Raw genomic sequence first — 264,758 nt, 5'->3', positions numbered from 1 at the left:
CGTCAGACATACCCAGCTGCTTGGTTTCACACTCAGCCATTTCAAGGTCAGCCGAATTACAGATTATTAACAATCATTTCCCTGTTCATGAAATCAACATTGTGATGCTTCTTGTTTTATATGTGAATGGAAATCTTACATGTTGACTCTGGCCAGGACTAGCATCCGCTGAAGAAACGGCAGCTCGCCCGCAAGATCCCTATTAAAGGGAATCCGTCACCATGAGTGCAGATAAGGTAGTGACAGGCATGCTGATTACGGTAATGTTTGCTGCATGCATCCGTGCCATAGTTTGGGAGAAACTTGCATTTTATAACTAGCAACCACATCTAGAACTAGTCCTCATATTCATGAGCTGCTGCTAACGTCACCCACCGGTCACTGATTGGCATCTGTCTCTCAATGCACAGTAGTAGGCAGATAGCTGTCAGTTAGTGATAGAGGGTGAGTTAAGTGGTGCTCCTGAATAGTGAGGACTACTTCATGTAGGCCTCTATGTATGTGCTGCTACTAATAAAATGCAAGTTTCTCCCAAAATGCTACACAGATACATCCAGCAGACATATCACTGTAATCAGTATGACTGTCACTATTATTCTGCTCCGAGAGGGGTGCAAAAAGATGGTGGCAGATTCATTTTAACTATTTTTTATCCTCACATTTAAGGTAATTACTGGACATTGGCAACTTCTGTGCCTAGAGTATTCCCAAGGAAAATAAACTCTGTCAACTTGAACATGTTGTCCAAACTGCAGGCCACGTGTTATAGTGCAGGAGTATATATAGTTTTTTTTTGTTTTGTTTTTTGGGGCGGGGGGGGGGGGGTGATGCACTATGCTCATACTGAGGTTAGAGGTCCAGTGGGTGGTCTTATCAGTGATTGATAGATGTGTGTCAGCTAAACATAGCTGTCAATCACTGATAGGACTGCCCACTGCACCTCTAAGCTCAGAATGAGCAGGGGTGTACAATGCCCTTTCACTTTATGCTGTGTCCTTGAATATTTTTTTTTAATTTGCACACGTTTTTTCCTATAATGACAGTTAAAATGTTAGAAATCTTTTGTAAATTTTTGTGAAAAAGTTAAAAACCCACATTTTGTACATCAGTATTTAGTTGAAGCATCTTTGCAGTGATTTCAGTCGTCTTTCGTATAATGCCACAATATTTGGACATCTAGATTTGAATGTTTTCTGCCATTTTTCTCTGCAGATCATCTCAAGCGGTGTCAGGTTGGATGTGGACCATCTGTGAACAGCTATTTTTCAGGTCTCTCTAGAGATATTTGATTGGGTTCAAGTCAGTGTTCTGGCCGGGCCGCTCAAGGATATTCACAGAGTTGTCCCTAAGCCACTCCTGTGTTGTCTTGAATGATGTACTTAGGGTCATTGTCTTGTTGGAAGGTGACCCTTCTGCCCGGTCCCTTGTGCTCTGGATCAGGTTTCCATTACGAATATCTTAGTACTTTGTTCCATTCAGCTTACCCTCAACCCTGCCCAGGCTCCCTGTCCCAGCTGCTAAAAAAAGCCCCAGCATGATGCTGCCACCATCATGCTCCACTGTTGGGATGGTATTGGGCAGGTGATGAGCAGACATATCGCCTAGAATTGAGGCCAAAAAGTTCAATTTTGGTTTCATCAGATCAGAGAATCTGGTTTCTCACAATCTGAGGGTCCTCCAGATTAGTGGAGGCTGCAGTGATGGTTGACCTTCTGGAAGTTTCTTCCATCTGCACTCAGGATCTTTGGAGCTCAGCCAGAGTGACTATTGGGTTTTTAGTAACCTCTCTTACCCAGGCCCCTCTCCCCCAATTACTTAGTTTGGTAGATCAGCCAGCACTAGGAAGTGACTTGGTTGTGGTTTTTCCCTGTAAGATTTATGGAGGTCGATGTGCTCTTGGGAACTTTCAGCAGAATTTTGTGCCTCCACACAATCCTGTCTCTGAGATCTACAGGCTGTTCTTTCCACTTCATGTCTTGGTTTTAGCTCTGATATACATTGTGAGCTGTTAGACCTTATATAGACAGTAGTGCGTCTTAAAATTATGCTCAAATCAACTCCATTTACGACAGGTAAACTCCAAGGTGTAGAATTAGTTCAAAGATAATTAAGAGAAATAGGAGGCACCAGAGCTAAATTTCAAGTGTCATACCAAAGGGTGTGCATCTTTAGGTCAACACCAAATGTTAGTTTTTTTTGGGGGGGGGGGTTTATTTCAAAAAATGTACAAGGATTTCTAACAGTCTGTTTTCACTTTATCATTATGTGGTATCATTTGCAAAATAATGGGGAAAAACTTGAAATTTTCTTTGCACAAGGCAACAACATAACGAAATGTAAAAACAAAAGCAAAAGTGTCTGAAGAATTTCCAAATGCATTGGAGGTGAATAAAATACTAATTATACTAAATCTTTTTCTCCAAAACTATGGCCACACACGAATGGGTTGGATTCCGGCTGCGAGATCTCGCAGCAAAATCCAACCCTGTGCCCAAGCAGTGACCCCGGCGTACCTGTCCGATGTGTTAGTGTGCAGGCGGCTTCTGTACTGCGGATGTGCCGGCCGGCGCACATGCGCCGTACAGAGTGTGATGCACCATCGCTAACCGATAATATGGATCCCGCGGCCTGTGTGCACTGCTCACTGCGGAAGGGCCGTGGGACGGACTGCTTCCACTGACTTCAATAGAAGCAGTCCGTGCGAGGCCCGCACCAAAATAGAACATGCTGCGATTTCCCCTCCCCCCTCCCTCCTACCCTGGAAACTGGGAGAATTGTGAGGCTGAGGGTAAGTACCCGGTTGTTTTAAGGGATTTCCCACTAAATTTAAAAGTGAATTTCTTACCGGAAAACCGCTTTAATGAGTTCTCTCTTATTCATTGTCTCCTATGGCCAAGGGGACTGCTGTAAAACACATCTAAATTTTGTTAACTGTAACTCAGACAGGATGACCACTCACATAGTCATGGACAGATAATAGAATTTTAAAAATCTGTAAGCCGAAAATAAAAACATTAGGAAAAACATAATATGTTTCACTATTAGGGTAGAATTAGTGAAGCACAATCCATAGGTGATGCATTCCATTTAAGAACTATGAATATTCATGACAATTTGCAGAAGTTGAGTCTTAATAGAATGCAGTGAAATGCTGTATGTCTTCACACAAACATCTGCAGGTTACATTCTTTCATCGCTTCGCTTATGTGTATGTAACACTGTATTAGGGTGTATCACACCAGAGAGTTTCCCATGCAAGTTCTGTCTGATTCACAGATGGAAAGAACTCGCCCATCTTTCCTGCCGGGCACTTTTACGCCGCAGGAATACGCCTGTGTGATCTGATGCATTGGAATCCAATGCATCAGATGGTAGGGTATATTGGCCGGCTGTGAAAACGCCGGCCGATATACGCTCGTGTGAATAAGCCCTTACTTTAAGTTTTTACAAACTGCAGTCAAACCTCTAGTTTCATTGGGAATCAGTCTGAAAGCAATCAGCTAAACTTGAAACCAATGAAACTCCAGGCAATTATTTCCATAGGAATCAATGTAAATCCAATTAATTTGTTCTAGACATTCCAAAAAACACACCAAACCACATTTTTGTACAGCGTTTAGCGCTGTTTTTCCAGCACAGCACTAAACACTGTACAAGGTTCCCATTTATTTCAGTGGGGCTGTTTACACGCAGTTTCGGCCCTGTGTTGCCCAGTGAAATGAATCGGCGCTGCCGGAAACGCGGCACAACTTGGTACCGCGTTTTTGGCAGTGCTAAATGTCCTAGCTACAGTACTTGAGAGAGAAAAAAAATCAATACTCACCTTGCCGGCAGAGCATCTTGCTAGTGACGGGGATTTAAATCCCCGCCTCCAGCAAGAGATTGCTGTGATTGGCTGAGTGACAGCCCACTCAGCCCATCACAGCCAGCGCTGTATGCTCCAATCACATCCATTCATTTATCAATGGCTGTCATTGGACAGCATGGTCCCGTGGGCTGGTGAAAGTAGAAACAAAATTCTGTCTGAAAAAAAAACCCGGCAAAACTGGAAACCGGCGCAGAAAGAAGCCAACGAAAGTAGAGGTATGACTGCATAAAGAAGCTCATACTGAGCAAAAAAAAAAAATCACTCGAGTCTTTGGCGTATAAGGAAGTGGATTGCAAATAATAGAGTAGCTAAAAAATGGGAAAATCTACATGGAAAACTGAATAGATAGCGCTCAACTGAGTACAAACAGCAGCGATGCGGCGGCCAATGACAACCTGAGCTGCTCTGGAAAACTCAGCTACACATTAAGTTTTATTTTCACACATCACAAGTGTAAAAGCTGTCCAGGCTACCAGAGGTGCAAAATGTTTGAAAGCCTTTGGCAGTGAAAAGGTTAAATAAATGTTTTGTTTGCTAACGGAGCATTTTGAAGTCATATGCTTTTGAGACTACTTAGGTCTCTTGACCAGGCATGCTGCCAATAATAATTATGGCGGATCAGCATATAAACAGCACCTGTAGCGGCACCAGTTCTGAAGCACAGAAGTGTATCACGTTGTATCCAGGAGCAGGTTCTCTCCACCATGACTTTTAGCTAAAGGGAAGTTCTTTCAACAAAAGAATAGATCATTCACGGTTTTATCAGCGATCTTTCTTATAGTATGGGATTATTGGTTATTTATTCTATAATCCCATTAACTCGCAGGGTGCCCTAGATGTGAAATACAGGGGGGGGGGGGGGTATACAGGCATAGCAAGAACAAATGAGCTTACAAAGAGGCTGGCACATAAGGAGAGCGGGTGCAATCTGTGATGACCTGCAATCACTTATGTAAGGCCGCTTTCACATCCGTGCTGGAACCTCCGTTTTTGGAGGTTCTGTTGTATATATGGCATAAAATAACCAATAACGCTTTTTTGTCCGGTAATGCCAGCAAAGCAAACAGACCCCATTGTAGTCAATGGAGCCCGTTCAGCACTGTTCGGTTCCATCATAAGACAGATTTGTTCCCCAAGGGATTCACTTTCCCTATTTCCTGCTCCTCTAACAGTAGGAAAACGGAACCCCCGCCGCAGATGTGAAGCAGCCTTAGGGCAGGAGCAGTTGTGCAGTAGAGATGGGGTTATTCTGCTGCAGGGGTAGATAACCTTAGAAAGGCAGAGGTCTGCGACAATCTTCACATCTACTTGAGTTGCGATGGAACCGTTGGGGTGAATTGTATGTTATTCAAGGGGGTTGCTAGGGTTTTGTCCGCCCATGTGCCTTTTGAAGGTGATCACTAATAAACTTTATTCTGATATGCTGTATTTTTATGGCGCTGCATCAGAATAAAGTTGCAGGGCCGGGGAGTGTAATAGCCCCCAGTTTTTAGCTACCTAAAGGCTCATTCACACAAGCAGATATCAGACGTGTTTTCACAGGCGACCGATATACGCGACCATCTGATACATTGGATTCCAATGCATCAGTTCAGATGCCCGATTTTCCAATGCGTAAACATGGTCGGCCTAAAAAGAAAGCGCATACAGTGCACATGCAGCCAGAAAAGATAGTTCTGGAACTATCTTCAACCTGAAATACAGCGGCTGGGAGCTATCGTAAAAGGGAGGTGGGAGGGAGTTTAACCGAGGTTCTGCTAAACTCTCTTCCCCTTGCCGGCTGCCAGCAAGAGGAAGGACAGTGCGGGAGATTAGCACACTAGCTTTCGCCCTGTCCTGTCCCCTCCCCTTGCTGACAGTCGGCAAGGGGCAGATAGGGGGAGGGAAGGGGTAGGGAGTTTAGCAGAGCTAAACTCTTTCCCCCCCGTCTGACTGTATCCCAGGCTTGGCGTATACTCATCGGACCCGGGCCGTCTGAACAGGCGCACAAACGGGAGATGCAGCTGTGACTTGGTCACAGCTGCCACTTATGCATGTGATTTTCGGCAGTGCTGCAGCCTTGACACGGCTGGCCGAAGATCGCAGCGCCTGAGTGAAGGAGCCCTAAGGTAGTTGACAGCTTGGAGCAGTGACCGGAGGCTGCAGTGAGCGGTTCCCGATCACGTGATCACCGGCGATCAGTGAATAACAGCAATTGCTGAAAGTGAAGGGAAAACCACAAACAAATGTTCTTTCTGTTGCATGTTCTCTCGCCATTCCGATTGGTGAGATGAGATGAAATATAGCGCTGGAGGCTCCAGGATTGTTCCCGGCTGCCAGTGATCAGCACATGGCCACAGCAAAGTAGCGCATAAGCTGTATGCCAAGCTGACTTTGGCAGCAGTTGGCACATAGCAACCACCTTGAACCGTTGTCATTGGTCCCTGGTCACATGGATCCATATCATTTGTTTAGTAACTACAGCAGAGGATTAGTGCTGTTTATCTCTCTGCCCTCACTGAGTGCTTTTGTGAGAGGAGAGAGATGATATAGAGCTACTATTCTTGTGCTGTAGAGAGAAAGACTTGAAGAAAGTACTGCTCATCACCGTGTGATCACTCCCTCTCACCCCCTTATCACCTCTCTTCACCCACAAAGTGAACACCCCTGTTCACTTTTTTTTCTTCAATTTTTTTGTTTGGTGGGTCGTAAAAGCAACCAAAAAACACAACAAAAGAAGATAGAAGCACAATGTCTAGTAGTCTATGGCCGCCTGCAGAAATCTCACAGTGTTACGACCCACGCCCCTTCAGGGACCAGTGCGGCTCTCACCTGCTCCCGCGGCTCCAGCTAAGAGTTTATTTAAAGTTGCAATGGACCCATGTGTAAAAGGATTGTATTGCCTCTTTAATTAAGGGGGGAAAAACATGGCTGCTTGCATTTTTCTCCCTTTGTATACTCTTTCAACATACCTGTTATGTTCAGCACAGCTGGGGGTAGGAAGAGGGGCATGTGCCCTGGGTGCAGCGGTGGATGGGGGTGTACCGGAATACATTGTCAGCATAAGTAATCAGTTAGTACAGCAGCCACCTGACCTGCATACAATTGCTAATTAGTATTACTTTTGGCTAGACCAGCATGTGCTGGGTGACTGTCTCATTAGCTGATGTCATGCACTAACAGAGTGCCTCTGCCAATGTAAGCCATTAGCTGATGTGGCAGTCAAGATCTCCACCTCCATTCACTGAACGACTGTCATTCCTGTGTGACAGCACAGGAGCAATAGTCTGTGGGCCGGCTGTCAGGCGCTTATGTGCCTGACAGTCATCCCGTGTAAAGGTACCTTAAGACAGCACACACTGCCCTCTGAATGACTAGTGCTGCCTAATTAAAATAGTGTGAAGTATCTAAGAGGTAGTGAGAGGACTACTATCTTGGAAGACCGAAAGAGACTCTGCAGATCTGCTTTAAAGGGGTTATCCCAAGAAGAAGAACCTTTATCACCTATCCACAGGATCGGTGATAAATTTATGATCACATTGGGCCCCCACTGATCCTCTTCACTGCACAACTTTGGTTAGAAAGAGTTGGAATAGAGCAGCAGTTGACACGTGCTGTTTGTGCTCCATCCAATTTGGAGAGCTGAAAGAAACAGCCAAGCACTCCACACAGCTGTCTCTGAGTGTGTGTGTGTGCGCATGTGGAGGCGGGGGAGGAGGGCGCCAAACTAAAACTTTGCCCCAGGTGAAGGAAAGTCTAGTTACACCTCTAGTTCTATTTGTTGTCTTGTCTGCCCTAAGTTCAATCATGCTGTGTTCTGTTATGACCCTGTGGTTATGCCTCAGCGCTGCTGCAGGAGAGCAAAGTCTGCATAGGAAAGGGGGAGAGCGCAGCTGCCAAGAAGAGAGGGAGCATGGAGTTCGAGCTGTGATGGCAATGGTGCTCTGCAAGTGTCATGCATACACATGGTGCAAAGGGAAAATCTTTCTCAAATGTGTAGAAAAGAACTGCAGACCGATACTCAGGAGACTGTAGGAACACAGAAGTGAGAGGAGCGATTGACTCAGGATCCATCAGCGATCAATCGGTGGCCAAGCCCTGTTCTGTTCTAGGTTGTAAACATTTAAAAAGAAGTAGGTTGTCAGGTTGGTTTTGAAAAAAGTGTGGATGGTGGGAGAGGTTGTTAGCAGTTTAGTCATTCATGACCCTCGGCTGCCCTAAAAGCTCTCTCCCTCGGTTTTGCACTGCTTCTTTCAGTTGTGTGATATCCATGCCAGTATCAGCTTTGACAGTATCGGCCATCGTGTTCTTTGGTGGCCGGGTCTTCTTTTGCCTCTGATCTGTCCAAACATAGATTTTTCTAGCGACTCTGCTCACATTACATGGCCAAAATACGCGAGTCTGAGCCCGGTCATCTTGCCCTTCAGTGATATATCGGGTCTTATACAATTCAGGACTTCTGTTTGTTACTCTCGTCGTCCAGGGCATACGCAGCAGCTTTTGCCAGCAACACAGCTCAAACGCATCAATCTTTCTATCAGTTTTTTTCACAGTCCAGCTTTCACAGCCATACATGGCTATGGGGAAAACGGTGGTTTGTACTATCCTGCGTTTAGTTGCTATACCGATATCCCTACTTTTCCAGTCCATGTTTAGCATTGCACTTCGCCCCAATGCTATTTATGTTTTATCTCTGGCATAGATGCTCCAGCCTGGTCAATTTTTGAACAGAAGATGAAGTTTTGCACGCATTCTATGACCTCATTTTCAATTTTGATTTGAACAGTTTTTGCAGTTGTCATAATTTTAGTCTTCTGTAAATTCAGGTAGAGGCCCATGTTTTTATGTTCAGTTTTAATCTTACATATCAGCTACTTCAGATCTGCTTCTGTTTCTGCAAGCAGAGTTGTGTCATCTGCATAACGGAGATTGTTGATGTTTCTGCCACCTAGTCTCACCCCAGTTTCCAATTCCTCTGGGTCCATTTTCCGCATGGTCCATTCCACATATAGGTTAAGACAGGTGAGAGGATGCAGCCCTGTCGGATGCCTTCGCTGATCCCAAACCAGTCTGTGTCACCATACTGTGTTCTCACAGGGACTTCTTGATTGGTATAAAGTGATTCTATTAGCTTGACTAGATGTGCCAATACACCCAGCTCTTGTAGGGCTTGCATGGTCAATACAGTCAAAGGCCTTGATGTAGTCGATGAAGCATATGTAGATATTCTTTTGGTATTCTGGAGCTTTTTCCATGGTCCATCGTAGGGTTGCAATATGGTGGTGGGTGCTGCATCCTCACCGGAATCCTGCCTGCGAATTAGGGATGCCGCTTCAACTACTGATCTCAGTCTTTTCTGTATTATTTTGAGAAGGATCTTGCTTGCATGCGCAATGAGAGCTATTGTTCGGTAGTTGGAGCAATTCTGGTCGTCGCCTTTCTTTGGTAGAGGACTGAGGACAGATTTTTTCCAGTCCTGTGGATGCCCATACTGCCTGGCACAGCACTGTGATGATTGTCACTGGTAATGGCAGCAATAGCTCTGCCGGTATGTCATCTATGTCTGGTGCTTGATTTTTGGCTAGTTGTTTCATTGCCATAACCACGTCTGACTCCATAATGGAAGGTTCAAAGTCCACAGGCTTCACCTCACGCAACGGGCCAGGTATGTGGCTACAGGCATATAGTTCCTCTGAGTATTCCCTCCACCTATCCTTGATACTCTGTTGGTCATTCAGTTCCTTCCCATTTTTGCCTTTGATTATGCTGTTGCATGCCAAGAAAGGTTTTCGGGCCATCTTGACCTGTGAGAATAGGCCTCGCATAAAGCCTTTCATTGCTTCTGTTTCAAGCTGTTTGCAATGCTCATTCCAGTCCATTTCCTTGTCTTTCCTTGCCGCTCGCTGAAAATCGGCATTTAGTTGCCAAACTTCGTCATTGTCTTTGTCTCCTACAGTCTGCTGTATTAGGGTAGTAGTGAGTTCCAGAGTATGGATGATGAAAGTGTGAGCAGCAGAATAGAAGGTCTTGCAAGGAGTGGAAATTATGTATGGTGAGGGAACGAGGTATGAGGGCAGATATGTAGAATATGTAGACTGTCTTGCATGCCATTGGCAATATTTTGAAATTAATTTGCTGGACAATTTGTAGCAAGCGAAGCCAGTAGCCAGTGAAGGGAGAGGCAATGGAGAAATGAAGAGACAGACAGACTAACCAGAAAGCAAATTTAGTGGCTCTGGTTATTTGGTCATAAAATGTTCAAACAACGTAATACAGACATACCTATACTGAAAATCAATTGATCGTCCCACATACGTCATATGGGACAGTTTCCATCCTAAACACATCAAAAAGTCCATCATCTACAGCCAGGACATCAGATACAACCGGATTTGCTCCAACGCAACAGACAGAGAGGAACATCTATACCATCTTAAAAAGACATTTTTAAATCAGGGCTACCATCCCACCTCAATTGATGACCAAACAAGCAGAACCACCAGGATACCATGAAATCAACTGCTCCAATATACAGAGAAGGAAGAAAACGATAGTGTACCTCTAGTGGTGACCTGCAATTCACAGCTAGAAGTAATAAGGAAAACCGCAAAGAAACTCCATCATACCCTACATAAGGATGACCACCAAAAAACCATATTCCCGGACCCTCCCCTCCTATGTTACAGGCAATCTCCAAATTTGAGGAGCTTTATGGTCAGAAGTGCATTGCCCCGACACATAAAAAGGAACTTATCCCTGCAATGTTAGGAGCTGTAAGACCTGCTCACATGTACTGACTGCGGACAGGATACAAATCCCCAACACACAGCAGGACTACAAGATGCCTGGGACATTCATATGTTTCACGTTCGATGTTCTGTACCTAATCCTGTGCAGTGAATGTCCTGTTGGGGGCCTTTATGTTGGAGAAACAAGACAAAAACTGAAAGCCAGGATGAGATTGCATCGCCACATGATTAACCCTTTCCAATCCACTATCGGACGTCTTAAGACATTATGATTTAAGGCTGTACAGCTTCGATGTTGGAAGACGTCCGTCAGGGTTCTCTTACTGTATATTGCCAGCCTCTCTGCTGTCGGAGCCTATCCAGCGTGTCACCTCATGCAGTACTGGCTTTAGCCAGCATATAGCACTGTTGTATATTGGCAGAAAAAGAGTAAGCCCCCTAGGAAAACCAGGATACAAATTGGATTGGAAAGGGTTAAAGAGAGAAAGACAGAATTACATTTGGCAAAGCATTTTTCTAGTCATGGACACAACACACTACATATGAAGGTTATTATACTTAAAGGCAGTTTTAAGTTCCAACATTACAGAAGAATTTGGGAATATAAGTTTATAACCAACTTCAATACTATCAGAAATGGTATCAATCTTGGAGGGGGGTTTTACATCAGTGTAGATTATGAGATATAAGAAACCCAGAGCAAAGTTAACACGTTGACCTGGTGGTGACCGCCTAACATTAATTTAGAGACTATAAACTTTCACATTCCTTGTCACTGGACTAATTATTTACTGTTATGTTCATCCCTCCCTGGTATTTATCTAAGTGCTATTAATCACAAAATATCTGGCTTCTCTTACTGAGAACGATCACACTTTGGTAATAGAGTAACACTTTTCTCATAACATAGTTCCATAACTGCATTATTAATATCCTGCCTTATAACAACTGTAACTATGAAAATGACCTAGCCATTTTACCAATAATCAGAAATATTAGCAAAGCTGATCATGGCTTCCCCACCAGTCGTGGTAGGTGACTGGTACTTGTCTAGATGAAACTATAAGCTCTACAGTTTCTCCTTAGCTGGTAAATCTCAGTAGAAACACAAGTTGTGACTTTTCTAATTGCATTAGCCAGAACACCTCATCCGTTGTTCTTTCCTTGCCATAAAATGAAGGTATAATTGAGCAATGAGTTTACTTCGGCTTGTTTTTCCATTTTGCATATACCAAAGCTGTATTTCATTTCTTCTGTACTTCTCCCTTTCTGCAAATGAAAGCACTTTTATATACGAGAATCACACATGCGGTGGATATAGTATATCTTGCCTTTAGTGAAGCATTTGACAAAGTATCTCATACCATACTTATTGAAAAAAAAAACCCAAATATGGGATTGACAAGGCAAGCGTTAGGTGGATTCTCAACTGGCAGAGTGATCGTACTCAAAGAGTGGTCATAAATGGCTGCACATCCAAGTGGAAGAATGTCTCAAGTGGCGTACCACAAGGCTCTGTCCTGGGCCCAGTGTTGTTGGACATTTTTATAAATGATCTAGATGAGGGAATTGAGGGAAAACTGATCAAATTTGCCAATGACACAAAGCTAGGAGGGATAGCTAACACTAGAGAAGAAACAGAGTATTCAAAAACTCTAGAAAACCTTGAACAGTGAGCAGCAACTAACAGAATGGTATGTAACAAGGAGAAATGCAAAGTACTATATCTAGGCAATAAAAATGAAAAAAAAAGCACAAACAAGCAGCATATGAAAAAGACTTTGTAGATCACAGACCGAACATGAATCAACAGTGTGACGCATTAGCAAAAAAGTTAACAATTCTTGGATGTACACTGTATGGACAAAAGTATTTGGACAGTGCATGTTTTTCAGAAAAAGTGCTTTATTATTCTATTTAGTAACGTGTAGTCCGTCCTTTTGCCTGTATTACAACATATCGAGGCATACTTTCCACAAGTTCTCTGTAAGTCTGGGCAGGAATAGCTCACCATTCCTTGTGCAAGGCTGTAAGAAGAGATTGTTGTGAAGATCGGCATGGGTGGCGATGTATGTCGTACCTGTCATTCCAGTTCGTCCCACAACTGCTCGATCTGAATAGTTTATTACAAAATGAGCACCTTTTTATTTTACCCATGCCTTTCCCAGCAAACCGTTCAGCAAACTCAGTATTTGCATATTTGCTGATTTTCTGCAGTGTCCAAATACTTTTGTCCATATAGTGTATTAAGGGAAGCAGAGATTTTAGATCACATGAAGTAATTATCTACCAGTTCTGGGTACCCCAATTTAAAAAAGACATTGACAAACTGCAGCAAATTCAGAGAAGAGCTACCAAGATGGTGAGCGGTCTGCAGTATGATGACTCATTGGTTGAAACTGTTGTCTTGCAGCACTGGAGTTCTGGATTAAAATTTGACTAAAGACAACACCTACATGGGCTTTGTATGTTCTCCCCATGTTTGTTTGGGTTTCCTGACACTCTTCGATAATAGGCTCTTCAATTAATTGGCTTCTTGAATGATATTGACCACTATGGGTGTATAAGGAAATTAGATTATGTGTCTCATTGGGGATATGACCTAAATGATGTCATTCTCAGTACAGCACTGGGAAATATGGTGATGCTACATAAGCAACAGAAATAAACCCTAATGAGGTTTGCATTGGCACAGGGCTCTTTTTTCTGAAAATGTGTCTGAATGCCTGTGTCTTTCAAAGTTACTTGTGATTAGGGGCATAGCTAAAGGCTCAGGAGCCCGAAAGTTCAGCTCGGCTTGTCCTTCCATCCCCACCTGTACCTGTATCCATACCTAATCCATGCTGCGTACAGCTGCAAAACAAATTTACATACATAATCTAGCCCCTTGGCATAAGCTTTCCAAATATGACTCATTTCCTGGACTACATGAAAATTTGTTTGTAGCCCCTTAGGCTGTGTTCATGTATTGTGCGGCATTTGTGAACCACAATTAAAAAACACATAAAAAATCTGCATGCAGTATTCAAAAGCCACATGCTTTTTTAAGAGACTGTGTACACTATTAAAAACCGCATGTGGATATAAATAAGGTGACCAGATGTCCTGATTTAGACGGGACAGTCCCGTTTTGGGAGCCTGTGTTCAGGTTTCTGCCAGGACCCCAGCGGAACACTCATTTGGGCCGCTTTCGGGATGTCAGGTCACCATTATAGTGATTACCGGCTGGGGGGTGGGGGGTGAGCATAGCTCCCCGGCCAGTAATCACTCTGCAGCACCGTGGGTCGGATGCACACACTGACGGCCCCTCTTCCCCTCACCTCTCCTCTTTGGTTCCGCAAGAGGCGAGGAGAAGGGAGGAGGCGCTACTGTGGGTGCACACACTTATGCCCGGCAGCGTTGAGAGAAGCATTGGCGTTGTAAAGACTAGGAATAGGTAGATATATGGTTCTTAGGGGGAACGCTAATACTATAGGACTTCTGTGGGGGGTCACTATTATTGCTGTGGCTTCTGTGGGGGGGGGTCACTACTATCACTGGGGCTTGTGTGGGGTGGTCACTACTATCGCTGGGGCTTGTGTGGGGTGGTCACTACTATCGCTGGGGCTTGTGTGGGGTGGTCACTACTATTGCTGAGGCTTCTGTGGGGTGGTCACTACTATTGCTGGGGCTTCTGTGGGGTGGTCACTACTATTGCTGGGGCTTCTGTGGGGTGGTCACTACTATTGCTGGGGCTTCTGTGGGGTGGTCACTACTATTGCTGGGGCTTCTGTGGGGTGGTCACTACTATTGCTGGGGCTTCTGTGGGGTGGTCACTACTATTGCTGGGGCTTCTGTGGGGTGGTCACTACTATTGCTGGGACTACAGTGGGGTGGTCACTACTATTGCTGGGACTACAGTGGGGTGTCAGTACTATTGCTGGGGTTACTGTGGGGTGTCAGTACTATTGCTGGGGTTACTGTGGGGGGGTCACTACTATCACTGGGGCTTGTGTGGGGTGGTCACTACTATTGCTGGGGTTACTGTGGGGTGTCACTACTATTGCTGGGGTTACTGTGGGGTGTCACTACTATTGCTGGGGTTACTGTGGGGTGTCACTACTATTGCTGGGGTTACTGTGGGGTGTCACTACTATTGCTGGGGTTACTGCGGGGTGTCACTACTATTGCTGGGGTTACTGCGGGGTGTCACTATTACTGCTGGGGCTACAGTGGGGTGTCACTATTACTGCTGGGGCTACAGTGGGGTGCCACTATTACTGCTGGGGCTACAGTGGGGTGTCACTATTACTGTTGGGGCTACTGTGGAGGGTAACTTATTGCTGGGGCTGTTATAGGGGACACTATTACTAGTGAGGACACTCTGCACGTGGCAGCATACCTCAAGCTGACTTAAGGTAGGTTTACACATGGTAGAAACGCTGCAGAATGTCCGAAGCGTAAATTTCCGCAGAAAATTCTGCATCTAAAAAAAAAAATGTCAAAATCTGTACCATTGATGCATATTTTAACTAGAAGTCAGCTGCAGATATGCAGCGCCATTCCCCCTTACCTTCTCCAAGAGCTTCCCGCTGTCAGCGCTCCCCAGCGTCTAGTTCCAGCGGCCTGGTCAGGTGAGGCCACTACAGGCCGCTGAAACCGGAAACCGAGGAGCGCTGACAGTGGTAAGCCTTTGGAAAAGGTGAGGACTTTGTCAAAGCATGCTTGACAAAGTCCTTTGCATAGGACGAAACGTCGCAGTTTTTGTGCTCTGCCTATGGAGTTGTTTTAAACAATAAAGATGGCTATTGGATTTATTATCCGCTGAGGACTTCAGAATCTCTGTTTGATATGCTCCACCGGATGCTGCTCTCCTTGACATTTTTCCAGGATTTACTTAGGATCTTCTAGTCCGGATCCCTCGGTAAGCGTGCATCTGTTTGCTCTTACGCTATTTTTGGGCTTATCGCCATATCTCCCTATTTCTACAAGCCTTAGGGCTTTTTTGGTGTGCTGCAGAAACCCTTCTGCTATTTTTCTGGAAAAGGTGAGGGGGAGCGCCACATGGTATGAAATCAGCTGCAGATATGCAGCTGATTTCCAGTCAAAATCTGCACCAATGGCGCGTATTTTGACTGTTTTTGGATGCAGAAATGCTACAGAATTTGCTATCTTTTTTTGAAATGGCCCTGTACATTTTATAATGACGGAGGTAAAATTAAAAGTCATGCTAAGCCCCGCCCCCTGACCACTCCCCTCTGTCCCGCTTTAACCCTGGGAAAATCTAGTCACCTTAATTTAAACAATGCATGTGGGGTTTTAAAAATGATATGCAGGTCTTTGATGTGTTTCTAAATTGTGTGTAACGTGTGCAATTATATTCAGGAGATACCCAGGTTATACAAGCATGGTCTATATTACTATATACAGGAGATGTATTACTTATACCAACTGTACATATATAATTGCATACAGGAGTTACCCAGGTTACACCAGCATTGTCTATATCACTATATACAGATGTATAACTTATACCACCTGTACATATGTAATCATATAGAGGAGATACCCAGGTTACACCAGCATATAAGAGGACTGCATCAGGGAAGTCTGTAGCATGGAATTGGCTGCCCCAGGTAACAGCCCTCCCATCCGTGAGTGTCACCGAGAGCTGGAAGTGGTGATACAGTATATGGCAATTGTGACCTGTAGCGGTATGCCAGTACTCCTAAGAAAATCACTGCTATTGATTGAAAAACTAAAACCTTTCTTTTATTATATTCCATAAAAACATGAATTCACAAAACAAAACCAAAATGAGGTCTCACAATCAATTGTTAAAAGCCTACAAAAAAGCTGAAGGGAGTAGGCATACTTGTCTCTATAGACATTCACATAGTTGTAGTGATAGCTTACTATTACATTTCTTTCACTCCCACTATTTCTGATAATCCCTCATAGCAATATCTCTATGTTCTGCCACCAGATACTGCTTAGATACAGAACTGTGCAAATGTTTTAGGCAGGTGTGAGGGGAAAAAATGCTGAAAAGTAAGGTACACTTGCACACAGTTTATGAAGGAACTTGGCAGGGAAGTTGTTCCAAACATCATGGAGAACTAACTGCAGATCTTCTGTGGATGTAGGCTTGCTCAAATTCTTTTGTCTCTTCATGTAATCCCAGACAGACTTGATTATGTTGAGATCCGGGGTCTGTGGGGGCTGTATCATCACTTCCGGGACCCCTTATTATCCTTTACACTGAGGTTAGTTGTTAATGACTTTGGCTGTATGTTTGGGGTCGTTGTCCTGTGCAGAATAAATTTGGAGCCAACCTTCATGTTTTGAAAAAAATTCTTACTTTGCAGCATTTTTTCCCACACCTGGTGCTGTATATTTATTGCTTCTATTCCTATATAGGTTTATTGGCATCATATTGCCCCACCATTCACTAATCACCAGCACATTACTGCACTATCCACATTTCCATATCAGGAATTCTGCTGTTAGACCGTAGTTCGGGCAGCATGGACCTGATGACAATCCCTTTAAGATTATTTCAACTTTCCATCAGCTATTTTAGGGTGGTGAATCGTATTCTGCTTGCTCCGTGAGTTTTAGCAGAGCCCCTCCCTGTCTCATCAGCAGCTTATTAATAGTGCGGAAAAAGATAAATCGTTAAAGTTAAGTTTTGGTTCTTTAATTGGCACCAGTGAATTTCCTTGTAAGGCACAGGGATTTGATTTTATTTTGATGCTCTTTGAATCCCGGTGTAATGAACTGTCCTCTTTGGACCTGCACTAGGTATCAATTTGGCCTGCAGTGCTCCTTTAATAGGGGTTTTCCCACTATAATTTTTTTAATGGCTGGGTATGGCATAAAATAAAAGAGACAATAGTCACCTGTCTTTAGTCTCCTGGGAGACAGCTGAGTGCCTCCTGCTCCTGGCATGTACATCCGGTGGAAGTCAGGTAACCACTGCAGTATCCCATTCCAAACTCCTGGCATCATGGTGCCCGGGATGTGAGCACTGATGCCTGTAGTTTAGATGGTGATGCTTCTGATTGGCTGCAACACTCACCTGACATCCACCGGACATACATACTGGGAGCTGGAGCCGCTCAGCAGTTTGCCGAGGGGCTGAAGAAAGGTGAGTATTGTCTCTTTTTTATTTTATGCCATGCCTAGTCATTAAGCCTTTTTTTAAAGTGGGAAAAACCCTTTAACCCCTTGAGTGGCGGGTTTCTTACCACCCTGTCAGACCCACCAGGGCAGGTTTTTTTTAAATGGGCCAACCATTTAATTACAACTTATTTTCCAGTCACGTTCCAAGAGCCATAACTTTTTCATTTTTCCATTGACCAGGCCATATAAGGGATTGTTTTTTGCGGGACAGGTTGTACTTTTTGGATGGCATCATTTTTGGGTATATATAATGTATTGCGTAACTTTTATAAAAAAATTTGTAGGGAGATTGGGGGAAAAAAAAGAAATTCTGCCATTTGTTTTTTCGATTTCATTTTTACGACGTTCAGCGTGCAGAATAAATAATGTGATAACATTCTCTAAGTTAATTTATCACAGAGGCAGAATTGTCTAATAATCAACCAGAAAGCCCTTCACAGTTTAGACAAAAGTAATATAAAATCAATAAACTTTATTAGATATATTTAAAACCATATAACACAAATAGGGCACTACACAAACAAACCTCTATATATCAAGAGGTATACAGGTCTCTATCAAAAGAGACTATCACCACTTCTTTTTAGTACCAGGGGTCCCTAGTGTGTGTACAGGTACTAGTAGAGTGGTGAAGAGAAAAAACGCAGGAACTAGTAGATAAAGAATTCCTTTCTTGTTTAACTTTCCCCGTCCTTATATCTTTCTTTTGAACATATTCATATAGTGTGGAAGTATTTTATTTGGATGAATTGGATGTCATCATCACTCCAGTATTTCTTCTAGTACGTGTTCTAGAGAGACATAGTATGGGAATACATTTATCTTCCCTTTGTTTTGGGATTATAGAGTTACACAGGTGATAGCATGATATGGACCATTGGTATGCAATATTAATATTGAACAATACCCAATTGTCTCAGTACTGCCACCTTATGTTCTCATAAAAAAGAGAAAGGTACAGATGGTAGCCCTCTTTTAGAGAAATTCGTCTTGGGGCGACCACTTTGTGTTTTCTGATAGTGATTCCACTTTATAAGATTCAGTATCAGCTAATAGTACTATGTATACTCTCAGTCTCAGTCTCGGGTGACCACTTTGTGTTTTCTGATAGTGATTCCACTTTGAGCTCTGACCTACCATCCAGGCCAGAGGCGCTACCTCTCTGATCCTAAATATATGATGACTCCTATAACATAGCAGAAAAAGACTAACTAAATCCTAGCAAAGAAAACCGCACTTCTATCTAGAATGCTAACTTACTCATATTAGCTCTTGACTCTATTTCCCCCTAGCACACTGTGATCTCTGCATACACTTTGCAATCTCACAGTACAATGGATGCTGATATACTAAGGAGATGCTAATAAGATATGGGTCATACTCCTTTTATAGTATATCAACCGCATCTATTGCAAGGCTTTTGTACCTTTGCTAGCTAGGTGAAAACAAAGATACATATGCTCAATACTATGATAGCATATGAATACTCCTTTGCTGGGTAATAGAGCAATCTTTGAAAAATCTAGATTAACATCACCTACACAAGTGCATCTCTATTTAGAATGCCAATTCATCTATGTTAGCTCTGCATTCGGTTTGTTTTTCTAGCATACTGTGAGCTCTGCATCTACCTTGCAGTCCCACAGTTAACTGAATGCTACTGATGCAATAAGGAGATGCCATTGGGATACGGGACATACTCCTACTATCAGTTGCATCTATTGCATTCATTGCTAGGCCTTTGCACCTGTGCCAGCTAGGTGCAAAAAATAAAAGAGATACATATGCTTAACATCATCATAGCATATGAATACTCTATTGTTGGGTAATAGAGCATACCTGTGAGCTATAACAAAGAAAACTAAAAGATTATTACGTGCACGAAAGTATATATCTTCTTTAAAGTGCACTATAAAATGTTCTTTAAGCTCACTGAGGATATTCTGACAAACTAAGATATCACTCATGCACTAGGTGCTCAGTTACCTTATAGTCAAACATTACATGGAAAATACCTGCTAGTCTTTCTGCCCTTTCAAATTAAAAGGATATAGGAGTGAGACATAATATATGTGCTACTGTTTGAAAAAACGCCGGATCAGTTATAACTATACACAGATGGTACTAATTGACAAGTTCTCCTGATGATCCGTTCTATGAACGGGGAAACGCGTCGAGACTGAGACTGAGATTATACATAGTACTATTAGCTGATACTGAGTCTTATAAAGTGGAATCACTATCAGAAAACACAAAGTGGTCACCCGAGACTGAGACTGAGAGTATACATAGTACTATTAGCTGATACTGAATCTTATAAAGTGGAATCACTATCAGAAAACACAAAGTGGTCGCCCCAAGACGAATTTCTCTAAAAGAGGGCTACCATCTGTACCTTTCTCTTTTTTATGAGAACATAAGGTGGCAGTACTGAGACAATTGGGTATTGTTCAATATCAATATTGCATACCAATGGTCCATATCATGCTATCACCTGTGTAACTCTATAATCCCAAAACAAAGGGAAGATAAATGTATTCCCATACTATATCTCTCTAGAACACGTACTAGAAGAAATACTGGAGTGATGATGACATCCAATTCATCCAAATAAAATACTTCCACACTATATGAATATGTTCAAAAGAAAGATATAAGGACGGGGAAAGTTAAACAAGAAAGGAATTCTTTATCTACTAGTTCCTGTGTTTTTTCTCTTCACCACTCTACTAGTACCTGTACACACACTAGGGACCCCTGGTACTAAAAAGAAGTGGTGATAGTCTCTTTTGATAGAGACCTGTATACCTCTTGATATATAGAGGTTTGTTTGTGTAGTGCCCCATTTGTGTTATATGGTTTTAAATATATCTAATAAAGTTTATTGATTTTATATTACCATTCTCTAAGTTAGCACTATTCCAGCAATACCAAGTTTATACAGTTGTTTTATGTTTTGCTTTTTTTGTACATTTAAAACATTTTTTTTGGGTTTGCTTTTGTGTCGCCACATTCCAAGTGCCGTATTAATTTTTTTTTCCCCCATTGACAGAGCTCTAGAAGGCCTTGTTTTTTGCGGGAGGAACTCTAGTCTTCATTTATCTAAGTTTTTGGAACATGTAAAATTTTAATCTCTTTTTATTCCATTTTTTCAAGTGGCAAGATTACTAAAATCTGTAATTCTGGCATGTTTTTTATTTTTATTTTCCACTGCATTCTCTGAGCAGTATAAATAATATATTAAAGTAATTCTACAGGCCGGTACGATTATGCCAATACCAAATTGTAATAGTTTTTTTTCTTTTTCGCGACTTCAGTTTTTTGTTGTTTTTTTTAAGTAATAAAAGTTTAAATCACCCTCCTTTTGCCATATCTATAATTAAAAAATCTAAATCATAAAAGAAAAATACATATTTGGTATCGCCACGTCCGTAAATGCTGGATCTATCAAAGTAGTGCGTTATTTAACCCGCATGGTGAACGTAGTCTGGAAAAAAAAAAAAATACGCCAGAAATGCACTTTTTCAGTCACCCTGTCTCACAGAAAAAATTCCATTAAATGCGATCAAAAAGTCGTATGTATTCCGAATTAGTAGTAATGGAAACTACAGGACATCCCGGAAAAAATGAGCCCTCGCACAACTATGTCGATGGAAAAATAAAAACGTAATTGCGCGCAGAAGATGCAGCAGAAAATAATTGAAAAAAAATTAAATGTCTTTAAAAAAATACAAGTGCTACAGCAAAAAAAACTATACAAGTTTGGTATCGTAGTAATCGCATTGACCCACAGAATAAAGTCATCATGTCATTGTTGTTGCAGTTTGTGCGCCGTAGAAACATGGCGCACTGAAAATGGAGGAATTTCATTTTTTTTTTCATTTTACTCAACTTACAATTTTGTAAAAGTTTTTCAGTACATTATATGGTACTTTAAATAGCAGCATTGAAAAATACAACTCGTCCCGCAAAAAACAAGCCCTCATACAGCGACGTCGATGGATAAATAAAGGAGTTAAATAATGTACTAACTTCCTTCTCTGGGTCATTACAATGCAGGGATACCACATGTGTAATTTTGTTTTCAATTTTTTACAAAGTAAAGGGAGAAAAGTGTTTTTATTTTTATTTTTTGAATCATCTTTTTTCCTTTTTTTTATTTTTTTACATTTTTTTGTCCCTTTAGGGGACTTCCACAGAGACCCAGCAGGACCCCCTGATCATATTACAGGGCTCCGTTGGTGACAGCCCTGTACATGCTGCAGTAGCATAGACTACGGCATGTAAAGGGTTAACACAGCAGAGATAGGAGGTTTTCTCCATTCTCTGCTGTGTCAGAGCTGGTGCCCAGCTATCCTCTGACAGAGGAAGCCCCCTCCCTCTGTCAGTCCTTTACATGCTGCGGTCTCATAGACCGCGGCAGGTAAAGGGTTAACACAGCAGAGATCGGAGGTTTTCTTCATTCTCTGCTGTGTAAGAGCTGGTGCCTGTGTGTCCTCTGACAGCCAAGCATCAGCTCTCCCTGCCACAGAGACCATTGGCTGGCTTCTGACAAGCCAATGGTCTCCATGACAACCTGTAAACAAAGCCGTGCAGGAGTTTGAAATTAGAAGCGGGAGATTGTCGGCAGATCGGCGATATCTTCCTGCTTCTTATTTCAAAGTCCTGCACTGTTCTGTGTGGGATTGTGCAGGCAGAGCACAATGCCACAGCTTATGGCAATGTGCTCTGCAGGTCCCATAGTGAAGCATAGCCCAGAAATCTTCCGGGCTATATCACTATGGGCAGTGTAACTCATCCTGGAAAATTTCCGGGCGTGCCACTCAAGGGGTTAAGCCATCATAGAATTTCAGAAAATACATCTTACAAGTGTATTTACAGGGTTGTCTTGGTTAAATCCAGCCCATAATTCTAAACATTTTTTGTATTTCCACAATAAAAAAAAATGTTTCTATCCCCAGATATTCCCGGACTAATATTAAAATAGAAAAAAAAAACAGCAGGGGGCGCTATGTCCACCTCAGTAATTGTTCCACCTGCTCCATCTCAGTCTTGCTTCTCTCTCTGCTCCACTGCACAGAAGCAAAACTAAGTGTGACCACCCTGGAACATTTACTGAGCTGGACCAGACATAGAAAGGCTGTTAAATAGAAACAGCAGGGGGCGCTATTCTATCATAAGTCCTGGAATATTAGGAAGCATTTTTTAACAAGTGTAAATACAAAAATATATTAGGATAACCCCTTAAATATATTATTTCTAATTTGTCAGGAGACAAATGGTCATGCTGCTCAGTTCTGCTGCATATTCCGATTTTTCAGCAAATAATATTTTAAAAGAGAACTTCATAAACTGTAGACGGGCAAATTTTATGGCCAATAAGAAAAGTTCCAAAGTTGTTTTTTTTTTCTTTCTAGTGAAAAGTCCTAGCAAAGCAGATAAACTTTCTTGCTTTGATAATTGTTATTTTTCACCTGCCCTGCTATAAATGGCAAGTGTTCCAATAGCAAAGACTGTGCGTTCCGGGAGTGTTTGCCACCTACACAGCCAACTGTCTTTGCCTGTAATGTATGCAGAGTATCTTCAAATGTTTGATTTTAAACCTGCATTTCTGCAAAGAAAGCATTATAATAAAGAACAAAGGCTTCCAAAGAGAAAGCAGCTTTCAGGCATAATGCCATAACAGAGGAACTATTGTCCCAAGGTAAAAATAGCTAAAATTAGTAACAGCAAGCTACAGACTTCCAGAATGATCCCCGCAGTCCATTTCCTGGCGCTCTAGTAATATCAGCTATACATCCACAAAAGCCACAATATATAGTGAAGGTATGTGTGCAATACTGTAGGACAACTCTGCAGCCGTGGATCTGAAAAGCACATAGATGTGCCCCTTATGTCCATGATGCCAGGCTCAGACTGGGCATTCTGTGGCATTTGTCTCACTGGTTACTTTACGTTTTATGAAAAATAGCAGATAGCATGTGCTAGACGTGTTAGTGGATTAGAGGCATGACAGTGCCGTGCGATGGGGGGAACTGAATAGGCTGCTACCTCCTGGAATAGTCCCAGTGTAGTTGGCAGCTGACCTATGGGAGTCAGCGACACTGGTGCCACGCACCACGAGATAGGCCAAATCACACAGTCAGGATACGGTCCACTGGTGGCGTAAAAGCAAAAGTCCAGGTCACAAGTCTGAGGGTCGAGGCAGGTAGAGTTCAAGAAAAATCCAAATAACATGTCCAGGGATTGATGCATGGGAATCAGAAACAGAATGCATTCGCTGGGAGCAGGAGCGAACAACAAAACTAAGGCAAAGGAAGGAGGATCCCGAGCTCAGCTAAATAGGAAGGTAATAGCTGATTACCCTGCAGCTGAGCTGAGAGCACTGGAGAGGATTACCTCCTGCAGTGCTGATGGAAAGTAGTAGAGTCCATTTATACAGGAGGATTGGAGTTACACCCACGTCTGCTGAGAATAGCCGGCCTACCACTCACTGGTTGGAACTGCTTTCTCAATAGGACTCACTAGCACAGTCTACAATTATATGTGACATAGTAGATGTAGGAAGCTAAATTTGCCCTTTAGGGCTCCTTCAGATGAACGTTATTTGCACCATGCATTGTGCGCACAGAATTAGAGTGTGCAATATGCAGAAAATAAAACCCATTTATGTCAATGGGTTCGTTCACATTAACAATTTTTTGTGTGTTTATTTCGTGCATGTGCCAAAAAATAGCACCTGCTCTATTTTTCTTCATACTCTGACCAGCCGCCCCCACTGTCTCCTACCCTAGGATCCACTGGATTTACTAGATTCCTACAGCAGGCAGAGGAGGAGGTTGAAAAAAAATTCCTGCGGCCCAATGCCCCTCCTCCGGCCCTCATGCAAGCAGCCATCCTAGGCACTGGATCCCCAGTGGTTGGTGGCAAATACAGCCGTGGAGAGGCCCTTACCATGAGAATTATGACCAGACATTGTATTCCTCTCCTCCTGGTTATCTGAGCGTATTAAGCATGGCAAACAATAACAAGATTGTAACAATTCTGCAGTTGAATTGAATACAATTTCTTTACTGCTCACAAGAGATTGAATAGTCTGACAGCTGCATATGTGGATAGTGTATAATTCCACTTCAGAGTAGGCAGAAGATGTGACCCTTGGAAGTCTAAAGTGGCAGGGATCCTGTGAGTGCACATTACGGACAGCTACAAGTGCTTCATGGATTTTGCTAAGGGAGTTAGATGCATTCCTGCAGGTGAAAATGACTTGTTAACAAGGAGAACCACAGCAGATTGTCAGGAGATGTGCCGGCCAGACAATGTCCCACACTGCGTCACACTGCGTCACACTGCAGAGATGTGCTGCATGTGCGCTCAGTATGTAGGTCACGAGTCTAGCAATAATTGGCTATAGCAAAAACATGGCAATAAATAGCCCCCATTTACAAAGACATTTATGGTAGTTTTTGGCATGAAGCTGCTGCAAACTGTAAACTGTGAAGTATTACAAATTTGTGGTAAAATTTGAACTTTTTGCATTCCTCGCCAAATTTGGAGAGTGATGAGATAAGTGGGAAACTACATCTATAACAGGGGATGTCTCATGAAGATATCCCCCATCCATATGCCTTATTAATCCATATGGCCAAAGCAGGGGATGGTCCACCACTCAGGACGTCCCTGTAAGAGCGGCTCCAATTCTGGCCAACTTTAGCAATCCTTGTATTACTTGGATGGCCACCATGTAATACTTCACTTTCCCTTTAACAGGCCCTGAAGATGAAATGCTTCGCTACTCACGGCCTCCCTGAGAACAATAGCTGTTTGGCAGGTATGATATGAGTAGAATCCACACCTATTAACTGATTGCAACAGCAACCGTACTTTAACTCTTTCCAATCCACTGCCTGATGTCTTCAGACATTCTGATTGAAGGCTGAACAGCTCCGATGTCGGAAGACGTCCGGCAGGGTATCCTTACTTTATAAGACTGGACGCTCTGTTGTCGGGGGCCTTTCCAGCATGTCACATACCACAGTACTGGCTCTATCCAGCAGATGGCGCCATTGTATAATGGCAGAAAGAGAAAAACCCCTAGGAAACCCCGAATCCAAAATAGGATTGCAAAGGGTTAAAAGGAGTTGTCACTATTGAGACAAACTAAGGTGAAAATGGTCCACATTTTGGTGCTAATCTACGTCTGCTCATCATAGTTAGAGATTTTATTTTCTGACTGTCAAAGATTTCAAAACATGCCAAATATGATAAGATATATATATAATTAAATTAGCTTAAATCACTCCAACTATCTCCTTTAGTGAACAGTCGGCCAATGTACACTGAATGGCCACTGTAAGAGACACCCATCCGTATACTCTCCACAGTGTTGCATGAGAAAACCCCGGCTAGTCTAGGTGACCAGGCTTAATTTGAAGTTTCTCAGTTCTATTGATTTTCCCATTCTAATGTAGATTCACACTGAAATTGATCCACTGAAACCTTGATCACTTGATTTTATGCTGCACTTAAGGGTAAGGTCTTTAATTTCCATACAGGAAAGCTGTGACTATAAAAGGGACGGTATCTCTAATATAGTGGCCATTCAGTGCATAAAAGTATTACAAATACAAGTTTGTGTCAGATCCTGCCACCTGGTGGTAAAATTTGTGAAATGACTGGGTTTAGAAAATAAATAGTCCCTCTTGAAAATGTATCTATATTGGTATAAGACAGCACCACCATGTGGTGAAGATGCAAAGTTTAGGCTCCTACATAAAATACAGCACAAAATGCCATAAACAAAACAATTCTGCAAGTACAAGAAGATTATCAATTAATTTCACAGATTAGTTGAATATCCTCACTGGAGCAGTAATGTACCAGCTTTCAGCGTGAATGTAAAGAATATTTCTGGTCAATGGTAAAAACAAAAAATCCTGAGAATGACAAAGAGTCGCGGGGTATATTAGAAAATTACATAACTTCGAACGCTTTCAACTTATTACATCAAACTTTTTGTTTTCCAATAAGTTTTCTCCTAAAAAGTTTGTGTCACATTGTAGATAACATTTTATTGTTAATGAGCTGTATTGAAGAGCTATTTTGTAACGTTATTTAGTGATTGCCATTTGAGACCTTTCACACCACAGTACATACAGGCGTACCATTCAGAAATGTTTCTGATTTTTCTTTCTTACTGTGAAAGTTTTGAATTATATTTTATGCAGTAGTGTCGTGTGCATTGCAATAAGTACGTGTACAAAAGACACAGATTGCAGTTTTACTAACAGGATCCCAGACACTGAGCTTTGTCATAATTAAAGGGGTTGTCTCGCGAAAGCAAGTGGGGTTCAGCACTTCTGTATGGCCATATTAATGCACTTTGTAATGTACATCGTGCATTAAAGGGGTTGTCCCGCGCCGAAACGGGTTTTTTTTTTATTCAATAGGCCCCCCGTTCGGCGCGAGACAAACCCAATGCATGTGTTAAAAAAAAAAAAACGTTTAGTACTTACCCGAATCCCCGCGCTGCGACGACTTCTTCCTTACCTTACTAAGATGGCCGCCGGGATCTTCACCCACGATGCACCGCGGGTCTTCTCCCATGGTGCACCGTGGGCTCTGTGCGGTCCATTGCCGATTCCAGCCTCCTGATTGGCTGGAATTGGCACACGTGACGGGGCGGAGCTACGAGGACCAGCATTCCAGCACGAGCGGCCCCATTCACCAGGGAGAAGACTGGACTGCGCAAGCACGTCTAATCGGGCGATTAGACGCTGAAATTAGACGGCACCATGGAGACGGGGACGCTAGCAATGGAACAGGTAAGTGAATAACTTCTGTACGGCTCATAATTAATGCACAATGTATATTACAAAGTGCATTAATATGGCCATACAGAAGTGTATAGACCCACTTGCTTTCGCGGGACAACTCCTTTAATTATGAGCCATACAGAAGTTATTCACTTACCTGCTCCGTTGCTAGCGTCCTCGTCTCCATGGTGCCGTCTAATTTCAGCGTCTAATCGCCCGATTAGACGCGCTTGCGCAGATGGGTCTTTTCCCTTCGGCTCGGCAGCAGCGGCGTTCTGGCTCCGCCCCCTTGAACGCGTCATCGCGTAGCTCCGCCCCATGACGTGTGCTGATTCCAGCCTCCTGATTGGCTGGAATCGCCACATGTGACGGGGTGGAGCTACGCGATGACGCGTAGAAGGGGGCGGAGCCAGAACACCGTTGCTGCCGAACTGAGCCGAAGGCAGAAGACCCTTCTGCGCAAGTGCGTCTAATCGGGCGATTAGATGCTGAAGTTAGACGGAGCCATGGAGACGGGCACGCCAGCGCAGGGAAGGTAAGTGAATAACTTCTGTATGGCTCATATTTAATGCACGATGTATATTACAAAGTGCATTAATATGGCCATACAGAAGTGCTTATCCCCCCTTGCTTTCGCGAGACAACCCCTTTAACCTTTGTAATGTTTTACTAAGAGAGAAGTATCATACATGCTGTAGAGTTTGAATTGTTGACGTATTGATTTTATGGAGGTTGTTACACTATATAACCTCTTGCATTGTAAGAATAAAACAGAAGAGCTTGGAAACATCACTTGAGTGTTTCTCATTGTGCTCTTCTCCGATGCCTCATCTATATATAATTTGGCATACCTGATTGGTAAGGCTGATACCCATTGAGTATCACCTAAATTAAGTGTTTACTTTAACATTTACCAACTAAGGGCTCCTTCACACGGGCGATGTGATTTTCGGCCACACGTGTCGTGGCTGCATTGCGGGCAAAAATCCCATGAATGCGAGGCAGCCGTGACCGAGTTGCGGCTGCGTTTCTTGTTTCGTCGCCCATTCAGATGGCCAAAGCTGTGGAGTATATCCACCGCAGCCCAGAATACCGTTGGGTGGGGGAAAGAGTTTGGCTCTGCTAAACTCCCTTCCCCCCTACTCTTTGCCCCTTGCAAACTGCCGGCAAAATGACGGGAAGGGACGGGGTGGGAGCTAGTGTGTTGAACTCCCACCTCCTTGCCGGCTGCTAGTAAAGGGATGGAGCAGGAAAGGGCGGGAGCTATTCTGCTAATCTCCCACCCCGTCCCACCCCCTCCCTTTGCTGGCAGCCGGCAAGGGGTGGAAAGTGAGTTTAGCAGAGCCACTGCTAAACTCCCTCTCACCTCCCTTTTCCAGAAGTTCTCATAGGCTCCCATAGGAGCGCCCCCAAGAAACGCCCATCTGAACAGATGCATTGGAATCCAATGCATCAGATGCTCGCGATTTTCGGCCAGCGTTTTATTGGAGCAAAATTGCCACGATAAAACGCCCGTGTGAATAAGGCCTAAAGAACATGCAATCATATATGTAACTGTGTAGCATACGGGGATACATAAAGTATCTGTCACTGAATGTCATTGTAGAATATTTTTGCTGTACTGGATGCCGTAGCAGCCTGCATTATTATTAACAGGCTCTGCTCACAATTTTGTTATTTTTTAGTTCCTCTGTTCCATCATTGAAGATAAAAGCAGGAAAACAATGTATGCAGGATCTGCCAGTGGCCTTGACCGAACCCATTGCGAGGGGTACTGTACTATTTTTCTAGTGTGAACAGAGCCTGATGTCCCGCACACGCTTCTAGCATACCTTTGAAGAGGTTTTTCCCCCATCTGAATGTGTCCTTATGTGGCCACTAAAAGTGATGTAGTTTATACTGACCTTAGTTTATACTCTATACAAAAAGCAGAAGGATCCTGGGGGTGGCTGCACACGACCGTGTTTGCGCACACATTTCCTTGTGCAAAATACGCTTGTGTATTGCACAGAGAATGGAACCCGTTGTTTTCAATAGGTTCATTCATTTTTTTGTTTTTGCTTGCACATTCCGCACGCGCGCAAAAGACGACGCAACATGCACTATTTTTCAGTGCATTTGTGCACCTAAGACACCACAGGTTGCAAATAGTAGCGAGGGGCGGAGAGGGGGCGGGGCTCAGTGCACTGCTCCCGACCCGTTCCCCTGCAGAGAGGAACAGCGTATATCGGCCGGGCGTGAAAACCCAGCCGATATACGCACATCTGAATAAGCCCTTAGGCCAGCTGCACACAGGTAGATTTGCATTGTGGAATCCGGGGCAAGCGTCCGCCTCCGGGTTCCGCAGCAAATAGCGTCCATAGCATGCTATGGAAAAGTGATTTTTCCTGCACACGAGCAGAAATCTATTGCGTTTTCGGTTTGCAGACGAAAGATCGCAGCATGCTCTATTTTAGAGCGGATTCCACACAGATGGCTTCCATTGAAGTCAATGGAAGCCTTCTGACCAGCAGCCCTTCCGCAATGGACATTGCAGAAAGGTCGCAGATTCTGCGTCATCACTAGGCGATAACGCGGGAGAAGCAGGAGTTTAAAAAAAAATCTGTACTGCGCATGTCCGACGGCGAGCCATGCGGACCATCCGCAGTACAGATGAAGATACAGAAAGGCAGGTATGCCATTTTTTTAATACAAAAGTGTGCAAAAAGAGGTTTTTGTTACTTTTTTTCTTCTTTTCACTATTTTATTAAATTTTTTAACATTTTTTATGTCCCTGTAGGAGACGTAAACCAGAGAAGCTATTATCACTATGATAATGCATTGAAGCGGAGGGCTGATGACATCACAAAGGGAGCTCGCTCCACCAGTGAACCCTTTACATACTGCGATCTTACTTACCTCATAAACATAGGTCCTGTGGTATTAAGGGGTTAAAAAACGTTTTCACACGGCATGCAAAAAAACTGAAGGAGACCCATTTTTTTCTAGAATTGCTTAGCAATGATGAGTGAAAAGCGGAGTGCTGAGTGCGCAGATGTCCGCAGTGCGCATTCCGTTTTCCCTTTGCACACCCATTGACCTCATTGACGGAAGTGACCGTGGGCTGAGAAGTTGGACAGGGATAGAACATGCTGCGATTTCTTTTCCAGTCCATGTAACAAAATCCATGACTATATAGCCCGTTACTGTAATGTGTCAGCGCGCTGCCCGTGTGCGGTCAGTTACAAATACGGACAACGCATAGATGTGAAATCGCTTGTGGAATCAGCCCAAATGGAAGGCAATAACAAGCAGCGCCGTCATCGTTGGCTCTGGGCAGCCTGTTTAGACGGGTAGGCTCATTGTTGACTCGTTCAGTCTTTCAAACGCATTAGAGGCACGCAAAAGACTCGCTCCTAACTGCTATAAAAAGCGCGTGAACAGGTGATTTCCAGCTCCCAAGTCCCGAGGTGAAATTGCCCGTTGACACGGTCGGAGGTGCGAGCTGCGTGTTCTCCTGCGCCATAGGAGTCTATGGGAAGCACGCACCACAGACGGGTGAGGTCCCATCACTTCTCGCACCGCGGGCCGTAGATGCGGGTACTGCAGTCACATGTCCTATCTCTGATAGGTGCGAATATCTAGTGCCTCTAAGCTTCCTTCATCTGAACGGTTCTGTAGGAAACCATTGGTTTATTTGCGCGCCTCGAACTTGCTAAAACAGTGTGAACGAGGTCTTAGGATGACGGTCGATTGGTGGGGGGTATGACCACTGGTATTCTACAGTTGGAAGGGTCTGTGTGGCGCTCAGGGGGGCTCGCCCGCCTCTTCGTTGCGTGCGTCAGGTTTTGCGCAGCGGCTGTGTGGGTTTTGCAGCCTTGTCATTCAAGTGAACGGGCGAATACAACCAAGCGCCGCCGCTACCGACACATCTGATCTTCACGTGTTCAATTACTTTTAAATTTAAAAAAAAGCATTTTTTATTTTTTTACTATATTTTCTTAAACTTGCACTCCTATTAACCCCTTGGTGCCTTTACCTTTGTCCCTGGGGACCCTCTATGGCGTCCTGATAAGGCACATATACAGGAAGACACCCTTTCATGTCCATTGTGCCTGTAAACGTAATAGAAGCCGTTCTGGTATTCCCTCTGTTGGCCACGGCCATCTGTACTAGGACATTCCAAGCCGCCGCTCGATGCGCTTTATATACCTTTCCCAGAGTTGAGGGCGGAGCCGCAGCACAATCACGTGGTAGCGCGGCTTTATACGGAGGGGGCGGAGCAAGCAGAAGCCCTGTAGACGAGATGGATTTCCAGGGCGGGCTGGATGAGCCGGAGCTGCGGGAGGCGCAGAGGGAGTATCTAGACTTCCTGGACGATGATGTACGAGGCGGTACTCTGCAGCGCCATCTGCTGGTGACTGGGTGTCATCAGACGCTGCTGTTTGTTGCCTGGCGGGCTCTGTGCGCGGGTCCCGTCCGTGCTGTGGGGTATCAGGCTGATCTAGGCTCGGGGGGCGGGCTGTGTCCTGGTGCTGCTGCCGGGTGTCTCCTTGTACACACTTGGGGGGATGGGTTTCTGCCAGAATCAGTAAATGCCCCATTATTGGGGCTCTTGCTTTATTATTCTGCATGCTGCTTTATGGCAACAGAAGAACAATACTTGTGTATTTCATGGCTAATGCTGTCCCACCAAAATCATCCATCAGCCCTCCAGATGATAGCGCCCCCCAGTGGGCCACCAGCAATCAGCGCTAAAAGACCGTGTTCTGAGGCCTCGTGTCCACGGGTGGATTTCTGCTGTGGATCCAGAAGCGGCGCTCCACTCCAGATACCGCAGCAATAACCCTCCAGAGCTGGTTTTTTAAATGGGCTAAACCCTTTAATCCCAGCAGTCCTTATGACCTAGTCTGTCAATCTATACATACAGCAGGGGCGTAACTATAGGGGATGCGGTTGCACCCGGGCCAATAAGGCCTCTCTTCTTCATATAGGGAGCCTAGTACTATGTATAACGCATTACATTAAAGATTTTGCATTGGGGCCAGGAGCTACAAGCTACGTCTCTGGTATACAGGGTTATTACACATGAGCTTCCTGGTCTCATAACTCACGTTTAATAATACTGATACATAACTTTGATATCAATGGAAACTAAGGGGACCAGACTTTCCCAGGGATGAAGGGGTGTGGTCAGGGGCGGGGCTTATCACAACATATGATTTTATTTCTGTTTTTCTAAAAAAGTACAGGACCAGTTCAAAAAAAAGTCAGTAAATTTCGTAGCATTTCTGCATCCAAAAAAACATTCAAAATACATACAATTGGTGCGAATTTTGATTGGAAATCAGCCATGTATCCGCAGCTGATTTCATACTATGTGGCACTCCCTGTCAGAGCTCCCTGGCCTCCGGTTTCCAACGGCCTGTAGTGGCCTCACCTGACCAGCGGCGTCACACCTGCAAACCGGAAGCTGGGGAGCGCTGACAGCGAGAAGCCCTCAGAGGAGGTGAGGGGATGCACCGCTGCGTATCTGCAGCTGATTTATAGTCAAAATCTGCACCAGATGTGGAATTTGCTGCGGACCTTCTGCAGCATTTCAGCCATGTGTAAACCTACCCTAAGTCCGCTTGAGGTACGCTGCCACATGCAGAGTGGCCTAACTAGTAATTGTGTCCCCTATACCAGCCCCAGCAATAATAGTGACCCCCCCCCACAGTGGCCCCAGTAGTATTGATTCTCCCCTATACCAGGCACAGCAGTAAGTGATCCCTTTAGCAATAATAGTGAATCTTCCGCCCACAGTAGCCCCAGCTAGAAGTAACCCCCCCCCCCCCAACAGAAGCCCAGCAATAAGTGATTCCCACCCACAGAAGCCCCAGTAGTAATAGTGATCTCTCGCAGTAGCCCTAGTAATAAGTGACCCCTTGTAGTAGCCCCACTAGTAATAGTATACCCCTTTATCTGCCCCCGCTTGACGAAGACCTACTACAGCTTGAGATGTCGCAGCTATTTTACTGCTGGAGAAATAGATTGTTGGCTCTTACTTTGCCTGAATTCTTGCTGAATTCCCGACTGCTGATCCATCTGATCTAAACACCACCGCTCCTCTCAGTGCTGCTGCCGTCAGGCGAAAGTGTGTGCGCCCGCAGCAGCGCCTCCTCCCTTCTCTTGTGGAACCAAAGAGGAGATGTGAGGGGACGAAGATCCCGGATGCACACACTGCCGGCCCATGGTGCTGCAGACTGATTACCGTTGGGGAGCTGCGGCATTCCAGCTTGTAATCACTGTAATGGTGACCTGACATCCCGAAAGCTGGACAAATGGCTGTCCCGCTGGGGTCCTGGCGAAGAGCGTGGCACAGGGTCCCAAAGCGGGACTGTCCCGCCTAAATTAGGACGTCTGGTCACCTTAATGGAAACAGAAACTCAGTTTTTTGCACAATATCAAAATGTCTTTTACATCAGAGGTGTTCAGTGTGAGCCCCCCTCTGTCACTCGACACTCCCCCACGGGAAACCCGCACAAGGCGTAAGGTGCTGGGAACATGGAGGCCGAGGAGGACGTTTACCTGCGGCAGAAGCTATCTGTGGCGTCCAGATGCGAAATCCACGGAATTGTTTCCTCATAGAAAATGGGCGTACACTTTCCTACAGGTTATAGTGTAAAACACATTCACCTTGGGGAAGTCGCGCATACACTCCATGTAGACATGTAGGTGTTCCCTCCTTCAGATTCTGACATTACGTTTCTTACCAGCGCCCGGAATGTGGAAGGCGGCTTCATCACCAAGCACTAAAGATTCCATGAAACCATCAGTCTCCATTAGAGTTGGGAGACTCTTACAGAACGTACGGCGCCTCGCCTTGTCGCCCGGTTTCAGGGACGGTAACCATTGCGATCAGTAGTCTTAACATTGCAAACATTTGCGCAGAATCTTCCACACAGTCAGCTGCGGGACGTACGATTCTCTGCTCGCTCGGACTCTGGATTTCTGAGGACTTTGTGTGAAGCTTACACGGACGCTCTCCATTGTTTCCACGCTTACCGGTGGACGGCTGGATGAGTTTCACTTATAGATGCACCCTGTCCTTAACACTGGAGTACCACTTATGATTTGTGCGCCCGCTGGGTGGATCTACACCAAACTTCATTTGAAAAGGACGTTGCTCGCTAATAAGACGTGTCCTTGATTTTCACGTCCACATAAGATGCTCTCCAGTCTTTGTTGGCAGCCATTTTGTCTCATAGTGACCACTACGGCAGAATAAAACTTTTTGGGCCTCATTTAACAAGTGTCTAACAGCAAGACGGTCCTTGTTGCCCATAGCAACCAATCACAGTGCAGATTTCAGTTTACCTGAGCAATTTAGTTGCTATGGGCAACAAGGACCGTCTTACTGTTAGACACTTTTGTCTCATAGTGAAAATTTTGTTTATCTGCATTGATATCAAATTTATGTATCTGAGAATCATTAACCCCTTATTGCTAGAGGACGTACAGTTACATCCTGCAGTGTCAGGGTATGTATGAAGAGAGATTGTGGGGTGACCTCTCTTCATACAGCGCGGGTGCCGGCTGTTGCAGCTGACACCTGCCAGCAATAGCTGCAATCAGCCGCACAGCTGGTCGGCGCTACTAACACTGTAAAAGCTGCTGTCAATTCAAATCCCCCGATGCTCTTGGGTATATATGTGTAGTGTTTTGTAAAGCACGTAGGGATATGGGTTCTGTGATGCTCTTATGGGTGTATATATATATAAAATAATTAGTGTGTAGTATTCTGTGATGCTCTTATGGGTGTACGTGTGTAGTGTTCTCGTATGTATGTATATATATTTATATGTGTAGTGTTCTCTGATGCTCTTACGTATGTATGTGTAGTGTTCTGGGATGCTCTTTTGTATACATGCATGTGTAGTGTTCTGTGATGCTCTTATGTATGTGTAGTGTTCTGGGATGCTCTTTTGTATACATGTATGTGTAGTGTTCTGTGATGCTCTTATGGGTGTATATATATAAAATAATTATAGTGTGTAGTGTTCTGTGATGCTCTTATGGGTGTACGTGTGTAGTGTTCTCTGTATGTATATTTATATTAGTGTAGTGTTCTCTGATGCTCTTACGTATATATGTGTAGTGTTTTGTGAAGCACGTAGGTATGTGTTCTGAGATGCTCTCTTGTATACATGTATGTGTAGTGTTCTGTGATACTCTTATGTGTGTGTGTTTGTGTGTGTGTATATGTATATATGTATGTGTGTGTATATGTGTGTATATATATATATATATATATATATATATATATATATATATTATATATTTTAATATTATATATATTTTAGTGTAGTGTTCCGTGATGCTCTTACGTATGTATGTGTAGTGTTCTGGGATGCTCTTTTGTATACATATATATGTGTAGTGTTCTCTGATGCTCTTACGTATGTATGTGTAGTGTTCTGGGATGCTCTTTTGTATACATATATATGTGTAGTGTTCTCTGATGCTCTTACGTATGTATGTGTAGTGTTCTGGGATGCTCTTATGTATACATATATATGTGTAGTTTTCTGACTGACAGTTGTTCACCATCTTGTATTTACAGCAAGATCAAAGTGTTTACCATACAAAAGTAAGGGACATGATTGGCGCTAATGAGCATCGCTTAACGGTCAACCTGAATGAGCTCAGATGTAAGAATGAGCGCAGAGCTAAGGTGTAAGTATTGCCCTGTGCAGTATTTCTGCCATCATACATTTCCTATGTAGGCCTTGTTTGGTTTTTGGCCTGCACAATCCAGCTGCCCCGTACACAATATTTTAGGCTCACCCTGCACTTATTTATTGTAAGGGTTTTTCCAGGGTTAACATAAAATAAATAAATAGACTGGGCGATATTGTAAAAGATCACAAATGATTTACTCAGTAATCCAATCCAAAGTGACGACATGCTGTCATCCTGTGACCGCGGCAGCCAATCACCTCATTGGAGTATAGTGTCTGATCGTTGTATCAGACAAACTAGACGGACATCTGGATACTTATGGCATCTGCTTCTGTAATGAACTGGCTTCTCTCCTTGCAGATTGCTGGGTAATGCCTTTGTGGAGGTTATTGCATTTCAAAGAGCCTTAAAGGATTTGGTCGCCTCCATTGATGGCACATATGCCAAGCAGTTTGAAGAGTTCAGCGTTGGATTTGAAGGCAGTTTTGGCGTAAACCATGTTTCGCCTCGCACTCTGACTGCTGGTTTCTTGGGGAATCTGGTCTGTGTTGAAGGAATTGTTACCAAATGTAAATGCTGCTTTTACTTATTCACTACCCTTTTTGTTAGACCCACATCATATCATCAGTACTATTCAGTTATGAGGAGACCATCTCCTCTGTTTGCATACATACTTACTAGAGATGAGGGAGCGTACTCGCTAAGGCAACCTACTCGAGCTAGTGCCTTATGCGAGTTACCTGCCCGCTCGTCTCTAAAGATTCGGGTGCCGGCGGGGGAGAGCGGTGAGTTGCGGGAGTGAGCAAGGAGGAGCGGGGGGAGCGAGTGAGAGAGATCTGTCTGCCGGCACCCGAATCTTTAGAGACGAGCGGCAGGTACTCTCATAAGGCACTACTCGCTTGAGTAGTTTGCCTTAGCGAGTACGCTCGCTCATCTCTAATACATACTTTGGAGAATGGTTGTATAGTTGGCAGTGAAGTAATTTGTAAACCTAGTAACAACTTGGACCTTCATCTTGCCATGTCCATAGCCAAAGGCAAATCCATTTCTTTTAAAAAATTTTCTATTTGCCTCTTATTAGAAGAAAACATTTTTTCCGACTCAAGAATGGCCAATGGAACAAATCCCTGGATCGTCAACCCTCATCAAGCAGACTATAGATAATTTGTAACATGTCCTACAAGTGAAGCCCTGTAGAACTACTCCTACAATGAAAAGTTGACAAATACTTTCCTGTACATTTTATACAAAGTTGTACCCCTCCACTTCTAGAGCAGTGTTACCCAACTCCAGTCCTCGGGGACCGCCAACAGGACATGTTTTCAGGATTTCCTCAGTGTTGCACAGGTGATGTGATTATTGTTGGTGCCTCAGACATTGCCACAGGTGTTCTTACTATAGGATATCCTGAAAACATGACCTGTTGATGGTCCCTGAGGACTGGAGTTGGGGACCCCTGTTCTAGAGAACAGAGAGGAATACCGTTGGCAGCACACCAAAGAAAATGTTTTCATAGGCCAGGCCTCTAACCATGTTGATCCCTGCACAGTCTCATAATTCACATGAGTATCCTCACTGCTTTTTACATAACATGATATTGGGTGCAGACAGACACTCTGGGCTCTCCAGCTGCTAAGTCAACGGAGATGCTCGGCAAACATTCTGCATGGGTCCCATTCAAGCACTAGACTATGCCTGCACAACCCCTTTAACCAAGAATCTTTCGCACTTCCTTTAGCCAACGGCTACCTAACTCTGGATTTTGCTATAAAATGCAGCATGGCTGGGGTATGTGTTGTGGACAAACTGCATTGTACAGTACCAATCCATAGAATGCCTATTACCGGTCTGTATTCTGAGAGTTGGGTTCTGCACACACTGTTTGTCTTTTGTCAGAGGTATACACTCCCAATGTATACTTCCAACATATGACTCCATGCTTGTAGAAGTCGTCCTCTTTATGTATTACCACAATTTGTGACTATGAGAACCACTTCATTTATGGATAAACAACCAGTCTCAGTAATGTTGGTCACAATGGGTAAATCTTGGCAATCCAAGAGCCATAGCCATAAGTGCCTTATGGTCAGTTCCCTTTCATCATAGACCTACAGAAGTTGAGTAGCCATGGCAAAAGCTCATCTGCAACCTGCAAACGTCACTGCACACGGGAGTCAGATCAGACCATTGATGTAAAAACTAAGTTTAGCCCCCAACCCTAAGGACTAATGTTCACGGGCGTTTTTTCACTGCATATTAGCCGTAATTCAAAGGGTGAATAAACAATCTTGATGGCATGACACATGGTGAGATCATGTGCTAAGGATCCTTACATGGAATGACAATAGTTCTGATGTTTTTAAACAGGAGCGCTCATAGCTCAGTGAATGGAGGAGCGGGCCAGAGACTGTTCCAGGCAGCCCACCTCCATTCACAGTAAACAGGCAGTCCTCCATAGATGAATGACTGCCTGTTTACATGGGTCGATCATCCTTCAGTTTTTATGCTTGCATAAACTGAACAAACTAATGATAACCAAATGAATTACAGTTTGTCATTCAGTTGCTGCATGCATTTACAGGGAACAATAATTTAGTTTCTCACAATGTAGTGAGAATCTAAACAATTATCAGCCTGTGTAAAAGAGGCCTATCTGTATGTAATCTACCCCATTTGCATAATATGGATTATTTTATACAGCATGTAATAAGTACAAAGATTTGCAATCAACTACTTTCTGGGCTGTAAAAGTCCAAACAAAATATGACCTGTGCCATTCTCTATCTGCAGCACATGGATGTCATATGATACAGAGCCCCAGCCTTGGCTCACTACCTTCTCTGTCCAATTTCTTGGTGGGTTTACATAGTGTCATACTATGACCGACCGCACCACTGAGAAATATAGCCGATTCCCAACATTACAGCAACACAACAGTCTGCTGGGAACTATATGGTGGACTATAGCATTACGCTGATATGTTTCAAACCTGGAGTGTATCGTGTGAATGGGGCAGAATGCAAGCAATGTGATGTGCAGCACAGTGAGGAGGGGTGATATGCACAGACCTCCTGGCATTGTCCTGCTGGATCAGGAATGGTTGAGAGCTGCAACAGTCACTCCGAACAGCATGTCTTTGTTTTATTAGGTTGCCAGCAGCACCCACACTCCTCATGCAGTTGCACAAACTTTTCTGTGCACGCCTAACAAGGGACTGGATCCCGTTGCCCCAAATAACAGTCACAATATCAATGGTAGAAGGCAGCACTTCTTACAGCAGTGGAATAAAAAAAGATACAACCTTTATTCAATCCATGGTCAAACAGAATGCCTCAGCAACGTTTCAACCCCAGCGTGGGTTTTTTTCAAGCTTGAAAAAAACCCACGCTGGGGTTGAAACGTTGCTGAGGCATTCTGTTTGACCATGGATTGAATAAAGGTTGTATCTTTTTTTATTCCACTGCTGTAAGAAGTGCTGCCTTCTACCATTGATATTGTGACTGTTATTTGGGGCAACGGGATCCAGTCCCTTGTTAGGCGTGCACAGAAAAGTTTGTGCAACTGCATGAGGAGTGTGGGTGCTGCTGGCAACCTAATAAAACAAAGACATGCTGTTCGGAGTGACTGTTGCAGCTCTCAACCATTCCTGATCCAGCAGGACAATGCCAGGAGGTCTGTGCATATCACCCCTCCTCACTGTGCTGCACATCACATTGCTTGCATTCTGCCCCATTCACACGATACACTCCAGGTTTGAAACATATCAGCGCTTGAAAAAAACCCACGCTGGGGTTGAAACGTTGCTGAGGCATTCTGTTTGACCATGGATTGAATAAAGGTTGTATCTTTTTTTATTCCACTGCTGTAAGAAGTGCTGCCTTCTACCATTGATATTAAGCATGTCTTTGTTTATTTGAGTCTTTACACATAGTTGACACTTATATTTGTGGATTTTTTTACCTCTGGTTTTTTTAATAGGTTCCTTGGTCAGACCTAAGGTCATGCGAAGTGTCCATTACTGTCCAGCTACAAAGAAGACCCTAGAAAGGAAATATACTGATCTCACATCACTAGAGGCGTTTCCTTCCACTGCAATTTACCCTACTAAAGTGAGTGTTAGTGTTTGGTTTGTACTTTGTTTCCATTTAGTGTTCCTTGACCTGTACTTTTAGTTGGCTTTGAAAATGGTAACAGTGTGTGAGACCCAAGAAATACAAATACCATCCAGTTCAGTTTATTCTGTAGTGTTGATCCTGAGTAAACACCCATATGGCAAATTATATTTTTGCTCATCTTAGACAAAAACCTTATTCCAAACTTTAAATATAGTAGTCAGAATAACTCCCTGATTCAACAGCCAACTGCAGTAATCCAGTGAGTATAACTTGTAATGTTACATTTGAGTCATCCCGGTTCCTTCTGATCTTGTAGTAAATTCACCAACCTCCGGCAGTGCCATAGTCTCACTCTAACAATAAAGAATCACCTTCTGTGTTACGAAAACCTTTGTTGCATTGGATTTAGAGGATGCCTTCTTGCTAAATGGATCATATCTCTGTTCTGGCCCCTGATATATTTATACATAGTTATTGGGTCACCCATCACACTTGTCCAATAAATGCAGTGATTTCTAATCCACCCTGTGTCTCAGGATGAAGAGAACAATCCACTCGAGACAGAATATGGGCTGAGCACATACAAAGATCATCAAACTCTGAGCATACAAGAAATGCCCGAGAGGGCTCCTGCTGGACAGCTGCCTCGCTCGGTTGATATCATTGCAGATGATGATTTGGTGGACAGATGTAAACCTGGAGACAGAGTCCAGATAGTGGGGATATACCGCTGTTTACCATCCAAGCAGGGAGGCTTCACATCTGGCACATTCAGGTATAAGAGGGATAAGTTGTTCTTCTTGTAAGATAATTGTTTGTGAAATTATCTGATAAATCAACAATCAGTTTAGTTGAGAGAATACATGACATCAAATTCTATGTACAACTGTGATTTACACTGGGAAGAGGCAATATGCTCCATATTCCAGCTGGGAGCCATTCCAGTGGTGATCTGGAACATGGGTGGTGAGTTCTCCTTCAATGGAAATGTTCAAACAAAGGCTGGACAAAAATCTGTCTGGGATGATTTAGTGAATCCTGCACTGAGCAGGGGGTTGGACCCGATGACCCTGGAGGTCCCTTTCAACTCGACCAATCTGAGTCTATGTATGTAGGCAACCCACTTACACCTGTTCTGTTTTGAAAATGCCAAAATACGTAGCTCCATAGAAGGGAGTCAGTAAACCTACTGCTAAATGTTTTGCTGCTTATTAAAATTAGTTTTTTCTTCTCATCTTTCTTAAAATTTAAACAAAAAAAATTTGTTTGACTTCAAATTTAGGACAATATTGTTGGCCTATAACATCAAACTTATGAGCAAAGAAATTGCCCCAACATTTTCTGCTGAAGATGTTGCCAAAATCAAGAAATTTTGTAAAGTCCATTCGAAGGTAAAGTTTTTAAATATATTTTTAAACTTGCAGAGGGATATTTTGTCTAAGTTCATTACTTTTTTCGGTTTTCTTACTAGGACGTTTTTGACCAGTTAAGCAAGTCATTGGCACCAAGCATTCATGGCCATGATTATATTAAGAAAGCCATTTTATGCTTGCTGCTCGGAGGTAATGAGAAGGTTCTTGATAATGGAACTCGTATAAGAGGAGATATTAATGTTCTCCTTATAGGTAAAGACTATTTACACACTATTTTTGTTGCAACTTTTTAAGAAGGGTCTTCATCGGGTATAATCATGATGTTAAATCTTTCCAGGTGACCCCTCTGTTGCCAAATCCCAACTGCTGCGCTATGTGTTGCATACGGCTCCAAGAGCCATTCCCACTACTGGCAGGGGATCCTCTGGAGTAGGATTGACAGCCGCAGTAACAACTGATCAAGAAACGGGCAAGTTAATACACTATCTTGTGTACACCATAGTGAAGTCAGGTGGCGGTACAAATAGAACATCCAGTAGATTCTAGAGACCTCAGCATTTTGTTTATAACCTAGATTAGGAGGTACTGCTATTGTTTTCCAATATCATTTTTTTTTGGTAGGGGAGAGGCGTCTTGAGGCTGGTGCTATGGTGCTTGCTGATAGAGGTGTTGTCTGTATTGATGAGTTTGACAAAATGTCTGACATGGACAGGACTGCCATACACGAAGTCATGGAACAAGGTCGTGTGACAATCGCAAAAGCTGGGATCCAAGCTAAACTAAATGCGAGATGCAGTGTTCTGGCTGCAGCAAATCCTGTCTATGGAAGGGTATGTATTAGCAGAATGTCTGGTATATGGAATATGTCAAGTCTACACTTGCCACATGCATTGTGTATTAGGGATTTGAGTCTCCTTGGCAATTGAAGTTAAACTGCTCTACAAGATGGGGCAGAGAATCCCAGGTTTATATTTTTGCAAGTGCATGTTATGCACTTCATGGGTCATGCTCATTTCTAAAATGTATGCATTATCTGTAAAAATGCTGTTTATGGCTGACTAAGGACTTTATCCCGATTTTATATAATGTACCTCTGAGGGAAGACTAACTTACAAAAGTTTTTTTTTCCTGTTTTTTTTTTTTTCGTATATTGCTATTGATCTGCACAATTTTGATAAGTGAGGTATATTAAAGTGATTTATTGTGACGGATCATTAACAGGATTTCATGAGATACATTTCTGTATAACCTTTTTCAGTAATAAGTATATTTATATATTGTATACTTTGTAATATATATATTATATGCATAACTAATAAAAATATGAATTGGCTGTTTAATAGCATGATTATACATACTCTATACATTGCATTGACTCCTTTAGCATTGCAGATTATTTGAGTCCAGCACTTTAGGTGTTAATGTTCAGCTGTTTTTTCTGATTGCAAGTATACTTCCTATGAGAGGGAAGCACTTTTAGCACTCAGGTGATCAGGGCTCTGTTTAGGGGCTGACATCGGTCCTCTGGCTGTATTTTAATGTGGACATGTAATGGCACGGATTAAATAAAGAAAAGCATGTTCTTATCATACATCGGCTTCATGATCTTCTTTTGAAGACTAAGAATATTCATGCTGTAACTTACAAAAGAGCCATGTTTCAAGATTTTAAAGTGTTCCAATTCCTGCTTGGTGTATGCCAAAGGACACCCTTCCGACATACACCTGGTGAATGGGGGGCCTACGAATACATATTCAGCCCATGCATCAAGAGTTTTTTTTCAGTGTATATACGCTGATCATAGTTCTCAGATATATGAACACAGCCTTATATTAGTAGCCCTTCACTGGTCAGTTATGATACATTCGTCAATGCTGGTTTTGTCTAACGCTGTATGCAAAGTGCCTAACAATCTTATTATCATGCTTTATGTTTTGACCTACATCCTTGTATTAACCGTTTTATGTTTTACAGTATGATCAGTATAGGACACCGATGGAAAATATTGGCTTACAAGACTCTCTGCTTTCAAGATTTGACTTACTCTTTATTGTTCTGGATCAAATGGATGCAGAAAATGATCGTGAGATTGCAGACCATGTGTTAAGAATACACAGATATAGAAATCCCGGGGAGCAGGATGGATATGGTATGCTGGGATAGCTGCATACTTAGACTGGATTCACACGAACGTATATCGGCTCGGTTTTCACGCCCAGCCGATACACGTCCTCTCTCTGCAGGGGGGAGGCTGGAAGAGCCAGGAGCAGTGCTCTGAGCTCCCGCCCCCTCTCTGCCTCCTCTCCGCCCCTCTGCACTATTTGCAATGGGGAGAGGTGGGGGCGAGGCTAATTCTCAGGACTTAGCCCCACCCCCATCCTGCCTCCTTTCATTGCAAATAGTACAGAGGGGCGGGAGCTCAGTTCCTGCTCTTGGCTCTTCCATCCCCCCCCCCCCCCACTTTCCTGCAGATGAGGACAATGTATTTCGGCTCGGCGTAAAAATTGAGCCGATATACGTTCATCTGAATCCAGCTTTAGTGTGTATACTATGTTACACTACATGTTACGTTTAGAGCAAATGCCATATTAAAACATCTTTATGTATAAGGCCACCTGCAGACAGGCGGGTCAGATCCGGCGGCGAGAATCCTCGCTGCGGGACCCGACCCGAGCGCCTGCAGAGAGCGACACGTACTCGCCCGCGGCACGTAAGTGACGTTTCTTTGTGGGGGTCTGCGAGCCACGCGCAGAAATAGGAAGTGCCGCGGTTTGTTTGCTGCCTGAGATTTCGCGCGGCCAAACCGCGGCCGTCTGCATAGGATTGCGTTTGTTAACGCAATCCTATGCAGGCTTCCAGCGGCGGAATTTCCGCTCGTGTGCAGGCGCCCTAATAGATATTTATATACACATAATAAAACCTACCTACTGCGCAAAAATTTTAGGCAGATTTGTTAAAAAAAACTGCGAAGAATGCGTTAAAAAAAGTGATCTAGGTTTTTGTCAACTAACACAGTGAATAAAGAAAAATCACAATTTTCTGTGACCACCCCTTTTGCCTTCAAAACAGCAAAAATTCTTCTGAGTACACTTGAACAAAGTCAGGGATTTTGTAGGATGTATAGTTGGGTTTATGATGAACTAATTATACCAAACTGGTGATACTGATCATTATTTTCATATGTACAGTAAAATAGTCATTAACTAAAACAAACAGCTGTTTAGGAGGCTTAAAACTGGATGAGGAACAGCCAAGTACTGCTACAAAGGTGAGGTTGTGGAAGACAGTTTAAAATAACAGGTCATACACCATGGCAAGACTGAGCACAGTGACAAGACACAAGGTAGTTTTACTGCATCAGTAAGGTCTCTTAGGCTAACATTTGAAAGTAGTCTGGGGTTTCAAGATGTGGAGTTCAAGCTGTTTTCAAGAAGCACAAAGAAATGGGCACAGTTGAAAACCATTGACACAATGATTAACCAAGGCAACTTAGAACAGCAGATGAAAGCCACATCATACTTGCTTCCCTTCTAAATCGGACAAGGGCCAGTAGTGCCATCAGCTCAGAACTTTCAACAAATGGGTGTACCAGTGAGGGACCCAGGTACACCAATCAACTGTTCAGAGAAATCTGGCCAGAAGTAGTCCTCATGCAAGAATTGTGTCCAAAAAGCCATACCTTCTATGTAGAAACAATGGCAAGCGACTCAACTATGCACGAACATAGGAATGGGTGCAGAAAAATGGCAGCATGTGCCCAGGGTTGATGGGTCAAAATTTTTGAAATATTTGGCTGTAACACAAGGCAGTTTGTTTGCCGAAGTGCTGCGGAGCAGTACAATGATTGTACAGTGATATGCAGCACATTTCAGATACTTATTGCACTTAATCATATCTATGGTTAACCCTGCAATACTACACCTTCCAAGACTATTATTAATACTAATATTTTTTCAAAAGTAGTTGTACAATTGCCATTATACATAAAAGGGCAAAATACAATTTTGTTATAAAAGAAATGAATAGCAGCTCTAATGGCAGCAATGGCAGTTTGAAAATTTAGTAGGGCGAATCTTACATGCATTTTTATATATTCATTTAGATAAAGTTGTTGGAGCGACTGAGGTGCTGGATTTCCTTCTTCTTTAGTGACTATAGCACCTAAACACTTTGACTTCTGTACACTTTTTTTTTTTTTTACACACAGCAATGCCTCTCGGATGCAGTGTTGAGATATTTGCAACTGATGATCCAAATGCAGCTGACGTCACGGATCAAGAGATGCAGATTTACGAGAAACATGATAATCTCCTGCATGGACCACGGAAAAAGTTTGTAGTTCTCAATATTGCTTCTCCTTCGGGTCTATGCTCCAGCGTTAGGGAGACCATCTGAATGTTTTTTGGAAATGATTACTATATAAATTATTGCTTATAGTGGATCTCGACGTATAGATTACAATATCACATGAGTCTAACCTTTTTCTTCAAAGCAAATCTAAAATTGTAAGCATGCAGTTTATACGGAAATATATCCATGTGGCTAAACTGGTAAAGCCTGTGCTGACTCACGAGGCGGCTGATCACATCTCTCAGGAATATGCCAAGCTCCGGAGCCATGATGAGATGAACAATGACCGGGCAAGGGTATGTACATCTGAACTAATTACCGATACATACTGCAACTCTAGTTTTTGTGAACCAGTCTTTGGAGCCTTACTTTATCAGGAAAGGCAAAGATGAAATGTTCTGTAAAATGGCCTTTTGGCAAGCGAGGATGTTGTGTGGTGTGTTTAGGGTTTTGTGTTCATTCCACATCTTTGTAGGATTTTATTAGTTTGCAGTATCTCACAGGAATTCATATTAAGGCTAAAGATGGTTTATAATCACTCCTTGATTAACCTTGATTAGTGACTAACTTACCTTGGCCCTTAATGACAAGTACCATATTTTTCACTGTATAAGACTCACTTTTTTCCCCCTAAAGTGGGGAGTTGGTGTCCTATAAAGCAAACGTGCCAAAATTCAAGCTAGTCGGCACTATTGCAGGATCGCATCTTCGCTCAGGTCCGCTCCATAGCAAGTGAGGAGAGCTGTTCTTTCTCCTCTGCCATGTTGCCTGTATTTATCACTGATTGGTGATGAGCACCTGCAGGAACTGCTGCTCTCCCGTCGCCACCAATCAGCTTACTCCCTTCCCCCCTGCCCTACCACGAGCGCCTCTGTTAGAGCTCCTGCTGTTAAAGAGAAAGGAAAGGAGATATAGTGGCCCTCCGTCACCCTGTACTATCCTATGCACAGTCACCTAAAGTCCCTGGGTGAGTGGTTTTTTTTTCCCCCCTTTTCCTCCTCTAAAATTTGGGTGTCTTATCAGGTGCGTCTTCTATACAGCGAAAAATACGGTCATTTTTATTTTCAGGCTACTAAAGCATTTTATGAGGGGATAAGTCATTTTTAACCTGTGAATATTTGCTTACATAATATACTGCACTATTACGTACTGCAGTGTATTATGCCTGTCAGTGTTATGTTTTGCAGTTCTAGTTGATTTGTATGTATTGGTACATTTTTGGGGTGTTGGCATTGATGACAGTAAACTTCCATCATGACACACCTGTTAAGGCTTGAATGATATCTGCAATTTTAATACTGTCTGAAAGTATAAATGGAGTAGTTTAGCAAATGACTCTTAGACCAAATAATCAAATAAACCATTTTGGAGTCATTTGCCTAAACTCTTGATTTATTATACAATGATTATTTTTGCAATCTTCATCTAGACTATGCCGGTTACTGCTAGAGCTCTTGAAACTATGATCCGATTGGCTACAGCTCATGCTAAAGTTAGAATGAGTAAAACCATTGATCGCCTGGATGCAGAAATGGCACTGGAACTTGTGCAGTTTGCATATTTTAAAAAGGTTTGTAGACTTTTCAGTATGATACAAATACACCCCTCCCCCCCATGTATTTTTGCATTTTTTTTTTTTTCTTTTTGACATTTTAAGGCAAAACAATGACCCCAATTTTGTAAGTTAATGCAAGTCTACGTTAATCTTCCTTTATTGGTATTGTGCATTTAGGGCAATCGTCATAGAACGTGTAACACTGTACTTCTGCCCTATTAGTGCTTTTTAATATCTATGGGGTGTGGCCTGTGACATGCAATATACAGGTGTATACATTTCTTTAGTTATGACTCTTTGAACAAATTAATAGATTTTACCAAAGGAGAAAAAAGTGGAGAAAGATCTGGATTTAAGTCAAGAGACACCAAGCAAAGAAGGATTAAGGTACATGTGATGAGCTGCTTATACTTGATACAATGCTAAAGCCTATAGAATTGTCATATGTCTGAAAGATGAATCCTTGTGGGGGTTTTTTCTTTTTTTTGTTCTTTCCCTCAAGAACTTCAAGGCGCACTGGGAAAATGTCTGCCACTCAAGACTCAGAGGATCCTTATGCTTTTAGCCAGGATGACAGTCAGAAAGAATGTAAGTACATGTCTCCAACCGCACTTGTCGGATTAAGTTGTATGATCTTCAGGATTGTATTATGTCAAGCCACTCCAGTGTTTGTTTGTTTTTTTTTTTGGGGGGGGGGGGGGGTTCTGCATCTATTATGTAGCGATCCCCCAGTATATGTATGTAGGCTAATGTTACCTTGTTTAGTTTTTTGTTTTTTTTTATTTGAAACTCCTGGCCTCCCTTTTCCACCACATAAACTGCTTAGAATGTGACGCAGGCACTTCTATCACAGTTACCCCCTTTCCCAAGCCGACTCAAATGGTATAGCCTCAGCTAATGCACCATGTGACTGATATGTAAGTGAAAGTAAAAAAAAATCTCTCAAGATGATGCCTGATAGACATCAGACAGAGGACTGCAATACAGAGGAGACAGGCAATCAGATGAGGAGTGGGATGGGAAAGTGTCTTTGCTGGAGTGGCCCTTTTAACCCCTTGAGTGGCACGCCCGGAAAAGTTCCGTGACTAGCTCCACTGCTCATAGCAACATAGCCCGGAAGATTTTCGGGCTATGTATCACTATGGGAGCTGCAGAGCACAATGCCACAAGCTGTGACAGTGTGCTCTGCCTGCACAGACCCACACAGAGCAGTGCAAGGGCTTTGAAAAACCAGCAGAAGATATTGCCGGCATATCGACAATGTCCTGCTTTGTTTACAGGTTGCCATAGAGACCATCGGCTTGTCAGAAGCAAGCCGATGGTCTCTGTGACAGGGAGAGCTGGTTGTTAGCTGTCAGAGGACAGCTAGGTACTAGCTCTTACAGCAGAGATCAGAGAAAACCTCCAATCTCTGCTGTGTTAACCCTTTACATGCTGCAGTCTGTGACTGCAGCATGTAAAGGGCTGTCACTGCAGCATGTAAAGGGCTGTCACCATCAGACCCCTGGAATGTAATCAGGGGTCCTGATGGGTCCCTGTGGAAGTCCCCTAAAGGGACAAAAAAAAAAAATTTTTTTTAAATTTAAAAAAAAAAAAGTTAAAAAATAAAAAAAACACTTGTCTCCCTTTACTTTGTAAAAAATCAAAAATGCAATCACACATGTGGTATCCGTGTGCGTCGTAATGACCCAGAGAAGGAAGTTAATACATTATTTAACCCCTTAATGACATGGCCCCTTTTTTCTTTTTTCCCCATTTCTTTTTTTCCTCCCCCGTTTAAAAAATCACAACTTGTCCCGCAAAAAACAAGCCCTTATATGGCCATGTCAATGGAAAAATGAAAAAGTTATGGCTCTTGAGACGCAACTGCAAAACTAGTTGAAATTCAATGATTAGACCATTTTAAAAAACCTGCCCTGGTGGGCACGACAGGGTGGTAGGAAACCTGCCACTCAAGGGGTTAAGTGGCTTTTTGTTTTTTAACCTCCCCACTTAAAAAAATAAATCAGTATCCACATAGATATCTGAGGGCTTGTATTTTTCAATGGTAATATTTAATGTACCGTATTTTCCGGACTATAAGGCGCACATAAAATGCTGAGAATTTCTCAGAAATAGAAAGTGCGCCTTATAATCCGGTGCGCCTTATATATGAACCCGGTTCATACAGGATCCTTTACCTCTATCGTGGGCGGCATACCACAGCACACACCATGCTCCTAGCCCCCCCCCCCCCACCGTTCGCAAGTCAAACAAGCAGTAGTATGGAGCGGGATCGCGGGTGGATCCCGCTCCATACAACGTCGGGTGCCGGCTGTTCTTACAGCGGGCACCCGGCGGCAGCAGTTCCGACGAGCCGCGCCGCTTGTCAGAACTGTTAACACTTTAAATACCGCTCTGACAGCGGTATTTAAAGTGTTAACAGTTCTAACGAGCGGCGCGGCTCATCAGAACTGCTGCCGCCGGGTGGCCGCTGTAAGAAACAGCCGGCACCCGACGTTCAGGGGGCCCGTACAGCGTCCCACGATGAGATCGCGGGACGCTGTGCGGTTGCTAGGCAGCCGGGGACCTCCTGAAAGGCCCCAGGGCTGTCTATGCAGAGTGCCCATCTAGCGCACGACTTGCATATCTATGCTTTAGCGTTAACTATACCCACTACCCCAAAAAATGCCTCCTGTTAAGAGACATGCTTATGATGCAGGTTTCAAGCTTAAAGCTATAAGTTATGCAGTAGAGCATGGAAATAGGGCAGCTGCAAGAGAATTCAACATTAATGAATCCATGGTGCGTAAGTGGAGAAAACAAGAAGATGTCCTCCGCCAAGTAAAGAAGACCAAAATGAGTTTCCGAGGAAACAAAGCAAGGTGGCCACAGTTGGAGGACAAAATAGAACAGTGGGTTATGGAACAGAGAAACGCAGGTAGAAGCGTCTCCACTGTCTCTATTCGACTCAAAGCCACTGCTTTAGCACGTGACATGGAGATCAAGGACTTTCGAGGAGGTCCTTCATGGTGCTTTCGTTTCATGAAAAGGCGTCATCTCTCCATTCGCACCAGAACTACTGTGTGCCAGCAATTACCAAAGGATTATGAAGAGAAGCTGGCCATTTTTCGTACCTACTGCATAACCAAGATAAATGAAAAAAATATCCAGCCAGAACACATTATTAACATGGATGAGGTTCCCCTCACTTTCGATATCCCCGTAAACCGTACTGTTGAGAAAACAGGGACCAGTACGATATCTATACGTACCACAGGAAATGAGAAGTCATCTTTCACTGTAGTTCTCGCTTGTCAGGCTAATGGCCAGAAACTACCACCCATGGTAATTTTCAAGAGGAAGACTTTGCCTAAAGAAAATTTTCCTGCTGGTGTCATCATTAAGGCTAACCCAAAGGGCTGGATGGATGAGGAGAAGATGAGTGAGTGGCTGAGGGAGGTCTACGTCAAGAGACCGGGTGGCTTTTTTCACAAATTCCCATCCCTATTGGTCTGTGACTCGATGCGCGCCCACGTGACCGATACTGTCAAAGCCCAAGTGAAGAAAACTAATTCGGAGCTTGCTGTCATCCCTGGTGGATTAACCAAAGAGCTCCAGCCGCTAGATATCAGCATCAACAGGTCATTTAAAGTTAAATTGCGAGCTGCATGGGAGCATTGGATGACAGAAGGTGACCACACATTCACCAACACAGGGAGGCAACGCCGTGCGAGTTATGCCACTATGTGCCAGTGGATCGTGGATGCCTGGAAGAATGTTTCAGTCTCCAGTGTCATCCGAGCTTTCAGGAAGGCTGGAATCACCACTGAAGAGCCTAGCAGCAGCAACGAGACCGACTCGGATAATGAAGAGGAGGACCCCATGCTTGATGCCGAAATCGCCCAACTGTTCAACTCCGACACTGAAGATGACGGATTTGATGGATTTCTGGTGGAGGAATGAACTGAAAAAGTACGGTAAACGTTTTGATTTGCAATTACAGCTGAACCAGTTGCAAGTTATTGTTAAAAAGTGTAATAAATTTTGACTTGCAGTCTGAGCAATGGTTTATTTAACGGTAATGTGCTGCGCCTTATAATCCGGTGCGCCTTATATATGAAACAGGATTGCTTATTAGGCGCTCATAGAAAGTGCGCCTTATAATCCGGTGCGCCTTATAGTCCGGAAAATACGGTACTATATTTTTTAAAAATTCTAACTGGAAGGAAAATAAAGAAAATCTAAATTCTTCCATTTTTGGGGAATTCTTGTTTCTACAGTCTTCACACTGCAGGAAAAAAATGACATAACTTTATTCTCTGGGTCAGTATGATCACTATGATACCGTGTGTGTGTGTCCACAGATTTTATTTTTTTTAAACCTTCTGATAGACAAAACTTTTGTATCTTTCAGTTGACCTAATTAAAACCTTTTTTTTTGTAAACAGGATGTCCTTGCGTTTCTATTGTTACCTTTGAGTACATACGACTTTTTGATCACTTTTTATTACATTTCATTCTTGGAGACTGGGTGACCAAAAAAGCACAATTTAAACATTTTTTTTCTTTCTTCTGACATTCACTCTGTGGGGTAAATATTGCATTACTTTGATAGAACTTTTATGGACACAACAATACCAAATGTTTTGTTTTTTATTTAATTTTTATTAATAGAAATGTGGCGAAAGGGTTTTCTTAAACTCCTTTTTATTACTAATTTTTATTTTTTATGTCCACACACTGGACAAGAACTTGCGATTGGTTTGATCTCTCCTGCAATATAATGTAATGCTATAACATTGCCTGTCAGGTTGCGGCATAATGTAATCTATCAAGCCACGCCACAGGCAGGCGGAGGTGCACACCTCTTTATACATTAGATGCATTTCAGTAGATGGTCCCCTACTTGCGAACGTTCGAGTTATGAATTTCGCAAGATGCAAACAATCTGTCCTGCACAGTATGATGTAATGCTATGGCATTACATCATACTGTGCAGGGACCGGACAGGCTTTTATCAAGCCTATCTGGTCAGATCTCGGGACGCTGTGCGATTCCTAGGCAGCTGAGGGCCTTCTGAAATGCCCCAGGGCTGCCTATGCGGAGCGCCTATCAAGCCGTGTACTTGGTAGGCTCTCCGCATAGGCAGCCCTGGGATCTTTCAGAAGGCCCCCGGCTGCCTATCAACTGCACAGCGTCCCGCAATCTTATCGTAGGACACTGTACGGGCCCCCTGAATGTCGGGTGCCAGCTGTTTCTTACAGCGGACACCTGGCGGTAGCAGTTCAGACGAGCCGTGCTGCTCGTCGGAGCTGTTAACGCTTTAAATACCACTGTCTATTCTGACAAGGGCATTTAAAGTGTTAACAGTTCCAACGAGCGGCGCAGCTCGTTGGAATTGGTGCCACCGTGTGTCCCCTATAGGAACAGCTTGTACCCGACGTAGGGAGCGGGATCCACCCGAAATCCCCTCCACACAACCATTTGTTCGGACATATGGACAAATGTACTTGCAAACAGGCTCCTGAAACAGAACTTGTTCGCAGGTAGGGGACTATCTGTACCTCCATGTGCAGATACAGAACTCTGCACAAGCTGTGAGCTGGAGTAGACTTATGCCAGTTTCTGGTATTTTGTGGTGTAAATTAAAGCCGCATTTACATGGAGCGATCGCTCAAAAGATAGCTTGTGACAGTTTTGAGCAATCATTTTGCATAAACTATTAAGTAGCTACTTATTAGCTTCATTTCCATGCAAATGAGCCTCCCTTTGTGTAAGCAGATAACAGCTGGAGGTCTATTATCTGCTTACAGTTCCATTGTTCTCCAGCGGGACAGCAGCTAAAACAATGTTATCAGTACTGCCTGTGGAGAACACAGCATGCGGTCCCTGCTATCAGGGAAGACTGATTTTATGCGGTCTTGAAGTCAGTGATGAACGCAGAGTGCACGTTAAGTTTTATATGCAAGGATGCTTGCTCAAGAGCAGTCGTTTGGATGAATTTTGAGCGATAATCATTGTGTGTAAATCAGCCTTAACAGAGGTTGGGCTGGTCCTATCACCTCCAACAAGCCAAACACCTTTTTTCTAAAAAAAAAAAAAAAAATGCTGGGGCAAATCTTTTGCACAAGTAGGGTGTGTGACAAATTGTGACAGTTGTACATCAAAAGCCATCAGATAAGTCTCACCTAGTGGTGTTTTTTTTTTCCTCTCAAATACCCTGCTTTTGCAAGTCAACTGTAGGTAATAAAGCCTATAGTGCTCTACAAACAGCATCTTTTGCAGTAGCTGTTTTTCTCATTATTAGGGCTCATTCACACCATAGTTTCGCCACGTGATACGGGATGAATGGAGTCAATAAAAATTACATGGGCTTTCATTGATCCATTCACATGAACATCAAAAAGATTGTAGCATGCAGTTTTAACGGTGTATTACGCAGTGACAGCCCTATACTCTTCTATGGGTAGCGTATGCAATGCTGTCCATACACAATGTATTGCGTATGGGAAACTATGCATGAGACAGAGCTGGGAAATTTTTAAAAAGTCACACTACACATGACAGCGAGCAGGAGATATGCTGTTATGTGCAGCGCACTTGCTGCCATGCACATCAGTAGACAGCGATATCAGGCCGGTAAAATACTGAGTGATCCGCATAGCGTTTTACACACGTGAAACTCGCGCATTTTGAGACTCACAACTTGTGCCGCTATGAACTCCATTCTTTTTGAATGGAGTCCTACACATAAGCGATGCTTTCCCTCACAGCAATGTAAAAAAAAATGCTGCTTGTCCTATTTCTTTTTTTCGTGTCCTCAAAATGCATCGCCCATTGTCTTCAATGAGACAGTCCAACACGTTGCATGCCATGCGATGTGCAGGCGAGTGCGATGTGAAGTTTCCTATTGAAATCCAATGGGAAACACTTGCCGATCCTCTGACACGTACAAAACAAGTGCCGAAGGGGCGCAATATCGCAGAAGTGATGTCAGACCTTTTTGCATGAAAAACTCCTCACATCTGAGTGTAAAACGCGGGTTGACAACTGCGATATCTAACTCACTCGCCCTGTGAATGTAGCCTAACTTGGAAAGACGTAAAGAAATGTGTATGCGACTCATTATAAAACACCAATAAATATGACGGCCATTTCTTTTTCTAGCATTTTTCTTTTGTTCTATTCAAAACACTGCAGACTGTCTGAAAGTAGCCAGAACTCTTATGTGCTCTATGGCTGGGATACATAATTTTTTTTTTTTTTTTAAACCTTTTTGAAAAATGTGCTTGTGTTGCTGAATTGAAAGATACAGCATTTATTTTTCTGTTGGTGTGTGAGGGCTTTATTAGGTGAGCGGTTTTCATTGGTACTGTTTTTTGTTGTTAGTCTGACTTTGACTGATTTTTATTCCCTTTCTTGTGAGGGAGTTTACACTAATGACAACTTGTTTTTTTTTTTTTTTTTTCTTCCCCACTACCTTCACCATGCAGTTTTTAAATAACGTATGTGTCTTGTATGGGTTCTATAAATGTAATATAAATTTTTGTTTTTGCATAATTGAAGTTTTTTTTTGGTTTTTTTTTTCTTTCAACTTTATATCACTTATATCCACTATAGGCTTCTGTAGAGATGGTAGACCCTGAGGCCATTATTGGACCTCTGCCTACCATAGTCACCCACTGGCACCTCTTGATTGCATTGGAGGGGAGCAGATGGGCTCTAAAAGGAACTTGCCTCCCTCTGTATACCACCTAGATGCCGCAGACAGCATTGCCCACAGCATCTAATGTGTTAATTGGCTGGAATAATTTCACAACAGAGCCCATGATATATACCCAACATGGGACATCTGAGTTGTCTTATTCCGATCTGTCAAAAAGCCTATGCATCAGTATAAGGCAATTTAGTGAATGCTATACCAAGTCACTTAAAAATGTGTACCTATAACTTCAATTTCCCCCAGTCGTCTCCACGACAGCACCAATTGAGATCACCTCCTCCTGGTAGGACAGGAACATACTGAGAGGTTAAAAGCTCCCCCCCCTTCCCCACTTTCCTCAGTGTCTTCCTGTCCTGCCAGGAGGCAGGATCGCTGAGAGGAGCTGGTGGAGAAGCCAGCAAAATTCTACATACAGGCGGATCGGAAAGGCAGTGGCTCACCCTGTCCTCCCTTCTCAGCCAGACGACTCCCGGGACGCCACATGGGGTGGTAACCCCCGGGCCAGGTTCCTCCCGCGGCGGCCCATGGGGGGTACAAAGCGGGAGCCTCAGTCCCCCTCGTCCTCCGGCAGAAATTACAGCGCGGCGCTCCAGGAAGCCCTTTGACGGCAGGGGGCGGGGCGCTGCGTCACGTGTCCAGCGCGATGACGTCATCGCGTCTGCATCAGGAGCGGAGGGGGCGGGGCTTAGCGCAGGAGCGCGAAAATTCAAAAGAAATAGGAACCTGAGAGAAGCCAGAACACCAGCACTACAGGTCGCAGGGTGTCTGCAGCACCAGTATAGAAATGAGTGCTCCAGCCCCAGAGACAGCTGAAACCTCAGCCTCAGCGGCCGTAAGTAGCCAGTGCGGCAAAAAATACAATGCAATATCCAGTATGTTGTATATGGAAAAATTGCATGTTTACCCGCAAAAATGCTTGTTTGCCTGGGGGATAAAAAAGACATCCCCCCCCCCCAGAACAAAACTGCGAAAATGCGTGGAATGCGGGACGAGACTGCCAGCCACTTACCAGAGGCCTCTATGCAAGGCATGCGTGGCTAGGCTAGTCAGAGAGGAATCGGGGGGATTCCTGGATGACGTTAGGAAGCTGGTGAAGGAGGAGGTTCGATCAGCTCTAACGTCACAGCCAGCACCGCCAGAAAAAGGCGCATGTTCCCGAGGAGCCTTCTGATTCCGAGAATTCCATCGGATCAGAGCAAGAGGAACAGGCGGCCGAGGAGTCCTCAGAGGAGGAGGACTACAGGAAATATTTATTCCATCAAGACAATTTGACGGAATTAATTAAATCAGTCAGGGCTACACTAAAAATGGAACAGCCCAGAGAGCCACGGACTCTACAGGACGAAATATTCGGTGGACTTGGGGAGAGGCGTAAACATACCTTCCCGGTCCACAAAAATATCACTAAAATAATTCAGAAAGAGTGGAGTAAACCAGACGCAGGTTCCTTCTCCGCTCGAGGCGTAAAAAGGAGATATCCCTTGGAAGAGGAAGTTTGCGCAAGCTGGGATGAAATACCTAAAGTAGACGTCCCGGTGGCCAAGGTAGCCAAGAGGACGACTCTTCCCTTTGAGGACGCCGCACAGCTAAAAGACCCCATGGATCGCAAGGCAGAGGGACTCCTAAAGAAATCATGGGAGGCAGCAGCAAACATACTTAGGCCAGGGATCGCAGCCACTTGCGTGGCGCGGACCCTGGGGGTATGGTTAGAGCAGCTGGAACTACACCTGACCAACAAAACACCGAGGGATCAGATCATTAACTCCCTTCCCATCTTGCGCATGGCAACTAACTTCCTAGCGGACGCCGCGGCCGAGACCGTCAAACTTTCAGCAAAGGCCACAGCCCGCTCTAACTCAGCCAGAAGGGTGTTATGGCTGAAATCATGGTCAGGCGACCTGGCCTCAAAAAATAAATTATGTGCCCTTCCATTCTACAGCCAATTTCTGTTCGGACCGGACCTAGACAAAATTCTAGAAAAAGCGGCCGACAGGAAAAAAAGGGTTCCCTGAAGAAAAGCCACAGAGAGGGAAGACCTTTTCCCGGGCTCCAATGCAGCAGCCCGAGGCCTACCGAGGCAAGGGCAAGACAGGCCGCTGGAGTTACCCCAAGGGGGGCAGAGGAAGGAATATCCTCTTCAACCCCCACCAGGGGGAGCCGAAGCAGAGACCCTGACGCCATCCCCGTAGGGGCAAGGCTGGGGAGCTTTGTGGATCAATGGGCCGCAATCTGCGGGGGCACATGGATCCCAAAGATCCTACAGTACGGATACCAGATAGAGCTAGTGTCCGTCCCCAGAAGGAAATTTATTACCACGGAAGCCTCAAAAAAACAGTTACATCTACTAAGGCAAAGCGTGCGCGACTTGCAACTATTAAACGCAATATCTCCCGTACCGCGAAACGAGGAAACCCAGGGCTATTATTCCAGGCTCTTTCTAGTAAAAAAAAACCCGTCGGGAAACACCGGACGATAATAAATCTGAAAGACCTGAACACCTGCGTCCGATACAGGAGATTCAAAATGGAAACTATCTCCTCGACAATAAAGTTGATCCCCAAAGGAGCCTACATAGCGTCCATCGACCTAAAGGACGCCTATTTTCACATTCCGATCCACAAAGTCTCAGAAATACCTGCGGTTCGCGGTGGACATGGGCAGAAGAATAGAGCACCACCAATTCAGATGCCTGCCCTTCGGGATATCCTCAGCCCCCAGAATCTTTACCAAGATTATGGCAGAGGTAGCCGCCCACCTGAGAGAAAAATCGATCCTAGTAGTACCCTACCTGGACGATGTTCTATTAATAGCAGAGTCCAAAAAACTCCTAACAAAACACCTGGAGACAGTGGTAGAACTTCTCCAATCGTTAGGATGGATCATAAACTGGGAAAAATCCAGCCTAGATCCCGACAAGCAGAAGACGTTTCTGGGAATAACTCTCGACTCAGAATCGCAATGCTCCTACCTACCCGAGGAGAGAATACAAAAAATCCGCAGAATAGTCAAAACTTTCCTACGAAGACGATTCTGCACAATTCGGGAGGCAATGTCTCTCCTGGGGAGCTTGACATCATGCATTCCAGGAGTAGCATGGGCCCAGGCCCACACCAGAGCCCTGCAGGCCGTAGTCCTATCCTCATGGGACAAAAGGCAGTCCTCGTTAGGAGCAAGGATGTACATCCCAAACAGGGCGAAAACATCCCTGCGTTGGTGGACATCCCCAGAGAACCTGCGGAGAGGGGTTCACTGGCTACAAAACCCAGCCATCCACATCACAACAGACGCAAGCGCCTGGGGATGGGGAGCGCATGTGGGGAACCAGTTCTTTCAGGGTCCCTGGCCTCAGAGGATAAAAGAACAGTCCTCAAATTACAGAGAACTACAGGCAGTTTGGCAGGTTCTACAGCAGTTGGGCAACTCGCTACAGAACCAACACATAAAGATACTGTCAGACAATGTCACCGTGGTCGCCCATATACGACACCAAGGGGGCACAAGATCTCCCGCACTGCAAAGCATCACACAGAAAATCTTTCACTGGGCGGAGGGCCGGATCCTCTCGATCACGGCAACCCACCTGAAGGGGACACTAAACGAAAAAGCAGACTTCCTCAGCAGGAAGCAAATAGACCCAGGAGAGTGGTCTCTCTCCCCAGAGGCATTCAGAATCCTAACCAACCGGTGGGGGACCCCACAGTTGGACCTCTTCGCAACCAGGGAGAACACAAAAGTAGGCAACTTTTTCTCCCTCCGGCCAGGAGATCGTCCGATAGCAGTAGACGCCTTAGGCCAGGACTGGGGACAAGGGCTGGCTTACGCCTTTCCTCCCATACCACTAATCCCCAGGGTCTTACAGCACTTCAGAACCCAGGGATGCACGCTAATCCTGGTGACCCCCTTCTGGCCGAAAAGAAGCTGGTTCGGTCTTCTGGCAACACTGAGCGTCCAGGACCCAGTCACCTTCCCTACCTGGACAGATCTTCTATCGCAGGGGCCACTGAACCACCCCGGCCTAGACAAGCTCCATTTAACGGCATGGCTCTTGAGGAATCCTCACTAAGAAAGAAAGGATTCTCAGAGAAAGTAGTAGAAACCCTAATGTCCAGTAGGAAAAAGACGACCCACCTGATCTACCAGAAGGTCTGGAGAAGGTTTTCCTCATGGAGACAGGGAAGGGATCGCAGGGATTCTATCCCCGACACTCCGCTAATCTTAGAATTCCTGCAGGAGGGCTTAGAGATGGGCCTCTCCCCGAGCACCCTAAAGGTCCAAGTTTCAGCCCTTAGCGCCATTTGCGACACAAAATTCGCAGACGACAGATGGGTCCACAGGTTCCTAACAGCGGCAGCTAGACTACGCCCTAGGCCCATAAACCTGTTTCCAGACTGGAACCTTAATTGGGTTCTAGGGGCCATGACAGCGGTACCATTCGAACCGATCGAGGCGCTACCTATAAGAATGCTTACAATCAAGACCATCTTCTTAGTAGCCATCACCTCCGCAAGACGGGTTAGCGAACTACAGGCCTTGTCCATCCGACACCCGTTCATGAAAATCGCAGACACCAAACTAATATTTAAAACAGACCTGGCCTTTATGCCAAAAGTAGTGTCAGATTTTCATAGGTCCCAGGATATAATAATCCCCTCATTTTTCAGTAACCCAAAAAACGAGGAGGAAAGAACCCTAAGCTGTCTGGACGTTAGGAGAGCAGTCCTAGCCTACATAGATACAACGAGCCACTGGAGACGGGACGACAACTTGTTCGTCCAGTTCAGTGGCCCAAATAAGGGTAACAAAGCAGCAAAAAGGTCCATAGCCAGGTGGATCCGCCTGGCCATCATAGAATCCTATAAGGCCCTCGGGAAGGAGATCCCGTTAGCTCTTAAAGCCCATTCCACAAGGGCAGTAGCGTCCTCATGGGCCGAACACAGCTCAGCCTCGGTCGAGCAAATTTGCAAGGCCGCAGTCTGGAAAAAACCCCACACGTTCACTAAACACTATAGGGTAAAAGTGCAGCAGGACGAGGACATGGCCTTCGGCCGCAAAGTCCTCTCGGCAGCAATCCCACCCTAAGAAAACTTTAGTTGGTACGTCTCAATTGGTGCTGTCGTGGAGACGACTGGGGGAAAAAATGGATTATACCTACCTGATAATCAGGTTTCCAGTAGTCTCCACGACAGCACCCGTACCTCCCCCCCCCCCTAAGAAAGTAATATAATATATAAATTCAAAAATAAAAAATAAAAAAAATAAAAACCCCGGTTAGGGGAAGAAACTTAAGTTTAGCTCCTGCCCCGGCAATTCGTTAGAATCCACTGAGGAAAGTGGAGAAGGGGGGGAGCTTTTAATCTCAGTATGTTCCTGTCCTACCAGGAGGAGGCGATCTCAATTGGTGCGGTCGTGGAGACTACTGGAAACCTGATTATCAGGTAGGTATAATCCATTTTTTTTGGCTGGATTTCCTATTCTTTACTATTGCAGTTGAACCTAAATGTGTGCATGTTGCTGCCTCACAATCAGTTTAAAACTTTACAGCCTCCATTTCTGTAATTTGAAGTTCAGATATTTTTGCATATTAAGGGCTTTGGTCATGTATTGCAGGAAATCACTTTTGTTTCTACTCGGCCATTTCACTTTATGATCCAAAGTGTATATGTGGTTCTAAAGGTGGTTCTTAACTTTTTTTGAGATGCATTTACTGAATCTGCTGATTTACCATTTTTCACCCAATAGCTTTATCTCAGCGTACAAGAACTCCAAGGAAGACGTCTGGAAGTCAGGTTGACATCAACACCAAGAGGCCAGTGAGACAAAAGAGGTAGAACGAATTAACTTCTGATTTAAGCTATACACAAGCAGGGAGGAGCTGTCAGTCAACATTCTGTGGTCGGGGAGAAGCCGACGTGGCCTACCTTTGACTCACAGCTTCATACGGAGTCAATCTATAAAGAGTGTTTCTACTTAAATACTGCAGCGTTTCAGAATAACACGTAAATGGGGGCACTGTGTATATCTGTCCTGGTTAACCAGCCCTACCATAACCAAGGCAGAGGAGCAGTTAGAGTTCATTATGCACTGACTTGTTTTGCACATCCCATATTGTTGCCCTTGTGAATGACATTACGCTGAAAGCAACACATTTTGCGACCGCACTATGTACTTGCGTTTTATCAAATTTGTTGCATGCAGTACCATAGTGCAATGCCCCGTTAAAAACATCATAAATCATCTTGATTTTTACTTCAGTTTCTAACATTCTAACTTGGCTGCAACTTATTTTGTATCTTAGTATACCATGTAAAATAATGGTGAGCAATTATTGACTTGCTAAATGGTTTACCTTATAGTAATTATTTTTAATATATTCAGAACAGTTCCTATTTGCTTAGTAATTTGCTACAAAAATGGTGCTAAACCTGCTGTGCAAAATGCTAAATCCTAATATAGGATTTTTGACTTTGTGCAATCTATTAAAGCATAACTGTAGTGCTTAATGTATAGCAACACTTACTATGACACCTTTGTACAGATGTGGTTTAAGGGTTAATTGCTGCAGAATGCCAGCTGTCATTAAAATTGCCTGGAATTACCAGTGCCAGCCACTACACAGGGGTCCAAGTGATGCGCTTTCACTATATACCCAATGTGTTGTGGGGTTGACAGCAGACGCCCAAACAGTTCCTTCAGGGTCCCTAGTAGCAGGCCAAAGCCGATCAGCTATTACTATTCTCAGGATAAGTCCTCAATAAGAATTTGCGTGGAAAACACAATTTTTTAATTTATTTATTTTTTCTGAAATTCACTCCTGTAGTAACTTATATTTTTTGTTCCTCTTTTTATAGGATGAAAGAATTCAAAGCCGCGCTATTAAAAGCATTTAAAACCACACGCTCCCAATCTGTTGCTGTTAATCAGTTACTTGAACTGATCAATAAAGAAAATCTTGACCCGTTTGAGCTCTCTGAAGTAAAGGAAGCCCTGGACAACATGCAGAATGACAACCAAGTCATGCTGGCAGATGATGTTGTGTTCTTGATTTAAACAAGTTCTCTCTTTAAGAGGCTTCTAAATAAGTTTGAGCATTTCTTTCTATATATTTTTTTTCTTTTGTAATTTGAGTACTTATTGTCAGTGTATTTATAGCAAAAATAAAATGTCATGGGTATTGATGTTGTATTTACTACAAATTTGTAAAACTCCAACTGTATAGTGGGAATGAACACATTACTAGTGGCAGCCTCTTACTAGTTTTATACAGCCAAAACTAATAGGCTCCTAAATCGCATGTCAGCATGAGCTTAAAGGGGCTCTCTCATTAAGAAAAATAAATTCTATACTTGCCTATTCCTCCCAGTCAGTCTACTTCACCTCCCCCCCCCCCCCCCCCCCAATTCCTCCAGCTGGCTAATTTCTTTGCTTCTTGTGAGGTTACGTACTTCAGTCTTCTTCCTATTGGCAATGTACATTACGTCACAGTTCACTGCCTAGGAAGAAGAGTGGTGAGCTATTGCAGAGACTGTTCATGTGTGCTGTCTCTTCAATAGATCAGCATTCCTTCCTAGCTGGTAAACACTACATCACAGGGACGTGACCTTCACTGTATACTGTGTGTTTAGAACTTATCTTGGCTGTGGCTGAATCTTTGAACCACCACTGGCGTAGAAAGGACAAGAGACATTCATGATTCTTGAGTTTATTTAGTCATCCGAGATGCAACAGAAATGCCAGTTATTTCTAATCCTTTGCTGTGGTTCAAAATTTGGTGCCCTGGAAGAGAAAGTAATTAGGTCAATATATAAAGTGTGTACTTGTGTGATGCACTAAGTAAAATACTATTAATGTTTATAGAACTTGACTTTTCCAATCCCAGAAACTTTAGGGCTAATGCCTACAGATGGATTGCTGCTGCGTTTCCCGCAGCAGAGTCCCGCAGTGATTAGGTTCTATTGAGCCTAATACCTTTCCTGCTGCCAGTGCTCACATGCGGATTTTCGCTGCGGGAAAAAAATCGCTTCATGTTCTATTTCACTGTGGATTTCCGCAGCGGGAGGTCTCCATTAATATAGTATTAATGGAGACCGCAGAATGTCACGATCACTCATGTTTTTAAACATAATACTCCCACTGTGGAAATCCACGGCAGAATTCCGTGACGTTTGTGGGCATGAGCCCCAACTCTATTCTATACTATTTTGAATGTAAAGAAGTTAACTGTATAAAAAAAAAATCTGAAAGCAGTTACCCATGCCTTCAGAGCATTCTGGGTTTTGAGCACTGTCCTGAAAGACTACATGTCCCACTCCAGTCTCTGTTCCACAACAGCTGTAACTATCCTACACTCACAGCATGCTCTGTACAGAGCATAACCTGCTCCGAGTATGCTCAAGGGGAACACTCAGATTGTGCTCTGTACAGAATGCATTGTGTGAGAAAGATGTTTACTGCTGCCATAAAGGCTGAGGTGTGGGATGGGCTAGCTAGTAAATTTTAGCCTGGGGGACAAACGCACAGCACTTGTCCATGAGTAGCTGCCTGCCCTAAGGGTGGTAATGTATCGGTTTGACTGGCCAAACCCAGTCAAACCATAGACACTAAGCAGTTGCCACTAGCAAGTGGGTGCATCTTGCTACTGTCTTCCTCCACCCTTACCGGTTTACCATAAATACTGCCCCAGAACAAAGCTCGGCACATAAATACAGGACCAGATGTAAGTTCATAACATGAATGAATACAGCACCAGAATCAAGCTTGGTACATAAATACAGCACCAGAATCAAGCTAATAACGTGAATACAAAAGCAAGCTCAGTCAGTACATAAATACAGCACCTAAACCAGGAATTAGATTTTTTTTTTGGCCTTTTATAATCTGACCGACAGTGGGTCAGCTCTAAATTAATGCAGTTATCATACAATGAGTTCAAATACTGGCTCTACAGTGATGGTGATTACAGTGCTATTACCTCCAGTGATCAGACTATCTTTTCTGTTTTGGAGTTGTCTGTATTGGTTTTCTTCTCTCCTGGTCCAAACAGCCACTGAGATTTCTTCCAGTCATGACTTTTTCTGCACCCTCTCACCCCTAATGAACTTCTCAGGTCCCATGATGTAATAGTCCCGCTAAGTAATAGTTCCCCCATGATGTAATGGTGCTCTTGCTGTAGCTCCACAATTTATTAGTACCCCTGACATGGTCACAATAAGTAATTGGAGCCACAGAGGGGCTTCTATTACTAAGTGACCCCTATGAGGCCCTAATTAATACTAGGACCCACCTCTAGGGTGTCTTGCAGTTAAAAGAAACCCCTCTGACTTTTAATTTTATTTTTTTAAAGAACACCAGTATCCTAAATGGCACATGGATGGTTGGGGGAACCATGGTACATATATTGCATCGGCGCCTCCTACATCTAGCCTCTGTTTAATCCTTTAAGATTTTAGCAATGCCCCCACCTGCTAGTATTGCATTAATGGGTTTAAGACACTCAACAATGCAGAGAAAAGTTGTGGGAGGGCTCCTACGCTGAACTTCTGCATCCAGGCCCACAAGCCTTTAGCTACGTGTCAATGTCAGAGTGGTGGGGGTCTGCTGCCTTGGGTCCCAAGTGATCTGTTTGAAGAGGCTGCAGTGCTCAGGTAAGTGCCATGGCTTCTTCTCAGGTCTGTGCCATGCGGTTCATTTATTATGTGGATTTTTAATAGCTCCATCACATTCAAGCCACATGCACAGCCACTACAAAATGTACTATCCCATGCCTGTTATGCAATGTAAAGGCTGCATGGCTTGTGGAGTGCAGCAGCAGCATCAAAAACCGTTCTGTAAGGCCGGATTCACCCAAACCTATTTGGAGTACGCAATTCTGTCGCACAAAAAAAATGTACAGCATGCTCTATTTGCTAGCGAATTTGGATTGAATGCGTTCATTCAGCTAGCCCAGCGTATTTACGTGGGTAAATAGCTGCATATATACGCTTCTGTGAATCCAACCTAAGGATTCCATAAAAACATTGACACCGTCCCATACCACCAGTTTATAGCTGATCATCTATATTAAGACATTAATATTTGAACACTATACTTACTGTCTGCAAAGTTTCCATGTGAAGAGGCAATCCATTCACTTGTTTTTGGTGCTTTCTTTTCAGGCAGTACACAGTAACAAGTGTGACTATTAACATGACTACAAATATAGTCACTGATGCGGACACGGCAATCACTAATGTGTCTTGGCTGGAAACCTTGGTTTGGCATTTGTCTCCAACAAACCACCAGTCTTGAGTTACTTTGCACCTATAAAGAGAAAATGCATTAATTGTATTGAATGCTCAAACTAGCAGAACGACTACTGTGTATATGGAGTACCTGTACTGGTAGGTATAGAGGATATTGGGAGGCTTTATTAAAAGGGATTTTCTGAGTTCTACCGTTTCTGTAAAAATATTGGGTCTCCCCTCTGATGTCACATTTAAAGGTTTCCCCACCCAGTTTACAGGTTGTCAAACTCTGCAGCCAATAGCCAAGCTCAGAGCTGCAGCGCCCTTGACATCCCGTAAACCGGGTGGGACAGCAGCCTGTACACAAACAGCAGGAGCAGAGGACCGGGCAGTGCCGTGGGAGACTGGAAAATGGGGAGAGGTGAGTATATGCTTATTTGTTAGTTTACTGCATAGGGGGTGGTTATATGTAAATGGTATAACTCCGAAAACACCTTTTAAAAGACAACCTGGGCAAAGCTGATAAGGTGTAATGTTTAGTGCAGGCCACAACGGGGTGACACATGACACAGATTCTCTTTTTGGTGTTCTTTGCATACCTGTGTCAAACACCACATTCTCGGGTTCTGCACTAGGCATAATGCATTGTACTGATCTTGATTAGTCACTTCCAGTATGGAATCAGAATTTTCAGAGTAGTAAACACTATATGCTCTGAGTTTATGTACATCTTAGTGCCACATGGCGAGGTTCTGTAAGTAAATTTCTCTAATAAAGTGCACACTTGGACTGACCTGGCTGATAATCTGAAAATCTAAGAAAACCACAGCACAAAAAGAAATGCACCATTCGGAGGTTTTGTTCAGGGTTTTTGAAGCCAAAACCAGATGAAAATCATAAAAAGGAATAAAGAATAGATACAACTTCTCTTTTGCATTCATTCCTGGTGAAGGAGGACAATTAAAATTGAAAGCCCTTTTCCTATACTATTACATTCTCAGTTTATGGATTGTTGGCCACATTCCTTGGGTGAGGGTTTGTCACACATTGAAGGGCCATAAAGGAACTCTGACCAGATGAGACTTGTTTTATCTATTTGTTGACTGTGTAAAGGTCAATAGTAAAAGACTATGTATGAATGTATCCAACAGAATTCTACAAATGTTAACCATCCAGTTGGGATGAGGACTTGATGTATAATTAAGAACATGTATGTATAAGAACATAATGGTCTTCCCATTATGTGAGCATTACCTTGATTTTTGCTGAAGTTGGTAATGCTCCTCGTCAACCATGAATAAAGCCTTATCCTCGTGAAGACTTTATCTTTCATGAATAGTATTTGACCACATTGGTTTTGGCCTACTGATGCTTTCACACAAGACCAAATATTCTGCTGTCAAAATCCGCAGGTCTAAATGCAGATTTTGACAGAATTTCTCCAGACTTGATGATTTCTTTCTTTTAAAAGCATTATGATTTACACACTCTACAAGCAGCTTCTAGTAACAATATCACATTCCTGGCCCATGCCTTAATTACTCTTACAGTTTCAATCCCAACTTCCATGCCTCGCCAGTGGCAATGCAGTGTTAAAGGGGTTGTCCTGTTACAAAGTCATATTTTTAAAGTAAAGCCAAATAATTTAAAGCAATGGGGTACCTATCCATTCTCAGCCCTGGTGATCCAGCACAGCAGCCCAGCAATTCCTCCAGGGTCTGATTGGCTGGCAGTGGTCACCAGACTTCTGCAATCAACAGAGACTGTTGGAATTGCAGGGCTGAGGACATGTAAGTACGCCTTGTTTTATCATTTCAAGTCATTTGCCACTAATTTTAAAATATGATTTTGGAACTGGACAACCACTTTAATGACTCATAGGTTGACCAATAGGTTGACCCTGTGATTTTTGGATGATAGACAAAAGATCCTTACAGACTACTTTTATCACAACGCCAGTGTTGAGATTCCTCCTAATGTTATATGGGAGGCACACAAATGTGTCATTATAGGTGTCTTAAAAAAAACATGGGTCAAGTCTTAAACGCGAGTAGGGTTAAACGATAATTAATCTCCTGTTCCAAATTCAGGAAACGGAAACTGCTCAAAACACTCATTATGGGATGATACTTGGATCTCTCTTAAAAAGACTGAGGGATGCTGCTTGCTCTACTTATTGATAATGCAAAACGTCGGGTAGCTTGTTGTTGCTGACATTTCTACAAATTTGGGAATTAGCACAGGAAAACCCTTGCCAGAGCAACAAGGGCTCAACAGGCCTACATATTTGTCTTAGAGATTCATATAACATTCCAGACTTGCCAATATCTCGCTTCAGACATTGCTGCTACTTTTTTGAGACTGTTATACTTCTTTAAATTCTACTTATCTGATCAACCCTACTACCATTTGCCCAGACTTTCATACAAGAATCCAGAAGTACATTCAGGACTCAAACCTTCCCTCCCTCCAGGAGCCTGAAACTATGCAAAGCTATAGAGTGCCTCCCAATTGGGCAAGGCTTTCAGCCCTGATGGACTCTCACTTCCATACTATAAAAACTCTGCACTCCCTCTTGCTAAACGCTATTAGTTTCCCTTTCCTGAAAAATGCTCTCCAAGCCCATGTCACTGGTGTACATAAGGGAGGTAGGAAAAAAAGCAAAGCTGTGCCCAAGCTACAGGCCACTCTTCAGGCCAAAATTAGAGTAGACATTGCCTAATTGATTTTGAATCTTTCTTTACTTGACTGTCCAAACAGTGATGCCATGCCATGGCTGAGTGATGATACCGCCATACCATGACTGGTTCCACACCATACTTTGGAGATCTGCTGCCCTGTACTTTTCTTTTAAATAAAGTACATTTTTATTGACAACCTTCAAAGTCATCAATAATAATGGGGGACTGAACAGCTGTAAAATAGTTTCTATGATGAGGTGTAGTGCTTTATACATGCCCTGGCCAGTTAGTAATAGCTTGCACTAGGGCCAGTCACAGGGCTGGCACTCTGAACAAATGCACTCCATGCTTTCCCTTAGAAATAGGGAAACTGATATTTATTACTTATCATGAAGGTTTTAGTATATTAGGAACTGTAATGATTTTTGACAAAATAGTAATAGTACAGTATATGTAGAAAATACTATAACTTTTTGTTGTACCTGCAAACTGGTTCATTATGTTCAAGGGTGCATATACCATCATTTTCACAAACATAGCCAACACAGGATGATTGTGGTGGCGTTGTTGTTCCCGTTCCTGCTGTTGTTGTCGTTCTTGTTCCCGTTCCTGCTGTTGTCGTTCCTGTTACAGTTGCTGTTGTTGGTTGAGCAGTGGATGGAGGTATTGGCTGAGTGGTATTTAGATATGTGACATCTAGTGAAATATATTATAACATCAATAACAATTTAATGGAGCATATAAATTCACAATGTATCAATTTCAGTATTGTATATTCATAAATCATATTTTCTTTCATTTTAACACAATATAAGAACTAACACTGTGCAAAAAAATAGTGTTTCATGTCTGTGACATGCTCAATGTGGACCTGCCTTCATCTATGTAGAGATTAGGGTGTCGATGGTAGAGCTGCCAATTCTGGTGCTCTCTGATCAACACCAATCGAGCTGCACAGGTCCCACTACAGGACGTCTGACCTCATGTCACCCTCATGGAGTCTGTTTCTGACAGTTTGGTCAAAAGCATGCAGACCAGTAGCGTGCTGAAGATAGTTTTAAAGGGCTCTGGCAGTTCTCCTCCTGTTCCAAAGGATCAGATACCAGTCCTGATGTTGGGTTGATGCCCTTCTACAGCCCGGTCCATCTCTCCTTGTGTAACAGCCCGTGTCCTGGTATCCTCGCCATGCTCTTGAGACTGTGTTGGGTGACACAGCAAACACCCTTGTGCAATGGCATGTATGGATGTGCCATCCTGTAGGAGAAGGACTACCTGTGTAACCTCACTGTTATGCAGTTACCATCTCATGCTACCAGTGGTGACAAGGTCACTAGCAAAATGCTAAATTAGAGAATAATCAGGAAGGAGAAGGAGAGAGGATTTGTCTGTGGCCACCATCTGCAAAACCATTCCCCTTTTTGGGGTTGTCTTGCTGTGGCCTCTCCGGTGCACCTCTGGTCACTTTTATTTGCCCCTACGCAGGTGAAATTGATTCACAATCGCTTATGCTTCCTAACTGGACAGATTTATATTGCTAACATTTAAGTGACTTGGGGTTATATTGTGATGTAGTATGTTATATGATCTGGGTACCTTATAACATAGAATATTAGTCACTCTGGAATCACAGGTTTTCAACTGATTTTATCGATAGTTCATAGAACTTTGTCATATGTCAACTGATTATTTTAGCTGGTTATGTTAAAGGGTTTTCCTGATCTTTAAAAATGTATTCAAGTAAGCCCAAAATTGCCAGACTCAGCAAGAAAAATATGCAGCATTTAGGAAACTTCACCCATGGCCACATTTTTACACACCGCTACAAATTTCCAGTAATTTTTTAAGAAACTTTTTATCAAAGGAATATTAATATTGCATAAAAGAGGAACTATGACAGGAAAAAGTCTGCAGGGCTGGTTGCATAGTTCTGCAGTTGAGGCTAACTCTATTCCATTTTTCTTCATACTCTCCTCCTTTCACACCGGATGGGCTCTTCTGAGGTCTGGTCCCTGCAGCTGTCCATGTGCCAAGTTGGCAGCCCCCATTGCTCACTGTCCGTCACTTGGTGATAATGAGCAGTCGGCCCGCATACTTGTTAAATTGACAGGGCTGAGAGCTAGGTCTAAGAAGAGCCTGTCTGGTGAGCTGACGTTAGTGTGGAAAAGAAGAAAAGAGGATAGGGTCAGCAGTTGCAGACTTTGTCCAATGGCAGCTCTTCTTTAGATGAAGTAAATCATTTATATACAAAATGAAAAAATACATATTTAGGGCTCAGTCAGACGAGCGGAGATCCGAGCGTTTTTCCGCACAAAAAAAAAAACGCGTGCCAGTGAAACTCTGCATGGCCACGTCCATTGCTGCCTATCTGTTCTTTCTTTGGCAGGTGCAGATTTTCATCCGCACCTGCATAGCGTTCTTTTTTCCACGGATCCTCGCTAGTCTGGCTGAGCCCTTAGGATGGTTTTACACATAGCGTTTTTGAAAACCATCACGTGTTTACCGGTGTTTTCCGTTCTGTTTCGGCTGCGGTTTTCTTAGGCACCATTGTGGTCAGCTTTTAGGTACAAATAAATAGATCATTTAGGGTAGTTTCATACGGGCGATCACGATTTTGCTGTGGCATAATCGCGTCTCTGTTACTGCAATTTGTGAGCATCAGCGATGCTTTTTCTTAAGAATAGTTTTGCATTGCTGTCGCCCCGTGATAAAATCGAGAATTTTTCTAATGTGAAAGTTAGGACTTTCTAATGTGAAAAATGCATCGCACTAAAATCGCAAGTTTGTGTGTTGCGATAAAAAGGAGCCTCTATAGGGAAACATGAGAGATTAAAAAAAATCGCGGAAAGATAAAACATGCCATGATTTTTTTTCCTTGCAACGTCGCCTCAGTGAAAATATCGCTAATGTGAAGGAAAGCATTGAAAATCATTGGTTTCATAATTCTTACTTTATCGGCTGTGTGAAACCACCATTAGGCTACATTCATACGGACGATAAAATTGTGGGAGTTTTGTGTCTTGCGAGACTTACAAAAATAGAGCCCATTCTTTTCAATGGGTCCACTCCATTTACCTGGGCAACTTTTCTCCAACAGCAATGCTGTGAAACCAAAAAATTGCAGCATGGTCTATTTCCGTGCGAGTCTCACACAAGAATAGAACTTGCGGATGTGCGATCTCCGATACATCGCACAGCACATGAACAGAATGTCCATGTGCTATGCAATGCGAGTCACGCCCATGTGAATGCACCCTAAAGGAAATGCAAGAGGCCTTCAGTCACAAGTACCGAGGTACAAAACCACCTTCTAAATGTTGTATTCAGAGCCTGGTTCAGAAATGGCGCCACACTAGGTCTTTCACAAAAAAAGAAACCAAAGCCTCAGTCAGTCCCAACATCCGAAGTTATCCATGACATTCAGCAGTAGCCCTTGAAAATCAACTCGAAGGCTCTCTCAGGAAGTTGGTTTATCACAAGTAGCGTGTTGGTGACTGCTGAGATCTCTGAACCTGAAACTACACCAAATGACGTGTATAGGAGCTAAAAGAGCTTGACAAAGCTAAACGTACAAATTACTGTACATGGTCGCTGACTATGATTGCTAGAGGCCTTTTGGACCCATTGCTGTACTTTATGATCGACGAAACATGGTTTCATTTATCGGGTCACATGACTTCACAGAATACGAGGTACTAATCTACTGAAAATCCCCACCTGACTCACGTGACCGCATGACCAGAAAATTGGTGTTTGGTACACAGTGTCATAAACACAAATGGCGAGCTCAATTTTCTTCCACTCTACTGGCAATAGCACACTTTATCTAGACATGTTTGAGCAGTTTTACAACCAACTAACACCAGAAGAAAAATGCACTGCTTTTTCCAAAATCGATAAGATATTATGCAACGACTCACTTGCATGGGTTAAAGCAGAAAGCATACACCAATGATCCACATATCCTGGATAAATTCAAAGAAAACATCACAAACACGATCTGTAGCATCACCGTAGGGAAGTATCATCCAACATGGCCAGAGGTGCATAGAAGTGATCAGGGATCAGCTCCAGCATCTTTTGTAACGTGTGTTGCAGCTGTTCTGGGATCTTTGCCTTACTTTCAGGCCGGACCAGGTTTTAGCAGTAGCTCTGCTTTTCCAGAGTGCCCAGCTTGCTGGCGGGTAAAGATGACTGGGTAAGGCAATGGCAAAAAACCTTGCCAAGAAAATGTCGCGATGTGACATCACCCTAGGAGGGGACGTTACCTTTTTACCTGCCTTTCCAGGGGTTGAGAGACATGGTGCCAGGTGAGTGATGTCCGCTCTCACCTATCTCTATTTTTCCTGCCCTATATAGCCTAATCTAGACTGGACATCTTTGCTGGTCAATGTTTAGTATCCTCCCTGGATCTCTGAGATGCACAACCTGCTCCTGAGCTCCTGGTCCTTCATTAAGACTGTGGCTAAAGCTAAGTGCCACTGGTTTTACATCTTTTCTTATTTGCATTATGTTCAGGGTTCCCTCCTAGGGATAGCTTAGTGGCCGAGGTTCACTTTCAGGTCCGCTCTTTATCAGGGCGATCAGCCTGCTGAGTAGGTAGTGGCTCCTTCTGGGGTAGGAGTTTTGTTTAGGGATAGATTTCTCTTTTTGTTTTGTCACGCACAGTGGTGCTTTTAGTTTAGTTACATTAGTTATGCATGGTTGTACTTTGGTTTAGCTACGCACGGTTGTGCTTCTTTGCGTTTATTTACCCTTCATGCCCAGTCAGGACGTAACAATGTGGCTCCCTACTCCTCCCATTTTCTCCCTCCTCCTCTTCCCTGCCTGTGTGTGACTCCCCTCAGTAAAGCGGTTCCTTTCATTGGGCATCTTGGGTAATCAGTTGTCAACATGAGGCAGCTTTATCACACACTGGTAGCCACTTTTGCCACTCAGTTCCAGGGTGAAGAAGACAACATGATAGGGGTACTGAGGAATACAATTTTTTTCAACAAAGGTATAAGGAATATAGAGGGGACATAAGAAAAAATAATTAAGAACTCCTATTTTATGTCAGATTAATTATTGAAAATTAAAAAAACTAATTTGCTGATTTTAGTGAAATTGGCCGACTATAATGAGTATTGGGTTTTCCAGATGAATTTTATCGTGGCCGATCATTCGCTTCCAACAGTAACTTATTCACTCTCCTTACTGAAAAAAATGCATGCTTGGCCAAGGTTGTATACTTATGTGTCGGTTCAATGAGTGTTCCACCAACAGCCATGTATGCCGAACTTAAAACACAGTATCGATTACCAATTTCTCAAAAGCATCATTCTCGCAGCATGATTTCGGTGCAGACTGTATATGCAAATCCACATAATTTTAGCATTCTATTGAATGCCAAGAAAATCTATGCCATAGTTCATATGGAGCAGGTTCTGAAATAACATATCCATTCTTGATGTGGTTTTCATGCACAATCTTTTCCCCATTGATGGAGCTAAATTTGCAGGTGAATTTGCATCAAAATCCATGGCAGGACTCCGAGGATCAGCCTTGGAGTTCTGCCACAGATTAAACTGCCAGATCCACAGCGGAACTATCTGACAGTTTACAGCTCATGTGACTGAGGTGTAACCCTACATAGTTTTCAGTGTCTACTATGAAGATTATATCTACGCTGATGTATTTGCCAGGAGGAGTTTTTCTTTTATCTGGGGTGACTTGAAACAATGAAAAGTTTAAATGTGCTACCATATTCTACTCACCATCAACTGATAACAACATGAATGCATCTCCACCTTTGAGATAATCTCCACTGAGAACTCTGCCGTGTGTGATATATGCTGAAGTTCCCAATCCTGGTCCACGGAAATACTGTGTTCCATTAGGAAAGGTAGCATTGGACCCAACGATCTCAGGTTTATCCCAGTGATGCTGAGTACCATCTGTAAAAAAGCCAATACATTGTGAGTTTTTCTGTTCCTGCCTTAGGCTCTGTTCACATCTGCATTGGAGTCTCGGTCCACAGCCTCACAAAATCCCAGGGAAAAACGTTTAACACGCAGCCCAAGAGCATGATGAAAACCAAATATACCCCAGTATAGTCACTGGGGTTCGTTAAGGGGAGGGGGGGGGGGGGCGGGATGGGGACGGAACCTGCCCCCTCCCTTTGTTGGCTGTGGACAAGGGTGCGGGGAGCTTAGCTCTGCCCCCACCATTGCAAACAGACAGAGGGGAGGAGAGAGGCAGAGAGTCGGCGAGGAGGAGGGAAGGGGGAAGACAGCGCAGATGGTAGCGTATATATCGTCCGGCCATGAAAACGGCGGCCGTTATACACTCCTGTGAATAGGCCCTAAACCTGTGATTCCCTGCAGTGGTCCCATGTCTATATCACACATCATCACTGAAGGCCACGATGCAGAGACTGCTGGGAGGGCAGGTAAGACTTTTTAGGGGAGTAGCAAGAAGATCCACAAGGTAAATATAATGGCTTTTTTGCTATTATATTACAACTTTTTTCTTTATTTTATTAATTCTCTCTGCGGATGTGCCATAACAAAATCCGCAACAATTTATATTTCTTGCAGATTTTGACCACCTACTCCCCTCAATGGGGAAAATCTGCAACAAATCCACGCTCCATTCACAAGGTAAATTGATGCTGTGGATTTAAAGTCCGCACCGTAGGTCAATTTATTATTGTATAATGCAGCAGGTGAAAGGATTACTGTAAATCTCTGCCACATTGCTGCTACTGTAAGACGCTGTGGATTTCGCTCATACAAAGTCGCAAAAGAAAAAAAAAATGATTATTCGCCTCACAGTCTTAGGCCAGCTTTACACTGGCATAAAAATTGTGCAAGATTTGCGCGTTTCAAGACGCACAAATCTTGCACAAATATGAACCCCATTCTTTTGAATGGGTTTATACACATTAGTCATTTTTTCTTCCTGCATAGCACCACGATGTGATACGAGAAACAAATCGTGGCATGTTCTGTCTAGTTGCGAGATTTCGCAGCGCAGCCTCATTGAAAAAAATTGGGAGAACTGGTCAATGTGAAGGAGCCCTCAATGTTTTTCTTTCAAGCAATACAAATCTGTTGCGGTAATGTAATTACACAGGTGCTCGGCTCCTTAAAGTAAGGCCGGATTCACACGGGCTTATGCGTATTTATGCATCCATTTGGGCCTCGTATTTGTGCATCGGGCATTGATTTTTTGCATGTGCCTATGCATTTTTAACGCACGCAAATTGTGCGCATTTGCACATGCAAAGAAACCTACAACAGCGGTCCCAGCCATTGAAATACACACTTGTGAACGAACCCATTAAAATCAATGGCTTCTATTCACTTTGTATTGTGCGCACAAATATGGTGGTGTAAATCTGGAATAACAGTACATTTATCAGAGCTGTGTTTGTTATTTGGTTTGCATATTTATTTCATTGCGTGAGCGTGAGATTTTATTGGCCAATTTATGCCCTATTAAATAAAAACAACTTGACTTCACTTTCACATATATGTTCACAATCAGATGTAAACCAGGATTGGGTTTTCTTTGCAGCACTCACTGGTTGTCATGCGATTGGGATCTGTTGTGATGGCCCTCAGATTTGACATGCGCTTTCGAATATCTGGATTTTGATCCATGAGAGTCATTGTTGCCTGTCTGAGAGAACACGGCCATTGTAGTGTGTTGTCATTCGCCCCAGAGATGAGATGGAAATATATCCCTAGGTCATAGAGATTGTCTGCTGAACCTCCAGCTTCAAGTTGTACTTGAAAAGCATAACCATCCTTGGAGTAGTATGGTGGACTGAAAAGTTCCTTATTTGCACTGTTTAGCTGGTTGGTAAAGTTTCTGATAGGCCAAATATATTGTGGGCATCTTGTCTCTGATAAATTGATGTCATCAACTGAAATTCCTCCAGTGGAGCCTCCATTGCCTTTGACGCCTTCGAAGACTACACGAAACGTGTTATTGGTGGATAAGGGGACGTGGTACAGCTGCCAGTATTCTGCTGGCTCGCCTGGAAAGAAGAAACAGTCAGAATAATAATTGCAGCAATACTTTTCAATTTGTTAGCCATCTAGGGTTAAGCTAAGGTAACCAGATTTTCCCAGGGTCAAAGCGGGACAAAGAGGTGTGGTCAGGGGCGGGGCTAATCCTGCTATATGATTTTACCTCTGTCGTCATAAAAAACACAGGGCTGTTTCAAAAAACACGGGAAGCAAATTCCACAGCATTTCTGCATTCAAAAAACAGTCAAAATATGTACCATTGGTGCTGATTTTGACTGGAAATCAGCCACGTATCCGCAGCCAATTTCATACTATGTGGCGCTCCCCCTCACCTCCTCCTCTGAAAGCTTCCCGATGACAGCGCTTCCTGGCTAATGGTTCCCAGCAGCCTGTAGTGGCCTCACCTGACCAGCATCACCTGACCAGGCGACTGGGAACCGGAAGCCAGGGAGCGCTGACAGTGGGAAGCATTCGGAGGAGGTGAGGGGGAGCGCTGCACAGTATGAAATCAGCTGTGGGTACACTGCTGATTTCCAGTCAAAAATTCTGCTGTGGAAATTCTGCAGTATTTCACATAACAACATAATATGCTAGGCTGAAAAAAGACAAATCTCCATCCAGTTCAGCCTGTTTACACCTTCCTTCCTTGTTAATCCAGTAGTCATAGTGACCCCCACAGTGGCTACAGTAGTAAGTGCCCCCTATATTGCCCTCAGTAGTAATAGTGTCCCACTTATTGGCCCCAGTAGTAATAGTGACTGCTATATTAGCCCCAGTAGTAACAGTGTCCTTTATACTGGCCCCAATAGTAATAGTAACCCCATAGTTGCTCCAGTAGTAATAGTGTCCCTTATATTAGCCTCAGTAGTAATAGTGACTGCTATATTAGCCGCAGTAGTAATAGTGTCCCTTATATTAGCCTCAGTAGTAATAATGACTACTATATTAGCCCCAGCAGTAATAGTGTCCCTTTACTGGCCCCAATAGTAATAGTAACCCCATAGTTGCTCCAGTAGTAGTAGTAGTGTCCCTTATATTGGCCCCAGTAGTAATAATAACCGCTATATTAGCTCCAGTAGTAATAATAACCGCTATATTAGCTCCAGTAGTAATAGGAAAAATAAAAACAGAATTGGAAATTGGAAAAATAAAAACAAAACAAAAAATACACATAATTGCTACCATCTAAATCTACAATAAAAAGTGACTTTTTCAGGAGGTTTTTCCCAAATTTAAGGTGACTCTTAGGGGTTTAAATGAACCAAATTTAGATCACCATAGGGTTTAGATTTTATTAATTACATTATTGGATAGTCTGTCTATTTCAGCAATATGATGATTTCTATAGATTATAACACTTTGTCTGTGAACGAATTAAAAAAAATCTTATATCAGGGCCATGAAATTTACAATATAAGACTTGTAATCTGGTTTGATAATTGCTAGATTATTAAATATTCTGGTTTATTTAGCATTGGGCACTAAAAAGGATACTAAAATATTAACATAATTCCCAGAAGTCATTAATAGGATATCTTTGATTATGCTGTACGAAAAAATTCATCCAATCAGAATAGATTCTCTGGCCAATTTCATGAATGTTTGGCAACCCTGAATTGATCACCTGGAAGCCCCGGGGCTATACTATAATATACTCAATCATCTATTCTGCCCACCATTAACTTACTATGGCTCGCAACTACGGGAACTATGGAGAAAAGATGTGGATTCTTGACGACCCCCTGTTATGTGTTCTTTGTTTCCCCCTTACGTATTTTGCTGTTGGAATGACATGCTATATTGAAGTGTATAGTTGTCAGACATGCAATATTTAGCCCCCTGCATGATGAATTAGGACTTTAAAATGCCATTAAATTCTGTGATAATATTCAATAAAACCTTGTTGAAACTAAAATATTAGCATATATTACGATAAACTCCTTTTTAATCTTATAAAACTCACAATTTACCCTTTTAACATCACCAGATATGCAGTCATTGAAGTCACTAACCATTGACGGTGGTGATAAATTCCAATGTGCCATTTGGTGAGGCTTCTGTGTATTCTCGGATCCAGATATTGAGTTCATCATTTTCATTACCGTTGTGGTAGTAAAAGAATTCCAAGCACTGAAATCCTCTCTTTGGGTAAAAAAGTCGACTTTCAAGCACTGCTTTATCCCCAGTATTCAGAGTTCTTGTATCAAAGTGCATAAAATAACCGCTATCTTAGGAAGATGATTGAAAACATTAAAATATAAGAATAGCACATATTTTACTTTTTGGACTAAGAATTTTAAATCAAGACTGGATGAAAATGGTTTCAAATATGAAATCAAAAGTCCATAGTAGATCTTTTACGCTTAACAGTAAGGCCGGCTGTCCACGGGCATTGCAAAGTCCCGTGGCAGATATCCGCCGCGGGAGCCGACGCCCAGGAGCAGGAGCCGCAGCCGAATCTCCGCCGGTCAGCCCTATCTGATAGATAGTCTGGCCACGGAGAATCGGGGCAATTCACAGCATGCTGCGAATTGCCCGCTGCGAGCGGAGAATCGCAATGCTAAGGAACGTGTCAGCCGCCGTGACACGTCCATGGACAGGGAGCCTTAATCTATATACATTTTAACACTGTTTAGGTACCAAATTCTGTGCTGTCAGTATTCTATTTTTTATACACTGAAATGCCAGAGGTCATGCCACATGAATGAATATTCTGTAGGACCCCCTCTAGCCTGGTGAAATGCAACAACTCAACGTGGCATTGATTCCACAAACAAAAAAAGGTCTGGAGGGATGTTGAGCCATGCCATCTGGACAGCCGTCCACTGTTTCATGGTATATGTAGGTGCAGGATCTCGTGTGTGAGTGGACCTCTCCACCACATACTTTAAATGCTTGTTAGGCTCATGCCGGGTGAATATGCACACCATTCATAGGGACTGTCCAGAATGCGCCTCAACCAATTCTGGACAACTTCGGCAGGATGACAAGGTACATTATCCCATCATTGTGGGGGTACAGGAAGTCAATGAAGGGTTGCAAATGGTCACCAAGCAATGAAACATAGTGGACATTGGTCAGTGATGCATATAGGTTGAGCAGTGAACCCAATCCATGCTATGAGAACACACCCTGCACTAGTATGGAAACATCAGACTGCACAGGGCCTTGTTGACAATTGGGGACCATGGCTCCATTGGGTCTGTGATACACACAAACTAATCAGACCATGTTACATGTTGCAAGTCTTCTAGTGTCCAGTTAGCAACTCACAAGCCCATGTGAGGCACTATGACCAGTGTTGGCACTCTGGTGGGTCTTCTGCTCCATTAGCCTATGAAAGCTAAAAAAACGCTGCACTGACCTGTGAGATATACAGGTCTGGATGTTCCCAAGCCATCACCTGAGGTAGTGTCACTTCATAATCAATTTACATACCGGTAGTAATATCCCATGACGTTTGGCATGTCAGTGTTATTTTGACTGCCTGTAGCCTAGGGAGCTGAGAATCTTGCTGTATACTCTCTGATGGGAAGATCCGATTACAGATAGTTCCAGTTTGTTGTCTGCTCCTGGATCCATTTGTCTTATTGTAGTATACATTGATCTAATCTCATGTTAGTACGGAGTAAATTTGCTTTTATATATTTAGTGATTATTTCTGTTAAAGCATTGTTTCAATAGATCAACTTTCTTCCTCCCTGGTGTAATTAATAGGTGGCGGATATAATTTGGTACAGTAGCATTTGTGCTTGCTTGGTGTATACTGTCTTGAAGATAAACTCTGTTGTCACCCTTTGAACCATTGACTAATTGTATCTCTGTTATGTGTATCTTGTGTAATTTAAGCACTGGTAAATAACAAGATTTTTAAGTTCATATTATAAAGTCAACCATAAAGTCATATATTTGGTTAATAAATCATAAAAGAGGATAGGAAATTGCTTACCTTTGCAATCTCCCATGTTAGAGTGATCAGTGCTCGGACCATAAGGCACTTGAAGAACATGATGCCAATCATCATTATCTCCTGTACCTTGTATCATTCCACAGATGTTGTTATACTCAAAATCGCATGTGTCCAAGAAACTGAGGAATGTAGCTAAAGAAAGATACAATAAAGTCAATGCCGTGTCAGGTCAACCATGTAATGTAGACTTGTAGGTACCTCCCACAGTGGTTGAAATGTGTAGTGTACAGCTATCATTTTAAAATATAACATTCATCATCAAGAACACAAAACAAATATGTAATAAATAAAGAAAACAACCCCAGAAAATCTCCACCTAAACCCCTCATTTCCTTACATCCTATTTTATGTCATATTACAATTAAAACCGAGAAACATATAAAGACTTCTCTTCTACGTGTATCCCAGCTTAGCCATTTTCCCTTCCCTCCTTCTATATATCTAGCTATGAGATAACTAGCTTCAGCAGGAGCCTCTCCCTCTGCCCTGTCTGTAATAGGGCACACAAAATGTTAAATCCCACCCTTTAGATAAAACCCTTTATGTCTTTCTTTTGTGTATCTTGAGAACTCAATATATTGTTTTCCATCAATTCTTAGTAAGTCACAGGTAACGTACCATGCTAACACTGTACATGATTGTTTTATGGAGGTGCCCTCTACCAATAACCCTTAGAAAACAATATAAACTGGGATCTCTCTGTATCTCGCTGGACTGAAGCCATAAAAATGCTCCTATGAATATAGCATGGTTTTTGGCTGCCTGGATATGTCACTGATCAGAAGCATTCTGACAAAAGACACTCCTGGCAGCCTGAATTGCAGATAACAAAAAGGTATAACCACACCAAGTGGGGTAGTTGACCCTAAAACCATTTATTTGGAAAAACCCTACCTACATAGCAAAGCGCTCACCCCGAATATAGGGATGACTCCAAATCAGGAGTCTGGGGTGACCCTGACTGTCCCTAGATTTTGACAGGGAATAGTGGCAAAGGTTAGATGACATACAAGAATACCATCACAGTACAGGGAAAGTGATGTACAAACACATCAGATGTGTAAGAATATAACCAACAGACTTAACGTTACTGAGATGCAGGTCAGAACCCATTGCCAACAGGACCAGAAATACCAACAGACCAAAGGTATAACTGGCACACTCTAGTGGGAAGAGCCGTAAAAAATGCACAAACACCGATAATGATTGGCTGGCTGGTGACACCACCTCCCAGGCAACCCATCCATCTATAAACTGACAGTGAGCATGTGCCGGTATGACGATCACGTGAGCCAGGGCTGATGCCATGACATCACCCCGGTCCTGATCCTCAGTATTGGCCGGCAAGCCAAGTAGGACATTTGCCTGTTGTACGGTTGTTGAAGGGATTAGAAATTATAAAATAATCAGGATAAATAATTAGCGCACACAATGAAGGTTCGTGTAAAATTATGAACTGTTATACCCCAGATAGTATCTTGTCCCAGAGCCTTGATACTGTTACTAAAATGGGTGTAAAGTAGCAAGGAGAACAATTTGCAGCGTTTCTGGGATGCATAACTCAAAACTTACTGCAGTTGTACAACCGATTAAGCTTTTCCAGATCGTAATTGCTGAAATCCATCCTTTGTCCAATCACATCACTGAAAGCGTCTATGCGAGTTACAATGGTTGGTTCAGTGCCAATCTGGAATCCCGTCTTACTGTAGTGCATAACTGATGTGTAGTCATATGGGACATTTAAGGAACTGGATCGCGTGTCGTTATATTTATTGAAATTGCCCTCTCTTCCTGTCAAAATAAAACCAATCAATAGTCATTTGCTAAAGATCTTGTCAAAGTGTTATCATAGTATGCAAAAAATATTATCAATACACATTCCATACAAGGGAGAAAAGTTCCACTGAAAAATAAACATAGCTCAGCATTACTCTCCTTTAAGGGGGTATTCCAGTCAGCGCAAGTGACAGAATAGACATAGAATATGCCATCACTTGCCAATCGAAGTTGTGTGAATGCTGAGACCCTTACTGATTGATATGATATGTGGAGAACTGTGGCTCCCTTTTAACTTTTCACTGCTCAGCCCTTCAATGGGGCTAAGAAGATCTTCTCTACACAGCACCTGGACAGAAGCAAGGCTGTATAGAGAAAGTGATCAAAGGACCTTGGTTCTTCATTTACATTTATATAGTAACATAGTATGAAAGGCCGAAAAAAGACATATCTCCATCCAGTTCAGCCTATTACCCCCCCCCCCCAATGTTGATCCAGAAGAAGGCAAAAAAAACAAACAAACAATGAGATAGAAGCTAATTTTCCTAATTTAAAGAAAAACATTCCTCCCTGACTCCAATCTGGCACACAAAAATGTATAAAGTAAGAAAAAAATGGGTGTGCACAGGGGGCTACATATAGTAAAGCAAAACTGCAAAGGCAGAAGAAAAAGGACATATGTATGGCAGATTGGAACACCAAATCACAACATAATACTCAAAGAAAAGTTACAATCTTTATTAAGCCAATTACAAAATGATGAATATATCACCTGCAAAACATGATCCTTAAAGGGGGTTTTCCTACAACTTAACATTGGCTATAGAAGGTCATGCCACCATTACACACTGTTTTGCATCACAATCCCATTATAAATGTTTGTGATGCCTCCAGAGACTGCGTACGGCAGCGAGTGTATTGCGCATGCCCGCATATCTCACGCTTACATTCATGCGCAGTGTGACTCTTGTCTTTTTTTTTTTTAATTCCCCTTTTTGTTTCATAGTGGGTTTTGCATATGAATCACCGCCCATACGCAACGTATTGCATACACAGCATTGTATACGCTGCTCATACAAAAGTATAGGACTCACTCTGCGTGTTATGCTGATAAATAGAGCATGCTCGTGGCCCCTTCATTCACATGATCAATGATGGTCTTTACAGTCGGACTTCGCGATCAGAAAGTGATGGCATATCTATAATCGGTGCCATGACTTGCCCTGAAAGGAATACCCTTTTAAACTAAACTGTACTTGGTCTAATAAGCACAGATGTGGGCTTCTATATGTAGTGTCCTTGTACTGAAAGACTGGTTAGGCTGTTTTTGTGGGCCTCTATTATGCTGCCAAATTCACTTCTGTAAGGAGGACCTTGTATAGAGCAACCTACATCTCTTCTTTCCGGACATCTGTAAGTATGACCCTGGAAGGTTTGCAGTGGGGAGGGGGGTAAGTCATAAGCAGTACTTGTTGACAGCTCCATTTAGAGGGTTGTTGTTGGGATTGGTATATTACTTACGATATACTGTTTTAGGTTAGTTTCCGATGAGCATATTGTAACACATCCGTAATTTGGATCCACATTACAGACACATTGCAGATAGCATTACAACTGCATGTCATCAGTGTTTCATCAGTATTTGCTTCCATATATACTATCATTGTTTTTATTTTCTACGGGGCAAATACTGATCTGTATTTTCCCAATAGAAAATAATCGTAATACGGAGGAAGAAACGGGCACAAAAAATATGCTGATGTAAATAGATATATAGATTTACATAAGCTCTGTATTACGGTCCACAAAACATGGAAGAAATAGAGAGTAAAAATATGCTTGTCTGAAAGCTGCCTTTTAGTAAGGAACCATGTGGGAAATTAACTAAGCTTAGCATTTCCTGTGCCAGGCTTAATAAGGTTTCCTCTGGAGCACTGAACACATGAATAGGCGCACGCTTCTTCATACGTTCAGCGCATCCTCTGCTTCTCCGTGCACCTTGACAGAAGTGTATGCCTGGTCTTGACAGTTTCTGGTGTAAATTATACACAAATTTGTCGCCCCATGGTGGCCACGCCCCCTTCTAACAAGCCCCAGACACTTTAAAAAAAAATGCTGGCGCAAAAGGCTGAAAAGTCGCTAAAGTTTTGGTCAAGTAACCCTTGTGCTAAATTTTGCAACTTTTATACATCAGAAAACTGGTGTAAAGCATTAATAAATGTCCCTCCATTAGTGGTGGAGTGAACAAGATGTGTTCTTACCAGGCAGAATCCTGTCCCACATAATAGTGACGTAATCATCCCTGTCACTACGTGACTGCTCGTGCCAGAACCCCAGAGCATGGAGAAACTCATGCTGGATTGTACCTAGTCTGTCACAGTTGTTGCCAAGAGAAAGTTGTTGCTTTCCACGTCGTAAGTTTCCGATGTAGGACCAACATCTACGAGATAACAAACTAAAGGTTTAGAACGATATTTTGAATTGTATATGAACAAGTAAAAATATTTCTGTGTTCAAAAACAGTGAATTAAGAGGGGCATTTCCTGAAAAAAATAGTTCATTACAATTTACCAATATAATAGGTTACTATAAAAGAAATAAGACCCTTTCAACGTTTTATGGAAACTAAAGCATTATTGATATAGCCAAAATACTAACATGCTTTTTTTAGTATACGTCATTAAAGAAACTCTGTCACCTACTTTTATCCATGTGAGCAAAGCTTATGTGCCGAAAGTAGGTGACTCGCTAAGTCTGGGGATGGAAGTCTTATACTTGCCTGCCCAGTCGTTCCCCTGGTGTCAGCACTGGAAGCCACTGCTCAGTGCATTGAGCAGCACTGCTAAGTAGTCCATCCATTATAAAAATGTCATTCTGGCCCGCTCGCCTCCATTCACAATAAACAGGCAGTTGTTCATAAGTGAATGACTGCCTGTTTACATGGGCCGATCCGTCGTTCAGTTTTATAGATGCAGAAACTGAATGTCAAACGAGAAGCGAATTAATTCTCTTTCGTTGTTCAGTCAGGGTGTGCATTTACACTGAACGACAAGGGTTGAGATGCGGGAATCTGAACGATTTATTGGCCTGTGTAAAAAGGCCCTAAGGTGAAGATGGATTTAAACAGCAAGCATGAGATTTATTGTGCCTTTAAATATTCTGCCTTTGCACCCCTTGTTGTGTATTTAAAGGGGGATTCCAACTGCTCACATGATGTGAAAAATGTTAGATTCGTGGGGCTAACTTTTCCCCCACCCAACCAATTGTATTAGGGCTTAAACAGATGGGCGTGATTTTGTCCTGTTTTGCGGTCGTGAAAATCATAGCCACAAAATGGGGCGAAACGAAACCATTGATTATGATGGTTTCGTTTTCACTAGCGGGATTCTCGCGCATTAATACAAGGCGCAATAAAAGATAAGACTTGCCCTCTCTTTCTAGCACGTAGTTTTTCTATGTGCGAGAAAGATACGACACCTATCTTCCTGCTTTTTTTTTCCAGACTTCTGCACAAAAGTGCGGAGTTAGAATAGTCATAAAAAACCTCAGTTCATGCGTTAATATGTTCTGTAGCGATGGGTGTATTAGTGCATGCGCCTATCTGTTTAAACCCTTACTGTGACAGCAACCTATAGTTACCCCTCCTTGGTTTCTTCAGCTTCTGTACGTTCACACATTATGGATTCTGCCTAGTTTTGTGCAGAATCAGTGCCATAATCATTCCGACTTCAATGTATGTGAATAGCATATGTTACATCTCATTCACATGCTCCGGGAAACATCAATCATTGGGGAAAAGCTGTGGTTTAGCTCCATTGAACTTCAATGAAGATAATCTGGGTGCGGATCCTTTTCCTAATCTGTGGCAGAAATTAGTTTCAGCTGCTGTTTTCTGTCAAGGATTATCCTCAAAATCTATGGGGATTTTGAGAGTGAAAATACTAAAAAGTGTTCACAAAGTCCCTAAAAAAATTTGACAGTATTATAGAATATATAAAATGAAGGTAGAAGAGGATTTAGCTACAGAATCTAACTCAATGGAACCACATTATCGGTAGAGAGGAGTTAAAGTAGCAGTTGAGCTCAGATGTTACACTCATTCTAGAAATGATTTTCTGCAGAGCATTGAGTGTCCCTGCATTGTCACAACTGGAAACCAATTCATGTGATAAAGAATATGCTGATTGTAAGGTAACATTATAACCAAAACCCTAATTTTTCATGAGTGGCTAGTATAAAATATTTCCATACCCACTTTCCTTGAACACAGAGATATAATTTGGTTCTCCCTCCCAAGGTTTGAAGTCAATACAAGATTTCAATCGGTAACGCTCAAAGGCTTCCAGGACAAGTGCTTTAGCATTTATTTCTGAAAAAGATATTAATCATATAAATTGTAGCTCCTCCCACTACGCATCACTTCTTTTATCTCCGCTTTTCAAAAGTGTAGTGAAAAGGTAAAAAGTTACATATTTTGGGGCAAATATCTGCAAGAAAATGTGTGACGTTTATACTTTAGAAAACTAGTGTAAATAGCTTAAGAAATTCCCCCAAAGTATTTGAAAACCTACCCAAACTATCCTCTAAGTAGTATGGAACTGGTATTGGCCACCGGTATTGGTCACCGATAATGGAGTTCCTTTCATTTGGCTGCACAAAAAAAATAAACAGAATTATGGAGCATATGTTGTCTATACAATGAGAACTACCATTAGTACTCGGATCTGTCTACTTTATTGTGTTTGAACCTTTAAGAGGGCTGCTAATGATATTTCTTTAGCATTATTTGGTTTTGTAATATGTGCCCGGTACCTTTACAATCTGCTTTTGAAGTTTTGTAGTCTAATGAGCTGAAAAGAGTCAGATTCTGTAGAAAAGACTCAGATTTTTCCCTCAGTGCCTCATACATACTGATTTCTCTTCTTCGCTGTAACCCCACGCAGGTGCCGTAGCAAACCCTGCCTGTGCCAGCGCACCCCACATGTCCTTAACTAGCTGTAACTTCCACTATGTACTGCACTTATGCCTTGAGGATCATTACTCCCACTGTGTCTGAGGTCAGATGTCTGTGGGAGTAATGATCCTCAAGGCGCATGCGCAATACACCGCTGATGTCTTGGCAAATAAGGGAGATCCGAGGAGCATGGGCAGGGTTTGCTATGGCGCCTACATGGGATTACAGCAAAGCAGTATGTATGCCAATCAACAACGGGGTTGTACCTGAGGAACAAATCTGACTCTTCAACTCATTTTAATGCAGTGTAGGAAAACTTTCAAAGCAGATTGTAAAGATACCGGGGCATATATTACAAAACTAAATTAGTGCTAAGAAAATCTCATTAGCAGCACTGATAAAGGTTTATCGGAGATTGCAATGTAAAAACTTGATGACTTGATGTTCCCTCTAAAGCTAATCAGAGCAACTAATCGGGTCCAAATTTAAGTCCACATATTACAGTCACATTTGTTACATTTACATGTATGGTGTTTTTTTCCCAGTTTTTTTAAGCAGGGTAATTTAGTGATGTTCTGCATGATATCTAGAAATCAATGCTGATTTATTCGAATGGTTGTAGTTGATACTTGAAGTCTTGAAGTTTTGCAGCCTTGTTTCATTGTGGTTTTCAGATGAATAATGTAACATGGCTACACAATGATTACAGGTTGACGATAAACTGAATTATTGGGCAATTTACATCCTTGTATATTGTTTTAAGATTACTATCTGTGAACAAGTTATTTATTGAAAGGGTAAGTGTGGCCATACACATTAGATAGCAACCGGATGAAAACGCGTTCGTCCAAAAACTATCTTGCTGCCACCGCCATACACATGCATGCTCGGCTTGGCCATTGAAGAAATAAAATGTCTTAGTCATCGTCTTAACTCTTGGAGGAATGTATTTATATAAACTTATTTCTCATTATATCTTAAGCTGACATCAGTTAAATCCTGTAACTCTCTGCATCCCAATTGTTCTGGGAATTTCAAATTGAATCCATTGCCTGGCAATCAGCATGCTTTTATTGGGTTCAGCTTCAGAAACCTCTGATGATCAGATGTGATTGTCAGAGGGAAGCTGCAGCCAGCCGTACATTTCCCTTGCAGGGAAACCTAGTATAACATGCCAGCCATTTGAAAGAATTGCCGGCAGTGTAAGGGTGGTTTCACATCTGTGTCGGGGATTTCGGCTTCCCGCTTCGTTCGGACTATATTGACTATAATGGTGTCTGCCCGCTTTCCGTCTCACAACCCAGCTTTTGGACGGAAGAAAAAGCACCGCATACAGCGCTTTTTCTTCTGGTATTTTCAGTCGGATCTGAGACGGAACCTCCGGCTGGACCAGAGGAGTAACTTGAAGCTCCTGGGCCCCACTGCAAAACCTGTAATAGGGCCCCCACCTATAATGCTTTATTCATAGTACTGGACTCCCTATATGGAGAGGCCTTATGGGCCCCCTAAGGCTCCTGGGCGCGGGTGCGACCGCATCCCCTGCATCCTCTATAGTTACGCCCCTGGGCTGGACGTTCCAATGCAGGTATGAGACCAGCCTAATACATAGAAGGAATAAACCTACCAGAAGGAGAGAGTTGCTTGTTTATGGCTCTCAGCTCTAGCTTATAGATTCAGAGACTCCCAAATATGATGTCCAAATAGGGTACATAGAAAGAGGATGTCTTTATAAGACAACCTCATCATGAAATATCAGTAGTACAGATTGTTGCATCTACTTTCTGGGTGGGACACATCCTGCAACAGAAACATTCTGCAATCACAAAGGTTTACATAAGAACGCACCTGAAGTTTGATGTCCCCTTCAAAAAGATTCAGGCCTAATTCTTAAGGAACAAGAAATAAGAATAAATGCATCACTGAAAAAAATACCAGAATGTATTAAAAACAAACAGTTTACAATGGACTGTATTTGTGATCTCTTTAAACCTTGGTTGATGTCAAATATGTCCTTGTCTTTTCCCTCATCCACATCGACATCTGCAAGGAGAGGAATATAGATTATTTGTTGGTTGTGCATGTTATTTGCTTGAAGTCTGACATACGTGGAGCAGTGTGCACTTACCTCTGTGTTCTTGAAGGGGCTGAAAAGTAAGACACATTGAGTCACTTAAGTGCAATTCAGGAAATCGCAAGCATAAACACATGAACATGCTTTTCTCCCATTATGCAGCCGTGATAATTAGGGCCGCATAACGGAACAAAACAAAACCACTGATTTGAATGGACTTCATTGGTTTCGTTTTCACTAGCTCTTTTCTTGATCATTAATACTACTGCTGTTTCAAGAAGTGTCATTCATCTACTTCAGAATTATAGTAAATACAGAGTAACTCCTATTCATTTGCGGTTTCTTGACTCTGTGCTAATAGTTACACTGAAGGGGTTGTGCAGATATTGAAAGTTATCTCTTAGGGTTCGAATGCTGGGACCACTAGAGATCCCAAGAATGGTGATTATGAAGGTCCCTGCAGGAATAGAACTGTGATCATGCATTTGCACCATTGCTCCATTCTTTTTAAGGGTACTGCTGGAGATACATGAGCACAGGTGCTTGGCTATCTCCAGCGGTCCCATTGACATGAACGGAACAGGGGTGCACATGCCAGACCACCTTCTGTTCATGCATGGATCTTCAGGGCTCCTGATCTTGGGATCATTAGGGTTTCTAGTGGTTGGACCCTCACCAATCAGAAAGTTATTCCCTGTGGATAGGGGTTAACTTTCAAAGTTGGTACAACCCCTTTGAGAGCTTAAAGGAGTTGTCTTACTATTATTTTTTTTAACAGTTGGGCATGACATGAAATAAGCAGCTGACCGCTGCAGTCAATCAGCCTGGCATCACGGCACCCATCATGGTGCCAAATTTCTGGCATCTTGGCACCCAGGATTTGAGCAATGACGCCAGGTGAATAGGTGGTGACGCTGAAGCCTCTGATTGGCTGTAGTAGTCACCTGACTTCCTCCGGTTGTACATACAGGTAGGGCCGCCAGAGCCCCCAGGGGCTGAAGGGAAGTGGGTGTCGCCTCTTTTGTTATTTCATGCCATGCCCAGCTGTTCAAATAATTTTTAATGTGACAGAACCCAAATTGAAGTAGATTCATTAATTATGTAGATAGATATATATTTAATATTTAGCATGAATATTATATTTGTATGATCTGTAAGTAACTAGATAGAATAGAAATCTTTTTGCATTCATCCTATAAAGCTAAACTTCCATGTGGTAGTTCTGCTACAGAAATTTCGATGACTGTCCCATTCTTCTAAAGGGGACTTATAAAATCCATATAAATGCTACACGAACAGCTCATTCAGATGTATAGAATGGATATTCAATCACTAAGAGTGGCTTCACACGAGCGTGTTTTTGTGCGTGCATACGCACGCACAAAAACACACTTCTATTTGCAACAATGCATTCCCTATGGTGTGTGCACATGTCTGTGCTTTACAGGCGTGTGCCTGCAAAGATAGGATATGCGTGCACCATAGGGAATGCACGCATTGTTTTCAATGGAACCGCGGCTGCTGCCGGCGGCTCCATTGAAAACAATGGTCTGCCGCCACCCCTGCATTCTTTTTCAGGTAAGTGCTTGACATTCATTCAGGGAGAGCTGCCTGTGATTGGCTGAGCATCTCAGCCAATCACATTCAGCTCTTTCAGCAGGCGGAGATTTTAAATCCCCGGCTGCGAATGGATCAGCACCACAGTGCAGGGGACAGCAAGAGAAGACGCGCTGTGCCCCGGCAGCTGAAGCAAGGTGAGTATGTATTTTTTTTAAACCACTTTCACTTGATTTTCAGGGAAGGGCTTATATTTAAAGCCCTTCCCTGAAATCAATTGCCGGCAGCAGAATCCTTTACTGCAGCTGACGTGAGTAACATGTCAATTTGGCAATTCCACACCAAAATCAGATTTTTGTTCAGTATTCAGGGACAGCATATTCCGTCCCCCATGAAAGGTCCCCAAGAAGTAAAACTGAGGTCTGTTTAAAATATGGTCAGGAACTACAACTAACTGCAATGTTACCTAAAAATTCAGCAGTTATGACGGCTTCACACGGGCATATGCCCAAAAACGCTCGCGATAACTTGATTTTTTGCATATTGAAGGTTGCGCTATCACTCACATTTTAGTGCATTTTATTGTAATTTTTGCGCTGCCAATAACCATTCACATCAGCGTGGGACACACTTGCGCTGTGATTTAATAGGCTGTGCAGTCTAATTAGTCCCCAGTGTTATCGATTTCCCCGCAAAATTGCGCAGTTAATTGCGGGATGGGATGTGCATTTGAGCACCCCTATAGATTGCTGTGGTTCCTTAGGTGTGCAAATGCATATTGTTTGTTTTTTTTGTGCATGCACGATGCATGCGCAAAACCGTGTGAAAATGCGATTGAAGCCGCAAAAAGGCCAGCAATACACAGAGAATAGAACCATTTAATTTTAATGGGTTCGCTCTCATTTCCATGTTTCGCGTGCGCATTACAGTTGCACAAAGAAAAATAGAGCATGCTCTATTTTTCTACGTATTTGCGCACTAAAGGCCCCCATATAAGCCAATGGGGGTGCACAAATGTGTGCGCAATACGCAAGGAGATGCGTAAAACAGTGTGTGAGTCCACTGGAAAAAGAACACATTTGGAACTCATTAGCCATTTTTATCAGTGCATCTTCGTATGCCATGCACAAATGAACATGCTTTGCGGGCACAAGGCGTATGGTAAAGTACGCTGATGCGCGCACAAATATGCTTAAACCCGTGTGAAGCAAGTCTAATGCTAGGGCTACATGGTGGCATGTTGTACAACAAAAAGATCACATAAAGACTTCGTAAATAATGATGGTCAATGATGTCACATTGTAACTTGCTACCTACTGTGGCATGACAGTCACAGAAAATCTACTTCAGCTGGATTTTGGGAGCAAGTCCTAAATCACACAGGACTTTTCCATCATAGACATCGGTATAAATTACATGTGACTGGTCCTTGCCTGCGACCTCTCTGCAAGTTGGCTGTTGCTTAATGTTTCCTAACCATTACTAGGCAAGGCAAGTGCAAAGGCGTAATACTTAATGGACTCACCTGTCCAATGACAGACTGAAATAGGAGCAGAACCAGAGGGATAGAAACCAGGTACATTGTAGAGCTCTTACAAGAACTACTGTTCTGATTAAACTTTTCCTTTTGTATAACTTTTTTCTTAATATTTTGTACTTTGTCCTAGTATATGACTTGTCAGTTACAGTTTATCCAATGTGGAAAACCCTTGGACTTCGTGATGCAATATACTTGTAGTACCTGTAATCTCAGTTATGAAAGCTATATTAATAAACCCCATTTAAAGATTGATAACTTTACAAGAAGCACAGGATGTACTTCAAAATAACCATTTGGCTCATTTCCCTCCACCTCTGTCCGGATTTGGGGCCTTGAGTCTGACACAGTAGCTATTGGAAGAGAGACGAGGCAGGGATGCCCATTATCGCCTCTTCTATTTGCATTAGCAATCGAACCATTGGCCTCTATACTTTGAGCCAATGAGAGTGTTAGGGACATCCACATGAACACAAATGCACCCCATATACAGATGAAGTGCTGTTGTTTCTCTCCTCCCCCCTCACCTCTCTTCCTAATATATAGCAAACTCTGGATAAATTTGGAGCAATTTCGGGTCTCAGAGTGAATGACACCAAATCGCAGGCTCTAAACCTAAACTTACCCCTTTCCATGCTTAAGCTGTTGAAACTTAATTTTCATTTTCATTGGGTCACAAAAAGTCTTCCTCATCTGGGGATATACCTCACTGAATCTTTTGAAGCTCTTTTTTATTAACATTTTCAAGGAAAAACATACATGAGCATGCCGTAATCATTACACAAAGTTTTGATCACATAGTACACATTTTTATTACAATAGTGTCTCACCTTTAGATATCAACATATACTTTCCATCTTGATGATTTCTGTACACCAAGCAATGCTTAGCTTATGCATATACCTTTCATTTTTTATTCCCTTTATCCCCCCCTCTCCTGTTCTCCAAAGGTCTTAATACCATGTTATAGACATATCAACCAAACGCATAACTGTAACATTCGAACTAACCCACAGCGTTAGCCCCCCAGCTCCCACCTCCCTCCCATGTCTTGTCATGTAATATTTAAAATTCCCAGTTGGCTCACGTCGTCTTGACTGTACTACCACACTGTGTTCGTGAATTGGTTCATACACTCCTTGATTTCATTAGGGCCAAGACATTTTTCTAAAAGTCCCTCCACTTTTTGAAAAATTTTGGGGCTTGGGACTCTACACATTTCTCTATTTCTACTCTCTCCATCTTTAGGAGATGTTTTAATTGTTGTATAATGTCATTTATTCCCGGGGGTATAGCCACAGCCAGTTGTTCATGAGGCACCTCTTGCTGATCAATAAAATAGTGTGTCATTTTGGATTTTCTTGTCTGATCAGGAAGTTGGTGGAATATGAATACTTGTGGTGTCAGTTATAGGAGCTTCCCTCCCTAACCCGTGTCTTGTATTAACTTTGGGGCCCCAACCCAGTATTTCTGGATCTTCGGGCAGTGCCACATGCCAAGTAACAAGTCGGAATTTGGTCGGGAACACCTAGGAGAAGCTTGTAGCCTAGCCAGACCATTGGGATTCTGAGGCATGTCGAACCCATATATTGCTCCATGGATAATTTTAAAGTATGTTTCTCGCTATTGTTCATTTGATATCGCCTGCCTCACAGAAGTCCAACTTTTAATTATTCCCTCAGGTAACTCTGGGTCTTGAAGATCTCACGCCCATTTTTGAACAGGTTAAAGTTGTTTTCCATCCTCCACCCTTCCCTGAACCTAGTATACAAATCTGAGATTGAGTGCTTATATGAATAATTTTTAACCAAGATATCTATTAGATTAATTATTGCTTCCTTTGATGTATCTACTAATCTTTCCCGTAGAAAATTATGCACTTGTGCGAATGGTAGAAAATGGGATGCAGGTATATTGTATTCTTCGCACATTTCTCCAAAAGTCTTGTATCTAGGTTTTTCTAGGTGAAGAAGGTGTTGAACTTTCATAATCCCATTATGCTGCCATAATTCAAACATTTGATTTTCCTTCCCCCCTTAAATTCTGGGTGCTGCCATAAGTCCATGTGTTTGGAGTTTCTAAACGGCAGTCCATACTCCTTACGGGCTATTTTCCAGGCTGCTATGGTGTCTTTTGCCATGATAGAGTGTTTACATTCACATGGCAGCTTAGTGTAGCTTGTATGTAGTAGAGCATTTAGACTCCATGGGGGTCGGTATTTGAATAGTCATTGGAGCCCCGTAACCAGTCCAGAGAGCGTCTCAAGAGACTAGCCAAACCGAATGTGTGGAAAATCGAGTCCTCCTTTGCTCTTGGGGAGCATCAATTATTTTAAAGCTATGCGTGGTCGCTTTTGTGACCACACAAAGCCCACAAACGCCGTATGCAGTTTCCCCAGATCACGCCTTTGGAATAAGAGTGATATTGTCTGTAATGGGTAGAGAATCCTTGGGAAGCTAATCATTTTTACTAAGTGACACCTGCCCATAAAGGAGAGCGGAAGGTTGCTCCAATTATCTAACTCCTTTGTTATTTTGAGTATTGTTGGGGGATAATTCAGTAAAGCGATTCTGGCCTCTTGCCTATATGTATACCCAGGAACTTGATATGATTTTTGCTATACTAACAGGGCAACTTTTAAGACCTGTGTCAGTAATTTGGCCCCAGGAGAAAAGGTTCAATAATTCACATTTAGTGGTGTTTACCTTAAAGCCCGATAGTTTTCCGAAGGCTTCCAATAGGGCAAAAACACACAGTAGATCTGATTTTGGTCGGGAAAACGCTATTAAGATGTCATCTGCAAATAGCATGATTTCTACTGTCCTACCCCAAACCTTTATTCCCTCGATCCCGTTGTTTCCTTCTAGTTTTCCTGTTAACGGTTCAATTGTGAAATTGAATAAAAGTGGTGACAGGAACAACCTTGTCTAGTACCTTTCTGTAAAGGAAATCTCAGGGATAGAAAACCTGGTATATTAATTTGCGCCTGGGGGGTAGAGTAGAGATTCCATATATAGGAGCAAAAGGGGCCTCTAAAGCCCATTCTGTCCATTACTTCCTTCAGCCATGACCACAAGACATTGTCAAATGCCTTCTCTGAATCTATCGTGAGGAGGGCTGGAGAAAGATGAGCCGTCAGGTGTAGCTTAGTATCGTTGAGGACTATCAAAATCTTCCGTATGTTTATAATGGCCGAGCATCCTTTTGTAAAGCCTGTTTGAATTGGGGAAATAATGTGGGGCTAGATGATCTGCCATAATCTTGGCCATCAGTTGTAAATCGGTGTTGATTAGGGAAATTGGTCTATATGATTTAGCGTCAGCCGAGTCTTTTCCAGATTTGGGTAGTAGCTTAATATGTGCTATTTTCATGTCAGGGGATAGGGCTGTCTCGCATATATCCGTCAAATAAAGTCTCAAGTGATGGGGCGGTCTGGTCTTTTAATATTTTGTAGAATTTGCCTGTATATCCGTCTGGCCTTGGAGCTTTATTATTTCCCAAATTTTTGATACACTCTTTAATTTCCAATTGAGTTATTAGGGAATTTAGTACTATACATTGTTCCTCGGTTAATGCAGGCCAGGATATGTCTGAAAATATATCTTCCCTTATGGCTGAACTCGAATGTGATTGAGAATAAAGTTTTGAATAAAATTCAAACATTATATTGTTCATTTTTTCGGCGTGATTTTCCTGAAGAGTCTTTCAAGCTTGTGATGTTGGACCTCTGAAAAGGCCCCCCTGCCAGATTAGCCATAATTTTGCCTGCCTTGTTCTCATATTTAAATAGTTTTGCTTCTTTTCGCGAATACAATAGCAGCTCCCTTTGGTGTAGCGAGGACTCATAGGACTCCTTTGCTGTTGACCATTCCTGTTTATTCAGGTCAATTGGTTTCTCCTGGAACCGGGTGTATGCATCACGTAATTGTTCACTGAATCTACTGAATCAATTATCTTGCCGCGGATGACTGTTTTGGCCGTGTCTCAGATCAGTTGAGGGCTATTAGAGTGTGCTTCATTGTCTGACAAGTAGTCTAGCCACCACCCTTTCAATAGTGCGCAAAATGTCTCGTCTGATGGGAACCGTCAAATATAGTCCACGCCTCTTGGGAGCTCTTCACACAGGGACAGCACCACTGGAGCATGGTCTGAAATCACCATGTCTCCTATAGAAATTTTAGTCAGTCTAGGCATCAAGTGGGGTGACATAAGTATGTAGTCTATTCTAGACCACAAACTATGCACTTGAGAAAAATGCGTGAATTCCCGTACCTCTGGGTTGAGCTCCCAGCACGCATTCCTGAGTCCTAACTTATGGACAAAATTTTGCAGATTGAAGTCATGATATCTAACGTTGATGCCCAGAGTCGCCTGACTGTGTCGGTCTTCTCCTTCCCTGATAACCGCATTAAAGTCTCTTCTCACCACTTTACGAGTTTCCATATCAGTTAATAGTTTGTCAGATAGGTCCGTCAAGAACTGTTTGTTGTTTTTGTTAGGACCAAATATATTTTAAATGCTGTACTTTTCCGTTTCTATTTTGATGTGTAAAAACATAATCCTCCCCTCTAAATCATGCCACTGGTTTTGTACTTCAAAATGTAAGCATTTCCTAATGAGAATCAATACCCCTGCTTTTCACTGCACTGCTGGTGAACCATAAATTTCCCCAACCCACAATCTACGCATTCAGAAAAAAAAATCATTCCTTAAATGAGTTTCTTGGAGTAATGCTATGCCCGCTTTCAGACGTTTTAAATGGCAAAGTACTACTGACTGTTTCTGGGGTGATCTAAGTCCCTTGACATTCCAAGAAATGATTTGCATATTACTATTTTACTTTAATTAACGTTAGGTGAAAACTGATCGCCTGAAGGGCCCCTGCAGATAATCAAAATTTTAAACTATTGCTTCCAAAACCCAGCGATCTACCGATCACTAAACTGGCAGAAACACCAGAAGACAGAATGCAACCTCCTTTCGGGTAAAATGCCTAGCATAAGCCCCAAAGAAGAGTGCATGAATCGACCTCCCTCAATTCCACTTCGTAAGCAACGTTTGGGAGCAAAGTCTATTTAAAGTCACTTTCTTGCGACTGTAAATGTCTTTATATTGTCTTATGCTCCCTTGTGGATCACGGTGTGGAATCAAACGGAGGACAGCTCCATTATTGTTCTCACATACATTATCTCTTGGCTCCAGAGATTTACTTCCAATTTCAACAAACTATAAAAGTTAGGCAACCTTAATAAACTCTTAACCCTCATTTTTATCTAATGTTACCCAGCAGTCTTTCTTAATGTCCCAAAAGTGTCTCTTTTGTGATGTCGTATACTCACCATCCTTCCGGGGGGCTTCACGGGGGAGTCGTGGGCGCTGGTGGATTCTTGCTGCGTTGTTTCTTTGGTGCGACTGTAGGACCCGGGTTGGTATCATGCCAGTTCCTGCTTTCACGTGGTGCCTGGGGGGTGCATTGCCCTTGTCTATCTGGCCCTTGTCTTCAATTGAATCCAGGTTGTATCACAGAGCTCGTGCAGCGAGTCAGCCACCGTAGCCGCTAAAGTGTATTGGATATCCGGAGAAATACACGTTGCCACTTCAAAACACGCTTTAGAGTCCAGAGCAGTTGTATCTCGCGCTACTAATTTTTCATGATCAGATGGCATGGGAGACGCAGAAGAAACCCCCAGTGGCGATCCGTCTTTGGGAGTAATTTCCCTATCTGGTAATGCTTTAGCCAAAGCTTTTGCAGGAGTCTCAACTTGCTTTGCTTTATTACGACCCATTCTTACAACAAACTCCTCCATACAGCGGTTCAACAGATTGTATAATTCTTTATACTGCTGTACATGTGCCAGGGAAGTATAAGCGTGCGGGAGATATGTTATCAGCGTGCACCTGTAAAGTTTTGTCCCATACACTTCTTCCCTTTATAAAATGACCTTCTGGCCTTATATTTATATTGTCTGACAGTTTAATCAATCATATGGCAGATTATTCTCTGGATTCCACAGTTCCTTGGCAGAAGCCCAGCCTACTATCTTCTGATTTTCCTTCTTAAACAGGGGAATGTGTTATCACTGGGTCTCCAGTTACTGGTTCTGTGGTGCCTTGGACATGACGGAGACTCGCTCCCTCTGTCTCACCCACGTGTGTGCACTCCCTTCTGTGGGTGTTTAGTGCTAAAATGTCTGCTGCTGCTTCCTCGGGAGGGGGGGGGGGGGGAAACACGTGCTGCCCTCCGTTCTGGTTCCCCGTTACCTTCCTGCTGCATCATCCAGGTGACCATTGATATTATGTGGCCCCCCTCCTTGATGAGGGTCAGTTTACTTGCTGTGGCAGGATCTTAAGGAGCCCTCTGCAGGACCGCACAACCTCTCAGGTTACAAGGGATGTGGATGCTGGTCTAGTGCAGCACTGCAGTGTCGGGGTTGCCGCGCGGCCGGCCGGTAGCAGGACTGGTAGGGTTGGCGCCACTGTCACCTCACTCTCTCTACTGCTTCACAGAGCCCCTCTGTATCAGCGGAGCAGCAGTTCAGTGCGGGGGGCCGACAGCAGCTGCGTGCAAGGTGGTTTCTGGAGCAGAAGTGCCAGAGCTCTTCTTCCCTGCTGCTTATTCCATGGGGCCGAAACTGGAAGTCTCAGTGAATCTTTTGATACATTATACCGAGCTAACTTTTCTCCCAATCTAGAACAGGATCTAAACATGTGGATCTCTACAATCTATTATGGTTAGGCAGAATCCATTCTATTAAAATGACATGGCTTCCAAAAATGTATACATCTTTTTCGTGCTTTGCCCATTCCCATCCCAGCAGTGGACTTGAAACATTTATAATCCAAATTGTTGACATTTATCTAGTCGAACAAATCAAGGCGTATCCTATCTAACAGTCAACCCTATATGCACGTCGAAGTGTGGGAGGCTTGGGGGTCCCTACTATCACTAAATATTGCCATGCAGCTCAACTAGCACAATTAACCTCCATTTTCTCCTGTCATGATAAACCTTAATGGGTATCTATTGAGACACAAGCAGTTTTCCCCCAATCATTTGAAGATATATTTTCGCACAGAACAGAATATAAAAAAGCAGCCCTGAACCCGACCCTGTCTTCTTCCCTTGCATTTTGGGATAGATTATCCAAAAGATGTGGCGTGATATCTAAACATATCCCCATGTCCAGTAGATATGGTAATCCGGCCTTCCTCCCTGGTATGAATAAAACCGATTTTGGATGGTGGATAGCCAGAGATCTTACCAGAATTATTGATTTTGTGAATAGACAAGGCTTTAGATAATTTGAGTTCTTTCGGGCGATTCACTCCATTCCAAATGAGCAGATTTTTTGTCTTCAGCAAATTAAGCATTATGGATTGACTCATACCAAAAATAGAAGAAATCTGGCTGAATTAACTATCTTTGAAAGCCTTTGTAACACAAATACCAGGCGCCCAGAAATAATTGCCAAATTATACTCCAACTTTATAACACCCAAGGACAAACTCCTCTACATGAGGATATGGGAAGGGGAACTAGGTGAGGAACTGCCAATTTCTGAGTGGCATAAAATCGCAACTGCATCAGCTAAATCAACTGCAAAACTGTCACTCAAACTGCCATCTGAGCGATCATCTTTAAGTCTAAATGCATATTAAGAGCAACATCTGCATGATGTTTGTATGTTCTTCCCATGTTTCTGTGAGTTACTTCCGAGTACTTTGACTTCTTGGTCCATTAGCCAACATTTCTTTTATGGCTCTTCTTTTACAAGATCCTGTTTCTATTGTTTAGGGAGTACTGTTCTTAGGGCCATTTTCACGCTAGCATATTGTTAGTCCGCATTTGGTCCGTACTTTGCAGACTACAATATAGAGCTAACAGTCCCCCTTTACTGCTGGAATTAGATTTGTCATCTTGGCCTTGTAGCAGGGATCAAGGAGGGTGGCCACACAGTAATCAGATGTTTTGCTGTGGGCTACGCGATGGTCTTTCTGCAAGCACTGCAGCATAAAAGCACTCATATGTGCCAAAGTTCCTAAGGGTGATGACCCACATTCCTCTGTGTCAAGCCTAAGGGTATCTTCCGGCTAGTCCTGTTATCCACGTAGAATAGCTGGGGTTAATGATGGATGGGAGGAACGTTTTGTAGTCGCCTCCTATGTCTCTGGACCTATATTATCCCCCTCCTCTTCCTCCTTCTGCTCTTCCACCTCTTTACTTTTCTCATGGGTGAAGAAAAGTGTTGAAAAAGACGTCCCCTTTCTTGCCCAAAGCCACCCTCTCTGCGGTGTTGAGTAATGGTGGACTGGCCAGACAGTTGGGAGATTGGTATCCTTTTCTCCTCCTCATCCTATGACAACAACACGTCATTGCTCCCGAGACTCTGTAGCTTGTCTATTCCAGCAGGCACACAACACGGATGGCCATACTCATCAGTGCGTCATCACAACTGACCATTTTGATTGCTTCTTCCAAGCAGGCACACACATCTTTGATCTGTAGCCACTTCTCAGCTATCAAGTAACCGATTTCCATACGTTGCCTGCTAAAGGCATACACCATCTGGTACTCCGTGATCGCTCTCTTTTGCTGGCTTAGCCTCTGCAACATATGCAATGTTGAATTCCACCATGTAGGCACGTCACAGGTGAGATGGTTTGGTGGTAGCTCGAACTATTGCGGCACATTTGCCAGAAAAGAGGCGGTTGGGTGTGAATGCCAAAGGTGCAAGCAGTTTCCTGGTCTTTTTCAGCACTGTATTTTGTTACAAGAATCAAGACATAGGGTTGGATACAGCTTTAACCACTTTAGGACTAAAACAGCTTGGTCCTTAAGGACCAGACACTTTTTTAAAGGGATTTTACCCATGTAGTGGTTTTACTGTCCTATTTTTCTCCTTCAGCTGACATATAGGCTTAGTTTTTTATTTTTATTTTTCACTGGCTTCTTTTTTCTGCTTTTTTTTATTTCTATTGTGCGTAAAAAGCTAAAAAAATGTTGTTTTTTTAAATTTACAGTTTTTTTCCTTTTTAATTAGAATATTTACACTAAAATAAAGTATAGGAATGGGTTCCTCATTTTGGTTTGAACATTTTGATATAACATGTATAGTTTAGGATTACATGGCGCATACGGTGACGGTTTGGCTTGGCGTCGGCGGTAGGTCATTTTCTTTTTCATGTATATATGCTTATTTTATTCTGTAACAGGGGGCACTCAGAGATCACGTGATCGCTAGGTCACATAGTAGAAGTTATACTTCCACTTTTTAGTATACAGTGCTCATTGAGCGCTATGTACCCAATAAAGGAGAAGGCAAAAGTGGTTAAAAACAGCTTCTCCATTCTCCTCTGGGTCCTCAGCTGTGTCTGACAGCTCTTGCTTGATTGCAGGAGCATAGGCTTTAAACCCGCGCCATATGTCTACTATCAGCGGGGGATTAAAGCCCAGGACCAAGCGCCGTAAATTTACAGCGCTAGGTCCTTAAGGGGTTAAAGAGAGTAAGACAATATGGAAGGTTTAACAATAATAGTTTATTGAAATGTAAGTGATCAAGCAAAGAGATGAAAAAATTATCCTTTTCTAAATAATCCATATACGGTTGCTTCCACATGGGCAACTTTATTGCGTGATTTTGTCACAATGCGACAGTGCTACAAATCACATGTATGTAGAGCCCATGCTTTCCTATGGGTTATATGCAAATACAGCGCCACCTATTGAAAGGCAGCATTCCTTCAAGCCAACGTCAGACTTTTTATACAAGCCTTGTTACAATGACCGGGAATTAAAAGCAAAGCCAGACTCCATGTACATACAGCTGTTTCAGGGTTTTTGCCCTTCATCAGTGTAGAGTAGGAATCTGGCTTTGCTAGTGAGAGGCCTGGGACGGGGGTCAGAAACGCTATCTTTTCTCCTTAGGGAGAGCAACTATACTATAAACTAAGTGAGGAGACTCAAATGGCCATGAACGCTCCTCTGGGTAATATGTAAGTAACGGAGACGGAATTTGCATATTACCCAGAGGCCATTTGAGTCTCCTCACTTAGTTTATAGTATAGTTGCTCTCCCTAAGGAGAAAAGATAGCGTTTGTAACTTCCTATGGGTTCTTCCACACGAGTGAGGTTTTGTAACCTGCGACATTCCGAGACTACAAACTCGCGGCATGCTCTATACAGCCATGATGTTTTATTTTTTTTGTAGGTCATGTTTCTCTACTTACTTTCTGTTGCATTGCATGAAAACACGGTTTTCGTGCAGTGCGATGCAACTTTTACAGTAGGAAATGCTACCTAGGTGTCACACGCAGAAGTAAATAGTGAAAGCCTTTTCGGTTTATTTTAAGGCTAGCAGATGTTTCAGTTTATTCCGACAGATCTAGATACAGGGCCATTAGAAAATGCCCTATTTTCCTATTTTGGGATAAATGGTTACTTGTTGCATCGCTTTATACAATATCTACATTATGTTGGAAAACATGTTTTTAAAAAAAATACGACAAAGAAAAAAAACTGACCTGATGTCATTGCTTTTTTGGTTGTTGAGGCGGTGTATCAATTTCAGCAGAGAAACCATAGCCATACTGAAGTTAAGATGGCCCCCATTTGGGTACTAGCCTTCCTTTTATACAGTCTAGCTACTATTTTACAGGAAGAGGTTCGTCGTGACCCTCTCATTCCTGAAGGCGTTTGTGTCGCTGGTTTTTATGCTTGCATTGATATGCATTGGATCCTTTATGCCCCATTCCCATGGACAGTATACTGGGCAGAAATGAAACTTACAGACAAATAGCATAATGGAAAGATTTGCATCTCTTTAGTATTTTGGACCCACTCCTGGTTTTAGCTTACAAATACTGATGCAAAATACTGAACAGAACACTGCCATGTGAATATTAGAATGAGGAGGTATATCAATGAGGAACCAATGAAAACAAAAATTATGATACACATGTTAACATTCTTTAGGCTCATTGCAGAAAATGACTGTAGATTTCCTTAGATTTCCCTTATGTCATCCACTGTCACATTCCCTTCATTATTATAATTCTAGCAACAGCAATCATTTTACAGTATTCTTTGTGTGAAACTACTTCTTGTGATGAGCTTCTGCTTCCTAAAAGGTCTACAAACATGACTTGGGACAACCACCTTGCATCTATGCCCTTTGGTCAGTAATTACTATTGTCATAATAGAGGTCTACAGAAAATAAAAATCTATAGGTGTAAAGGGCAATTTAGGAATGACATAGATCATACACTAATCAGGCCGGTTTCACAGCTGCGTCAGAACCTCAGACACTTTTTCTTCCGTCCAAAAGCTGGGCATCTAGGTGGAAAGTGAGTGGACCCCATTATAGTCAATGCTGAGTTCGTCCAGAGACTGAACTGTTCCCAATGCAGATGTGAAACCACCTTATCAAATATAAATAGTTAAGATGTGACAAAGATATAATAATCATTTACAGTATTTGTAATTTTGACAGTGAATACAATTTGAAAAGAGTTATAACCCATGTGGTTGCCATTCTGTTTTTTAAAAATTATGTTGATGCAATACTGCACAGAATAATTAACAGTGAACAGGTTTATATTCCACATATTGTTCATTGGTTTTTCAGTAGAAGATTTTCATTACATGTTAGTTAGAAATGTTATAAAAGTCACAATAACGGGAGAGCTGGAACCCTAACCAATGTCCAGAATTAGAGTCTTGTCCCCATTCTCAGTGTAGATGTAGCTGTATGTGCACACGTCCTATCCACTGACATGAATGGGAGTTACAGACGGCTATCAGTGATCTTACTTGCAGGTTTATAGAATTCTCCATTCATCTCAATAACAAGGTAACCACAGAAGTATGTCTTGTTCTTAACATAGAACAGGTACCTGGACTCCTTGGTCTCGATCTTAAGTTTTTTTGTGACTTTTAGAATATGTGTTGTAAACATGGCAAGAATGATATCATTAGAAAACCTCTTTCCGTATAGCAGAATTTCTAAAATGTTACCTTTTAAGGGCTTTTACCCACTAGCGGGTTTTTTTCGCTACGATTTCGCTGCGTTTATTTTCCAGATGTCAATGGAACTTTCTAATGTTAAAAATGCATCACACAAAAATCGCAAGTTTGCGTTGCTGCGATTTTTGTGCGATGCGATCTTAACATTAGAAAGTCCCATTTACATTTGAAAAAAAAAAAAAAAAAAAAATAGAAATCGCTGCGAAAAAAAAGACGCTAGTGGGTAAAAGCCCTAAAAGTACAATTGAAAAAAAAAGCAAGTTACTGAATGCACTAGAAAATATCCATTTTTTTATTGTACCAAGGTAAATACTAGGAAACAAAGACTTCTCTAAGGTTATACAAAGTCATTTGTTATTTTACTCAGAATTTATTTGCAAAGTCATAACGGGCTATAAAAGTCAATTAGAAAGCACAGTTGGGCAAAGCAAACAGCCTTGGGATGCACCAATCTGGAGGTTTGAAATTGTAGTTACTAAATACTGTGTGCAGATGTAATTTTGAAGTTCCAGACATTCCTGAGAATTCTATACAACACTTTGAAACAGAATTAACTACCCATGTTTCCCCGAAAATAAGACCGTCTCATATTAATTTTTGCCACAAAAGAGACGCTTATTTTACTTATATAGCCGATGTGGTCTGGGTCTCTCCCACTGACCTCCGAGGTTCCGTAGCTCCACTGCGCGTCCTGCACTCCTCAACTACAGACAGAACATCACTTGCTGGTCGCAGGATCCACAAAGTGATCGCTCTGATTGGTTCAGCGAGCGCTGCTCTCAGCCAATCAATGCAGCGCTCGCTGAACCAACGCGACGGCTGTTATTGGCTGAAAGCAGTGCTTGCTGAACCAATCACAGCTGTCACGTTGTTTCAGCGAGCGCTGCACTGATTGGCTGAAAGCAGCGTTCACTTGAGCAATCAGAGACATCGTATTCTGGAGGCAGGATTTGTGAATCCTGCGACTAGCAAGTGATGTTCTGTTGGTGGCGGAGGAGGGCATGGCGTGCGGCAGAGCTACGGAACCTCGGAGACCAGCGGGAGGGACTCGGACCGCAGCTGCTAGATAATGTATACATTTTTTTTATGAAGTCTAGATGAGGCTTACTTTTGGCGTAGGGCTTATATTTCAAGCCCCCCCCCCCCCCCCCCCCCCGAAAATAGCCAAAAATCAGAGTAGGGTTTCTTTTAGGGGTAGGTCTTATTTTCATGAAAACACGGTAGTAGCAAATACATGCTGTAAGAGATGGTGCCAGTAAGTGTTACACATGTCTGATGAGACTGGTTATTGCAATTACCGCTTGCAGCATGTTAATGAAGACTGGCAGTGGACCATTGCAGCATCAGCGCTGGATTGAAGGGAGATTTAAGAGGTAAATACTGTTTGGTTTTTTTGCATTACCAATTTGCCGCTACACTTTTTTTCAACTTTAGGACACTCTTTTAAATCAGAACTTTACCCGAACATATAATTAACTGGCTCATAGTTTTTAAGGTGCACTTACAAATTCTTCTCCACCAAAAAAAAAAAAAAAAGGTAGTGGAAGAAATAAATATATGGTACTGCTGCAACAGTCATCCAACTACATCCAAAAACATTTTTTTTCGATTTTGGGTGAACATACCCTTTAACTTCACATTTTTAAATTATGGACTTGAATGTAGTAGTTCATATTCTAAGCAAAGAAACCCCAGATAAGGAAAGTATCTTCATCAAGTGATATTCAAAATGTGGAAGAACTGAACGCATTATTTTTTATGATAGATCAATGTTCTATTCTCTTCTTTTCTTTAGTGTGATTTTTGTTCTTTCCAACATGCTTTCCAGAATCTTCCTAAAATGATAAAATTAATAGTGCTAATGAATTCATGGTATCTATAAAATAACTGTTACACTCCAACATTATCATACATTTTCAAAGGCATCTTATGCAATTATTTATATCAAGAGTTTTTAAAATTTTTGTTAGTTTTCATCTATTCTGCAGTAATATTCCAAAAATCACAATTACTTGATATGTATATTTTCATTATAAAACAAGAAAAGAATATGCAAAATGAAAAAACTGAAATTCAACAAAGCAGCCTCAAGGTATTTATGGTAATGAAGAGTGATTCCAACAGCACTCCTCAAGTGTCAAGGTCAAGATGCAAGGTTAAAGGAACTGTTGCCTGCCTGCTATGTAAAATAAACATTGCTTGTATGGAATCACTCTTTTTGGCTTTACATCGGAGATCTTTTTCACAAGCTGAGCACCACCAAGATCTATAACGTTGGAGCTGCATTCTTCCATCAAATATCAAGTTAGCAGTGCCGACTTTTATACCTTCCTTTTGTCTGAATCTTTAGAATAGGTTTCAGTTGATGTTAAAAATGTATGCGGTATCAATGTGTTCATCTTAACAAAATAACAGATGTGATATGTTATAATGAAAAATAATGCAAAAATACTAAATTCACACGTCTGAGCAAAGAGCCCTAAAAAAAGGGGGTAATGCTACGAGGTTTGACTGCTGGGACGTCCACCGATCCCTGGGATTCCGAAGGTGCCCAAATGAATGGAGCAGTGGTTGAGCATGTGCACTGCCACTCCGTTCATTTCAATGGGACTGTCGGTAACAGCTGAGTTCAAGCACTTCACCATCTCCAGCATTCTTGTTAAAATAAAAGCAGCGGCATTGTGCATGCTCAACTGCTGGTCCATTCATGAGAGGACCTTTGGAACTCCTGCTCTAGGTATCAGTGGAGGTCCCTGCAGTTGAACCCCCTTTGATCACAATGTTACCCCCTACCCTGTGGATAAGGGATAACTTTCAGTCATGACACAACGCCTTTTAAAAAAAAAATAAACAATTATTTCTAGGGGAAAATATTGTACAATTATTCAGCATAAGGAAAAGTGTTCTGTAAAAAGTCCATTTAAGAGAAACTTCACTGATGAGTACTGCTGACTTTTGTCATCAAAATATATAACCCTGTAGTATAATATACACAGAATTGGGAACAATATCAAAGCTAAAGGCCATTCTCAATGCTAATCAACATGTTTATTCAATTTCTTTACATGTAACAGATGACACATCATAGAATAGGGAAGTTAAAGGGTTATTCCAGACATTTACTGCTGACAATCTATCCTGAGGATAGGTAGTTAATCAGTAGGGGTCTGCCACTTGGGATCCCCACCAATCAGCTGATCCTCTGGTCTGCTGTCAGTGCAGAGGGGCCAATGCTGTAAATGCTATAGGCAGCTTTACTGTCATTGAAATCAATGGGAGAGATGCATCCTATTACACTTCTGGTTCTGACCACAATGAGGAGATAGAAGTTTAATAGAAGGCATGGCTCCCATTGATTTCACTTTCAGCGCTGACCACTGATGCAAATGTCTGGCCCCGCTGCACTGACAACAGGCCAGAGGATCAGCTTATTGGCAGGGATCCAGAGTGGTGGATCCCCACTGATCAACTATTAAAGAACTATCCTGAGGACAGGTTATTAATAGTAAATGCCCCGAAAACTCCTTTAGACTGCTTTTATACAGCAGGGAATCCAAATAGTCACAGGAAAGAATTCTAAAGGTTACTAGCATTTAAGATTGAAGAGTTTTTATCCCCATAAAACGTCTTTAAGATTCATAAATCAGCTTTTTCCCCCAAGTAACACGTCCTATATGTAACACTTACTGCAGAGTTCGTGCAGTGATGCTTTATCAGTATGTTTCGTGCACAGTTATTGATGTGTTTAAAACGATCAGGCCCAAGAAGGATACCTCCATACCATCGTGACACAACCACCATTACATCTCTGGCATCCAAGATCTAAAAATGCAAAATAAGAAATGCTGTTAAAAGTCAGGGCATATAGAGGTTTGGTTATTGCACTGCATTCAGTGTATGTACTGGGAAAGCTCCTATTCACCAGGTGTACGCCAAAAGAGTGTCCTTCTGGTATGCACCAGGATGGTATTTGTCAGAATACCTTCTTTAGTTCGTATGGAACAGTGTAGACGACTATTATACACCATATAGACATACATTTAAAAACAAATTATATTGCAAGGTTAACAATTTTTTTTTATAATGGATTTCTATGGATGAGCTATGCCACAGTACTCCCCGATATACCTCACGTTGTGAACAAAGCTTCAGAGTTAAGAGACCCCCTCCATGATCCCACTCATTGAGATTCATTTTCCTCAGTACATATGCAGAAGTTACCAGATAATCTTTTTTTCCCTATTGAAAATATAATGATCTCTACTTATTAATCATTTTGTTTTCACCATCATATAAATCTGCTCTACATGTAGCAATCTCTAGATGACAGACTTATGCTTATATGCAGTAGCCAATTAGGAACCAGAGCTGCAGGAGGATGGAAAGAACAGCAGCCTTAACCAATGAGGAGCAAGGGGTGTGTCTCGGTCTACCTCAGACTCCATGTAGATACTGTAGATGAACTGTAGTCACAGATAATGGCTCTGTCTTAATACAGTTGAGCTAAAATGCAGCCAAGCAAAAAGAACTGAGGAAAAAAAATAGATGGCAATCATCCTCTATAGGTACAGACATATATAATTTATGAGCTCATATGGTCGTATGTGAGTTGTGCTCATCAATCCGCATGAAAAATCATTGATGTGAATAGTTTCATAGGCTATAGTGTGTCTGTGTGCTGTTCATGGATTACATGGCCAGAAAATATGGGCCTGTGAATTGGCCCTTAAATCAGTATGTTGTACTGACATAAAGCACTCATATGGCAGCTTCTAACAAGCACACAATGGACTTCTTCCATTTACAGCCCAAATGTTACAATATTGTAACATAATTTATAACATTTTTAGATATACTAAAAATGCACATGAGCTAAGCGATTTTGTTCAATCTACCTAATGACTTTCTACACAGTGCAATCCAATTCTGAATACCTGCATAAGATGAAGAAGTCTTTTACCAGCGGCAGTTTCCCCATCGTCCTCACAGTCCTGTATTAATGCCTTTGTCTTTTCAGAACATATCCTGTTGGGAGGGATTTAATAATATACGGAGTGCAGACATAATCTATTAGACAATAAGGATGATTGTTTCATAATCCCATATAGAAATACAACCTCCGTGTTCATTTTCAAACTGCTCACTCAAACCCTTTTCTGCCTTGTGATAGTAGATCATTGTATCTAGCCACACAACCTTCAAAAGTGCACCAGTCTCAAAGAGGCTCAAAAAAAGTAATAGAACTGCAAGATCAGACCACTAGTTTCAAAGCACCACATAATGGATTCTGTGTGCCAAACTAACCAAGACCAGTCTTAACAGAATTTTGCTGTAACTATAATTTGTTATGATGAAGAGGTCACAGACATCATACACAGTTTAAAAGGGAGTTTCCAGCAGTATTTTGAGCCAGGAGGTGGATTCCAGACTACCTCAGACTCCCTGCAGTTAAGCTATAGTCATAAATAACAGCTCTGCCCATAAGTATTGTGCTATATATAATATCTAATACATACCTTTCTTTAAATCAGTTAAAATAGTTTACACCAAAGTCTGTTACGCCCTATTCTGTCTCCTACATACTAACCTATTGAAGAAACATTGGCTGAAAATGAGCAAGACGTGGGGAGGGTCACTTTCAGTTCATGTCATCTAAAAAGTACCAGAATGCTCCCTATTGGGGTTTCTGATAATACACATTTATTTGTCAGAGTGGTAACCAATGAATTAGAGAAACTCTCCATTAAGTTACCCTCTTATGAACATATCCTCTCTAGAGAAGAACTTAGAGCCTTGCAGAAGTTGGAGAAGGATGGGGATAGGAACATCAAACCCACGGATGAGGGGGGAAATCTGGTAATTTGGGATCAAAATCAATATAGGGAAATGTGTCTAAAATATTAAAGGACACAGAGAGCTATAAACATTTCACATTTGACCCCACTATACAATATCAAGAAGAACTGAAGTCTATGATACAGTTTTGCTATTGTTTCAAGTATTGATAGTTTAATTAAAAAGTTGGATAATTTTACCTAGATCAAATTATTTGGCCTTTTGTGTCGGCTCTTCCATTCTAAATTAGGGTTACTACTGATTTAATGTTACAATTTGATGACATCATAGTAAATGAACATACGCTCTTGTGTAATACTGATCGGGAAGCATTGAGGTATACTATTGATGTGGAGTTGTGTTTTCTAGGTATCATTATCACATGATAAGAACCTGGGAGGCCATCTACCAGATCTTGCAAAAAGCCAACAGCAGGGAGTAGCCTTCTTAGGTGGGAGAGTCAACACCAAAGTTCTCAAAAATATGGAATCTTGAAGGGATAATATCTCTCTCTCTCTGCCAGCCAGCCATGAGCTGCGTGGAGGGGCCAAAAGAGGCACGACACAGTGGGGAGGGGCCAAAAACTGGGGCGGGGGTCGAACATGGCTTGATGCTGGTTCGAGTAACGAGCACCATCGAGTACGCTAATGCTCGAACGAGCACCAAGCTTGACAGAGTATGTTCGCTCAACTCTAGTTAGTATCTAGGAGATAGACTATGGCATAACAGGCTTTGCTATGAATTATTTTAAAATGATTGATAAATAAGATGTATGTTTTATATTATACATAGCACAATACTTCTGTGAATTCTCTGTATATTTTGTGCGAGATTGGAAAGTTTCAGCTGGAGACCAATATTTCCAGAAGTTCTGTGCTTAAACAGCCAAGCTGAAACATTGAAAAGAATGAACAGCAGGTAATCATTATCTAGATACTGACTTACATATCATTTTTAAGCTCACAACTAAACATCCACTTTAATGTATATATGTATATACTAGCCATGTTGTAATAAAAACAACCCACCTGTATGCATAGATGTTATGGGTTGCGCTAGCAATTTTCTTGTTCTCATACAATTTGTTCAGAACTTCTTTCACCTGAAATATAACAATACAATGTTGAAAAACTGGACTTCCACTTTATTGTGAGTAACAAAGATAAAAAATGAGGATGTAGTAAGACCCAGCGAGTGTGGTGAAATAGTTCTGGAGTAAAAAGGGTTTCAAATGATGGAGGTGCTGCCAACCAGAACGCTCCACCAAGGTGGGCACAAGTAAAGCGAAAGAGAATGTGGTAAAATACTGGTGGTGAAGGCGCTTCTTTCCTTCCTGTCTCCCTGCCACATACAAGTCCTCTGGCACATCCAAAAACCTTTGGGATTGTGTCACCCCATAATCCTGACGAAGGGGCTAGACCCCGAAACGTGTTTTCACCTGCTGGTTCTTTATGTTGTTAAATAATAAAAGAAGTGCTTTCACTATCGCATCTTGGACCCTAACTTTCAACTAGCTTGGAGCGCCTTCACCACCAGTATTTTACCACATTCTCTTTCGTTCCACTTTAATGGACACCTTTCTCAGAGACACATGTAACCTGAAAGCTAGAAAATTAACCTTATGTTTTGTGGCCATTTGTATGTTAGACCTTACATAAGCAGCTAAAGACACAGTTGAAGACTCTCTAAAACACTTCTCTTGAAAACCATTACTGCTACTATTAGGGCACAGTGATGGAACTATACAGTACCCGTGCCATCAATTGTGGGTGCTAGACGAATTCAGCTGACACCCCACTCCAATAGCTGGAATCAGAAATAATCCAGATTCCAGCTGTCTTCCAGGGCAAAAGACGAAAAGTACATAGGATGGAAGTTGCAATATTCACAGCAGAGGAAGAAAGTTTTTCAGACACAAGGGTAAACTCGGGAAGAGGAGGGCTTTCTAGCCTTCATCATAGTTTGAATAACGGATTCCGCAAATCCACTGGCTCTCAGGATTGCTGCTTCAACCGCTAAGCTATTAAACGAAGCATGGGCAAACCTGGGTTGAAGAGGGAGGTGCCACAGAGTGTTGACAAGATAAGCGTACCACATGCATTGAGGCAAGTCTAGAGTGATGAGAATCACCAGAAGGCCTTCCAACTTGATCTTCTTGAGAAGACATGGCATAAGTGAAAAAGGAGAGAAAATGTATAAGAACTGGATGACGGTCTAGGGAATTCTGAGGGCATCCAATGCTTAGACCTGGGGATCCTGAGACCTGGACAAAAACGTTGGGAGTACGTGTTTGATTCTGGATGCCATCAGATCAACATCTGTGCTTGGAACACGTCCGGATGTAACTCCCAGTCTACCGGGTTGACTGTCTGTGTAGGAAGTCAGCTATTCAATTGTACACACTGTAGTAGTGCAGTACACAGAAGGGCCTGTAGGGGGCTGCAGAAAGGACTTCTGGTGCGAGGGTTAACACAAAGGGGTGGAGTAGGAACCAGATAAAAGTCAGTTCCTGCCAAAAGTGAGAGAGAGAGAGAGAGAGAGGACTAGTGCAGCAGAGCTGAGGTGCTACAGGCTGGTGGCCTAGCAAAGACCAGAGACCGATAGGGGCGACAACCCTGGACTCACACCCAAGTGGGGTGCATATGGACTGTATATATTGACGTTGGATGATGTTGCTGTGTTTTGTGATTGTGGTGATGACAAATAAAGGCTGGCAGGAGGCAGATAAAGAAATCCACATCTCCTGAGCAGTTTCTACACAAGTGGTGTGCCATTTTCATGTGCAAGAGGTCGGCGATCCGCAGGCAAGTGTATCCCAACTTGCTACAACACCTGGTATGTGGACCGCCAAGAGTGCTGGAAGGTGATCCTTGGCCCATGCCAGGATCTTTGCTGCTTCTGCCATGACTGCCGAACTGCGGGTCCCACCCTGATGATTTATGTATGTGACAGCTATCACACTGTCTGTTTGTACCCGACCTGGGGGACCTATTATCTGGGAAGTGTTGAAGCGACAGGAGAATGGCCGAAAGTTCCAACATATTTATCAGAAGGGCAAATTCTATACTGTCCAAGTGCCCTGTGCTGTGAGTTTCTGCAGTGTTCTTCCCCTGCTGAGTAGGCTAGTGTCTGTGGAGAGTACCTGCTAATGCAAAGTCAAGATAAAGCATCCCAGGTAGATCAGTGGAGAGTCCAGCCACCAGAGAAGAGAACGGTGAAGATGTTAAGGTAGGTGGATCTCTTGATTGAGAGTCCGCAGATTTGTCCCATGAGAGAGAATGGCCCACTGGAGAGGTTGGGCGTGAAACTGGCTGAATGGAATCGCTGTGAAGGATGAGACCATCAGCCCCAGTATTCTCATGCAGTGACAAATGGTTACAGGTGTCTAAGATTGCAGGGAATACACCTGAAAGAGATGTAATTTCTGTTGTGGGAGTGGGACCCAGGCACGTGCTGTGTTGAATGAGAGAACCAGAAAATACAGACTTTGTGATGGCGAAAGGGAGCACTTGGGGTGGTTGATGATCCATCCAAATTCAGAGTGTCCAGAATGATATGAAGACTCTGCAGATTATTCAACTGAGTTGAAGCCTTCACCAAAATGTGGTTGAGGGAGGGGATGGTCACTATCTCCTTGGAGTGAAGCAGAGAGTCATCACTGATGCTAGAACCTTTGTGAAGACTTGGGGGACCATTGCCAATCTTAATGGAAGGGCCATAAATTTGTAGTGTTCCGAGCAGATGGCAAAGTAGGGGAATCTCTGATGCGCTCAACCAATTGGGATGTAAAGATAGGCATCCTTGATGTTGATGGATTACAGAAACTCCCCCACCCCCGTTCCATGCACGCAATGACAGACCTCAATGACTCTATGCAGAAGTGACAAACTTTGATGAATTAATTCAACTTCTTCAAATCCAGAATGCGTCTGATAGGGTCGTCCTTCTTGGGTACCGTGATGAGGTTGGAATAACACTTTTTGAAGCACTCTAAAGGAGAAATAGGGACTATAACACCCTGAAAGGAAAGAGCATGTATTGCCTGAGTCAAACATTGGCCTTTAAAGGAGACACTTCAATGCTGGAGATGAAGAAGCGATCTGGGGAACGGGCGGAAAATTTTACAGCGTAGCTCGAAGAGATGACCTCCTGAACCCAGGTGTCTGAGATGTGAGCAAGCCAGGTCTCCCGGAACAGGGGAAAAGTCACCCCCCCACCTCTGACAGGTTTGGGTAGGGGCTGTCCTTCATGTGGAGAATTTGGTACTTGGAGGGTTGTGGTTGGGGAAGCCAGGAAGAATGCGGTTTAAAAGAAGGCATTCGGTTTTGGTCCCACGAGGATTTCTTGTTATCGAAGGTCCGTGGGCTGGAGCGGAACAAAACCGAGGTATTTTCTTCTGCTCAGATCTCGCACAGCTGGATTTGTTCTGTAGGTGAGAGTTCTTACCACCCATAACCTCAGAAATAATCTAATCCAGTCTGGCAACAAAGAGACACAAGCCAAGAAAAAGAAGATGTGTTAATGACCAATAAAAGGCAGCATTTGTAGCCCAGGATTTGAGTCATAGAGATTGGCAGGAGGTTGCCAAAGCTGCCAATGCACAAGTTAATAGTCTGTCCGTATTTAGGGAGTCCTCAGAGATAAATTTTCCTGTCTGGCCTATCTGCTGCGCATGTAGTTGCGTAGCCCATTCAGTAGTGGCTCTACTAACCTAGGTAGAGGCGAAAATAGGCAGAAATGCAGAACCCACTACCTCAAAGGAAATTTTGGCTAGGGATTTTAATTTCTTGTCCCAAAAGGACAGGGCATCAGCCATAGACAAGGTAGTGTGTTTCGACAAACGGGATACTAATGCGTCCACTACTGGTAAAGACGACCACTTAACTAAATCCTCTGGAAAGGGATACATGACATCTAAACGCATCGGTTTGGTAAAGCGTTTGTCAGGAAGATTCTATTCCATGGCTAAGACCTCTTAGAACTTGTGGAGGGCACCAGGGCAGCAGCGCTGGATGAAGAGCTGCCGGGATAGGTGCGTATTCAATTTTTCTTCATTTTAAGCCCTAAAAGGGCTGCCCCGATGCCACAATTTTTTTTATGTTCCAGAAAACCCATTTAACCTTTTTGCATGTTGCGTTTCCCCAGTAAGGTCAAAAGAGACCTATGGGGGACATTTCCATTTGACATTAATTTTTTACATTGCTGTTTTGATATGGGGCTGTTAAGACCTCCTAGCAACTGCAGCTCCCTAGTGATCATGTGTTTTATCAGAAAGATGGCATTAGGAAGTGGCATTGCTGTATCTTATATTGTATACACAGCAGGCGCTGACCATACTCACCTCGCCTGGACTCTTCACAGAAGCTAAATGTGCCTGAAATGTGCTCCTTCTGTCACTTATTGGTTCTCCATGGTTGATTGTGGGCACTTCTTTGCCAACTCCTAAAAACAACGAAACAAAATTAAAGTACACAATAATGAGTTCTTGAGTAGAGATGAGCGAGCACGCTCTGATACAGCAGTTACTCGAGCGAGCATCGGTCTTCTCGAGTAACTACTTACTGATCCAAGCGTGCTCGGGGGAGGGCGGGTGGTAGAGAGAGAGCTTTCTCACTTTTCCCCCCCACTGCTCACCCCCGCCCCCCGAGCACGCTCGGACCAGTAAGCAGTCACTCGAGAAGAGCGATGCTCGCTTGAGTAACTGCTGTATCCGAGTGTGTTCACTCATCTCTGTTCCTGAGGACTCCACCTTCAGCAAAAGTGACATTTTGTGACATTTAAAAATCTTAGACAAAGACCCCACAGCAGCTTACTCTTCTGTCACCCATTTTTCCCTATGGATACAGTACTCACATTCTATATAGAATATATTCTTCTTCTCCACAATTGATTTTCAATGAATCTTTATGAAACTATCCATTTGTTACCTATCCATTCCTAAATAAAAGTGTAACACACACTATGTGCCATTCACTTGTTATACCCTATATACTAACAATCCACTTGTTTTTAGCAGATCAATCAATACTGAATCCATATACTTACTAGCACAGGTTAGCAAAGCAATTTAATTGAAAGCCAAATGTTTACAGTGTATATAGGACTGCCTATCTCATCAGCCTCAGACTGCTTTTCATTGCAACTCCTGTTATTTTCCTTTTGCCAACAACATAATTACCTTCTAAAGTGTCAAAAGATTCATCAATATGGGAACATGCTAACAAGTCATTTAGTAATTCAGAGCTAGAAGCAATATCATCATCGTCAGCCGCAGTTTCCTCTGTCGTGGCTTTTGAACTTGGAGCTGTAGAGACATCAATATTTGTTATTCAATTCAGTACAGCGACATCTCCTCAGTTATTACATTACACACATTTATACTGAATGTTACAAAATATCTCCACTGCACTTTTTAGCTGAAAACTAACGAAAGCCAAAAAAATCCATAAGTTTTTAGCATTGCAACTAAATAGCATATGCAATAAATGTGCTAAATGGTTTTTGAAATGGTTTGCTGTCTGGTCTTCTTTGTAACAGTTTCACATAATAGTCAGTGCACTTTATTACACAGTCTTCTAAACATTTTGGCCCAAAGTCCACGGGCAAAATAGAATTAATAAAACCGCGCGGGTGTCCCGCACATGTGATCCGCGGGTGTCCCGCACATGTGATCCGCGCCAATAGGAAATCATTGGACACCCGCAGGTAATTAAATACCTGTGGATGTCATTTTTCCTTGGTGCACGGATCGCACACGCACGGGAAAGCACCCGCAGCATCCTCCACTTCATGAGGCTTTCCTGCACGGACGGCTCCCGTGGCTTCCATTGAAGCCAATGGAGGCCGTCCAGTCCCGCAGCACACCTGCAGCTGTTATTGTGCTGATCTGCGGGACCGCAGGAGTTTAAAAAAAAAAAAGGGTGCACGGCGCATGCGCATGGCACGCTGTCGGCCTTCCTGAGCACATCCGCCGGGCTGAAAAAAAAAAGATCCGGCTGCAACGGAGGGGAGACCCGCAACGTCCAAACAGGTAAGTATAATCTATTTTCTTGGCCTCATGTCTGCAAGAAAGGAGGGACCCGCTGTGGGATTCTGCACAGAAAATCCGTGCGGGCCCAAATTTCCCCTTGGACATGCCGTGTCACCCAAAAGTGGGTGATGGCTTTGGGCGATGGGTGTGACCTAAAATTGAGATAATGTGCGTAGAGTGTTGGAGTGTTGGAGCAGAGTGTTTGTGTTTTAGGATAAGAAGCACAAGCGGCAAAACTTCTGTGATGCTCAATGTGTTAAAGGAAACTTGTCAATACTTAATTTAAGGACACGAAGGACTTAGCTGTGTAAACACCTGGAAATGATGTTTTAGATTTCTCCTCCAGGAATTCTCTAATCTTTTCCACCCATAGGTACAGGATGTTATCACCGAGATTTTGCCTACAATTGTTAAAAATAAATAAAACTATGATGTGACCCTTATGACGTTCTGCGTTGTATTTACAATCGCTCATAAAGACACTCTGCTTCATCTTTCACTTTTAATCTTCTAAAATTCCTAATATATTGCAGTGATGTTCAGTGCTACATTGTCAGACATTACAGATTATCAGGTGACAGCCTAAAAGAATATCATTCTATGTTACTTACAGCATTTACAGAAATATTTTACAATATCAGACCATACATTTATGGCCTGTGAAAACAAATGGGAGATAGAAAGGTTTTCTTTAACCCCTTAGAGCATGCTCACACAGGGTATACGCACTGCAGATTTTCCACGACAGATTTGTGCACATCAACTCTGCGGTGTGCTGCAGTAACAGCAAAGTCAATGAGATTTTAAGTTTCAACCACACCCCACAGAAAATATCTGTGCGGATTTCGCAAAATGTATCTCCCATGTCGACTTATTCTTAAGGAGACTCTGTCCTTAAAGAGACGGTCACCTACTTTTAGCATAAGCTAAGATTATGGGCTAATAGTAGGTGAAGCTCTGAGTCCATGGATGACAGCCTCTTTAAGGACACAGCCCTTTTGTGCTATTTGGGATGGGAAAAAAACATCAATTCTGTCATTTGTTTCTGCGTTAACTTTTGGACCGGTACCTGCACAAAATAACACATTACCCTTACTTTTTAGTGTTGCTGCATTACAAGAGCCATAACATCTTTACTTCTCTAACAACAGAGCTTTGTAAGTGTTTAGTTTTTTCCAGGCAAGCTGTAGTTTCTATTGGTATCATTTTTTAAAATATACGATATTCTGGTCACTTTTTATTCAATTTTTGGAGAGATGGGATGAAACAAAAAACAGCAATTCTAGCACTGTTTTCTTAGTTTGTTTTTTTTAAATACAGACTCTACCTTGGCAGGATAAATAGAATTAGTTTTATAGTACGGTCCATTATATTTGCAGCAATGTCAATTAGGTCCCAGTTGTGACAATCAACTGGCACCCCATGAACACACTGTGGGAGGCACCAGTCACCATTTCCATCCCCTGAAATGCTGTGGTCCCTATTGATTGGGGTATCTAAGGGATTAAACATCCAACATTGGAGTTACCTTCTATCCGGTGCTATGCAGCTGCTGAGCCCGTGGGATGGGTCAATATAGGCTGCTTTCACATCTGCGCTCGGGGGTTCTGTTTTCCTGCTTTGGTTGGGGAGTAGGAAAGGGGAATCCCCTGGCCGAACAGAATCATCTTATGACGTAACCAAACTGAGCCTTGACTATAATGGAGGCTGTTCAGTTTCCGCTCAGTTGGCATTTTAGCAAAAGAAAAAGCGCTGCATGCTTCTGTTATTTTGTGCTGGATTAAGCTAAAATTTGCTACATCTGTAGGTAGACAACCTCATTAAAAAAAAAAAAATTATATCATTAACAAAACTTACAGGTAAATTTCTTCCAGATTATTTGATATTGTCATACGATCTTCACCCCGAACCCATGGAGCACTGCGTGGACACAGGTACAACACAAAGCATTATATACAGAATAATATAAAGCATGTGAATATTAGTGTCTCACTGTAATGTAAGCAAGTAACATGATTTAGATGTGACCTAAAGTAACTACTGGTAATCAAAGAGACAAGCTGTAGCTTCTATTGGTACTACACAGGGTCCTAGCGTCATAAACAGTTATGCTTCTGATAGAGACCTGTCAATCTAAGGGTGAATGCCCACAGACAGAATTGCTTCACGTTTCCCGCTGCAGAAAAACGTGTGTTTATTCTGCAGCTATTAGGTACTATTGAATCTAATAGTTTTCTGCCTGCCAATGCTCACCTGCGGAATTCTACCGCGGATTTCCGCAGCGGGAAATTAATCGCGGCATGTTCTATTTCACGCGGATTTACTCTGTGGGAAGTCTCCATTAATATAGTATTAATGGAGACCACAGAATTCTGCAATCACGAGCAAGCACCTTTTATTTTTAAACACGGTATTCCTGCGGCATAAAGCTGCGGGTGTGTCCTGCGACGCTTGTGGGCATGAGCCCCAAGTTCGTAGCCACCTAGAGTTAAAGCTATATTTTTAGACGTTCACAAGTAGTGGAATTGTTGTAGATTTTTCGCAGGGTAAGCAGTCTCTCACTGCTTATTTCTGTCATCTCTCCCCTTGCACACCCCTCAGCGAACCAAGGGGGCGATACAGGAAATGTGCGTATTTGTGCATGCACCGCTAGTTCACATGCACGGGGGAACCCCCCTAACCTGATTTAAATGGCTATTAAGCCAAACTAGGTGCTGGTGGATGCGGGTTTTTCGTATACACACCTGTACATATGTGCACACCTCCCATACACCTTTATGGGCCTCTTTGGTGCGTAAATACACACAACATAGAGTAGAACCAATTCTTTTGCATCCGCGAGAGCCGTGTGTGAAAAAAAAAAAAATAGAACCTATTAAAATCAATGGGTTGTATTCTCCGCATTTTGCGAGCAGGATTTTCCATGCGCAACAATACGCTTGTGTGACACCGCCCCTAATGGCATCTGCATAGCAGTGATCTTTAGTTTATTCAGTGTGGGTTAGTATGTGAAGATTTGTAGTTGTAGATGTAGGCGTATCCTAAATATTCTAGGATACATGCAAGATGGTGATAGTAATAATGTAGGACAACTTACTTTAGTTGATAGAGGGGAGGTGCTGCAGATGGGTATTCCGGCAGTAGTATCACCTAGCGCAAAAAATGATATCACATTCAAGTGTTATGTAACGGAGAGTGACGATGTCCCACATCTGTACACAGAACCAGGACACCTAATTTGGCATTTGGTGACAGATTTTGTGGAGGAAGCAGAATAATAAGTTCTTATTTAACTACCTGTAAACAAAGTGTCCACTCAGGGTGATCCGAAGAGCTTGAGACTTTTATACAAAATATTCTTGCAGCTTCATCTATTACACACCAGTCGTCCCCATAGATAGAAGAGAGGGCTTCAATTTCATCAATCTAAAGAAAAAAGTTATGTAATTAATACCATGTTCATGACCAATCTGCAGAAAAAAATAGTGTATTTTGGAGTAAAATTTGAAGACAAGCAGTATTTACTGTCCATAGTGGGAGAGATGTATTGTGTAATCAAGCTGTGGAATAATATATCTGAGACGACGCCACGTATTAAACACATTTTATACCACTTCATAGCAGATATACATACTGTATATTCCAAAACGTTTTCTTAAAAAAGTGTACGGCTTCTCTTAAACACGCTTTTTTCATGATATTGTTCAAAACTGTCACAAACGTGCCATAAAAATGAATTAAATCTAAACTCCCCTTCATGTTACAGTGGGAAGCTGACCTTCACTCATCCCTATCAATAGAAAGGTGGCAACACTGCTGCGAGACCATAAGTAAGAACAGCTGGCAGGTCTCCCTGACAGAGACATCAATGAGGGTGCCACATAGGGCATACCTAGTACCAGAAAGAATAAACACAATCTACCCGGAGGCATCTGGCCAGTGCTTCCGTGGATGTAATGAGGTAGGCTCTCAACTACACATTTGGTGGTCATGCCGGGGGGCACAAGCCTTTTGGAAAAGAGTCTCTCACCTTATAGCTTCAGTGAGTGGCACGTCCCTCAGACTCAACCCCTTTGTGCTACTACTAGGAGACAAACCAGCCGGAATGCGAAACACCTCCTTTAAACTCCTACACTATATCACAATGGTAGCACGAATTCTAATAGCGCAGCAGTGGCGCAAACCAACACTTCCTTATGAACGTCTGGAAAGCCGCATCAACAAAATCCTTTTAAATGAGAAACTAATCGCCATTCGTCAGGACAATGGCCAGCAATTCGAAAAGGTATGGAACCCTTGGTTAACATAAATCAATGTATCGAACTTAAACTATTTTGTAAGACTATAGGCGAAAAACGGAACGGACACACCTCAAAAATAACAAGATAGACCCTAGCGCCACCTCACACATCCATTCAGTCACTATCCTATAATATAACAATGGGTGAGAGACATAGAGATCAGTTCCCCCCTTCCAAAAATGAAGTAAAATGAGATGGCGTGATCCATGAACATACTACTGAAAACTGTACCCTGTTTATTGTTGTTTTGTTATTGTTTGTTTCCCCCCTAGTTTCCACTCCCTCTCCCCTTTTCCCTTTCCTCAACCTCTCCACCCCCCCCTCATTTCCTACTTCTCACCTACCCACTCCTCAACCCCAATATTAATGATGCATATCTGTCTAAAACACGGAATCTCTGTACTGCAAACTACCTTTAGCCCCCTGCGCGGGGACACTGAGGCAGAGTGTTGCCAACTGCAAAATCAAATTCAATAAAACCATTTGAAACATAAAAATGAATTAAATTACTTCTGGCACATTTTGCTTAGTAAAGCTCTCCTACTGTCAGCGTCAGAGGTACCATTCATAGCCTCCGTCGCAGATCCGGCAGAGAATCCCGGCCAAGATAGCACCACACTCTGCACTACTTCATCCAGTAAATGCTGGTCAAGATACCAGAAGCCAGACAGACCCCATTATAGTCAATGGGGTCCATTCAGTACGGTTCAGTTCCAGCATATTCAGGATCCGGCAGCTCCGGTATTTTCATTGTTTGGCCCTGAGAACGGTGCAGTTGTGGTCAATAAGGCGTTTCAACATGATGTGGAGAAATCACCAGTCATTGTACCCACAACTGCATTATTTCATCGCCTAAGCTTCAGAGAGATGAATAGCCCAATTGAAATAAATGAGAATTAGGCTCCATGCACATATGACAACTCTGTTTTGTAGGGAGCTGTAGTGGGGATGCTAAAGAGGCACATGAACCCTTACAATACCACCATTTGTCTTCAATTTCACAAGGAGGCTTTTTCTGTTGAATTTTGTAAGAATCCAACCGAAAAAAAGGCATGCGTCATTGGATGTACGGTGGTATTCTGCCCTAGAAGTGTCACTGTGTGCATGAGCCCGTATGAAGCGTGCTAAGTGATAGCACTTTATTCCTGAGTGACCACAATCTAGTGTTATCTAGAAAGGAATAACTTGGATACGGTGAAATCATCCCCCACTCCATGACCTCCCTTGGAAAAAAATCAAGAAGGTGGACTGAAAGGCTAAAGCCGGTCAGTGATTGGGTTGGATAAGTAGCGAGTAACTTATTATCCGTAAATTGTGACGCTTCATACCTCCCACAACACATGGTTACCAACATCTCAACATTTTTTGTAGGGACACTCAAATGCTGGGAGCAAACAGAAACCTGCTAGAACGGTTCAAGCTGCTAAAGCCTGCAGCTTGGGTCTCCATTATAGTAATGGCAGCCTATGGTTCCTTCCAGCGTTTAATCTGAGGCATTTTTTAGCAATACGGATGGAATCCTAGAAAGGAAAAACCAGGCGCACATAGAAACGCTGCGTTTGTTCAAAGGTTAAAAGTCACACAAACTAACCCCCCCACCCTGGTGTTTGGAGGAGAGCGGCATCTTTGCTTGTACTGAAGGTTCGCCCGTATGCAGGATAAACACTGCAGACTTGCCTAGGAAACTTCTGCAACTGTTTATGGCACAAGCAATGTGGATGCAATATCAAGAAGTCTCGTCAACAGTCTGCAGAATAGTCTGTAGAGTAAGTTGATCCGTGGCGTGGATTTTAAATCCTCAGCTTGTCAATTATGCCATGTCAGAAACAGACACAAGAATGATGACAACAAAGCCTTAAAGCAGCCCTGCCCCTGTCATGTCCTCAGGCCCGGATGCAATAGCTGTGCTGCTGCTGACTCCAATTATGTCTCTCTCTCTTGATTATACGCACCCCCATTGCCCCGTATGGGTTCTTCGGCTCCTGGCACTGTGAATGGGTCAGGTGTGGGGTTCCTACTGCCGACCAAGGCTGACATCACCCATATGACACATTCATAGTGCCAGTAGCAAAATCTAAGAGCCCGTACATGGGAATGGGGGCGAGCATGAACAAAAGAAAGACATCACTGGAGCCAACGATAGCAAAGCTATGCAGCTGAGCTCGCTGATATGAGGACATGATAGGTCTTCTTTAACCCTTTAACTACCAGCCCATTTTTGAGCTTTTGTTTTTTTATTCTATGCGTTCCAAAGGCTATAACTTTTTTGTATTTCTGTCGATGAGGCTGTGTGAGGCCTCATTTTTACAAAACAAGCTGTCGTTTTTATTGCTACCATTTTTGGGCGCACACAACATTTTGGTCACTTTTTATTCAATTTTTACTGGGAGATGGGGGAATGACAAAATGCAATTCTGGCATAGTGTTTTGGTTTTTTTTACAGCGCTTACCATGTGAGATAAATAATGTGATACTTTGATGGTTTGGGCTTTTTCATAGCAATGACAATTAGTGCTGACAGTTTACATGCCACGGCCAGGACTGGCCATGTGTGTAAGCTGTTAAACAGCTACATTCTGAGCTACAATGTTTCCCCCCAAAAAAGACACTGTCTTATATTCATTTTTGCCCCATAAAAGGCACAGTGTCTTATTTTTTGGGGTTGTCTTATAATACTCACCTAATAGGCGCTCAGGTCCCTCGTGCTGGGCTACAGCAGGCTTCCATGTACTCCTGAACGCCGACAGAGCATTTCTTCCTGGTAGAGAGGCTTGAATACCCCGCCTCCAGCAAGTGGTTGCTCTGATTGGTTCATCGAGCGCCACGTCAGCCAATCCGAGCCGGTGCTCGATTAAACAATCACAGCCATTCAACAAGGTCATACATGTACATCACAGAGGGGGAAGGAGTTTTAAAAAAATGAACCTTCCTAGCAAATCTGGGACTGTTGACAACTATGCATGGTGTGATCAGTCACTAATGAAGTTTTTACAAGGTCGGAATAATTCCCCTTCCTCGTTATTTTCCATAATCACTATCACTACAGATGTAGCAAATGCTACCTTCACCTGTAACACAAATCAAATCCCTTTAACAATTGTTACATGTGTATAGTCAGATGGTAACAATTGTTACATGTGTATAATAGTCAGATGGTAACAATTGTTACATGTGTATAGTCAGATGGTAACAATTGTTACATGTGTATAATAGTCAGATGGTAACAATTACAATGTGTAAGGTTATGAGCTGTCACTATAGAAGGACGATTACAGAAGGCTACAGGTGGTTACATTGGATGTGTACATGCAGTACTTCTATACACACGTCAGACTCTCCGGACTGATACTAGGGGAACATAACACAGCAGACATCTGTCTGTCCTGACACGCTTCACACTCACTTGGCTCTGTAAGTTTTCTCCTTCCGTGTCAGCCATGGAGCTTGTATGTGTTTCCTGTGGAAGTGCTGCGGCAGTGCGGTGATTTCACCACTAGGTGGCGCTAGGTCTCAGGGAGAAGCTTGTAACGTCTATGAGGATTTCATGTATCCTTACAGCTGTACATACGGTATATGTATGTAGTGCAGAGACTGAGGCTGGGCTCACTACTGTTGTTATTAGAGCCAAGTACCCTTCACTATCAGATGTATATGGATTAACCTCTTAAAGGGCTTACCCCTCCAGCGCTGGCAACCATCTGGACAATCTGTAAAAATAGAAGCCTTTTCCCCAGAGTCTATTACAAAAGGTTCAGTGTCTGGGATTTCCTTAGGTGGAAAGAATCAGACTGTGTTTACATTTAGTGTTTTTGTTACATTTTTGAACCACTGCAAAAAAAAGGCATCAGAAAAAAAACAAGTGTATTGCAAAAGCTGCATGGTGTTTTAAACAATGCATGCGGTTTAAAAAAAAAAAAAAGCCAATTCCACCCCAGTTCCATCCCATGTGAACATACTCTTACAGTACTACGGCTATGGTTAGAGATCGCAGAGTAAGGCCAGCATTACACAAGTGTATGCGTATTTGCGCACATACGAGCACAGCATATTTGCAGAATAAATGCTACTTTTTTGTGCGTAATTGACTGTACACAAAGGTATGTGCAAAACAATATACGCACCGATTGAAATGGCTAAATAAGTCTAATGAGTTACAGATGGGTTCCGTTTCCTGCTCAGCTACACGGTGTTTCACTTAAAGGGGTTGTCCCGCGCCGAAACTGTTTTTTTTTTTTTTCAACCCCCCCCCCGTTCGGCGTGAGACAACCCCGATGCAGGGACCTAAAGAAAAATCCGCACAGCGCTTACCTGAATCCCCGCGCTCCGGTGATTTTCTTACTTACCGGCTGAAGATGGCCGCCGGCATCTTCTTCCTCGGTGGACCGCAGGGCTTCTGTGCGGTCCATTGCCGATTCCAGCCTCCTGATTGGCTGGAATCGGCACGTGACGGGGCGGAGCTACACGGAGCCCCATTGAGATAAGAAGAAGACCCGGACTGCGCAAGCGCGGCTAATTTGGCCATTAGACGGCGAAAATTAGTCGGCTCCATGGAAACGAAGACGCCAGCAACGGAGCAGGTAAGTGAAAAACTTCTTATAACTTCTGTATGGCTCATAATTAATGCACAATGTACATTACAAAGTGCATTAATATGGCCATACAGAAGTGTATACCCCCACTTGCTTTCGCGGGACAACCCCTTTAACTCCTAAAATATTTTGTGTGCATTTCTGCATCCTCATTGACTTCCATGGGGACTTTTAGCATGCAAATGCGCAGGAAAATAGAGCATGCTGCATTTTTTTGTGCGACTGACATTACGCCCATGTGAACGAACGCATTGAAATCACTGGTTGTATTCTCTGTGTATTGCGCATGCACATTTTGTGTGTGAAGCCAGCCTGAGGCTTCCTTCACATGAGCCCCGTTTCACAGCTGGCCGATATACGCGACCCATCTGATGCATTGGTTTCCAATGCCTCAGTTCAGATAGACGTTTTTCTGATGCGTAAAAATGGCCGTCCGGCAAAGGCAGCGCATACGGTGCGCATTCCGTCCGGCTGTCTTTACACCGGCCTGAAAAGATAGCGGTCCCATGGATTCTTATGGGAGACTATGAGAGCTGCCGGAGAAGGGAGGTGGGAGGAAGTTTAGCAGCATCTCTGCTTAAGGCCGCCTGCAGACGGCCGGGTCCCGAGCCCCTGCAGGGACCAGCGTTTTCTAACGCAATCCTATGGCAGCTTCCACGGGCGGAAATTCTGGGGGAAATTCTGCAGCGGAATTTCCGCCCGTGTGCAAGGGGCCTAATTGTCTTTAGTTATTGACAAAAACGTGTTACCCTTTTGAGATCCACGTGTTTCAGCCTCCCAGTTTATATCCGGATTGTTAAGGTCTCCCATAATAATTACCTTATTGTGATTTTCCACTTCATCTCTTTGCCTCAGTAACAGCTTTTCAGTGGCCTCTGTTATATTTGGTGATCTATAGAAAACCCCTATGAGGATTTTATTATTGTTTTTCCCTCCATGTACCTCTACCCATAGAGACTGCACATGTTCATCTCCCTCCCATATATCTTCCCGTGGGCTTTAAACAGGACTTTACTTAAAGATAAACCCCTCCCCCTTTCAGTTTTTTACGATCCCTTCTGAACAGACTGTAACCCTGTACGGTCACCGCCCCGTTTAAGCTTCCATCAAACCAGGTCTCCGTTACTCCCACTATGTCGTAGTTTTCCTCTGACACTATTACTGTATTACTGCACCTGCACATTTAGCTGTGAATCCACAACCGGATCTTGTTGTGGTATATCTCTTTTCTTCATTGAACTCAATGAGGACAATCTGCAACAATTGCGCGCTCACATCACAACCGCAACTGACACGCTGCAGATGGAAAAATAAAGACGAGTTGCAGGTTCTCTTGCATAATATGAATATTTTGAACAAATTATGTTTTTTTTCTGGCCACAAACCCAAAGTTTAAAGCTACTGATAGATATTTTCTAAACGTTTGTGGAATGGACTATGCTTTTTTACACGCACGCCGGGGTATTTTACGGTACATTTTGCGCCCACGAGGCATGTTCATTTTCGGGTGGCAAACGAAGACGCACCGATTGGTATATCTAATTAGCCTGAGTTCCAGATGTGTTCTTATTCTGACGCCATTCCGCAGTGTTCGCACATCTCTCAGCGTATTACACGTGCGTTGCCATTGATTTCTACGAGGGCTTTGAGTGCACAAATACGCAGGTAAATAGAGCGCGCTGGTTGTTCTGCGCGACCGAAATGTGAAGGGAAAATATGCGCATGTGAACGAACCCATTGAAGTAAATTAGTGCTATTCGCTGCGTATTGTGCGTACAATTACGCCCGTGTGAAGGGGAGCCTTAGGGCCAAAGCAGCAAAGTGGATGAGAATTAGACGAAATCTAATCCACAGGCTGCGGAGAAACCGCGCTGAAACTGACATGCCACACGGAATTCAAAGCCGCGGCATGTCAATTATATCGCCGTCTCCGCTTCTCTTCTCTCTATGGGGAGAGAAGGCTGCAGCAGACTGCAGGTGGCGAAGTCGCTTCAAAACCCGCACTGAGGGTTACAACATAGGGACAACAAGCGTGTTACACGGTGTAACGCGGCTCCTCCGGCTTCCATCTTGCACTCAGGCATTTTCCTAGCCACTAACTTTTGTACTGAATTTGCGCCAGAGGCTCGAAGTGGCGCCTATGAGACTCATATGAACATCGCTGTTTAGACGCTCGTTGTTGGCATTTTTTTCGGACGTGCGCAATAGATTCTGGCGTGAAACCGTGCCGCGCTCCGCGTACACTTGTATCGTAGTGCTTGCCCTCCTCTGCTCCATCTGTTATACCGCTATGTCCTGATGTATCGCACCCCAGCCCAATGTGAACTACCCCAGCACAGCGCCATCCCTGGAGGCAGCGGACAGCACAGCCGTCAGCTGCCACAGGGAGGAGATAAACAGGAAGTATGTGCATAATAGGAGCCATGTGTAAGGGAGGAGCTGCTCTCTCCTGCCTGCATCCATCCCTGACGGGCGGCCGGGGAGCCGTTACATGATGAGCGCGGTGTGTGGTGAGTGTCCCCGGCAACAGGTGACCGCCGAGTACTGAGCAGCGCCGCCCGGCTGACAGGCTGCACTGTGTGACCGCGCGCAGATATAGCAGAGCCGGCTCTGCGGGCCGCAGTGTTTACAGGCGAGTGCCGGGAGCGGAGCAGCCCTGTGTCTCTGGGGATGGTTGCTATGGGCAACGCTCCACTACCTGCTCTAGGGCTGGGCTGGGTAGGTAAGTCTTGTGCCCTTGGACCCCTGCATATGTTACAAGCTGTAGGTGGATGTGTTTAACCCCTTAATAACACATTGGCCATAAGGATGCGATGGATTTTCATCTTCACTTTTCAAAAGCCATAATTTTTTATTTTTACTTTTTAGCCAACATGGTGGTCTGAGGATTGAAGCTTCTCCCCAACCGGGATAGGTGGTAAAGTGCCTGCGCTGATGCTCCGGCCATCTCTATGGGACTGCTTGACATCATGGAGGGCTGTACCCCACTATCACCCTGGGTCCCTCAGAGGTGACTGGTGGAACAGGGTGCAGGCTCGCCCATTTGTAGGAGACTGGCCCCCTACTTGTGATCTGTGGGGTTCTGGCGGTCAGACCCCCGCTGTGCAGACACTGGGCCCCCTACTTGTGATCTGTGGGGTTCCGGCGGTCAGACCCCCGCTGTGCAGACACTTGGCCCCCTACTTGTGATCTGTGGGGTTCTGGCGGTCAGACCCCCGCTGTGCAGACACTTGGCCCCCTACTTGTGATCTATGGGGTTCCGGCGGTCAGACTCCCGCTGTGCAGACACTTGGCCCCCTACTTGTGATCTGTGGGGTTCTGGCGGTCAGACCCCCGCTGTGCAGACACTTGGCCCCCTACTTGTGATCTGTGGGGTTCCGGCGGTCAGACCCCCGCTGTGCAGACACTTGGCCCCCTACTTGTGATCTGTGGGGTTGCGGCGGTCAGACCCCCGCTGTGCAGACACTTGGCCCCCTACTTGTGATCTGTGGGGTTCCGGCGGTCAGACCCCCGCTGTGCAGACACTTGGCCCCCTACTTGTGATCTGTGGGGTTCCGGCGGTCAGACCCCCGCTGTGCAGACACTTGGCCCCCTACTTGTGATCTGTGGGGTTCCGGCGGTCAGACCCCCGCTGTGCAGACACTTGGCCCCCTACTTGTGATCTGTGGGGTTGCGGCGGTCAGACCCCCGCTGTGCAGACACTTGGCCCCCTACTTGTGATCTGTGGGGTTGCGGCGGTCAGACCCCCGCTGTGCAGACACTTGGCCCCCTACTTGTGATCTGTGGGGTTGCGGCGGTCAGACCCCCGCTGTGCAGACACTTGGCCCCCTACTTGTGATCTGTGGGGTTCCGGCGGTCAGACCCCCGCTGTGCAGACACTTGGCCCCCTACTTGTGATCTGTGGGGTTCCGGCGGTCAGACCCCCGCTGTGCAGACACTTGGCCCCCTACTTGTGATCTGTGGGGTTCCGGCAGTCAGACCCCCGCTGTGCAGACACTTGGCCCCCTACTTGTGATCTGTGGGGTTCCTGCAGTCAGACCCCCGCTGTGCAGACACTTGGCCCCCTACTTGTGATCTGTGGGGTTCCGGCGGTCAGATCCCCGCTGTGCAGACACTTGGCCCCCTACTTGTGATCTGTGGGGTTGCGGCGGTCAGACCCCCGCTGTGCAGACACTTGGCCCCCTATGTTGAGTTTATATCTTTGGATCCCCTTCCAAGTGCATTAATTGATTACATTTGACTGTAGTTGCTTCTGCAGCGGGCGCATGAATTATTGTGAGACCCCCGAGGTTCACTTACATGCCGCACGATGCAGCGTCATTTTACCGCAATTTCGAGTGGTATTTTTGATCACCCGTTACAGTGTTTGCTGCGCTTTTTTCTGCGCCCCATCATTGTGATGGGTGATGAGGGGTTAAAAACCACAGAAAAATAGAACATACAAAGCTCAAAAATTGCAGCGGTAGAAACGCAGCGTTCGAGCGGAGGTCTGTTCGGCCCCATTGAAATTAATGGGAGCGCTGTACTGCGAGTAACTTGGGCTGCAGTGGTAAAAAGCAGCCGGATAGCCAGCGGCCTTAGGTCCAATGTCCACGGCACGTGCAGTTTTTCAATGTGGATATCCACAGCGGATGCGTCTTAAATTTTTATTTTATTTATGGCTTGCGGGTGATCGCAGAGTGTGTGTTTTAATCTCCTATAGAGATGAATGGAGTCACATCCACACGGGATCCGCGGTAAAATAAGCATGCTGCGATTTTTAGATCCGCGCGGGGCATCCGCAAAGACCATAAAAATCAAATCCGTAGGGTATAATTCAGTTGGGGATTCCCATTGTTTCCTATGGAATCCGTGCCGCTTTAATAAATCAAATTCACACGTGGACATTGGGCCTTAAAGGGGTTGTCCTGCGAAACAAAGTTGGGGTATACACTTCTGTATGGCCATATTAATGCACTTTGTAATGTACATTGTGCATTAATTATGAGCCATACAGAAGTTATTCACTTACCTGTTCCGTTGCTAGCGTCCCCGTTTCCATGGTGCCTTCTAATTTTCAGCGTCTAATCGCCGGATTAGACGCGCTTGCGCAGTCCGGTCTTCTTCTTTTCTGAATGGGGCCGCTCGTGCCGGAGAGCGGCTCCTTGTAACTCCGCCCCGTCACGTGCCGATTCCAGCCAATCAGGAGGCTGGAATCGGCAATGGACCGCACAGAAGCCCTGCGGTCCACCGAGGGTGAAGATCCCGGCGGCCATCTTCAGCAGGTAAGTAAGAAGTCACCGGAGCGCGGGGATTCAGGTAAGCACTATCCCGTTTTCTTTTTTAACCCCTGCATCTGGTTTGTCTCGCGCCGAACGGGGGGGGCTATTGAAAAAAAAAAAACCCGTTTCGGCGCGGGACAACCCCTTTAAAGGGTTTTTACTACTGATGACCTGTCCTCTGAAGGATAGGTCATCAATAGTTGATCAGCTGGGGTGTGTCGCTTGGGACCCTGACTGATCAGCTGAGCGGGTGCATGCTGTCAGTGCCGCAAATACACAGAGGTCGGAGCTCGAGCAGCGGAAGTGTCTGCGCCAGATATATATATATATTTTTTACGGGGCACCTCTAATGTGCTATATAACTTTTTACATTTTATTCAATTTTTTTTCCCCCCATTTGGTAAAACTAACAGGGCTTAATTATCTGGATCAGCACAATTACTGCGGTACCCAGTTTGCATAGATTTAAAAAAATTTTTTTTTTTTTATACTACTATTTCATAATACGATTTTTAAAGAAAAACAATTTGCATCAGCGCATTCTGAGATTCGTAACGTTTTCTATCTTTCCTTCCGTGGAGCTTTGTGAGGTCTTGTAGTCTTAGGTCGCCTGCACAGCGGGATCTGACCCGGTGCCCAGCAGGCAACCCCAGCTTACCTCTCCGGCGTCTTCTCTTCTCTGCTGCGAATGTGCCGGCTGTTGTGTTGGCGCAGTAGAGAGGACATCGCTATGGTGATGACATGGCTCCCGCAACCATTCTGCATCGATTGCAGAATGGCCGACGGACAGACTGCTTCCATTGACTTCCGTGGAAGCTGGCTATGCGTTGCCCGCACAAAATTACATCATGCCGTGATTTCCTTCCCGCGAGCAGAATATCGCAATCTATTTCCGCTCGTGGGCAGGAGATCGCGTATTGTCATCGCATGCTATGAGCTGGATTTGCTGCAGAATCCGGAGGCGGACAACTGCTGTGAATTCTGCAATGCAAACTGGTACTTTTTTGGAGTACGTGTGACCTCTAGATTGCATTTTTTTCGGAGGTAAACAAAAGAAGGTTGTCCTTCATCTTTTTTTATTTGGTGTTCTAACTTTAAAAAGGGTTTTTGTAGGGAGAATGTGAGTTGTTGTTTTTTGGGGGGCCTTTTTTTTTAATACCCCCTCCCCCCCCCCCCCTTACCCTTTTTAAACTAGGTTCTTTTTTTAATTAACCTTTCTTTACACTACCTTGTTCATGAAGCAAACCTGACAGCATGATACCATTGAGGCTTCCAGCTGCCATGGGACCCCATTGGTAGCTTACAGTCACCACTTCCTCCTGTCATCTACTAACATACTGCAGTTGGTATTAATTGTGGCATGTAAGGGGTTAAACTGCCAGGATGTGAGGTTTGGTCAGGCAATTTCCCACCTCAAAAAGATCTGCGTGCCGGTTTAAACTCATTAGTGAGGTCAGTGAAAAAGCGTATTTGCTGTCCCTAAGAGGTTAAGCTATGTGGAACAGTCAGAAACATTGGCTGTGACTGTACGCTATGATAGCCACCATGAGATGCCTCTGTATGCTGCCAATTATATACACTTGTAGGTTTCTCTGTTTGAATCTAATGGATATTCTTCATCACGTGCCATGTTAAAAGGGAAGTAAAACCTAAAGCCGCAATATACATGAAAAAGTCTTTCTTCAATACTTTCCCAATCCAGTGCAGATGCTCCAGCAGTGTGGGCACAGGGGTCATGTGCTGTACTCGCTGGCATCAGGTCTCATGCCAGTCCCTCTCACTCTGCAGCTGGTCGCACCCTGACAAATAGCTGCTTTTGCTGAAGAATCTGCAGACCCCCAGTCAGACTTCTCATATGCAAGTGGAAGTATTGGATGGGTTATGTTTACACATTGGGATTAAAGCCAACATATCTTCAAGGAGATCCACGGCAGAAGTCTTAGGCCGACCCTCTGACGTCTGCGGCAGATCCACACAAGGATTTATTTGAGTGGTGTGAGATATGGAATGTTAGTGTTTCTGATAAGGATTTAGACCTAAATTCAGCATCTAAATCCTCATCAAATCCTGGAAGCGTGACTACATGCATTAGAGTCAGCTGTTCATGTAACATACTCATTGACAAAAACAATAATGCACCCAGATAGAAATGGATTGACGTGCAGTTATATCTTAGGCAGATGTGTAAGTGATTACAGTTGTGGTCTGATTAGTAACGGGGCTTACCACAGAGGCTGTAAAAGTGCTTCCCACCGCCCCATTGCCCTATAAAAAGGCTCTCGGAGGCTACTGTTGTGTGTTAGGCTGCCTGCACATGACCGGGTTTAAATTGCGTAATCCGCAATAGTCTCCCATGCCGACGATCAGCTCTATCCTGTACAAATTGAAACCAATGAAACATCCAGAAAAAAAACCCGCAGCGTGCTCCATTTTTTTTGCGCAGATTCTGCATGGACTGCTTTCATTGTTGTCAATGGAAGCCATCCGACCCGCAGCCCTTCTGCATTTGACATTATGGAAAGGTCACGGATTCCTCGTTATCACTAGGTGATGACATGGGAAAAACAAGCTTTAAACAAAAAAAACTGTATTGTGCATGTCCGACGGCGAGCCGTGCGGACCATCCACAGTACAGATGAAGAAAAATGACAGGTACAGACGGACGCCAGCCGGGCACAGGGTCGGATTCCGCTGTGGGCTCCTGCATGTGGAATTCAACCTGTTGGTGTGCATGTGGACTTGTATCTGTTGACTGCTAGACATGACTCTACAACACACCCAAAGACATTTTGAGAGGGGGCACATCATTGGAGAAGCAGAATGGTCATTTTGATGGACTGTCTGCCATCTGACCAAGCTGTTAGGAAGTGTTGGGAGCAGTGGCAACATGGGGGCGCACACACTATTAACAGGCTCTGGACGGCCCAGACAGACTACTAGAAGAGAGGATCGTTTGCTCCACTGACAAGCGCAAACCCATCCAACGGGCATGTTGTCCACCATCCAGACACAAGTGGTGCCTTCATTTCAGACCCCTGTCTCTGCCTGGACTATTTCCAGGCAGTTGGCAGCAGAAGGAAATTTGAGGTCCCCAAGCCCAATACAAGTCCTGCCATTAACGCCCCAACATCGTCGCTCACGTTTGCAGTGTTGTCATGAAACCTGCCCTGCTACAGGCTGGAACCGTATTGACTATAGTAACGAATCCCGGTTCTATTTGGAAGCCGATGACACTTGTGTTTGAGTATGGAGGCCTTGTGGTGAGCGCCTCAATCCTGCCTTTGTTGTGGAGCTACGTGGTGATCTTGGCTGCCGTTGTGTATGACAGTTGATCATCCCTAGTAGTAATCGAGGGACATTAACCGCGCAGCGATATGTGGTGGAAATCCTGTGGCCACATGTGTTACCTCTTCTTGCGGGGCTTCCAACAGGCATTATCCTGCCGAAGAATGCAAGGGTTTCCCATGAATGCCTACACCAGGTTGCCACACTTTCTTGGTTTGCCTGGTCGGCAGATTTATCGATCGAGCATTTATGGAACCAGCTGGAATGCCAGCTTCAGCAGGATCCAGAGGCCCGGTTGCAACATCTGTTAGCAAATGTACCGCAGGATAACATATGTAGCCTGTATGCCTCCATGCCTGACCGTATCTCATCATGTAGCCCGGCTAGAGGTGGCCCAACAAGGGACTGGAGCCTCTTTAGAATTGTACAGTTTTCCCTTGTTAATGCAAATAAATCTATTTGCTATATGGTATGCTTTTAGGGTCCAAATTTGTTGTTTATATTTGAGCTGGAAGTAACTTGCAGACCGCACACGCATCGGATGTGATTGAAAGTCATCTGTTTATTCCAGTAACAAGCAGCAGTATATATACAAAAGAGATTTGCTATGAGGCTAGAACGCTCTTCAATTGTAATAATTATAATTTATTCTAATTCATTTATTATCATTGGTTCGTAAAACGGTATTAATATCTTAGTTGGCAGGCAGACTTCTCTCAAGCAGAGTGGCACCATGCATAATAGGCTTCTCCAAACACAAAGTGCATAAACCTATATAACCATAACCTATATAGGAACATGAGAACAGGCTGCTCCGACCCCGGGCCCATGAGTCTGCTTTCTCTATCTCTGCAAAATTTTTGTTAAATGAAGGGGGAAAGGGACTTGTTTGTATAGCGCCAACTTATTCTGCAGCGCTTTCAGGTAATTTATTTATTACCCCTCACCAAGCTGGGTGCTCATTTTACCGACCTCGGAAGGATGAAAGGCTAAGGCAACCTTGAGCCGGCTACCTGAACAAAGCGGGGATCGAAACTGCAACCTTCAGGTTGTGAGCGAGAGCTTAGGTTTGCATACTGCTGCCTTAATACTTTGCACCGCACGAGGCCCAAATGAAAATGATGATGATAGGACAGAGCAGGAGATGGTTACAAAATGGATACAAGATACAATCTTTTCTGCCCTAACACCCCAATAAACGGATCCTTTCGCTGTAATATTGTAATCGCCTACATATATCATTATTCACATAATTTCAGTCCATTCCAACAACTCCTTCTTGGTGCGTTAGGTTTTTTTTTTTTTTTTTGTCAATATATACATTAACAGCTCTTGTCCACCATAGCAAACTTCCATTCTATTTAGGTTGCATGTCCATGGGCGTAGCCATATCCCACGGGGATCTCTGGAGACGGCTGATGGTTCTCCACTCGTGGACTGGGGGGCTGCGCTTTTCATAGCCGGATTATCGCTGCAGGGAACGCAATGAAAATTTGCCTGTGGACAGGCAGCCTTAATAGAGATGGGTCCCGAACTGGGGAACCCCCTGTTACTTCGATATGCCCTAATAGGATATAGAACCATCCACTTAAAACCCCTGTCCATAACTAGAGCCTAGCATGATATTGTGAAGCATTACTTTCAGATTTGAGAATTTCAGATTAGAAAAGCTAATAATGACTCTTCCTGGCCAAGAAAAACTGCAAATGCAAGCAGTCCGGAAAGAGGAAGCAGAACATCAACGGACTGTTTACGTATCCTAAAAACACTTGTGTTCTCTCATTATGGGGACTGTTCAAAAACTTATTTCAAAAGCCGGTTTCATGTTCTCTAGTCTGTACTTATCAACCGACCAGTTATAACATGACTTTGCTTCTGTGATGAAATGAACAGTAAAAAATGTCCTTCTCCGTTTACAGATTCCTCTTCAAAGTCCTCTTGTGATATGTCAAACGTGACCTCGGCGCGGATAGGTGAGCTGCGACAATCCATATTTCTTAATCATTGGGGCAAAATTCATTTGTGGGTTCTGCATGTAAATTTCTGGTGGAGTTCTTAGCCTTACATTTTTGCTGGGGATTACGCGGCACGCTGGAAAAATCTGACACAATTTGCTACGTTACAAATCCATTTGAACATGCCCTTTAAGTTAATTGTATCGGACAACTGACAAGGATTTACGAAACTGTCTAAAACAAATTACTTGTGTTGTCCACAGCAACCAATTACAGTGTAGCTTTCATTTCTTATTGTGCTCTTGGAATATGAAAGCTGAGCTGTCATTGGTTGCTATGGGCAACAACCTTCTTCTTTTAGGCAGTTTTCATGTATCTGCCCGACTTGTTTTATTCTATTGCATTCTTCTAACTTGTACATGTTCCTACACAGACCAGAACAGCGAACTTGAAGAGCAACTTCTCCGTGATGCCCGGAATGGAAACGTGGATGGAGTCCGAACACTCCTAGAAGGCTACAAAAAAGGAGAGCTTACAATTAATATAGACTGCAAAGGTTAATAAAATAGTTATTTAAAGAAGAGTTTTGAGAAGCTTCTTTTAGAGATATCTCACTTGGGGGGGGGGGGGGGGGGATCCTTGGAATCTAGGGGTTCTTTTCTTGTACCTTCATGTAAAATCTTTTACATTATATTCTGATTTTTGCCATCTACCTCCCCAAGAAATGGCTGCCAGTAATGTTGAATTAGACCATGTCCATTTTTTAAAAACATATTTGTTTCCTCTTATGCAAATGGGTTCAAAGTCCAGTGCTGGTTATTTTTTAATATATCTTTATAGTGATTTTGAAACTCACTACTTGGCTTATAAATGTGGCTTTAGCTCCTGGGACACTGGCAAATAGCTGATGCCAATTGAGGAGCCACAGGCACCCGAATTTTCCCCTGTTGGGGGGTCTTATACTATAACTTGATGGACCTTTATTACTGAGTGTCTCTCTGCCCTGACTTATAGGAGCGCCCCAAGCATGGGACACCCTCGGTGACTTTCATATGCCCCAAGGTGATGTAAAGACGGGTTTTATGAGCCAACCTCTCTAACTTGGTCTATAGTGTACAGTGAATTTGGAGCTCTACATCAGAAAAAATGCATATGGAGTACAAGGAGTTTGTTATGTTATGCTTCAAAAAATTTGGACAAATGAAGACTTGAGTTTATCTTGCAAAAAACAAGCCCTCATACAGCTCCATCAATGGGAAAAATGAAAATGTTATGGCTCTTGGAATGCTGCAACACAAAAGCACACTTTATAAAAAAGAAAATAAAGGTGTGTTTTTTTTTCTATACACACACAAAAAAAACTGTTTAAACTTGGTATTGCTGGAACCTTGCTGACCCAGAGAATATCACATTATTTTGCACACTGAACAACGTTAAAATGAAATCCAAAAACAAATGGCAGATTTTTTTTTTTCTCCATTAAAAAAAAAAGTAATGAAAGTTATGCAGTAGATTTATATGTACCCAAAAAATGCTATTAAAAAGTACAAAAAAACAAGCCCTGATATGGTGATATTGAAGGGAAAAAAAAATAAAGTTATGGCTCCTGGAATGCGATGATGGGGGAGATAGAGGGGGGGAATTAAAAACTAGGGGTCAAATCCACTTCTCGCTTTGGGTCAAGAAACTTTTGTAGCCTCAAACTGCTGCAAAAACCTGTGATCACCCTAAAATGTGTACATTTACTCTGTTCGTGTGATAACCCGTTAACACATACAATGAATGTACATAAAAAGACTAGTCTCCTTGCACATCATGTTCCTCTGTTCCCCATTCCCATACAATTGCCTGTTATAAAACAAATCTCAGCAGAAGGCAGAGAAACATTCCAGAGTTTTCTCAGGGAATCTTTCCCCTTTTGGTGAAGGAGAGGTAGCAGGGAGCGGATCTCCGAACATCAGGTGCAGGCGCCCCGTACTGTGTGACTACATTGCTGTACTTCTCTTGTACTGATCCGGAATCATAACTTGGATTATTACTCAGTTACATTGACTATTCTGCCGACCCCGGGCCATCATACTCTAGTCTAAAACAAAAATGTTGTTCCTAGGTAAAAGCAAGTCTAACATGGGATGGGCACCTCTTCATCTGGCATGTTATTTTGGACACAAGGAAGTGGTCGCAGATCTATTAAAGGTTAGTCTATTTCCTGTACACTGCATTATATAGCTAGAGCTCTGTCGTGTTTTAGGAAACCTGCTACGCGACGGTCCTTTGAAATTTTGTAGTACTCAACATACTCTCAAAGACACACGGGACGTCCTGTGTAAACATTGTGGTGACACAATCTGTGCCATTAACAAATACTTTCAAGGTTTAATTTTTCCAGAGCTGGAACATGAAATATGTGATCTGATTGGTTGCTATGGGCTATAGCCATTCATTTCTTAACCTTTTCAAGATGAAGGTACTGTAAATATTCAGCAATTAGTCGTGGGCTCTGGAACTGCAGGAAGTGGCGATCACCTGATCGTAGCGACTCCTTCCCCCTGGCATGTCAGAGCTGCAGGACCTTAGCACACTGTAGCCCAGTTATCCCAGTGACTACTGTCAATACTGGGGAATTATTTCTCCTGTTAGTGTGGCTCCTATGGTTGTTACAGTGGAAAACTGAAATAAGACACTGTGAATGCCCCCCAGAGATCATACGTGACATCATGGGGGACATGTATGTATAAAATGATTTACAAAATAATGTGTAAATATATAAAAAGTAACCCAAGCCAACCTAAACTGTTGCCATATCCGTTCTGTTATCGGAGAGCATACAACTTGTATATCAATATGTCTGAAACAGAATGGGGAACACATTCTTGCACTTTATTTTAGAGTAAATATAGTAAAACAAAAAAAAAAAGACTTTACTTTTTATATTTGTACATATTACCCCTAATAATACAAAGGAGAAAAAAATAAGGTTGAAAAAAAGGTATTAAACAACCTAATATGTCACAAATAACTGGCAGACAAAGGAAAGGGAAAACCTCTAATCTTTAAGGAATTGCAAGAGTTCTCCCATGTGAACATGTTAGTTTAAAGCGAATCTCTGGTCCCAGGTCAGAATTTTGTCCAGAGATGAGAAGGGACCGTTCTAGTTCCTCCTGTTCTGTGGCAATGCTTCTCTGATTTGCAGGTTTGGAGTCCCATTTTTGCCCTTTCAAGAAGGTCAACTGCCTAAACCCCCTAAAACTACCAATGCACTATATCTGCCTTATGATTGACCAGCATTGTTTGTGTGATCAGGGTACACTATGTAGATAGAAAATTGTGGTACCCATCTTTCACATCTGAAAATGGAACCCTGAACTGGTGGATGGGAGGGACGTCGGCAGAGAACAATAATGGCTGGTAATGTTACATCGGCCTTGGTATAGATGTCCCAGGACTGGTGAGTCCTTGTAAAGAGGACCTGTCAAGAAAACTGCATTTGAGACAACAGGGACGTGGCTATGGCTATGTAGCCTGCCTCACTGTCTCCAATGCCACTTGTTCACCTGCACTGGAGCCTATCACTAGTGCTTTGTCATAGAATCCTAGAATGGTAGAGTTGGAAGGGACCTCCAGGGTCGTCTGATCACACCTCCTGCTTAGTGCAGGATCACTAGATCATCCCAATCAAACGACAATGGCTGATGGCATGTCTGATCAAAAAAAGAACAGTGGAGAACTCCCGCTGACAGAAGACTAGTGCCGGGTTCTGTATGTGTAACTAGTTGGTACAGGCGAATGAGGGTGTAGAACAAAGAGGATAAAATGGAGTTGGAATTAGCAGGGATGTGGATTGAAAAATATGCAGACTGTCCTGCTAAGCAGAGAATGTGACAGGTTCTCTTAAAGGATCCTCAAGATCCTCCTCAAACAACTGCAAAGAGTTGGAGCATTCAGTCACCAAGCTGTTTATGGCTACTAGCTGAAGGGAGAATGAGTGACTGCACTGAGCCAGACCCATGTCTTTGTTCAACCTGTCATTCTGTATAGCAAGACTTTAGATGACTAGCTGATTGCTTTAGGTTTATCTGCTGAAACCCACCTAAATGTAATTGCCTGTTCTGGCTAGGAGTCCTATTACACAAGTGCCATAAATGCTTTGGTAATGGTGGTATTTGCCGGGCTGCACTTTCAAGTTCAGTCCAACAGTTGTCAGGAAAACATGAGTTCTATCAGCAGCTGCTAACACTCTAAGGGCAGCCTAACAGAGAACAGTAATGGGTCAACCACCTAATGGCTCCTATGAGCAGGAGCTGTCTTTTAAGTAATCCCCCCCCCACCCCACCCCCCCAAGGGTAACTACCCACTACAGTTTTTTTTCACAGCGAAATTTGCAGCGTCTTCTTTTCTGCAGGGGTCTATGGGACTTGTAATGTTAAAATCACGATTGCGCAAAATCGCAAGTTTGTGGTAAATTGCAAATCACGATTTTAACATTACAAGTCCCATAGACCCTTGCAGAAAAAAAACACTGCGAATTTCGCAGTGAAAAAAAACTGTAGTGGGTAGTCACCCTAACTCGGTAGTAAATCTCCTTTTTGTTCATGGAAGCAATAGTGTAGTCTGCTACACAATTTTTTTACTATTTATTTATTCATTTTTTTTATTTTATTTTTTTTAATCCCCCTCCAGAAAAAACAGAAGCTTGACAGAAAGTAGCTGTTTTTGGACAGTTTTACTTTTGTATCTGTTAAAGCTGACACAAAGAATGCTAATGTTTTTTGGACTGCTCCACAACTGAGTTGTCAAAGACAGAAAAAGTAAAAAAATAATGGAAACATTAGTTTTTGAATCAGTTTATGGGATTGTACACAGATTTGTTTAAAAACAGAAACCTGAATGCAATATGACTAGAGGCTAAAGAACAGCTGCACCTTGTGACCCTTTTTTTTTTCTTTTTAATTTCCCCTTGTTTTTGCAGGCAGGAGCTGACATCAATGCTCTGAACGACATGGGGGACACTCCTTTACACCGAGCTGCCTTTACTGGACGAAAGGTGAAATGCGTGCTGCTTTGTGGGGGGCAAGGTTAGGGCATGGATATTATCCCTGCGGTATTGAAAATCGCACTGTGCTCGTGAAGGGAAAAAAAACTGTGAAACTGATAATTTGTGAATTAGCAATTCATCTTCTGGAGGAAGTTTGAATTTGCAGATGTCTGGGGTCCTGCTTCCATTAGGAGTTTCCATCATAACCGCAAAAGAAATTGATGCAGCATGCTGTGCTTCACCCCCCCCCCCCCCTACAAAAATGCCGGACACCACAGTGAAAACATGATGGAACCTATTGTCATCGATGGGTGCCATTGGTGTCCGTCTTATGACAGATTTGACACTACGTTATTTTCCCTTCCTAAAACAGATATTTGTAAGGGAGATGCTAACGGTCCTTATCCCAGCTCTTTCATTTTTGTATGTCGGATCGTACATGCAGTCCCTATCTAGATTGTGTAGGATTTACAAACGATTTACACTTATTTGTTTGTTTTGCAGGAAAATATGGAGTGCAAAATTTTTAGCAGAATGTGTTTAGCAATGACTACACACATCGTTTCAACAGAAGACAAAACCCGTCATACATACAGCATTTCATCTTGTTTAAAATACACATTAGGTGGAACTTGGGAGCGCTGCTCCTGTGAGGAGGAGTCACTGAAAGTCTCTTCCCATTTACTGAAGAGTTTTCAATTTGACAAACTGTGCGACCATTTAGTAAGTAGTAAATGTGTTGATGATTTCAGGAGCTGGTGATTTTATTGCTGGATTCCAATTCGGACACCACTGTAATAAATGGAGGGGGTCGAACAGCTGCTGATGTGGCCAAAGACAAAGAGATTAAAGCCATGTTGGAAGGTAATGTTCATTTTGGTGCTAAAGAGTCCATAAAAGTTTGTTTTGGTCATAAATAGAGATGAGCGAGCATACTCGTCCGAGCTTGATGCTCGTTCGAGTATTAGGGTGCTCGAGATGCTCGTTATTCGAGACGAGCACCACGCGGTACTCATCCCGATTAAACGAGCACTGACCATTGAATTCAATGGAGCCGGCAATACAGCCGGCTCCATTGAAAGCAATGGGCTGCCGGCGATCGCTGGATGAATTGTTGGGAAGGGCTTAAATATATAAGCCCTTCCCTGCAATTCATCCAGAAATGTGTAAAAATTAAAAAATATATACTCACCTTGTCCCGGCAGAACGATGTTAGCCCATTGAATTCAATGGAGCCGGCAATACAGCCGGCTCCATTGAAAGCAATGGGCTGCCGGCGATCGCTGGATGAATTGTTGGGAAGGGCTTAAATATATAAGCCCTTCCCTGCAATTCATCCAGAAATGTGTAAAAATTAAAAAATATATACTCACCTTGTCCCGGCAGAACGATGTTAGCCCATTGAATTCAATGGAGCCGGCAATACAGCCGGCTCCATTGAAAGCAATGGGCTGCCGGCGATCGCTGGATGAATTGTTGGGAAGGGCTTAAATATATAAGCCCTTCCCTGCAATTCATCCAGAAATGTGTCAAAAAAAAAATTAAAAAAAAATTTATATATATATATATATATATATATATATATATATATATATATATATATATATATACACATACATACTCACATACATACATACTCACATACATACATACTCACATACATACATACTCACATACATACATACTCACCTTGTCCTGGCAGACGGAGTTCAGCGCGGCCGGCGTGAAGGGGGTGTGAGTCAGACATGCCCCTGATTGTCTCAGCGCTGAGCCAATCAGAGGCAGATCTCACTCACACCCATTCATTGAATTCAATGGGCTAACATCGTTCTTCGCTGTTACAGCTGTGGCAGAGGAGAACGATCGTTATGCTGACAGTGGTGGTGGTGGTGGTGGGGGGGGGGGTCTCACTCTTGCCACTATTGTATCTTAATAGTGAGACCTCGGAGCCTGAAATGCAGCCCTGCATGTTGCTCCTCGCCTGACCTATCCATTTCTGTGTTTTTTACATGACTTTGGTGATTTGCTAAGATTTTCACAAATGAAAACCTTAGCGGAGCACCAGTCATATACAAAAATGCTCGAGTCGCCCATTGACTTCAATGGGGTTCGTTACTCGAAACGAGCTCTCGAGCATCACTGAAAGTTCGACTTGAGTAACGAGCACCCGAGCATTTTGGTGCTCGCTCATCTCTAGTCATAAATCAACTAAGACACCCTGATTGTTGCTTTCAATCACTGTCATGTTAGTGATCTAATGCAATGTTTTCATTTTCCACTAGATGGCGCTTGATGCTGCTGCTTTGAAACCTATTTACTAGTAATTGGCAGGTTTTATTGAACTTATAGGCCAAATCCATGAGGTTGATGAAAGCCAGAGATTCCATGTGTGCTCTGGGAACATTCCCGGAGCATACATCGGATGCATATTTAAAATGGATAAATACCTGAATGCAGTACGTAAGCATAGCCTAAAACTGTTTAATATGGAAAAACACTATTGCAGTGCAGCATGTAGGCAGTGTGTGTGTGGTGGTTGAAGGAAAAAAAAACAATTATATCTTCTGAATGTTTGTTTTTAAATCATTTGTACAATCAGCTGCACAAAGAACACAAGAAAGAAAACTGGAAGAGAAACTTTTGGAAGCCGTTAGAGAAGGAAATCTTTCGAAATTATCAGAACTGGTAAGCTTTGTTGTAAGACCACAAAACACTTAGAGCTTTTTGCACCAGCCCCTGCTGGCCCCATATAGCCAGTGCACCAGCCCCTGCTGGCCCCATATAGCCAGTGCACCAGCCCCTGCTGGCCCCATATAGCCAGTGCACCAGCCCCTGCTGGCCCCATATAGCCAGTGCACCAGCCCCTGCTGGCCCCATATAGCCAGTGCACCAGCCCCTGCTGGCCCCATATAGCCAGTGCACCAGCCCCTGCTGGCCCCATATAGCCAGTGCACCAGCCCCTGCTGGCCCCATATAGCCAGTGCACCAGCCCCTGCTGGCCCCATATAGCCAGTGCACCAGCCCCTGCTGGCCCCATATAGCCAGTGCACCAGCCCCTGCTGGCCCCATATAGCCAGTGCACCAGCCCCTGCTGGCCCCATATAGCCAGTGCACCAGCCCCTGCTGGCCCCATATAGCCAGTGCACCAGCCCCTGCTGGCCCCATATAGCCAGTCCACCAGCCCCTGCTGGCCCCATATAGCCAGTCCACCAGCCCCTGCTGGCCCCATATAGCCAGTCCACCAGCCCCTGCTGGCCCCATATAGCCAGTCCACCAGCCCCTGCTGGCCCCATATAGCCAGTGCACCAGCCCCTGCTGGCCCCATATAGCCAGTGCACCAGCCCCTGCTGGCCCCATATAGCCAGTGCACCAGCCCCTGCTGGCCCCATATAGCCAGTGCACCAGCCCCTGCTGGCGCAATGGCTTCAGTCTTACGGGATATATGGCTGATACACTTCCTGTCTTTCTCTTTTCAGAATACTGCTGCGTCCTACACTATTGACAGACTTGACAAAAAGAACTGCATACAATTGCACTAGCTTTAACATGAATGTAATACCGCATACACGTTCTTTAGTAGATGTATTGTGTGACTATTTTGTCCCCACTGTAACACGCTGGACTACAGTGAACAACCATCTCCTAAAGACCTTGTATACTGACTATATTTTGAGTGCTATATAATATGTATATTTTCTGAAGATGCAATAAATAAGAGCCACAGGGCATCTCTAACTGCGACACAAGTTACACGGCTAAAGATCGCAACATAGCCCTGCAGCATCGTACAGTATGGAAGACCATCTTTTTGCAACTGCGAGCCACAACATGACCACTTTCAGATCCATTAGGTTGCAATATTGTAAGGCTATACTGTGATCTTCCTACTGTGCGACATGCTGTGGCTACAGTCCTTGTGTAGCGCCAGCCTGAAGCTTCCCATATAAATGATGGCAGATATGTATTTGCATACTTCTGAACTACACTTTTCTCTAGTTAAGCAAAGCTAAGCCTCCTGATGTTAACTGCACCGACCAGATGGGTAACACACCTCTGCACTGTGCTGCATATAGGGGGATGAAGCAGTGCGCCTTAAGACTTCTTAAAAATGGCGCAGATGTAAATATCAAGAATATCAATGGTAAGGACTGTAAAATGTAATGAAGTCTATGTATTAGAATGCTGTTCATGTATTTGATCTTATGGGGATTCAACAAGTTTTTATTTTTTTTAAAGTTGCCGATTTTGTTGCCTTTTTGTCTTATCAAAAACATTACATTGGATATCTTTGGTGGCCCGTGAACTAGGACCTCCATAGTTCAATAGAACTCCTGGGCACAATATAAGTTCTACTATAAGAATATGTTTACATCAGGGTTTTCATTGCAATCTTTGTTCCATTTGTTGGTACGTGGGGGGTTAAAAATTCCTCTTTTTTTAATTTTTAATTTTTTTTTTTTTGTTTCAAAAAATGTTGGCTAAAATGCCACATGTGACTTTAACTTAACCATTTATTGACCAGGTACTTTTTGGTTTTTCAGCCCTGTGCTCCAAGAGTTAAAATTACTTGTTTTCTATTGATGGTGCCGTATGGGCTTGTTTTTTGTGGGACAGGTCGAGTTGTTTTCTTTCTTTGGTTTGTTTGTTTTTCTTTTCAATGGTACTGTATAAGTCATAAATTGAAAAACCTAAAAAAAAAAAAATTCTACGGGGGGTGAAATGGAAAGGGCCAAATGCACTTGTTTTTTTAAAAAAATTTTTTTATTTATTTTTAATAGGGAGGGTATTTCTGAGGGGTCCACGGTGCATTAAAAACTTTCATGCTGAAGGGGTATTCCTGTCTGTCTGTGAGTGAATGTGAACTTTGCCTGCCAAGCTGGGCCACAGCAATGGAAACAGAGGTGTCTGCTTGCTGCAAAAATCAACTCTGTGCACAAGCACACTGGCGTAGCAAACCGATAACAGACCACCACCAATCTGCTCATGAGCTATCCTGAGCATAGGCCAGCAATATGGTGGTATTCTGGGCATTTACTATTGATGACCCATCTGGGCATTTACTATTGATGACCTATCCTCAGGGTAGGTTATCAATAGTTGATTGGCTTGGGTCCACTGCTCAGGATCTCTGATCAGCTGATCCTCCTGCCCATTGTAGGTGTAGTGGAGCTGGATGTCTACATCTGTGGTAAGAGCCTTCTGTTACACTTCAGCTCCAACCAAAATGCAGACACTCAACTCATCTGCACTAACAGTGGGCTGGAGGATCCCGAGCAGCGGACCCCTGCCGATCAACTATTAATGACCTATCCTAAGAATAGGTCACCAACAATAAATGCCCGGAAACCACATTTGAATAGTCCTGATATATGCCAAAAGACTATACTTGTGTCATATGTCTTGACAGAATGTGCTAGCATACTTTTTTGTCTTATTTTATTGAAAAGCTAAGCTCCGTTTGTTTGGCGTATTCATGAATAGACGTTAAGGATTTATGTCAAATGCGGTTAAATAATGGGGTCTGACCACTGGCATACTTCCTAAGCATGTACCTTTCCCTGGCCTGTATTTCACATTTTAAAATGGTTTTTAGCCAGCAGGTTACCTGAATTGGTTTATAAGTTATTTACTTAGTTATAGATTCTGCCTGGAGAAAAACCATTTCTGAATGTTCTTTATGGTTTTTCTAGATCAGAAGCCAGTAGACCTAGCCCAACGTATGGAAATAAAGCAGGTTCTACAAGGCAAGACTGTAAAGGTAAGAACTGCAAAAGTCGCTGAAAAGCCTATCTAAGGGCACCTACCCACCAGCGATATTTTTTTTCTTGCGATGCGAGATCGAGTGAAAACTCAAGCCTCGCAGCGCTAAGAAAACATAGGGAGTACATTGCGGACTTCTGTTACAGCTGTGGCAGAAGTTCACGATGCTATCCCATTGCTTTCAATTGGGCCAGCTCTGGAAATGGATTGCAGGCAACCCCCGCAGCAATGATTTTCGAGGAGGAGCTTTTAAAAAATAAAAAAAATAAAAAAAATTTTTTTTTACTCATCTAGAAGGGCAGTCTGTCTCTTCTCTCCAGCCCCAGCAGTCATCTTTTTGTCTTCTGGAACTCAGGGATTGAAAAATCCCCACCCCCAAAAAGCGGTGGTCTGATTTTGCTGAACGCTCAGCTAATCACAAGCAGCGCTCAGACATTGAATGACATCTCAGCGCTGCCTGTAATTGGCCACAGCGCTCAGCCAATCATAGGCAGCGCTCAGCCATTCATAATTTAAAAAAAAATAAATAGGAAAAAAAAAATCAGACCAGCACTTTTTGGGGTGGGGATTTTCAATCCCCGGCCTCCAGAAGACTAGTGCCGGGTCCAGAAAGAAGAGCCAGACTGCTCTTCTAGGTGAGTGTAAAATTTTTCTTTTACAGCTGTGGCTGATTTTTAGGGAAGTATTTATTTTTCAAACCCTTCCTCAAAAATCATTGCTGCGGGGGTTGCCTGCCACCCCTTGCTTTCAATGGGGCTGCAGCAGCGCCGGCCCTATTGAAAGCAATGGGATAGCATTGTGGACTTCTGCCACAGCTGTGAAGGAATCCCATGCCGTGGCTGTGAGAGCTGTGACAAAATTTACTCCCTATGTTTACAATGGGCTGGCGATGCTGCTGCAGGCCCAATTGAAAACAATGAGCGATATCACAGATTTTTCTCTGCACTGTGAGGCTTGAGTGAAAAATCACTAGTGAGTATGAAACCATTGAAAATCATTGGTTTCATAGTCATGCGTTTTCAATCGCTCTCGCATTGCAATAAAACCTATATCGCTGGTGGGTGGGCGCCCTTACGGTATAAAATGTTTCTCATCGTATTTGTTGACTTGTCCTTTTTATATTCAGTATATAGTGAAAAATCTCCAGCGATTTGAAGGCCCGTTATGCAAGGTGTGTCATCTTCAACAAATATCATGTTTACAATTTACTTTGTTTTTTTTTTTTGTTTTTTTTTTTTCAACTCCTGTGTATGTGTGTTTGAGGTAGGGAAATTAGGTGAGCTCCATTGAGGACAAGGATTGATGTGAGTGTTTAGGATTTCTGCACAATGCTACAGAATAGGCTGGTGCCATGTAAGCAACGGGAAGTACAAAGCATACTGAGCCTTGCAGTAATGTGAGAGATGGAAGGATTATACTATAGAGAGCACAGAAATAAAGGTGAAAAGTGCATTGTAGCTAAAATGTACTACAGTGTGAAGGTGGATTTCCTGTATTTACTTGCATTCAAGGCGCCCGACTAGTGACCACAAATAGAAATGTAATAGAGCTAAAGATCTGTGGAGATAGGGATTGCAAATAATCTGTCTGTAAGCTATATTGGTCCTGTTTGTATCACATAGATTACGGCATGTGCCAACTTTTTCCTTTCAGAGCTCCCGTTTCTTCGGATGGAAGCTCCTTTGGGTGGTTCTCGAGCACGGCGTCATGTCTTGGTTTCAAAAACAGTCAGTATTTTATTACATTAAATTTTCATGTGCAAAATTGTTAAAAAATCTAATTCAACCTTGAAGTGAAAATGAACATTTTGAATATGATTTTAGACCACTTCACAGCGCTGTACAGTACTCTGCTATGGCCTTCTATGTGCTATCATAATGGATTGTTGTAGATCATTACCATTACGCAAAAAAAGTAAGGTTGAACACCTTGAAAACAATGGGTCCCATTCTCTGCGCATGTATATTTTTGCACGCACATGCCCATGCATACACGCCTGTGTGCAGCCGCCCTAACACATGTGCATTTCTCCACGTGGCAGAATATTCTGGTTCATGAGAAAGCATTCTGTCTCTCTGAAGTGCTGAGCTGCGTCTAGCAAAGTAATGTAGGTGTGCATAACATTACGCTTGCATCGTCCTTCTTCCCAAAGCTGCCTCTTTGTTTACTTCCTCCAGGAATAATGCCTTATTGCCAAGGAGCGAGTTGTAAATGTTGTACGTTACATCTCTTGGGTGCAGTAACTCTATTCCACTTGTTCTATAAATGCTCTCTAGGTCAGATGCCATGAACAATGTGTGTCGGCAAGGATGCAAACACCTTACACAAGCCATCTGTACGGTAGGAACTTGGGAATCGTAAGGCGGATTGTTGTCTGTCTTGTAACAAATCTATGTGTGTCATCAAACTGTTCTATAGAAAGCATTGGGAGGGGGTTAATAGATGTGACTGGTGGAAAATCATCTGCCAGGTAGAGTATGTGCTGTACGTTCCATGGAAATGCATGCAATTTATAGAGCGAGTTGAGAACTTTAAAAAACAAAGTTTAGTATGGCGTTAGCCAGTAGAGCAAAATGTGATTGTTCTTGGTAAGAGAAACCAAGTAATCTTGTAGATATGATACCTTTTAATGGCTGACAAAAATACTTGCTCTTATTGCGAGCTTTCGGACCTCTCAGGATCCTTATTCGGGGTTTATGCCACCTTAGCGCAAGTAAAAGCCTAGAAAGTCTGACTGATTGTGTGAGATCTTGGGAACAGGAATACAGTTTGGTAAGTGTCTTGCTATATAGCTTCTTTAAAATGCTTTTCTCTTTAGGAGAAATCCTCAGACAGTGTGTCATTCTCTGTAAAATCCTTTGATGACAGCATCCACAATTTCAAAGTCTTACCCAAAAACCTTAAGCATACGAGGGAGGTATGTATTCTTGGGTATCATTTTTCAATCAATATAAATGGTGTGCTTTACCAGCATCTGCCAACAGAGGGAGTGTTATGTATTATGGTTAGGCTTGTGTGAGAGAACCCATATGTATGTTATATAATCTACCCCATGTGTGATATATCCCATATGTATGGAATAATCAGTTGTCGTGGTTTACATGAAGTGAAGCTGAAACCTTTTCATTACAATCAGTTTTCCCTCCAGTTTTATTTCTCAGTTTGCTTAACAATCTACGACTCTTACAAACTTTGGTTTAGGGCTCGTTCACATCAGCGTTGGGGGAAGTGGGGAAACGGCACTCTGGACGAACAGTTTAGTTTTATAATGGAACAAAACTGCGCCGAGCGGGTCCGCCCCCCCCCCCCCCCTCCCACTCGTTAATTAGAATGATGGTTCGTTTGATTTCCATGTAGCAGTCCGGCAATTTGCCTGTGTTTTACAGGACCAAATAGCGCTATCATCCTATCTTTTAGCGGAAATCGATGACAGAGTTCAAGCTGAACTTTTGACGCTGATGTGAATGAAACGTTAATCTGATTAGTTGTTTTTGAACACTTTTTTATATCCATCCTTGCCTCACAGGAGTGGATGGCAGCCATTGAGGAGCATTCAGCTTACAGCACCCACTACTGTTCTATGGATCAGCTCAGTGAGGATGAAGATGAAGACCTAGTGCAAGTAGGAGACTTAAAGGAGTCGCTTGAGGTAATTTGCATGGCAGCTGCATAAATTTTGTTGTGCATTTTAATTTTTCATAATCCTTTAATATATGCCTTTGAGCTGATAATCTATTGTTTCCTGTGCAAGACAGACTTGCAAATATTTGAAAATGTAATGGTCCAGTTCGAATAGGGAGATACACTGTGTCCCTGAAGATGAGACCTACCTGGATAATAAGCCTCATCCTGATTTTTGGGATAGGGAGGGGGGCTTGAAATATAAGCCCTAGCTACATTAGTGGGAGAAAAAAAATCAATACTCACCTAGCAGGCACTGTCCCGGAGGTTGACAACTGCACGGAAGCCTGCAGGAACGCCGGAGACCAGTGGAAGGGACTGGGACGGCGCCTGTTAGGTGAGCATTAGACCCTGTACCTCTTTTGCGGCAAAAATTAGTAGGACACTGTAATTTTTGGGGGGAACACAATAATGTCCTTTTAAATTTACTAATTAAAAAATACTATATTTACATTTAGTTGTATTTTCTAGAAGGCACACATTGACAGCCTGTCTTTAGCGGCGGGGGGGAGGGGTCCAACCTTTGGCAATCAGCAGAATGAAAGTCCCAATTTATAGATAGACTCTTTGTATACCAGAAAAACACAAAACTCCAGCGCTCAGTGATTAAAACATTGATGGCCTACCCCAAGTATAGACCAGCAATATCTTTTTGACTTAAAGGGGTTTTCAAGGAGTAACTGCAGACTAATGTAAAACCTGTGGGTGAAAGCTGAAAATCCATCTTATGTTCATAGCAATTGTGGACAGAATGTCTCCAATCCATTGATCTGTGGAGGACGTCTTGCATACACATCCTGTCAACCTGCTTGGGTCCTAGACAGCATTTGTCATGACCTGCCCTGAAATCTGTACAGAAGATAACTTTTTACCTAGAGGTTCCTGGGCAAATCATTACAGTCACTGCTTCGAATCTGAGGAATCATTGGGTTGGAGAAGAACAGAAGTATTGGTGTTAGATGCCACCTTTAATACTTCATTTCTGGAATTATCTAGATTGGATCTGATGAGACTTTAAACACTTTAATGTCAATAAAAGATTGTCCGAGATTCTTCTAAATCAAACAATTGAGTGCATCTCTCGCTGGCACTGTGATGTCATCCTCTTCTGGCAGACATACTTGCCTCTGTTTGAGGTCTTATGACCTTACTGGACACATTGTTTTGTTTGTACAAAAGTTCTTAACAAGCAGATTATTGTGTGCAAAGCACAATAATGACTCTTCAAGTAGCCATGTTTTCTTAGAGATAGCAGATTGATATTCCCTGTATACTGTAGTATAGCACTCTACAGATATAAAATGCAAGGTTCAAATCTTATTTACGTTGTAGAAACATGATGGGAGAAAGTTATTGCTAATTTGTGTAAATTTAGAGCAAGTGTGCTTCAAGTAACCCTTTAGTGACCACCGATACGCCTTTTGACGGCCTCACGAAGTGGACCTCCCTGTGGAATAAAGCCCCAGGGTCTGTCTGGGTGACAGCTCCCTGCTATCGACTGCTGGAGGTAGCAGACAGCCTGGAGCTCTCATGGCGGGCTGCGATATGTGCCCCCCGGTCACATGATCGCATAAAAGTTAACAAAAGGTGAAATAAAGTTAGTTTCAGCTCACAGGGATCACAGGGATCTATGAGAGGAGCTGAAACTATTCACCTCCGAGGTCCCGCGGCGTTCTGGTCCTTCCAGGACCTGACACTCCCTTCTGCGAATGCGCGGCAGACGTCAGGCCCATGCGCAGAAGGCCGGGGAGCCCGGGAGATTTAAAATCTCCCTATTCCCGGCTAGCATGAGTAAAGTGCAAAAAAAAAGTTTAACGTTATGTCCTCTCACGGCTCATATCCGTGAGGGAAGATAAAATTACGTACCTAAGACCCCTGGATTTATCCATGGACTTCACCCCGGCTTCTGCGCACACACCCTTTGACAAAGTGGTGGACGCATTCGCAAAAGCCACGGAATGCCGGGATAATTTTAAACTTCCCTCCTCCTGGCAACCAAACCTAGCCGAGGGCCTGGAGATTTCATTGGGGGGGCGCGGTATGCGGTCTCTGGTCAAATGATCGTCGTTATCGATAACTGCGATCATGTAAAAGTTTAAAGTATAAAAAAAAAAAAAAAAAAAGCTAGTTTCACCTCCTGTCATGGATCGGATCCGTGAAGGGAGGTGAAATTACTTGCCTAAAGCCTCCGGCAATGTCCCCCTGACGGAATCTTGATCCAGGGACCTTTTCCCCAGCTTCGGCATATGTGCCTGTCTACAAAATGGGGGACACAAGCGCAGAAGCTGGGGATTTAAAATCTTCTTGTCCCTGGCTACTAAAGGTAGCCGAGAGCCTAGAGCAGTGACCAAGGACCATGATCGCTGTTGCCAATTAATAATGGCGATCATGTAAAAAAAAAAAAAGTTGAATTTTAATCTCCCCTCACCAATGCGATCGGTGAGGAGCGATGAAACTTCTAACTGGAGTCCTTCGCATTTGAACCCCCGACGCGATCATCCTCCACGGACCTTCCCCGGCTTCTGCGCATGCGCCCACTAGCAGAGTGCAGGACACATGCACAGGAGTCAGGGAGCACCCGAGAAATTTAAAATCTCCCTGCTTCTGGCTATCAAATGTTCCTCAAAATGTTAATTAATGTTAACTTTGCACATCTCCTAAATGGTTAAAAAAATACTTTTTCCAATGTGCTTCCAGAATAAAGTAAACTTATTGAAATGTAGCTCATCAAAAATGCGTACAGTATGTTTGCACATATTTGACATATTGCAGTTGAAAACGTGAAAAATGATTTTTGTTTTTCCAACATGTTCATAATTCTGGCGCTTTTAATAAATATCCACAGATTCTACGGGTCTATTTTTTTTTTACCACCTAAATTAAGTACAATATATGGCGAAAAACAATGTCAGAATCCCTTGGATTTGCAAAACCTTTACGGAGTTATTCTATGTTAAAGTGACACATGTCAGATTTCCAAAATTTGGCCTGGCCATTAAGATGCAAACAGGCTTGGTCACTAACGGGTTAATCCTCCAAGATTTTCTGAGTCATTTAGTGATTTGCTTCGGGCGTTGTGGAAGTTGAAGTTGGATACCTCAGAGATGGATAGCACCAAACAGTCCCTGGGAAGTACCACATCGTTTTCAGAGAAGTAGTATTACAGTACCTAGAAAAGATGTTAAATGCAACACCCAGATAATGCCCCCGGCAGCTGATGACTGCAGGTCTCTAGTGACCTCCTAGTTTTCATGGTCTGCATAGTGACAGCTTGAATACAACAATCTCCTGCTGAAGGATTCTGCCAAGCAAGATCTACATCTCTGTTGTAACGCTCTCAAGGTTCACTGCAATGCTGTTGGTATACATTAAATCTTCAGTGCAGTATTGCGATATGCTGTCTTGAGCAATAAAGAACATCCCTTACTGCTTACAGTGAACAGTCTTGTGCTGCAAATCCTAGAAGGATAAAGGAATATGGCACATATATACAGTGGGGGAAAAAAGTATTTAGTCAGATACCAATTGTACAAGTTGTCCCACTTAAAAACATGAGAGGCCTGTAATTGACATCATAGGTAGACCTCAACTATGAGAGACAACATGAGAAAACACATCCAGAAAATCACATTGTCTGATTTTTAACAAATTTATTTGCAAATTATGGTGGAAAATTAAGTATTTGGTCAATAACAATAGTTCATCTCAATACTTTGTTATATATCTTTATTGGCAATGACAGAGGTCAAACGTTTTCTGTAAGTCCTCACAAGGTTGGCACACACTGTTGCTGGTATGTTGGCCCATTCCTCCATGCAGATCTCCTCAAGAGCAGTGATGTTTTGGGGCTGTCACTGGGCAACATGGACTTTCAACTCCCTCCAAAGGTTTTCTTTAGGGTTGAGATCTGGAGACTGGCTAAGCCACTCCAGGACCTTGAAATGCTTCTTACGAAGCCACTCCTTCGTTGCCCTGGCGGTGTGCTTGGGATCATTGTCATGCTGAAAGACCCAGCCACGTTTCATCTTCAGTGCCCTTGCTGATTGAAGGAGGTTTGCACTCAAAATCTCACGATGCATGGCCCTATTCATTCTTTCATGTATACGGATCAGTTGTCCAGGTCCTTTTTGCAAAGAAACGGCCCCAAAGCATGACGTTGCCACCCCCATGCTTCACAGTAGGTATGGTATTCTTTGGATGCAACTCAGCATTCTTTCTCCTCCAAACACGACGAGTTGTGTTTCTGCCAAACAGTGCTACTTTGGTTTCATCTGACCATATGACATCCTCCCAATACTCTTCTGGATCATCCAAGTGCTCTCTAGCAAACTTCAGTTGGCCTGGACATGTACTGGCTTAAGCAAGGGGACACGTCTGGCACTGCAGGATCTGAGTCCCTGGCGGCGTAGTGTGTTACTGATGATAGCCTTTGTTATGTTGGTCCCAGCTCTCTGCAGGTCATTCACTAGGTTCCCCCATGTGGTTCTGGGACTTTTACTCACCGTTCTTGGGATCATTTTGACCTAACGGGGTGAGATTTTGCATGGAGCCCCAGATCGAGGGAGATTATCAGTGGTCTTGTATCTCTTCCATTTTCTAATTATTGCTCCCACAGTTGATTTCTTCACACCGAGCCGCTTGCCTATTGCAGATTCAGTCGTCTTAAGTGAGAGAACTTGTACAATTGGTATCTGACTAAATACCCCCCCCCCCCCCGTGTGTGTGTGTGTGTAATATATATATAAACACTTTTACCCATTTTGTCCGTGTTATCTGAAAATACTTCCCAATATTGACATTGATTGGTCATTGCTGTTTTCCATTTAGCAGTAGCAAAGTTTAAAGCCCCATTTACACACAAAGATGATCACTCAAAATTCGTTTAAAAGATGGGGAGAATGCAGTGTCTCCCCGAGGCCCCCCGCCCGCTCCATCTCCTCAGCAGGTGCGCGGCCAGCCACAACACCTGGAGGGGTTTCACCTGACACCACGCTCCCTACCTGGTAGCTCTCAGCAATGGCCTTGGATCTCCGTTCTAGATGCTGTCTTCTCTGCTGGGTTCGCTGCGTCCATTTTATTCCTTCTTATTGCCTATAAATGGCAACAGGCACAATTATATGATTTATATTTTATTTATTTATTTTTTTATTTTTGTTAAACTTTTTGGTATATTAGTCAGTTTTGTCATGAAAATTATGCTGCCCTTTTAAGGGATTGTCTCCTCACTTGAAACGCCTTTTTTATGGCAGCTGCATTGCAGTTGGCACTAATACCCATTAGTAGCTTATTAACTTCATTTGCATGTAAATGAGTCTCCCTTTGCTGTATGCAGATAACAGAAGATGGTCTGTTACCTGCATGCATCCCCTTTGTTTTACTGCAGCTGAATACAATGCTATCTCATGGAGAATCGCAGCATGAGGTCTCTATCAACTCTCCGGCCAAACAATGGAATTTAAACTCAACATAAAATCATCCTTCGGTCGAAAAGCAAACGGGAACAAGAAAGAAGCCTCTTAGCCATTTGTTAGTGGCACAGGATAAAAAAATCATGAAATGTCCTATCTTTGGGCGTTCTCTCAGGAGCACATCGCATATGGTATTCAATGGGGCCAGCACGGAATGCGAAGTGCACGTGAAAACAATGGGAAACGCTCTGCAGGGGAGGATCGTTACTTCTGGTATTTCACTGGCGGTCCGCCAGCGGCAGTGCAGTCTGCTGCCCTTTTTATTTTGATAACTTTAGATGTTGAAAGTAAGGCTAGAGAGGGAAGTTGGGGATTATAAACACCTCTTATAAGAATTAATTAAACTGCGTATATGTTGTAAATGTCATGCTAATTGAAAGCCTGGCCTTTAATTTTTTTTTAAGGAAAGAATTGATATGTTAGAGTGACACGTCAAAACTTTTTATCAGTGGGGGTCTGGGTGCTGGGAACCCTCCCTCCTCACCTCGCCCCCCCCTGCTGATTGCTCAAATGATAAAGCTGCAGCGCTATGCCCCTTTGGCTGTCTTTGCTGGCTGTCTTTGCTGCCTGTCGGCATGGTTAGATGGACAATTTGCAATAACATCCCCGGGCCTTTCAGAAGGCCTCGATCTTATTGTGGGGGGCAGTGTGGGACCCCTGAACATCGGTCGGGGCATTTGAATGCCGCTGTCAGAATTTACAGCGGCATTTAAATGGTTAACAGCTTCGATGACTGGCGAGGCTTATCGGAGCTGGGTGGGTGCCAGCTTTAGGCTGCCTGTCCACGGGCATTGCGAAATCCCGCCATGGGAGCTGCCGCCCAGGAGCAGGAGCCAGCAGATGGATCTCCGCGCTGAACCTATCGCGGCAATTCACAGCATGCTGTGATTTGCTGGCCACGAGCGGTGAATCGCGATGATTCTCCTCTCGTGGACAGGGGGAGGGGGGGGGGCTGCGCTTTCCATAGCAACGCTATGGAAAGCATTCACTGCATTCCCTGTGGTCGGATTATCGCCGCAGGGAACGCAGTGATAATTTCCCTTAAACAGCCGGTTGTATGGAGTGAGATTGCCTCGCTTTCTCAATTCATACATAACTGTACGCCCTGCAGCGTTAAGGGGTTAAGTGTGTGTGTGTGTGTGTGTGTGTGTGTGTGTGTGTGTGTGTGTGTGTGTGTGTGTGTGTGTGTGTGTGTGTGTGTGTGTGTGTGTGTGTGTGTGTGTGTGTGTGAGAGAATAGTAACTGTTTTATTTTGTGGAATGGATGTGGAAAAGCGGGATGATTTGCGTTGCCCAACCAAAAACCAGAACTAGGTGCCCCTGCCATGAGAGCTGTAGTCCATCGTAAGCGGAGGCTTGTTGGTTGACAGCCTTAAGATGCAGACTTCTGATTTATACCACAGCGACTGAGAACCTCTTGACTGTCTGCTTTTACGTGGTTTCTCGAGCCAATAAGAGTATTTTTGGATATGCTGAAATCTTAGATTTTTGTTGGCTTACAGCTGTCCCTCTAAGGGCTTATTCCGACGTGCGTATATCGGACCGGTTTTCACGCCCGGCTGATATACGCTGTCTCTCTCTGCAGGGGGAGGAGGCGGGCCAGGCCGGGAGCAGTGCACTGAGCTCCCGCCCCCCTCTCCGCCCCTCGCCACTGTTTGCAATGGGAGGGGTGGAGATGAATAAGCCCTAAGGCCCTGACTAATTTTTCACTGTATATTTTAATATACAATAGAAGACCAAATAAGCCTTGTAGCTTGATCAGATACAAGATATAATAATCTTTATTTGTTAAGCGCCAACTTATTCCGCAGCGCTTAAGATATCATCCCTGCCCCTTTAACCTTCACGGTAACATGGGATAAACTCTGTACTGTACTGCCACCTGTTGGGCAGTGCTTGGGCGCTGTATCCTGTTTACACCAGCGCTTTTAAGAGTGGAACATGAAGGAACTCTGAGATTCAGAATCACTTGTTCAAGGGGCTGTATAAGCGGACAAATGTCCCTGTGTATAGTGCATTCCTCCAGACCGTTCCATTAATTGTAATCTGTGATTGAAATTGCATTGAAGGACCTTGAGAGGTGAATGTATCCTATATGAATAAATATACACTACATTAGATCTCTAATGACCAGTCACTTGAAGTTGTCACCACTGCTCAATGCCAGCAACGCTAGGCTGTGACTGCTTTTATTAAATACTACAGAACATCCTGCATGTTCTATCTGCTGTGTCCTCCTCCTAAAACGTGTACTTTTGCGAAGCTGCGTGATCCATCTTGTAGAACTACCTCTCCCAGCAGTTAACTACATGTAGAGTCACAGGTAGCCGTGTCTCTGTTCTGTATTATAGAGGAAATGCATTTTACATGTGAAGTCATCTAGACCCTCTTGTTATTGCCTTCAACACCAAAATAATATGTCTCCTGTCTTCAGTTAGCTAAATTTACTTTGTGCTAAAACACTAATGCATTGGAACTAGAGAAATGTGTCAACAGAGCAATGGATCATGATGTCATAAGATAACTGAAGCCTGGATCTGCTGCGGCTTTGCTGCTTTTTAATAAGAAATGGGTGTATTGGGGTCACAGGGTTTGGGGCCCAAGGAGCGATGGATTCTATCAATTTCAATCTCAGTGCCGTGGCTTCTGGAAGGTTTCATTGAAAAACTCACTGGCCCAGTTTTCCAGCTGAGAGTTGCCAATTTTCTCAGAGAGACCCCTAATTCTCAAGTTGTTTCTGCGATGACTATTTTCAAGGTCGTCTATCAAGAAATATAACTCCGTGATCTGCTGGGAATGTTGCAGTAGCTCGCGGGAGTGGGTGCCCATGGTATTAGTAATTTGCTCCTGTGCATCCTCTCTCTTCAATCCGCCGCCCTCCAGCAAGATATCCGTAACACAGGCCAGAGATGTCCTTCTTATGGGAAGACTCCATTTTTTTTGTTAATTTCTCTCTTGGTGGGTAGAGCACGCAGGTGCTCTTTCCAATCAGTCTTCCTGTGTAGTTGGGGGATTCGGTGGAGGAGTAGCTCAGACTTCCAGACTGCTCCGTTCGTTATTTGTGGCTGGGGGGGGCTGGGTGAGAGGGCTATCTCTGCAGTCCCTAGCGTGCCGCCTCATAGCAGGTCTCCATTGTGTCCCCATTCCCCAGGGGGTATCTTTTTTTCTCCCCTTCTGACTGGGCCACCATGTGCTGAGGGGCCCTTATTTCCTTTAGAGATTGTGTGTCGGGGGCCTCTTTCCGGAGTGACCACCTTATCGGTTCTGCTAGAGCCCCGCTGCTCTGCGGCTTGGGAGTGCTGGCCGCGTCATGCAGTGTCTTCCCAAGGCCCCATGCCCACTCCGTCTCCTCAGCAGGTGCGCGGCCAGCCGCAGCACCTGGAGGGGCTCCGCCTGACTCAATGCTCCCTACCTGGTAGCTGTCAGCAAGGGCCCTGGGGGGTCTCCATTCCAGCCGCCTTCTCCTCCGATGGGATCGCTGCATCCACTTTATTCCTTCTTATTGGCTATAAATGGCAACTGGCACAATTATATATGATTTATAGTTTTATTTCTTTGTGTGTTTTTTTTTTTTTTTGTTTTTTTGTTTGTTTTGTTAAACTTTTTGGTATATTAGTCAGTGCTGTCATGAAAATATGCTGCCCTTTTAAAGGATTGTCTCCTCACTTAAAACCCGTTTTTTCTATGGCGGCTACATTGCTGTTGGGTTGTATACTGACAGCCCTGGCAAATCAAATCAATCTCCTGGTTTTGAAAAGCGGAGAACATTTATCTGTAGTCCTGATTTATTGAAGGGGGGAATAAAACACCAGAAAAATATTGATGTCACAGACTCCATTATTCTTCATTTATTAGCACTAAAATAGAGTGCTTGTTCTGTAAGTATCTGGGGTTTCTACTGCTATGAAGTTGTTTGGTTAATTAAAAGCCATTTAAAAAAAATGTAATTTACATTTAATTCTTGCACTGTTTTATATCTACAGAATGCGCAGGTCAGTCATCGGAAACTAGATAAAGAGGTCTCCACATTTCTCAGTGAGGTTACAACTTTGGAGACTTCCAAAGGTAAGACAAAGTCTGCTGCAAATGTAAGCAGTATGAATGTATGCATTTATGAGTGATCATTAGGGGTCGTCTGTGATGCCACAAGAATGCATTTCAAAAAAAATCTTCATACACTTACATAGGTGTTTGGGGAAAACTTCCAAAGCCAGAATAACTTCTAAAATCTTGGATGTGTCCCTGCCAGGTATTATACTTAGTTCTTTGCATAGTTCATGAAACTTACATGAGTTTCCTGGGACTACAATATTATGACCTATTGTCAGAATAGGTAATCAGTATCTAATCACTGGGAGTTTTGTGGCCTCTTCTCAAGTCAATGACATCATGTTAATTTGTGACTTGGCCTGAGAGCAGCTTGGTGCCCTTCAAGTGAATGGGATGGTGCTACTATACCAGGCACAGCCGCAGTGCAGTGTGTGGCACTGTGCCTGGTATGCAGTGAAGATGCTGCAGTGCTTACCTAAGCACCATGCCCTTTTCAAAGAACTGACCAAGTGGGTCCAAGCAGCTGGCCATCACTGATTGGATATTTATGACCTTTCCAGGGGTTGTCTGGAACTTTTTTTTTTCTAGGGATGATTGGCAAGGATCTGCCGCTTAGGATCCCTGCTGATCAAATGATTCCTGGTGCCGATGTCCGTACGGAAAATGCAGAAAACAGATTGTGCTGATCATAGCATAAAGATCCGGGCTGGTATGGCAGGTGCAGCTCCCATTGATTGGACCCTTGCCTGAGGACAGGACAGGTCATAAACAGGAATAATCCAAAAAAGTCCTCGACAACACTTTAAAGAGTTTTCCCACAGTTGACTTTTGCCACCTATCTACAGGATAGATAAGCCTGGCCTGTGGGGATCCCACCACTAGGTTCTCAATAGGCGATGAGAATGAGGGTCTAATGTTCCTTACACTTCTTACAACATCCTCTTGAAGTGAAGAGGAGCCCTGCTCTTGTGATTAATTGGGGTCCCAGCAGTTCAACTCTGCGTGCCGTGTGAGGCTACTTTGACTATTATTGGGCACATGGAGGATGGGGGGGACCCAACTGAGTGAGATGTATCACCTTTCCCCAGGTTTTTTGTAAATATGCCTAGTGCTACCCCTTTCCACAACCATATTATCAATGAAAGGTGTGGCATCTGGCCCAAAGGCCTTGCCAACTCTTTCATTGCAGTGAATGGGAAAGTGATGAACAAACACCTCTTGTGTGATCAAGTATTTAGTGCAATGAAAGATGGTTCCATTTTTTTTTCTTGGGGTAGTTAGTCACACAGGGTTAAGAAGGAAAAAAAGTAGCAGTTTTTATGACCGTTTTTCCTGCAGCGTTTTTCTTTTTCTTTTTTTTTCTTTTGTTGAGTTAAAGCCAGATCTGGGTCCAGCAGAAAGGAGAAGGTATCTGAAGTGTGGAAACAACCATGTAAAATGAAAACTGTTTGTATGCAACACAGCAATATAATCTGTCAAACTGCGGAAAGAGGAAAATCTGTAGTGAGGAAAAATGACTGTTCATTTTAACATAACATGAGGACAAATAAAGTTATGCAGACAATTGTGTTTTGTTTTTGGTAAATTCTCTGCCAGTTTGATATTGCACACCTACCTTCCATTGTAAAAATTAGAGTTGAATCCAAGATGGCGGCATTCAAACGGCTGCCATGCTGGTGACATGGTCTAACAGGTTTCCCCCTGCCCACACAACTTATATGCAAAATTGTATCACCATCTGCCAAACCATTTTCATTCTGGATGGGTGTTTCTACCCTTTTGAGACCTCCTGTTTTAAGCTCTTCTTTTATATTTCCTGTATATTTTTAATCCGCTTCTGGGTTTGGCTCAAAAATCTGCATGAAAAACTACCACACAAACTGCAGCTCTTTATCTACTTTATGACCTAATGTTTACCTCCTTTTTCCCACCAGGGATGGGCATCCTATATGTTTTTAGTCTGAGCCAGTTTCTTGCCCAGAATTCTCTCTTCTCCAGTGTTAGCTATCCCTCCTAGCTTTGTGTCCTCTACAAACGTGATTAGTTTCCCCTCAATCCCCCCTCCAAGTTATTTATAAAAATGTTGACCAAGACTGGGTGCAGGACAGAGCCTTGTGGTACCCCTCTTGCTGCATTCTTCTAATTGGATGTTCAGCAGCTTATGACCACTCTGAGTACGATCGCTCAGCCACTTGTAAATCCACCTAACGCTTGCCTTGTCAATCCCATATTTGGTCATTTTTTTTTCAATAGGAATGGTATGAGAAACTTTGTCAAATGCTTTACTAAAGTCAAGATATACTAGATCTACCCCATTTCCCTGATCAACCCAGTCAGTGATTCTGTCATAGAAGGAAATTAGATTTGTCTGGCATGACTTGTGTGTTACAAACCATGCAGGCTCTAGTTAATTACTCCATCCTCATCCAAGTACTTGCATACATGCTGTTTAATAATTTGTTCAAAGTTTTCCCTGTATAAAAGTCAGGCTCACAGGCCTGTAGTTTTCTGGATCCACCTTCTTCCTTTTTTTTGAAGATTGGGACATTTGCCCTTCTCCAATCTTCTGGAACTTCTCCTGTTCTCCAGAAGTTTTCAAAGATTACAGTGAGGGATTCAGCAATTACATCTGCTTCCTTCAGTATCCTAGTATGTAATTCTAGAGACTCGAATTCATTTAAGTTAACTAATTGTTCCCTCACCATCTCTCTGCTTATAGATGGCCTGCATTCTTTTATTTCTCCAATGGCACAGGGAATGTCAGCTAATGTTACACTTACATTCTGAAGGAAAACTGATACGAAATTGGAATTTATAAGTTTGGTCTTTTCAACATCCTTTTTAACCAATTTGCCATTTTCATCCTGTAAGCATCCTATAGCATCTCTGACTCTGCCTCTCTTGCAAGCCTCAATTTATTAGCTTTTCTGACACATGCAGCCAACAAACTGTAGGGCAATATCTTTTTCTTTAGATATGCCCCCTTCTTTCCATTTGATAAACTTATTTTTCCTCCTTTTTAAGCATGTGTGTAAGTTTTGTGTTCATCCATCCTGGTCTTTGTGAATGTTTCCTGTTCTTCCTTATTTTATGTATTAGCAATTGTGCTTTTGAGAATCTCATTTTGCAATATTTCCTAACCTTCTTGGACATTTCTGTCCTTAAGAACATCCAGCCATTGGATTCTTCCTACCCTTTTTCTGAGTCCAATTAAAATCCGCCTTTCTGAAATCCAACCTTGAGGTCTGAGTCCCCTTGTTATCCAAAATTCCATGATGGCATGATGACTGCCTCCTAAGATCCCAGCCACTCTTACTCCCTCAACCATTTCCTCCCTGTTGGTACGAATTGGGTCCAAGATAGCAGATCTCCTTGTTTTCTCTTCTACCTTTTTGGAAGATAAAGTTGTTGGCAAGAGCGGATAAGAATTTGTTGGACCCATTACTTTTACCTGAGAGAGATTCCCAACAAATGTCTGGATAGTTAAGATCTCCAATGATCACGGTCATGCTTTTTGAAGAGCTTGGCATCATTCTAAAACTGCACACCGTTTCTCTGGTGCTGTCCGGAGGAAGCCTTTTTATAAAGTTCTTCAGTTACTTCATGTCTATCCTCAACAAGAGATGTTTTATTAGATTTTGGTCTCTTGCCATTAACTGTGTTGAGCATTTTGGTAAGCTACTGCCAACATAGAACTAATGTGTACAAGCAGGCCTTTTTGTGTAGACCCTTTTGTGCATTTTCTATATTTAGTCTGTACATTGTTAGTGTATTAGTATAGCCTCCGGGCAGCCTGAATGACCATTTTGAGGACAGCGTCTACAATAACCCTGTACAGCTTGGCTGAAAAGTAGCTTTACTAGGTTGTGAATTGATGACCTCAATCTTTAAGCAGAGAAATCTATCCTAATCCTCTGAGGATAAACCTTTTATTTGATTAACTTACAAAAGTACTTGGCTTCTTGGATCTGTTTTAACAGAAGAGTGGTATAGTAAAATATGTATTGCCAGATTAGCTTTAATCTGTAAAACATAGATTTGTGTGTTTATTAATTTCTCGCCTACATGTTGAGCTTGTAAAAGAGGTGCTGAATTACTTTTCACATAAAATGGGACATCTGAGAAACATGCTGATTCTTTGTGTATTAATGCAAGCACAACAGTACATAATGGAAGTTGATCAAATTCTAAATGTTATGTTTTAAATAGCTTCATTTTAATTAATGGCATTATCCTGTAGGCTGTAGATGTAGCAGTATGACATTTCAGGTTAAGTCCTGTGAGGGTTTATACTGAAGACATAGAATAGCTGTGAGCAGAAGGCTGTGCAGCGGCACGCAGCCCTGCGGCTTGGTACTGTGTGGAGATCATTAACATGACTGGAGCATTGATAACTCTATTGAAATACTGTATATTTTGGTTAACGTGACACTTGCTATATTATGGGGGTGAAAGAAAAAGGGGGAAACAAACCCAATGCCAGAGGCTCAAGTCCTAGAAAAATATCCAGGATTCAGAAGCTGTAGAGTGGGTTGTGAAAAAACAGAAAAATGAAGTGCTGGCAATCAGGTGGACCTACCAATAATGGGGGAGCGAGATGTGAGGACCAAAAAACTGGTATCTCGGCACCTCTCTCCAATAAAGGTTGTAAGACCGTAAGATGTAAACTTCTCTTTTAGTGAATAGATTAAAAAGTAGCATATGATACACATTTTAGGCTGAACCCTTCCATTAGTCAAGATGAGTAGGACATCGCTCTTGGGATTGGAGGGATATGGACCCAAAAGTGCTTGTGGCACCAGGAGCTCAGAGGACCAGGGCTGGGAAGACCAGAAGAAGTGGAAATTGGGTCAAAAACTGTCTTAGACCTTTATTGGAGAGTGGCGCTGAGATACCAGTTTTTTTGATCCTCACAAATGTACGCTTGCCTTGATATCTGTAGCTGCAGGGACTCCCATGTCCCGCCATATGATGCTCCATCCAGGAGCAGTGTTTTTCGGTGAGACTACAGTACCTCTGTAATACGGCATGCCATGGAGTGTACTATTCTTTTCTGTCAGATTCATAAGGAGGCAAACAGAAAAATAAACTTTTGTATGTCTCAAGAAGTAATGGGAAGCATACAAATGTAATGGCCATCTATGGCGGTGCTTTGTAACACCTCTGCAAAAGACAGATTTTATTTTTTTTTTCACTAAAACCCCGTCACTTTTGTTCATAAGTAAATCAAATTCCAGCTTTACCAGTGGAGCATACAAAATCAAAGCTGAAATCCACTCGGATCTTTCACTCTATCTACATTTTATTTTTATACACAAGGCCAAAAAGTATTTTCTCTATTCATGTGTATGTATAAAATGATCCTATTTTACAATAAGATAGCTGCTCACAATTCTGCCCACTATAACACTACTTCTAACACTCTAAAGGCTGATTTAGACACAACGAGAATCGCTCAAAATAATTTTTTGAGCGATTCTCGTTCTGTCTAAATGCACTGGCATTGTGCAGTTTTCGTGCACAAGTCGTTAATCGCTGAATTCTAGCATGCTAGAATTGAGTGATCAGCTGTTGTCAGTGGAGCAGGCTGTTGTCAGCCAGCTGCACTAATAAGATTCTCTGTGCCTGTGTCCTGCTGTGAATTCACAGTGGGGGAACGGGTTTTAAGCGCATAGAACACTACAGCTGTGTGCTTATGCAAAGCAGCTGTAGTGTTCGGCGAGAGATAGTGGCATTGTTTCGCTGTGCCTGCATAGCTGTATAATAGCTAATTAGCTACTATAAAGTATGCAAAGATGATCGCTCAAAACTGTCACTGAAACTGTCGTTTGTCTTCACGCACTCGAGCGGAAACAAATTGCGGTTTTTGCTCGCAGATGAAAAATCGCAGCATGCTCCATTTTTTTGCGTGGATTCTGTGTGAATGGCTTCCATTGAAGTCAATGCAAGCTGTCCAATCCGCGGCCCTTCCGCAAATGGAAATTGCAAAAAGGTCGCGGATTCCGCGTCAGCGCTAGGTGATGACATGGAAAAAGCAGGACTTAAAAAAATAAATAAATCTGTACTGCGCATGTCTGACGGTGAGCTGTGCGGACCATCTGCAGTGCAGAAAAGCAGATACGTGCGGACGCTGCTGCTGCCGAGGCTTGATTCCGCATGCGGAATCCGTCCCACCCGTGAACATGAGGCCTATGCAAATGCAAGTGCTGCTCTGGGTCTATGGCTACTAAATTTGTTGTCTAGAGTTGTAGCCTGTCACCTTTTTACAAAAGGTAATCTCCCTTTTACACAGGACCATAATCGTTCAGCATCCCATGAGACCGCGAGGATCTACATGGTGATCGCTCCGTCTAGAAGGGCCAGAATTCAGAAATAAACTATTAAGACTTGAATTCATGAGCTTAAAGGATATGTCCGTTCTGGGATGAATACATTATCACTTGTAATCAGTGTTTCAGATGTAAACCTGTCTGTACTAAAGTTTCTCTTCCTTCTCCTTTCTCCTTCCTGTCTATAATTATTTGCCTTTTTCAGATATCGATCCAACTACTTTGCAACAGATGCAAAACATATCTGATGCATCCCAAGAAACCTGCAAAGCTTTAGCTGACTGTCTACTTCTTTTCACCAGGCATGATAAGGTGCGTATACTTGTATAATAACCCTGTCTTTAATTGGTATATCTATTTGTAGAGAGCAGTGTTGCCATACAGTATATACAAGGGTGTATTAATAAACTTGTTTACTACACCTTGTCTAAATACAAATCCCATTACAAGAGGCCCTGTATTAATGGTCGATGAATGGACAATGGAGTGGTGGTCTGCACTGTATATAGGAGAACTTCCAGCTTAGCATTTCACAACTTCAGTGTAATAGTTAGTATTTTTTTTTTCTTTTCAGTCTTTTGTTAGATCCATGTGTCAATTGTTTAAGGGAACATTTAAGGGAGGTTTCTGGAGTTTAAAATTGGTGGGGATCCGGCTCCTGGTACCTCCACAGATCAGCTGATTGAAGGTGCCGCAGTGCTGCAGCCTCTTCTTTACCAGGTAGAGCTGCATATATTTTGTAATGGCTGTGCCTGTTAATGCAGCTCCTTACAGCTCAGTCCTGTTTAAGTGAATGGGACTGAGCTGCAGTATCAAGAACAGCTGCTACAAAATGCATACAGTGCTCAGATTTGTTACTTGAGAACTCGTAACTGCTGTGACAGGACCAACAGCTATCTGGTTGTAGGCAGAACCGTGCATTCTGTATAATGCAGTCTGCAGTGTACTGACCTATTGATGTAGTAGAGTAGAACTTGAGACTTAAAGGGAACATACCACCCCAGGACAGCGCCATAAACTAAGCTTTGGTGCCATATATAAATATATATGTCCAATTTTCAGGCCACACATAGACTTAACTGGTCGGACAGCACAGGAACAGGCGAGCCCCTGAGCCACCTCCCCAACCCCACAGTTTATTTGAGCAGTCAACAGATTTACAATGGATGTGCTCACCGATCCATTGAATAAGATAATTTGTCATAGAGGGTTTTATTACACAAGTTAAACTTTGCTATATCTGTACAGTATATGATAGTGTGAGCTTGTAAACTTCCTCCTTCCCAACAGCTGTTGGTCTGAAGCAGCTAGGGGGTGCCTTACAGTGTCATCCGCTGTACACTGCCATCTACCGACTGTGTGCTGCACCACTATATATTACCACCGTGCACCCCATGACCCCCATCTCCAGGATATCAAAGTTTATCCTGTAAAGAATCGAACTATGTGTATCATTAGAAACATAAAATCTACACCGGGGCAGTGCAAGGGGAAAAATATAACAATGTTTTCTCAATACGGTGTTCCACTCTTTTTGTTGCTTGTCGCCCCTCACATACTGTACCTTCCTATTCCTGCATCTTTTGCACAATAGGAATAATCCCACCTGGTAGAAGCAGTGCAGCATAAGAGGAGTTGACCAAAGCTAACCAACCTTTTAAAGGGATTATCCCACCAAAAAACCAGCTGTAGCCTCTCCATGGGGTAGGTGATAAATGTTTGATCACTGGGGGAGTCCAACCGCTTGGTAAACCCTTAAGTCCCCCTGGGAGAACGGAGTTGTGGTGTGAATGTGTAATTACCACTGCATTGACTTCTATGGGACTATTTCTACAGACCATGAATGGGATGGTATGCACACTGCTTTATTCTCATGGGGAGGGGGTGCACTGTTCTCATGACCCCCGGAAGTCCCAGCGGTCAGACCCCCAGCAATCAAATATTTATCGCCTATCCTGTTTGTAGACAATACATGCCACACTTTTTGGAAGTAAAGGAGTTGTCCACAAAAAGTATTTCTGTGTGTGTGTAACTTTTTTTTACATAGAGATCAATAGGAAAAGTCCTTGATATAGACCTTTATATAATTGCATTAGGGGTTTGTAACAAATCAGTTCCCTAGTATATTATATATAGCATATTAATCAGGGCATGGTCTACAGTACCTATCTATTGTAATTTTGCTGTAGGCTCACTGTATATGGCTTCGTTTGCAGATACTGTATATTAAACTAATCAATATCTTAAGTGTTTAGCTATTAAAATTGCAGCTCCGTGTCTTATCAAGTGTTAAATATTTGGCTAGGTTTTCCACATAGGGAAGCATGAAATGTAGCGCACTCCAGCACACCACACTGAACAGCCGTATTAGCCTGGGAGTTTACTGAGGGAATAAACACAATGGCCAATTACAGAGGACAGAAGGAGCCAATAGAAGTTGTGCAGTGAGACCAATAGCAGATTTGCTTACATGTAAAGATTTGCTGGCAGGAAAGAACATTGTGCTACCTTCCCATGCAGCTGCTCGTGCTCTGTGCAACGGAGTTTTTTTTTTATATTTCGGCTTTTTTTTTTTTCCTGCTGAGATGAGGATTAGGGAGGGAAATTGCTGGCCAACACATAGCGGTGCATAGGATACTGCTGGGGAAACTACTGGAGGTGGAATCGAGGAGAAGAGTGAAGCATCCCATCTGAGAGGTAACGTGCATGCATCGCTGTGCCCTTTATTTGTGCCTATGGATGTAATAATAGCTTGTGTCGTATAGTATGCGGGTACTGTAATGACAGCTGGCAGGGGCACTGAACGTACAGTAGTTATTAGATACTTCTAGTGCTCTAGGCACATAGGAGAATTCCTGAACATTGAAAAGCATTGCAATAAAAACATTTGTTTTTGATCTGAAGGTAACTTGCTGGTTTTGGACATAGTATCTTTATAAAGGGTCCTTGATAGGTCTATAAAAGCATGCTGCATACACTATCTGTACCCGTGGAAAGGGTTTTAAGGATGATCTCCATGGATTAGTCCTGATGACACCCACTATACGCTGTCACACGTACCAAATGTGCACTTCTGACCTTGCAGGGCTCAGTGCTTAGCCCGATGCACAAATTAAAGGAACTATTCATAAGTTGTTACAAATATATGCACAATAGGAGAAAACCAATAGAAGCTGAGGCATCGGCAGGCAAGGGTTAAGGGAAGATTTTCCCAAGATGTGTACATTTTTTTAAATTTTTTTTTTACAAGATGATCTTTTCTCGTTAACGCACAAACCTGTGAATATGCATGGAGGGATTTAAGAAGGCTGATTTATTTGACACTGGCAGTGGGTTTCACAAGTGCCTCTGTGTGCAGAGTTGACTTTATCATTTTACTTAGTTCTTATGCAGTGTCATAATGCAAAATAACACGGTAGGATTTCTTGCGGTTCTGTAGGATAACACATCTTTCACTTAACACATCCCATGATGACATGACCTACTCCGCTCCTGTACATCGACTCTGCTTGAAAAAATCAGATGGGTAGTTTCCCATATAAAATATATTGAAGTACTAGCAAAGGGTTTTTAACAAAATGACTTTCTGCAGTATAGCCAATACCCATATAGTAGTCTACAAGCCTGGAAAAATCAGCTAAAACTGAGGCCCGTGTCATACAAGCGGATGCAAAATTTGCGCCTTGCGTTTTTGCTGAATGGACATTGGGTGTTTGCATGTTTTTTTACTGTAGTTCTTTTGCATGTGCAATTGAGCTCTCATAGAAACACGCAATGATGGACAATTGGTTTAATGAGTTCAAGATGTGTTCTTTGCCTGCGCAAATGTCGAAGCATGCTGCGTATTTCTTCTGCACGACTGAATTGCTCCTGAAATCTATGAGAACGAACCTATAAAATCAATGGGTTCTATTCTGTGTATTGCAAGCACAAAACTTTCTTGTGACACTGGCCTTATGACCACACTTTAACCCCTTAGTGACTATGGCCTATTTTAGACCTAAGGATGTGATAATTTTTTAATTTTTTTTTTATTTTTCATCTCCACTTTTCAAAAACCATAACTTTTTTCCCCACAGACAATAGGACCGTATGAGGGCTTGTTTTTTTGCTGGGTGAATTGTAGTTTATATTGGCACCATTTCTTGGGTACATATAATGTATTAATTTTTATTTTTTGGTGAACAGGGAGAAAACTCCAATTTGGCTATTTGTTTTTCTCTTTATAGCGTTAATCCTGGAGCATAAAGGGCACAATTTTCTTTTCTTTTTTTCTGTGGGTTTGTACAATTGAGAACCCAAACTTTAGAGTAGGTTTTTTCCAGTTTTTTTTTTCTCCAATGACTGAGCTTTGTGAAGTCTTGTCGTTTTTGTTTTTTTTTTTCTTTCTAAAAATATTTTTATGTCCCTGTAGGGGACTAGAACCTGCGATGCTATGATTGCACTAATATATTAAAGTACTTATGTACTGCAAAGTATTATTGCTTCTCATAGTGGTCATAGTGCATGGCAAACCCAGAAGCCATTGTCTGGTGTCTCAATGGCAACCTATCGGCCCTCCACTATTACATGGTGGAGGACTGATGACATCACAAAGGGAGTGCCCTTTTTGTCTGTGAACACTTTACATGCCCGTATCAACATGGATCGCATCAAGTAAGTGGTTAACTGTCCCAGTCACAGCTGGTTCACGCTGCAGATGGCGCAGGCTCAGCTTCTGAGCTCGTGCCCTCCATAGGATGGAAATTTCCGTCCATTCGCAGGAACCCCTTCCTGGCCAGTGTGTACATTTTACGTCCTTGGACAGGAAGGGATTATTTTAGTCAAGACCTACCTTACTCATTGAGAATCAGGAACCCCTTATGACATGCTGGAAATGTCCTCCATTTGTGGTCAAGCATGTCTAAATCCTACGTTCCATATTACGGAACGTTTTGGCAAGCATGCCCGGCATCACTGCAGTAATTTCTTGAATAGTTTGTGGCTTATTCCAGTAGACTTTCCCTTCAGGAGGGCACACAAGAACTTAGCGTTTTAATTACCTATGTTCACTAATTGTGGGTAGAATTCCACAAGTGCTGTTTTTGGTGGGATTTATGACGCAACTTTTTTAAAGCATTTTTAAAAAATATTTTACAAGGCAAATACTATACATGAAAGTCACGGCCAAAACCCACCACGAATGGTGTGTGAGAATACAGGCTTGAACAGCTTTTATTAAAGGTACGGTCCCATCTTATAAAGTAATAGCATTTCGCTAAGGAATGGCATCACTTTATGATTGCTGGGCTTCAACCTCAAACCTCACTGATCAGAAAAAGGTGACGCAGCTCAAAATCAGCACTTCACCCCCTTCACTTTTCCTTGCACAGCGGTACTTGCATCCACCTGCTGTCCAGGGAAACTTCAGCTGACCCCCCTCGAATGGCTGGGGCCCTGCTGTGCAGGGAAAGACTGTAGAGGGGCCCACAAGATTAGTGGGGACCTCAGGGGTCAGACAGCTACCAATCAAAGTGATGGCATATCCTAGCAATACTTTATGAGATGGGAGCATCAAAATCAAGGCCAAAACGTGGCTAAAAGTGTGTGTGTGTGTGTGTGTGTGTGTGTGTGTGTGTGTGTGTGTGTGTGTGTGTGTACATCCTTGCATGATTTTTAGAGGATTGTTCCCATCTCAAAGTTCTTGCATGTCTTTAGGAGATATTATTTTGGTGGAAGTCTAACCCCTGGTGACCCCACTGATCCTGTGGGCCTCTTCAGTCTTTCCCTGCGCAGCATTGCTCTGGCCACCCACTGTGCACAGCTCCACTTAAGTAATGGGGGCCAGCTGCAGATCCCTGGATAGTGGGTGAATGGGAATGCCACTCTGCAGGGAAAACTCAGAAGGCAATGCAGCACGAATTAATGCAACCCCTTCATTTTCTGGATTGGTGGGGGTTTCAGGGTCTGAGCTCATGGATCATAAAGTAATGTCATGCCCTAGGGATGGGCCATCACTTTTAGACGAGAAGACCCCTCTGATGAACACCGTGCAAGAGTGTATTTACACACTCTGCCCTAGAGATGGGAAGACTGTTTTAAAGGGAATTTGTCACCAGGTCTTATGTTGCTTTAAGTCCAGACACTCTTTCTTTTTCCTTTTCTTTTTGCTGCAGCTTGCATAAAATCGATGCTCGGCATGTCCGAAACCTGCTAAACAGCGAAGTCCTCTCAATGATGTGTACCTGAGTGTTCATGAGCTGCCAGCTAACCTCCCCAAGATGTACAGCTGTTAGTTGGAGTACAATATAGGGGAAAAGTTATCGAGCAGTTGTGGGGGAAATTTGCCACTCGTTAATACAAGGACTTGTAGCTCGTGCCGCAGCTAAAAAAGTGTTTGTTTTTTTTTTGTTTGTTTTTTTAGCAGCTGCAAGAAAAAAAGTGAGTGCTAGAATCGGGTTGTTGTAACTACAGTACTTTTATGCTGCTCTTACATAGGGCAGTATAAAACTGGTGACAGATTCCCTTTTTATTGCTACCATACTGAATGATCTCAATATTCTGTTAGAATGTATGCAGTAAATCTTTTTATAGCTCTTCTGTATTTTCACTTATTTTCTACCTTTTTTGTGCAGCGCCCAATGCAGATTACTCTACAGAGTCCAGGTTGCTGAAGGGAAACCTCAGTCCATCTTTCTTGGAATATGACCTTTTCTCTGTACATTGCTACATGGTGGCTCTCGGCAGGAGCCGTTATAATGTTTCATTATATAAAGCACTAAGTAGCTATACAATTGTGCTTTTGTATTAAGTGGTTATCAGTGTTGTGCGGTTTACTTGACTCAGTATAGTGAGACTTTTGTCAAGCAGAGCCTCCTCCATTACTGGTGGGTGGAGGTCATGAGTGGGACTAGTGAAGTATGCACTAGTAGTTGCTGAGTGGAACCCAAAGCATTTCATGTATCTGGAAAATGAGCACTGTCCTCTGAGAGGCTGCACAGTAATGTGATCTCTGCGTCCGGTATGTTTAATCCTAAAGATGCTCTTTCAACATATTCTGCATAACATAATGACTGGATATGTATACCCAAAATGGAACGACCCTTAAAAGCAAACTTATACATGCATATTAATGTTAGATAAATTACGTTTTTAAGGGGCTGTCTTAGTGACTGAAGCCCACTCGACGATTAGCTCTGGTGATCATTATGATGGAAGTGTAGTATTTCAAGCATGCCATTCAAACTAATAATACATAGGCTAGGTCCGCCATGGTAAGCTGTTTTTTGTTAGCAACTCTCCAAGTTGGCTAATAACAGGGGAACTAAACAAGGAGCCTCCCTCCTTATATCTATTTAAAAGACCACCTCCTTTGGGGGATACAAGATAAAGGGATGGCCACTTTCTTGTTACTACACAACATACATTCTTCTCCACCTACACAGCTCCTATTAGACAAATCATCAGGAGATCTGGCTTTCAGTACCATCTCTATGCTGACGACACCCATTAATGCACCTCTTCCTGTGACATCACAGAACCGTTCCTTCAGAATGCCACTGACTGTTTGCTGTCTCTAACACTATGTCCTCTCTCTACCAAATACTGAACATCTCAAAAAATGACCACCTGGTGTTTCTGCCCTCTGTTAACCGACCTCATCCTGACATCTACATCTCAGTATGTGGCACCACCATAACTCCCAGGCACCACCATAACTCCCAGACAGCACGCCTGCTGCCTTGGGGTTATATTTAACTTCGATCTCTCCTTTACCTCCTAAATCCAATCTCTCACCCGAACATGTCAGCTACATCTCAAGAACATCGCAAGACTCCACCCATTTCTCACTATGGACCCGCTAAAAATGCTCACTGTTGCCCTCATCTACTCTCGGCTCGATTATTGCAACTCTCAGCTGATCAGCCTCCCCTGTGCCAGACTCTTCCCACCCCCTCCACTCCCCATCTCCAATCCATCCTGAATGCAACAGCCAGACTCCTCTTCCTGCCCAACCACTACTCAGACGCCTCTGCCCTGTGCCAGTCACTGCGCTAGCTGCCCATCAAATACAGAATCCAATTTAAAGTCGACACCCTCATCCACAAAGCCCTCCACAGCACCACACTGCCCTACATTGCTTCCCTCATCTCAATCCATCACCCAGCCTGCGCCCTCCGCTAACGAAATCAGACTAAGTGCCCCTTTAACCCGAACCCCTCATTCCTGCTTCCAAGACTTCTCCAGAGCAGCACCAGTCGTCTGGAATGCGCTACCTAAAACTATCCGGGCAAACCCCGACACACACAAATTCAGCCCATGCCCTAAAAATGCACCACTTCATGGAGGCATACCACATCTCCTAAACCAAACCCCTCTGTACTCCCACTGATAACATGCTCCCTGTCCTACTAACTGATTACAGATGGCAGGGATTGCAACCTGCTTTACCTTCTGTATCGCCCTATTTGTAGTATGTAAGCTTGTTTCCATCAACTGATTTCTTCATTTAACCGTAACATGTAAGACGCAACGATCGCTTTTTAGCGATTTTGAGCGATCATCACTCCGTGTAAATGGGCCTTTACCATAGCACATATTGCGGACAACCTTCTTACTGGCTCTGGTTGAAGTGTCCTTGCCAACTTCTGTATGTCTCCTAAAGTGCCTGTATCAGTGCTGTACCAGTCAACCATGGATGAAGGAGACCGTCTAATGAATCACGTTTTGTTTTACATCCTGTGCATTTCTGGGTGCAGTGGACTTAAAGGGGTTGTACCGCGCCGAAACGTTTTTTTTTTTATTCAATAGGCCCCCCGTTCGGCGCGAGACAAACCCAATGCATAGGCTAAAAAAAAAAACGTTTAGTACTTACCCGAATCCCCGCTCTGCGGCGACTTTTTACTTACCTTACCAAGATGGCCGCCGGGATCTTCACCCAGGATGCACCGCGGGTCTTCTCCCATGGTGCACCGTGGGCTCTGTGCGGTCCATTGCCGATTCCAGCCTCCTGATTGGCTGGAATCGGCACACGTGACGGGGCGGAGCTACGAGGAGCAGCTCTCCGGCACGAGCGGCCCCATTCACCAGGGAGAAGACCGGACTGCGCAAGCGCGTCTAATCGGGCGATTAGACGCTGAAATTAGACGGCACCATGGAGACGAGGATGCTAGCAACGGAACAGGTAAGTGAATAACTTCTGTATGGCTCATAATTAATGCACGATGTATATTACAAAGTGCATTAATATGGCCATACAGAAGTATATAACCCCACATGCTTTCGCAGGACAACCCCTTTAACTCCCTATTGGTTAGCCTATGTGAGCATTAACTAACTTTTGTGGGAAAACCCCCTTTTCTCCTATTTACAAGAAAGGGGGAAACCTTACAGATAAGTGGGAATCTGACTGCTGGGAGCCCCTCCGTAACTAAGAACTGTGGTTTCAAGTATTCAGCAACAAATTCACCAAGAGCTGTAGTGTTTTTTTTTTTTGTTTTTTTTTTTGTTTTTTTTTTGTTTTGTTTTTTTTTTACCTAGCCATATGAGGCCTTGTTTGTTTTGCGGGATGAGTTGTATTTTCTAATCGCACTAGTTTAAGAAACATACAATGTATTGTATAACTTTTTTAGTAACTTTTTACTAGGGTTACCACTGATCATGGCTGTTAATCCTCTAAATGCTGCCGTCAATTCTGACAGCAGCATTTAAATACCTGAATTGTTCGGTGGTCCCTAATCCCCCCCCCCTTCCCCCTTGCATGGCTGCTATGAATACATGCATCTGAAGGCATGTAAACTATTGCAAGTCCAAATTCTCTATGGGGACAAAAAAAATCTGAACATGGGTAAAAAAAAACAACTTTTCAATTGGAAAAAAAAGGAAGTTGAAGTTAAAGGGAAAACCCCCTTTTCCCATAAATTAATAAAAAATAAAAGCATGTTTTGTTTCGCAGGGTCTATTAAAGTCCGAACTATCAAAGTAACAATTTTATCCTGCGTGGTGAAGGTCATCAGAAAAAGAAAATTCCGGAATTATGCATTTTTGGTCACTCAGTCTCCAAGAAAAAAATGTAACCGGTGATCAAAAAGTTACATAAACTTCAAAATGGTACCAATGGAAAGTACAGGACATCTCACAAAAAATGAGCCCTCACAAGTATGCCAATGGAGAAATAAACCTATGGCTGTCAAAATGTCTTTTAAAAAATAGAAGATGGGGACCGGGAACCCGAAAATTTAATTTTTTTCCATAGTACAGCAAAAGTATAACTCTATAAATTTGATATCCTCGTAATCACACAGTCTCAAAGCATAGTGTTATAAATGTAAAAAAGCTTGTATCAGCAGCACCGAATACTACCCCACACTGGGTCAGGCCAGCGAATGCAGGAGCCAGGAAAGGAGTTCAAACCAGAAAACTCCAATGAAGATCCGTGTAAAAAGAAGTCTGGCAGCATGTAGGGATGTAGTATCCAAATGATTTATTGCCCCATCACCAACTTAACAGCAACTTTTCGGCCTTATGGCCTTCCTTAAGTATCTTTTGAATACTGCATGCTGCCAGACTTATCCTTTTTACAAAGAATAGTGTTATGTCATTTTTTTGCAGCAGTATGTACGCTGTGGAAAGAAAACAGACCCGGAATTGAGTTTTCAATTTCAGTCCCTTTTGGAAACTTAAGTTTACTTCAAGTAAATTATGTGGTACATTAAATGGTACCGTTGAAAAATACAATTTTGCCAATAAAAAAAAAACAAGCCCTCCATTAGCTATAGAAACAGAATAAATAAAAATAAAAGTTAAACCCATAAGGAATTTGCCCTTTCCCCACCCCATTTTTTATGGTTCAAAAGTTTATTTTGTCTGTTATGCAGATATGAAAGTTACAAAATTGTGGTAACATTTTCATCAAATAAACATTTTTACGTTAACCTCAATTGTTTTCCTTTGTCTAATTTTCTGTCTTATTCTTTGAAACAGCCTTTTTTTTTTTAAATATAAGTATGAACTCTGATGCTATCAACATTTATAGCTTGTAACTTCTCAGGTTAATTTCTGGTATCTCTAGCTTCAGTTACAGATTGGTTAGACTGAGAAAAGGAAAACTTAAACATGTCTAATATAACAGCTTCTTATGAAGAAAGATCGAGGAAAGAAGGGGGGGAAGTAAAGAGGGCTGGAATGTTGAGAGTGGGGGGGGGAGGCTTGGTCAGGGGCGAGAGAAGGGTGGAGGGGGGGGGGGGGGAAGTCATCTCGTCTCTTGATTTGAGGGTTGCGTTTTCAGGGTCTGGTGGTATCCGAAGGGTCATTGGTTGTGTTTGGGAGTGACCCCCTTTCTAGCCATGGGCCTAGGTCTTGGGAGAAACGGAACTGATTCTATAGCGTCCAGGTGGCTTGGAAATTGTCTAGTTTCGTCTCGTCTCTGGCACAAAGCTCCTCCATATATTTTGTGATCTAACTCCTCCAACCACATTAGCCTGGAGGGGGGAGTTGATGATTTCCATTTTTTTGGGATTACCAGGCGCATTGCCTGAATGAAAAATCTCAATAGAGAACCTTTTGCTTGCTTCTGGGAGCCCGGGAACATTGAAAGTAATGCAATCTCAGGAGTTAGCTGTATTTGATTTCTACTAATTGCGGTGTAGAGGGAGTTGATCTCCCGCCAAAGAGGTCAGATCAGTGGACACCCCCACCAGATGTGTGTGAGTGTTCCAGTTCCCGTCTTGCATCTCCAGCAGGTATCCGGATACTGGGGGAATATTCTCGCCAATCTCGCAGGTGTCTGGTACCAACGCGTTAAGATTTTATAGTTTAATTCTTGTAGCTTGCTGGACATGTTTATTTTGTGGGTTAATGTATAGGCCTTTGCCCATGACTCCTCTCCCCACCCCATTTTTTAAAGGCAGGAACTGAGAAGGTGGAGGGTGTTCCAGTCTCCTGTCTGTAGGCCAGGTTGGAAAATGCTGAGGAAGCTGCTGCTTGACTACCTCTACTCTTTCTAAAGGTGGCGGACTACAGGGCCTCACTCCAAAACTCAATAGTATGATGTTACCTGTCCAGTGTAAGGGTCCTTTTTACATGGGCCAACCTGACGGGCACAAATGCCTTATAGGTCGTCTCAGCCATAATCGCACTTATGCTTTTATACAGGAACGAGCATCGCTCGATGAATGGAGGTGGAGTGGGCCAGGTATCACTCTGGCCTGTCCACCTCCATTCACAGTAATGGTCCAATTAGATGGTATGAATGTCGGGCAAACTATGCCCGATGTTCGTCCCTGTGTGTCCTCGCTCCCGTGCTATTGCAGGGGAGGTAGTAGCTCTGGTTCGCTCACAGAGCGGCCAGTAGGGGGGCGGGGAGACTGCAGGAGATTTCACTCCTAATTGGCTGCTATTTACACTGAGCGATCAGCTCATCGTCCATCCCTTTATGCAGCATGGACGATGAGCTAATACTGGCCGTTCAGTACTAAACGATCCTCAATGTTAACCCCTTGAGTGACACGCCCGGAAATTTTCCGGGACGAGCTCCACTGCTCATAGCGACATAGCCCGGAAGATTTCCGGGCTATGTATCACTATGGGAGCTGCAGAGCACAATGCCACAAGCTGTGGCAGTGTGCTCTGCCTGCACAGACCCACAGAGAACAAAGCAAGGGCTTTGAAAAACCAGCAGAAGATATTGCCGATATGCCGGCAATCTCCTGCTTTGTTTACAGGTTGCCATAGAGACCATCGGCTTGTCAGAAGCAAGCCGATGGTCTCTGTGGCAGGGAGAGCTGGTGCTTGGCTGTCAGAGGACAGCTAGGTACTAGCTCTTACAGCAGAGATCAGAGAACCTCCGATCTCTGCTGTGTTAACCCTTTACATGCTGCAGTCTATGTGCCTGCAGCATGTAAAGGGCTGTCACTGCAGCATGTAAAGGGCTGTCACCATCGGACCCCCGGAATGTGATCAGGGGTCCTGATGGGTCCCTGTGGAAGTCCCCTAAAGGGACAAAAAAAATTAAAAAATTTAAAAAAAAATTATAAAAAAATAATAAAAACACTTGTCTCCCTTTACTTTGTAAAAAATCAAAAATACAATCACACATGTGGTATCCATCAGTCGTAATGACCCAGAGAAGGAAGTTAATACATTATTTAACCCCTTAATGACATGGCCCCTTTTTTTCTTTTTTTCCCCATTTCTTTTTTTCCTCCCCCCTGTTTAAAAAATCACAACTTGTCCCGCAAAAAACAAGCCCTTATATGGCCATGTCAATGGAAAAATGAAAAAGTTATGGCTCTTGAGACGCAACTGCAAAATTAGTTGAAATTCAATGATTAGACCATTTAAAAAAACCTGCCCTGGTGGGCACGACAGGGTGGTAGGAAACCCGCCACTCAAGGGGTTAAGTCAGTGAACAGGGGTGGCGGAAAGCGTGGAGAGAGAGTATGTGTGGGGATGAGTGTCGGGCATAGTTTGCCCAACATTCGTCCAATCTAAATGGACCTTAAAACAGGCAGCCATTCATCTGTGAGCAACTGCCTATTTATACAGGCTTGTTCATCATTCAATCAGGGCGTGCATGTACACCAAACGATTTATCAGTCTGTGTAAAAGGGTCCTAAATCTCCACGGGGAGCCACTAGGTAAGCGTGGAATTATAATCTGGTCTCCCTCAGCAGATCCTGGGCTTTCCCGTCTCTAGAGGTTCCTTTCTGTGTTGCTGTACCTTGACCGGAGGTTTGTGGTATGGGACCTCTTGTTTTATCTGGTGCTTCCATCAACAGATGGCATTCAGGTGTGTACTAATCTGGGTGATGCCTAGTATTACCAGGGCAATTGATGAAGAATGGAGGGCTTTCAGAGAGGATCTCCAGCCAGTCCAGAGTAGAATTGCCCTCCTTAAAGAGACTGTTAGGTACTTTAGCCTTATAAGCTAAGCTTATGAGCTCAAAGTGACTGACCCACTGAATCCAGGGATATAAAAAAAGTAGTGACAGACATGCTGATTTCAGCGGTTTGTGACTTATAGGGTAATGTGTAGTGGTTTATAAGAACTTACAGCTTGTTCCTGCAGATCCCAGGAATGGAGGAGTCCAGTTCATTCATGAGATGCTGCCAGCCCCGCCCACCCTTTGTGATTTTTCCAGTGATTACTCTGTTTAGCGATAACTGCCAATCGGAGTAGGTGGGTCTAGCAGCACCTCATGAATAAACTGAACTACTCTTTTGATGGGAGCTGCAGGGCCAAGCTGTAAGTTCTTAAACACCATTGTACTTTACCCCAAAAGTTATAAACTGCTAAAATCTGTATGTCTGTTATTACTTCATACTACCCGCAGTGAAAGCAGCATAAAGGACATGACCGATTCTCTTTAGACAACCACATAATCTGCATCACTGAATTTAATCAAGCTGTATTCATGATAAAAGAATTACAATTTGTATTCTTTTCTTACACAGTACATTGTTATACACTCATTGTCAAAAAATCAAGCACGTGGCAGTTGTCTGAAGTAAATGAAACTTTGCGTGTGACAACATTATAACATTGCTGTAAGTCGGTGATTACAATATCTGAGCAAAAGGATAATTTATTGCAGAAACTGGCCGCCTGAAGGGAAGCTTCAGTACCCTGTTGTACCACCTATAGCTTGGATACAAGATGTGATACGGTGGGCATGGAGGCTCTTGTACCCTGTTCTACATCCTCTAGCTTGAATACAAGATATGATACGGGTGGGCATGGAGGCTATAGTACCCTGTTGTACCACCTCTAGCTTGAATGCAAGATGTTATACGGGTGGGCATAGAGGCTCTAGTACCCTGTTCTACTTCCTCTAGCTTCAATGGAAGATGTGATACGGGTGGGCATGGAGGCTCTAGTACCCTGTTGTGCCGCCTCTAGCTTGGATGGAAGATGTGATACGGGTGGGCATGGAGGCTCTAGTACCCTATTGTACCATCTCCATCTTGGATGGAAGCTGTGATATGAGTGGGCATGGAGGCTCTAGTACCCTGTTGGGCCATTTCTAGATTGGATGTCAGATATGATACGATGGATGTGGAAAAAATGCGGAATTTCCGCTGCTGGAATCGCTGCAGAGACTTAGTTTAAGCAATCTGAAGCAGATTTCTAAAATCTTCATGTTCGCAAAACGTCTGCAATGAATACACAGCATGTCTGTCTATGCTGCACAATTCAACCCCTGAGATAAAAGGATCTGCTACAAAAACCAAGGCCAAATCGTACCATTTCGGTGCAGATCTAGCCACTCGGTTTTGCAGCATAATTGCTGTGGGTTTTCCATTGCAGAATGCCCGCAGCAGTTGCGCTTGGTCTGAAGGTAGTCTTGCACACCACCACCCTAAACTAGTTTATTATAGGGGGTTTTCCAGCAGTGCGAACTCTGGACATATGCGGGAGTTCTTCGCTATAATACTTCTACATGTTTTGTTCCTTGCATGAGAAATATGTAAATGATAAACATGCATATATATTACTTGACCCACTTTCTTTCCCAACTGAAGTAGCTTTTATTCAGGCTCAATGATATAGTGTGATAGTTGCTGAGCAGTTCTAAGTCAACTTTATGCACCAGTAGTAAAGCAGTCTTCTTGTCTTCGGTTAGAATTGCTGGTTTAGCAAAACTGAGAAGGCTTTTGTTATGGATGTGTTTGTTTGCCTTATACACAATAAGGGATTATGAAAAATGGTGCATGCAAAATGTAGTAATGATCCTCTGACCCTTCACTCTATACTATCTGCATATTTTGTCCACCAGGTAATCACAGGAGGTAAAGAACACCCTTTTATAGTTGGAAGCTCCCTTTATCTATTGTCCTGTACAAATCTTTATATATTCACTTGATCTTTATTTGGTGGTTTTGATACTTTACATGTGTGTGAGATTCCTAAACCGTTTGCACAACAGATTCCCTGGCAAACATTAGGCGAGCTGCAGGCATGATGTTATAGAGCAGGAGGGGCTGAGCAGATTGATACATAGTTTTATGGGGAAAGATGCAATATAACCGGTGCTTGTTCATTTATATCTCTGCTCCTTCTGAGCTGAACAGTCCAATGGGCGGGCCTATGAATGACTGACAGCTATCTGTGTATAACTTTACATACAGACAGCGGTCAGTCACTGATAGCCCCGCCCATTGGACTGCTCAGCTCAGAAGAAGCAGAGATATAAATGAATAAAATACAAGTTTATACGAAATCTTTCCCCATAGAACTAGATGTCTATCTACTCCACTCCTCCTGCTCTTAAAAGGGAAGCTGTCAGCTTGAACAGGTTGTCCAAACTGCAGGCATGATGTTTGGACAGCCTGTTCAAGCTGACGGCTTCCCTTTTAAGAGAAAATGAGAAATTGAGGTTTTAATCGGGACACTTTACTGACATGGCAAAGAAAAGGTTAAAAACAAACAAACAAAAAAAAAAGAGTTGTGCCATTGCTGGGGTTGCCTTATGCAGCACAGGCCATGTAGTAGGAAACTGTGCCTCCACAACATAAAAAGAACAGGATGGTTGTTTAGTTTGCCACTGGGGATGAATAAAACCGATCCAACAGCAGTGATTTACATTTGCTATGTTGGGGCTGCCTTACACTGCACTTGCATATAGACCATGTGACGGGGTCATAGTGCATAATTACGTCCTATCATTTTGCTTTACAGGTATCATAAGTTATACAAGATCAGTCAAACGCTAAACTTGCAAACTTAAGGCTTGCAGGTTTGTTTTCTTTCTTCGTGCCCTTCTAAGTTGCCTGGCCGCGGAGACCTATTTGTGGCATAGGCCTTGAGTGGGCTTTTAGCCAATTAAGGGCCCATTCACATGGGTGTATTTCCCATCTGTGTGCTATTGTGTATTTCACAGACTGCACACGGACCTATTATAGCCAATTAGACTATTCACATAGGCAATTTTCGAGTTGGGTAAGAAATCGCAGCATGTCCTATTCTGGTCTGTATCATGGAATTGGCCATGCAATGTACATTGCCCAAGGGGATCAAACAGCATATGGATGGATGTCCATGTGCTGTCTAATGCGAGTTGTGCCAGAGAAGATCCAGTGCAATGCTTATGTCCTTGTGAATGGGCCCTAAAGGTGTGCTGTGGATGTCATTTTCAGTCTATTGGAAAATTATTGCTTGTCTTTATGTTAAAGGGGGTGTCCCACTTCTATGTGTTTTGCTGCTGGAAGCAAAGGGCTCCGTACATTGTGCAGTGGCCTGAGTCCTATGGACGTGAAGGGGACTTCGTACACAGCCTGCCCCAATCTAGCCAACTGCACAGAGATGGAGCTGTCTGCTACCTGTAGCGAAACACCTAAAAGTGGGACACACCTAAGTTGTAATATGCAGAATGGAATGATATCCAAATAATTATGCAGTATTCCCTGGACATCACTTAAGTGTGTGGTCGTGCTTTATATATATGTATCTAGGAATGGCAGCCAATACCACCTACGTGTACATCTCATGCTGTAGCCTGTGAATGCATATTCTACTCTACTCTTGGGTGCACTAAACTAGTGGTATCAAGCATCCTTGGCTGCACCTCTGTTATAAAGTACTGTAAAAGTTAGGACCCCCCACTAAATCTGGTTAAACTCTGCCAGCATAGCATCTGTGTCTGTGATGTTTCACTTTTCCTTAGGCAGTAATGGGAGTAATTAATGTGCTATATAAAATGCATCCTATTACTTCAGACTGTCCAGATGACCATTGTGATGCGTGTTGCTTGTGTACCTTTATTGATCTTTGCAGATGTTTCACCCTCTTCTGTAGTTCATCCAAAAACTAGAAGCATAATTGAACATCGAGAAGATGTTGCATCCATTTAAACTAACCTAAATGTAAAATAAAGCTTATATTGGAAATCTAAAGCAGAACCACTGAACCACTTAAAGGGGTTGACAGTTGTAAATTACGGATGGCCTATCCTTAGAATAGGCCATCAAAAGTAGGCCTTTGGGGATCTGCCACCTGGGAATCCACTGAACAGCTGTTCATTGAGCGGATTTCTGCAAGAAGTAGACAGCTCCATTCTCACTACAGTGGTCCGACTTGGTATTACAGGCAAAGTTCACTTCAATCAGCAGGGGCAGATCCCCTGCTAATTTTACTATTGATGGCCTATTCTAATGCCCCATTTACATGGGATCACTGTCGGCTAATTGATCTGCACGAACGAGTGACGTTGAAGGTAGTTGTTGGCGCTTGTGCAGAGCGTTTTGGACAGGCGGATCACTTTGGAGTATCGCTTATTTCTCGTTTAGCACTTCACATTTCAATGTGAAACGCACAGCTGGGAGCGATTTAGACGCAGTAAGTAGCCAGCAAACAAGCAATTTGATTTTTATGCTGGTTGAAACTGAGCGACAAACTAAATGCAAAGCCATTATGCAATATTAGTTTACTTTTAAATGTAATGATGATCTCGCATTTACGTTCTGTGAACGAGTTTTGGTGGCAGTGGTTTTGTGTAAATGGCCTTTTTTAAGGATTGGTCATCAATGGTTTACAACTGGACAGCCTCTTTAATAAAGCGTGAGTGCTGGGTAAACCTGAACGGTATTGGACGGCCAAAGAATACGGTTTAAACAGCATTTACTAATGTATCCTACTGCTTTTTACCTTTTTTTTTTTCCTTTTGTTTTTCTTCCGTCTCCTTCATTTTCCCTGCAGGTAATGAACTAACACAGCAATTTTCTTACTCCAATACAGGCGAGAAATCTGAAACTAGCACATGAGCAAGAGAAAAGTAAGATTTTATCAGAGGCGTTACAGACATTGGCTACTGAACACCACGAATTAGAGCAGTCTCTTGTTAAAGGATCCCCTCCACACCACAGTATTCTCAGCGAGGATGACTTCTATGATGCCGTCTCAGGTAGATGATGTAAACTCCTCTTTGATCTCCTCTAACTTCTACATCATTTTATCTTCTGTTCGATGCATTTTCTGTACTTGCTGTGCGTTGTCCTTCACACGGATTTCACTTTGACACAATTTAGGATCAGGGTGACTGTAGTGATACAAGGATAAACATTATAAATGTTACTGCCTATTTATTTTATTGCTTATAAAGGCAGATTAAAGGTCATTTTCCATGTTAGGACAGAAATACACAGAAAATCAATACAAGTGCTCTCCATGTTCCCACTGAATCGTTAATTTAACAGTTTGCCTTTCCAAATCTGGTTTTATATTTCTCCATTTTCAGTGCCCTTGAAATTTTAAATAAACTTTATGGGTAATACATTACATCCAGGGACAATGTTGTCAGCTTGCAGGATAATTCCTTCTTGATGTGACAGTTCATAGTCCAGACGCTCTGGAGTTGCTATACTTGTTTCTGGCACAAAACTGACAAATCTAGAAAGAACTAAAGAAGTAAAAAGTACAAGATCTTCTGTTCTCTTCTTGGAGGTTCTCCATCCTTGCATGTAAATGAGATCTACTTTTCTATCAAGTAGTATTGTGGGAGGTGGGTAGATCGATGGCTATAAATATACTGTAGGTCACCGAGCCGAGGGTTCAAATACTCTATAGCAGACTGCATAGATTTCTTATACTGGGGAAGCTTCCTGTCCATTATTGATTTGATATGAAATTTCCTTATCCTTTCCTAGAAAGTCTACCACAGTAGAAGTGTGTATTTATTTGATTTTACAGCAGCTAGGACACACAACTTTATAATACACATTGCAGCTGCTGTAGAACATCTTTTTTTCTAATTAGGAGGGTGGTACTACATATTAAAGTGACCTTCCAATCAGAAGTGTGAAATTGTTATGAAAGTCAATACTTACCAGGGGTGATGACCTATTTATTTTTTCCTCCACTCTTGCTCCTAGCTCGGCTCTACTAGTACAGAGCTGTGACCGGTGACTACAGTTTAGCTGCAGTGCCTAGTCTGAAGTGGTCTGGGACACGCCCACTCCCTCCTCTGCAGCCTCAAAGGGTTATATGCCAGACTACTTTGGACTAGGCACTGTCTAAGATCACAGCTCTGTCCTTTTAGCTCTTGCTCCTTGGCTTCTCTTTAGGTCTGTTTAAGGAAAAATATGTAGCAGATAATCATTCTCCCCCCCCCCCCCCCCCCATAGGTACTGATTTGTATATCAAGTCTGAGTTGCTGACTGGGTGGTGGGGGTCACTTTAGGTGTTGATGCAGGAAAAAAACTTCCTCCAGAAGTAATCTGTAATAGACTAAGGCTAGTTTCAGATGGGCCGATATCACACTTTCCACCATGTGAAAGCCCTGTGGATGCGAGGTATTTTCATGTGAAAACAGCCTCTCATCACTACAGGAAATCCCTTCAATCCCGTGGGGATTCCCCTCGCCACAGCTGTCACAACTGCGGCAGAGGATTGTGGGGGTCTCTCATTGCTTTCAATGGGGCCGGCGCTGGTGCCGCCAGTCTCCTTGCACACAATGGGCGATATCACAAAAAGATAGAACGTGCCTCGCTTTTTTTCTTGCAACATCACATCAGCAGAAACATTGCAAATGTAAAGGAAACCATTGAAAATCATTGGTTTCATAATTCTGTGTTTCCACTCACTCTCTCATTGTGCTAAAAACTGTGTGATTTTTCTTATCTGTGTGTGAAACCGGCCTAAAGGTGCCTTTTACACAGAACGACTATTGTTCAAGAAATTACTGGGTTGTTTGCATTTGACCAAGCATTCAGTGTAAACATAGCCAACGATTGAATGATGAACGATACTTTGTTCGCTTATTTTTCACCATTCACTTCATGTAAGCATGGAAATCCTCATTGGCTTGTTCGCTAATCGTTCGGTTTAAGTCCCCATCATTCTCATTCACTGCTACAGTGAATGTGAACGATTTGTGAGAGAACTATTTATCTGCCTGTATAACCAGGCTCCTCGAGTGAACCCTGTCATTCGCTCATGCGAATGTTAAATCGTTCCGTGTAAAAGCACCCTAATTCTGTAGGAGTTGATTGGTGCCTAAAAACACAACTTTCAAATCTTATTTGCTGGCACAGAAATTGTTCTTTGATCTGTATTAAAGGGAATCCGTCGTGCACTTTATGGTGTCCTTACTGAGGGCAGCATAAAATAGTGACACGCTGATTTCAGTGGTTAGTCACCTATAGGGTAATGTGTAGTGGTTTTTAAGAACTTACAGCTGGTTCCTGCAGGAAGGGAGGAGTCTAGTTTATTCATCAGTTGCTGCTAGCCCCGCCCATCTTCTATGATTGACAGTTCGCTAACTATTACACTGCATACTGAGAAAACCGCCAAAGGGTAGCCAGGACTAGTAACACCTCATGAATAAACTGGACTAGTTTCTGCAGCTCTAAGTAGGAGAGAAGTTCCCAAACCACTGGATTTTATCCCACAATTGAAGGACTGCAGAGATCAGCAGGTCTGTCATTACGGTGTGCTGCCATCAGTGAGGGCAACAAAAAGTGCACGATGGGCTCCCATAAATGCTGATATAATGCACATAATCTGGTGTAAAGGATTGGTGTTTTCATATTAAGAACATGAAGCTAAGATGTAAAGGAGCCAATATAAAAGGTACAGTAGACTGATACAGTTGTATTATATTGCAGTCTCATTTGTTCAGTATACCTTTCTCTTAAGGCAACTTTACACGGGCCGACTGTCAGGCTCATTGGGACTTTTCACAGGAGTGATAGCCATTCTGTGAATGGAGGCTTGGAGCTTTGGGCCGCCAGCCTCCATTCCCTGCAAATAGATGAAGGATTGTCTGTTTAAGCCGATGGTTGCTTGTTTTTTAGTTCTGCTATAAACCTGGAGACTTTGACAAGTGAGCACCTAATAATGTAAGCCTAACAGTGAAACTAACCCTAACCCTCCATCCTAGCACAAACTCCTTCCACACTGCTCTCAGCCTCAGAGCTGTGCTCCCTAGACAACAACGCAGCCAATCGGGAGCTAGGGGTGTGACAGGAGCGTTCCTGTATCTAAGGCCTGTCAAACGCCTAGCTTCCAGTGGCATCAAGATACAACAGTACCAAAAGTGTCTTTACGAACCTTTGAAACAATATGTACTGATAAAATTCTCCTAGACTCACAGTAGATGACACTACAATCCTACTGGCACTACAAGAGCCCACATTAGGCCGGCTGCACACGGACTGGTCAGATTTTGCATGCAGGAGCCCGTAGCGAATCTGGCTCTGACCACCGACCCCACGTACCTGCTTTCTTCTGTATTGCTGATGACCGCAGTGGTTTGCCATCGGTAATGCACAGTACAAATTTTTTCTTTTTGTTAGTTTTTTTTCTTAATCTGTTTTTTCCCGCACCGTCGCTAGGCACTCTTGGCCTATCTGAAATGTAAATTGTCAATTGTGGATGGGCTGCGTGTTGGAAGGCTTCCGTTGACTTCAATAGAAGCCGTCTTCGTGGAGCCTGCAGCAAAATAGAACATACTGCGACTTTTCCTTCCGCTCGTGAAAATTGCAATTCGTTTCTGCAAGTGTGAAGGAAGAAGCATTGTTTTTTTTCCATAGCATGTTTTGAATGGTATTTGCTGTCGATCCTCCATGCGCACTCCGACTGCGGATTCCACAACAAATACCCGTTCGTGTGCAGCCGGCCTTAGTTGGAGTCTTTTACACCTAGTAGTAGTAATGGTACAAGCACAGCATTTGGTTTCAGATCTAGAGGTCCCCCACAGGTTATGATGATCTGAGAAGGACTTTCATGACCCCAAATACACCGTTTAACCTCTCTTCCACTGAAAGTTAGTCCAGGAGCTCATCATTAATTTGTTATCCCCCTTGTACATACAGTATAGATCTAAATAAGGGAAAATCAGTCTTCCAATGGCCTAAATACTTAAATGTGCAAAGCCTACTTTACAGCCCAGCATACAGCTGTACGTATTGCTGACATACAGCACTCATACTGTACACATGATATATGGAGATAAATGAGCAAACATTAAGCAGCTCGTATGCCATGCATCTATTGCTGGAGCTTCGGAGAAAAACAAAGTAACCTCCTCGGGTTTCAGAGCTCGGTGAATGTGAGAAGTTTTCAGTTGTTGCAGCAGGGCCTGGCGTTTGCAGGGTATATTTCATTAACACAACGTCCTTCTTTTAGATTCAGATTCTGATCATTCCTTGAGTGGATTTGAGACCGTTGCAAATTCTTCAGTAGAAGAGACTTTGGAATTTAACTTCCAGAAACAAGGCAACATGTCGGATGACAAGAAGTCTGGGGCAGGAGACGCCACATCTAATGGCATCAAAAAGCACAGGTAGAGTAAACCTGGGGCCTGGATGGATCTCTCCAATAATTTTATTATTATTTTTTTTTTAACCTAATGAATGATGTCCAATATGCAATACCAGAAGTATAATGTTGGGTAGAAAATGACCTCTCAGTGCATAAAACCTGCATTGAAACTGGTTTGATAAGAATTTTTATAGCCTGTTGGAACACTGCGTATTGTGATCTTAAAGAGTTAATATCGTTCATCTGTGAAGCTGTTCTCGCTACACATCTAAACTACTAATGGGGCAAAATGAAGGCTTTATTCATGGGAAGCTATTCAGCTAGACTATAATGACCCTCTAGGAATAGCGTGTATGGCTACAGTTCATTCTCGGGCAAAACCCGTCTTGTAAACATCCTAGCTTGTCATTCACTTTTCATTGTGTTTTGCCATATGTATTCTACCTGCAGTAGACAAAGAATATCTAAGTCTACAAGTAAGATTGCATATGCACAAAAAACTTTTTTTGTATGCGTTACAGTGCAAGTGAGCGGCTTACTTGGCCATGAGTGGTTTTATCTCTACTGAACCGTCGCACCTTTCTGTGCACATGGCACTAATCTGGCACTATATGAAAAACTTTTACTCCGCTGTATTCTGTTGAATGGAGCTGTGTCGCAGATTCTCTGGACGATGCAGGCTGTGGCCACTTCATTCTAAGGGCTTAGGGAGTCACAGCAGTCAGGTTCACATCAATACACCATCCCACCAAACGTATTTGGATCGTATCTTATTAGCGTGTCACATGATGATTTCACATGCTCTTGCTGAACAATGGAAGTGGACTGAACCTTGACTTCAGTTTAGTGCCACTTATGGGGCCATGGTTTCCACTGAACAGAGAACTGCTTTATAGTTTTCAGAAAAAAGAGGCCTCCGAAATAATAAAAAATGACCCTTAATGGGGCACCTACGGTAGATAAATTGTTATACATGATTTTGCAAAAGAGACTTCATCAGGCCAAGATCAAAAGTGCAAGTGCATAAATATCTAATTCATAGTAAAGTGCTAATGAAAAATCCAATTTGTACAGAAAATTGTAAACCATGATCCCCTAATGTACCAAAATCGCAACTTTTAATACAGCGCGGGATTGTGTACACAATTAAAATACCATCCAGGAGATATGGGGCAGAAAAAGTAATATTTCTTCACATGTGTTCTTCGCCCCTTTTGGGACAAAGTACGGGAGGTGATGCAGAAGTTTACTGGCCTGATGACTGTCCCTGATCGGGCTCTCTACTTCATCAACATGAGACTTCTTGTCCTAACTACAAACTATCCATTCTGCAACTTCTGGTGATGACTGCTTGGGCATTGCATCGTTATGGAAACTACCACATGCGTTCACCGTATCGCAGTGGTTCACCAAAATTCACAATGTCATGCACATGGAGGAATGCCCTTCCTCTCCATGATTCTTATGACTCCTTTTATAAAACCTTTGGGGGGCAGGGGGGGTAGATTGTTATAAAACTTGCTATAGAAAAACTTCCTTAGTTGCTCATAGCAAAATCTCATAGCGCACCTTTCATTTTGTATTCTACTCTGGTAAAATGAAGAATGACAGCTGAGCTCTAGTTGATTGCGGTGGGCAACTATGGCAGTTTTTCTTTAGGAAAGTTTCATAAATCTACCTCCTATTGGATGGAATTTCAAAAACTTTTGATTTATAGAGATCTCCTCCGGGACACACTGGCTTTATGATTGTTTGGTGCGGGGCTCATCTAGACTCGTCCCCTGTCTTCTCTCCTTTTTTTATATTTCTCTGCCAATTCCCCTTCCCTTCCTTCTCTCATCTTTCTCCATTACCCTCTTTGCTTTAGTCTTTTTCCTATTTTTGACTGTTAATAAATTTTTGAAATCCTTAGGTTGGATCCGGGGTCGTGGTTCTTCGCTTGTCCATTGGATTTGTTGTTGTACCCTTGTTCATTACCTTGACTAGTTTATGGGTTGCATAACCCTATGCTTTTGTATTCCATACCTCTTGTACTTATTGTACTAGCCTCTTTTGGTCGCTATTATACAATATAACGTAATAGATTCATCTGATTCAGGCTGGGTTCACACGGCGGTTTTGCCGTGCGGAATTCAGCCGCGGCAAATCCGCCCGCGGACGCTAATCTCGGAAAAGCGAGCGGCCAGGCCGCTTCAAAGCCGCCGCAGCAAATCCGTGGCGGTTCTACCGGGGGAAATCTTGCGGTTTTTGCTGCGGCCAAACCGCGGGATTTCCGGCGGGAATACGCCCTGTGTAAACCCAGCCTTAGAGGGGTGCCGTAGAGAGAAACCTGACTCAAAACAAAACATAAATATGTGAAACATTTACAGGATTTAGTAATCTTTTCGGCAATGCAAAAACAAGTCCACATTGACCTCAAATGCACTAAACACCTGACTATGCCACATGCCCTCTCTGACCTCCATATTCATGACCATGAGAAGTATTAATAACAATCTGGGGTGTGCCTTCCTCACAGTAGTGATTCACTACTATTTGGGTGGCTTCTGTCTCACTCTTGATTTGTGGTTTTTGTTTTTTGTTTTTTTTGAATACTGTTAATAGATACAATAAAATATACATCATACACTTGATGGGAGCGCACAGTTTTGTGTTGCTTTTCTCTTTTTAGTAGCTTGCATATTGATTAACTTTAGAGAATTGATGCCTGACTATAGGAAATCCTATTAAGCGGCGGCCTGCCTTGTATGAGCTTTGTTTCTTGTTGTTTCTCTCTTGTAATTAAACATTATTTATTAATGTATCTCCAGTTGCTTTTTATTTTCCAGTCATTTGATCTCTGTTGGTGCTCTAGATAGTAGACACTGCATCACGACAAGTCCTACTTTATTTTATACTATTTTGTGGCATTGGCTTTCTGTGTAACACATTTGTGTTTGGGTGTAGGCGTACGTGGGTGCTGTGCTACACATTCTGTATAGTGTAATTATTGTTCCATTCACTTCTGTAATGTCTGTAAGATGATACAGTGAAGCATAGTCTATGTTCTCTGATCTGCCAGGGCGAAATGTACACCACACTTCTCCAATGACTTTGGACTTTGCAACAGGTTGGCGTGTAAATGGAACGGGCATGTTTATGTATTGAGCGCTGCCACCTGTGTGTAAGCTTGGCCGCACCTGGTCTTTAGTGTGGTGGCTCACGATCTGTGGTTTTGAGTAAATGACTGGTACTTTGTTGCGTTTTTAGACCAAAGTGTTTATCTTTAATGTAGTTAATAGGCTAAATCCCAAAGCTGATGATAACTGCAGCGATAAAGCTAGCAGTCTGTCTGGGGGAGAATTATCATTTATAATTATGGACAAGATTAAGGGACAGCGCTCTGGAAAAGCTTATAAAACTTAATGATCTAGTCTGGTGTATACGGCCAAACCCAAAATGTTTCAGGCTGACCAACACCCAGGCAGCGTCCAAGTAACCGATGAAATATCCACCATCCTTATGTACGTTGTACATCCACCAAAAATGGAGAGCAGCTGGATCAAACGCCAGATACCATGTGGAGTCATCCAAAAGTTTTCTTACTGTGTCTACATTTATAACTATGGTTATGCTTAAGGGCGGCCTCAGACCAGCACATTTTCGCTCTCCTAGCGCAGACCTTAAGACCCACTGTTTTTTAATGGTTCATACACCCTTTCACTTCTGCGCGTGTTTAAAAAAAAAAAGAGACCGCAATATGTGCGTACCCAAAGCGCTTTAGGAGTCTATGGGGGTGCGCTCACATTCCCCACAAAATTGTGCAATTTTGCAGGCAAATCGATAACACCGGGGACTAATTAGGCTGCACAGCCTTTTTAAGCACAGGACACGGGCAGCGCAGAAAGTACAGTAAAATGTGCTAAAACACGCACAATAGCTCGTCCTTCACGGTGCAACAGCTTTTTTTTTTTTCTTCTCTGTGCAAATTTTAAGCTCTCAGTGGAAACATCCATTTTCTGAAGACTGTGACGCAGGTTTCTCATTGAAATGAGTGGAACACATTGTAAGTGGATGTTGGCGCAGAATGCAAGCCAAAATTTGCCATGTGAACATACCCTAAAGACACTGGCAGATTTCTTTTTAAGGCGGTTGTCTGAGTTTTACAATTGTAATGTAAAGAGTCTCTGGCTTAAAACTACAAATCGGGTTATATTCTCCTCTCCCATGCCACTGCTCGGTCCTCTGTACCCGTTGTTCATTTACAGGCTGCTGTAGCCAATGACCAAGTGTCGCGATCGAGCACCCTTTAAGACCATTGCAATTTTCACAATCTACAATGGTTTTTCAATGCGTGTGTTTGTTTATTTATTTTTTTTTTGTACTGCCATTTTTACACCTAGTTGCTCATTTATGTCCAGAGTTAACATCTAAATCCCATACATTTTTCCACTCCCAGAGAACCCCTTACTTTATTCCTACCTCAGATGTTTGGAGTAAGGACCAGTAAAGCATTCTAGGATTCTTGACTAGCACTTTTTTCTGGCAGAGGTGTTGTCCTCTTTGCCATGCATACCATGTATGAGTAGGCTGAAATTGGTATGCCCACTGCACTATAAAAGTGCCGGATCTCCCCGCTGGGCTCTAACTCTGCCATAGATTGTGTCGGAGCCATGTGCTCTTAACAGACAGTTTGCTGTGATTGTTATGATACCCATGTACTACCTTGCCATCAGGACTCTTCGTTTTCAGCATCTGGATGTATCTCTCTATCAGTCTAGTGTAATGCTGTGATCCAACGCTCAGATTTCCATTTCACTGAAACTGGCTGATGTGGTAGATATTTATTTTACGGTGCCCATACAGTACCAGTCAAAAGCTTGGACACCCCTTTCGATTCCATGTTTTTTCTCGTGTGTTTTTTTTTGTTTTTTTTTTTTAAATCTTCCTACATTGTAGATTTATATTAAAGGCTTGAAAACTATGAAGGAACATGTGGAATTAAGTAGTAAACAATGTGTTAATCCAGGCCGCTTTGTGCAGAATCTAAATCCATATACAATAGCCCCCCTTTTGCTTTGATGACCGCTCTGCACACTCTTGGCATTCTCTCAATTGGCTTCACAAGGTAGTCACCTAGAATGGTTTTCCAACAGTCTTGAAGGAGTTCCCATAGTTGGTAAGCACTTGTTGACTGCCTTTCCTTCACTCTAAGGTCCAGCTCATCCCAAACAATCTCAATTGGGTTAACTGACCTTCATGTCTTAAATAAGAAAAGAGAAACTACACAATCATCTCTTTGAGTGGCTCTTGCCATAAGGTGCATTTGAACAGTAGTTGAATAGGGCTAAACACTGTATGGGACTATGTATCAATCCTACATCTGCACAAGACAATTGATGGTCTCAGCACATGAAAGCTGCTACTGCTTTAGCATTAACACTCGTATAATAGCGCTAATTACTGGACTGCACTTGCATGTTCAGCCTGGCAGTTCTCAGGAAAGCTCGAGCAATAGTGACTGCCACTAGCACTCATATAATAGCAATTTAACCCCTTAGTGACGCGGCCTGTTTGCACCTTAGAGATGGAGCCAAATTTTGGTAATCTGATGTGTCTAAGGCCTCCTTCACACGGACGACACAGCATCGCTGCAAGAAAATTGCAGCGATATCGCATCGCTGGTCTGTGCGATATCACAGCGTCTTCTCGCGGCAATACCACGATTTTTGAAGCACTACAAAGTCGCATGTGATGCTACAAGGTTGCATGACTTTGTAGCATCACATGCAAGAATTGTTTTTTTTTGGGTGGGGGGAGTGGGAGGGGGGGGGGGGGGCGCTGGCTTGAAATATAAGCCCTACCCTGAAAATAAGCTGTAGCTGAAGGAAGAAAAGTATACATCACCTCTTCCGCGCTGTCTGGGGCGCAGTCACAGCTTCTCCCCGGGTCCTGGCATGGTTTCTTTTCATCTTCTGGCTGGCAATTGAAAATCCCTGTCCCCTGGAAGTGCTGGCTGTGATTGGCTGACGCTTTAGCCAATCACAGCCAGTGCTCGATGAATGGCAGTGATTGAACCAATCCAGAATAAAGTAAACAGATGGAAATATCTTAGCAAAAATTTGTACAGTATGTTTGCACATATGAGATATTAGATTGTACTTCATTTAGGTGGTAAAAATAGACCAATAGAATTTGTGTATATTTATTAAAAGTGCCAAAATTGGGAACATTTTGAAATTTTTTTTTCACATTTTCAAGTGCAATATCTCAAATATGTGCAAACATACTGTACAAATTTTTGTTAAGATATACATTTCCATCTGTTCACTTTATTCTGGATGCACATTGGAAAAACTTTGTTGGTTAAAAAAAAACAATTTAGGAGACGTACATATTTAACATTATCAACATTTTGAGAGCCTCTGCGAGACTCGCACAGAAATAGGCCATGCCGTGATTTGTTTACCACGCGAGTTTTCAGGCAGTCCAATCACGGCTGTCTGCATAAAATTGCATTATCTAATGCAATCCTATGGCAGCGTGCACAGGCGGACATTCTGCAGGAAATCGTGCTGCGGAATTTCCGCCCGTGTGCAGAAGGCCGTAAACTGCAATTTTACCTGCAGAACCTCACAGCTATTAAAGGGGTTGTCTCACGCCGAAACGTTTTTGTTTTTTTTTATTCAATAGGCCCCGCCGTTCGGCGCGAGACAAACCCAAGGGATGGGTTAAAAAAAAAAAAGGTTTAGTACTTACCCGAATCCCCGCGCTGCGGCGACTTCTTACTTACCTTACCAAGATGGCCACCGGGATCTTCACCCACGATGCACCGCGGGTCTTCTCCCATGGTGCACCGTGGGCTCTGTGCGGTCCATTGCCGATTCCAGCCTCCTGATTGGCTGGAATCGGCACACGTGACGGGGCGGAGCTACGAGGACCAGCTCTCCGCCACGAGCGGCCCCATTCAACACCGAGAAGACCGCACAGCGCAAGCACGTCTAAAAAAGCAAGAAGCCGGCGAAATTAGACGGATCCATGGCGACGGGGACGCTAGCAACGGAGCAGGTAAGTGAATAACTTCTGTATGGCTCATAATTAATGCACGATGTATATTACAAAGTGCATTAATATGGCCATACAGAAGTGTATAACCCCACTTGATTTCATGAGACAACCCCTTTAAGTCCTTCCTAAAACCACACCCATTTGCAGTATAACCCCCACATCACTTGTGAATAATACAGTGAGACTGAAAAGCCACACTGAACTTTTCATCCTTGCCCCCTCTCCCATTTTGCCTGTCACACTCTCTAAAGGTGTCCTCTATGTATTGTAGCCACTTTCCTGTAGTGCAGCCCCCTATCTGATGCTTATCAGGCACCATCTTGAAAGAGGTTATTAACTTTCAGTTTTACATTTCTTCCATGATCTATTATCTGAGGCTATTCTGCCTGCTGTAGGAACAGTGAAATTATCATTACCTTGTATATTCGCCTGAATAAGCTACAGCCCATAAGTATACAGACAGATGGATGAGCTGTGATCTCCTCTATTATACCTGTGACAGGAACTGTATGATTATTATCAGTAACAGTGACAGGAGAGTCTGTATTTCCCTCCAGGCAGCTTCTGTGGTTGATTCATGTAACGACATCCCACAAACTGAGAATCTGACTAGAAAATGAATTCATAACCCTCAAGTAGATCTGAGCTGGTCAGAATTTAGATCATATAACCATCTGAGGAAACTGCAGGAACCACGCCGAAGTTCTGGAGAGCAGTCGGAGGGACCTGCACAGAGTCGGTTAGGCAATGTATTCCTAGTGCCGCTTTTCAAGCAAAAATGAATATGGCAGGGCCTTATTTTGGGGGAAACACTATTACTGCACATTTAATATGCATCAGAACAACATCACATGACCAGCTGGAGCCTGTGCCATCTCTGCATGCTGGGAGGGCACTAATAATTAGTACCCTGTATATTCATCTAAATAAGCTACAGAACATAAGAATACAGTCAGAAGGCTACACTATAATCTCCTTCATTATAACTGTGTGACAGGAGCCTCTAATCATCACCAATAACTGATAGCAGTTTCTGTGCCTCCTTTAAAGAGCTTGTGTGGTAGGATCCATCGAAGGAGTTATGCTGACTGCAAAACTGACTAATTTTAAGAACACACAAACCCAAGTAAATCTAAGCTGGTCAGAATTGAGAACACTTGACCCACCTGAGGAGAACGACGCCAGAAGTTAAAGCGACCCTCCAGTTCTGACAAAGATGGCCAAACCACTTCTTAGACTACCGATTAATGCACAGTGTTCATCACTTAGTCGGAGACGCTACATGCTGCTCCGACTGGGCAATACTGCTCATGAGAGCAACACTGGTTAATCAAAACGAGTGTAGTGTCTTAGGCTGGATTTACACGGGGCGGACTTGCCGTGGAAATTCCGTGCGGAATTTCACCGCGGCAAATCCGCATGCGGCCGCTAATCCCGGGATTAGCCAGCCATGTGGACGAGATTTCTCAGAAATCTCGTCCACACGGGACGGCAAATCCGCTGCGACTAAGCCGGCAGAAGCTGCTGCTGTGGTACGGATTTGCCGATCGCAGCGTGTTCATTTTTTTTTCCGCTGTGGCCGCGCTCTCCTCTATGGGAGCGCCGGCTGCAGCGGAAGAGCGAGTCGCCGGGCCGCTTCAAAGCCGCCGCGGGTTTTGCAGCGGCGGTCCTCCCGGCAGAAATCTTGCGGTTTTTCGCTACGGCCAAACAGCGAGATTTCCGCCGAGAATCCGCCCTGTGAGAACCCAGCCTTAAACTAATGATCTGTCGAGTAGTTGAAGCGGTGCGCCCATCTTTGTATGTCCAGTCCTAAATAAGGTAATGCTAGCTGACTTGTGGCCTTTTTTAATGGTATGTTGATGAAATGGTTGCAAGTTTTTGATTTTATTTATTTTTTCTTTCCTACTGCTTTATACTAAATTCTTGATGGTATTTATACGAGTTATCCGGGCACAAACCTTTTTAACAAAGCTACTCGCCAGGCTCTACTAACTACATGAAGGCATAGCCTCCTTGCCTATTCCCCTGCCACCCTTGTTCCGGCAGTGCCCAGTCCTCCTCTGCTCTCCACTCCTTGCAGCAGCGATGACCTCACTGTCACTAGCGGCATGTCACCCACTTCAGCCTGGGCATCTGGAGCTCACTGTCACTAGCGGCATGTCACCCACTTCAGCCTGGGCATCTGGAGCTCACTGTCACTAGCGACATGTGACCCATTTCAGCCTGGGCATCAGTTATGGGTTTTCACAATGGACTAATACTGCAGTTTCCTGGGATATGCTTTCCTTGTGATATCACAAACTAGCTGTTCAGTGTTTTTATTTAACTTTAGCCTATTTATGGGGCACTGAAGGTGTAACAAATAGACCTCTTTCAGTTATGCCTTTCACGTGCATTAGTTATACCATTTATTAGTGTAGGGCTTAGTGTTTTATCATTTGTCGGGGCCTGTAATTATTTTTGGAACTTAGTTTATGGTGCTACTTAAAACCTAAAACAAGTTTTGGTGCGGTTTGGGGATGTGACAGGCAGTCAAAAGATGTATTGTATTGCATTTTTTTCTATACTATCCCGCTGTCCTGTCCCTGCACTGTTGGACGGCACGGGAATGGGGGAGCAGGCGAATATAAAGAAAATTGCATCCCCTGGCCTCCTATCACCTCCCTGAACAGCACTATTACATATTTTATGATACTGCTGGAGGTGACAGGTTCGCTTTAAGCTGTTCTGTAAATTTAGCTTATGTGGATATATTAACATATGTCAGTCATAGCCAGTTGGGATTGCTGGAGGGCGGTACTACTTTTATTTTTTTTGACCTTGTGCCCAACCTACTTCTATATTTTGTTTAATTCTTTAAAAAAAAGAAAACCTTAATACCATCTCAACTCTAGACGTTAATTAAACTTCAACTGTGTGCGTGGGTACCGCACGCACTTGAAACCCAACCGCGTGATCTTTGGTTTAGGACAAAAACTGATTATGACAATTTAGTTTATAAGAATTGGAAACGGATTGCTACTATTAAACGGTAAGATGGTTCTAAAACTAAAACTGCATTAAATGAGAACAGACAACATCAAAGACTCAGGACAAGGTACAATAGAAAACGTTGAGGGTTGAGAGCGAATGTGGGTATATTTTGTTTAAATGGGCGGGCACCCTGTACCAGCGTGATGGCACCGTATATCCTGCTTCCTGGGTTTTACTGGATATGGATGAGTGTGTGAGAGTGAAAATTTTTCCCCTTTCTGTCAGGGAAATTGTTATTTCAAGATCCTCCTGTCCATTTCTGAAAAAAGGCCAGAGGTTGTGATTCTGGTTGTGTGTTGAGGATGTCCTATACAAGTGACAGCGTGTGTCTGGATGGGCCCTCTGCACTGCATATTACCTCAAACTGGGTTTTTGGGCGGGTGAAAGAGCTGGGATGGGGGAGAGAACTGAGAAAATTTCTGTTGCACGGTTTGCCAGAACAGTATTGGAGATGGGTCTTGTGTCTCCGTCAGGAAGTCCGTAGGTAGCAGTTGGCCGTCATGTAAAAAGTGGGTGGCTCGGAATCTACCTCTCTGGAACCAGAGGCAGAAGGCTTTGCCCTCGTTACCCGGGGGAAACGAGGGGTTGCCCAGTATTGGGAACATTGGGGAGGGTCTGGGGGCAATGTCTGGCCTTGTCAAGGTTTTCGCTGCGATTGCAGGGTGGGACCGATTGTGGTAGGATGAGTTAGCTCCATGGAGGTCTGTTCTTGTAGCCAGGGTAGAAGCCTTAGGGGTACGGACATAGCTGCTTGTTCTATAGAGATCCACTGTTTAAGTCAACCTACTTCTATCTAATGTGTAATTGGCTGTTTCAGTGGAACAATTAGGATGGATTTCGGACTGTATGAAATCAAAACTATGTGCCGTGGCCTCTGTAGATGCTTGAAGGAAACAGGAAGAGATTCACTGTCGCTATTGTGGAATGAACGATCGGGGAGAAGATATGATGGGGAAATCTCTTATTGGTGATGTATTTGAGTTGCATGGGATCCTTTCTCAAGCCATCAAATAGATGCCTATCATTTCAAGTAAAATGTGGACTTTAATTATGCTTGACATTCATATGCTTGCTTTATTTTGGAGGGGCATCATGTTGGTGTAGGGCTAGGGTAAGGGGCTGTTCACATCATGTTTTCATGTACGTTTAGTGTATATGTACATGGAAAAAACAAATGCAGCAAGCTTCAAAATGGGTCCAGTATGGGGGCTGAAACATTGCGTCTATGGGCGACTATATACACATTATTTTGCCTTTTGCTGCGCAGAGGAGGGGTAAACATAACTGGTAACAGACCGTGATATGGGTATTGCATGGTACTGCGTTGTTACAAAAGTGTCATGCGACAACTGTTTTAATGCAGTGGTCATTCAGTATATACTGCAGCCAGAGTTGCCCCGTCGGTAGATGCACACCGATCCTGGGATTACAAACTGAAATGCTGTATATTTGACAGACCTATCCTAGGGTGCTTGCAGTATGGTGCTGAATAGATTGGATCTGTATGCCACTAGCTTGGGAAGGCAGAAGCTAACTATTATAACTGTGGTGGAGGAATCCTTTCCTAACTCCTACCTGGGATCCAGTGATTGACAGCCCCACAGAGCAAGTTGCGCTGTAGTCATAGGACTGGGGGATACAAGTCTATAGTTGTGCTCCTCTGAACCAGACAGAGAATTGCTGTCTATCCCAGTGTTTCCCAGCTCCAGTTCTTAAGGCACCCCAACGGGTCATGTTTTCTGGATTTTTCAGTATTGCACAGGTGACATAATTGTCGGTGCTTCAGACATTGCCACAGGTGTTCTTACTATAGGATATCCTGAAAACCTGACCTGCTGCAGTCCCTTGAAGACTGCAGTTGGGAAACGCTGGTCTACCCGCTGACCTACGATGGCCGCACCATGGTCTTATTCCATAATTGAGGCACTGAATACAGGAAATATTTGAAGAATTTTTTTTTTTTACCCTGGCAGCACCTAGGATTAGACTGCTGGAGGTAGAAAGAGCAGGAATGGGGAGAGTTGGCAAATATGAAATAGTTGCTGCAAGTGAAAGGGTTTTACCAGCACCAGCTGCCTCATGTGACTATTGGCTGGCTGGCAAATATTGGAGTCGTGCAATTGCCACAAAAAGTTAGTCATCGTTGCACTCTTGGGTTACTCCCCAAGTAACTTGTGGTGTAAACGAGTGCTGCTCCAGTAGATCCAGTGAACGCATTGAATGCGAACCAAATCATATGAAACTTTTTATTACTAAGGCTTCAACTTCTATGATCCTCTCAATAATCATCAGAGAGGGCAATGAGTTTTATAAAAACTAAACAATTTATTTACTTGACTGGTTTATCTCTGCAGTCTCTAGATCCATTTCAATACTGTGTAATTGTACATTGAGTACCGCCATATTTTTGATTTTACCTTCAACCCTGCAAATTTCTGGAGTACCAGAAACACTCTTCACATGCACTCAGTGTAGTGTGATCCAGGGATGAATGGCCTCTTAATGCAAAAATCAATATTTGCTATACGATATGCTTTTTGGGGGTCCAAATTCTTATTTAGAGGTAAGCGGAGATCAGGTGATTAACTGTCACTACAACAAGACTTGGCGGGATTAAAGTAATCTGTTTATTGATTGACAGACCACAGCTTTTATAGAGGCACATGATCTAATAACAATAATTCAAATCCTATTATAATGAATTTATTACCATTGGTCAAAGAAACATAAACATGCAAGGAAAGGAATTTAACACCTAAATTGCTGAAGGAAAAGCAGCGCAGATGCAGTAGAATTCTACATGATTAACTTCTCCAAACACAAAGGTACTTTAATTATAAACAATTCAATCCAGGGCCTTGGACTGTTTTAATCATCAAGGTCCCTTATTATTCTTCAATACATTTTAGCAATTCTTGCTAATTAAAGGCGCAAAATAATTGACACAGAAGTTGGCTACTTGCTCACAAAACGGCTATGCTTAGGATAGAACATGGAGTCCTTCATTTCATGAACAGGCCCGAGCATGTGCCCAAGAGATGCTCGAAGCAGTGATGAACAGGCAGAGCATTTTTTCGGTGCTCTGAGCATGCTCGAGGTGCCACAATGAATGCACATTTTAGTTGATGTATGCCAATGTGCCTGTTGACAGTTCTGTCTTGGGGCAATGTGAAACCTAGCAGTGTCATATATAGGCCTCCTGTGTCTATTGTAAAAACCAGCCCGGACCAGAGATGGTTAAACAATGACAGATTCCAGAACAAATAAGGAAAATGGAACAATACCTCTGCAGCGCCACCTATTGGGTGGCAGCATTCCTGCAAATTGCAGAGCAGTCACAGGGAGCAATGACAGCAGCTTTTAGCACAACCCAGATTTCTTTTCTCCTATAGGATTGTCTTTCATATGCAAGAAAACAAACATCTTTTACTTCTAATTACTGTCAGTTGATCTTCCCCCCCCTGTTCTGTTGTCATCCAGCACTGATGAGTATTACTGGAAGCACAAGGCATACCCCCCACGTGGCATGCTCCGTAATCGATGCCAGCTACTTCCTATAGCTGCACGTCGTTGACTTGAGCCGCTTTAGGAGATTAGAACCACAATATTGACAGGTGTTGTGCTTCTAATGGATACACTTGATGGTGATTTCTACGCATCCTTTTAGAATATGCTAAATATATTTTGCATTATGCTTTTGGACCTTTTTCTCCTCAAATAACTGTGATCCTGAATTTCATGTATCTTAGTGCTTGCTTGTAAATATTCATTAGGGGTTCTGTTATTCTCCAACCTTCTTAATTATATTAAAGCGTACAAGTTTTCAACCAGTTTTCTAAAAATATAACAGGCTCACATTACCTGCTCTTTTTCTACTTTTTGCACCCTGTTTCATCTTCATAACTTCCGATTTCCATGTGGTTTTCCTCCCTTTTCTGCCACTCTGCTGTTTGCAATCCTCTTACAGGTGGGGGAGTGCGCATGTCGCTAGCCTTTTAGTCTTCCAGTAGAGTATTTTCCAGAACCTCTGTTTCCACACTTCCCATGCTGTATTGCACTGTCTTAAGAGTGTGTACAGCACTGGTCCAACCAGGAGGGAGGCATTATCTGAATGCATACCCCAGGAAGACTGTAGGAATCGTGGCTTTTAGCAAAGACATTCTGGCCAAATGGTTTGTAAAATCAAAATTTGTGTGTGCGTACATGCACTATCTCTTACCTACGTTTTCTTACCCATTGGTAATTAGGATTGTGTTTATATAAGCCGGAGAATTCATAGAGCATTTTTTGCCTTTGGCAATAAGAAATGTAGTGGCTAATTTCACACTGATGTAGTTCTGGCAATTGATGGTGAAACCAGCCCGGTAGATGTATCAGATTAAAATGTTAAGAATTTGGAGTGGGTCGAGGGATCTTTTGGAATTTGAGGGTTCACTGTCACTCTGCTTTTGGTATAATGGGTTTTTAATGGAACCAAAAGACTCAAGATTCATATTATTGGCTGCAGAGGGTTAACTTGCATATCTTGGTTTTCTTAAAAAGGCCAATTAAAATCATATGATGTCATACAGAGGAAGATTACTAATAAAGGGATGCTAGCATTCAAATATTTGCAGGTACAGAGTATGCTGACTGATGGGGTATATTTGTACTATTCAGAAAATATGGTTTCTAGTAATAAATAGAGATGAGCGAGCACCAAAATGCTCGTTACTCGGGACGAAATTATCGCGATGCTCGAGGGTTCGTTTTGAGTAACGAACCCCATTGAAGTCAATGGGCGACTCGAGCATTTTTGTATATCGCCGATGCTCGCTAAGGTTTCCATTTGTGAAAATCTGGGCAATTCAAGAAAGTGATGGGAACGACCGCAACGGATAGGGCAGGCAAGGGGCTACATGTTGGGCTGCATCTCAAGTTCCCAGGTCCCACTATTAAGCCACAATAGCGACAAGAGTGGGCCCCCCCCTCCCAACAACTTTTACTTCTGAAAAGCCCTCATTAGCAATGCATACCTTAGCTAAGCACCACACTACCTCCAACAAAGCACAATCACTGCCTGCATGACACTCCGCTGCCACTTCTCCTGGGTTACATGCTGCCCAACCCCCCCCCCCCCCCCTGCACGACCCAGTGTCCACAGCGCACACCAAATTGTCCCTGCGCAGCCTTCAGCTGCCCTCATGCCACACCACCCTCATGTCTATTTATAATTGCGTCTGCCATGAGGAGGAACCGCAGGCACACACTGCAGAGAGTTGGCACGGCTAGGCAGCGACCCTCTTTAAAAGGGGCGGGGCGATAGCCCACAATGCTGTACAGAAGCAATGAGAAATATAATCCTGTGCCACCGCCATCAGGAGCTGCACACGTGGGCATAGCAATGGGGAACCTATGTGCCACACACTATTCATTCTGTCAAGGTGTCTGCATGCCCCAGTCAGACCGCGTTTTTTTATAAATAGTCACAGGCAGGTACAACTGGGAATCCCCAACTCCGCAATGGGAATTCCGTGTGCACCCACAGCATGGGTGGCTCCCTGGAACCCACCGGCTGTACATAAATGTATCCCATTGCAGTGCCCTGGACAGCAGAGCTAACGTCCGATTAAATGCAGGTGGGCTTCGGCCCACACTGCATGCCCCAACCTGACCGGGCTTTTTAATTCATAGACACAGGCAGGTACAACTCCCTATTGTGAAGTCCCTGTGGACCGACAGCATGGGTGGGTGCCAGGAAGCCACCGGCGGCACATAAATATATCCCATAGCATTGCCCATCACAGCTGAGGTAATGTCATGTTTAATGCAGCTGGGCTTCGGCCCACACTGCATGCCCCAGTCAGACTGGGGTTCTTTAGAAGTGGACACATGCAGTTACAACTGCCTGTGGACCCACAGCATGGGTGGCTCCCTGGAACCCACCGGCGGTACATAAATATATCCCATTGCAGTGCCCAGCACAGCTGATGTAACGTCCGCTGTAATGCAGGTGGGCAAAAAATTAATTGGATTACACTGTAGGCGAGGGCCCCAAAAAATTGGTGTACCAACAGTACTAATGTACCTCAGAAAAATTGCCCATGCCCAACCAAGAGGGCAGGTGAAACCCATTAATCGCTTTGGTTAATGTGGCTTAATTGGTAACTAGGCCTGGAGGCAGCCCAGTTAAAATAAAAATTGGTTCAGGTGCAAGTTTTAACGCTTTAATGAGCATTAAAACGTATAAAAATAGTTTAGAAAAATTATATGACTGAGCCTTGTGGGCCTAAGAAAAATTGCCCGTTCAGCATGATTACGTGAGGTTTCAGGAGGAGGAGCAGGAGGAGGAGGAGGAGGAGGAAGAGGAGGAATATTATACACAGATTGATGAAGCAAAAATGTCCCCGTTTTTGATGGTGATAGAGAACGATGCTTCCATCCGCGGGTGCAGCCTACGTATTGCTTAGGTATCGCTGCTGTCCGCTGGTGAAGAAGAGAAGTCTGGGGAAATCCAGGCTTTGTTCATCTTGATGAGTGTTAGCCTGTCAGCACTGTCGGTTGACAGGCGGGTACGCTTATCCGTGATGATTCCCCCAGCCGCACTAAACACCCTCTCTGACAAGACGCTAGCCGCAGGACAAGCAAGCACCTCCAGGGCATACAGCGCGAGTTCAGGCCACGTGTCCAGCTTCGACACCCAGTAGTTGTAGGGGGCAGAGCGTCACCGAGGACGGTCGTGCGATCGGCTACGTACTCCCTCACCATCCTTTTACAGTGCTCCCGCCAACTCAGCCTTGACTGGGGAGCGGTGACACAGTCTTGGTGGGGAGCCATAAAGCTGGCAAAGGCCTTGGAGAATGTTCCCCTGCCTGCGCTGTACATGCTGCCTGATCTCTGCGCCTCCCCTGCTACCTGGCCCTCGGAACTGCGCCTTCTGCCACTAGCGCTGTTGGATGGGAAGTTTACCATCAGTTTGTCCACCAGGGCCCTGTTGTATAGCATCATTCTCGAACCCCTTTCCTCTTCGGGAATGAGAGTGGAAAGGTTCTCCTTATACCGTGGGTCGAGCAGTGTGTACACCCAGTAATCCGTAGTGGCCAGAATGCGTGTAACGCGAGGGTCACGAGAAAGGCATCCTAACATGAAGTCAGCCATGTGTGCCAGGGTACCTGTACGCAACACATGGCTGTCCTCACTCGGAAGATCACTTTCAGGATCCTCCTCCTCCTCTTCCTGCCATACACGCTGAAAGGATGACAGGCAAGCAGCATGGGTACCCTCGGCAGTGGGCCAAGCTGTCTCTTCCCCCTCCTCCTCATGCTCCTCCTTCTACTCAACGCGCTGAGATATAGACAGGAGGGTGCTCCGACTATCCAGCGACATACTGTCTTCCCCCGCCTCCGTTTCCGAGCGCAAAGCGTCTGCCTTTATGCTTTGCAGGGAACTTCTCAAGAGGCATAGCAGAGGAATGGTGACGCTAATGATTGCAGCATCCCCACTCACCATCTGGGTAGACTCCTCAAAGTTTCCAAGGACCTGGCAGATGTCTGCCAACCAGGCCCACTCTTCTGTAAAGAATTGAGGAGGCTGACTCCCACTACGCCGCCCATGTTGGAGTTGGTATTCCACTATAGCTCTACACTGCTCATAGAGCCTGGCCAACATGTGGAGCGTAGAGTTCCAGCGTGTGGGCACGTCGCACAGCAGTCGGTGCACTGGCAGATTAAACCGATGTTGCAGGGTGGCAGCGTCCGTCTTGGAGTTGCGGAAATGTGCTCACCCGGCGCACCTTTCCGAGCAGGTATGACAAGTGTGGGTAGCTTTTCAGAAAGCGCTGAACCACCAAATTAAAGACATGGGCCAGGCATGGCACGTGCGTGAGGCTGCCGAGCTGCAGAGCCGCCACCAGGTTACGGCCGTTGTCACACACGACCATGCCCGGTTGGAGGCTCAGCGGCGCAAGCCAGCGGTCGGTCTGCTCTGTCAGACCCTGCAGCAGTTCGTGGGCCGCGGGCCTCTTCTCTCCTAAGCGGAGTAGTTTCAGCACGGCCTGCTGACGCTTGCCCACCGCTGTGCTGCCACACCGCGCGACACCGACTGCTGGCGACGTGCTGCTGCTAACACATCTTGATTGTGACACAGAGGTTGCGTAGGAGGAGGAGGGTGGTTTAGTGGAGGAAGCATACACCGCCGCAGATACCACCACCGAGCTGGGGCACGCAATTCGGGGGGTGGGTAGGACGTGAGCGGTCCCAGGCTCTGACTCTGTCCCAGCCTCCACTAAATTCACCCAATGTGCCGTCAGGGAGATATAGTGGCCCTGCCCGCCTGTGCTTGTCCAAGTGTCCGTTGTTAAGTGGACCTTGGCAGTAACCGCGTTGGTGAGGGCGCGTACAATGTTGCGGGAGACGTGGTCGTGCAGGGCTGGGACGGCACATCGGGAAAAGTAGGGGCAACTGGGAGCCGAGTAGCGCGGGGCCCCCGCCACCATCATGCTTTTGAAAGCCTCCGTTTCCACAAGCCTATACGGCAGCATCTCCAGGCTGATCAATTTGGCAATGTGCACGTTTAACGCTTGATCGTGCGGGTGCGTGGCGGCGTACTTGCGCTTGCGCTCAAACAGTGGCGCTAGCGACGTCTGGACGCTGCGCTGAGAGACATTGCTGGATGGGGCCGAGGACAGAGGAGGTGAGGGTGTGGGTGCAGGCCAGGAGACGGTAGTGCCTGTGTCCTTTAGAGGGGGGTTGGATCTCAGTGGCAGGTTGGGGCACAGGGGGAGAGGCAGTGGTGCAAACCGGAGGCGCTGAACGGCCTTCGTCCCACCTTGTGGGGTGCTTGGCCATCATATGCCTGCGCATGCTGGTGGTGGTGGCTCCCCAGCTGATCTTGGCGCGACAAAGGTTGCACACCACTGTTCGTCGGTCGTCAGGCGTCTCTGTGAAAAACTGCCACACCGTAGAGCACCTTGACCTCTGCAGGGTGGCATGGCGCGAGGGGGCGCTTTGGGAAACAGTTGGTGGATTATTCGGTCTGGCCCTGCCTCTACCCCTGGACACCGCACTGGCTCGGCCTGTGCCCACACCCTGACTTGGGCCTCCGCGTCCTCGCCCGCGTCCATGTCCTCTAGGCCTACCCCTACCCCTCAGCATGCTGTATTACCAGTAGTGCAGAAACAGAACGCTGTAATTAAATGTGCCACTTATTGGCCTGTGGTTGGAGGCTGACTTCGCTTACGGAACGCACAGCAGAGCCAGGAAATAATTTTGCGCAAGCCTGCTGTAACACTTAGCTGGCTGCGTATGACGTAGGAGGACAACTACCCCCAGCACAGACCCAGTACACTGAGGACAGTCACAGGCAGCCCAAATAGATTTTTTTTCCCAAATGTTTTTGGAAAGGCCCACTGCCTATATTCAATAAATATGTCTTCTGTCCCTGCCTCACCACCACTACTGGCCCTGGACTATGTATAATTACTGCAGGGCGCAATGCTCTGCACGGCCGATATACAAAAAAAAAAAATGTGCAACACTGCAAAAAGCAGCCTCCACAGTACTGCACACGGTTACATGTGGCCCTAAGAAGGACCGTTGGGGTTCTTGAAGCCTAAAATAACTCCTAACGCTCTCCCTATAGCAGCTCCGGCACCAGCAGCACTGTCCCTGATCTCTGTCAGAATGCATCTGTGGCGAGCCGCGGGAGGGGCCGATTTATATACTCGGTTGACACCTGATCTCGCCAGCCACTCACTGCAGGGGGGTGGTATAGGGCTTGAACGTCGCAGGGGGAAATTGTAATGCCTTCCCTGTCTTTTTCTATTGGCCTGAAAAGCGCGCTAACGTCTCAGAGATTGACTTCAATGGAAGCTGTCTGCGCGTAGCCTGCACAAATCACAGCATGCTTGTGGGCAGGAAATTTGTTTTTACATTGCATGCTATGGGCTGGATTTGCTTGTGGAGTCCGGAGGTGGAATCCTGCACCGAACGCCACACTGCAAATTCGTCTGTGGACAGGAGCCCTTAATCTGCTTCCTAGGAAGCCCATCAGATATTGTTTTTTTATTGGAGTTTGTACAGGGTTAGATACTAGCAGACAAACAAGCTGATCCTCCCACAGGCTGGGAAAAGCAGATGAAGCTTCTAACATCAACGAACTAGCGGGACCCATGAAAGGCGTACAGAAGCGCCCATGCACTATAAATGGGACTTGCATGAAAACATGTGGAGTCCTTTTTCATTGCTGCCATGCTAAAACTAGTTTTCTTTACCCATCCTGCTTTCTGAATCTCTGCCCACTGGGGTCTTGAAGACCAGAGACCGTTACAGAAGGAGTTTTACTACTACAGTATGTAGCAGTATATACAGTGTAAAATAAGATCATAAATGAGACCAGACAGTTCTGTTATATTTACCCTAGTAGCCTATTTACATTAAAAACAGAAGTTGCCAGCATTCATATAAAATAATTAAGCGGGTAGTAGGTGGGAATAGGTAGTAAGCGTAAAACTCCGCGGGGCTCCTGCAGTGTCTTACAGTAGTGATCCTGGCAATGACCCTGTATACGGCGGCAAAATTTGTACTGCGCATCACTGCGTACTCGTGCAGGTGGTTGTGCAGTACACCTGTTTGTTTTGGGGGTTTTTTTGTCTAGATTTCCCGCACTGTCGCTTAGAGATGACTCCTATACCTGCAGCCCATACGCAATGTAATTGCGTATGGGCTGCAGGTATATACGTGATAATGGGCTTCATCTTGGCTATATAGAACATGCTGCGTTCTATTTTGTGCTTCTGAATTGTACAATTCCATCATGCTAATGCGAGAGGAACTGCGTAAGACAATGTAATGGATTGCCTGTGAGCTACCGCGTATCACAGGGACATAAAGAGCCCGCGTAATACACAATTCCCATATGGTCATGTGAGCCCTGCCTAAATGTGACCAAAATGGATTTCTTGGAGCACTCCATTGGTTGAAAAGGGGCCCAAAAAAAAAAATAGTAAAGCATTACCTTTCTATATGTAAGTGTTGCACAACTTCAGTCTTATTTTAGTGTTATCACTCATATGTATGTTTGGAAATTCATAAGGCCAAAGGCATCAAAAGTATATTTTGTTGCATGTTGATCATTGGTTTAGCAGATTTACTAATTACAATGAAAGACTTGGTGATTTTTTTTTTTTTTCTCTTCCTAGAACACAGTTTTTGTAATCCTTTTCAGGTGGTATCATGGGGTTGTCGTGTACACTGCTTTGGTCTTGTATCTTCTCAAAGTATGGACACTTGTTCTTTTTAAATATGTCAAGTATTTTAGAGGTTAGCGGTTTTCACTAGCGCTATAATTCATACTTTCCTCACGGCTTCTGTTCATCATGGAAGCCACTCCTTTCTGCCTAAGACTCCATACACACGAGTGGGAATCTCGTGAGTGTTATGTTGCGAGACGCACAAAACCCACGTGAAATGCCATTCTTTTTTAATGGAGTCATAGGACATGCGATTTTTTTTTTTAGTTTACTGCATCGCTATAAAGTTAAAAATCGCTTTTTTTTTTGTAGTGTTCACTGGAATGCAACGCCCATTGTTTTTAATAGGACAGTCAAACACTGGATGCCATGCGATGTGATGTTTCCCATTGAAATAAATTGGAAACACTTGCTGGTTGTCCGACACGCGTGAAACAAGTTGAAACTTCACAGAAGTGATGTGAGGCATTTTTGCATGTAAACGCTTCCGATCTGCCGGTGTAGTGCACATTGGCAGGCATGATATTGGGCCTGATATCTCGCTTGCCTATGTGAAGGTAGTCTTATTCCTAATCTGCCACACAGATACAGTAAGGCTGGGTTCCAACAGGGCGGAATTGCCACGGAATTTCTGTGCAGACTTTCTCGTCTGCACGCTGCGGAAAAGCTGTTGCGGCCAAGCCGCACTGAGACTGAAATGCTCCGTGGAAATCAAAGCCACGGCATGTCAATTTTAGCGTCGTCTCCACTGCGGCCATCTCTCCTCCTCCGCAAGCGGAAGAAAGATTGCAGCATGCTTCATTTTTGCGTGGATGGCTTCTATTGAAGTCAATGGAACCTGTCCGACCCGCGGCCCGTCTGCAATTAACACGGATTCCGTGTCATCGTGTAGTGACAGCGCGGAGGAAAAAAAAAATTAAGAAAAAAAAATCAGTACCTCGCATGTCTGGCAGCAAGCCGCCAGGTCCTTCTGCAGTATGGATGAAGAATCCGGCTCTTCCGTGTGCAGGCGGCCTAAAGTAATGGTATCCTTACTGCACACTGAACACCGTAAAATGCAAAGAAACAAAATTCCAGAATAGTGAGCTGCTTTTTGTTTTGCTTTCTACCCCACAAGATTTCTTAGTTGTTCCCACAATTTCATTAAATTGTGTGTCGATGGAAAAATGAAAATGTTATGGCTCTTGGAAGGGGGGGATGAAACTGATATTGGTGGCAGCTCTAAGATGGTTAATAATTCTGTTTTCATATATTACAGAATCATGTGCTTTGCTTATCAAAGTCTGAGAACTTTATAGTAAGATGTGTAGTCATGTGAGCACCATAAGGCGGGGGTGTCTCCATTTCATGCCGAAGATCGCTGCATTTTGCATCGCTTCATTTTGCAAGTGAATGCGGTCGTGTTGTGACCCAAACATTTAAAAATGATTAGGCAATTGCTGATCTGATCCATGTTTGAAAACTGAACTAAGCTGGTTATGCTCTAAAGATCCCACCCTGTCTACAGTCTGTGAACAGCTTGACTTCTGATGCATTATGCCCTGTGGAATTTTGTACTGGGGCAAGAATTGGGGCAAATTACTGATAATTCTCCATTATAAAAGATCAGCGAAGCCCGAAGCCCAGATGATTCTCTTGGTATGTCTCATAAAAAGTTACAAATTCCATAACCTCTTCATCAGTATACAAATCTGAAGAGATGAGAGCATTGTGTTGTCATTAACCCCATGTCTATAGCGGAAGATAACGGCCTCCGCTACAGCCTGGAGACTGCCAAGTGCCCGCGCAGCGCATTTCATGTGTAATCCCCATGGTGCCGTTACCTGATTTTACGTATGTTGTAAAGAACTGTTTAATTATCTGTTTTTATTTTATAAACAAGTTGTTAAATGAGCCTCCACTACATTTATGCCCTACGTTTGTGGCACACCGGCAAGGCTTATGCTAGAAAGCCATAGTCTGATCAGACATCAGGTAAAACACCTCTTGAGGCTTCCTTGATATCACGCTTGCAGACATGGGGATTACCCTGCGGATGCGAGGCGTTTCTATATCAAAACCGCCTCGCATCACTTCAGGGAAGTAACGATCTTCTGTTGCAGCTGACATTCGCGGCAGAGGATTGCGGAGTGTCTCCCATTGTTTTCAATGGGGAGACCTTGCATCACATGTACTTAGCACGCGATGCTGCCGCCGGCCCATTTGAAAACAATGGGTGAAGCATAGGCACACTCAAAGATAGGATATGCCATGATTTGCTTCCCACATCGCACACGTGTATAACCCCCATATGACACAAAAAAGGCCGCATGATTTTCTTGGCCATGTGAAAACGGCCTAAGGCTCCACTTAGCCAGCATACGCTAAAACGGTGTCCTTTTGGTTATGCTATTGGTTATGCTATTATTTGCAAAGTCATACAGGGAAAAATATTCTTTCCATATCCCTTTACGCCGATAACAAAGAAAATTGAGTTGTGAGCTGAACCTATGCTTTGCATTTATTGCATGGGTGGCCCCATGATTAAAAATTACATTTCTGTTAGATCAGATAAAACAGAACATATTTATTGTTAAAATCCCAAAAAAAGGCTTGTGTATAGAGATGAGCGAGCATACTCGCTAAGGCAAACTACTCAAGCGAGTAGTACCTTATTAGAGTTCCTGCCCGCTCATCTCTAAAGATTCGGCTGCCGGCGCGGGTGACAGGTGAGTTGCGGCGGTGAGCAGGGGAGGAGAGAGGGAGAGAGAGATCTCCCCTCCGTTCCTCCCCGCTCTCCCCTGCCGGCAGCCGAATCTTTAGAGGCGAGCGGGCAGGTACTCGCATAAGGCACTACTCACTCGAGTAGTTTGCCTTATCCAGTATGCTCGCTCATCTCTAGTTGTGTATAGACATTGCTTATAAAATTTGTTATGGCACTCCCATGGTATTCTATTTGATTCCTTCTCAGAACATCCCCTAAGGGTCCTCTCGCACGTGGACAAGACAAAGCGCCGCGATTTTCAATCGCAGTACTTTACCATGATATTACTCTCGTTTTTGGCCGGGAGGAGCTCAAAACTATATAAAATAACGTGGGGAAACCCATTTAAGTAGGTGACTTAGGTGTTTGGGTTTTGTCCTATATATGTTCTGTATTTATGCCATACACGCCATCACTGTTGCATATGTGTTTTTCGATACAAATCTGGCTGCAGTCCAGTATCTCACAATGAAGAAACTGATGAAGCGTCAAACCCTGTTTTTATGATCTGGCCACTGCCACTTGTGAAATACATACGTTAAACTAATTTAGAAGAGATTTCTACAATATTGTATAGTTTTCTGAATGGATAACTTGGCTTTTTATAAATGCACAACTTCCTGCAGTAAATTGCTTTGCACAGACACAAAGCCTCTCTGATTATGGATGTACTGCAGTAAAATGATTGCATTCCTGAGCTCCGATGTCTCCCATGGCTGAACAATGTCTGTTTCTTTTGTCAGAACGACTCTGCCGTCCCCTATGTTTTCCAGAAATGACTTCAGCATTTGGAGTATTTTAAGAAAGTGCATTGGAATGGTAAGTGCATTCTTCTCTATCCATTCAATTAAATCCATTATAATCATCATTTATCTTCCTTCATGAAGCACAGACATGTTTTTGGCTTTTTAAAATTCTCATTGGGTATCTGAGACATTTCAAGGGACATTGGAATGACACGGACAATAGAGAATGATTATAAGGAAGTGCTGAATACTTGCTACATTTTTTTGTACTTTGTTGCAACATAAAGACTTAATTTTTATAACGTGTTGCCTTTTAACCTATCAGCCTATTCCATGGTACCATATCATTTGGATAGTCATCACCAGCTCTTACCAAGAGCTTACATTCTCATTGAAAACTGAGCAGTCACACACCTTATAAATGAAGGTTTAAAGTTGTTTTCTGGTACTTGAAAATCAAAGATCGGTCATTAGAATAGTTCCTTAAAGGGGTTTTCCCATGACCTAAAATTGTTTAATTGTTAAAAAAAAACCAAAAAACTGCTGTAGCTTCCTGGCTGCTGCAGCCAGTTACTGGCTATAGAAAGTCATATGTGGCCAGTGATTGGCTGCAGCAGTCACATGTACTAGGCGGCAGCAGCCAGGAAGCTAGAGCTGTGGTTAGACAGTTTTAAGTCATGGAAAAAACCCTTTAATATCAGATTGAAGGGGGTCTGACTCCTAGATCATCTGTCAATCAACTTTTTGAAGACTCTCTTCACTGTATACAAGGCACAGTGCCTTTTTGTTTCATAGCGGCAGTGCCTGTTGCAGCTCAATCCCATTAAGTTGAATGGGACTTGGCTGTACAAAAGCCACATGATGGAATAGACAAAAAAAAAAGGCAGTAGCCTTTTCAAACAGCTGATCAACAGGGGTACCAGAAGTTGTAACGCCACCGATCTGATATTGATAGACTTCCAGTATCACTATCAGAAGTCCTGGAAAACCCTGTTAAGCCACATATGAACAGGATGGAAGTGATGCGTTATATTATATCCATTATAAGGCAGGATCTAACTTTCCACAGGCTGTACTGTGTGCGTTATACATAAATAAACATTTTGAATGGAGATGAGCGAGCATGCTCGGTAAGGCGATATACTCGAGAGAGCGTCGCCTTTTTCGAGTACCTGCTGGCTCGTCCCTGAAGATTCGGGGGGCCGCAGGGGTGAGCGGGGGTGTTGCAGAGGGGATCGGGAAGGGGGATCTCTCTCACTCTTCGCCCCCGACCCCCCTGAATCTTCAGGGACGAGCCAGCAGGTACTCGAAAAAGGCGATGCTCTCGAGTATAACTCCTTACAGAGTATGCTCGCTCATCTCTAATTTTGAACCCTTCTAAGCAGATTGTTGAGTACTATATTCATGGTGAGTAATGCTGAGAAAGTTCTGGCATATATGTAAAGGATGAAGTTGCATAGCACCCTTCATGATATACAGATGTAGCAATCCTTGAGCCTAGGGTCACACGGGGCGGATTGCCGTCGGAAATCTCGCGGTTTGGCCGCAGCAAAAACCGCGAGATCTCCGCCGGCAGAGCCGCCGCGGTTTAAGCCGCGGCGGCTTTGAAGCGGTCCGGCCGCTTGCTCTTCCGTTGCGGCCGGCGCTCCCATAGAGGAGAGCGCGGCCGCAGCGGAATGACAAAAAGAATGAGCATGCTGCTTCTTTTGAAACCGCGGCTGCGGCCGCCGCAGCCGCGGTTTCAACCGGATTTACCGCAGCGGATTAGCCGTCCCGTGTGGACGAGATTTCTGAGAAACCTCGTCCACATGGCTGGCTAATCCCGGGCTTAGCGGCCGCGGGCGGTTTTGCCGCGGGCGGATCTGCTGCGGCAAAACCGCGGCAAATCCGCCCTGTGTGACCCCAGCCTTAATGTTTGTGTCACGAACGCTCGTCTGGTACAAAAATGTTCGAGTGAAATTTGCATAATGCAGCTACCCCAGAACAAAACTCCTCTCGCAGGTCAAGATAATGCGTGTTACTTCATGTGGACAATTGAAGCAGCCAAGATCTGGCTTTTCCCATATTAGATCATTTTATGTCCATAGTCTCCCTACTAATATATTGCAAGTCCTGTTGAGGATCTTGCTGCGAATCTGCATGTTGCATGCAGATTTTGCTGTAAATCTGCCACGGATTCCTTCCCCGCTACAAAAGTATTCCACCCATTTTAAAATTATGCCATCTTACTGATGGGCGGTCTGATTGCACTATTCAAAAACACAAAACCTGACCTAATGAGGAGTATAGTAATTTTATCCTCCTAAACTTGTTTCCAGCAAAACTGTAATAAACACTGATGTGGAGTTTGATAAGACCTCATGTAGAAAACTGCAAAGAACCAAATGGCAAATTATCTGATTTTAAAGAGGTTGTCCGGTTACTATTCAAAAATTTAAATAGCAGGTGCAGACATCCTAAAATAAAAAATTAAGCCGTACTATCCTCAACCCCAGCGCTGCACCCCTGATGTTCTCCCGTACTATCCTCAACCCCGCCGCTGCACCCCTGATGTTCTCCCGTACTATCCTCAACCCCGCCGCTGCACCCCTGATGTTCTCCCGTACTATCCTCAACCCCAGCGCTGCCCCCCTGATGTTCTCCCGTACTATCCTCAACCCCCGGCGCTGCCCCCCTGATGTTCTCCCGTACTATCCTCAACCCCCGGCGCTGCACCCCTGATGTTCTCCCGTACTATCCTCAACCCCCGGCGCTGTACCCCTGATGTTCTCCCGTACTATCCTCAACCCCCGGCGCTGCACCCCTGATGTTCTCCCGTACTATCCTCAACCCCCGGCGCTGCACCCCTGATGTTCTCCCGTACTATCCTCAACCCCCGGCGCTGCACCCCTGATGTTCTCCCGTACAATCCTCAACCCCCGGCGCTGCACCCCTGATGTTCTCCCGTACAATCCTCAACCCCCGGCGCTGCACCCCTGATGTTCTCCCGTACAATCCTCAACCCCCGGCGCTGCACCCCTGATGTTCTCCCGGTCTCTGACAGTGGAATTCAGGTGACTGCTGCCTTCCAATCAGAGCCGCAGCATCAATGTTCAGAGTTAGAAGCATCAAGCCCCCCTCTTCCATCGGACTGGGACTGCTGATACCAGGAGAATGGGCAGCGACTGCAGCCTCTGACTGGTAACAGGGATGGCTCCCTTGGGCGAGAGTGTCTCAGTAGGCCCCTTTTTATAGTGTGTGCCTGAAAATCAGAAGGAAAAAAACTCTTCCATAGTGTAGGCATCAACAGTAAAAGAATTGGATATTTTAGGCAGATGTGCCCATCTGTGAGCGTTGCAAGAAAAGCACTATGCACAACAAGGGATGATCGTGCTGCAATCCTACTTCAGTCCCGACATCAAGGACCTGGTACCAGCAAGCTGAAAAATGGACAAGTGGTGGGGGAAAAAAAAAGAATGACGCTGCTGTCCTTGAATGATGGTACCAGATTGGTAAGGATAATTGATTTTATTAGGGCTATGTGTTGCAGAATTAAACAGACTCCATCAGGCCAAATTACAGGAACCGAGAAACAAGGAACAGTTAAATAGATAATGTAAGCAGGAAGGGTCTGACATCATGGGGATCTCCACCAATCCTCACACACCACTGGACATAATATGTAAAACAGATAAAATATGCATCAAATTCTTACTTTTTTAATATATTTTTTTCATCTTCAAAGAAAGAATTAGACAATAAATAATTAATAGCAATCAGTGGGTTGCATAAATACATGAAGAAATACAGAAGAACAGTTTGCAAAAAACAAATATTGGCAAGTTAGAAAACCAATTAAAATAAATCACAATAAATAAATCAGAGTAAACGACTGTTATATCAACAGAAGACAAGACGCATACAAACTAGTTATTTTTCATTAACTTTTTATTAATTATGCATGGTTAAAGCCCCCAAATAATTCCTGTAGGTAGGCAAACAGCCCCCAAAAAGTGATTTCGCTAATTGTAAGAAGTAGGATGATGAAAAATAAGATTCGAAAATGTAATAGTAAATACCATATATACTCGAGTAGAAGCCTAGTTTTTCAGCACATTTTTTTTTTTTTAGTCTGAAAAAGCCACCCTCGGCTTATACTTGAGTGAGGTAAAAAACAACAAAAAACCCGCAATACTCTCCTCCCAGCCAGCGTCTGTGTCCCCAATGCCATGGTCTCCCTGGCGGTGCAGCAAGCTGCTTGAGAATTTTCCCCACTGTCATCTCCCTGCTCAGCTTTGAATTCCCCCGCTGTCAGCGCTGTGTAGGTAAGTGCTGTGATTGGATTGAGCGCCAGCCAATCAGACGGCGCTCGATCATTCACAGCCATTCAGTGGATGACATCACTGAATGGCTGTGATTGGTTTATCGAGCGCCGGCTGTGATTGGCTGGCGCTCGATCCAATCACAGCGCTTACTTCCACAGTGCTAATGGTGGGGGGATTCAAAGCTGAGCAGGGAGAATTACGGTGGGGAGAATTCTCAAGCAGCTTGCCGCACCGCTGGGGAGACTATTGCGCCGGGGGGGGTGTATTGCATTTTTTCTTTACCTAGTATATACTCGAGTATCGCTCGGCTTATACTCGAGTCAATAAGTTTTACCAGTTTTTTGTGGTAAAACTTATTGACTCGGCTTATACTCAGGTCGGCTAATACTCGAGTATATACGGTAAAAGGCAGCAAAGAAGACATTTAATATCAGAAAAGGGAGAGAAAACGGAGAATTTTTATTTATAAGTGTTTTCAATTAGTTAAGTCCAGTGGGAAAAATGTGTAACTTGTGTATCCCCCAAAAATTCCCTTAATACATTGCGAAGCATGATATTGTCAGCAGACAAGGGGGGAAGGTGTCGTTATTCAGAACATGTGATTACTTTGAAGGAGCTTTTTATATCCTTTCTGATGGGAACACTTAAGCCCCATTTAAACAGGGTGACTGTCAGGCAAACAATGCCCGACACTCGTGCCCGCATGTACTAGCTCACGTGCTTTTGCACAGGAGCGGGTATCGCTGCTTCACTGTGGGGCCGCTGGAGGCGATTTCACACAAACAGAAGTTCCTCATAGCTAACTACTCAGGATGAAGACCCCACTAAATGTTTTCTGAATTGCAGTTCAGGCTGTTCTTTGTCTTACCCAATGCCTATGGTAATTTAAACTGCAATATAGAGGCTGTACGATTCAGCCATTACACAATAGAAGGAACAAACGTAGGTCTAACCTGGCTAACAAATTAGAGCTACATAGTGTATCTACACCTTTTTCTGTGCCTACAACTGTGATCCTAAATTTCTACAAGTTCCCCTAATGGAACAGATACCAGCTCGTGTATCCAAAAAGATTCAAGAAACTAAAAAAGAGGGGATTTGTTGCATATACAAGCTAAGCTAATTTCATACACGTGAGCGCAAACTTGGATCGTATCTTGCTCGGAACACGTGCGATTTTAATTTAATTTTTTAAAAATATATAAAGGTTCCCCCACCCCATGAATGCAAGACGTTTTTTCGTCTCAAAACGCTCAAATCTCGCATAATTTTCTTGGCTGTGTGAAAGTGGCCTTAAACACAGTTTTCTAATGGACTTGACTAACTTGAAAACACTAGATATAAATGTCTTTTCTTTTTCTTTTGTGTTTTTTTTGTTTTCTCTATAATGTAAATTTTCACATCTTATGTTTCATCATTGCATTTCTTAGAATAAAACTGCTTTAGTAAAATTGATTTTTGGCGCGGTTCACCTACCTACAGGAATGATTTAGGGGTATTATTTTTAATTGTGTTAATTATGCATGGATATTTTGTATGCTATTTTGTATGCGTCTTGCATTCTTTTGATAGAACAGCTGTTTGCCCTGTGATTGATGTATTGTGCATTATTTATTTTAACTCTTTATTGAATTTTGTGTTTTTGGGGGGGGGGTTCTGTAAACTCCTTTTATGTATTTCTATTACTGTATGTGCTGATGCAGGCTACTGATTGCTTTTTATTCATTTTTATTGTTTTACTTTTTGAAAAATATTGAAAATTTTTGATGCGTATTTTATCTTCAATCTACTTTACATACTATGACCGCTGGCTTGTGGGGATTGAGTGAAATCCCCATGATGTCACACTCTGATTTCCCACTTGTATTATCTGTTTAAATCTTCTTTTTGATTTGGCCTGACGAAAGAGTCGGTTTGGCTCTGTTAGCCCTAGTAATGAAATCAATAACCAATGTGGTTCCGTACTTCAAGGACCGCAGTACCACTCCTCCTTTTTCTTTACGTAGCCATTCTCAGTGTGTAACACACATGTGGCAGTAAATCTATAGCAGCCCATACAGTGGCTATATAATGGTAGATACCAGCTCTACAGGTGTTTTGCAGACCATATATGTGATTACCGTACTGTTATATCCAGTGATCACAAGTGACGTCCTCTCTGACTCGAGTGGCTCAATTTTTCCCTTTTCTTCTGTATCCGGACCAGACCGTCATGACTACTTCTCCTGGCCACAATTCTCTGTGGAATATAACACCCTGACATATTTGTCTCATTGCTTTTCAATCACCCTACCAACGTTATCACATTTTTACACAATCCCCCCTCCTATAGTACCCAAGATAGTAGTAATGCCACCTGTGGTACCCCACACAGTAATTCTGCCCCCATTTTTCTGCGTCCTGTAGGCCCCACACACGAAGTGCTGCTTATAATGAACCTCACATGGTAAAATGCTTCCACTTAGCAATAACGTTGCCTACTATATCTCTACTTGGTATTGATGGCTCCTTTTGCCTCCACTCATTAATACTTCCCATTTTTGTCACCATTAATAATGCCCCCTTTTCAGAAATATTGCTCCAATTTGTGTCCTTCAAAAATAATGTTCCCATTTGCCACCTTTTTTTGGAATAATGCCCCCTTTTAGAACTAAGGTCTACGTTTGCCCCTTTTTAGTAATAATACCCCCTTTTCGGTTATGCTTGTTTGCCCCCTTTCAATTATGCCCTCAACGTCCCCATGTATGTAATTAAAAAAGCAAAATAAAAATCGAGGGGCCCAACTGCTTTGCCTGACCTAGCAGCCCGGCTCACTGTGACCTATCTCTCGTGACAAAGAGGAATGAGCCCCGACATCTGTCCGGGTTTGCCGGGTGCTGACGCAGGGCCTGATTGGCAAGCAGTGGTCACTTGACTTCTGTTATCCACAGACCTCAATTAAACAGCCGGGCTGCAGCGCTGGATTGCCGGTACAGAGCAAAGGTAAGCACTACTTGATTTGTTGTTTTAGCACATCTGCACCTGCCATTTAAATTTCAAGAGGTAACTGGACAATCCCTTTAAAGGGGGAAAAAAGTAACATGTCTCCCTAACAGTCTTCTCCCCCTATAAGTGTGTTTTGTGTACCTTTCTAGAGCTATGATATAATCTGGAGTATCCAGCACCTGTTTGTGAACATGCATATAAGTATCTTACATGTCCAAGTGCTCATAATTATGATTGTAAAGTGAAGCTCTTGGAAAAAAGTAAAATTAGTGCAGAATGGTCCTGTGTGTTCCAGAGTCAGTGCTGTGCCCATATTGGCTGTAACTGCTGGGCATTGATGTCACTGCTGCCCTCCCTCTGCCCGCATTGTATGTCTTTGGAAAGCTTTATGCTCTCGGTAGCTGAATCAACAATATACAATGCTGGCAGAAGAGGAAGGGCAGCAATGACGTCTGGATACATTTATATTTAGGTCCACCTGGAGTGTGCTGCTGGCATTCATAGGAAAACAGCGATTACTGCGATACATATATATAAACCACTATCTATGCATGTAGAGGTGTTAGAAAAATGTGGACCGTCAGCAGTATAATTCTAGAGATGTCACTGTGGGCATGTAGAAACGGATTACCAAATGATTACAGTATAAAATGTAGCTCTATCTTCAAAACAGAACAAGAACGTAAGAGTTGTCATAGATCTATAATGCCTTCACCAGTAAGTGCTGCTTGTTCATATTTACAGGAACTATCCAAGATCACAATGCCTGTAATTTTCAATGAGCCGCTCAGCTTTCTACAACGCCTGTCAGAGTATATGGAGCACACGTACCTCATCCATAAAGCAAATCAATGCACAGACCCCACCGAGAGAATGCAGGTGATGTGCCACATTGGGAAAATGTTATATTTATATTGAATATGAAATACTATTATATATTACATATATATGGTATATTTTTTTTAATTTGGTTTCCTTAATTATTACTTTAACCTATGTAGGTTTTTCAGATGTTTATGAAGCTAGAACAGTAGTTAGTAGAGTATAACAATATGCTCTCCAGCCTAGTGCCAGTGTGTATATGGTGCAAATCCAAAGTGTGCCATTGTCCAGAAACCAAGAATAGGTGAGAGTCCACCGCGTATGACAACACTTAGATTTGATGCAATAATCATTGTGTGTTCTGTCCTACTCGGATTTTAGGACTATTCTAGTTTTCGGGAATATACCAACAGGGGCATTCCTTCTACTTGAGTGAATGATAGATGCACATAGCTCCTCCGTAGATTCTCCAGTAGAGCTTTACCTTGGGCCTACCACAGATTGCAGCGATTGGTAAATGGGCAAAATCCGATTTTATCAGACTGGGACGTTAACTCGCTGAAAAAACAGACCTCCACTTCAATCTGATTTGTGGCTTCTAAGCACTAATGAGACTAGAAGACCGCCATCTTGAGGAATAGCTGAGGGTTGCATGAACACATATAGCAGAACAAGAAAAAATGTTTTTTGTGTAAATGTTCATCTAAAAAAAATCGGGATGTTAATCAGATGGGTGCCTGATACTAATGTGTAAATCCCGCCTTGGCTTCCTACTTCATTACATGCCTGGGGTAGGATATCTCCATGCTGTTTGGGGGTACCATACCATGGCACATAGGAGTTCCTATGGCTCAGTAGTGCCATCTTTGATGTATATAAGGTCTTCATCTACGTAGTCCGTTTTGCTTGGAGTCATTGCAAGAAAGTAAATAATTAATAATTATTAATGAGCTGTAAGGGATGACTGACATAATGTTAACCACAAAATATCAATGACTTCTGACCGCTGCACCACAATATCCTTCAAAATTTGGTCAATGAGGAAGTTTTAAAATGTTAAAGTGGAATACATCCGCCTAGATAGAAACTGCATCTGCGTATAATGTCGGCCACGATATTACCGGACCGTCCTAATGTAACTGAAGTTTTGCACATCAGAAAGCAAAGGCTCGCCTGATTTTACCTACTGGACAAAATAAAACTGACTGCTTTGGCCTGTGGACATTATAGTCCTGCGTTTTGGCAGTTCATCTACTTTATTAATAAAAGGCGAACGTTTTATAATCGTGTCTCAGCATTCAATAAAACCAGGAACGCGTTTCGGTTTTCACCCTATAGGGTGATCAAGGTCTGACTCTGGCCGAAACGCGTTCCTGGTTTTATTGAACGCTGAGACATTATTAATAAAGGCGAAAGTTTTCCATACCTCCTGAAGACGAACCTCTTTTTTGCTGAACTTTTCGTTGTAGTGTTATGACCTATCACTAAGATATGCTATTACGTTCTGATTGGTCAGGGCCCAACTTCTGGGACCCCATTGATGCATTAAACTGGCTCTTTTGCTTTCTCAACCACTCACTGTTAAGGAAGCTACAACCCAGTTCCATACAGATGACTTGGTCTGTGCTACAGTTCCCCGCATAACAGACTTGTAGAAAGCACTGCTGTATAGGGAAAAAACATTGTATTGAGCCTCAGCGCTAAACTTATCCTGCTGTGTTTCTTCATTCCAAAAATTAGGTTTGCTTAAGACATGGTTGCATATTCTGGCAAATTTATTTTTTTTTAACCCTTTCCAATCCACTGTCTGACGTCTGAAGACATTGTGATTGAAGCCTGTACAGCTCCGATGTCGGAAGATGTCCGGCAGGGTATTCTTACTGTATATTACTGGCGGCTCTGTTGTCGGAGGGGGTCTCTCCAGCATGTCCCATAAAGCAGTACTGGCTCTAGCCAGCAAACGGTGCTATTGTAGCAGAAAGAGAGAGCCCCTTAGGAAACCCTGAATCCAAAATTGGATCACAAAGGGTTAATAGGCACCTTGAAATTTTCCCCCACGATCATAGTTAATGCTTTTACATCTTGAAGATAAACCCATTTTTATCCTGATTTTGTATTATTTTTTTTTTTAGTGTGTTGCCGCCTTCGCTGTCTCAGCAGTCGCGTCACAATGGGAACGTACAGGGAAACCATTCAACCCTCTTCTTGGAGAAACATATGAATTAGTTCGGTAAGAGAAACTGCTAAAATGAAATGGGAATGTGTGATATGGGTGTAACATGTTGCTGAATAAATCGCCATTTCTTACAAGTCAATCTATAGAAATACTGATCTTCTTTAGTATATCACACTGAAAATAGTACATTTTATACCAGAGAAGCAACCAGAACCCTTTATAAACTGTAAGTGGAGCACTGGACTGGTTCCTATCGCTTCATGGCAGAAATATGGCATCCGTATTGTATATAGTGACGGTTTCCGGTGCCAAGCGCTCATGAATAGAGCTGTTGATACGTATAGTTTTCATTGTTACTGTCACAATAGAATCATTGTCCATGTTGACTTTGGTGTGATCAAAAATAAAAGCCCACATCTGTGAAAATTTGCTCCACTGATGGGTGAATTACTTGGTACAGAGCCGCTGTTTCCCTAATGTAAGGATGGTTTTACACAGGTAGGTTTTCTACCAGTCGACAGGCTCCAAGCGGTAACCTAGCATGCCGATTGTTACTGCTGTTTTACATGCAGCAGATCATTGCTAGTATGAGGGTGAACTATTATGATCCTCTCCATACGGTTTGCATTGATTAGCAACACATTCACTGTTTACATGTGCTACCTATAAGCGAGTAGAGTGTTTTATGTTCTCATGTGCAAATTGCAGACATATTTACAAAGGCCGATGATTGATTAGACACAGTCTTATTGCATTTGTGTCCCATCATCAACTCGTGTATAAAAAGGCAGATCTGTATTTCAGCCTTGGTCATTTCAGGGGTAAGGGATTTATGATACAGTGTAATCCATAGTGTTGATACATGGTAATGAGTCCCCATCTGTTTGGGATTTCTTGGAGGACTGCAATCTGGTTGCCCATAAATCCAATTATTCCAAATCCATTCACACTGTACCGTCTTATAGACAGCATAATACTGGCAGATACAGTTAAACATGTAATTAACATCGTGTTACTATTATATGGCGTTCATGAAGTGGATACAGTGAAGTATTTTCGTCCAGGCTACAGAATGTCTGTATTTTTGTATTTTAGTGATGATCTTGGATTTAGACTAATTTCTGAACAGGTCAGCCACCATCCACCAATTAGCGCTTTCCATGCAGAAGGTCTTTCTCATGACTTTGTATTTCATGGATCTATCTATCCAAAACTCAAGTTCTGGGGGAAGAGCGTTGAAGCGGAACCCAAAGGAATAATAACACTGGAGCTTCTTAAGTGAGTAAAATAATCTTGTCTACAGAAAATAGTCTTTAAATCACTTTAAGGGCGGACACCCACTGGTGATATTTTCTATCTTGTGCCACGAGAGCACGTGAAAACACTCCCCTCGCAGCGGAAGAAAGACGCCGGAATAAGACCGGGATATCGTCAGTCTCTTCAATGGGGCCAGCGGCAGCAGCGCTAGCCCCATTGAAAAGATATGGAGAATACCGCGGACTTCTGCCACAGCTGTCACAGCTGTGGCAGAAGTGCAGCATGCGAGATCCCATTGCTTTCAATGGGATCAGCACTGCTGCCGGTCCCATTGAGGCAGTGGTTTTTGGCAAACCCTGCAGTATGATTTTCAGGGAAGCCCTTCCCTGAAAATCATCAATAAGTGGTAAAAAAAATGTTTTTTTAATTACTCGCCTCTCTGCCGCTCAGACGAGTCCTCCATCTGGCTCCCCAACACTGCTGTCCAGCACTTTCAGCAGGCGGGGACAGCTGTGGCAGAAGTCCGCGGTATTTTCCATATCTTTTCAATGGGGCTAGCGCTGCTGTCGCTGGCCCCATTGAAAAGACTGGCGATATCCCAGCGTCATCCTGTTTTTTTTCCTCGCACTGCAAGGCGAGAGTTTTCACTTGCTCTCGCAGCGCAGTGGAGAAAAAAACGCCAGTGGGTGTCCGCCCTTATCCAAACCTACTATGGTGATTTTTTTTTGATTTTTTTTTGAGTACAGACCACTGTGTTAAATGGGTATTTGGTATTTTTTGTATGTCTCATGAAGACAGTTCATTTCCACATGCCCTAATAGTGGCTCCTCTTATGTTTTTGCGGCTTCCGTCCTGACACACCGTTGTAATACAACGATGAGTGTAATACATGGATGGCCATTCGTTTTAATGGCTGCCATGTGGTTCTGTTGTCTAACAGTCTTTGAGGTTCTATTAGACTAATGAGGCTGATCCTGTGGGCCTTTCAATATTAACTGCAAGTTTTGCTTCTGTTTCTCAGGCACAATGAGGCTTATACATGGACAAACCCTACTTGCTGTGTACATAATATCATTGTTGGCAAGCTATGGATTGAGCAGTATGGCAATATGGAAATCACGAATCACAAGTAAGTTTGTGTGACCTTTTTCCTTTTTCCAGACCTGACCACATTTTGCATAGACCAGATATTAATATGCATCCATTTATAGGTCTGGGGATAAATGCATTCTAAATTTCAAGCCTTGCGGTCTGTTTGGGAAAGAATTGCACAAAGTGGAAGGATACATTCAGGACAAGAGGTAAATGGATATTTTTCCCTTTTGGTAATCCGAGTATTTTATAGTATTGGGGTTTTATGATCAAGTGCAGAGAATGGAATAGTCTAGACTTAGAGATTGTGTTTCAGGAGAGCTGTTAATAGAGCCCTTTCTCACATTTATCGCTTACCTATGATATGAGGAAATGTATTCTCATTTTTACACTTGTCTTTAGCAATTTTCTACCTGCATGCTCGCAATACTAATCTATATTGCATGTTGTGTAGAATTCTATGTTAATGGATACTATCATGCCTGACTGTGTACTGCTAGTTATATACCTGTATAGCAAATTGTCACTGTTATATTTGTGTTCTTACACTGCATGTTCTTTTTTTAAAAAGTTCAGATTTATCATAAAACAATGTTCCGAATGTAATCTCCACTAAGAATACCCTTAGTCTGTAAGGTTAAATACATATTGTGGCGTGACTCTTGGGTGAAACGGAGGGTACACTTAGACTCTAAGTCATCTCACTCCTACTAGGCAGTCTCCACAAGGACAGTCACCATCTTTTTGCACCTGTATCTCAGGCCAGCACAAGGTAGTAACAGTCTTGCTGATTACAGTGCTATGTCAGTTGTGTGGATCTGTGCAGTAGTTTTGGAGAAACTTACATTTTATCAGCAGCAGCACATGCATAACTACTTGAAGTAGTCTTGAATATTCATGAGCTGCTGCTAGCTAGACCTTCCCCTATCTCATCCACTGATTGACAGCTGTCTTCCTATTACAGTGCATTTTGAGAAAGCTGCCAGTCATTGGCTGGAGGGTCCACTGGGTGTGGCTAGCTGCAGCTCATGATTATGCAGGAGTAGTTTGGGTGCATGTTTCCTACTGATATGCAAGTTTCTCCAAAAGTACTGCACAGATCTACACAGCAGATATATCACTGTAATCAGCGTTACAGGCACTACCATATTCTGCTCTCAGACGTGGACTGCAAAGAGATGGTGACAATTTCCTTTTAAAGGCCATGCAGTGCTCCTCTAATGTGGAAGCTTCAGATGGTACAATGCTTCTTCAGCACCACCTAATGAGAAGGTGATTTTCTAGTGGACATTGACTTGCAGGAAAGCGAAACGGAAAAGGCGCTACATAGTGCAGGGAATCCTCATTCTTTAAAGGGTTAAATTTTAAAAAGCTCTAACCTGTAGGTGTTGTGTTCTGATGGCACAAAATGTCAAATAAGTCCAATCCGAGTGTAATGTGTAGAAAAAGGAAATAACATGGGCGTTTGTGCCGGACATAGGAGATAGAACAGCATCAGGGAAGAAAATCTTTTTTCAGAGTGTCGCAAGTCTGCATTGGAATAGCACTTTCAACGCATTTTAACAGGCCGTAAGGTGCTTCCCCCCCCCCCCATTCAGAGCAGGGCGGACCCCACTGACTATAATGCGGTTTGCCTGCTTTCCGCCCAGCTGGTCCGGCTTTTGGTTGAGAAAAAAAATTCTGCATGCAGTGCTTTTTCTTCGGCTGCCTGTCCTCGGGCGTTTTTGCATTGCGTTCCCCACGGCGATAATCCTGTCCACAAGTGGAGAATCAAAGTGATTCTCTGCTCGCGGCCGGCAAATTGCAGCATGCTGCGAATTGTCTCGATTATCCACCGTGAGCCTATCTGTCAGATAGGCCCACCGCAGAGATCCGTCAGCTGGCTCCTGCTTCCCGTCGGCGGCTCCCATGGTGGAGATCCGCCATGGGATATCGCAACACCTATGGATAGGCAGCCTTCCGGTAATTCCAGCTGCATCTGTGACAGAACCTCTGCTGGAACTTCTGACTCAGATGGGAAACCACCCTTATAACATGTCTGGAAATATAAAGCATAGTCTGTCTTCTCCAGAAGGAAAAGATAACCATGTACGGACGGCTGTTTGAGGGGTTTTGCCCCTCTTCAGTGTACAGTAGGATCTCTGCTGGCTGAGTGAGAGGCCTTACGAGTGGCTCGCTACTAGCGTGGGAACTAGAGACATTCGGGTTTAGGCTTATACAGGCAATTCCCCCTTTAAGTATACGTTGTGTGATTCTCTTGTGATGCGTTACTTTATTTCATATGCAGTAAAAAGAAGCTTTGTGCATTATACGGAAAATGGACAGAGTGTCTTTATTGTATCGATCCTGTTTCGTTCGACGCATTTAAAAAAAATGACAAGAAAAATGGAGACGACAAGAAAAACTCCAAACAGGTAACTTATCAATGAATGAACTACCTTGTTTTCCCCAAAATAAGACCCTATCTTCTATATTAATTTTTGCCCCAAGAGAGGCACTAGGTGTTCTTTTCGGGGATGTCTTATTTTACTTAGCAGGCTCGGTTAAGGTCCCTCCCACTGCTGTCCAGAGCTCAGGCGCAGTTCCCGCAGTCCTCGGGCCGCCTACACAGGATCACTTCCTGGTTACAGGATTCATTAAAGGGGTTGTCCCGCGCCGAAACGGGGTTTTTTTTTTTTTTTCAACCCCCCCCCCCGTTCGGCGCGAGACAACCCCGATGCAGGGACCTAAAGAAAGCTTACCGGAGCGCTTACCTTAATCCCCGCGCTCCGGTGACTTCTATACTTACCGGTGAAGATGGCCGCCGGGATCCTCTTCCTCCGTGGACCGCAGCTCTTCTGTGCGGTCCATTGCCGAATCCAGCCTCCTGATTGGCTGGAATCGGCACGTGACGGGGCGGAGCTACACGGAGCCCCATAGAGAACAGGAGAAGACCTGGACTGCGCAAGCGCGGCTAATTTGGCCATCGGAGGGCGAAAATTAGTCGGCTCCATGGGAACGAGGACGCTAGCAACGGAGCAGGTAAGTATAAAACTTTTTATAACTTCTGTATGGCTCATAATTAATGCACAATGTACATTACAAAGTGCATTATTATGGCCATACAGAAGTGTATAGACCCACTTGCTGCCGCGGGACAACCCCTTTAATACGTCCTCCATGAAGCGATGGCTGTGATTGGGTTCTTCAAGTGTCACAGCTTAGCCAATCAATGCAGTGTTTGAAGAACCCAATCACAGCCATCACATCCTGGAGGCGACTCAACCAATTCATAAACCCTGCTTCTGACACACTTGCTCTATACATTACATTGCACTATACATTGCTGCAGAATTTTGGCTGACAAGTGAACTTGCCCTAATAGCTTAAAAGGTTTCTCTGCCCCCACTGAAATGTAGTATTAAAGGTGTTTACTGGGACTTGGATGTTGATGACCTATCCTAATACGATAATCAAGGGGGTTTTAGAATCACCTTTGTTTTACCCGTGGCAAATAATAATCTTATACTAATGTATATCTGCACATCAGTGCAACCTTTTCCCCATGGGGTTACAAAAAATGGGTAGGATCTCACCTGATAGCTTTCCGGCACATAATTTGGGCATGTCCAGTTATTCAGACTTCTGGAGAGAGGTCTCTGGTTTCCATTTTAATCATCGCCTGTACCCCACATCCCCGGGGTGTGCTGATTTGGGATTCTTGATGACGAGACTTGGATATTCCATTTGTAACAGATTTATCTCCAGGTTTGCTGTTGTTTATTATATACAATCTAGAACCTCTGCATGTTGTGTCCATACTATAATAAAATATAGATTATTTTTTTCACTCATTTTAAGTCCCACAAAACCCCTTTAAATGGGATGCATGGCTCTCCATCTAATATCAATGGTTCCCTTGCAGCACTGAGGTCCTAGGTTGAAATGAACTTTCCGTTTTGTATTCTACAATATGAGCCAAGCTAACTGTTTCCAATAAAGCGCTGTATACAGATGTGGGATATCATACGTGTATTTCACTGAGGGCAATATTAGCACAGTGTACTGTCAAGGTTACTTTGTTCGAATCAACTGTAAATAAGTGAGTCATGTACAAAATACCGCTATTGCATATTGTGTCCTTACAATTTGTATGTCCGGAGATGAAACATTCTTTCTTTGTTCAATTATCAAACTAATTAATTCAGTAGCTAAAAGCAAGGCCATAACACTTGTGGCATACAGTTGCTAGGACAACATGGCGACTTTGTCCATGACAGGTGACGCAGGCAGGGCGGCACTGCCATCTTTGGCCATGCAGAGTAAATGTAAGTGAATGTGGTCACACCGTGACTCACGTTGCCCTGATTGCTACCCGACAGTCACAAGGAACCCAGCAGATTTGGATGTTTGTGACTGGTTATGGCAACTCCAAGTGCAACCACATTAGCTTACATTACTTGCAATGCGGTCAGGATGATACTATGGCCACGACACGTTGGACGGCCCAAGATCCAAGTTATCATGTAGCCCTGGCTGCAAGTCCCAGTTGCATCTTCTGTTTAAACATTAATACGCATGTACTGTCATCTGCTTTTAACAGCCTGAAAGTTCTGAGGAGCCTGATGAAATGCCATTACCAGACTCGGAGAGTGTACAAGTTATCCCAGGGAGTACACTGCTGTGGAGAATAGCCCCGCGACCATCCAACTCTGCAGAGGTTTGTCTCATCCCACCCATTGTCAAATCTAAGGGAGAGATTCATAAATCTTTTTATGCTAGTTTCTGGCATAAAAATAAGCTACATTTTGTGTAGGCTTGCTTGTGCAAAACTTTTGCAACTTTTAGTCCTCTAAGCCGATGTACGGCACATTCCAGGAAATGGCTTTTCTGGGAGGGGCTTGGCCACCCCGGCCCTACACATTTATATATAATTTACACCACAAACTGGCATAAATTATAACAAATGTACTCCGGATTGGACCTGGTGCTCTTTTCTCTGCAGATGCATGGAGGGGCAGGGATGTGCCTCCGCCTCTTCATATAATAAGTGCATCATGTACCAGCGGAAATAATAAGACTGGCGTTTGAAATCCTGATCTTAATAGGTTTGCCCCATAGAGTTTAACTTTGACAAATTCTTGAATAGAGAAACCACAATAATAAAAGCAAAAGATACAGAATTAAAGCTATTGTCCAGGATCAGATATTTGGGTTTCCTATAAAGGGTCTGAGCTGCAATACCAGATACAAGAGTGGTGCTGTTTCTGGAAAAAGAGACCCCCTCTTTTTCTCCTTCCTTCTTTTTTTTTTTTTTTTTCAGTCTTTTTAGTTACATTCATACGAAAATGCCAGTGATGGGCAGTGTAAGTTTATGCATTCTTATGCCTTAATTTCCTTTGTATCTCCTAGTTTACAGCAGCGCTTATTAATATGTTCCTAGCTGATATAGCTACATCCCACCTGCGCTGCTGACTGACTCAGGTGACCGCACGTTGGTCAGGTGGAATGCTTTCACGATGACCTTCTGGGTATTCAGATCACTATCAGAAGGGGACATGTTGCCCTTAAAATCGCCCAAAAATGCAGTCTCTGCATAGTAGTATATATAGTAGTGCCATTGGGCAGATCTATATTTATACCAGTTTATTTTCTCTTTATGCGTGCTACCTATTTTTATTTTTTTCCATCCTTTCCAACAAAACCCTTATGTTCTGTTATCTGGTAATGTAGTATATTTATTAAGCCTGACAACATATCTCCGTTGTTGACTGGAATCTCTGGTTTGATTTGTTATAGATGTATAACTTCACTCACTTTGCTATGGCCTTGAATGAATTTGATAAGGTAATGGAAAAGACATTACCCAAGACAGATTGCAGACTGCGTCCTGATATCAGGGCAATGGAAAATGGAGAGATCGGTAAATTGTCCTTTTTTTTGTAGCAAACAGTTTATTGGTTAGGTTTTAACTTTATTCTTCTTTTTATATACTATTTATTTTATTCTGTCTGACTAGTATCATCGGCATCCTTATTGTTCTGTACACCAATGGTTCATTGATCTAAAAGGCAGCCATAAACCATTTTAGGAGCACTGTTTGATATCAATAATGGCAGTTCCAGGAAAAGTCCATAATTCCAGGATGCTCAATTACCTTAACCCCTTCGCGTCACACATACCCCGTGCAGTTAGCACGTACATAGTCGTCCCCAGCCTATACTGCACATAGAGTGGGTTTGGGAGCTGAACCCGCTCCATGAACTGTGGGTATTGACAGCCAACACTTGTTCACAACCGCTTCAATCTGAGAGAACTCTGATCGCATCTGTTAACGATTTTAAATGTCAGTGAACGGAGAGTGGCATTTAATATCCCGATCTGGATTTGAATGTCCTAAGCACCCCCCACACACACTACCCATGTGATAAGATTGCGGGTGTGCCTTCCAGGTGTCATGGCAGCCTGGGGACTTCTGGAGGGTCCCCAGGGCTGCTATGACTGTTTGCCTATTAAAGTCTTGTGTCGTGTTTACTAGGCTGGCTGTTTTACTATAGTATTGCATTATACTATATTTTAACGCAATACTGTAGTATTGCATTATACTGTATAAGCGATCAGACAATCACAAGTTCAAGTCCCCTTTTTAGGGACTAAAAAAAAAAATCTTTTTCCTATCTATATTTTCCTAATATCAAAATATTAAGTTAAACGCTTTTCCAAGTCACTGCATCCACAAAATTTAAAGGACGGCGGTGGGCAGGGATGCGTATTCAAACAATACTTCCGCTGTGCTACAGCGGACATATAGCGTGACTGCTGGTTTCCATTGACTACAGTGGAAGCCGGCCGTGCATATTCCCGCGGCAAATAGAGCATGGCACTTTTCTTTTTCACGCTGCGGAATTCCGTGAACATTCAGCTATTGGGTTTAATAGAACCTAGTAGCTATGGGACAACGCCGTGTAAAATGCGGCAGAAATCCGTCCGTGGGCATTAGCCATTAGGTACATTATTAATCCTGCATGATTAACTCCGTCCGAAGAAAAGATACACAATGACTGACAGAATTGCCTTTTTTTTTTTTTGTGTCACGCCATCTCCATGAAAAAAAATTAAGTAAATTCATCAAAAAGTCTGATGTTCCCAAAATAATACCATTACAAAGTACAGGCTTCTCCCCAAGAAACGAGTCCTCACAGCCCTATCAACAGAAACATTAAAATTATATAAAATTGTTTTCTATTGCCGATATTTAATGCCTATATTTACTTAAAAAGATATATATTTGGTCTCCCTGTCCTTGTACTGACCCACAGAATACAGGCGTGTCTTTTTGACTGCACCATAAAGGCCATAAAAATACCCCCCTCCCTAAAGAAAAAAAATGGTGCCGTTGTGGGTTTTTCCCTAGTAAACACGACACAAGATTTCCAATATATTATGTGGTACATTAAATAGTGCCCTTGAAAAATACAACTTGTACTGCAAAACATAATCCCTCCTGCAGATAGATGGGTCGCCTGAAAAATAAGGGAATTTTATTTTTTTTTTTTTCTTTAAAGGTGGGAATACCGGGATTGCAGCATGTGACAGGGATACACCCTTGGTCATGAAAAAGTTAAACAGAACTGTAGCGGTGAAATAAATGTTATAGAATATCATATTTAGGCTTCATGCTAAGGTTCTATTCTGTGTTGTGCGGAGCCACGGTAGGTCACTTAGAGGTGCATGGGGCCTTTGAACGATAATTGTGCCGTATAAAACCACCCAAATCGCTCCAAACAGCAAATGCAAACGAACTACAGTCATTCTGTGTAAACATGGCCGCCAGCATGGAGACTAGCGAGGGAATTATTATTCGTTGCTTCATTTCAGCTCGCCTAAAAAAGTCATTGGTTGATCAAAAGTCGTCTGGTGTAAAGTCACAGTAACCTTGATATACAGTATAATATTGTAAAGACATTAGATTGTGAAAACTTCTTTATTTCCATTAAAAATGCAAAATCTGCTGATAAGTTGTATGGATCTCACGAAGATCTTCTCTACAACAAATGTATAACAAGTTGCATGCTTAAAAGGAAAAAAAGGGTTAAAATGTAATTCCATCTATCTTGATTTTATAAGACACAGCAAGTGAAGAAAAGAAGAGGGTAGAAGAAAAGCAAAGGGCTGCTCGGAAGAATCGTTCTAAGTCAGATGAAGACTGGAAAACGAGGTTAGTGGGAACATTCTTACAGTTTGTATCCTCTTAAAAGTGTAATCCAGATGTGCCTGCAGAGATTGACCTCTCCAGTGCGGATCTCCTCTGCGCCGGCCGGATCTTCTTTCTTCAACATGGCGGATGTGTCCGGATGTACTGGATGCATGCGCATTGCATTTTTTTTTACTGTCCAGCTTTCTTCTGAATCCGCGACACAGACACAATAGAAGCCGTCTCGCAGGATCCGCAGACCAAATAAAGCATGCTGCGACTTCTTCCCACACGTGCAATTCGCACGCTGGGGGGGGGGGGGGGGAATCACATCTGCATGCTTTAAATTGCCCTGCGGATGCTAATGCATCTCTATGGGCTTCTAGAGCTGCAGATTTCATAATTAAAATCCGCATGTGGACATTGGGCCTAAAAGTGCCAGGTATTTTATATTTTGGAGAAGTTCCATCTTTAAGCTTTTAAATTAACAAAATTGAGGAAAATGCAGAGAGATTTCCACTTTATAAAGTAGTGACATATCTCTAGAGTGTGCCATCGCTTTATTCCCACTTGGATCTGACCTCTCGGACCCCTCACTGCACTGATCCTGAGAATGAAGGGGCTGCAGCACTAATTCAGTATTGCAGCCCCAAGGCATCCCAGTCACTCGCTGTGCAGTATAGCTGCAGCACAGCTCCATTCAAGTAAATGGGCTGCAGTGCTGTAGCACTGTGATCTCTGTTCTGATCAGTGACTGTTCCAGAGGTTGGACTCCATCTACCGTAAAGTGATGGTGTATCCCTTCTGTTTATGAGATTGTGCAATGCGTGATTGGTATTTCTATGTAGCACATTCCAAGAGCTGCAGCACCATAACACCAGCTGATTGGCAGGGGGTTCTGGGTGTTGGACCTCCACTGATTTTATTGATGACCTATCCTGAGGGTAGGTCAGCAAATTAAAAAAAAAAAAAGATTGGAAAAGCCCTTATGTATTGATTGGGCAAAAAGATACACAGAGCAATCAAAGATGCTTGTGGTGTGCTGTGAAGAGTGTACTGGCCATCTTGGAGTCCGTCCCTTTAATGTCACTGAATGCGTTTTTAAGATTACTTATGGAGAAAAGGGAAATCCACCCAACCAGTAAGACTTGACTTTGAAATCTACAGGTATATTCCCAGTGTTTCTTATTAACCCCTCCAAATAGGGTAAGTGGTCTTCTAAGGAACTTTTCACGCTGCGGAATACGAGTCGCCTAAAGACACAACTTAATCTGCTGCTGTGGATTTCTGCTCCATAACATATGTACATACAGATTTTTGTGCAGGATTTTCTGCGTCTTTAGGTGCTTCTTGCATAAATATTCTGCGCGTGTGAAAGGTCCCTAAGAGTCGCATCTAGATCCATATTCTTAGTTACTGCCTATTGATGAAACAATGAATCTCGTTGTTCAAACCTGCCATTACCTGTAGTGTGACGGTCACAACGGACAATCGCTTATTATTTTTGCAGGTGGTTTTCTCAAGGCCCTAATCCACACAACCATGCACAGGACTGGCTATACTGTGGGAAGTACTGGGACAGGAACTACACAAGTCTACCAGATATCTATTGATCGTGGTGCTGCCGCCATGAGAAGAGTCTCTTCATCTGTATGAAATGTAGATTTGTGTGTTCTGACTTTTCATGCGACTTGCACCTTTACATCCCTGTAGCAGTTAATTTAAGCGATCCTACTAGTTGCCTTTTTGTAAAGAAAACCAAGCAATATATAGGAGGCGACCTTCTGCGTTACCAGTAGGATGTTTAGTGTCGAACTGGTGCTGGCAGATCTATATTCATGTCTAGGCTTTGAAATTTTATGTGAAACAAAAATATATATATATCGACAAATAAACATTATTTTGATAAGCTTGAAAAATGTTCACTTGCATCAAAAATGTCGAAATATTCTCCGCACAGTTCTGGCAAGTGCAGATACTGCTGGCGTGCGGGAGGGATAAGCACAATAACCTAATAGGAAATGGATAACCTTTTAACTTCAGATATAGCTTTATGGATCTCCTTACATAAAGTAGGGATGTGAGCCAAGTATTTAGGATTTTGCATTGATTGATATAGGACTTTTCACTACTGCATATTAAGAGGGTATTCCAGAATTGACATTTAGCGCCTGTCCATAGGATGGACGATTTTTAGATGTCTGATATTTGGGCTTCACATCACCTCTTCTCTTCACTGCACCTCTGCAGTCAAAAGGAGCTTGATTTGGAGTGATAGCAGAACATGCACGCTGCTACACAGTTCATCTCTATGGGACTGTCATAGACCAAGTACAGCACTCGCTACCTCTGGCATTCCTATACTGTTGAATGGTGTGGTATTCCATCCAATCGTCTCGCTCAGTGAGGAACAAAAAGGAACGTGTGACTTTTCCCCAAGGACCAGAAATCTATAACCTGTCCTGTAGATAAATGGTAAGTGTCAATTCTGGGGACCCCTCCTTTAAGGAAAGCATTCCAGTTTCATTGTGTATAGTGTATACATGTATTTTTAAAGATGACTTGTTATTGTCTATAGAGAGAAATAAAATAAAACTATTTCAGGGATGCGGTCATTCACTTCATCTTTGTTCTAGATACTGCACCGATGCCATCAAGACGTACTAGGCCATGCATGCCAGAGTAAGGAAGGGTGCTTGAAAATATGACTTCTTTTCATGCCACGAACGTTGGTTAGTAAAGTACAAATTGGCTTAGAATCTCCAATAATTTCTGAAGTAATACATTTTTATACTACAAAGCAAAGACTAATACCAGGTCCACTTGTGTTACGTGGTTGGGTTACAGCAACCGCTTTAGTTAAAGGGTCTCATCACTCATTTGGCATCCATAGAATCTAGTTAAGACCACGATGTGGCTGTGCGTCCCGATCAGAATCACTAGTTTATTGAGAACCAATCTTCTTGGTGACCAGACCAGAGAACTTCTCAGGCTTACTAACTCTGTTACTAAATGTCAGTACTGTCAACCTATACCTACAGAAGGCCTCCCCTTGGTAATCGGAAACCTTGTTATTCTGTTTATGGTCTTCACTTATATTAATATAATGTGGTCTCAGTACACAACGTATTATCTCTTCCTTGACGCACCCTTACCCAATCATCTGCAAGAATGCAACTGTATAACGGACTACTTTTTCCTGACTTCCTATATTGGAATTGGCCAACCCAGTAACACCCCGGACTACATGTACGCATCATCCTTATGGCATGTACATTTGTATACATACTATAAAAGAGACATGCATATATATTTACGGTAAAGGGAATCTGTCACTAGGTTTATGCTATTCTATCTAATGTGACACAGATCCGGTTTACAATTCTCGGTCACTTTTTTATTTTTGCACTTGTCATAAAATCACTGCTTGCTTGTTGCAGCTCCACAGAGCAAGATAGTCCTCTTGCTGTATATAGTCTATTCTGTGACATTCATGAGCCCCCCATGTGCTACTGATTGGCAGGTCGCAGTTTTTCCCCTATGCACAGTATAAGATGAAAGTTGTCAATCACCGATGGCGGGTGGGGTTAGACCACCGCTCAGCCTTGCAGTATAGAAGCAGTGGTTTTATGAAAAGTACAACAAGAATAAAGTAAGTGACCCGGCGTTACTATCAGGATCTCTCTGCCACCCTCAGATAGGACACCATAAACCTACTGCCAGATTCTCCTTACATGAGGTGCCTGTGCAATAAGGATTTGTATTGTGACTTGGCTAAACAAAAATCACTGGTCCGGCTAGAAATTGTAGAGATCAGTATGCAACCACTGTATAAAGAGAAATAAATACCTGCTGCTAATAAAAGGTTTCTATAGAGTTTGGAATGGTGTGTTTTTGTGTCTTATTTTACTTTGTAGATTTTGCCTTTTTAGATGAGAAGTGCTAAATGACCGGATCTTATGATACATGACCAGAACGTTTCCTTTCCTCCATATGCCCTATACCAATAGACTGGACATTTCTTACCTTACAACTTTCATTTTAAAGGGCTTATCCAGGACGTAACTGTTAATGACTAGAGATGAGCGAGTACACTCGCTAAGGCACTGCTCGCTCGAGTAATGTGCCTTAGCAGAGTATCTCCCTGCTCGTCCCTAAAGATTCGGGGGCCGGCGAGCTGCGGGGGAGAGCCGGGAGGAACAGAGGGGAGATCTCTCTCCCCCCCCCCCCCCCCCCCGCTCTCCCCTGCTCCCTGCCGCAACTCACCTGTCAGCACTTACTGCAGGAAGAAGACTGCCGCAGTTCAGGACGGACGATTTACCGCAGCGCCGCAGAAAGAACACATGACCGGCAATGAAGCCGGACACATGTTCGTTCTTCCGGCGCTGCAGAGACATCCGTCCTGAAGTGCAGCCGTCTTCTTCCTGTAGTAATGCGCTTGTGTGACTAAGCCCTAAATGAGCGATCATCTTTGCATCATTCACTTTTCGGCTGAACGATTATTTTAAGGTGAGCTAACTGGGACCACACGCTGTATTCTCCATAGGAGCCGGAAATGACATTTATATTCTGCTGACAGCCCCTGTGTGAACAATGTAGCTGTGTGCAGAGCTCAGATCACCTGCTTTGTTCTGCAAACAGTATCTAGAGCCTCATTTACATGCAAATGAAGATGATAAAGTGTTAATGGACATTGATGTCCATTACCACTTTATGCAAAATGATCGCTAAAACTGTCAATCTTTCAATAGTTTGAAAGATTGTCTTGGCTGAAGGCCCATTTACACGCAAACAAGTGAGATTTATGTGTGTGTGTTCAAGATACAAATGTAACCTGATTACGCAAACCTCTTGTATCGTAATGAGTTGGTGATTATGTCTTTTGATTATGAGAAAATTGTAATAGGATTTTTTTTTCTAACTCTAAGAGCAATTCATAAAAGGATCTTCATTTAGAACTCCAGCCATACACAATAGCAGGCAACATTTCAGGCAATAGCCCTTAATCAAGCAGATGTTCTTGTCAGGAGGCTTGTATTCATGTGATGGAGATAATCAGAAGTGAGAAAATCCCATTTGGGACAAGTGAAGGGGGACCAGGGGTCCACAGCTTGCGGCAACCTCTGGTCCTCCTTCACTTGTCCCAAATGGGATTTTTTTCACTCCTGATTTATCATGTTCTTGTCAGAAAGCTTGTATTCATGTGATGAGAACAGCTGCTTGATAAAGGACTATTGCCTGAAATGTTGCCTACTATTGTGTGTTTTTGGAGTTATAAACAAAATCGGAAGAGCAACTTTATAGAAGCAGGTGCCGTCTGTTTCTGCTGCTTTGGTCATTATAGAATCCTGCACCGTTGAAGCCTGGGATATTGCACCATACCCCTGAATGGAGGAAGGGGTGCTACTAGCGCCCTGCTGTTTCCTTTTAGGATAGGTCAATATTAGATCATGAGTGTTGGACACTCTGCACACCCCCTCCCCCCCTCCCCCCTTCCCCCCTTCCCCCACTGATCATCTCTTTGAAGTGGTGGTGGCTCTTGGATAAACGCTGTTGATTCTTAAGCCAGTGCTGTCGCCTTTCGTCGGTCACATGGCCTTACAGCAGCTCTGTCCCAGTGTAGGGAACAGGTCAGCATTAGTTAAGTCCTGGTAACCCTTTTTAGACAGACTAAGATTTTTTTTATATATTGCTTCTAGCGCACCGGTGTTCGAACTATAATCCTGTATTCTTGTGTAAGTATATGTGGCCAGAAGCGACACAGGCCACCACTGGGCAGGTATAGAGCGTCCTGGGCAGTATGTTAATACCAGAGACTACACCATTTAGATCAGTAACCAATGCAATGAAAACCTCTTCCTTCCTATTCTAATTTAACAAAGTGGAAACCACAAAGTATCGGTTATATTGTGACAAGTTTATTTAAGATGATCTGGAAGACGCTGCACCCTGTAAGAAAGCAGAGCAAGTGCTGTGAATGTTGTAATACAATTGGTACAAAAAAAAGTGGCTTCTAAATTCAATTGGTGTTAATACTGAATTCTGGGACAAGTCTTTTAAGTGAATAAAGCTGTTGGATCAGACACACCATACCAATTCTAGAAATTTAGAATCATTAAAGAGAAAAGTCATGTTTAGATATTACTGGCGCCCCCGTGGTTCTGATTTCCGCCGTAGAATGTCCACCTGTGTCCAGTGCTAGTGGTCGCACATGCTCAGTAGCCCAGGCCCACTGTCTTAGACCAGTGTTTTGCAATCTGATTTTCAGTCCTCACAACTCCACGACAGGTCAGGATTTCCTCGGTGTTGCACAGGAGCTGTAATTCTCATCAGTGCCTCAGACATTGTCACAGGTGTTCTCTCTATAGCAGATCCTCAAATTATGACGTGGGGGGGGGGGTGCGAGAGCTACAGCGTGGGAAAGACTGGCCTAGCTCCTCCTGTATTTGGCATAGAAGGAGCTTCTCACCAGCTCTGGACATATGAGATGGATCAAAAGAACAGAGCTCTATAATAATGCAACAGAAATATCTACATATGGGGTATTTATTTTTTTAAATGATTCCAATTTTATTTTGTGTGATCTAACAGAGAAAGGCCCACTTATCTCTACTCATAGGACAACTCCTTTAGACCTTTCTTCTAATAACGACTAACATTAAAAGAGGTTGCCCAAGATAAAGGGGCTATCCAGTATGTAAACATAATAAAGAGCTCGTAGAGCCAATACTTAGCCCTTTCCTCTCACCCTTCATTGGTGACTGCGTCTTCCTGCTGACAACATCTTTGCAGGTTGCAGTCAGCCTGACTCGTCTACAAATAAACTGCTGCAGCCTATGACAGCGCTCAGCAATTGTCACTGAGGGTGTTATTGGCTGCAACAGCAGGTTTGCGGGATGCTGCAGCCTGTAAGCAAACAATATAGCGGAAACTGAAGCCGCTGGCAGGCAAAGAGCAGGGACAGGAGGATACCTGCTCCATTAACTCTCGATATCTTTACACATTGGGGGGGGGGGCCTTTCTAAGAACCTTTTATCTCTGACAACGAGTATAATCCTTAAAGGGGTTGTCCCGCGCCGAAACGGGTTTTTTTCTTTTTTCAACCCCCCCCCCCCCCCCCCCGGTCGGCGCGAGACAACCCCGATGCAGGGTGGTAAAGGAAGCTTACCGGAGCGCTTACCTTAATCCCCGCGCTCCGGTGACTTCAATACTTACCGCTGAAGATGGCCGCCGGGATCCTCTGTCTTCGTGGACCGCAGCTCTTCTGTGCGGTCCACTGCCGATTCCAGCCTCCTGATTGGCTGGAATCGGCACGTGACGGGGCGGAGCTACACGGAGCCGCTCTCTGGCACGAGCGGCTCCATAGAAGACTGCTGAAGACCCGGACTGCGCAAGCGTGGCTAATTTGGCCATCGGAGGCCAAAAATTAGTCGGCTCCATGGAGACGAGGACGCCAGCAACGGAGCAGGTAAGTAAAAAACTTTTTATAACTTCTGTATGGCTCATAATTAATGCACAATGTACATTACAAAGTGCATTAATATGGCCATACAGAAGTGTATAGACCCACTTGCTGCCTCGGGACAACCCCTTTAAGATCTAGTAGACCTTGGCTGAGGATGCATCTGTTCTTATGCCGTTCTTAAGATGAGCTGCAACTTTTTCCCTCCAGAGTTCGTGATCATCCAAAAAGGCACAAAACCAGACATCATTTCTTCTTTAGGAACTTGTGAAAAAGTCTTAATAGGTGAAACCTAAGATGTTTTGTGCCTGCCGTAAGGGGACTTTAAAGTGACCCTCTGGTTTTAGGTTCACTTTTTTGGGGTCACATTTACAAAGGGGCATGGCTACATGGAAATGGAGTGATCCTATGTGCACAAAATTGTCCCACAATTTTGGAGCAAATTTTGGCATAAAATACACCAATTAATGGGTGGCATAAAGTTAAATGAGACCATTTTAAAATTTGACAGATTTATCATTCAGCAGAGCCAATGCTATAAATGGGACAGCATGGTGGTGCAGTGGTTACTGCTGCCTTGCAACGCTGTGGTTCTAGGTTCAAATCTGACTAAAGATAAGATCTGCATGGAGGGAGCTTGTATGTCCTCACCTTGTTTGCATGAATATACGGGGACAGAACCCAATATAAAGTGCTGGGTTACATGCATGCGCTGCATAAATAAAGGCAATTATCATCTGGCATAGTTCAAGACTGTCTAGTCTAAGCAAATTCATATACCAGTATACACGGAGTATGCAATAAAACATGATGGTATTTCTAAAGTAAACTTTAAGGTATCCCTAAGTTACATATCTCACAAAAGATGAGTCTAAAGGGCCTGTTACAGGGAGGCAATTACCAATCAAACAATTGCTCATATCTGATAACTGTCTAATGTAAACGTGCCCAACAATCAAAAACTGGTTGGTTTGTCATTGATGGCATCTTTCCAGTAGACATAAAATGTATCATTTGTCAGCAGCACATTCCCTCGTGTAAGCAGGATGTGCTGCCACCAGTACTGGAAATGAGCAGCTGCACTAATCGTAAGTTGTGAACGATTGTTTCAAGCAATTGCCCGGTATTATTAAACAAAAGCTGGCAAGTTGATCAGCACTCCTTACAGGCAATTTACCTGCTTGTGTAAAAGGACCCTGGCTATACACAGGCAAGGTAAATCTAGAACTAATTATATCAGTACTTTGGACACAAATACTCTTTATATTTCTAATCTGTTTCTATAAATATTCCAAGTTTCCCTTTTCACATTCTATACTGTTCCTATAATTATTCTAAATTTCCTTTTTCACATTGACTTAGGCTGCATTCACACGAATGTATATTGGCTCGGTTTTCACACCAAGCCGATATATGTCATCCTCATCTGCAGGGGGGGTAGGATGGAAGCGCCAGGAGCAGGAACTGAGCTCCTGCCCCTCTGCACCCCTCTGCACTATTTGCAATGAAAGGAGGCGGGATGGGGGGCGGGGCAAAGTTCCGAGAAAATAGTCCCGTCCCGCCTCCCCCCATTGCAACTAGTGCAGAGGGGTCGGGAGCTCAGTTCCTGCTCCTGGCTCTTCCATCCTCCCCCCCCCCTGCAGATGAGGACGACGTATATCGGCTCGGCGTGAAAACCGAGCCGATATACGTTCGTGTGAATGCAGCCTTACAGTGTAACCATGCTTTCTAAAACCTTTTAACATGGCGTAGGGACATGTCAAACGGTTTGATTGCTGGGGATTGGCTGCTGAGACCCCTGCCCCTCCAACCGCTAGAAGGAGCCAGCTGAAGCGCCTGTTCGAGTGCTGTCACTGCCTGCTACATGAAGACAGGCTCAATAGAAAGTCTATGTATGTTCCTGTAAATCAAACATACAAATCCAGTGATAAAAGAGGACACTAAGCAATGTACAGCTGGTGTAAGACTTCATTCTGCAACACTTTTCCAGAGTTCTTTTCTTACCTACTACGGCCTTTTATCTTTAGCCTTGGGTGGTATGATGTAACCTGCACCATCCTGCGAAGCCTTGGCCCTTGCGGACGGATAAAACCCATTCATGCCAGCTGGACTTCCATTGACAGCCACCCCTAACGCTGCGTCATTTCTCTTTGCATCAAAGCAAGCTATAGATTTAACCTCAGCAAGATGAGTAATAGATGGCGCAGTATTGAGTCTTTCTATATTGTCAGCTGGTACTGAGGCAAACATGGGATCGTGTTGGAAGCCCGAGTCCTGCATATGACTTCTAGTATTTGGTTCGGTGCTAGCAAAGCTTTGGTAATCTTGCCCATTCCTTGAATGAATAGCCTTTACAGTTTTCTGTCCACTGGAGTCAACCGACTTTTGAACTTGTTTGACAATAGCAGGCACACCATATGCTGGAGATTTGCTCACATTGGATGATGGAAGATCGCTCATACATGGACAAGCTAGGATTTCCTTGTTGTTTGGTCTTTGGCTTGGTAGTTGTCCTATTCTACACAGTAGATCCGCTGGTTGATGTATTTGCTTGGAATCGCTGTGTTTATAAGATATCTGTGGATTTGCTTCCTCATTCTGATCTACGATAAATATCAAATAATTTAATTGGTCACTGCCTATGAAGTTGCCCTACAGACATTATGACGTATACGGCAAAAATACTGCTAAGGCTGGATTCAGATGAACATATATCGGCTGGGTTTTCACGCCCAGCCAATATACGTCGTCTCTCTCTGCAGGGGGGAGGCTGGAAGAGCCAGGAGCAGTGCTCTGAACTTCCGCCCCTTCTCTGCCTCCTCTCCGCCCCTCTGCACTATTTGCAATGAGGAGAGTAGGGACGGGGGCAGGGCTAATTTGTGGAATTTAGCCCCACCCCTGTCACACCTCCTTTCATTGCAAGTAGTGCAGAGAGGCAGAGAGGGGGTGGGTGCTCATATCCTGCTCCTGGCTCTTCCATCCTCCCCCCCTGCAGATGAGGACACCGTATATCGGCTTGGCGTGAAAGCCGAGCCGATATACGGTCGTCTGAATCCACCCTAACATTCCCCAATATTTTTATATAGCGCCAAACTACTCTGCAGCGCTGTACAGAATATCTAGACTATGGCCGCCTACATGCGGCAGAGCCGGATTGTGCATACGGAAGCTTGGAGCAAAATCCGGCACTGACAGCAGTGGCGTCCGCACGTACCTGTCATTTCTGTTCTTCATCTGTCCTGCGGATGGCCCCGGCGACTCGCCGTCGGACATGCGCAGTACAGATTTTGTTTTTACAATTTCCTTTTCCCGCGCTAGACGATGACGCGGAATGCGGGACCTGCCTGCAATGTTTATTGCGGATGGGCCGCGGGTCAGACTGCTTCTATTGACTTCAATGGAAGCTGTCCGTGCAGAATCTACGCAAAAATGGAGCATGCTGTGATTTTTCCTCCATTCGCAGAAACTGCAATTGGTTTACGTAAGTGTGCAGGAAAAAGCATTTTTCCACAGCATGCTATTCAATGGTATTTGCTGCAGATCTGCGATGTGGATTCTGCAGCAAAAATCCGTTTGTGTGCAGGCGGCCTAACACACACTGAAGGCATGATTTCCTACCAGAAGCTGCCTCTTAAAGAAGAGTTTTAGGGAAATCATTTCTAGATGCATTCATGTAACATAAACCAGACATATAGGTCAGTGTCTCTCAAACTCCAGTCCTCACTACCCCCTGACAGGTCGTGTTTTCAGGATTTCCTCTGTATTGCACAGGTGATGTCATTATTGTCAGTGCCTCAGACATTGCCTCAAACCATGACCTGTTGGGGGGTTTGTGAGGACTGAAGTTTGGGAAACACTAAATGGGATGCACAGTGAATGTGAATGTGACATAAATGAAAACTAGACCTGTCGCCTAATTACAATAGGTATCGGTGCCAAGATAGCCCGGATGCAGCGACCGACTAGTGGCTTCTACTTAGCCATGTGGATATTTTTACTCACTGTGACGGTTCCAGTGAATGACCAGTTTATTAGGTATAATAAGCCATTCTTGGCAGGCCAATGGAGATACTGATACTATCAGATGTAGGACACCCACCTAGTATGAAGTCCGGTGATTGCTTGGTTTTGTCACATGACAACAGAAGAAAAAATGGCGACCCCAACAAGCACGCATATGTCTATATTCCAAAACACTTGTGCTTGATTCACAACCTGATTGGTTGTTTGGACCAACAGCACATGCTGCAACAGACTTCTCTCCAGAGGAACATAAGGTGAGTGTTTGTACCTCTGTCATCATTTTAAACAATCTCCATTAGTATTGCATCTCTGGGGCTGATAAGACTAACCTGCAAATTGGCAAATATTTGTGATGGTCATTCACTGGTGTTGTGGAACCTTTAATTTTTATGCGTTTCTTTGTTTTGTGTACATGATATTTTACGGCAAGAACTCAGAACTTCTTTTTTTGTGACTATTCCTATTGTGGCTCTTCATTTGCTTTTGTAGCAAAAGCAAACAGAACAATTACAAACGGAACTCAGCAAATGTCTTAAAGGTCATTCGCTGGTGACTTCACCACTCGCCCCTCAGATTTGGGGTTTCAGCTCCTGGATTCCCACCTAAGTCATTTTCTCAACTATAGCAGTTTAGGTCAGGTTCATATCGCTGATTCTGTAACCCAAAAGGTGCACAGAACATACGACGATACATGTGATCAGGACTCTTTAGAATCTGTTCACATGCTGCAAAAAGTCAGTGTGGCCCTTTGGGCATGCAGTCGATTTTTAATATACATTTGGCACTGATGAGGCAACCATATGTACTTGCAAATGGGTAGTGGTCTCACCATTCTGCCCTCTCTTACCTGGACTGCCCATCAAGTTCTGCTGTAGTGAATCAGCTGATGATTGATTTGAAGCATCTGAAGATCCTTGCTTGTTGACTGCCTCTGAACCATTGAACTTCTCTGGATCAGAAGGAACAGAGGGGTTACTGCTTTTGGTGGTCCTGTATGTTGGTGGCTGCAGTTGGAGAAATGAAGACATTCGGCATGCACAATGCAGGGGGCTCCCGGCTTGTGATAGACCACGGACTGATTTATACTGCACAGGGTCTTCAGGAGGACGTCTAGAGATTACTGTTGGACTTTGGATATTCTCACATGGATTGCCTGCTCCTTTTCTGCTACCTATGTAAATCAAAGATGCGTCTTTACCTGGTATGTACGCTGGCAAATAGCAAACCTTACTATCTGACTTATCCACAGGGATGGGGATTTGGGGACGGTTGGATGATGGAATTTCTGTTTCCTGTTGGCTTTCTATGGGTTCAGACGTTCTTTCCAGTTGTGCTACTCCCTTGGTTGGCAGCTGCCATTCTACAGTCTGCTGAGCTATATAAATGGCTGATCCTGGAATAGGGGAATGTTCTGGTGAATGGTGGAATATGTTGGAAACAATTCTTTCTACATCCTGTCCTCTGGTGGCTAGATAAACAGTTTGGTCATTTGACATTTTGGGGACAGTTTCATCCACGGATCCTTGCTTCTCCAAGGTTTCTGTTGGCTGGGACTGTTCTTGGGATGACATGGTATCTGATCTCTCTGGTTCTTCAGCACTTTGTTCTATAGAAACGTCCACCCCTGAACTAGTTTGTTCCTGCAGCTGGCATTTCACACTGTCGTTACCCCCGGCTTTTGGTAAAGGAGGCATGGCTTCTGCTGTCGATGCATTGCCAGCATGTGGATCTTCTTTAGCAGGACATTGCTCGCTCTCTGTTTCTGCCGTTTCAGATTCTATGCTAACTTTTGGAACTGGTTTTGTGTTCTCAGGATGGCCACTTTGTGTCTGTGTATTCTCTGGCAAGGAAAAGAAGTGTTAGGGTTCGCTAGATTATAAATTTAGCCTATGAAATGTACATTGTAACACACAGAGGAAAACAATGGTGGAGGATAACGCTAGGACATACCTACAAAGACTTACTTATGTTCTTTTTTTGCTCCACTTAAGAATACAGTATGTTCCATTTGGATACAGTCACTGTTTCCAACACTTGGGACCTGGGAGGATCAGCTGATAGGGCGCCCCCTGTCAGCACCACATGGGGGTATGGAGCAGAAGTAGTTAGCTCTGAACCCTGTGTAGTGGCTGGCGCTGGTATTTGCAGGCACAGCTGTCATTAATTTTAATGAAACCGCCTTCAATTGCCAACGCCGGCCACCACACAGGGGGTTGGAGATAAAAGATTCCTCTCTGCACCCCTGTGTGTTGTGATGCTGACAGCGGGTGTCCTACCAGCTGATCATCCAGGGTCCTAAGCAATGGACCCCAGCCGATCGCCTATTGATGACCTTTACTGGGGGGGTAGATCATCAATAGTATTTCCTTGGAAACCCGCTATAAGCTGTGCCTAAATCATTTCACTGCCCTAGACCCCCAGGGTTGCAGGTAGTGAGCCCTTCAATGCCCTAGACTACCAAGGATTTTAGCATTTACCCCTTCAGTACTGTAAACTCTAGGTACTCTAACTATGCTATATGTACTAGACGGGGTACCCGTATCGCCCTTGAGTTGTCGTATTAACCCCTTACCGCCACAATAAGTTTTGTTTCTCATCCCTGCCTTCCAAGAGCCATAACTTTTTCATTTGTCCATCAACCTAGCCACCTAGCCATATGAGTTTTTTTTATTTTTTTATTTTTAGCAGGACAAGTTGTATCTTTCAATGGTACCATTTGGTGTATATATAATGCATTATAAAATGTTATTGACTTTCTGACAAAAAACTGAAAAAATTAAACAAGTCCACATTTTATTTATTTAATGACTTAACTTTATTCTGTAGGTTTATACTATTCCAACAATATCACATGTTTCATAGTTTTATGATAGCATTGCACAAAAAGGCCGCCTGCAGACAAGCGGAAATTCCGCAGCGGGATTTCCCGCGGAATTTCCGCCCTTGGAAGCTGCCATAGGATTGCGTTAGCAAACGCAATCCTAGGCAGACGGCTGCGGTTTTGCCGCGCAAAATCTCGTGTGGCAAACAAACCGCAGCATGTTCTATTTCTGTGCGGGGCTTGCAGAGCCTCGCACAGAAACGTCACTCACCGGCCGCCAGCTCCGGTCTGCGCATGCGCCAGCAGCCAGCACATGAGAGATCCGGAGCTGCGGGGCGCGGGTGAGAACGCGCTGCTCTCTGAATGCGCTCAGGTCGGGTCCCGCGGCGAGAATTCTTGCTGCGGGATCCGACCCGGCCGTCTGCAGGCGGCCTAAATACACTTAAAAAATAGTTAGCTTTTGTGTCACGACACTGTCACCCATAAAAATTTTTCTATCAACATAGCTGTCTAAGGACTTACTCCTTAGCAGTACCAGCTGTGTGCCCGGCCGGTGACCATGCATACGGCAAGTAACTGTATTGTATGTGATCACGCAGGTGGCCATGTGCAGTACAGGGGGGGTTTTTTTGTTTGCATTTCCCACGATGACGGGATATGCATATGGGCTGCGGGTCGCACATCTCCATTGACCTAAATGGAGGCCATCTATGAGGAATCCGCGTTGAAATGGAGCATGCTGCTATTTTTCTTTCATTAGCAAAATACGCAATTCATACCTGTGAGTCTGAAGGAAAAGTAAAAAATGCATGCCTTTCAATGCCCGCATTTTACCGCAGTTCTTCTGCGCTGTCGCCGATTACAAAATCCGCAATTCAAATCCGGTCATGTGAGACCAGCCCAAGTTCTACTTTCACTGGCACCATTTAATGATACATATGACTTTTTGTTCTGTTTGTTAGGAGGCAGAGTAAGCACAAACAGCAATTCTGGCATTGTTTTTCAGGCTTTACTTTACAACACTCACCGTACAGGATAAATAACCTGATAATGTTATGGCCTGGGTTACTGCAGTCATGGAGATATCAATGATGTCATTTTTAATTAGAGATGAGCGAGCATACTCGCTAAGGGCAAATACTTGAGCGAGTATTGTCCTTAGCGAGTACCTGCCCGCTCGTGAGAAAAAATTCGGGTGCTGGTGGGGGTGAGCGGTGTGTTGCTGGAGTGAGCAGAGGGAAAGGGAGAGATCTCTCCGCCCCCCCCCCCCCCCCCCCCGAAGGCACACGAATCTTTTCTCACGAGCGGGCAGGTACTCGCTAAGGACAATGCTCGCTCGAGTATTTGCCCTTAGCGAGTATGCTCACTCATCTCTATTTAAAAATGGCAGACCTGGGGGCTTCCGTTAGACTCCTAATTGCCATAGAAACCCATCAGCACCCTATGATCATGCCAAGCAGCTGCCAGTGGGAGCTCCCTTGTTCTATCTAACCACTTAGATGCTGCGGTTGTTATTGACCATAGTACCTAAGGGGATAATAGGTTGGGATTGGAGCTAGCTCGCACCTGCTGCTGCTGATGGTGCTGGCTCAGCTCCTGTATATAAATATACTGTACTTTGCATAAGGACCCAACAGTCAATGCCATACATTTGTGACATGGCGGGAAGGGATTATCAATACACCTTTATGACTACAAATTACTGTATTTCATTAAAGCATAGATATGAATACTATGATCACTGGTATGACTTCACAGAGACGCACAATAGGTAGAATAAGAGCAGATTTACCTTGTCTGCATTGAAACTCTTGTACAAGGTCCTTAAAGTCCATAGAAGGGTTTTCTGCAAGTAGAACACAAACTTACTATAGCTGTAGGTTCCTCAAACCCACAAAAAAAATCATGTGCCAATTTTAGTAAGTTTCTATAATGTGTATGGTGTTATGATGGGCGGAGTGTAGAGAATAGTATATGGGTGAGGTTATTGTCATAAAGTATCTGCCCCCTTCCATGTATTCCCTATTACAGAATATTTATCGCAGTGAATGGGTTAAAGAGCCGCGCTATACAAGTATATTTGTAATTGAAGAAGTAATGTTACATGCAGGGCTATTCTGTCTATGGATGCAGGACTGGTGCACTGACTGCATAACTCTGTCATCAGTTGTATCTGCCTCAGGAATAAACCAACTGGCCAGATACATCCGGTACATGTCAATTCACCTTCTATACTAGCTGTGTTTTATTTATCAAAACTGCATAGAAAACTACCAGGCAGTTTCAGCAGCGTTGTTATGCATTTTTAACTACGTTTTAGGCCAAGGATGCTGGGGAAAAAAATCAATACTCCCCTAGCTGGCGCTGTCCAGGTCCCTGATGCTGTTCTCTGGGAACTCCCAGCACTTGTCATTGCTGACAGAGGATCTTTTGCTAGTGATGGGGTTTGAATACCCTGCCTCCAGCTAGAGATTGCTCTGATTGGCTAAGCCCGCTAAGTGTCAGTAGGCTTAGTCAAACACAGCCAGCATTGAATGCACCAATCAGGAGCTGGCACTCCTGAATCAATCAGAGCAATCTCTCTCTGGTAGGTGGGGTTTTCCATCCTCATCACTAGCAATAGATGCTTTGTCGGCTTGACAAGTGCCCAGCAGCCTGCCCGGAGCTTCAGAGAGCAGCGGCGGGGACCCCGACGGCAGCAGCCAGGTGAGTATTCCTTTTTTTTATTTTTTTAGGTCGTGCTGCTAGCGTTTGTGTTTAGCGTTGCCAAAAGCGTGGTATCAAGTTGTGGCACGTTTTCAGCAATGCTGAAACCGCTGGACATTAATTTCAAAGGGTGACGCACAGCTGAAAACGGCCAAAGATAGAACATGCATCGCCAGCAAAGTGCAGCGTTTTGACGCTTGTGTGAGCAGCCTCATTAAAATGAATGGAAGCGTTGTACAGCGTTTAGCTAAATGCTGTACGAAAATGTCTGTGTGAGGGAGGCCTAATGGTCTCTTTACACGGGAGAACTATTGGGTACATAGGCGTCCAACAGCTGTCCCAGGGACTGCAGCCCAACTATCACTCCTGTTCCTAAACAGGAGAAGTAGTCATTGAAGTTATTGGAGGCGGAGCGGGCTGAAGATCGTTTTGGCCTGGCAGCCTCCAGCCACAGTAAACAGGAGTTGCTCTAACATCGAGTGGCTCCTGTTTACACGGCTGTCAGTCTCTTGGTTTTTAGTTCTACTAAAACCCACGTGACTCCAACAGGTGAGCGATTTCTCAATCAGTGCCATGTCTGAGGCCACACATACACGGGATGATTATCGCCTGAATTCGCCGTTTCCAGCAAAACGTTTTGGTGGTAATCGCCATGTATAAGCCAACCTTACACAGCCGGTGGTAATCGCCTTTAAGCCAACCTTACACAGCCGGGTTTGTGTCTGTATTATAGTCACAACCCCCAGACATCTGATGTCCTGCTAAACTGGACTTGTATCACTACAGGGTTTAGTTGAGTAAAAACATGGAGGAGGGGGCCGTATCTAGATGTGTGAGCCACATGAAATCAGCAATGAAAGTATAGTGCTGATTACAGTATTTGTTGGGATGGGGGGGGGATCTGCAACATAATTCTCCACATATGACTTTTCTTTATGTCCTTACTAGAGATGAGCGAACGTACTCGTTTCGAGTAATTACTCGATCGAGCACCGCGAATTTCGAGTACTTCAGTACTCGGGTGAAAAGATTCGGGGGGCGGGGGGAGGCGTGGTGGCGCGGGGAGTAGCAGTGGGGAGCCCGCTCTCTCTCCCTCTCCCCCCCCCACTCCCCGCTGCAACCCCCCCCCCCCCACTCACCCACGGCGCCCCCCGAATCTTTTCGCCCGAGTACGGAAGTACTCGAAAATCGCGGTACTCGGACGAAAAAGGGGTGTGGCCGAGTACGCTTGCTCATCTCTAGTCCTTACACATGCCACCAATCACGGCAAAGATCAGTAACCACGAGCAAACGGCACAAGTCAGAGCCGGGTCCTACCCTGTCTGTACTGCAGTAACTCCGCAAAGTAGGACGCGGAGTAGTGGGTGATGTTTGTGGGTTGAACATTCACCACAGCTCGGCTCAGACCTTCCAGAAGGGTTTTCAGGCCGTACGGCACCAGGAATCTCGGTTTTGTTGCCATGTTTCTGTAAAATACTTTACAATTGCTAAAAGACAGGAGAAAATAAATAAGATATTATACATAAATGTCGAGTCTCTCCGTTTTTGGAGCAGAGAAAGAGAATTAAAAAGTTTACTTTTTTATTTCTCCATGATTTCAAAGGGTTTTCAAGAAAACAACAGCTTTGTTTTTGTCTGATTTTGTTAAATTTATGTTTTCAAATGGAACCAAAAGCGCTGAAGACTGAGTTATGTGTTTCATTAAAAAAAACGGAAACAAAATGATATGAATGCGAACGGAAAGCTTTCCATTTGCTTCCTGTTTTTTTTTAAGAAACGCACTAAAATCAATGCAGGAAAAAAAACAAACGTTTAGTTCTATTTTAGTTCTATTCCTCTCTCTGCTTCAAAAACAGAAGATTGCTCATTTTCCCAAACTCCTCCTAATAGACGCACGCTTGACTAAGCATTGCACATTTATTTCAGTAGGGGCAGGGGAAAAACTGCTGCAAGCAAGAGTGTACATATAGAGACGGTCCGCGCCATTTCTACGTGGCTGTTGTAAATGGGGGGCCTAGCCATGTGATGGCTTCTTTGTGTTGCACGTACGCGCCTCACACAGGAGTATACTGATCTGGTGTCTGCTCCTGCAGGCGTCCTGTTATGACATCATCATGTGATATCTACGTGTCTATCTGCATCCTGCCCAGTTGTGTAACTAAAAGATTCCATCTTTCCGTTATATTTGCTCTCTGATTGGCCCGTATGTTGTTTAAATGTGTATACGTTTTACCAACCACCCCAGATGAAGGCACTGACGAAATGCGCATTGGATGTGGTGGGTGTCTGGTCTCCATACTTTTGTGGATTTGCACTATTAGGGCTTCATCCCACTAGCGATATGTTTTCTTGTGATGCGAGATCGAGTGAAAACGCATAATTATAAAACCACTGATTTTCAATGGTCTCGTACTCATTTTTCACTCAAGCCTCGCAGCACTATGAAAAATCTGCGATATTGCTCATTGTTTTTAATGGGGCCAGCGACAGTACATCGCAGATGTCTACCTGCGGGGATGAAGGAATCCTCTGCCACAGCTGTGACAGACGTCTGCAATGCTATCCCATTGCTTTCAATGGGGCCGGCGCTACTGCGACCCCATTGAAGGCAATGGACTGCAGGCAACCCCCACAGCAATGATTTTTGGGGAAGGGCTTGAAATATAAGCCCTTCCCTGAAAATCATCCCTAGTTTTAAAAGAACTTTTTTTTTTTTTTTTAACTCACCTAGAAGAGCTGTCCAGTTTTTCTCTCCGGCCCCAGATTTCACTGATGTGATGTGGATTTTGTTGCAGATCTGTTGCAGATTTCATCCATTCAATTAAATTCAAATTAAAGACAGATGGGCTCATCCTAATTTTTTGCAACTTGCTTTATTTTAGTGCGCATTTGTGCACCAAAGGCCCCATAGAAGTCTATTGAGAGTGCACAAATGCGCACCTGATACTCATGTAATTGTGCACTTTAGCAACTTTGGTGGGCTCCAATACAGCAGCTCAGCTCTAGTGTACCTCTAGATAATAGTCAGATATTAGTTCTACACAGTAATAGTGTTTACAGTTCAATTACCTCCAGTGATCACAAGGGACGTTTCCTCTGATTGATTCATTCATTTTCTTTATCTGGGACAAGGTCAACTTTTTCCAGCCACAACTTGTATCCGCACTCTCTCCCCCCTCTGCCACCATCAGCCCTCTCAGTGCCCCATATGCAGTTCTAGTATCCCTGTTTCTGCCACATAAAGTAATAATGCCCCCGTTGTGCCCACCACAAAATAATAGTGCCTCTTTATGCCTCACAATGATAGTGCTCTTCTTGGTGACCCTGCACAATGATAATCTCCCTTTGTGCCCACAAGGTGATACTGCACCCTTAATGCACATCAGTTATATTGGCTCTTTTTTTGTCCTCCACAAAATAATAGTGCCCCCTTTGTACCCCCTTCAATGTAATAGAGCCCAGGTACCTCCATTGTGCCCCCACAAAGTAGCATTGCTCCTCTATGCATCCAGTAAAGTAACAGTACCTCCACTGTGCCTTCCACAAGGTGACAGGGCGCCATTTTAGTCCTCAACAAAGAAATAATAACCTCAAAGAAGATAATCGTGCACAGATGTCCTGCAAGGTAAGGGTGCTCTTTTTGTGCCCCCAGAAATAATGTATACTTACTGACCCTTTTATGCCCTCATGAATAATGCCTCTTATGCCCTCCACAAAGTAATAAAGGCCCCTTTGTGTGTATGCAGGGAGGAAACAAAGGTAGCGTTAGTGTTTCCATCCCCATTGATTTAAATGGATCAAAAAAAAATTCAAGTAACCGGGCCTTAGGAAGGTGACATTGTGGTACTGAAGTGCGTCACCATTATAAATCTTGTCTACTATCCTGGGTCTCCTGTCATAATGCTTCTGCTACATTGGCTAACAGATGTGCCTTGCCAGTGCGGTTTTGGGTAAGCATTTGCTTATTTCTAACAGGCTCACAAGTGATTTTGCACCCAGCACAACCCCGGCAGATGACCTTACTCCTACCTTTCAATCACCCACGCTTACTGCACTATGGAGCACTAGTATTTTGCAGCAGTCGCGGTCTTGTATCTTCACTTGATCTCTTCTGCTCCACTCCTGCACTGTGCAATATTTTCATTCATTCTTTTTTTGTCTGCGGCGCTGGAGTGGAGCAGATAGAAGAAAGCAAATGAAGATACAAGATGGTGACTGCTGCACGACGCACTCTGTGGAGGCTGTTAGGACCTCACTTAGTTAAAGTTGTCTGTGTGATTGCAGCCTTAGGGTGGTGCAATCGTCCCCCAGTAGAGCTTTAGGGCCTCCCGCAACTCTCATTCCATACTACTCCTTTCCCTCCACGCAGGCACATGCTTTACAGCTTGGCTCCCACTGCTGATGTCGGTAGCCCAACCTTCCTACATATCTTATTGGTAATGGCGAATAAACCTGAAGAAGTCCAGCATCTTTTCTTAAGAGGTGGACCATGCAGATGGCGGATTACTAATCTCCACAGCACTGATTGGTGGAGCAGCAGTCAGCAGGGTTTTCCCCACTGGCGTATAGCTAGAGGTCGCAATTGCGACCAGGCCCCATAGCAGACAAGGCCCAAAGGCCCCCATCATAACCTCTATCACTGCCGCAGGCTGGCCCTGGGTGATGCTCAGGAAGGGAAGGGCAGTTACCTGGGGCAGCCGGCAGCCAATTCCATGCTACACATTCCCCCAGCGCAGTCCTTCCTGCCCCTGAGAGACAAGAGCTGTGATTCATCTCAACTTCAGTCTATCAGCGCACTGCCCGCTGCGTGATTGGTCTGGCCGGTAGCGGCTAATAGCAAAGGAGGGGAGCAGAGACCATGCAGTGTAACGAGGATGTGAGTATATAATTATATATGTATAGCTGGCATAAGTTATACTGTATAACTTATACCAGCTGTACATATATAATTACATATAGGAGATACCCTGCGTATTCCAGCATGGTCCATATCACCATATACAGGAGCTGTATATACAGCTCCTTGTATATAGCGCTATATACCATGCCAGTTAACCTGTGTATCTGCTCTCTATTATTTATATATGTACAGCTGGTATAAGTTATACATCTCCTATATATAGTGATATGGAGCATGCTGGTATAACCTGGGTATCTCCTGTATATAATTATATATGTACAGTTGGTATAAGTTATATATCTCCTGTATCTAGTGATATATACAGGAAATACCCAGCAGCATGTTATTGCAGCATGGTCTATATGACTAAATACTGGATGTATAGCTTTATACCAGCTGTACATATATAATTATATACAGGAGCTACCCAGGTTATGCAGCATGGTCTATAATTATATATGTACAGCTGGTATAAAGCTATACATCCTGTATATAGTGATATGAAGCATGCTGGTGTAACCTGGATATCTTCTGTGTGCGTGCATGTGTATTATATAAAAATTACACACAGCTGGTATAAGCTGTACATCTCCCTGTACTTGGTGATGTGGACCATGCTGGTATAACCTGGGTATCTCCTGTATACAATTATATATAAGCACATAACGTTCCACCTCTATCCCCACAGAATAAACACTAATGGGAGAGAATACTACTGTGTTTCCCTTATATTAATTTGTGCCCCAAAAGAGGCACAGTGTCTTATTTACAGGGGAAGGTCTTATACTCCACTGGCCCACGGCGTCTGAGTCCCTTGTGCTGGTCTCCCGCACCGCGGCAGGCTGCCGTGTCCTCAGCGTTGACACCACACTTTCTTTCTGGTGATGGGGCTTTGAATACCCTGGCTCTAGCAAGTGAGTGCTGTGATTGGATCACGAGCGCCGCTGGCTCAGCGAATCAGAGCAGGCGCTCGATAAACCTATCACAGCTATTCAGTGATGTCATTCACTGAATGGCTGTGAATAATTGAGCGCCGGCTTTGATTGGCTGAGCCACGGTGCTCATGAGCCAATCACTGCACTCGCTTGCTGGAGGCGGGGTATTCAAAGTCCCATCACCAGAAAGAGAGTGCTGTGTCAACGCTGAGGACACGGCAGCCTGCCGCAACTCCAAGGACCACCGCGAGGGACTCAGACGCCACCGGCTAGGTGAGTATTGCTGGGTTTTTTTTGTTTGTTTTTCATGCAGTCTAGCTAGGGCTTGTTTTTCAAGCCCCCACCCCCTGAAAATCAGGGTAGGGCTTATTATCGGGGAAACACGGTAGTTTAAAACGTATCATACCCCTGATGGTGAAATATGCCCCAAAATGAAATAATTAGGCTAAAAAAACCTCTAAGAATTCTAGACCCAACTGATTTCTACCTGATTAGGTGTCATCAGGGGGACATTGAATAGTCTATGTAGATATTGGAAATAGACTGCCACCCGCCCCTCAGGCAGGGTGGTGTAATAAGTGTTACAAGTGCACAGTAATTTATGTATACTCATTCATGTATACGTCAGGAGTACTCAAAGGGTATTATATAACATCACTTGTTTGGACCAAATAGTGGGATTCCATGGTATCGTAAACCATTCCTGGAGGGCATAGAGGATCTTATACTAGTACCCTCCCTCCCACTAGTGTGCTGCGGCAAAAAAGGTGGAAAGTTGGTATTTTTGTTTGTCCCTATTTGGGATACATTACGGAATCTGGGGATTGTTTATATTTTTTTAAACTATACGAATTAAAATTGTCTTTAATGGATGACATTATTTGGAGAATTCTCCTATTGTGCCTGGCCCATCAGTGAGGAACTACGGTAGCAAGTGAGCAGAACCCACCGTGAGTTTGCTTTTTTAGGTGTTTAAAAATCAGATGAAAATCACAGAAATGCATAAAAATCACATGAAGATTGCACAGAAAAACAAAACGCACAAAAAACCCACCTGTGTGAATATACCCTAGGCCTCATGTCCACGACGAAAATCAGGCACACCGTGGATTCTTCATGCAGAATCTCGCAGAGGGTCCCTCGTTTCCCACGGACATGAGGCTAAAAAGAAGATTAAACTTACCTGTCCGGACGCTGCGGATCTTCCCTCCGTCGCGGACGTATCTTCTTTCATGGGCCGGGCACTCCATTTTTTTTTAAACTCCTGCTCTCCCGCGCCGGAAAGCAGAAAATCAGGTGCAGGTGTGCCGCGGATCCGGACGGCTTCAATAGGCTCCAATAGAAGCCTGCGGGAGACCCACACTAAAAATGGAGCATGCCGCGGGTGTTTTCCTGCACACGCAATCCGCGCCTCAGGGGAAAATGACATCCGCAGGTATTTATCTACCTGCGGGTGGTCAATGCATTCCCATGGGGCGCGGATCACGCTGCGGGAAAAACGCTGCGAATTCTTAATTTTATTTTAGCAGTGGACATGAGGCCTTAGGGCTCATGTCCACGGGGAAAATAAGAATTTAAATCCGCAGCGTTTTTCCTGCACGCGGATCCGCGCCCCATAGGAATGCATTGACCACCCGCTGGTAGACAAATACCCGCGGATGGTAATTAAAAAATTTCTGGAGCATGAAAAAAATGGCCATGCTCCATTTTAGTGCGGATCACGCGTGCGGGAGCTCATAGAGCACATAGCTCAATTGATCTCCCGCATGAAAAATAAAAGACAATTACAGTGCATCCGCAGCCCAAATCCGCAGCGGATCTGATTTTCTCCGTGGACATGAGGCCTTAGGAGTTAGCAGCAGAAGCGCCTGCAGTTCACTGTTGCTTTGTACCACATTCCCTCATTCTATGTCAGCATGTGCAGTCAGGACTTGCTGGTGCTTACAGTTCCTCTACTATTGAGACTTCTCTACTTTAGACTGTATTTATATGGGCGAGTGCGATGTACAATAGATCTGTGATGATCTCTAACCTACGTTGCACTTATTTTTTTCCTATGCTTGCGATGCGTTTCTTCATTTAAAAATGTGCGATTCGCATCGATGTGCGTTTTCCACAAGCATGAAAAAACTGCATGTGGTTCCAACAGTCGAAATGGTAAAAAACGCACCATACTCGCATGCAAATCTCATGGTAGGAGTGTGATGCAATTATTTTTCACGCTCCCATAGGAAATGAGTGATTCTTAAAAAAAAAATTGCCCAAAAATAGGACCTGCTGTGATTTTTCTATCTCAGAGTCTCGGTCCGAGAGAGAAATCCCCCATGTGTATAAACAAATAGGAAATAATGGGTCCATATCACAGACAAACGGACGGACCGCGCATGAGGAAATCGCTCATGTAAATACGGCTCGATCTATCAGACTCAGGGCTGCACAAGTTTCTATACAGAAGGCCCCCGTGTCCAGCTCCAAGTGGCTGGAGACCCATCACCAGCTACACAAAACGGACCTGTGATCCTTGGAGATGCGGTGTCCTGCTGGTCCGGCCTGCTCCCCAGACGTCTATCACAATGCTGGACTGAGAATGCCACTTACTTACAGCCTCTAGAACTAGTTGTCCCATTATGATGTCACTCTGTGTGATCATTACTTAGAAATTTACGTGTGTTGCTTAAAGTAGGCACCAGAGGGCGCTGTTAGCACATGATAAATCCTTCTGCTGTAACTGGACAGGGTCTCCTTATACAGAAATGGTCACCAGGGGGCGCTGATTGCATTTGCAAGAAAAAGGTGACTCTGTGTTGCCATGAAGCTTGTCTGTGAGGGTGCCACACACAGCGTCCTGTGTACATTTCCAGGGTGGCTACAGAAAGGTGGCCCAACACCACAATGTTATGAAAGCTGTCTAAAAGATGATCTCTGTTGCCCCTAGCAACCAATCACAGTGCAGCTTTCATTTTACCTCTGTAGTATAAGGAATGCTTTTCTTTTAGACGGCTTTCATACGAGTGCGGTACCGGGGTACTGTTCTATGGCCACCCTGTATTATGTGGCCATTTTCCACTCTTCTAGCCCACGCAGCTGATGTTTGTGATGGTTTGGTTTCCATGGCCATATTTTTGGAAGTCTGTTAGAATCCCACTTTACAAGTATTAGAAATGATTTTAAGTAACAAATCCAGAAGGTGCTCTTGGCGCACCGCAGCACGTTGTTCAGCCATATGGGCTCAGTCACACGGGCGTTTTTTTGACCGATTTGCAGATGCGCTTGCGATCTGCATCTATATATACCCAATGCTTTGCAATGGAATTGGTCACATGTCCGTTTTTTATGCGATTCGCAGAACGCATGAAACTGCGTTTTGCGCCAATCGTTCTTGTATATGTGTTCCACGGGGCCAGCGGCAGCAGGGCCGACCCCACTGAGAACATATACTAAATATCGTTCTCCTCTGCCACAGCTGTGGTAGAGGAGAACGATGTTCTCCCATTGAAGTCAATGGAGCCGGCAATACATTTGACTCCATTGAAAGCAATGGGCTGCCGGCAAGCGCTGTATGACTTTTCAGGGAAGGGCTTCAAACATAAGCCCTTCCCTGAAAAGCATCCAAAAAAAGGTGTAAAAAATATATATACTCACCTTTTTGCAGCTGCCGGAGATCAGCCGCGTCCAGCCAGCTTTTCTCCTGAACTGCTTTCATGGATTCATAGAGGGGTGAGTGAGTGCTGCCTCTGATAGGTCACAGTGCTCAGCCAATCAGAGGCAGCTCTCAGCAACTGAATGACAGCTGAGAGCTGCCTCTGATGGATAGCTCTCAGCTTTGGCCATGCGATTCTTTTTGTACGCATCAGTTTTGCGCATGAAAAACTGCCCGTGTGACTAAGCCCTTAAGGTGAACGTCACACTGGACCACTAGTTTGTTATTTTAACCTTTTAAAGACAAGACTTATGATTTTTATTTTATTTTTTTTTTTTAACTTCTCCATGAACATAGGGATATCAGGGCTTGTTTTCTTGCAGGCAGGCAACTTTTTTTAATGGTACTAATTCATGTTCCATATAATGTAACCGTGACATGTTCATCTTTATTATGTGGGTCAGTATGCTTACGGCCATACCGAATTTATATAGTGGTCTACTATCTTTTAACCCCTTCCCGCTCCAGGACGTAAATGTGCGACCTCTCTGCATACAGCGCAGGCGTCGGCTGTTTAGTACAGCTGACACCCGCAGGCAATAGCTGCGATCGTCCGGTCGCGGCTATTAACCCTTTAAATGCCGTTTTTGTTGCAGAAACGAGACACACTGAAAGATGGCGGAATGTCATTTGTTTTTTCATTTTACTCCACTTAAAATTTTTTAAAAGTTTTTCAGTACATTATATGGTACATTAAATAGCACCATTGAAAAATACAACTCGGCCCGCAAAAAACAAGCCCTCAGACAGCGAGGGGGGGTGGGGTGGGGGAGAAATGAAAATGGAGGGAAAAAAAAGGGCCGCGTCATGAAGGGGTTAAAAAAAGGGAAAAAAAACAAACTTGTTTAACCAAGAAAGCAAAAATAGCTTTGTTGCCATGTTCCGAGACTGCTAACTCTTACTTCTTCCGCTGACGCCGCTGTGTGCGGGCTTGTGTGTGGGTCAAGCTGTTGTTTTTATTGGTCCTATTTTAAAATACATATGACTTTTTGATCACTTATGTTTTTGTAGGAGACAGGATGACTCCGCCCCCCCTGTCTTGTGTGGTAACCTGCAATACTTTTGTATTGCAGTATACTGATCTTTCCATGTTAGCATATTAACCCCTTCAAGTCTCCAATCTGCCTATTTAAATTAGTAGCTTGATGACTGACTTTTATAGCTGTGTTCACACGGGGCATTTTGAATGTTTTTTTTTTTTTTTTGAGGTGTTTCATAGACACAGTAAAAATGCATCCAGAACAACATGTGAAAGCGGCTTCATAAACCACTGCAATTCCCCAAATGAGACTGTTGTGGTAAGAAGTTGACTTGAAAAAGAAGTGTTAATAAAATGGTGCCAAATACAAGTGCCAGGGTAATGGGGTCTGACCACTGTTTCCTCATCTCCAGGTGAACCTCTTAAGTCAGTGTTCCCCAACGGGTCATGTTTTCAGGATTTCCTGTGTTGCACAGGTGATGTAATTATTGTCAGTCCTCAGACATTACCACAGGTGTTCTTACTATAGGATCTCCTGAAAACATGACCTGTTGGGCTGCCTTGAGGACTGGAGTTGGGGACCGCTGTCTTAAGCACTACACCTCACCATACAGTGAATCTAGGGCAGTGATGCCAACGGATCCTCTTTAGATTGTCTTTTGCTTACATGTAATCAGTGCAGTATTGTCTTGTATGCAGGGGCGCACTTACCATGGAGTGACCTGAGCCTGTTGTCCCATGCGGCAGTCTTCAGCACCTCAGGGGGCGGTAGGCTTACCCTTTGGCCAGTATGTCAGGCAGATATTCTTTATTAGCTATATAAATGGCTAGTGAAAAATAGTTCTCAGTTGGCCGGACAGCACCCCAACACCGTCTAAAGGCCCATTTAGACAACGATTATCACTGAAAAGCCATCTTTTGAGTGATAATCGCTGCGTCTAAACACGCGCCCATCACACACTATTTGTTTATCACTGACTTCAAGCCAGCTTAAAAATTATTGTGCGGTTTTATCAGACCGCACGCAGAGTTCTCCGCGGGTAGCGCTGATAGTATTCTTTCAGCAGCTATCCCGCTGGAGAACAATGGAGCTGAATGCAGATAACAGACCTCCAGCTGTTATCTGCATTCAGCGAAAGGCTTCATTTGCACGCTAATAAGCCACTATGTAGCTGCTTATGGTAGTAGTTTATGAAAAATGATTGCTCAAAACGGCCATTCAAGTCATTTTTTGAACGATCATCATTCCGTGTAAATGGGCCTTAACATTTAACTCAGTCTGTAGCTTCCGTCCTGCAGCCGCTGCTGTAATCAGACTGTCATCCTCCCTTCCCCTTCTCCCTGTCAGGGGTCACAGTCTGATTACAGCAGTAGCTGCAGGGTAAATGCTTGATGGTGTCAGTTTGCTGCCTGACCGGAAGGCTGCTCAGGGTGACACTATTAATATGGGGGTCACTGTTACTCAGGTCTCAATTGTTCAAATATGTGCTGGGTTTCTCCTGTATGGCATTTTCAATCCTTATAAGATTTCCATTTTTTTTGCCGGGTGGTGCCATCTCACACTTCACCTCCGGTAGCAGAAAGTCTTGGGGCACTGCTACCTGTATAGTCTGCAGCGTGATAATACTCTGAA

General features: G+C 43.5%; 4 protein-coding genes across 5 annotated transcripts; 2 read left to right on the top strand and 2 right to left on the bottom strand.

Annotated features, from left to right (window-relative positions):
• Positions 1 to 36,676: 36,676 nt before the first annotated feature.
• Positions 36,677 to 62,510, top strand: LOC136578207 (maternal DNA replication licensing factor mcm3-like). Its single transcript, XM_066578040.1, has 15 exons — positions 36,677 to 36,847; positions 40,257 to 40,387; positions 40,930 to 41,168; positions 41,676 to 41,784; positions 41,865 to 42,018; positions 42,104 to 42,235; positions 42,388 to 42,596; positions 43,741 to 43,915; positions 45,974 to 46,097; positions 46,259 to 46,412; positions 47,546 to 47,686; positions 47,985 to 48,058; positions 48,174 to 48,259; positions 61,116 to 61,200; positions 62,225 to 62,510. Exons 2-15 carry the CDS (start codon positions 40,280 to 40,282, stop codon positions 62,421 to 62,423), a joined length of 1,989 nt encoding a protein of 662 aa, XP_066434137.1. The 5' UTR covers positions 36,677 to 36,847; positions 40,257 to 40,279; the 3' UTR covers positions 62,424 to 62,510.
• Positions 62,511 to 63,134: 624 nt separating this feature from the next.
• On the bottom strand, positions 63,135 to 96,600 carry MEP1B (meprin A subunit beta). The gene is made up of 18 exons (XM_066578859.1): positions 96,430 to 96,600; positions 95,923 to 96,055; positions 94,863 to 95,029; positions 92,146 to 92,283; positions 89,118 to 89,136; positions 88,982 to 89,032; positions 88,838 to 88,878; positions 86,610 to 86,688; positions 86,290 to 86,407; positions 84,300 to 84,478; positions 81,835 to 82,053; positions 80,242 to 80,394; positions 78,305 to 78,520; positions 75,842 to 76,300; positions 74,031 to 74,210; positions 68,760 to 68,973; positions 65,465 to 65,672; positions 63,135 to 63,149 (listed from the first exon to the last, which is right to left on the bottom strand). Exons 1-18 carry the CDS (start codon positions 96,598 to 96,600, stop codon positions 63,135 to 63,137), a joined length of 2,760 nt encoding a protein of 919 aa, XP_066434956.1.
• An 8,726-nt stretch (positions 96,601 to 105,326) lies between these two features.
• IMPACT (impact RWD domain protein) lies at positions 105,327 to 124,827 on the bottom strand. The gene is made up of 11 exons (XM_066578039.1): positions 124,750 to 124,827; positions 120,343 to 120,471; positions 120,143 to 120,195; positions 118,903 to 118,965; positions 117,361 to 117,446; positions 116,194 to 116,319; positions 115,357 to 115,457; positions 111,044 to 111,117; positions 109,115 to 109,205; positions 107,868 to 108,002; positions 105,327 to 106,015 (listed from the first exon to the last, which is right to left on the bottom strand). Exons 1-11 carry the CDS (start codon positions 124,783 to 124,785, stop codon positions 105,947 to 105,949), a joined length of 963 nt encoding a protein of 320 aa, XP_066434136.1. The 5' UTR covers positions 124,786 to 124,827; the 3' UTR covers positions 105,327 to 105,946.
• A 3,523-nt stretch (positions 124,828 to 128,350) lies between these two features.
• OSBPL1A (oxysterol binding protein like 1A) lies at positions 128,351 to 239,483 on the top strand. 2 transcript variants are annotated; one of them, XM_066578037.1, is made up of 29 exons: positions 128,351 to 128,445; positions 136,401 to 136,454; positions 136,870 to 136,992; positions 138,547 to 138,632; positions 141,406 to 141,480; positions 142,224 to 142,335; positions 144,071 to 144,156; positions 145,468 to 145,612; positions 147,162 to 147,229; positions 148,358 to 148,402; positions 148,885 to 148,958; positions 149,508 to 149,571; positions 150,050 to 150,148; positions 150,758 to 150,880; positions 160,363 to 160,444; positions 166,964 to 167,070; positions 185,471 to 185,636; positions 189,860 to 190,016; positions 214,788 to 214,863; positions 222,824 to 222,958; positions 225,034 to 225,131; positions 226,173 to 226,355; positions 227,356 to 227,463; positions 227,546 to 227,635; positions 229,714 to 229,840; positions 232,009 to 232,125; positions 233,205 to 233,328; positions 235,533 to 235,623; positions 237,110 to 239,483. In XM_066578037.1, exons 1-29 carry the CDS (start codon positions 128,427 to 128,429, stop codon positions 237,210 to 237,212), a joined length of 2,937 nt encoding a protein of 978 aa, XP_066434134.1. In that variant the 5' UTR covers positions 128,351 to 128,426; the 3' UTR covers positions 237,213 to 239,483. The 2 variants fall into 2 exon arrangements, with proteins under 2 accessions (XP_066434134.1, XP_066434135.1); XM_066578038.1 differs by lacking the exons at positions 128,351 to 128,445; positions 136,401 to 136,454; positions 136,870 to 136,992; ... (11 more) ...; positions 160,363 to 160,444; positions 166,964 to 167,070 and adding an exon at positions 169,365 to 169,455.
• The last annotated feature ends 25,275 nt before the right edge of the window (positions 239,484 to 264,758 follow it).

The sequence above is a fragment of the Eleutherodactylus coqui genome, chromosome 9, assembly GCF_035609145.1.
Source record: "Eleutherodactylus coqui strain aEleCoq1 chromosome 9, aEleCoq1.hap1, whole genome shotgun sequence".
Classification (NCBI taxonomy): domain Eukaryota; kingdom Metazoa; phylum Chordata; class Amphibia; order Anura; family Eleutherodactylidae; genus Eleutherodactylus; species Eleutherodactylus coqui.
Note: the sequence above shows the minus strand (reverse complement) of the source record. Positions and strands in the feature narration are given on the sequence as shown.

Bases quoted from the DNA above. Each gene is read 5' to 3' on its own strand.
- LOC136578207 (XM_066578040.1), top strand. From the start codon at position 40,280: ATGCGAAGTGTCCATTACTGTCCAGCTACAAAGAAGACCCTAGAAAGG. The intron at 43,916-45,973 runs GTATGCTGGGAT...TTTTACACACAG, and splicing joins CGGGGAGCAGGATGGATATG to CAATGCCTCTCGGATGCAGT. The intron at 48,059-48,173 runs GTACATGTGATG...CTTTCCCTCAAG, and splicing joins CCAAGCAAAGAAGGATTAAG to AACTTCAAGGCGCACTGGGA.
- MEP1B (XM_066578859.1), bottom strand. From the start codon at position 96,600: ATGGAAACTCGTAAAGTGGTGAGAAGAGACTTTAATGCGGTTATCAGG. The intron at 95,030-95,922 runs GCAAAATTATGG...AACCGTTAACAG, and splicing joins TAAATATGAGAACAAGGCAG to GAAAACTAGAAGGAAACAAC. The intron at 86,408-86,609 runs GTAGGTTTTCAA...TATCTTTTTCAG, and splicing joins CTACTTAGAGGATAGTTTGG to AAATAAATGCTAAAGCACTT.
- IMPACT (XM_066578039.1), bottom strand. From the start codon at position 124,785: ATGGCTGACACGGAAGGAGAAAACTTACAGAGCCAA. The intron at 115,458-116,193 runs GTAATTATGTTG...CGTTGTTTTTAG, and splicing joins ATCTTTTGACACTTTAGAAG to GAGTTGGCAAAGAAGTGCCC. The intron at 106,016-107,867 runs GTAAGTGTTACA...TTATCATTTTAG, and splicing joins ATCACTGCACGAACTCTGCA to GAAGATTCTGGAAAGCATGT.
- OSBPL1A (XM_066578037.1), top strand. The intron at 141,481-142,223 runs GTGAAATGCGTG...TGATGATTTCAG, and splicing joins CTGCCTTTACTGGACGAAAG to GAGCTGGTGATTTTATTGCT. The intron at 150,149-150,757 runs GTATGTATTCTT...CTTGCCTCACAG, and splicing joins ACCTTAAGCATACGAGGGAG to GAGTGGATGGCAGCCATTGA.